This window comes from Salarias fasciatus, chromosome 19, assembly GCF_902148845.1.
Source record: "Salarias fasciatus chromosome 19, fSalaFa1.1, whole genome shotgun sequence".
NCBI classification, from domain to species: domain Eukaryota; kingdom Metazoa; phylum Chordata; class Actinopteri; order Blenniiformes; family Blenniidae; genus Salarias; species Salarias fasciatus.
The window spans coordinates 7,417,718-7,659,968 of NC_043763.1; the positions used below are offsets into that span (position 1 = coordinate 7,417,718).

The 242,251-nt window shown below is 45.2% G+C and overlaps 5 protein-coding genes across 15 annotated transcripts; 1 reads left to right on the forward strand and 4 right to left on the reverse strand.

The window, feature by feature from the left end:
* The first annotated feature begins 18,109 nt into the window (after positions 1–18,109).
* On the forward strand, positions 18,110–51,881 carry tfb1m (transcription factor B1, mitochondrial). 3 transcript variants are annotated; one of them, XM_030116956.1, is made up of 8 exons: positions 18,110–18,147; positions 20,418–20,562; positions 22,643–22,794; positions 22,910–23,018; positions 23,130–23,281; positions 25,869–25,988; positions 49,438–49,565; positions 50,559–51,881. In XM_030116956.1, exons 2-8 carry the CDS (start codon positions 20,430–20,432, stop codon positions 50,806–50,808), a joined length of 1,044 nt encoding a protein of 347 aa, XP_029972816.1. In that variant the 5' UTR covers positions 18,110–18,147; positions 20,418–20,429; the 3' UTR covers positions 50,809–51,881. The 3 variants fall into 3 exon arrangements, with proteins under 3 accessions (XP_029972816.1, XP_029972818.1, XP_029972817.1); XM_030116958.1 differs by having other exon boundaries at positions 18,133–18,151; XM_030116957.1 differs by lacking the exon at positions 18,110–18,147 and adding an exon at positions 18,992–19,322.
* Positions 35,336–153,820, reverse strand: LOC115406743 (claudin-20-like). Of its 4 annotated transcripts, none has more exons than XM_030116952.1 (27): positions 153,797–153,820; positions 105,494–105,590; positions 103,472–104,644; positions 100,053–100,530; positions 99,663–99,835; positions 98,545–98,769; positions 95,615–95,800; positions 95,253–95,396; positions 91,068–91,127; positions 82,047–82,223; positions 81,391–81,495; positions 81,198–81,276; positions 81,001–81,090; positions 80,702–80,908; positions 77,453–77,577; positions 65,500–65,715; positions 64,887–64,955; positions 63,891–64,016; positions 63,349–63,457; positions 60,097–60,276; positions 59,868–59,986; positions 58,777–58,885; positions 57,974–58,032; positions 57,780–57,882; positions 57,451–57,544; positions 56,409–56,563; positions 51,118–56,200 (listed from the first exon to the last, which is right to left on the reverse strand). In XM_030116952.1, the coding sequence occupies exons 3-27, from the start codon at positions 104,636–104,638 to the stop codon at positions 55,593–55,595; spliced, it is 5,163 nt and encodes a 1,720-aa protein (XP_029972812.1). In that variant the 5' UTR covers positions 104,639–104,644; positions 105,494–105,590; positions 153,797–153,820; the 3' UTR covers positions 51,118–55,592. The 4 variants fall into 4 exon arrangements, with proteins under 4 accessions (XP_029972814.1, XP_029972812.1, XP_029972811.1 ...); XM_030116951.1 differs by lacking the exon at positions 153,797–153,820 and adding an exon at positions 129,554–129,813; XM_030116953.1 differs by lacking the exon at positions 153,797–153,820 and adding an exon at positions 129,554–129,812 and having other exon boundaries at positions 77,486–77,577.
* Positions 152,979–179,361, reverse strand: scaf8 (SR-related CTD-associated factor 8). The gene is made up of 20 exons (XM_030116955.1): positions 179,229–179,361; positions 178,337–178,420; positions 160,481–160,525; positions 160,126–160,287; positions 159,738–159,894; positions 159,534–159,661; positions 159,265–159,441; positions 159,102–159,181; positions 158,914–159,025; positions 158,471–158,596; positions 158,181–158,290; positions 157,776–157,969; positions 157,585–157,685; positions 157,268–157,381; positions 156,936–157,092; positions 156,602–156,735; positions 156,336–156,477; positions 156,203–156,250; positions 155,872–156,093; positions 152,979–155,744 (listed from the first exon to the last, which is right to left on the reverse strand). Exons 1-20 carry the CDS (start codon positions 179,256–179,258, stop codon positions 153,811–153,813), a joined length of 4,257 nt encoding a protein of 1,418 aa, XP_029972815.1. The 5' UTR covers positions 179,259–179,361; the 3' UTR covers positions 152,979–153,810.
* A 1,403-nt stretch (positions 179,362–180,764) lies between these two features.
* cnksr3 (cnksr family member 3) lies at positions 180,765–230,825 on the reverse strand. Of its 6 annotated transcripts, XM_030116127.1 has the most exons (26): positions 230,604–230,825; positions 215,151–215,314; positions 210,450–210,652; positions 209,408–209,495; positions 205,533–205,574; positions 204,391–204,510; positions 204,135–204,194; positions 203,376–203,444; positions 203,145–203,291; positions 201,526–201,650; positions 200,916–201,103; positions 200,730–200,816; positions 199,651–199,901; positions 196,720–196,757; positions 194,936–194,978; positions 189,187–189,240; positions 187,718–187,757; positions 187,061–187,230; positions 185,530–185,603; positions 184,978–185,049; positions 184,831–184,895; positions 184,285–184,409; positions 184,002–184,145; positions 183,779–183,917; positions 182,762–182,952; positions 180,765–181,698 (listed from the first exon to the last, which is right to left on the reverse strand). In XM_030116127.1, the coding sequence occupies exons 1-26, from the start codon at positions 230,653–230,655 to the stop codon at positions 181,465–181,467; spliced, it is 2,985 nt and encodes a 994-aa protein (XP_029971987.1). In that variant the 5' UTR covers positions 230,656–230,825; the 3' UTR covers positions 180,765–181,464. The 6 variants fall into 6 exon arrangements, 5 of the variants coding, with proteins under 5 accessions (XP_029971987.1, XP_029971986.1, XP_029971989.1 ...); XM_030116126.1 differs by having other exon boundaries at positions 183,779–184,145; XR_003933512.1 differs by lacking the exons at positions 180,765–181,698; positions 182,762–182,952; positions 183,779–183,917; ... (8 more) ...; positions 194,936–194,978; positions 196,720–196,757 and adding an exon at positions 198,668–198,679 and having other exon boundaries at positions 199,053–199,901.
* A 3,571-nt stretch (positions 230,826–234,396) lies between these two features.
* On the reverse strand, positions 234,397–241,782 carry qpct (glutaminyl-peptide cyclotransferase). The gene is made up of 7 exons (XM_030116135.1): positions 241,606–241,782; positions 238,684–238,830; positions 238,273–238,554; positions 236,378–236,545; positions 235,817–235,916; positions 234,862–234,978; positions 234,397–234,784 (listed from the first exon to the last, which is right to left on the reverse strand). Exons 1-7 carry the CDS (start codon positions 241,723–241,725, stop codon positions 234,606–234,608), a joined length of 1,113 nt encoding a protein of 370 aa, XP_029971995.1. The 5' UTR covers positions 241,726–241,782; the 3' UTR covers positions 234,397–234,605.
* Between the last annotated feature and the right edge of the window lie 469 nt (positions 241,783–242,251).

Consider the following 242,251-nt stretch of genomic DNA (forward strand, 5'->3'; position numbering starts at 1 on the left):
CCATACATGTACTGTAAATTATTGGAGTTCTTCAAGTACCTGCGACAAAATGTTCAACGCCGAGTTGGGGACCTGGCGGTTTATTTTTAGACGTCTGGACCGGAGCCATGACGGAGAGCTGCGAGGCTACTGTAACGGCTCGTCTCATTTCACCGTGTCACTCCAGTTCAGCAGGAGAGTGTTTTCAGCCGGTGGGAACGACGGCGACAAGTTACACCTGTTAGACGGTTTACTGGCTTTAAAAAATGCCCAAGATTAAGAAAATGCATTTGGTCAAGAGATCTCATCAAACATCACTAGATATTTTTACATAATTAAACATCATTATAATCATGTTCCGGTGTAAACGGACACCGGCATACTTCACCTCGTGAGGTTAACACGATAAGCCCGCTCAGGCATTTTCACATTACCGATCAGCAACACGAGCGTCACAGGCTCTTTGTCCGATAACCATCTCCACTTTTAGATCCCGTTTAGCCTCCGTTTGGTTTGTTCGGCTGATGACTGCTGTGGCTCGTCAGAAACCTTTTGAGCTTTTCTCCATCTTGACAGCAGGTTGATTTAGAGACGGAAATGAAAAGGTGTTCCTGCAGATGCTGAATATGAAGAGCAAATCGGAGCAAATCAATGAAATGAGTGAGAATCGGTGGGAGAGTGGATGCAGACTGAGTGGTCGGATATCTCAGCTCCCTGTTCTCCAAATCACTCCTGATCTCTCCTCAAATCGCTCATCAGCAGGTCCTTGTTAGCAGTCTGGAAACACAGCTAAGCTTGTTTTTTTTTCTGAATTACATGCTTTTAAGACAAACTGGTCCCTAGATCAACTTTAAATGTGAAACTTGTTCATGAAACTTGACAAAAAACTACATAGATCTGAATCACCGCTGTGGGTTTATCCCTCCCTGCAAATTCATCTGTTACAAGTGTAAATATTTGATCTATAAATTCTTCCTCTGATCACTTCATGTAAAACAATAAAAGAACCACCACAGCTTCACAGCTTCGGCTGACGACAGGTTGTCGTTTGACAAAATGAAACGTCTGTCGATCATCAAAGCCCGTCGCTGACAAGTCTTTGTCGTCAGATGTCAAAACGTTGCCTCCGCCGTTTGATCTGCCTCGTCCGGGCCAGAAAAAAAACAAATGGGGATTCCTGAGCCACGCGGCCTTCATTCCACACGGCCGTGCAGCATTCCCAGTTGTCTATCTGGAAAATAAAGCAGAGCTTGCAGACAATAAGTCTTCGCTCAGAGCAGTCACAACGCCCGTCTGAATCCGAGGCATCTCAGCCGTCGGGGCCACTGATTGGCCGGCATCTGATTCCTCACTCCGGTATGGGAGAGTGGTTCAAGACCCCAGTCAAGGCCTGAAGCCTAAATTTGAACCGGGACCCCCAAATCTATCCCAAGGTTTGGGCAAGTTCAGCTGTCACATATACGGGTATTTATAGGGCGCAGTAAAGCACGTGCCTCCATCCCCCCCAGAGAGAAAAGAGGCTATAAAAGGTTCTGCAGTCGACTGATATCGCTGGTGTACAACATAACCCAAGTGTTACAGTAACTCCATGCATGTTTAGGAGAAAAAACATTGAATTTCACCATTCAAATTCAAAATACTGTGATAAACTGTATTTAAGTGGCTTTTCTGAGCTGGATTTCCTTCCACAGTCCAAACACGTGTGTCTGGTAAACCGCGGCCTCCACATTGATTTGTTGTCTGGTCTCGCTGTGTTTGCCCTTTGATCAACTGGCTAGTTATCCCTGCCTTCACCCGGTATTAACTGACTGGTTCTGACCCCGTACGGCCGCACGTCGTTTTGTGGATTAGCAGACGTACAGGCCAAGATGTCAAAGGCTTGTGACGGCAAGGTCAATCGTTCAAAGCTTCCGATAAGAAAGAAATAAAGGTGGAGACGGTGTGACTTATCCTCACTGTTGGACCCTTCAGTAAGACCCTTAAACCCACCAAGATAGTTAATGTCTATGAATAGGACGGATCAAAAGGGGAACAATCTAATATCTGATATCCAATCTAAAGAAATTCCACTTGTATGCAGGATTAAGCCTGATACCGGCGTTGTGTCTAATCCTCGTCTTGTCACACCTGTACTGAAGCAGCGGCCTGGAACACGGCTGCGCTCGTCTGCAGAAAGAAAAAAAAGTGAGCAAGGCGAGAGGTCTGGAGATAAAAGTCTGGCGCGTTGCCACATTCGTTTGCCCCCGACGAAGGATGAGAGCAGCGGCCGCAAATAACGCAACGGCGCGGCTATAAAAATATGATTTGTTTGATTGAGCGCGTTTTGATGTATTCGCGCCGCGGACCCGTCGTGACCAAACAAGGAGCGGGAAGTGTTCTCCGCGTGCGAGCGTTTGGCAGCTCGCTCAAACAGAGGACGCTGATAAAACGTGGCCCGCTTGAGAAGCTCGTCTCCGCCGGCGGGGAGGAGACACGCCGGGTCAGGGCCAATAAGAATGACGCTGCTCAAAGCTGGGATTTGGAGATTTAGCGAGAAGAGAAAAGAAAAGTGGGAAACTGCAGTGAAGTTCAGATGGGTTAAGACCTGAAGAAAACGTTTTATATGGTAAAAACCAATTTACATATTATAGAGTCTTTCAAGTTCAAAGGTCAAATTGAGCTCTATGGGATCAATTTGTCTGAACACTCCATCTACCCAGTTCTCCCAGCTCTGAAATACTGTTAAGATTTGGAAGATTTATGAAATTATATTTTACCATTTTCATTTGTCTAAATTACTCTGCAACAAATTCTGGTTTGACAACAAAGTGTGTTTTGATAAAATCAAGAGTTTTACTCTCCAGTTATTTATTTTTCTTGCCATTTACCTCAAAAGTGAAACCAGGGAAAAGGCAGATTCCTCCTGCTGCTGGAATCATCCACAACCTTTGATTTTTGTTTTTCCTGCAACTCGAATGACTTTTCTGGATTTCAGAGCAAGAATTTCACATCCTCAAACACTTACTATTTAATGTAATTTGATACAAAATGAATTGGAAAAAAAAGCAGGAATTTATTTCAATGAAAAAATGTCGACATGGATTCTGAGGGTGTTCTAAACAAAAGCCTCTCTTTGTTCAAAAGACAAAATTTCTGGAGGCATTCTGTCATGGGTTTGCCCTTGTTTGCTATTTCCTTTGCAATATTGTAGATTATGCTGCATCTCTGATTTCTCAGCTACCAGCACTTCTACTATTCAGAGAAACACTGCAACTCCTCCTGCACAAATTATGAATAGGAGTTAGATTTATTAAAATACAACTGGAAGTCCCTAAAGGTCACAAGTTCATATCCACGTTTAATCATGAACTAACTCCTGGGAATGATTTACATGAGGGAGACCTGAGTCACTTCAACAAAGTCAGTGTTATTTATGAAGAAAGTCAGCGAAAATGGAGCAATGGCTGCCAGAAAATCAACAATTCAGGAGCAAAATGAGACTCGAAAGCCACACAGTGGAGGGTTTTTAACGCTCTGAGCCCAGAACTCCTCTCAAAGACAAACACTTTAACTCAGCCTGGTGGGTATAAAGCGCCAAAAGACCATCGCAGTGAGTGTCAGGATTGCTCTTCTCCTCATGGGGAGTTTAGCTTCTATTAATACCACAAAGCAACAATTACTCCCATGTTGCCACGCTATACGGCAGCAAAATGCCAGCGGCGGTGGAGGATTTCACCTTATAGTAATTTCCCGATGTCACATTAACTTGATCCCCTCAGTGGAACCCGGTGTAGCCTCAGCAGTTAGTGTTTCACTAATGAGCGGACAGTAAGCAGTTCTCCACGTATCACTTAGCATCGGGCCAAACACTCTGTCCCTTTACCCTGAAAGCAGGGCTCCTGAGTCAATCGCTCATGAAATAAGACGTCTTTATGACAGCGGTGCCGCTGGGAGTGTGTCAAACATGCACCTGAATCCGTAATGAAGCGGTTTAATTCCAGGAGAGCGACAGAAAACCCTCGCCAGCTCAATCATGTGTCATGAAGACTGTGATGTTTCTGAGAGAGACTGTGATAAATATTCAGTCAGTGCATATGGACTGGTGCTGTAGCTCCCTCCCATCTGTCCTCGTGTGTTTGATTAAGACATTAAAGGAGCACAAGCTCATCAATTAGGGCCTGAGAGTTGTACCGCCAGTTTTCAGTGCCGCTGGCATTTTATCCACCCTGCTGGGAGCGTCGGGAAACCGACACCAACCAATCGAGCAGTGGCGTTTTCCAGGCCAGAGGAATGAGTGGATATCATCTTTACGGCATAAAGATCAAGGAAGAGATCGAGTTCTGACTCCTCCATGAATAGAAACAGCAAAGCAACATATGGATGAGCCCAGATGATAGTACAGGGTCATGAAAACAGTCTCGTATCGGCCCCCTATGAATACCTACTTCAACATGGCTTCTTTAATTTTTCTTTTTCTGTTAAGTTTGGACAATATTCGGCTTGGTGTTAGATGATATAGGTTTACTCCAGTTCAGAAACATGCATTTGAGGCTAATTTGTAACTGTTGCTAACAGTGGATGGATGAATGTGAAAACTTCTGCTTTGTCTTTGAAGGAATATTGTAACAGGAGGTTTTGGAGGAAAGAACAAAAACTGTGATGAAACCAGATTTTTCTCCTCCATGTTTCAACAATCCGTCCTGTAACAGGAAAAAACTCCATTGTCTGAAGGTTTTGGTAAAATGTGTTCAATCTCTGATGTTTAAATTTTGGAAATGCCAAAGTATATTTGCATTGCTGAAAGGTGGAGGAGACCAAAACAGAGGTAAAAGGAGAGCAAAAATGAAAACAAAACAACTTACGGCCAGATCCATCTAATTTTTTCAAATTTGTTTCAGAAAAGTTTCGCATTTACACAACAACGAATTGAAAACAATGTCTGTTTACAAGGAAACAGCAGAAACTCTGACAATACTGGAGTTTTCATGGTGAGCCACTAGTAGGTGCTGTTGTCTGTTTTTGTTATTAAATTGCTAAAGTAATATCGCGCCACATATCGCGTATGCCCCCTCTCCCCCTCCTCGCCTTCGGAGGTCATGCAGGTTGCCAATTTGGGAGACTTTAAGTGAGTTTCGACAGTTCAAGTGTGTTACCCTAGCGGTGCACGCACACACACGGCCGGCATCGACAGCATGGCCATAAAATCCAGAATGTTGTGCTGCTTGTTTTGCAACTTCAGGAACTCACATCTGATTGGCTCTGGAACCCGGAGGGTGACGTCTAGCCCCGCCCACCGAAGAACAACTCATTTTGAAAGAAAAAAAACTTGACAAAGACATTGCTGATGGAGACGACAGATTGTTTAAAGGGAATATTGACCACACACATTAGGCCTTTACACAAGCCACTGCACATTTCTGTTGAAGTTTAACTCCTGTTGCGGCTGTTGCATTCATGTTGTGGCTTTTGCAGTTGCATCGAAGCTTCTGGGCCACCATAGTGGGAGCCTTCAAAATGAAAGTATCAGGCTAGTTCTGTGACTCTACGGAATCCAAATCTGGTTTTCTTTGACATGTGAAAATCTAATTGCGGTGAAGCCGAAACAAACAAACTACCACTGCTTTAAATGGGATTTAGCTGGAAAGTAAACCATGAGCCAGATCTGCAAACCACAAACAATCCTAAGTTTTGTAAGAGAGCATTTGTATTGTCTCGGGTTGATAGGGTTGTTGAGTGTTTACCTTTTTTCACAAAGAGGAAATAAAGAGATCCTTCATGGTTCATTGCAGCAAGAAAATACAGTACGAAATGCCCGGTGGTCCGAACTCAAATCCCAGCGTGGCAAAATCTATAGCGCTGAGTGACAGACCAGTCATATTTTTTTGTTAGTGTATGTCCAGATGGAGTTTCAGTCATTGTCCCGCAGCAGAGAGTGAAGATTATGTCAACAGACACGAGAGAGACGTTTCTGGGAAGGGTGGAAATATGGTCAAGTTTCTTCAAGCAGTTAATTTAAATGATAAAATGAAGTCATTTATTCTCACTGTCTGAAGCTCACGAGTGACTTCACTCCTTCTAACATTTACAACCGTCCCGAGCCAATTAACTAGTCGCCTGTTTATAGCCAGTGTTGCTTTACCGCGCCGCACACCACGTATCGGATGATGTGGAGAAGATCTTGGGTTGCTATGGAGTTTAGGGACTTATTTTTAAATGAGGGGAGCGCGAGTTATAAATGCCACTGTTCTGCGAAACATCCAAATGTGTCTAAACTGCATTTTTGGAATTCAAGACCAGAGGCCCTTATACGAGTGGAGCTGTGCATGTGTCAGTGACAGCTGTTGTTGAGGCCCTCCAGACCTATAGGGAGGACGCCCACCACTGACAGCAGCCGGCTCCACCCTCCTGCTCCCGCACGCAGATGAAGCCGAATATCCAGACGCAGAAGTATGGAATGAATGAGCTACGTGTGAAATGACGCATGCAAATGAACACAGCGTGCATCTGAATCTCAGAGCGCACGTCAGGTGGGTTAAAATGTAATTTCAAATGACATTTCTGCATTTTTTGCTGAAAAAGTCATTCAGAATCAAGCCTGCCAATTTTCAGTGTTGTAAAGTATCTACAGCTGATGCTCTAAAAAGTAATGTTTCACTGAAAACTAAATGGTTGCATTGTTTATTGCAAAACTTGCAACGTATAAGATCAACAGTTTAGAATATTTTTTTATTTTTTGTGATATTTGATGCTATTTTGTGAAACGTGACACTTTCAAATACTGTATTTTCATGATTAATGAGTTAAAACTCACAAGAATGAATAGAAAAAACATTAAATATTTCAAACTGAGTCGAGTCAATGTAAAATCCATGGAAGTTTCACAGTTTGAATGGGAATAAAATGAACTTTTCCATGTTTTCAACATGCATGTGAACTTATTGACATTCTGTTTCATTTCGATTTTTGCGGAAAATATGTTTTTTAATGAAATCCCTGTAATGAAGTGGACATTTTACAAAAAAATATCATGGATATTGCAAGATTTTATGGCACTTCACGTCACGGACATCCCTGGTCCATGCCCATACATTGTGTAGTTTGCATGTTCTCTTTGTGTATACAGTATATAGGCTCCAGTTTCCTCCCGCAGTCCAAAACGTGCTAAATTGTGACTCTAAGATGTCTAATTAGTCCGCATGATAACCTGCCTTGCTGATGATGGATGCCTCTTTTAATTTATTCACCCATCAAACCACATTATGAACCTTGTAGTGTGTTCGTCAGCCAGTTCCAACTAAGACGGATCACAGTTTTATCTCAGTCTCGTGGCAGGGCTCTACCATCACGGCACATCTCACGGCTCAGCTATCTCACCTTCTGCATGAGTAACGACTCAAATGACGGAGCGCTATAGTAATGCCATGATGTAAGCCAGCGACACATTTAGTACGCCTCAGATCAATGCTGCTCTGGCCAAACGCCTGAGCCCAACGGCCGCTATCAGTTTTAACGGGGGCCGCATTATTGATTTACAGTAAAACTGATTCATTTACAAGCTTTTGCTGATAAAAACCTGGTCAACATTTACACAGCTTTCGTTTTTTTTGTTTTTTTGTTTTTTTCTGAGTGGCCATTTGGCTGATTGAACCTCATCTGACTTGAGCAGATATTCATCCAGGTCTTCAGCCACTGAGACTGAAAGAGCTGGTTTTTACCCACTTTAACAAATTAAACTCCTAAACGTTCATGTAGTAGTTTGGTTAAAACTCAAACCAGAAGATCGTTTTGGATTTATGGAGTTCAAGAGCAACATTTAGGAGTAGTCAACAGTTTGTCAGCATTGTAAGCTCTTTTAGCAGTTTATCACATACGTTTTAGCCATATTAGCTAATTCAGACATTTTTATTCATGAAGCTATTTTAGAATTACAAGATTTTTAACTGAATGATTCATTTGGGTGTTCTACCAGCTTTAGAGGTTTAAGCTATTTCGCTTGATTTTGCCATTCTGTGATTCAAATTGTTGTCGGGGTTCAAAGGTTTTTAGTTGGTTTAATTGTTTGGTTAGCCATTTTAGCCTATTTAGCTAGCTAGCATTTTCAGCTTATTATTTTATAATTTCTCTTCACATATCAAACACGTAGCAAACCAGCACTAAAATAGTAGAGAAGATGTCATTCCATCTCTATTTAAAGAAACTTTGTATGTTGGCAGACTTTTTCCTTTATCTGGATTTATTCATGGTTAGCTTACTTATCAGAGTTTGGTTGAAGACACAACATGTATCACCTGCAGTGAAAAACAACTTGTTTTGGTAAAAGTTTTGACAAATTCTTTCAATTTAGTGTATTTTTGTAAAGAATTACCTGAGAAATAAGACTATGATTTATGCATGATTGAGTGAAAGCGACATGAACCACAGCTGTGCTAAAGAAGCTCCAGAATAATGGATTTTCAATCTCGATCAAGCACAGAAAAGTTGAAGTGCGGACTCTCTGCAGCGGCGCTCTGGGTTTCGAGCCTGTGGTGACAGCGGTGGTTACACAGAGGCTTGTGAGAGGCTGGCCTTTGGACACTTCTGTACAAGATCCCTGACAGTTAAGCCCCACCTGACTTAACTTCCCGCACAGGGCGGGCAGATCCATTTCAAATTTTCTTTTCACCTCGCCGAGACAAGGCGACTCCCGGGAGCCGTGCGTCTCCCCCCGAAACCCTCTGATGACTTCATGTGGATGAAATGGAATTCATTTTGGCGTCACTACAAGCCATAAATATTCAAGCTGAAAGATGTCATCCTGCCGCAGCCTGTCAGAGCCGAAGCTTCTCACTGTTAAGCAGTAGTGTGTTTGTGTGTCTGCGGAGGGAGGCTGTAGGGCCAAAGGTTGTGGGTGTGTATTATACGAGTGCATCTTTACTCCCGTTCATGATCGAGCACCTGCATTTGTGAATTGTCAGAGAGTCTGTGTCGTCTGGAGAGGCCGTGGGCTTCTCGTCCCACTCACTCAAATTCTTTGCACAAAGAGAACTCATTCACTCAGCGACATGACATGCGATTCATTGAGAAATGTTTGATTCATGACTCCCACTTTTCTGTCACAAAGCCAAAGCTTTACAGCTCCTAACAGTCCAGAGAGCGGCCGCTCGTCTCCGTGCAGAGTAATTCATGCAAAATGCAGAAATCCATATGATCTGAACGGCTGAAGAAGGGAGCTGAATTAATTACACGCTCCGGGGAAGAGCTGTTCCATTCATACGGTGCAGAACAGGTCCGACCGCAGCTCATGTGAAGCTGGCAGAGAGCAGATTCCTCCTCTCACACTGCTTTTTTTATTGCTTGCATGAAACTGATAGCACCTGTACCTCCACCGGTTCACAGGTTTCAGGGTTGACAGCAGAACAGATGAGCTGCTTGTGTTTGGCTGTTTCCCCGCACGAGAGCAGATAAAACTTTCTTCCTTTCATTCCTGTGACTGTAAAAGAAGTTGACTTACTTGCTGCTGTGATGTCCCCAGGTTTGAGAAAATTCTACAGCAGGTAATCCTAAAAAAAAAAGTGTATATCCTCTGGCTTGTGTTGTCCACTGGTGATGTCTTCTTAGCGAGTGGTGCCAGGAGCCATCTCAAGCTACGTGCTCTCTCTCTCTCAGGTCAACAAGGGAATGAAAGAGAGCAGTAACAGCCCTGTAACTTCCCTTTCTCTCTCTCTCTCCCTCCCTCCCTCTTTCACTCCCACAGCCTCTCCAGCCAGTTCTGTTGCGCAGAGCAGACGAACACACACCTCCCGGTTTCTTCCCCTCCTACCCCTTCAAGAAGCAAAGATGAGTGTGTGTGTGTGTGTAAGGGAAAGAAAGTTGGTGCATGATTGGAGAAGACAGCCACCTTTCTTTTCCCCCCTCAGCTCTTGAAACAGGGACAGAGGTGCAGTGCGATCTCTTTCTGTCACAGGTCCAGATCTTTTTTTTTTCTTTTTTTTCACATCCTCCATTGTCCCTCTCCCCTCTTCAGGGTCACACGGGCTAAAAGTATCGCTCTATATTTAACTCATCCACTCTTGCCAACTCGGACTGCTGTTAGCAGCTGAGGCTAGCTGAATGCAAGCTGTTTTGGCCGTCCGGCCGGAGGGCTAACTCTCCCCGCTGACCCCCGGTGACAGCTGAACCACACTATGCCGTTGCCTCATGCTGGGAAAGTCCAGCAACAGCAGTCACCCAAGTCCCAGCGGCGGTCCGAGAAGCCGCCAATTGCTGAGCGTGGCCAAACTGTCCAGGACTCTGGCAGCTTGACCATCTTTTTGGCCCGACTTGCAGAAAACAATCTAATTAAAGGCAGAGAGCTAAATCTGTGGTACAGTAGCGGAAGTTTGCATCAGTGGGAATGGTTTGCTCTGCAGCCAAGGTTCTGTTGTGTTAGTCTGCACAGTCCTGGAGTATAAACAACACCCGAATTTGGTTCAGGTACATTTTCTTTGTGGTTTCTGTCATTTTTGGCACCAATTTGTTCTTTAATAATCTTATACAGCACTAAGTAGGCAAAGTTACCATGCCTTTGAAAAGAAAAACACAAACATTTGCACTTTAATTGCAATAAATTCTTCAAATTCTAATGTTCTTTTCTCTTTAAATAAAAGGTCTTGCAAGGTTTTTACATTTCAAATGACCCAAACATGACACAGTGGTGCTCAAACTCACTAAAAATAGTGTTTTAAATTTACTTCCAGTGTGACACTTCGCGAAAACTCTTCATTTCCATGGAAATGGTAAAAAACGCAACTTTTATGAAATGCTGCTACTGTGTATGCACACGGTGGCCATTAGATATTCTTCCTCAGAAAAGGAATAGGCAGTTTTATAGCTGGCAGTCACCCGTAATATCAATCCAAATTCATCTTCTTTCCATATGAATGCCGGTGTACTCGCCATTGTTAATATTTACAACAAATTCTTCTCTGTACACGTTTCTGTGGCTTCATTGCAAAAACAATGAAGTGTGTCGTTTCCTCATTGAAGTGTATCGTCTAAATGGAAGGACGATAGATGTTGTTTCATAGTCATGCATATTGCTAACTGAGCATTGTGCACGGTTGCTTAGCTTGTTCTCGCCAGTCTGTTGTACCATGGAATATTGCACGAAGTTGACTTGTATGGAAGTGTATCATGCAATATTGATCATCCAACATCCAACATGGTGTGAGGCATGTCCACAATTATGAACTATGTACACAGAGCAATATGAAGCTGTAAGTTCCCACTTTTGAATAATTAAAGTCAAATGAAGTGAATTTGGATGCATTATTGAAGAACTTTCACTTGATTCCTAAATTGTAATTTACCGCTTGATGTACTGTCAGAGACATCCAGTGGACTGTGCGTGGTCCTTGAGATGTTTCACGCCATACAGCATCATGCTGTAGCACAGTTCAGACTGAAGTGCAGTGATTCACATGCTGTTGTTGTTCTGTGTGGATGATTGCTTCCTGTTAAACACTGCATCCTCGTCTCACATGACAGGGTGAAGAGTGCAAACATAAGCTTGACAAAATGGAATTTGCTCCAAAGATTTGCATCTTTGCCTAAAAGAAAACATAATTACAGGTCGGACCTGTGGGGGTATAGAGTTTACCGGCAGAGGGATATCACAGCGAAGCAGCTGCTTCAGGCCGTCATCTTCCATGCAGACTTCCTTCAGGGAGACGTTGTGGGAAAGAGCAGCGCTGCCCCGAGCTGAAACATTTTACACGCTAACAAAGCCTTGACGGAGGTCAGACCAGTCCAGCTTTTACACCCCAGCTTGTTCTTCCAAAATCAATACATCACTTTAAGTAAATGATGGTTGCGATAGAAAATAAACATTTATGATTTCATTTAAAAATGGTTTAGGATCATTTTCTGCTTTGTGACTGTGTTTCTTGGATTGAAGTCATCAAACACAAATACTGTCTGCTTTTCAGACTATATGCTTCGATGGCAAAACACACTTATAGAGAAAAACAAGGGTTAAGATCAAGTGTTTGTGAAAATAGACATTCGATCCAAGCCAGTGGTTTCATAGATGATCAGGACTGAAGGAGAGTTTTCTCTCTGCGTGTTTATGTGTTATAGGCTCCTGGTAATCCTATTCCTCACTCGGGAAAAATACTGATTATGTCTCTTTTGCCATCAGATCATGAGGAATGTAGATGATTCACGCTGTGACCACAGAAATCACGGGAGTGCTCCGCAGTCTGCATTTTTTCTTCTACTTGAAGCGAAAGTCTTGTCTGGTCATCAGAGGAGAAACGCCTGGTGATCACGCTTATCTCTAAGAGAAAACCAAAGCAAACAAAACACACATCGGCTCACCGGCAGATAATCACCCTGAGAGTTTATGTCGGATGATCACTCCCTTTGTGTTGCAATGCAGATCTGACCCTAATACAGCTTTCTTCACACAAAGTCACCGCTGAATTATCTGGGTGGGAAATACAGCAGAATCTGTTAGATATAAAGACACGCTTCAGTTCCCTCTTTTCGTGGTTGGTGTTTCCAGGCTGCTCTTGATTTTCTGCAGATGCAAAGTCACTGAGGGTTTCACTGAAACTGCCTCACTGCAGCCATTCACAGAGTCAGACTCTCAAATGAAAGACGTCGAGATGGAACTGTTAATGCATTATTCATTTTCCAGCTTTTGCTTTGTTTTGTGCATTTGGCTAAAAACGGTAAATTAGTGTGACTCAGTAAACCTTTGAAATTTTGCCATTACAGTTTAAGTGTGATCGTTAATGACCAGTGCTGGGCAAGTTACTTTTCAAAAGTAATTATAGTTACTTCAAAAAAGTAACTGAGTAAGTGACTAAGTTACAAGATTATAAAAGTAACTAATTACTTGGTAGCTATTGCGTTACTTAAATGAATGATGAAGAAGGAAATGAATGGACACCTGACAGAATAAATTACAAACAGGAAACGCTGCATTCATTTAAATTATTCAAATGTTGCTGTGTGATATGAGCCATGACACCAATCAAATTTGATTTGTAGCTGTATAGCATTTCTACATTTGTATAATAATAAAACACTAGCTGTATATCAATAGACGTCTGCTTCCATTAAAATGCTGCCTTTTAATGATCACGCTCTTTATGGCTGTATCTCTGCGCCAATACAGATCCTTCTTTCTGTAAATAAACTTGATGCTCCACGGGCTCAGCTGGATTCCACACAAGGAAAAACCAAGCTGAAAGTAAATGCCTCATATTATTGTCAGTAACAGTTGGTGTTGCAACACTGGGAGAAGTGATTAGATTACTTTTTAATAAAAATAGTTATGCCGTCAGCAGCACAGTTTATTTTTTAACATCGTTACTCCCACCACTGGTCTTCACTATAAAGCTCAGTCTGACATAGATATGCTAATGAGCAGCTATGCTAATTAGATGATGATGTCATACAGAACTTTCCTGACTGAGGAGCTGCAACAATGTATCAGTTTCAAATGACATCATCATCTAATTTGACATAGATATGTAAATGAGCAGATATGCAAATTAGATTATGACATCATTTAGAACTTTCCTGGCTGTGGAGTTAGCAACAATGTATCAGTTAGTTTTGTTTGTTTTTTTACAAATATAATCAAGTGTATCATGTTCATTTAATGTAAATATTATTATGATACACACATGATATTATGATGACATTGTAATATGTATAACACAATTCTCTATTTAGTACAATTCAGCTTTATTTCAATATAGTGCCAAGTACAACACAGGCATTTCTAGACACTTGTGTGTGGGGTGGGGTAGTTGTTTGCATTTAGAGTACAATTAACTTTTATGTTGATTTTTTTTTTTTTTTTTTTTTTGGTATTTTTGAATATTTGTTCTCCTTACTGAATCTCAGTCTGTCAGTCATCTCTTGTCTGGTTGTTCCTGTACTTGAATAACGGTAATGAAGAAACCAAACGCATTTGTTTGACATTCACCTTCCTCCCTACACATGAAGTCATCCCTCTGCATGTGGTATCGAAGAGGAGGATCTGTCCAAACTGAGGTCATGAGAAGGCTATTTTGATTGAACGCCATAATCCCCACACCCAAAGTGAAGTCATGTGGTGGGATCCAGTGTGGAAGGAGGCTTGTTATGATTTCACTCCGTGCATACAATGCCCACAGGACGGTGGTCCTGTCCGGGCCCATCGGGGCTGCGGTCGTTATGAATCATGCAGGGCTGAAATTCCCACAGTCTGATGCTGTGATCAGAATGAGGAGCTCTCTCATTTGATTAATGCAATATGTGCGTTAAAACACTGCTGGGAGGAGTCGTCTCTGTCATCCCAGCTGCGAAGACGCTTCAGATGTTTGTTGGACAGGAGAGACAAACACGAATTAGTGAGTGGTGTCTTAAATCATACAGCTTTCCTGATGGCTCCATCCGAACTCTCACGTCTGTCATCGGATCTCTCGCTTAACATTATAGCAACACTCTGCTCAGGTCTGCTCCGCCGCCTCCGCTCTCACACGCCGCCTTCAGTTGTGGGTGTGATGACAGATGCTAATGAGCTGGCTGTCCAAGCAGAGTGAGATCGGCTGAGGCAGAGACGACCTGCTGGCCCGGAGCCAGGAGGGGATGAAGGGAGGAGAGGAAAGCAAAATTTACAATTTCAATAACAAAAGCGAACAACAGCGCCAACTTGTGTGACATGTCATGCTAACTACGTCCTTTTCAGCATTTCTGTGGATATCGTTTTCAAAACATGGCCGTGCAAACGCAAAACTTTTCTCAAACCAGCAGTTGGTATTGTGAAATATCTCATGAGTCAAAACTAAAATGAAACATTTATTAAAAATCTGTTTAGAAGCTTCACTGTCTTAACAAAAAAAAAAAGACATAAAATGTACCAAATTGACTTCAAAATGTGGATTAAATTAGCGGGAACTGTTTCATGGAATTGTGTGTTTTCCCTTTTGTCTTTTTTTTTTTCTGTAGTGAGAATAATAAAGTCTTCACAACAATGACTGTAACAATAATCTGGAACAGTTTGTGGGTCTCAGTGTTTGCTAGTTGTTTCCATGAATGGTGATTTAAGCGTTTATGAGGCAGTTTATATTCTTACTGTCATTCAAATTCAGTTCTGTTTGTGAGCCCTGGGTTTGATTAATCTGAGTGCAGCTACACATGCAGCAGGTTTTCTTGGGGGAACTTTTGGTAGGTTGGATCGCAGTGATAGGAGGGAAGGCTGGATAATTCACACAGACATTCATGAAACGGTGCGTCACTAAGTAACTATTTGGAAGTTTGATTGCCACCCTGATTTACATATAAACTAGGGAAAAATTATTATGTATTTTTCAACCTACCAATTTCATTTAAGCGTGTTACTGGCGTTCAGATCTGTTTTGTTGTCTCCGTCTGCATAATGAAGTGTAATTTCCACACTTTCCTCAAACATACAGTTGTAGTTACAAACACAATTTTTCTGTTACTTTTCAGATTTTTTTCACCCAAAAAAACTAAGATCACATGCTTTTTTTTTTTGTGTATTTTGACACAAGATACAGTATAAAAAACACAAACAATACTCACCTTTTTCCGTTTTTTGTTGGTTGAGAGCTTGAGGCAACTGTGTGACCTTTTGACCGAGGAAACTAGCACAAGTTTTCTCTTCAACTACTTGACAAAAACCTGAATTCATTGTTATTGAGCTCTACAGTTCATGTTCTCTTCACCAGAAAGATATTTTATTTGTCACCACAGAGCATCTGTACAAACAGTTTTTTTCTAATTTTCTCACTAAATCTCTCCCCTGGTGATCAATTTGGATTCATTCCTGAAAAGAAAAAAAAAACACTCAACACAAAGGAACAGATCATTTTTATCCTAACACAATAAGAAATATCGTGCAGAGCATGTTAACGAAACACTGGAGGTCCTATTGCAAATTATATTTTGAGAAATTCCCCCGACATATCTTAGGATACCACAAAAACACCACCACACATGTATCACGGCATCACAGTTCTCACCGCAGGAATTCCTCCGTCCCGTCTTATGTGGCGCTCTACCCTGGGATCTGTTTTTGAAGGTGGACCGACAAGCATGTCTAATTGGGCTTTCAGTGTTCTGCTCCTAAAAAGCAGTAATAGTGCCCCATCCAAACATAATAAATGCACATTATAATGCCATTATGAAGAAAAGCAAAATGACATCAGAATCTTTCTTTCATCACAAAGCCTCCACTCTCAGGAATTTATCACAATAAATGACAATAAACCAAACATGGCTCACCCCCTCTTCCACTCTATATTGTATTTGTTTAACAAAATATGTAGTAGTAAAAAAGAGCAGAAGAATTCAGGGTTACCATAGTAAACACTGTCCTCATTATAGCTCCATCTGGTTTCACTTTATGGGCTTTTAACCCTGCTGAACTTGTTAGAGTGTCCATAACACATCCAGCTCGATACAGGAAAATAATACTGACTCAACTGTGAATTTTCATCATGACAGAGGTTTTCACTTGAACTTACGGACATCTCATGTCTTGTGGTTTCTGTGTTTAAACTCTAAATTGGCTTGGAAATTATATACTCTTAAGTATTTCTGTCTTTGTTTTTCTTCTGATGTTCCAGCTCGGGTGATGACTTACCCCGGCAGAAATGTTAATTACTTATGTTTCATTTCCTGTGTTTGCTGATCACACAGTGCAGAGGCAGACAGCGGAGGTGACTCTCAGATGCTCCCAGACAGCAACGTGCAGCAAAGTCGGAGTAATTAAACATAGAAATACGCTTTAAAACGCCTCTCCTTCAAGGTCAGAGGCAGCAGAAGACAGGGCTGCCAGTCAGACACAGGAGGGGAGGAGTATTTCCATCTCAGGCTGTGACACCTGTGACCCGGCGAGGGCCGCGGGCGGAGGAGGGAGACCGCAGGACCACCGGCTCATTCCACACAACAGCTGTGCATCAGTGAGCGTGGCTGAATAGTCACACCGTGGATTTATGTTGTGGATGATTACAGCCGTGCATACTGAGGAGGAGAATTTAAGAAGTGACTGAAAAACAGTTTCATATTCGATACTTTAACATTTACATTTTGACATGGGAATAAACTTATAAAAACATGATGTAAATATGGCATGCAATTTCTTTCCATTTTAATCTTACTTTTAATTTTTTTCATCACAAAAGATTCTTTGACTATGCACCTTTCCTTTTAATACCGTTTATATTAATGCTCTTAATTTCCCTTTCTCTAAATACCTGTAAATGAAATGCTTATAGGATCTCATAACTGTTTCGATTTATACATTCTACAGTAGCTTCATTAAACCACATTTCACAGCTGCTGTGCAGACTCAGTCGTTCATGTGACAAACAATAAATTATTAATATCAAATCATTATTTTACAGTCTTGGCATACATATTAGGTCCTGATGTTTAGTTTGGTTAATCTATTGAAACTGTGACTTTTCAGTAGGATTAAATGGTCCTTAACAGCTCAGGTGTGCAACAATTTCAGAGTGTAGCACGTTTTTCAGTTTTACAGTTAAAATCAAGGACATGACAAGTATAATCTGTCACAATGAGTTATAGATCAGCATAGACTAAATCTATAGATTGCAACTTTAGTATTTTTGTTTGAACTGAACTGTGGCTTTCTTTGATTATATGATTGAAACTGTGTTTTTTGCATTTCCATTATTAATATGGCAACAATAGATCCTTCCTTGGCTGAGTTTAGGTTCATACTGGGTTGAAAGCCCGTCAGAGTAGGCTTTAATATGTATTTTACAAGAGGAGGCTATCTCTATCTGATATGCAAAGGGAGCTTGTTCTTGACAAGAGAAGGCTACTCAGGATCCTGATTCTAACTGTTTCTATGTTTTGTTTTGTTTCTTACAACAGAAATACCCGGGTCAGATATTACATTACAGAAATATTATTCCTCTTCTGAATTAGTTCATGTCTGCCTGTCAGGTTTCATTAGAGGAAGCGGATTGAAGATAACAGGAGCTGAAATGTCGCCATCTGCTGGACATTTATCCTCATTACATCAACAACACTCGCGTCAGCTCAAGGGCAAACCGTAACCACGCCTCCTGCAATTAGATTGGTTGAACTTGCGATTCTAGCAATCTCATTGGCTGAACCGTCTTCACTACAGTGACGATTACGGAAATACAAAGAAGAGAAGCTACACTGGAGGGAAACGTGGGTAAAAACTTCAGTGTTTTCGGGCTTTCTTGATTGTCTTGACTCTTTCTCAGTGTTGTGGCTTGTTTTCAGAGATAGTGTTACGCGATCCGCTCATATTGACTCTCGTTCAGTGGACATTTTTAGCAAATATTGGACTGAGTGGCTAATATTAGCTTTAAATGCTAATAGCTCTGTTTGAATTGTGTTTATTGAATTCTGCTGGTTTCAGGATGCTTCTGTTCCATTGTGTTCATTCTGTGCTTCCTAATTCATGATTGGATTATGTAGATAGCGTTATTTCTGTGCGGCAGTGTGTAAGTCTGACTATGGAGTTATTATTAGATGCCATTGAGGATGAGCATGTTTGTGAAACGTGATGTCCATTCACTCAGCCTGTCTCTTTGTTGGCCGTTCAGCTGTCTGTTACGACACCACTGGGTGGTGCACGAGATCATGTCGTTAGCGCTGATTCTCAGCACTCATCGAAAATCAATCCCATGATTTGATGCAGAAGTAATTGGAACTGGTAGCAATTTGCCACGAATAGACATGAATCAATAGATTAAAGACTGACTTTTCCACGTAACATGTAGGACTTCCTTCATTAGAGTCAAACACTGCAGCATCACACATGAAGATGCATTAAAATGTAGTTATTCGACTTAATCATTGACTATATATATAAACAACATATTATTATATAGATAACATCATACTATTTTTATCACAGAGCTACTTTCTTCCCTTGAGGCATAGATTGAACAAGGTGCTGAAAACCTCAGAGATTTTGATTGTCAGTTGATTTTATCTCATCTTTATGCCCTTTAAGAGTGAATTCTGATGGCTATGAAGACTCCAGTGAATTCATTGTCATGTTTAAAAGCAGACGGTTTGAGCTTTCTGACAGGCTGTGTTAACCTGCTGGCAGTAGCCATCACAAGATGCTGCACTGTGGTCATCAAAGGTCATGCAACAATGATTAGGCAGGCTGTGTCGTTTAATCAATGCCTAAGTGATACTAATGGACCCAAAGCGTCCTTAGAAAATCTCCACACATCATTATACCAGCAGCAACAGCAGCCTCAACCTTTACAAGAAAAGATGGATCTGTGCTTTGGTGTTGTTTATGTCCAATTCTGAGCAGATCATGTGAGTGTGGCAGCAGAAATCACATAACCTTTTGTCATCTGGTGAGCCTCAGTTTGAAGTGGTTATTTGATTTAAAGTTACCTTCCTCTAATTGTCACTTAAGGGTTCAGAACTGGCCTGTCAGAGAGTTCAATCGGCCACAGGATGAAATTATCCAACTGTAAAAAATTATGACATTCACTGCAATCTGTGATTGACCACCAGAGGGGCACTTTAGCCTGTATTATGTCGTGAATCAGTTCAATCTGCTTTACAACACAGATGGAGAAATGTGTCTACATTAATGATATTTCCTAGGATTTTAGTTTTATGCTTTTTGAATATATAAATAGTGTAATAATAACCCACTGTGATCTTTAAGTTGTAAAATAGATGGTGAACTCACTCATAATATTGTTGAAATTGCAGTTTTTTTTATTAAAATTTCAGGTTTGTAATGTGTTGTACAGGGATAGTTCAGGGAATGTGAACTTCCTAATATAAAACAAAGACAGAGTTATACACATTTGAACTTCAGCAGCTCATCTTGATCTTCTCTGCTTGCCTCTATACTGAATGTTTTTTTCACATGCTATTGTGTACAAATTCAAATCAAATAAGTTTTTGTGTGGTTTTATAGCAATGATTATTTAAGGGTTTTTCACCACGGTTGAACTGATGCTACAATGAGACAGGGAGTCAGTAAATCTGAATGGAGCTGTAATTTTGTTGCACAAAATAAAATATATATTATTTCTTTTTAATTATCATCCGTATCATCCAGAGTTTGGATGATACTGATACTCAGAGTTTTTACATTTTCATATATATCAGATTTCAAACTGTAAATATAGTATTTTAAGTTAACTAGTGTGTTGAGATGTTAATTGGTAATAATTGTAAAAGTTATTAAAGGGAGTGATGTGTAAGCTTTAGAAATGTATTTATAACATAATGCATACTGTCTTTTAAACACACTCCCTCATCTTACCTTGTTCTCTCCTGCAGACTTACAGAGCTGCTGACGGAACAATCTTACTGTTAATGTCTCACGTGTTGCCCTTTTCAATATTTTATCAGCTTCTGAACTGCTCTGCTGCAGAGGACGCTGATCAATCACGGTCCCTTCTCACCCTTTCTCTCCGCTCGTTCTTCAGTGCCGCCGAACGATGGCTGCCTCCAGGAAACTGGCGTCCTTCCGCCTTCCTCCGCTGCCCACTGTGGGAGAGCTGATAAAGCTGTACAACCTGCGAGCCGAGAAACAGCTGTCCCAGAACTTCCTGCTGGACCTGAGGCTCACGGGTCAGTCCTCCCGTCTCGCTCGCCCTCTTTTTGTCCCCCTTCACCTGCTCCATGCTGCTCACACCTTTTGTTCTTGTGGGGAAACAGAGGCCTGTTTCTGCAGTGCAGTCATTACACTGTGCCACTTTGCCTTGTTTTAAAGCATTGAAACTGACAGGTCCTTCTATGTGTGTGAGAAAGAGAGAGGTCGAGTAGACCTCCTCCTAATGCGACTGGACCTACTCCATTGTTTGCGGCTCATGAGAGCTGCAGCCTTAATATAATTATCAGTGATGCAGTGCAGGTCTGATCTGCTTTCTCGTCCTTGGACAAGGTGACTGTTAGATTAATGCATCTCATCTTCATCACGCTGAGACTTGAAGCTATTGCAACGTTGCAGACGATTAATCTCAATTTAGATTCCCAAGAAGCTGATAAAGAGTTTTGATCAGAGAGGATTCTGTCATTTATACGTTGCGTCGGTATATCATTTAAAGATTGCATCTAAAAATAGTGTCATAAATTGATATCAAGAGAGTCGTGATGAGGACGCAGCAGAATTGCCCCTGGTTTAATTTCAGGTTTGGGATGTGTGTGGGTTTTCTCCAGTTACTCCGGTTTCCTCCCACAGTACAAAGACATGCGTATCAAGTGGCTCTGAACCAGAGTTGAATCAGACGCATTAAGTCCAATTTGATCTTAATTAGGCTGAGCCAGGAAAACAGTAAGCTACAAATACAGACAACTCTGAAGTTCTCCTGTGTTATTATGCACAAAAACACAAGCACATTCTGAAACTGTTTCAATGTAATGAGGTTTTACAAAATCTAGATAGATGAAAAATAAAATCTGAATAAATATTTGCTGCAGTTTTTTCCTCAGACTAACGTCTGCAGAACTTGGATATTGTTCCCATGTGCTGTTCGTCTCTGGGTCTGAGGTTTGAGTTATGACCTCCTAAACATACATGAGGACTAACATGTTATTGTATTTTTTGATCAATTTGTCCACTAGAGGGCAGTGCATTTTGTTTTCACGTTGAACAGTTTTATCCACACGTCGATGAAGCCGGTTTGTGTCCATTTAAATAGTACTGTTTAGATTTCTCTTGGAGCTACGATTCGTTTCCTAATGCTCTCACCTTTGCTCATGAAGACGTTTGGTAAATGTTCACACAAGAAGTCCGAAGCCTCTTTGTCCTGATGTCCAGCTGAGGTTCTGTTGTGTGGATGAACACATTTATTCATCTTTACTTGATGGGATTGTTATTTCTGTTGTCTTCCAAATTAAGTTTTTTTTTTTTTTTTATTGTTGTTGCTTTGTCCCTTTTACTGGTCACACATGAGCTTTACTGCTCAACACTGCCCCCTTGGGGATGTAACGATTCACTCAGTTCATGATTTGAACCCTTTTTGATGTTTTCACTATTTATTTTTCTAAATAATTCTCCTAGACACAAAAAGACTGAACTCTTGTTACTATTTCTGTTAAAACCAATACTGTATTTTCTTTTTTTCTCAATACCGTATCCAATTATACTCATTTGTGTTCTTGCGGCAGGTACAGCAACCGACTGTAATCCACTAACTGAGGCATATTTGCTTTTCTTTTAAAAGAATAACTTCAAATATCTTCTGTTTGGACAAAAATAAAATAATCTGTGAAGAAAATCTCTTCAACAAACAATCAAAAGCTACTTTGTTCCCATCTTAAATTTATATGTTTTTCCAGTATGTCCACAATCCCATTCAGCAGCTGAGACCTCTGAACGTTCACAACATCCCCTGCTGTTGAAGAAATCCTTCCACAGGGGACGGAGGTGTCTGTGATGGCGAGCAAGGCTTTCCGCTGGAGGGGAAAGCGGTGGGCGGGGCTTCGTATCTCCCCTTCACTTCTTGAGTGGACAGCTGTTCGGGGAAATGGATTTTTCATTTCTGTGCTTATCTGTTTGTGTGTCGATGCTGCCGCTGGTTCAGTGAGGGTCCCTCTGAGGAGGCTGCTCCTCCTCAGCCTCACTCAGCTCAGCGGAGGCTGTTTTCACATCACAGTATCCTCAGCATAATTCAGCAACACTGAATCCTCTCTGTTTTGCGTTTCCCAGACAAAATCGTGCGCCAGGCAGGGAGTTTGAGGAATGCTCATGTGTGTGAGGTGGGCCCCGGCCCCGGGGGCCTCACCCGCTCCATCATCAATGCCGGAGCGGCGGACCTGGTGGTGGTGGAGAAAGACACTCGCTTCATCCCGGGGCTGAAGGTGAGCTCCGTCAGTGTCGTCAAGGTCATTCAGGAGAAACATCCACAAAGCCACAGCAGCTGTTTTCATCTGGTTCGGACTGTGAGCTTCAGTTCGATCACATTTTCCCGTCCAGCTCCTGTCTGAAGCGGCGCCGGGCAAGCTGAGAATTGTGCACGGCAACATCCTCACCTATAGAATAGATCGAGCTTTCCCCGCAAGTGTCTCCAGGCCGTGGGAGGGAGGTGAGAGGACGGGATCCGATTGGCTGTCGACACTTGTCGGATTGGAGAATGTAGATGTGACTGAAGTGTGTGTGTTTGTGTGTGTGTGTGTGTGTGTGTGCGGCTCCACAGACCCGCCCAACCTGCACATCATCGGGAACCTCCCGTTCAGCGTCTCGACGCCGCTCATCATCAAGTGGCTGGAGAACATCTCCAACAGGACGGGGCCGTTCGTCCACGGGCGCACTCGGCTCACGCTCACCTTCCAGAAGGAGGTGGCAGAGGTGGGCAGACGCCGCTTCATGTTTCGTCTCTATTAGGGCACGAATTCCAACTGGAACACCTGCTGGAGTGGAGGCGGGACAATCTGGATTTCAGCAAAGTTCACAGACGAAGCTGCTGCTTTTGTTATGAGAGCATTTTGTAATGAATTTCTCATTTTATTGTTGTGATCAAACATTGATGTCTCGGTCCATAATTCATCACATTTTGCAGCAGAACAAATCTTTTATCATTCAGGCCAGTCACATTATTCAGAGCAGACTCTCACTGATGTTACTCCACATAGGAACATCACAAGACTGGGAAAGTTAGATTCCCTTGTTTAATATTTACTACACACGCCTGGGTTTGGCTAATTAATCCGTGTATCATTCGTTCAATTGATATTCAATTAAGAATCGAAAAACAAAATATTGAAAAATGAGTCGTTTTTCCTTTTTTTGTTTTTAAAATGAAAACAAATAAATGAAAATAGGTTTGTTTTTCAATATCCCGTTTGTTAAGACAGATCAAATAAAGGAAAGTTGAAATACGGCCACAGAACAGACTTTAATGTGATTTTTCAATTTCTTCGATCTCCGTGACCCGGAAGTTCTATCGTCTGTGTTTTGGTTTCTGTCGGCGGGAAGGTGGGCGGGTCACGGGACCCTGTGGGTCAGTTTAAGGCCAGCACACACTACAGAATCCCGATCTTCTCCTCCCGGCCGAAGCCGACAAGGTCCGACTGTCGGGAGTTCGGTCCGATCTTCGTGTAGTGTGCGGTGTGTTCCGAGAGATTTTTTCCGGTCGGAGCCTCTCGGGAGGCGTCGGAAGGGGAGATCATCGATAATGAACATGTTTAATATTTCTGATAGCAAATCCTGTGGAGTGTGGTGCTCTGAGAGGCGCTGATCAGCTCCGAGTAGAGCTGTCCACACCCTCGAAATAAAGCTCCCTGATTGGCTGGTGCTGCTGCTTAAAAAAAATCCCTTCTCAGCTGTCAGAGATGGAGACATATGTGATATATATTGACTATATGACAGTGAAAGAGAAAAGTCAGAACTCCTAAACTCAGCAGTGAAGAAAGTGATGGTTAATCCTCAATAACTGGGTCGCTCCTGGATAAACTGGATTTCCTCCATTCAGACCCAAACTCCGATCTGCATCGCAAGTCCTACATTAACCATCACGGAAGAATGAGGAAAAAAATAAATAAAAAAAAAAAAAACAACTTTAATATCCTGACTCAGTGCCTTCAGAGAGAAGAGCGACGCATGATGAAATTTACCTAATCAAAGCTCAACGAGATTTTATTCTGGTGTAAACTATCCAATCTGGGGACAAAAAGAATGATTTAAGATATTTGGTGATCTAAAAAAGTAGCTTTGTCAGAGTCTGCTACTGCTCTTAAGCGATTAGGTAAATTTCATTATGCGTCGCTCGTCTCTCTGAAGGCAGGGAAAGTTGTTTTTTTTTTTTTTCCATGATGGTTAATAGTGGACATGAATTCAAACATCGGGATTATTGCAGGACTGGCGATGCAGATGAATGAGCAGATCGGAGTTTGGGTCTGAATGGAGGAAATACAGTTTATCCAGGAGCGATCCAGGTATTGAGGATTAACCATCACTTTCTGCACTGCTGAGTTTAGGAGTTCTGACTTTTCTCTTTCACTGTCATATAGTGAATATGTTTCACATATGTCTCCATCTCTGACAGCTGAGAGGGGACTTTTTTTTAAGCAGCAGCACCAGCCAATCAGGAAGCTTTATTTCGAGGGAGTGGACAGCTCTACCCGGAGCTGATCAGCGCCTCTCAGAGCTCCACACACCACAGGATTTGCGATCAGAAATATGAAACATGTTCATAATTTACGATCTCCCCTTCCGACGCCTCCCGAGAGGCTCCGACTGGAAAACATCTCTCTGAACCCCCCGAACACTACACGAAGATCAGACCCGAGATCATTATCTTACTCCCGACAGTCGGACCTTGTCGGCTTCGGTCGGGAGGAGAAGATCGGGGCAAAATTCGGCCTGATCCTTCTGTAGTAGTGTATAGTAGTGTGTGCTGGCCTTAAACTGACCCACAGGGTCCCGTGACCCGCCCACCTTCCCGCCGACAAAAACCAAAACACAGACGATAGAACTTCCAGGTCATGGAGATCGAAGAAATTGAAAAATCACATTAAAGTCTGTTCTGTGGCCGCATTTCAACTTTCCTTTATTTGATCTGTCTTAACAAACGGGATATTGAAAAACAAACCAATTTTCATTTATTTGTTTTCATTTTAAAAACGGAAAAAAGGAAAAACGACTCATTTTTCAATATTTTGTTTTTGGATTCTTAATTGAATATCAATTGAACGAATGATACACGGATTCTAATTGATCAAGGGTGTCAAACATCAGACCCGTGGACCAAAACAGGCCCAGAAGAGATTCTAATCGGGCCCACAAAAAACACATAAGGAAGTTCAGCATATAGTCAAAAATTACTGTGTTAATTACTGTGTAATATAGTGAAATGACACCAGCAAATTTACCAATGATCATAATCTAGAAATCAGCTTTCTTCTCCTGATCTCCAGTCTTTGTGTGGTGTGTTCAGAGGCTGACGGCCAGCACCGGCAGCAGACAGAGGAGTCGTCTCTCCATCATGGCTCAGTATCTCTGCACCGTCCACAGCTGCTTCACCATCCCCGGACGCGCCTTCGTTCCCAAACCGGAGGTAGGGAACCTCGTGTTTGCCAAAATAAAAGCCCACAGACGTTTAGCGGAGCCGCTCCTACGAGCGAGATGAAACAGGAGTTTAAAGTGTGTCTCCAGGTGCGCACCTCTGTGCTCACTGCTACAAAAGCGGAACAATCAGAGGAAATGTCAGCTCTCGGAGCATGAAGGGAAAATTTTTTTCAAGTGTTGAGAAAGTTTAATGTCAATTTGAACATTTTTTATCAGGAATAGAGACTCCAGCTCTCATCTGCGCTGCTCGTCTGGTCCCATGTTCCCGTCAGTCTCTCGCGGCGGCGCCGCCGCTCCCCCGTCCCTCCCTCCCTCGCCCTCCTCGCTTTGAGGCTTCATTAGGCCTCGGTGTTGAATCAGTGCCGTCCCCCCTCTGTCTCTGGACCCTTTCGAGGTTGTAATGATGCCTGGTGGGGATCTGAGACGTGGTGCGATCACACTGCGCCCCGTAATGAGGGCCTCGGTCTTTTTTAGGCCCAGTTTTTCTCCGTCTGCGTCTTCCAGTGGCGAAAGAAACGCGTTGGTTCTTATATAACATGAGTCTCCTGCTTTTTCTTCTTCAGTTGAAAGATTTTTTGCTAGGACCAGGGGGCGCATTACAAAAATAAAAGCGGCGCTGGATGATTTGAAATATCAGCGTTGGCTAATTGACAGCTCCGCCAAGATGCATTAGAAACAAGAGAGTTTTGAAGAGCGCTCCTGCTATCTGCGTACAGATGTTTTCCTCCTCCCGAATCAAAGCGCAGGTGCTAGATGTCAGATATGTACGGTCGGTCCCTTGAAAATGTCCTGGCTGGCTGGGAGACCCGCTGTGGGTAAATATTTAATCACCTGTGTGGAGAATAAAACGCATGTGAGCGAATGGGACCAGCGCTGATTGTTCATTCTCTCAGAAGCTCCCGATGATTATTTCATCGCACTCAGCTTTCTTGCTGTGCATTTGTTTTCTCCTGAGCGTCTGATTCTCGCGCGCGGACATCAAACCGCGGCCTAATGGGTTCCGGCACGCCTGTCAAGCATGGCACGCGTGCGTGTACGCACGCGCGCACGGCGGATGAATCGGGGGACCTCCCACGCGCTCTCGCAGGCCGTCTATCCCCGCACTAAATGTTCTAATGGGCAGTTGGTGGGATTGATATCATTAGGAGGGATGATGGCTGTTTGATGAGCAGGCCTCTTGCTGCCGGTGGCCCATAAAAGCCCCGCGAGTGGCGGCGAGTGCATTAATGCTATCGCGCCCTCCGCGCCGCGCAGGACCTCTTTTTACTACTATGTCATGCAGTATAATTCATGAAAAGCTCCACGGCGCTGCATTGTTTACTGGTGCACACCAGAGTAATTACGCAGAATTGCATGAAGCATAAAAACGTCCCGGCTGATTTACGGCGAGACATCACGGGATGTAAGCGAGGGTGGGGGGCCGACGGGGAGCGACTGGGGTCATAAAGGAATATAGATTTCAGGTTTAATCTAAAGGTTTCTCTACAGATTGATCTGTAAATCATAAACAACTATGAAAACATAGAGCAATACCAAAGATAGAATAAAACATGAGGAAGTTATGATGGATGTGTAGAGATGTCCTGACTTGACGTTTGTGTGAGGATAGTGGAAAGGAAAACAGTCCAAGGCAACACCTGAGCATAGTATGGGCTGCAGGCCACATGGGGCGCTTCAGCTGTCGGTGATTTGGCCCAGATGAGGTCAGGGACAGATTAGAAACACTCAATGATGCATCCAATGCAGCTGCCTTGCTTTTACTATGAAGGTGGCCCATTTTTAGTGCATTGATGATGTCAACATACCAAAAAAATAAGGTGTAAACTAACAAAAAAATCCAATCGTTTGTGTATTTAATCGGCTCGTGGAATCCAAAAAAAAACAAACACTTTTGGACCATCCTAATCCTGGGGGCTTACAAGAGGCTATTCTCTCAGCGCTCAAGGGAAAAATTAGACACCACTGATTAAAATGATGACGGTTAAATATCCCCGTGTGTGGGTAGAAGTTAATCATAATGGTCGTGCAGCACTGCCAAGTCTCAAAGGTCTTTCTCTCCGTTTTGTGCTTTTTTCAGCATTTTTCTATCCTTGTCTCCTCAGAGCGGGTGTGACCGTACCGTCCACCTATAGCCAATAAATCAGCTCACTGGTCTAATTGTTGGAATTATCTTGCTGCCACTGAAGCTCTGGGATTGCCGATCGTGGTAATGAAAGGAGATTTGTCCGAACTGAAGCACAGCTGGCTTTTTTTCCTTTCCTTTTCTTTTTTTTTTCCTCTCTTTTCATATCATTGTCGGCTGACGAACCCGAGGCGCTCTGTGCTTCGTGCGACTGAGTTGTCTGCCCTCCGTCGAATTAGCCGAGTCTCGCATTGATGAACTCGTGTCTGTTTATGAACATTTTGACAGAAACATCAGCCGTCTTGAACGTCCTCTCCCAGTAATGGCGGGGTTTTGCGCCTCTGTAAATAAAATGCGCTGCAGCAGGTGCGGTGCCACACATATGGCAATTAGTGGAGCGTGAAGCACATTTGAAGTGGTTTAATACTGTGTAATGAGACAAACAGCCAAACCCCCCACCCCCACCCACCCCAAAAAAAGCTGTGAAATTACTGAACCTTTCCAAACAACCACAACCAGAAAAAAATAGCATCAGTGGTTTGAACCGAGAGGAGCTGACCAACGCCAGCTAATGGGATAATGAGAAGGGAAATGTTGAATCCGTTTTACATCAGCAGCTGCGGGGGCTCGTATCGACTCGGGGTGGGCAGATACGCTCTTATCCTCGCCGCTTAATTTGTCAGCCTTATCCCTCTCGCCCCCGGACTGCACTGCACCTCTCTTGTGTCACATTGACTGAGATTGTCCTTGAAGGTTTGTAAAGGCAGCGATTGGCTGCATCGATGGTGCCCCCCGCCTTCCCCCGCCCCGGGGCTCCCGTCGCCCCGGGTCCGTCCTGCCAAACGTCACCTGTCTCCAATCCCGTATTAGTCTCTCATGTCCGGTTAATTCTCTCACAGACGGACGGATGGAGCGCTCCTCAGATTGCCTCTGTCATTCACAGCGATACATACGTCTGAAGGATCGCCGTGAGCGAGCCGAGACTCGCTTCGGTCGCCTCACACTCTTTTTCTTAATTTAAATTCCGGTCAGGGGTCAAGGAGTTCTTGAGCGCGCGCCGCCATCAAGCATCTGCATCTTCAACGCGAACACCATCCAGATTCACCGCCTCTGCCTCGTCACAGAGAAAAGAGCTGATTTGGAAAGCCTTAAGAGTGTGCGTTGGCCTGCTGCTGCTCTCAATCCTGTCTCCTCGCGTCTGTGATTAAAATCGGCTCGTCCATAAGTCGGGCAATAGATGCTCTGCCACATGCTTCCTGCTGTCTCCACTGGAGAGCCGCTCCAGGCGGCGTGGAGCTCACAACTGTGTTGGTTATTGGAAAAGTAAAGAAGAAACGGTTACAGTGGTCTAATTTTTCTTTTTTTTTTATTAAAGAAGAAAGTAGGTGGCAGTGGAAATTTGTTCCTGTTACAGTTCCTAAAGAAATGTGTTCAATCTCAATAAGTGGCTTATCAGTGGATAAAAGCAAGCGTTTGCAGACAGCACAGAAAAAAAACTGTTAATTAACTAAAAAGCTGTTAATTAACTAAATGGCCTTCATTGGTGTGGGGCATTTGTTACATTCGGCATGGCGATGGAGGTTCAAGGTCACCCTGAATCTTTACTGACATTTGCTCCTCTTTTAGTCTTTCTCGGTGTTTGTAATCACCCTGATCACATGACGGCGGCGTTTCAGGTAAAAACTATGTCCATTTACACAGAAATGGCAGAAATGCTGAAAATGAGCGTTGTTAATCCCATCATTCTGATATCCTCAAATTACTGTCGCACACTTGCTGCCAGAGTAACCCTGACGAAACCTGGTGAATTCTGCAAACATAGATAGATAGATGGTGCTTGACTTGACTTTCAAAGTATAGGAATCGTTCCTTCATCACCAATGTTTAGTGTTTCTTCTGTGTTCTTAAAACGAATAAGGACATATAGTAGAACTGCTAATTCAGTCAATGGAGAGAGACGAGTCGGCGACTGACATTCTGTGCGATCACGATGGATCCAGACAGGTAGGATTCTACAACCGGATAATTTCGATGTGACGTATAGAATCGAGCAGAAGGACGGCGCATGAGCAGAGCCTCCCTCCCCCGTCCGCCGCGATACGGAGCGCTGGGAGACAGATTCATGACAGAGATCGATCTGAAAGCAGAGCGAGGCGTACCTCCAGCAGATGGTTGTCTGGGCCGGTCGTCAGCCCGCTCTGAGTAATGGCTGCATCAGCCGTCACCCACCGACCGGCTGAGCCTCACAAGAGGAGAGCCCTACAGATGTTCGCCTTGTACACAGTCATCCAGCGCGAGCACAGGCCAGATGAGCCGAGCCCAAATTAAATTTGTTAATGCTGCATTGAACATCGATTATAGCTGGCAGTCGTCGGGGCGGGGGGGGGACTTCGCACTCAGAATCCTGCAGACGTGCTCATCTTCAGCTGGAGTTTTGGTTTGTCGCTCCAGTTGAAAGCGTTCGCTGACCTTCCTCTCTGGGAATATTAAAATTCTATGAAATGGATTTGATGAATCAATGGTGACCGGGCGAAGTGATGGATATCTTCTCCGTGACCTGAAGTGGCCCAGCTCTCGCCTCGACGGTCAGAATCCCCCCGGAGAGAGCGAGCCGCGCTCTCTCACCTCCAGCCACGCTGCCCACACTCTCACAATCCATCCAGGCCCGTTCCCATCGCCTAAACGAGGTCAAACGCGGTATCAAGAGGATCCTGGAAAGTTGTTTCAATGACGCGTGCCGGCGCGGGAAAAAAAAAAAAACGTCTGAGGGCTCGGTCTCGATACATCACAGGAAATCTAAAAATACTCCGCCTCTTCTTCTTTCTCCTTAAACAAAATGCCGAGGTTGGCAGAGCCGGCTTATATGAACATCTCCCGAGATCTATTGCTCCTCCTAACGAGGAACCGGAGTCAGCGCTCGGAGTTTAGCGAATTCAGCTTTGTTTAGCCTGGTAAGCATGCACGGCGCCGTGCGCAGGTATTTTGAGTAATGGCTCCGAAGCCCTGGCTGCAGTCCAAGACCAGACATCTTCTGCTGCAAATGAGTGTAGCGGCGTTACGATAAACCAGTAACAAATGAAGTCAGGAGAGGAAAAAAACTCAGCACCACAATGAGAGGCATCAATCTATAAGCTATTAAGCTGAAGGTTATTTGAACGTTCCAATTTAAACTTCATGCACTGTGATTTTATGACTTAATTTCGGGCTTTTAAAAGGATTGAGGGAGTAGGTTGGATTGAGGGGGCGTGATGATGGAGTTTATAAAGGCCCTTGTTGATGGATATTAATCTTTTTAGCTAAAAACCAGCTTACCTGACAATGTCAATCCCCGCGGTTGCTTGTCTTTGATATTGCAGAATCTCGACAGTCCGCTTTCATCAGACGAGATATAGATTGCAAACAATTGACGTCTCCGCACCCTTTGAGCGTTTAGCCTCGCTCACCTTCAGCTCACCGAGCCCTCCCCTCGCCGCCGCTCGCCATACCCCGCGCTCGAGAGCTCCGATCTGAGAGGGCCCTCTCCTTTGAACTGTCAGAGTGTATTGTTTTCCTACAAGCTCTCCCTTTGTCATCTCCGGAGCTTTTACTGCCATTCTCAGCAGTTTACTGCACAGCCAAGGTCGTTACTATTATTCCCGCAGCCCGGCGCGAGCAACCGGGACCAGGGCAGAGCGGCGCCGACGGAGGAAGGTCATCCGGCCTCGCTCGTTGACGACCGCATTATATCTCCGGCGCGAGCCGCCGTGAGCGTAACGGCCGTCCAACACGAAGGAGCCGAGCGTCAACCACGGTGACGTACCGGAGCGATTTGAGCGCCGGCTGTATTCCGAGCGGCGCGCTGATCGTTGATGGAGTTTAAGAGCGCGGCGGCGTGACGGTTCCTCGGCGAGCTCTCGTATCTGTCTCCATCTCGGCGTCTGATCGGTGGCTTTCCATTTGATCTCCTCCCGCGCATCGACCATTTCTGTCTCTGGCCGATCTTCGGAGGGAGGTTATCCGCCGGTCGGAAAGGTCGGGGAAATAATCTCCGGATTCGACGGGGCAGAGGAGTTAAAAGAAAAAAAGCTGACACACGATTAACCCCTGCCGGGGATCGACGTGCGCTCACCTCCCCTCATTTAAGACTCGCATTTCAGATCTGTCATAGTGGCAACTCAGGGTGAAAGTCTTTGATGGGAAATGTAGGTTAAATACACAGAGGAGCAGATCTTATTAGTGTTTCCCCATGAGAGGAATAGTTATTTGATCTGCACTCTTGTTGCATAACCAACGAGGAGCCAGAGAATGCGAGGGAGCCTTGAATAATCCGGGTTTGTTTCAGGAAAGCCTCGCCTCGCACGCTTGGCGTCCAATCAGCTGTAATTAGGGCCCAGATTCCAACTAATTTAATAAGGGATCCATCTGAAATGCGGGGGCTATATGTGGCACAGAGGAAAACAAGGTGTTGTGTTCTCGGTTGAAGTAAAACGAGCGCGAAGGAACCGTCAATCCGTTTTCTTCACCTGTTTCAGCAAAGACTCGCGGTTTTGTCTGATGTTGGTTGAAGGGCGGCGTAAAACCGAGAAAGGTCATCAGTCAGTCACAGGGCTCACGGGGGACGCATCTTTCCTACGAGAGTCACCAGTGAACTTCAGCTAACAAGGAGTTCTTCGGATTGCGGGAGTAAACTGTATTCCCCAGGGAGAACATGCAAATGGCGCTCAGGATCAGATCTTGCCGAAGCGAAAGTGCTAACTGCTATACCGCCTCGCTCATTAAACGGCTTATTACGGGGCAAAGCCAACAATATTCATACAGTGGACTGTTTACAGAAGGAATCTGCTAAAACCTTTATCTATGTCAGCAAATGATATATTATTAGAATCACATGCTTGTTTGGATCGAAAGCAGGGATGGATTAAATCTGATATTCTGAATTAATCAATAGCTATTTTGTTATTTTTAAGGCCTACGTGAACCGTCATTTATTAAGAAATACACAGGACAAACCAAAAGTGACTGAAAACCACAAATATTGGACATTTTTTACTTCATGAAACAATATGTAAAGGAGGAACATGTTTGTACGCCACTTGTTTTGGTACTCACTCACTCAACATGTCATTTGTCAATCTAAAGGATGTGTAAATAATATTTATGTCTTCCTTGGCTGCAAATTTAAGAATGATGGGAAATCTCTGCAAACTAACATCAGAAATAAACACGTAGTTAAATAAAGCATCTCTGATCATGTATCCAGCTGAGCTGTTGTGCTTGATCACATTAAACAAGGCATCTTCATTCTCTCTGTGGTTACATCCTGTAGCTTTTATGAACCCACATAATACACAAGTATTTTTTTTCATGTTTTAATTTCAGTGAGCAGCACATAATGTAATTGTAGTAATATTATTTTGTCTTCGTAAGAATCTGTTGTTTCCTTTTAATAGTAAAAAAAAAAAAATGTGAGCAGTTGTTATCTTCATAAATACCATAGCTACAGTGTATGTAAATTTAGCTTTAAAGGTTAGAGGATACATATAGACTGTATTTGGAGTACCGGTAGATTATACAAGCACATGCTGAGCCTCCAGCTCTAGGTGAACTAGTTAGAGACACAAAAATGGGAGGAAAATATGTGAATTAGTGACACTTTTCACTGGGAGTCAAAGTGAAATGGGACTTTGCATACGTCACACAGATGTCGGCGGGATAAATCAGACTGACTCGCAGAGAAAATTGGGTCAAAAAACTCACATGTAGTTCAAACGCCGTTTACCGGACAGAATTACCACATTTTTCAGACTTGCGACTGTTTTGGAACGGAAGCACCGATGTAGTGCAGCGTCAAGAATCACAACTTTCAAACTGGCAAACGGCTTTTTTAATGCACAAGAGTCTGGATCAAGACAAATTTATGACATTGGAAATTATTATGAGACTATTTTTCAATTAAAAAACAAATCGCTTAATTATTGGGACACACTTTCAAGAACTTTCAACTTGACTAAATGGAAAAACAAACCTCTGTGAATGTCCAAACACATTTTAGAAACTCTGCAAAGGTTTGCAGTTTCACTTCGGGTCAGGCGTCCTGGGGCCCCGTGCAGGTGACAACAGCTTCAAGCATCTTATCTGGTTTTCAGTGTCACTTTCGTGTTCACACAGCAACATTTTAGAAGTGATATCCGTTTACACGGAAACGTCAAACACTGAAAACAACATAGTTGTCATGTTGGGCCACCTAGTCAGTCCCTCCAAGAAGCTGCGATGCTGCAATGACAACCGTTAATTTAAATTCAGCCAATCTGTGTAAATTCTGCGTTACCGTTAAATTTCGTCCAATCACATTTTTGTGGATAAAATGTCTTTTTTAATGGTGTATAACTTTAAGCAGTATTTGTTTTTTGAATAATGGCTTGGGTGCCAATAGGCAAATTATTGCAGCAAGCTAAAATATGTGTCTGTGGTTGTCGTTCCTCCTCATGGATTGCCTTTTTCCTTCTCACTGATTTCCACTGCGAGCTGGTTTACATGTGTCAGTAAACTCATTACACTGTGTCAGATAAACCCAGCAGCTCAGATAACTGGCGCTCCCTTAAACCTCAGGGGCGTCGGCATTGTTTCATTCGCTATTAGCTCGTGCTGGATATTTCACCGAGGAGCGACTGCAGGAGCTCGGGCGCCGTCTGAGAGGAATCCTTCCTTCAGAGCCCATTTTGTACATAGTCATGTTTTATGGATGCCTGTTTCAGTTGGATTGATACTGCTGCATGCGAGCAGCCTGTTCGGCAGGGAGATGAGCGCTTTCTCCATCCTCACCGGCCACACCCACACACACACACACGAACACACACACACACACTGGGAGCCACATTGCTTTCACAAAATAGTTTTATTGGTAAAAAATAGAACTACTTGCACAAGCACATTGAGACAACTGTATCAGAACTTGTGAACTGTTCATCATCACAAATATGCTCTGGCAAAGTAAGAAGTGCTAAAGCATCCACAAAAATAAGCTGCAGTTATCAAAATGATAAATCAACGTCTCGGTACAGTATATGCGGGAGAGTTGTAACTCTTTAGACTTTTAGGACCTAGTCACTTTTGCACTCTGGCCATTTATAAGCTAATGAAATTGCGTGCCGATGATGATCAAGCTGCACAGCCACAAAAAAAGAGAAGTCTTTAGCTGAATCCTATCAGACGGAAATCCCTCTCTCGCTTTTGTTTTCTCCAGAGTGCCAGGTATGTCGTGTATTTGTCCCGGTCCAGAGAGCTTGGAACGCTCAGCCTCTTGAACCAAAAGCTGTTTCATAAAGTAATACAAGGAAAGGTGCACTGAGTAGTCTTCTTATAAAGAAGATATGGTATGAACATGGTATTGTATCTTATATTGAAACAATCCGAGGGAGCTCCGGCCCCTCAGTAGAAAAACAAACAGCTCAGAACCTCGGATGCCTGCGTACAGCTGTCACAGACCTACAGTGAAGCAGAATTCCTGAAACAAATCCATTTTCTTCCTCTAGAATAAGACCACACTCGTGTCTCCCTTACGAAACCCTCGTACCCAGTGAAGTCTGGCTGTGCTTTGGGGAAATGAGGAGTAAAGAGGATTTAAAATAACCCTCGAAAGCTGCACTGGACTGTACACAGGCATCGAGTTGACTTGAGACTTAGTCTGGCAGAACAAATCACAAATCCATAAAACATTGGCTGATGTATAATTCATGTACAAACAACGCAATAAAAAAATAAACACAAAGAACTCCGGGTATTATTAAAACGAGTCATCATGAGACGATTTGGCACATTCTCAAAACACATACTGTGTCTGTATTAGTTGATGACATGGCACATTCTTTACTTTGTTTATTGCATCGGTTTATGGTGCCTGGGCAGTGAGGCCAGTTCTGTCGGCTTTGACATACGGCTAAAGCAAAGGGTGTTGGCCGGGTGGGGCGGGGGTTTGAAACCTGGCCCCCACAGGGCCTTGCCAGGGCCGGCAGCGGCGCCCGCAGAGATGCCCGTGGCGTGCCGGCAGCGGCCTGCAGGTGGCGAGCTGGGCTCAGCCATCTGCTCTCCCCCAGGAAGCCGCATGTTTATGAGAGAGAAGGAGAGAACGTGCAGTTCCATACATCACTGCCAAGGCCTGTCTCCAGCACAAAAAAAACAATCCTCCTCCTTTATCCTCGCCTCAGAAAAAAGAAAAAAGACAGAGAGAGACTCACGCTCCGGTTTGTGGAAGTGAAAGCAAAGCCGCACAAGTGACACATGTGTAGGAGGGAGTTTTGTTTACGTGTGCACGTGCGCGTGAGGAAGACATGCCTTCAACATGCATCGCCGTTCCGTTCTGGACTCGGCCGTGTGACACAGACAGGACGGGAAAAAAGACAAAAAATAGAGCGACTGGTATGTGAAAGAGAAACGGCGGGGAAGAAAGTGAGAGCAATCTGAGACTGGAAGACCTTCTGCAGGTGCAGACCGGCCGCAGAGACGCACTGCTGACGCATTTGGAAAACAAGTCACATATGGAGAATGACTCAAACCCTTCTCAGCCGCCCAGCCGACCATGACTCCAGAACCGTCTCTTTTCTACTTTTTCGCCACCCTCCGCCAATGCACCATTAGACATCTGTTCATCCCCAAAGTGTGGGTTGCAGAGACGAGACGTTTTCCAAACCCCTGTCCAAGGGATGCTGTCTCGTGTCGCCTGCTAATAAAGGGGGATTAGTCAAAGTAGCGCGAGCGGAGGCTCTGATTAAAGCTCACGGCGCGAGAAAAGATGTTCTCCTCCCCCCCAACACCCCCTCCCAAACAACTTCCCTGACTGACATGCACATACCCCCAGACAATAAAGACATTTGAAAGCTGAATGCTGTTTCCATGGCAGTGTGGAGGCGGATGACAGGAGTGAAAAGCACATGCAGAATAGAAAGAGGAGAAGAAGCCGGCGTGTCTGAGTGTTTACTGTGTACATGAAGACACACAGCAGCATGTGTAAGTGCGGACGTGCTCGTCTGGAATAGATTAGGACGGGGCGAGATGCGACTCGCAGGCAGATTGTTTTTGTTTGGATGGCAAATATGAAAAGCAGCGAGCGAGACGGTCCTCACTGCTGAAAGCCTTGGATGTCTCTGTCTCTCTCTCTCTCTCTCCCTGTACATTCCTCTCCATCTCTCTCATATTTCTGCACCTGCAGAGAGAAAACGCAGGCATCGGTTTGTCTGCGTTTTCCACCCCTCCTCGAATCCCGCCCGGCAGCCCACGTCCACTCGTCCTGACAGTTTCTCTCTCTGAGCAGTTTCCAGCAGGGTAATGTTTCTACAGCTTTTCAGGCACAGGCATTGTGTGGCTATGTCTCAGTCTTCTACCAGGCATTCCGCTGTATTAATACACAGACAGGCTCCACGCAGCATGCTCTAGAGGCAAAATATCAACATCAGTCTAGTAGCTAACAAAAATATGACCATTTATTTCAATCGACTCCACGTAGCATTCTAGTGGCTAGGAAGAAGAAAAACTACAATGGCTTGCTATGAAAGGGTTTTTTACTTACTGCTTTTCGGGCGTTATATTGCCTATTTTGCAAAATGACAGGGTGCAGAACGATTGTAAATAGCAGCTAAATGATTGCTTTTTTTTTTTATATATTCTCCTCCAATTCAAACCTTTGGCGAGGAAAGGGGAAAAAAATCTACAGAGAAGGCTTCCTTATTTGCTTAATCCATCCCCCGGGGAACTCTTTCTGTGATTTACTGATGAAGGGTGTCTGCATTTGGTTGGCGGCTTCCTTCGATTCTGCTGCACCTCATCCTGGCTCCTTACACATTCACGCTGTTTGTTCCAAGGCGCTGCTCAGGGAATACCTCCACTGCTTGTGCTTGCAAAAACAGAAGAAGGAAAAAAAAAGGGGGGGGGGGGCAAGATAGAGGAGAAGGGGAAAATAGATTCAAAGTTGTTGCCCTCCTCTCTCATCTGTTCCCCACCTCCAGCTGGAGTGGAGGCTTGTGTGTAGCATAAGCTGTGATGGTCTCCCCCCCCTCCTCCTCCTCGGGCTCGTCTCCGTTTAGCCGTAGCCTACACAGTGCTGCTTTATTACACATAGTCCTGCAGGCTGTAGCCAGTCTTATTGTCTAGCGGGGAGAGGGAGCAGTACTGGTGCTGGAGCTCCTGCTGTTGCTGGAGCAGCTGTTGCTGCTGCTGCTGGAGCAGCAGCTTGTCCGGGGGAGGGAGCAGGACCAGGTCCTGGGGGCCGTGCCTCTTTCCAGAGCACGACATGCAGAAGATGGACCCCCCGACGAAGAGGAACCCCGCCGAGACGAAGGCCACGTACACGGCGCCCCCGGGCTCGAACTTATTGCTCTCGGGCACGCTGGAGTCCAGGAAGTTGGTGATGACCTCGTTGGTGAACCACGACGCGGGCACCAGGCACAGGAAGCCCGCGGCCACGAAGCAGCCCCCGCTGGCGATGGCCGCGTGCCGCTTGGAGCGCCGTCCGCCGCCCCAGCGCGTGCATTTCAGTCCCAGGGACGCCAGGCAGAGGCCCATGGCGGCCAGCACGCAGCACAGCACCATGGTGGTGCGAGCGGTCTGCAAGTACGCCGGCAGCGAGAGGACCGAGTACTTGAGCGTGCAGCTGAACATGCCCGTGCTGTACCACGTGCAGTCCATCCACAGGCCCTGCATCTGGGAGATCGCGGTGATGATGTTGGAGCCCACGTCGGCGCTGACCTTCCAGTTGGGCAGCAGCGTGGCCACCATGGCGCCCATGATGCCCAGCAGCGCCAGAACAAATCCAAAGATCTGCATGCCAGTGGATGCCATGCTCCTTTACAAGCGGATGCGGCCGCCTCCGGAGCCGCCGTCCTCTCCAGGCAGCATTCAGCCCGGCGCCAGCCAGGCTCGTCCAGCCGATCCCCCACCCCCCCTCCTTCAGTGGCGTATCGGCTGGCCGGTCGAATCCTTCAGCTCCTCAACTCCTCAGCTGCAGCTCCACGGGACTGGAGGAGAGAAGAAAATTGAAGTGAGTGGGTCTCCTCACGCTCCCTTCTTCTTTCTCATCTCATTCACCTCACACCAGCAGACTTTTCTTTTTTTTTTTTTTTTTTTTTCTGGCTGGAAACAAAGGACAGCATGAGGCTCCAGCGATGAGAGGCTGGCTGTAGGTAAGCAAGACACCAAGGCAGGAGGAGGAGGAGGAGGAGGAGGAGGGGGTTGTTGTGCATGTGTGCATTTTGTACGTGCTGCCTATGCCTTTACAGAGCCCCATAGAGCTGTTATTGGAGAGGCAGAAATGAGTTTGTGGTATTTGCAACGCTCAATAGCTATGTGGACTTAAAGCTGCAGTGCCCACTCCGGTACTGTATATCCATCCAGCCGGTCCGCTGCTGTTTACCGAATCAGCTGAAGAGTTTAAAATACACGGGAATGTTTAGCGTGTAGACAGACATAAACTTTGTGAATGGACGGCTGACATAAAGAAACGTGTGTGCGAGCTCAGTGTGTGTTTCCCGGGGTTTTGGAGGCGGTTAGGATAAACCCTTACCCCGGCTGGTGCAGAGCTGCCGCCGACGCGTCACGTTGTCCGCGGTGGTTCCTGTCAACGGTCCGGGGGGCTGCGGGCGGGCTGCCGGGGGGGCGAGCAGAGGGACCACCGCTCCGGGGGACTCATCCATTTCCCCTTAGCAACAGTGGAGGAAGAGAGCGCGCGCGGGCTGGAGCGCAGCCCGGGACGACGGAGCGGACCGGAGCGGAGCGGAGCGCGGTCTGCCGCCGCCGCGCGAGTCCGTCTCTCTTTCTCCTCCTCTCTCTCTCTCTCTCTCTCTCTCTCTCTCGCTCTCTGAGTGTGTGTGTGTGTGTGCTGGAGAATAGCAAGTGTCTGCCTCACAACTTCCAAATACTGCTCCCGACTGTACCTCCTCCTCTCCCTCCTCCTCCTCCTCCTCCTCCTCCTCTTCCTCCCATCACGGCCACGTTATCGGCTCTTCTGACCGCTGATCGAAAATAAATAATTTTAAAAAATGTAAAAACAATTGTAGTTATTTAAGAAGAAAAACATTCGGAGTCATTTTTCTGTTGTGGAAAGGAGAAATGTAAAAAAAAAAAATTAAAAAAATGAATAAAATCTTTTTTTAATGAGTCATTGTTTCCGGTCTCTAGTTAATCATAAATAAAAAATAATTTCTTGATTTAGTTGTTTACATGACGTTCAATTCTGGTAACACTTATTTAAAATTTAATGTATTGTTAATAATACAGTTATTATTTCGAGAGTGCTTTTGATCAAGCTCAAACATTTTACACATTACAACAAGAACAAAATAAGTAAAATCAAATATAGTGACGCAAATAACATGAAAAACCACACCTAAAAAGATTAATTTTGAAGAATTTATTGCAACAATGAGGTGATTGTGAGTGTCGCGTTTGAGGCTCTGTATACACGACGTTTTCAAGTGCCAGAAAACTTCTGTTGCATTCTGAGGGTCCATTAACAAAACAGCGGTGGTCGGAGCCACTGAAAACGCAACTTTTTGAAAAATGGTTCCCAAGGTGGAACTTTTTGAAAATGCTCTGACTGGGTGTAGACCGGGTGGACATTTTCTGAAACTCTGCTACTGTGCATGTGCACCACGACTGTAGGAAGTACATCTTTTGCACATGGAGAGTAACAGTGTTTTCCTCCACTGTCATGACTCCCAGTCCGTATTCTTCAACTTCAACAGCAATCCAACTTTGTTGTCTGTCCCTGTACTCGCCATCGTTAATGCTTATCGTGCATTGTTCTCCGTGTGCATGTGTGGTTTCATTACAAAAAGAACCAACAGTACCTGCATGAAAACTGCATCATTTCAGCATTTTTGCCATTTCTGTTTAAACGGATATCGTTTTCGCAAATGTTGCTACATAACGGTGACCTTTCTGAAGCAAAAACTGTGAAAATAAGCATTTTCACTTCAAATATTATGTAAATGGGGTCAGTGTTTCACTTTGAGGGTGCAGCAAGTGAAAATAGCTTTGATCACCCAGGTCCTACCAGAGGGAAGGTGGAGATAAAGTTTGTGTCGTTTGCATGAGTCTGAGGTTACAGCTGGTAATTTATGAGCAGAGAACTCTAGACAACAGAACTCTCCAGTGAAATAGACCAGGCTGGGATTGTGGAGTGATTTGAAATTGAGGAAAAGCAATTTGGTTCCTGGAAACTGGATTCATCAGCCTCGAGGTTTGCAGATTTTCATCTTTTGAGCAGCTGTTTTCTTTAAACTGGCTAAATTCATTAGTGTATCTTTGAAAAATGGCCTTGTGTTCACTTAGTAGATTAGCAGCAGTAGATATGAGTGAGTTTACCAAAACACAAATCACCAACTTGTTGTGATAGTTTTACTATTAATAAACTATTTGCTATTAAGGCCTCACATTTTTATTCTGCTCAGTGGTTGATCCAGAAAATTCCTAAAAAGGATTCCTGTGGGCAGAGATTAGCTTTATCCGTCCACTAACATAGATACAAATGAAGACTTCTTCCATATTTAGACTGAATTGAAATGATCCAAAGTCTAAAGTGTTGAAGTTATTTTTTCATCTACGAGGTGCATGTGACGTCCCCTGCCAACGTTAACATCAGCTTGGACATGTCGTCTTGGTTACATTGCTCTACTTGACGTCTGCCTTTTCAGTGAGCTCTTCAGGAATCCTAAACAGTTTAGAAGTGGTGAAGCTGAACTGTATTCCATTAGCTTTGCCAGGAATGTCTTTAAAGTGGCAATAAGGTCATGATAAGTCTAGTTTTACTCTCCCTTTTCAGTTTCATGTCAGTTTATTTCAATGTAAGGATCGATGGTGACTTTACAGAATGACTAACATCGCTGAGAATCACAGTCAGTCTGGGGACACACACACACACACAGTACCGATCAGGAAGTCAGTTTGAAATCCCTGTTCGTGGTTCCACATTTTAAAAAACGATACATTTCATATGAACAGTTGTTCAGCCAAAGCTTGATACCAAAGGACTGAACTGTTCCTAAACTACTTTAAATTGCCGTCTTAACATCCCAGCAAATAGATCTTCTCCTGAAAACCACTCTGATATTTCTGGTCAGCTGTGATCAACAGCCAATGGTCTTTCAGAGATGGACACATGTTGGGTTAAGACTGCCGAAGCCGTCAATTCAACCACTGTGATCCGTTTGAGGTACAGGTATAATCTTCAGGAATGTAAAAATACAACTTTTTTATCTTTCTTTGGAAAGAAGCATTTTGGCCTTCTGCTCTTCCAGTGATTTATACCTTTGCTGAAATACCGAGCATAGATAGAAAGCATTTTATTGGCGCTTCAAGTTGCTCTGCTAAAAAAAAAAACAAAAAAACATTCTTGACTCATGTGCTTGATTAAGATGAATTAGTAAAAAAAAAATGCATACCTGAATCTGATTTTGAGTGAGATTTACAGTGAAATAACTTTCCCTACAAGAGAAGGTAGATAAATGTCATTCACAATGACAGCAAAAAAACAACTGCAAAATAGAGCTTTTAACCGTGTATTGGTCATGACTGAGGACTTCTGTAGTACGACCATCTGAGAATAGATTCACAAGCATGTTGCACAGTGTTCCTATGAGACAAATACAGTAATAGAGAATAGGGAATTGATAGTTATCCTGGAAAAGGGGCCAAAAATGCTAATTTATTGCCAATTTTCAACTGTTTTACTGCCATAAAATGAAAATATATCCAGGTTATACAGCCATAAGAGAGCTAATATGAGTCTATTTGTCATCCAGCTTGTATTCATTTATTAGAAAGAATGACATGTGCCTCATTAACTTTGTCGTAGGCGCAGAAAACTATTTGCTCTGTAATGTAAACCAGCAAAAATTAAAATTCAGTCCAAGCCATTCCTGCACTGAGCTGCTTGGTAATCATCGTGCAATACTGCTGTTGTTCAAAGATAAGAAATGGCTGAGATGCAAAGCCTAGATAGTGATTCCAATCAGAGCCTCACTTTACAATTGGGAAGGGTAATCTAATTAAGACAGGAGCAATGGCTGCCGCCGCTGTGACCAGATGAGCCGGACACAGTCTGCGTTCTGTGAAGCTTTTGTTTACGTGTCGGTCCAGAGGCCGGAGGACCAAGTGTGTGTGTGTTTTTGTGTGTGTGTGTGTCAGCCACCCTGCCGAAAACTGACCCTCCCCGGAGCGCCGTCTTCATCAGTCAGCGGGGGACTGAAACTCGCAGCTGCTGCCTCGATCCGTCTCTCCTCTGCTTCTCCGTGGAGGACGTTCCACCGGGGAGGGAGTGGCTCCCAAGGCCTTGATTCATGAATGACAAAAAGGACAAATTGAGAGAGGGAGGTGGGGAAAAAAAAAGTATATCAGGCAGTGCTTAATGGAGCCGATCTCTTTGTTTACGTTTATTTTTCTGCATGAGATAACCAACAAAACAATTCCGCTGGTCCCACAACTACAATATAAGAACAAGCCTTCAGCCGGTGACGTGTTGATAGGTTGATAACAATTGATTTGTTCAGCTATTGATCCGTTTGTTTATTTCCAGCCAGTGCTTTCTGCAGCCTGCACGCCTTTCCCAGTAAAGCAGCCCTAGGAGAGCCTTTTTCTTCTGAAAATGAGATGTGGCCATCTCGCCGGGGTGGCGCGCACCACATTACCTCCGGCGTGACGCCGGCGTCGACCTTCAGCGCGAGCGCTCGCAGAGCCCCTCGCGGGACGCCACTGCAGCAAGATGAGAAATTTTCCAGTTTTCTGCAGACACACGGCCGTATGCCGCGTGTGACCTGTCTCCTCGTAACCGATGAGATCCTAAGTGCTGATGCTGGTGTTGTTCTGTAGGGAGCAAGATAAATAAGTAAATAGATTATAGCGGGGAAGGGTGAAAGGAGAGGGGAAGAAAAAAAAGATGGAAGGAGAGAAAAGCAAAATGCGGTCAACACACACCCATTGAGTGCAGATGTGTGACGCCGTGATGTGTGAAGATATTGCAGGCTATTATAAGCGTGGTCCCCTTTATTTTATCACCTCTCAGCAGAGCTCTCCAGCGTTTCTCCAGCGTGGCTCCGAGGCACAGCCGGACCGGCCACGCTCCCTTTTTTTTTTTTTTTTTGCCCACTCGAGGGGGCTTTTATCGTTCAATTTGCATTTTCCTCTTTTATGTCCTCCCTTGCGTAATTGGTTTTCCTGCTCGTCGTCTTGCAAAAGGGTTTTTTTTTTTTTGTTCACAGTTCAGATGCGAGGTGCGGCGCGATAGCCGCGATGTCGCCGTCGCCGCAATCTTGTTTGCGGAAGCGTGGCCCCGGTCCAGTTTCACCCAGCATAAAATGTGCAAACCTGTCTCGGGCTAAACTCCTGTGACACGCTGCCAAAAGCACCAGCGTCAGCTTGATTAAAGAGACTCGTCAGCTCACTCCATTAAGATCCGAGTCCCAAACTGCACAACATGGAATCCCATTTATGAGCCCATCAAAACTATTTTCCCATGCTGTCACTGTTTACCGATGCAGTGAAAATTCACATTTCTGGGCAAAGTTCAAGCTTTTCTATGACGAAAGCGTCTCTCCGAGGAGCTGATCTTGTCAAAGACTGGGGCAGCGGTTTTCTAAAGTCCGGTGCGCCTGCCATGGGCGATTTCGTGGGAAGTATGCTGGACTGCCTGAGCAGGAAGCCAAAGCCCTTCCTACTTAAAGCCCTGAGGCAATATCAGCCTGGTATTGTGTGGCACTGACTGTTGCCTTCTCCTCTGTGAGAGGCAGCCTCCCTCTACTGATGTAATGGAGGTTGTCTTCTCAAGGTATTGTCATGATTAATGCAGCTCTTCCTCTCTTTTGGTTGCAGGATCTCTGCGAGCATTTCTCTCCCCTATTCCCCGGCTACATATAGGCCTCTTCCATCCCCACCTCCCCCTCCACCCTTTGCTTTTCCTCAGAACCTGCCATTATGTAAGCACAAGTGTTGGTGTTTCAGGTAGCGCAGAGGCTGGTGCCCCGGGGCCCCTGCCACCTCGTCTTGGTTACGCTTAGAGGGACATGACAAATTACTGCTCACACGCCATTGGGCAAGAGCCTCGCCGAGAAAGACACATTAGGTGGAAATGAGGGAAGAGAGAGACGATGGAGAACCACGGGCCAAAGATGGGAGTAATGAGAGTTTCCCGCCGAGCTCCGGGAAGGTCAAACTCATGAAAAATGGCGACGCAAAGGTTGTTTTAATATGGATGTGTCACGATTGTGTTCAAGTGGGTCAGAAAAGGTCCGGAGTCACGGACTAAAGCAGGTGTGCGAGACGATCAGACCTGATCTGCCAAGGAAATCAGGAAATCTTTTTCTTCTTCCAGAAGGTGTTTCTGTTCATGTAAAGGTAAAGCTTCATGCTTGGCACATCCAATTACCCAGAATGCCACAAAGTGCAGTGAAAAGCAGGTCAAAGTCTGTGTAAATGTTTGAAGTGTTTTGATCGAATTACCTGAATTCAGGCAGACAGAGTACTGCTCATGAGCTCAAGGATAAATCCGTCTAATCAAGAGGCCAAATTACTGCTAATGAGTCACTTGTTTTTCTCTGCTAAATACAGTAGTTCACCGAGTCTCGGAGAAATGATTCAGATTCAGACATTTGGTTTTGTGTTTGTGATCGCCGCCGTTATCTTCATGAAGCAGAAGGACAGGAGGAGCGAGGTACGCGAGGCTGACACCAAAGGAGATGATCGTGGCTGTCAGTTTGTGTTAATAAGTCAGCATGAGTCCTAAGAACAAAGCGTCTCCCCAGGTACAGGCAGCATGGGGGGTTTTCTGAGGAGCCTTGTGGGGGACGGGGGGTGAAAACATGTTCATAGCGCGCCACAAGCCTGGAGGCCAGGCAGCACTCTGTGATTTAGTATGGAGTTTCCTTGCATGTTGAGGTTATCAGGGGAAGGAGTAATGGCCAGGAGCTGGATATATTACAGTGGCGTTACCTAGTGAAGCTATGTTGCAAGGCCATACATAAATCATCGCAGCAAAGTGACTTGGACAAGCTGATGGCTGAAATGCTGCTGCCCGTATAGTCCCAATATCGACTTTTCCCCACGCTCCTCTCTTAAATCATGAAGTGCAGAATATAAATGGCCTAATTATTCCAGCAGAGAGAGAAATTAAAGGCATTGGTTTTTATTGCCTCTTCCAAACAGATGGCGGGACTGATCTTATACATCGCCAATGCGCTGGGCGTCGCATTCCGCTAATCCCATCCTGAGATCCCGGCTGGGTTCCTTACATGTGGATGTGACAGGTGGAGGAATTGACGTTAGCATCATAAACCCCAGCGGCTCAGTCCCAGCTCCCAGCGCCCTTGACAACACTGGGCCACGTGGCCTTTATGTTGAAAATGCATCACTCGAACTAAAAGGGTTAGTGTTTTATTAATAATGATGCTATTCATAAAACATGGAGTCATCAGTCAGTGTTTGACTGTGTTAAACATGACGAGGAACAGCATTAAAATTAAAGAGCAGATTTACTCTGCAGCTGCACACTTACAGCGCGAATCCATAACATCTTTGTTTCCTTCCTCCTCGACAAAACCCTTCTCTGTCGAACCCCGGCGTTTGAAGCTCTCCCTGCGCCGCTACAGCACACAGCCTTCGGGGCTGCCGAGCCGCCGCCGTCCCGTTAACCGCCACTGCGGCAGGAAGCTCAGCGGCAGCCAGGAAAGTCCGGGCTGCACGGGGATCTGTTGATCTGATAAGAAATAGCACAAGTGCTCCTGAACGCCGCCTCGGTGCTCGAAAAGCGGGGGGGGGGGGACTCCAAACGGCTCGTTTTAGATCCTTTTTTTTTTTTTTTTTTTTTTTTGCCACTTTTCCTCCCCTAATTATCAACGCCAGCCCCCTCGCCCAGGAAAGCACAAGACAGCTGTGAATGAGAGTGAGTCACACTCTCCAGAAATATAAGCTGCGAGGAGGCACGGGAAGCTCCGCGGGGCACGGAGTCACAGCGAGGGGGCTTTTCAGCTGAATTAGATGTCCTTTTATTTCACTACTGTGTGGTTTTGAATGAGAAGGAGGGAGGGACTGTATATGCCATTTGTATGTTTGTCTAGCAAACTTTAATTAAACAGCTTGTGTAACCTCGCCATGCATTGCTTCATTCTTTTGTAGTTTTTGCCTTCTTTTCTGTTTCCTCTCATCTCAGCTTGTGTATCTTTAATATTATTCCTCCCTCGGATCTTTCTTCTTCCATTCAGATGGGCATGTGAAACACATGTGTTGTTTGTTCTTTCTTGTAGCACTTTCTTAAAGCACTTAAGAGCAATGAAACTCATTAGGATTATGACTTAAAGTCCACCTCTCTCTGCAGAGTGCCATTCAGTCAGTGTACAGCCTCTCCTTCTGCTCCCTCACTGGAGAAGTCAGGTTATTATTACTAGCTGTGGAAAAGATGGCCGGGCGGCCGCTCTGCTCGGCTCTGCTGCCCGCCGTCCGGCTGTGCCTCTGGTCCACACCGTGGAGGATCACCCTGCCTGTGCGTCACCCCCTCAGGCCACAACCCGCAGGGTGCAATAGCATCATATGAAACACTCTTGAACGATGGCAGCCCTCTCCGAGCTGTAAAAGCAAAGGTTGGGATCCAGAAATAGTCTTGTCTGGTATCTTGGCTGCTTTGAACCCATGACTGTTTTCTGTAGATAAAGAGAGCAGGTGATTTTTTTTTTTTTTTTTTTTTTTTTTTTTTTTTTTTTTTTACAGAAGTCAGAGCATGTGGATGTATACGTTCTTTAATGTTAAAAGATCTGAGCAGCAGCATGAGGCTCCGCTGTGTCTGCCACCGTCACTCCAACAGCTTAGAGCTGACGCAGAAAAGATCCAGAATTAGCCGATTGGGTGGAAGTGGAGCTGCGAGGCCCACCAGCGATCCCCGACTGTAGATCAGGGAGCCTCGAGGACCTGGAGATCATGGATCAGTGTTTGATAAATACTATAAAGACCAAAAATCCTTGAAAGGTGCTGAGATTATGTTTGAACATGAGCAGCGTCACGTTGAATGGAGTTAAAAGCAAAGCTTGTCTTGCTACAGCAGCATCTCCCCAATAGTTTGTGACATCTTTTAAATGGTTGCGGATATTGGCTTTGGCTGATTTCAGCCGGGGGGGCTTTTGCTTGGCTGGTAGAGGCGTATTCTGCAAAAACAGAGCTTTGCTCCCACATAATATCATATCATATCGTAGCCTAGCGTAGCGTAGCCTAGCGTAGTCATTACTAGAACTCTCCAGCTTGCAGTCAGTAATACTGATTAACTGAAGTTTTGGGGAAAAAAGGGGAAGAAACACTCAACATTCTCATTCTAAAAGGGTTCAAATAAGCATTTTATGTTACTCATAAATGCAAACTTGTTGAGAAAAGTGACTTTTTTTTTTAACTGCTGTGAAGGTGACCTTCAAACACACACATTTATTCAATCTACTTCTCAAACCGGTACACCCTGCTAAGAGGACACTTTTCTCTGTCTCTCTATAAATATTTTATCCTCGGAGGGAGCCGAATGCAGGCAGATGAAAATTAGCCGTGATCCCGCAGTCCGCCGAGCGTCCCGCGAGGCCGGCGGTGGGCGCCGCGGCCGATCAGTCTGTTGGCCTCGCGCTGCTCCCGCGCTCAGGTGAAATGCTGGAGCCACATAAACAAAGACAGCGGGATGAATAGGCGTGCGCCGCGGTGAGTCAGGCTCGTAGCTGTTGAGAAACTCTGCGGCGATGCGGCGGCGGCGAGAGGCTCGGTCTCTATGGTCCATCGCACAGGTGTTACTGTGGCAACTGGAAGCGGCTTGCCAGCCCGCCGCGCTGCGTCATCTTATTTTCTGCCTTTCCTCCTCCTCTTTTATCCCAGCGTGTTGATCCTCCTCTCTCTCTCTCTCTCTCTCTCTCTTGCTCTCTTTGCCATTTGTCAGACAGGCTTTTCTCCACACTTTGCATTCTCCTCTCTCCTCACACCTTCCAGACCTTCTAAGGCCAAGTTTACACGACAACGCCATTCCGTCACCATGGAAACGGGGGGAAAACATTCCTGAAATCACTACTATGAAAACGCTGCTACTATGCATGTGGAGCATAACAACAATGGCGGCCTCCTGGGCGTCCATACCCTCCTGGACTTGGTAGTTTTAGAACTGAGAGTCACCTGTTAGAACAATCCAACCTGTTTTTCTGTGGACTGAATGTTTGCAGCGTGTTGTTCTCTGGTTCTCTGTGTGCCTTCGTTGTCGGCTTCCTGCTGTTGTGTTCAAGTCTTCCTGTGTTTGTGTTTGTGTTTGTGTGTGTTTGTGTTTGTGTGTGTGTTTGTGTGTGTGTAGGTGGACGTCGGGGTCGTCCACTTCACTCCTCTGGTCCAGCCTCAGATTCGGCAGCCCTTCCGGCTGGTGGAGAAAGTGGTCCGGAACATTTTCCAGTTCCGCAGGAAGTACTGCCACCGAGGAGTCGAGTGAGTTCATCCGCTCGTCCTAGGGTCTTTCTCTCTCTCTCGCTCTCTCTCTCTCTCTCTCTCCTACTTTCTAATCCCGTCCCTTCCTCATCTGTCATTCCCTCTCTGCATTTTTCATCCCACTCGCTGTCAGGGAGTCCTCATCTCTCCATTGATTAGAACGTCTTCAGATTGTCTTTTCCTTTCTTGCCTCCGCCGCTCTGACAAATGAGTCTTGGGAGGCTTTGTGTTAACCGAACCCCCCGAAACGGCGACTTCACAGCTCCTCTTGCTCCACGGCGCCGGCAACCGGCAGCCCGCACGCCCACGTGCACGCTGCCCGTCGCCCCCGCGCCCGCTCGGGAAGAGCACGTAGGCCCGGATGACAAAAGGAACGCTGGCTGCGTGAAAGAGAGCGGCAATTATGACTCATTGAGGTGGCGGAGGAAGACGAGGCAGCAGATTTTTATGTAACTGCAGCGGGTTGGCGGCGGCGGCGGCGCCAAATTGGAGAGGAGGCACCTAAGAAGCATCCGTGCTGCAGAGTGTCTGTGTGTGTGTGTTGCACACTAACCTGCAGAGGAGGGATACAGGAGCACATCCCAGGCAGGGGGAAGGCTCTTTAAAAATAAATGGCTGCCTCTTCGTATTGAATGTGCTTGAGAGTCTTTTCGGGGCGAGAGCAGGCGAAATGAATGAAAAATTGAAATTGGAATCCTGGATGCCCTCTTTAGGTGAGACGAGTTTGTGGCTGTGCGAGGTTTTTTTTTTTTTTTTCTCTTTCCGTGACAGCCCGCGACTCGGTCGCAACGGCGGCGCGTTGAATGAACAATTCATGAGCAGCTCTCTTTGTGTGATTTCAATTAACTTCACAGATTCGAAATAATTGCTGAGAGATAATTTCTTCCTGTTTGAACTTTTCTGACGCCATTAAACTTGCATGATCATTAAGATATCAAAGCGACCTGAATGTAGGAATCAGTGCTCTCGTATCTTCCTCTCATCTCCCCTCAGAAAGTTGTTTCCGGAGGCCCGCCGCGAGGAGCTGACGCAGGAGCTGCTGCGCCAGGCGGACGTGGACCCCGTCCTCCGGCCCACCGAGCTCACCATCCCCAAGATCGGGGCTCTGGCTGACGCCTACGCTCACCTCTGCGCCCGAGAGGCCGGGCTGTTCGACTACGAGTTCCGAGAGGAGCTCAGACTGAAGCGTCTGTCCGGGAAAGGCGAGACGCCGGCGGACGCGCCTCTCGGAGAAGGCTGCTAATAGCTGCTTTCAGCACGGCAGGACAACAAACTGCTCTTAGTCCGGACTTGTCCACCTGGCATTAGCATGCATTTTTAAAGTCTCTCCTCCTGCACCGAGGCAGCAGGAGGGAATGTGTGAGCGTGAAACCACGGGACAAATCAAAACTCCCGAAAGGCTCCAAAGCCGTTTTCCAGAGTCATGGGAAGAGAGAGTCGGCCTGCAAGTTTCCCGCGGCCGCTCTTTAAGCGCTAAATATCTCTTTATGTCCCAGTTCTTCCTTCCTATCCATCTCGCATAACATGGCGTCCCGTGGGAGCTGAAAGAAGGTTTTCCAAGGCGATTTAGAGGAGGAGAACAACCTGGCAGCCTGATATCAAGGCCGTTTTTCTCCTCAGTGTGTGTCGTGGTCACCGGGGACACGGCGCTTAAAGGGACAAAGACAGCGACGCGCTTTTGTCGACTGATTGAAAACACCCAAAGAGAAGGACTGCTATTAAAATAAAATGATTCTCCTCGGCTGAAAAACCTGTCTGTGGCAGTATTTTTTGCGATTCTCGTTGTTTGCGCGGGATTACGTGCGATCTGTCTGTTTGCGTTCCACCGATCATGTTCTTCTAACCAGATTAACTTGTGGCTGTCGAGCTGGCAAGACGACACAGCCGTCAGTCCTCCGCTGATTCCTACACATGTCAGGAGACGGTTTGACTGACTCGTGCTTGAAAGCTTGAAAGCCGTGGTATTTAATAAGACGGCGGTTCGAGCGGTTCTGAGCGCCGCTCTCTGAAGCCGCGAGCAGATTGCAGCCATCAGATTGTGGCCGCGGCGCTCCCTGCCAGTGCGGCAGATGGTGCGCTTCGGTCCACTTGCCAGAGGCGGAATTCTCTCAGTTCTGATGAAAGGTGGGCGATAATCTCCAACCACAATCAAGAGTCCGCACAGCAGATCTGCACCAGTGAGCCTGCTCTATTATCCAGCCTCCAGCAGCGCCATGTGCTTTTATTTTGGTTTATCTCAACACGTCCGATGTAATTAATGGAAGGAAAATGAGATCACAGAGATCAATAAATATGAATAAAGTTGAATTGTTTGCAGTGTCTTGTCACAGATTGTTGAATCTGCCCCTCTAAAATGTTTTTTTTTTTTTTTATTTTTTTTTTTATTCTCATTCCCACTTGCTTGTTTTCCCTCTTTCTCATAAGGGCTTTTGGGGTTCGGTGATTTGCTTAAAGGCGTTCTGACATGCGGACAGGGGGAGGTGGAAAATCAAATCCACAACCTTCCAATTGAGAGACGACAACTTGATCAGCTTGAATAGACCCAAAAAAGGTTTTTTTTTGTTTTTTTTTTTCAGAAATGTATCAAAGAATTTGCAGGAATTAAATTATTCAAGTGAAAAAGTACATTAAAAGTATAAAAAGGCAGTTATTCTCTGAATAAATGTACACACAGGGAAAAATTTTCATTTGAAAGAATACATTTCAGATTAAAATGATCAATATATTGTTAACATAACCCGCATGACTCATAATTTTAAAAACAGGAAGTTAAAAAAACACGGTTTAAGTTTTTCTTAAGGAAATTACAAAGCGAACATGTTTTTCACAGTAATGTGAGAAATATGTCAAACTATTTTATTAAATTACCTGTAAAGTGTGTATTTAGTGGGGTGGTAGAAAGTAATAGAAGCGTGGAACACCATGAAAATGGAGATTTTAGTTGTATTTAGTGTGAAAAATATATAGGAATAAATCAGTGAGGAAAGAAGCAGAACCTGTGTCGGTGTTGATTTACACTTCACTAAATTTCAGTGTCATCGTGTTACCATTCTTTTTTTTTTTTTTTTTTTACACAGTGAGAACTTGGTTCTGTTGTGTTGTTTGTAAAGATCTACAAAGAGGAATCGCTTCGCTAGTTTAGAGGTCATCTTCACTCCTAAAACACCGCTTTCCATCCTGTTTTGCAGAAAAGCCACAGAGAATAATGACCCTGAGCTTCAGTTGATATGACTCATGTTTTAGTGTGCTTTTCCGTCCATTAATCTGCCGCGGCAGTGTGTCGCTGCTTGGTAACTTTATAAATCTCACAGCCAAAACACAAAAACTGTCATTACCTCTGGTGTGTATCTGGAACCATCCGGACATATTAACTCCTGGTGATTTGTCGCAGAGTGCACAATGCTCTTACATAACGCCCCTTCCGCTGTTGAATAAGTTTCATTAATGAAAACAAAAGGACTTCCTGATGCTTTTTTCCCCCACAATGCACTCTTACTAGCCTTTGGTTGTTCTCATTTTTTTGATGGGTTGATGTTCTTTGCACGACAACGCCACGGGTGGAAACATTTGTGTTATTAGTGCAAGTTTGACCTTACAATGATCACTCTGTGTGTTTTTCGTGTTTGGTGAAATGTTACCGAGTCATGTATGTATATCAGCCAAGCTTGAAGCTCAGGATTGGGTCTTTCTCAACCTTCATGCCACCTTAATCGGCTCTTAACCTTCCTCCATCTGAGCTTTTACTAAAACTCCAATCGGAGACTTAACTGCATTCAATTAAACAGATTGAGCGTGTACATCGACGCTCCGTTCATCAGAGCCTCCCTGCTGTGAGCAGAGCTGAGTGGTCTGGTCCTGGATGTCAGTCCATGGTAGAGCTGAATATCAATCAGCGTGAGATAGGCTGCAGGTGACTGCAGCTGATATTCTGATCAAGGTATTCTAATAGTCGACTTCAAAAAAAAAGGCAACTTTTTGCTTAATTTTCTTCAAACACTTTTCTCTTAGATGCCAAGGTCGATCATTTTATTCAGAAACAATCTGTTAATCATGGCATTTATCATATTTAGAGGGATTTTTATATCATGATTGTAGAGCAAGAACACTCAGTAAATTTCTGCTTGAACTTTAAGTTGCGATAATTGATGAAAGATAACAACACTATAGAGTAAACTGTCCAATTTACGGTTTATCTGATGAGTTTTTCATTGGCCAACTTTGTATTTTAATTGTGCATATACACACATTCTTATTCCAACATGTCTCCAATAAAAGGTTAACACACTGAGTTTTTCTTCACCTAATTGTTTTGTTTTGCATCAATTTTAGATAATAAGCCAGAATTATTCCCACTGTGAAGAATAATAAGATTTAAAGCCGAGCTGCCTCTCTTGAATATCAACAACATTGCAAAGTCAATAAATGTAAAATGAAAGTCAGTTTGGTCAAAAACGTCTGCGCGTTCCCAGTACGTGGAAATGTAAACACCGCGCGACGGCGAGAAGAAAGCGAGGCGTCTTTTCTTCGTGCATCCGTTGCCCCACTTCTGTCAGAAAATTATTCATTCCGTCGAGGACAAACCTTTTGCTTGGAGAGCCCGGATATAGAACCGTGTGTTTCTTTATGACAGCTAATCAGGGAGCGTCCGTCAGCCGGCGCCCGGAGACCGAGCCGCGAGATAAGACACTTTACCTCCCGGCTCTGCTTTTTACCTGTCAATAGACAAATCAAGGATATGCAAAAAAAAAAAACTGGAAGTGGCAGACTTTGAAGGGCCGAGTTGAAAGCACAATCCCCCCCCCCGATGTCATTCACAGATAAAACTTTTATTTATCAAACAGTTCCATGAGAGTGGAGCGTTCACATTCATTTGGTATGCTAGCGTTAAAGGCCTGGCGGAGTCGGGCTGAAGGAGGAGGGGATGCAGAGGTTTGCCTTTATTCCATTACAGCACCTCACCGTGTGACTTTATGCAAACGGCAAAACAACTCTTAGAAAAATATCAGCTGCATTTATTGCAAATTCCTGCCTTGGTTCTCGTCTGTACAGTGTCAAGTATGTCTGCAGATGCTTCAGAGATAGAAAAGGGAATATTTATATACACAAGGTACTTGAACATGAAAAGAAACATTGGGTTGGAAACATTATTGCCGTTTAAATCAGTCAAAAAAAGCGTTCCCAAAAGCTGGAAATTACAATCTTCAGCAAAATCCAGTCGAAGTGAATAAACATCAAACTGCATCGTCTTTCTTTTTTTTGTTTTTGTTTTTTAAAATTCAAGAAAATGGACCAAATCTGGAGCCAAGAGTTCAAGACTTCACCCAAAAGTATTCTCAGCTGATCTATACAGAATCAAACCTGATAATAAATAGAAACAGCAGTAATAATAACATTAAAAAAAACCTGTACAGATAGAAAATATTTCAAATATATAGGCAACAGTGTACTTTAGTGCACAAAATACAGCAAAAAAAAAAAAAAAAAAAAGGCTTCATTGCGGAGGTAAATCTCCTTCCTGTCTGCTCAGACCAGGCTTCCATCTTTGCAGCTCTTTGGGTGGATCCTGACCGATCCGATTTTTCTCAGTGCCCACTTTAATTTGTCTAAAATTCAGGTTGTGCTAGCAGAGATCTACAGTGTCCGGTTGTTTTTCTGAATCAGACTCTTCCAAATCCACCGCCTGAGCTCCTCCACACACGCTGCGATTATTATTCACGCTCCGTGGACGCCGCCCCCCACTTTCATCGTTTGAGACTGACAGACGGAGGACGCTCTCCCCGTTTCGCCAGGGAAAAGGTCAAAAACCAAATAAGAACTGCCAATCAGCGGAGCGGCGGAGGCGTCTGGGACGGAGGCAGGGGAGCCGCCCGGACCGCAGAGACGCGTCGGCAGATTCATCGCAGTCATCATCATCGGGAGAGAAATGAGAGGAACTGCGTCTGCCAGCCAGTCGGATCGCTCACACTGGATCCTTCGGGCCTCGCCGTTCGGAGGCAGGTAAACTGGGTTTAGCACCGCGGGTTTCCCCTACGAGGAAGCGGCGTTTCCGGAGTCAGCGGCACAGCTCTCCGCCTGATCGTAGAAGCAGTCTTCGTTGACCACGGAGGTCAGACTCTGGACGCTGAACTCCCTCTCCAGCAGCGCGTTGAGGTCCACCCCTCCGGACGCTGCCGCCGCATCCGTCTGAGCGTCCAGCGAGCGGCTGGCCTCCCTCATGTTGGCCAGCGCGCCGCGGCTCCTCCTCTCGCTGCCGCTCTTCCTCTTGCAGGGGCTGAAGTGTCCTCGCACCAGCTTGTGCTGGAGCTCCGGCGTGTCCCCGGCCCCCTCGGGCTCCACGCGGGGCGCCGGGGCGCCCTTGGGCACGGCGTCCTCCGACAGCTTGAGGTGGAGGAACTGGACCTCGATGGCGCTGGTCGGGGAGACGCCGTCCCCGCTGTCCCGCCTCGCCTCCTCGCTGAAGCCGTCGTCGTCCTCGTCGCTCAGGATGTCGGACTCCTTCGCCGAGCGCCGAGCGGCGGGCCGCCGGTCCCGGGCGGCCCCCGGCAGGCTGTGGGGGCCGCTGCTCAGGCTGCCGTCGTCGGAGTCCGGCCCCGGCCTGGGAGGCTGCTTACACAGCCACGAGGCCCGGGACGAACCTGGAGGCAAAAGGTGGCGAGTCGAGTCAACAACACGTGAGTCATAAGTATTTCATGACCTAAAAAGTGAGATCCGATCACGAAGGGAGTATCTGCGCTTTCGGGATTACACGGATGATGATTCTAAGAGCAAAATGAACCGAAATCCCCGGTAATCTCACTTTCGTCGAAATGTTTTCTATCACCCAAAGAGGAGGACGGAGCTCACCTAGCCGGGCGGAGGAGGGCAGGACGCTGCGCAGCGGCGCCAGGCGCTCCCTGCCGCCGCGCTCCAGCGTGCCGTCGCTCCTCATGTTCCTCCTCACGTTCTCCCGGAGGATGGAGCGGATCACCTTGATGACGCTGACCTTGCTCTCCGGCACGCTGCGGAGGAGACGGCAGAGGTGCGGCGGTTTAACCGTAACGTGTTGAGGCTGATTACAGGGGCTAAATATAGACGGGCGGGAGACTTCCGCCGCGTCCCGGGAGAGACGGCTTATTTAATTCATTAGGAGTGATCCCAATTTCACAGTGTGTAATGAGAATTACCAATTTGGTCACAGACCTCGGCTTCACTACTCCGTCATGCAGACAGGTCGGGATATTTACCGTTCGCCTGATGCCACTTTTTGGGAGGTTTTGTAGTATTGAACCACAATTCCAAATGTTATTTGTTTGTTAGAGTGTGATTTAAATGTGGGTTTTTGAAGATAATCACAAAATCACCAAAAAAAATCATTAAATTATTGAAGAAATCAGTTTTTAATGCGGTATATGACCTGTATTCTGTATGTCAGGGGTGTCAGACATGTGGAATAGACGCCATTCTTCATCAGATGATTTGAACTTGAGAGGTTTTAAATAGAGAGTAAGTGCGTGTGCCGTCATTCTACGGGTAGATTTCTGTTCTGTGGCCACTGAACTCAAATGAGCTCGACACCCATTCGGGACGATAAATCAATGTAGGAAACAAATATGAAAAGAAAAATGAACCAAAGCGTCCATTTCAAAGACGTATCACATATTTGGAAAAAGCTTTCTGGGTGCTTGGACAGATTTCCACGTGTTGAAGTAAATCTTGTGACAAATCGACTCTATTGTCGGCTTGTTGACTGCCGTAGCTGTTCGGATCTCAGCAAATCACTCTGAGTGTGAAATTAACATCCGCAGCGTTTCCTTGCCAGAACAACAGAAACCTTCGTTACTCTTGGCGTTTCAAGGCGGAATCTCTCCACGATTATTCATCCCCGATTCCCGGCGTGACCTCTGACCTGCTGCACAGCTGGAAGACGGTCTCCGGCCTGCCCTCCACCTCGGAGCGGGAGTGAACCAACTCCCAGATGCAGCAGCCGTCCGCGCCGGCTCCTGGGAGAGCCGGGGAATGAAAAGGAGAAGCTTTTAATCGCGCGGTCCAAATACGGTTAGCGGAGCTAAGCGGGGAGGGGAGCTGCGGTGAAATGCCAGCCGAGGGGCGCGTGGGGGCGGGGGAGGGGGTTGTGGGCTCAGGTGATGCGGGAAAAGAAAAAAGCAGAAAGATTTAGAGAGGGCGCTTAAGCGAGTGATTAAGTGGGGATAACGCGGCGGAGCGCCGGCCTCTTACCTGCGGCGTTCCCCAGCCTGACCTGCAGCGCCGACAGCGGGATGAGCCAGCGGAACTTAAAGGGGTCGGCGTCTCCGTGAGAGAGGGCCGAGCGAGGGTTCGCCTGGTCAGAGGAACGAGACGGAGAAACGCCGGGTTAGGAGGCAAAGAAGTGTGTTTTCACGGCACGGGAGAGACAGACAAACAACAGTTACCATCTTCTTCTTCAGCTTGTTGTTTTCCCTGTAGACCAATATCACTGCCTTCTTGAACACTGAGAGAGAGAGAGAGAGAGAGAGAGAGAGAGAGAGAGAGAGAGAGGGAACACATCAGCGTCTTGGTTTTGACTGCGGATGCCTCCTGGGGAAAGCCGACTGAAGGCGCGCAACCCACAGAAGCATTTTAGATGCCAGCTTGAAGCCTTAAAGCATATATCAGCGCTACAGCTCCGGATATTAAAATTCACAGGGCTCAGTTTCAGAGCCGCTGCACACACTCCGCAGCAAACCCGGCACACTTTAAACACAAACATCCATGAGTGACTTTCAGTGTTGGGAATATCACATTATGAATAATGTAACCTCACTGTTTTCAGCATTGATAGTAATAATTACGTGTATGAAACGCTCTCTCTTCTCCTGTTAGCATTAGCTTTGTCTCAACAGTCACTTTTTAAGCCTCCTGTTTGTTGGAAAAAGATGGGAGTTGCATTTCTCATCTGGGAGGGAAATAATAAGAGCAACATTAGATATTATGATGTGAAAATGTTTATGCATAAATAATGTTGTGGAAGCGATGGGGGAATGTGTGGAGGCTGCATGCAGCACGAGAGCCGTAGGTTGAAGTATCTCGGTATGATATGAGAATAACGAAGAATTATAATAACCAACTTGGACAACATATTGATTTACTGCAACTCTATCAGAACGCAGAAAAGTCTTCTTTTGTGTGTGTGTTTTTAGTTGAGTATATATGGACACACACACACAGCGAGCAGAACAAACCCCGTGGGACTCACCGAACACGGTCATCTCAGGGTCTTTCCTCATGCGGCCCAGCGACGGATGAGGGTTGAGCCACACCACCGAGGAATGCATGAGAAACTCTCCCATAGAAATCTCAGTGACCTGCGACGGAGACACAGCAGATCAGGAAAAAAAAAAAAAAAAAATAGAATAACAGGCCAGACTGCTGGCATTCCACAGCTGTGTGGGATAAATACTAAATAACAACCTTAAAAAAACACAACCAGCCGCTGTTTGTACGTTTATTTATTAATTTATTTTTTTAACCAGACCTTTATATGGTCTTTAAGAGCAGTTTGAATACATTGAAATCATACAGCGCTCCAGACAACATCATTTAGCATTCACTTTGAATATTTACACTGCGGTGGTTACCAGCTGATTCTATCAATTTGTAAATGTACTGGATCCCTGGAGGAAGCTCGCTGAGGACGGCGTAAACAGCACCGGCTCCGCTCCCATGTTCTGATGGCTGCTTTAAACTGTGAGGAGAATTTTTTACATTTCTAATTCGATCCGGCTCATTTAGCAGGTGTCCTAATGTTTTAACGCGCATCCAGGTGAGAAATATGCAGCCGCCTGCCACAATATTAGGTACACCTGGCTGGCGACGCATTCAGACACAATCAGGACGAAGCGGCGCCCAAACTGAGCGGGACGAGGCTGAGATGAAGTGACTGATGGTGCAGTTCACACAATGCAGATCTGCTGGGATTTTCCCCCATATATAAATGTTTTTGGGGTTTAATAAGGTAAAACCAACAAGTGACCATTTATTCTGACTAATCTATGCGGAGTACGAGCAGAGGAGCAGACCGGGCGTCACTTTCAGCTAAAAATAGGAAAGAATAGATGATCAGATCTGATGAGTTTCGATCTCTGCTGATACATATAAATGAGTTCAGTACAGTTAAAACCGCCGTGTTTATCCCAAATGGGCAATTTATTCTCGGCTCTCTGACATGCACCCAAACCACAATCAATCCATCAATAACCACACCGTCAGGGCGTCGCTGCTCCCTTCTGCAGGGATCAGAGTCACAGGAAGCATAATTATGTCAAAAAGACTGAAACATTGACCCACCTCTTTGTCGTAGCCGGTCTGCTCTGCCACCAGCTGATCAAACACGGAGCCGTAGTCCTCGTAGATCTTCTGCATCTCGTTGATGTGGCTGGCCACCTTCTCCATGGCTTTCAGGGCCTCTGAACACAGAGAGAGGCAAACAGTGCGTTAGTACGAGTCCCGTATTCCCGTCGTGAAAGGTGTCTTCATCTACAGTGGTGCGTCAGTAAAATGTGCCCCCCCCCTGTACCAGTGAGGTGGTAGTGCTCCTCGCTGTCTGCGTCGGTGAGGGAGACCAGCTCTCGCAGCAGCAGGGGGTACTTCAGCACCCTCTGCACCGGTTTGATCAGGTAGGACTCCAGGGTGGAGGAGTGCTGCTTGGTGGGGTTCCTCGCGTCCAGGAACTCCTTGAAGGCCTGGTCGGTTTTAGCTGAAAGGAGATTAAAAAAAAAACAACAACAACAACAGACCTCGTCAGTTCACCATCTAAAGGAATGAAGACGTGCAACGGTGCAATAACGGCTCTCCAGCAGGGGGTGGTGTAGTCCTCTCCTCCACCTGCCTTGATGCCCGCTGCAGCATCACACTGTAAACACCATCACCAATTAAACCCGTCCAGCTCATAACGACTGCAATAAATATGAAGCAAAAGGTGAAGTCCCTCCGCAACGGACGTGACGAGTCGCTTAAATACTGAAGCTCGTCTGCCGAAAACCGCCGAGTTGGGAGCGATTCATTCATGCCGGAGCCAAACGTGTGAAATGGCACGCATAATCCAGAACAGGGCCCTCTGTAAAGGTGGTGACATTTTCCCAGAGCAGCGTGCCTCCGCAACGCTTACTGAGGGGGGCCATTAAAGTATTAATTATAGCACTCCCAGCCACAGACAGGCAGCCGCATCCACACCTCCCCGAGTAATTGGCAGGCAATTAACGAGTCGACAAATAAACAGAGAAACTAAGGCAACGCGGGGCCTGTGGCATGAAGGAGAGGAGGGAGGGAGGGGGGAGGGGGGGCGAGGAAGATGGCAGAGACGAGCGTGTAATTACTTAAAGGCTCGACGAACACACACACAGCTTCTGCTCGTGTTCCAGGCCCCGGTTCGGTGTCCACGCTCACGCTGGGCCAACAATCTATCCGCCCTGTTATCCCGGGATGTTTTTAACTATAACAGGCAATTAATGCAGCAAATGTTGTTCTATTATTAGCTGGCTTACAGCTCAGCCCTCCACTGAAGCATCCAGAGAAACAATGGAGAGAGGAGTCGCTTGATTTTCCTGCCTTCGCCAAAACATGTGGAGCCACTTCAGGATCATCTCAAAGCCAAGATCGCAGGTTTTTGCATTCAGTTATTTTAAAAGTACGCAATGTGAGAATAGATTTCAGCTTGTGAGATCACATTTTGTTTACATGAATGAAAATTACAGGCTTCCATCTAATGCTGGACTTTATATAACACGATATGTCATTTATAGAATATTCATAATCAGGAGCGTTTAGCTGCACGGAAAACACTTCAGTGTCCCCAGTGTTGTTTCATAACCATGTTTGCCACACTTTATTCTCCTCCAAGGTAATTCTGACCCATCAGAGATGTTTCAGGTTTTTCTTCTCTTCCTCTCTAATCCTATTAAACATTGCGCTGCTGCTTACTTCGAGGAATATCCCACACAATTCGGGTAATGGGGCAGACTTAAGCAGCACAGAGAGGCAATTTGCTATTCCCCCCCCTCCACCTCCCTTCATCGGCAGAGAAGCCAATCTTCTTACATTTCTCTGTGCGCCGGGCAGCGGTCCCAAACTGTGGCCCATAAATCAACTTTAAGCGTTTCAACAGCGTCTCACGCTGCGAGCGAAAACGGGAATTATTGAGGACTCGCCGGCTTTTCATGGTTGTGTAATGTTGAACAAGTTGATCCAAAGTTTGTGTTTCGACTTCAATCCACAAAACGCCAAACAGCTCTGAAGGTTGATCATGAAATTGACTCATTCACTCCCATCGCTTGATCAACGTTCGGAGGTAACACTGACAACTTCCTAAAATTATGGGAAAAGTAACTCATGCGAGAAATTTCGTGACTGATTCACTCATTAATTAAGACGATGACACACACAGGTTATTTTAGTCTGAGTGAATCAGTCACTGATTCTTCAATTTTCCAATGCGAGAGTTCTCATTAGGGGGTCGAGCAGCACGTCAGTTCTGATACAGGATTAACAGTTTGGTCAATAAGGGAGAAATAACCGACAGGACAAGAAAAGAGAAAAAGTTGCAACTTGAAATTGAAACTTAAATTTCATGATTTTTTTCTATTTGCACAGCGTTTCAAGTAAAAACACGGTATTCAGTTGTTTTACGGGATTCAGAAAAGTTTCGCGTTAACGTCACAATGTTTGAAAAATGCTGTCCGTTTACATCAGAAAAGTAGTTTTGATGTGGGACCACTAGTGGGGACTGTTTTCATGTAACAAAACCCCTAAGTATGCACACAGAGAACACTCAAGCTCCTTTAAGCTGTCTTCCTTACTATTGTTTGTTTGTGAGTGATCAAATCCATCTCCACGTGTGATCCAGATGACGGTGTAGTGAACGTGCTCCTTATTGGAGAAGGTGTTGAATTTAATGCATACACCTTCACACACATTCACTTTCCTGATGAATCATTATTGCACATACACAGAAATATTTACGGGGCAGTACCAACATGAGAGAAAAGTCACGTTTTCTCCGTTTCCACAGAGCGTTTTTAAAAAAGTTGTGTTTTCAGTGGCGCCAAACACCGTCGTCATGTAAACGGACACCCAGAACGCAACCAAAGTTTTCTGTTTTGAATTAGGTTAGGGTTAAGTTTGAAAACATTGTCTTCCATTGTCCTGCGTCTGTTTTTTTTAGGAAATTCTGTAGATTTTTCAGTTAATTGATGCATGAAAAACGCAGTTCTCCAATATGTGTAAATGAATGTGTTCTTTAACATCCTGGAATAGTACTGAACGTTATTTTTAGATATTCTTGTGATATTAATGATTCATGACATGTTTTCTTTCAACATACAACTAATACTAAGGTGTGAGTTATAATCTGAAAAATATGGTGACTGTGATGTTAATTTCGTCATAGTATCCAGCTGCACACGTGTTAGTATCAGGATTTGTGGTCCTGCAGTAATGCGCTCTTTACAACTCTGTTCTGAAAGCGTGGAGCGTCCACGTGCCGGAGACCGAGGAGACGCAGGGTGCTTGCAGTAAATTGGGAGAGGCATCACTCACCTCACTCTCATTCCCCGTCTCACTCTGGGACATTTACTTCCATACATAATTGATTTGCTTCCCAAAAGAGCAGCTGAACCCTCGGCGGCGAGCGCCACGAGGTGACTGTGATGCAACGCAGGTGCAAGGAAGACGAATTTAGCCGAGGCGGGGCCGCCTCCAGATTACACAAATTTATCAGCCTCTGCACAGCAGCAGTGTATCCATGTGTGTGTGGCGTTGAGGTGTGCCGTACCTCTCTCCAGGACCTTTTGGACCTTGATGTGGTTGGCGCAGAAGCCGCTGTACAGCTTGAAGTGGTCGGCGTAGTAGAGGAAGGAGCCCCCGAGAGAGAAGAGCAGCTTCTGCGAGGAAAAAAAAAAAAAAAAAAAAAAAGGCACAAAAATAGAGGTGAGGATGAAAGGGTGTGAACATGTGAAGTCATGACCGCGGCACCATGTCCCCCTCGTCCTCCTGGGAGACGGTCCAGACGCCCCCTCTGTCCTCGCCTTCTCACCTCACCCTCGGAGCGCAGTCGCTTTCAGAAGTTCACAATCCAACCACTGATCCGCTGCTTGGATCAATAGACCCCACACCTTGTCATGTCAAGTCCATAAATCAGCCGTCGCCGCTCCTGTCGGCGCCGCTCAATTATTTATAAAGCTCAAGATCTCAAAGATCACGCCCGTCTTTGGGATTGTGGCTAAAATTGCCCGGTTTGAGAATAATGTGTATGCTCATGAAATCCCTGGACATCTAATCGATGGCGTGATGTGCGGCTGTGTGTGTATGTCTCACCTTGAACTGCGAGGGGGTCTCCAGGGTGCTGAAGTCGGGCGAGGAGGCGATCCTCTCCTCCAGCGTCTGGAGGAAGACCCTCTGGAAGTCCAGCATCTCGGGCAGGCTGCCAAACAGGCTCTCCATCTGGGAGGAAGAAAGATGGGCCGCGGAAGGAGGGGAGAGCGTGAGGATGTGATGGACGAGGATGTTTGAAGGAAGAGCCGCCGAGACGGAGGGGAGAGGCGGCCGAGAGCGAGAGAATATGAGGCCACGGGAAAAGGGAGCCAGGATAGCTTGTAATTCATAATAGTGTGTGAGACAGGCACCCCGGAGTGTTATAAAACCTCCACTCTGACGGCTCCATCTCTGACAACGGCACTTAGGGACAAGCTATGGCCCTGCTACAAGACCGGCACACATCGGCTCGCAAAAATGTAGCACACACTCCCTGGCTCGAGCGGCGAGGGTCACCACTTCCCTTCATTAAAAGCCATTCGGGGAGAGAAAACTCGCCCTTGTCCAGCCTGCCTCTGGACGTATCTCCTAGTCCCATAATAGCCTTTTAATTTGCCCCAGAGCTCAGCGGCCCATCGACCGCCGTGTCTTAGGAGGGACGTCCCGTGATGGAGGTCACACGGAGCTCATGTCATTAGCATGCCGCGGCAACACAATCTGCTGTAACAGGAACTAAGTTTGATTTAAGGTGTTTTCAAATGGAGCAGGGGGGGCAAAATCCTCACATTTTTTTAATGAGGCGCATGCAGAAAAACCAGCTACACCACGGCTGAGGTGAGCACTTCAAAGGTGGGTTTACCCCGCCGCCTTCATTGGAGCACCCCCAGGGAGACGCCAAGGTCAGTGTAGGGGAATGCTAATTTGTCCTCCAGGCAGTCAGGAGCGGTAATAAGGGAGATACAGCCCAGCGGCGGCTCATCGACGCGCAATAAACACTCAACGGGCTGGATGTGTTGTGGAGAATCGCTACGCGCTCCATGGTGGCGCGCCGCCACCCACCTCGTCCAGCGTGAGGAAGGTTTCATTCTGCAGGGGCTTCAGGTAAATCTCGAACAAACAGGCCAGATCCTGCAGGAGAAAAACACAAGGTCAATGACAAGAAATAAAACATTTTCTTAATAATTCGTCCAAAAAAATACAAAAAAAATCTAAATTATTTCCACCATTGGGTGAACTGTTTCCCTCACATCATCGTCTCATTCCTGCTCGGTTTTACTTCCTATCTCTCCCCTTCTGAACTCCTTTAATGTGGCTGGAGCTTGTCTTGGTATCAGTGGGGATATTCTCATTAGGCTGATTTATGAGCTTTCTTCTCCCCCTCCCCTTCCCCTCCGCTGCCCCGGCTGGTGGTTCATGGATGCGGGGAGAAAAGGCTTGAATCAAGCCACTTGAGGAAGACGATCTCCCCCCCACCAATTACAACCCAGCGGCAGGGCCGAGGAGGAAGACTGAATGAGTAACGAGGAGGTGAGGAAGACAGAGGAAACGTGGCAGCTGCCATCTCGATTGTGGCTTTTAATGTGTGTAAATATGAATAGGTGGGAAACGCCCCCCCCCCCTCCCAAGCTGCACTGAGCGAGAAAAACATTTCCTTGAACCGTGGCGGCCTCACCTTCACGTAGGACTTCTCCGTGTCCACCAGCTCCTGGATGACCTTGCGTAACCTCTCGGTGGCGCTCATGTGCTTGGGGCAGGGTCTCAGCAGGGCGGCCTCCCCGGGGGGGCCCGGCCTCGCCGACGGCTCCCTGGGGTCGTCCATCAAACCCCCGCCGCCCGACCCGGGCCCCTCCTGGAAGGAGTGGTAGAGGGCGCAGACTGTGTCCACGCTCTGTAGGGGGCGACAGAGAGGATGGGGGGGAGGGGAGTGTTGAGGATCACACTTAGTTGTTCTTATTGTGAGAAACACACACACACACGCGCTTCGTGGAGCAAGCGGCCAACACTTTGAGTTCACGGTGAGGGCCACCTCCTCCCCTCAGGCTGACTCACACATGCACAGACGCACACACTCAAATCACACATTCCAATAGCAATTAAAATCTACTGCATGTAATCATTCCCAGCTAATGATTGCCGGACTAAACCCATATAAAATAATGATAGATATGATTCCATGCTGTCCACGGCCGGCGATCCCTCTGAGGATACTGGGAGCGTTATGGAGACTTAGTTATGCACTCTGTGCTAATTGGCTTTGCATCAAAGCCTTCACAGTGCATCCAGAATACTGACTGGATGTCCCAGCAGATAACATTACAGAACATTTGATTATTCCTCTAAAACCCATAATGGACAGTCATGCGGCTTTGTGTCACATCAACACCGGGATACAAGACATGTCGGGGAGTCAGTCCCACGTGGGCATGTCTTGTTTCCAATGGAGGAGGAGGGGGAGGAAGAGGAGGAGGAGGGGGAGGAGGAGGAGGAGGAGGAAGAGGACTGGGGGATTCTCTCCATCCTCTCCCCTGCCGTCTGACTGGGTCTGCAGAAAGTCTCCACCTCCGAACCTGATTTAGCAGTTTTTCCTTTCCACCACTGCTTGTGCTTGTTAATGTGAAAATGTTGGGTTTTTCTTTGTTGAAGAGCCTCGGAATGACTGTTTGTATCCGGGACTATAAAAATAAAACTGAATGAATCCGCTGACTGTTTTAGTTCTGTTGTTTATCTTAAAATATCTATGTGCGGCTAACACACTGCTCTTATTTCACTGCTGAGAAGTTCAGGTCAGTTCAATAAAATACGACAAAAAAAAAAAAAAACCCGATGAAGAGTTTAAATTAACAAAGTCCAGGTTTAGTTTTGAAAACCCAACTGGTCCGTCAGTCTCATTTTAAAAGTAAAATTTGAAGTGCTTGCGGAGTGCACGACCAACAGGCCTCCAGTGAAGCCAGGTTCCTTTGACTTCTTCGATTGCCAACACACACACACACACAGACTCCTTCTTCGATTGCATTTTCATGTTGCGTGTTCCTGCTGTGTGTTTACATTCAAAAACTGGTGCACAAGTTTCAAATCTATTCAGTGTTATCAACAAATATATTCTATTGAGGCAGAGGACTTGGGGAACCCCGACGCAGCTCAATCATAAAATGTGTAATTTCTTTCAGCTGACTTCTTTCATAGGTGGAACCACAGGAAGAGCTCAGCGTCTTACCATTTACAGAGGAGTTCAGGGGGAACAGATAATCCTCATCACTTTATACTGGACTGTACTGCCTGGGGTACGGAAATTAACATGAGCCGAAGGCGCCATACTGCGACGTCTCGCCTGTGGCAGCAAAGATTTTCTAGTCTGTGAGCAGCTTGTGGCAGAATATGAACCATTACCAGCTCCTCAGTTCTGTTCCCCGGGAAATAAAAAAGCAGCAATGAGGAAAAATCCCCAAATTCTCCCGACTTTTACACCTGTTACCACCTCACGGTACCTGCTTTTCAAACACTACAATAAATGTACCCACACCTTATCAAAAGCCCACCTTGCTCCCCATCTGACAAGCCTGTGAATCACAACACTTCATCAACCGCAGCGGGCTTTCGCCGGTCTGAAGAGCACAAGCCATCAATTAGGATGTGATTTCAGCACTAAAAATAGTCATATGATTGCCGGTCCTCCTTATTCCGAGTGAATGACACGATGCAGCGTTATAATCTGCGGCCAGTCACTAAAATCAGCAGAGACTGATAAGTGCCAGAAATAGCAGGTTCCACTCTGCTGCACAGCATCACAGCGCGGCGGGACGGCCACAATGCCAAGCAAAACAGCTGCTCAGCACTCTCCTCCAACCTGTGTGTGCGCACGCGTCTGTGTGTGTGTGTGTTGGCATTTAAAATACAGCATGAGCAAGCGGCCGGGTGCAGCCTTCTCCCACAGACAGTACAGCTACAGACATGGATCGATACACCCTTCAGTCGGACGCTGACACGCACGCATGAGCAGGAACCCGGGCAAGCCTCTGAGTCACTCCATCACCCCCCCATCACCCCCACCATCACCACCACCACCACCACCCCTCTCCCAAGGAGCCCACAAGACAATCAAGGCTTCCATTAAGTCTGCAACTCATCAGCTTGCTCATTATAGCACTGGTCACTCCAGAGACGGCGCTCCAATATCTGTACCGAGAGCAAAGAGACAGAAAAGGAAAAATTCCTCTCCGTGTCCACTGCATCAGTCTGGGTTAAGCCTCTTTCCAGCGATCCACCACCCACAGCGGCTTTCTCGTCTGGCTTTCAGCGTGGGCCGGTAATTATGAGGGTCCTAATGTGTCTTCTTGTGCGGTGGTGGAAGGACAACAGATACACACTGACATGTATCAGCGCTGACACTGCTCACACACATCGGTTCTCTGAGTGAAAAGGCAGAGTTAAGGACACCAAAGCGCTGAGGATGTGAGAGAAACTTTACAAAACTTCCCCTTTAATCGAGGATCTCGCGAGTCAACACCCATTTAGCTGGTAAAGGCTTCTCAATCAGACAGAATTCAGAATATCAGCCATGTAACGGCAGCCGCTGACACGCACCGTCCCCGGAGAGATCAGAAAATCAGGCCCAGACACTGATGCTGGTGCCGCACGCAGCGCCAGTCAGCCTTCATTCACTGATACGCGTCTGGGAAAACTCTGTAATGCAGCAGGAAGGCGGACGGCGGGGAGAGATTGCCTGAAGGAAACACAGAGGTTGAAGGATATCGCGGCGACAAATTCATCAACTGGCCCACCGGCAGCTCCAGACAGGGGAGTGCAGGCTTGTGGCGACAGATAACGGTCATATCTGCCGCTTATTTCAGTTACAGGCAGCCCGAAGGGGAGGCTTGTCCGGGTCTTTGGGAAAATGCGTGCACGGGACGGCACGTACCGCCACTCGAGTGGCGAGTTAATTCTCATCACACCCCTCTCTGGCATGTAGGAACAGTGTGGGCTCATGTTAACCTCATGAACACATAAATGAGATAATGGAGGAGCTACGACAGGCGGGGGAAGGAGGGAAAAAATAAAAAAAGAGTGAATGTGCTTGACTGGATGATTGGAAGCGTGTGTGTGTGTGTGTGTGTGCGTGGAAGCACACACTTCCACCTCTCTCAAGCTTCCAAAGAAAGGTTTTCATCAACACTAAATGACAGATACCTGCACTGGAGCGTGACAGGCGAGGGTGGGCAAGAAGAAAGAGAGATGGAGGACGGGGGGGGGGGTGCTTCACAGTCATGACTCAGGGATTGAAATTGCCTCACAACAATCCCACCAACACAACCTGACAGCTAGCCCAAATAGCCAATTAAGAGCCACGGATGGGAGCCGGCAGAGGAGGGAGAAACGCCCGGGAGCGGAACGTGAGAATGAGAGGACGCCGACAGGAAAGGCTGTGAATTCCCATTCAGGTGTTCCAGCTGACAGGTGTCAACACCGGATCGTGTTCCTCCCGCTGCTCAAGGCCCTCAGTCAATTCAACACTTCGCCCAGCTTCGTGGGTTTGGAAAAAGTAAAATGTATTTTTTTTAGTAAACTATATTTACACTCGTACTTGAGGTCTTCTTGCTCGATCCCCAAAGGGTTTCTTTCAGTTACAAGTCAGGTGTAAAACCTACTTTCTGTTTCAATCCCGGCCAAAAACAGAAGCTTCTGAAGAACCAGAACGATCTCAACATGTAGTCACTTTGAGCAGCAGTAAAAAAAAACAAAAAAAAAAAAACTTGATCAAAAAAACTCATCAGCTTTTAGTACATGAAGCTTTGATCTCACTGAGTGTTGAGTACCTCTCCCAATCTGCGGGTGAGCGTGAAGAGCAGCCTGTAGAGCAGCCTCCATGCGGCCGTGGCCTGCCGCTGGGTCCTCCGGACGAGCGAGCAGCCCTTCTTGCGCAGCCTGCCTCCCCTGGATGTTGGCATTGCAGCTCCGGACGCTGTGCTCGCTCATTCAGCTCGACCGAATCAAGAAGAGGGAACAAGAAAAAAAAAAAAAAAAAAAACACCCAGAACGGGAAGTTTGCTTGCTTGTTCGTCTCGGGAGAATTTTATCTTCTCGCTTCGTCCTCCTCTAATTTTCATTTGATGATCAGTCAGTCCCGTTCCAACTTTCCTCCTCCTCCGTCCTGGCTCCGGCTCTAGTCCGCTGCTGCCCGTGTCTTCATTAGGCCCCGGTCAGAAGCCTCGGTCTTAGGTACACCTCCGCCTCTGGGGTGGAGCGGGCTTTGATGGTGATGGAGCCATTGATCCTGCATCCTTCCGCTGTGCGAGCGTGGGCAGAGGAAAAGAGCCTGCTGCCGGCGAGTTTTGCATATCAGTCAGTCCTGGACAGTTTGGCCTCTTGGCTTGTGCAAACACAGGAGGAGTCCTTTCTTTAGTAATGATTACCGCGCGTCTGTTTGCATCAGCGCTGCTCCTGCTTTACCTCTTCACTTCCACCTTTCTACCAATCCTGCTTCTCTCGGGCCATTTATCTCCACACGTCTCCATCTCTTCTTCCTTTTTCCCTCAGCTGCTGCCTCCCCTCACAGCTCCGGGTGACCTCTCTGGTGTGATTTCAAGTGCGCCGCATGTCGCCTGCCCAAAGGCTGCATCGGTGTCCAGTCCTCTCAATAGCGCCAGGACAATGTGGACTGTTCTGGCTCGTTACGGCCACACACACAGGAATGGCTGACTCGAAAACAGGAGGCTCTGAGCCCGGTGGGGGGAGCAGTGCAGGAATGCTAACTATGCTCTCACACAAGAATAAAACACGCCAAGTATTGCACAGTGAACAAGGTAGAAAAAAAACAAACAAACAAACGGATGAAGCCTCTTTCGATGAGACACAGGATGGGATCTAAATATATAAACACCAGTGAGAGTGTGCTCCTCATTAGGGCAGCCAATTATTGGAGAAGATTAGGATTAGAAGGAAAACTTACTTTCCCGTCTGATATCATGTATGTGAGCAAAGCAATATCAAGGTTTCCTTCTCTTCCAATATGTCAGCTAAAAAGATAAAAACAGCAGGATGAGTAAAGAAGGGGTGCTGAATTACTGAATTCTGTGACGCAAACTGGATTCATCAGCCAACATTCCTCTCAGCCACTGGACATTTTTGTTCATCACTTCATGTAAAACATAATTTACAATGATTTTGGATCCAAGTCTTTCTCCTGGCACATATAACAGTTGAGAAACTAAAGCAGCAGAGCATGTTGCCACATATCAATTATTACTTGAGTCATATTTCAATCCGACTCTATTAGTGGATAAACAGCGAAAAAAATAAAAACTGAGTTGGGAGGTTGCGTGATAGAATTCAAAAACAACATGTTAATACTCCGATTGGAGTCGCTGCATGCAGAGTTCAGTCTGTAGATGAAACGCAAGCTCAAATCAAAGGAGAGAGCCTTGTGCCTTTCTAGTATAGAAGTCCAATCTTAGCGGGGATAAACAAACAAATCTGGGGACGAGGGACGATAAAGAAGAAGGGATGAAATAGATGCACGCCCTCGGGGGTGGCTTCGCCCATCCCTCACAGGAAACAGCCTTGTCATGACACCGTGAGGTGGAGAGGGAGCGGGCGGAGGGAGCGGGCGGAGTGGGCAGACCGGTGATTCATTTGCTATGTTAGCCGGCTATAGTGCCACCGTGCCATCTTCTTTTCAAAGCTCAATAAAAGAAGACGCACACTCATAAATCAACCAGGGCAGAGGGGAGGAGGGAGGAAGATGATGAAGAGGAGGAGGAGGAGGAGGAGGACCGGTCCCGTCGCGCTCCGCTCAAGCCCATTTATGCCTTTTATTATTCACCCTAAACAAATATTATTCCTCTCAGTCTCGGAGGACTCTGGGTGAGGAGTGTGTTTTAATAATGAAGCCAGCTTCAGATTAAAGCACCCATTCTGCTAAATCCCAGAGGCTATTCACATCCACTCCACTGCATGACTGCCACTACAAAGGCAAAGTAACGCTAGCACTTCACGCCATTCTTGCCCCAAAATGGCTAAGAGTAAAACGGTTACGTGGGGATGCTTGTTGCTTCGGTAAAATATAGCTCGATGTGACAAGTGTGTGGAAGAGATGGTACAGACGCTGTCTGCCCTGCCCTCGTCCGGCTGGAAAAACTCTCAATCTGGGTAAAACAAAAGAAAAAAGACAACACCTGAACTATCCACGCCACAAACCGCCAAAGATGACATGACTCTACTAGAGGCCACTGAGGACGCGGGGTGACTGGAGGAGATTGAATTTATGTCCACAGAGACACTAACATTTGTCAGGTCAGCCCGGTTAACTTTTGCAGAACTAACAGTGCCGAGATGTCCCAGCAGTAAAGGCTGCAAAGGCAAAAATTAACACCGTGACCTTCTGACCTGCTTCCGTCTGCTGGAAATAAACCTTCAAGTCTGCACCACAGTCATGTACCATCTGCTGGATGTCCAATAATAAATGCACAGCAGAAACACTCCTGTTCTCTGAAGACTGGAAGAAGAAATGGATACGGACTCGGTGGCAGGCCAGACTCGCAGGATAGTTTTACCGCCCACACACACAGAAGGTTGTGGGAGTTGTGTGAAAGATCGCAGCTCTAGTGTGAAGACTCATAGTATCAACTCTCGCTCTCGGAAGAGCCAGCAGAACCCTCAACCCTACCGGCTGTTTGTCCCCTTTGGCGTGTCTCTGGCAGGACAGGCAGGTGCTGACGTCCTCGGCCAGGCAGGAGAGTTTGCCTTTGAGGAGCCGCCCCAGGCCGAGCAGCGCCGATCCCAGGAACAGGTCTTTTTCCTCGGCTTCGCAGCCCGACTGCCGGAACCAGCACATGGCCAGGAGGGAGCCGAGGGCCTGGGCTGGAGACTGGTCCCACATGAAGAGCCCCAACAGAGAGGTGAGGTAGAGGGAAGGCCCGGGATCTTCGTCCGTCCCCAGCGGAGCCACAATCGGTATTGCTACTTCCATGGCCACCCTGGGGACCCCCTTGGAGGTCATTCCAGCCAGGTTTGCGTCATGCCGGATCCATTTCGGTCTCCTCTTTCTTCCGGTCTTCTAGTGTGTCTGTCCAACTTGTTTACAGAGGAGTGGACTAATGAGAGCGGGCTAGCATTAACTGTGCTGACGGCCTTAAGCCCCAGATTATTAGCCTGCTCACAGCCAGATGGCGACTGCTGGGCTTAGTCATAACACACACACACACACACACACACACAAACACCCAAATTAACCCGCCCCCCTCTAAACATGCCTGTCGGGTAAAGAAGATTCTCCAAAGTTTAGGGAGGGGAGGGTTCTCGCTCCGGGGGAGGACAGGACCGTGTTTGTAGAAGAAGCTACAACCTAATATCTGTAGGCATGTACCAGATCTTTTTGAAGTCGAGGCCCCACGATAAGAGCGGAATGAAACTTTCTCTTTCGCTTCACACATCTTTCAAAACTGCTAAAACACCTCAGACGCCTCCCGTCCGCTGAGACGACTAAAAAGGGAAGACTGAGAGCGAGAGAAAGGGGTAGAGGGAAGAACAGCACGTATATCGCAGTCTGTGATATATATAAGCTTAGCACTTTACTCAGGCAGAGCCTAATAACATCAGTGCCCGAATCAAGTGAATCAAACCAAATCGCCTCGCACTGACAGCCAGACAGAGCGCGGCTGCAGTCATAGCGCTCTTCATTAGACCATCTAAATGCTCTTACTGAAGTGTCTGGCCCGGCAAAGAGGCTTAATATGTCTGTCTGCCGTTTTAACCTTTGCTTTAATATGAGAGATGATGGCTGGAATGAAATAAACGCACAACCGCTATTTATAGAAAAGAAGAACAATATAGAGATGAGCCATTAATATTAATTATCATGAGAATCACTGACCGGGCGCTCAACTCACAGCCAGCGAAACAGGTCAAACAGTCTCACCTTTTGTCACCAGAAGCTCTTCGTACAGTATAATGAGTTTAAAGTGAGGCGTTGAGAAGGTTTGCTCTGCTGTGGGACAGTCAGACTGTCTGAGCGAAGGGGGTTGGACAGGCTCCTGTCAGTCATGGTCAACCCACTGCACCCGCCGTACAGAGCCATCTCCGGGAAACAGGAGCAGCTTCAGAGATAGGAGGCTATCGCTGTCCTGCTCCACTGACACTGAGGAAATCCTTTCTTCCTCATATAATGTGGCTTTTTAACCCCACCAGGATTTTTATCTAATCTCCTTTTCATGTTTGATTTGATTCTATTCTATCATCCTGATGTTGTTGGAACTCTGAATCTGATCTTCCATCCTGTGAGGATCATTTGGTGATACTTCTATACGTGTGACTTTCCTGGTGCCATGTGGTGAAGCCAGATTACTTCCCCCGTCCTTCCATCTGTCTCCTGGCCTGGCCTGGCGCTCTGGACCATGTGTGTGTCCTCATGTATCCGTGTGGATGTGTTGATGACCTGCCAAGCTCAGCTGACAAGCCTCCAAGCCGTCCGATTGCTAAACTGGTTGTGACTTTGCCTCCATACATCCACCTACTCAACGCCAACCCAATCCATGTCAGATCAATTCAACGGCGGGGGGCCTCGTGGGAATTCCCCCCCCCCGAACCAGCCGAGTTCACTGCTGCAGTAGATTGGCTGAGCTCGTAATGGTACAACAACGGTGTGCTAAACCAATTGTTGTGGCACTCTATAGCCAAATGTTTCATTAGGGAGCTAAAAGAATCACAATCAGCATTCTGGCTGTTAGCAGTGTCTCACACACACACACACACGCGCACACACACATAGACCGACTGCAATCTCTCTCCTGTAATAAGCACAAATTGGAATGCATCAGCCCAATTAATCAAAGGGTAGCCAGCGTGGTGAGGAAGCCGATTACAAGGTGTGACAAGAGACCTGAAACGAGTCCTTCCCTTCCATCCATCTCTATTGACTTTCACAACACCACGTGCACGCATGTGTGAACTTATATGCAGATACACGGGTGATTTTCTACCCGGTGGCTCGATTTCTCTCGTCCCGCTCCAGAGAACAAACTGATGGCTGCGCTGTGATTAAATCCCTCTCTGCATGCAGACGAAAAAAAAAAAATAAAACAAAAATCAGATTCAGTAGCGCCAATATCTCACCCAGCGCTTTTACTCATTTTAAATCGTCTTCACAGTGGTCGGCTCTCCCTGATGGAAGCTTTTCTTCGCTCCTTTTTATGTCCTCAACGTGCACGGCCTCACGGTGGAAGCGACACCGGCACACATTTATCAGACTTCCAGGCACACACACGCACGCACACACACACACACCTTTGTTTCAGTCATCCTCCAGTAAAACAGAGTCGGCGGGGAGCTGAGCAGCAGCAGCAGCAGCAGCAGCAGCAGCAGCAGTGGTGCAGTGCAGATCCCGGCGCTGTGGGACCGACTCGTGTCGCCGGGCAAACAAAAAGGGAGACAGACAGAGCCAGAAGAGACGGAGGAAAAGAGGGCAAGTTGTCCTCTCTAATTCACCCCCTGGCTGACCCCGGGGCAAATACCGCGCGGCATCGTCCGACTCGGGCTAATAGGAAAATAGGGCCTTGGCGATCGTGGAAATTACCGATGCTTTCTGGGTATTTGGCACGAGTTTTACTATCAATGAATCCCCAATGAAATCAGCAAAACACTAATGCCTGCTTCCTTTTTCATTTAGTCCACATTACATAACCAGCAAGTTAACCAAACACGACTTAGGAACTGTAACAAGTACAGTGCACGGCTGTGAAGGACATTCAATATAACGGAGAAATATCTACACAAAAGGAGAAGCATGGATACACACACATCTATTCCCCTTTGGTTTGCAGCCATGTCCACATCATTAACATACATACACACACACTGAATAGCACCTCACACGTTTGTCTGTATTGCATTATCACACAGCAGAAGCGAGATTCCCAAAGGGCCGGGCTCACGCTCGGTTTTAATGACTTCAGTAAGTTGGTTTACATATCAAAAGCCTGACCGGATGTCTATCGACAGGACAGAAATAGGTGCAATCTGCCATCGTTCACCGGGGACGGCTAATTGGCACGTTTCTGGAAGGCGAGATTTCTCTCAAGCGATATAAAAAAGGTAGAGTGGTATTAACCGCATGCAGCGGGATGAAAGCCGCGATGCTTGAAGCAGGCAGTCAGAATGCAGGAAAATGTGCCGCTTTTAATTATATTCACGAGGAAAATACAACAGCTCTGAGAACACAGCATCGGGGAAAATCTGCTGGCTTCCTCACTTTCTCACAGCTTCAAATCTGCATCTGCGTCTGCATCTGAGAGCATGATGGTGCCTCCACCATGCAGGTCTGTCCAAAAACCAGCGTTGACAGTCACACTCTCACCAGTCCTGTTACAGACGAGGCATTTGCCTCTCACAAGCTAAATTACATCGACTCTCTCTTCATCGAGAGCTCACTGAAACTTGAGGACTATGAGGCACTGTTTCTCTGTTCTCTGGCCCCCCGTCACCTCTGACCTCCGTCATGAACTCCCTCGCTTCAGCGATCGCCGCATCCACCAAACACCACAAAGAAATCACACACTGAATAAAAAACCGTGGCTTAACTCTGCTGCTTCTTGCAAACTGTAGCCTTGACCTTGGTTTACTTCAGAACGACTGGGTGGAAATATCTTTTTTTTTTTTTTCAATTCATAAAAGTTTCACATTCAGACAGCAACATTCAGGCACCTGTCTGTCTTTGTTGAATACTCCCACTGAGTCTCTGGTGTGTCTCAGAAATGCGTCTGAGCTGACCCAGACGATGGTAAATGTTAGTACATGTACACTTTGTTCGAAAGGGTGAAGAACATGAGCACAAAACTATTGACTGTAACAGCAGAATCGCAATGCAGATATTGTTTCAATAGCAAAAAAATGCAACAACATCTACTGCAGCATCCTCCTCGGCCTCTCCTTATCGAGGTTTAGTGTTGTACATGCTGGAGGCAGCACTGCACACTCCTCCAGCTCTGCCTGGAGCGTGTTTACTGTCCTGTGTGGGGTGTTTTCCCACAATCCACTCCAGCTTTCTCAGAAGCTGCTCACCGAGTTTCTTCCTCGCGCTGCAAGACTGTGAAACTTCAGGATAATAATTCATATTGAGGTGACACAGATTTGGAGGTGTTTGGTGACGTCCTGGAAGCTTTGAAACGCTGTTTTTTTAATGATGGCGAGACTGATGCATTCAGACGGCTCTGTCGTTTGTTCAAGAGCTTCTGATATTTTGCACAATGTCAAACTGAAAAGTTGAATTTTGGTTGAACTGGAGATACATGTGGCTGAGTGGAGTTGAGAACCGCTTGTCTACATACTGCATGTACACACTCGAGTGTGTGAGGGGGAGGAAGGCGGTAAGTGTCGGACGCATCCCTCACGACAGTAATGATCTGTGTGTATTCCCGTGGCTGTGACGGAGCGTCCTAATTACAGTAATGCTAGAGACCGGTGCCAGTCTGCCTTCCGACGGCCCCGCAGCTGCTGCCGCCGTGCGTGGGCACGGAGGCACGACAAGCACTTTCAATCACGCACATACTCACACACACACACACACACAGAGAAAAAGAGAGGTAACACCGCGAGCATCCACACAAGTCAAAGACACACACACACACACTCACACACACCGTCTTTGTCTGTGCCGCTGTAGCTCCTCCTACCTTGCTGTGCTGAACCGGCCTGTGTGCGCAGTGGGAGTGACCATCCTCCAGTCCTACACACGACGACCCGCCGTCAGCTGCAGTGCACACATCTGGAGAGAGAGAGAGACAGAGAGAGAGAGAGAGAGAGAGAGAGGGAGAAAAAAAAAAGAAGGTCCTCAGTGTGAGAATCTGGGTCTTTTAGCAACACACCGCCCATTATAGCATCTACAGCACATCCTTCTCACAACTCGCCACAGAACACAAACAATGCTGCTCAGTTATAGTCTGAAAACCCGCTGTGGGCGCCCGCCTGTCGCACAGAACTAAAACATGTCCTCACACTAAAAATGGCCAGGCCACTCAGTCATCCCAAAAAAAAAAAAAAGAAAAAGAAAAAGGACACTCTTGGCAGTCCTAATTAAACACTCTTATCTCTTTTCAGGACCTTGTAGATAAAGTTCAAATTCCTTTAAATAAAATGTATATTTGCATAAGAACCCGTCCTTACAGGATGGTATGAGTAGATAATCGTTTCCAGGCTGCTTATTCCTCATTAAACTCAAGGTCCTGGGGACAAACTAAAGAGCAGTTGGCACATGAAAAGGCTGTTTCTGATTGTAGCCAATGTGGAGACAGGAAACAAAAGAAAGAAAAACCTTTGGGCCTCCCGTCGAGATGAACTTCTCCATTTTTAAACCTGGCAATCATTGCCAACGGAGTGTGATAGCTCCAGCTCTCCGCAGACACCCCGTCATCTGCTCTCCTCTCGCATTCATATGCATCAGGCTTGAATGAGCTCCAGATGACAGACGCCTTCCTTCCAGGAACGTCTTCATGTAATTTGTTTCAGACATGTGTTAATTTCCTTCTGTTACCTTGGGCCTGCCTGGGATCAAACGCCCTCTAGAGACCGAGGCGTAAACTGCAGCTGCTTTGATCACACCAATTGCAGTAATGAGGCCTTCAAGTCATTAATCCCTTTGTGTTCAATTACGGCTGCAGTGGAGGAAGTGTTAATGAATTGCTACAATTAAGATGACACTTTAAGTTGTCTGAGAGGGACGCCTCGCTTTGGGCTGGCGTCAGAAAAATATTTAGAAGGAGAATATATCAGCAGCTGCTCTGGGAAAGTTTGGAATAAGTTGCTGAGCATGAAGTTTGTATCACCGGCGCTGACATTTTTTCAGCTTATGAAGCTACTTTTAAAGAGATTTGGTTTAAATAATCAATCCAGGGGATATTTCTGGATTTTTGTTTACCTAAATTATCCAACAGAATCTGCACCGTGAAGAAATTTTAATGACAAAGTTTTTTTTTTTTTTTCTTTTTTTAACCTGATGACTACAGACTCATTAAACCATAAACTTGATAAACTCAGGAGCCGGAATCAGGATAAAATCTATCAAGACAGCAATATTATTTGAAGGTGGTCAATAGTTACCATGGAAACAAGTAGATCAAAAACCCTAACTTTATCAAGTCAAGAGTTCTTGCTGTTCACCTTTGGCCTCACCTGTGCCTTCACATAGCAGTTATCGCATGAATTAACAAATTCAAATTCTTCTTTTTTTTCTTTACTTGATTAATAAAAGCCATGTGTTGGTATGTGACATTTTTTCATTCAAATCATCACAGCTGGAGCATGACTGGCGGGATGCGCTCAGTCTGGACAGATGGGGGATTACGTTAGTGTAACACGGCGATGCTGACGTTGTGATGTGAGTCTGATCTGTGCTGACGGCTCAAAAACTTCGAGCGCCGCTTTATTGGCTATATTTGATTATCGCGCAACAGCAGGCTTCTTATTTTAGTTGTGAGGGATATGTAGTCACTTCCGATAAAATATTAGAATTCTGAGTCAGTGTTTTGACAGACTGACATTTTCCAATTGGTGATATTGAATCACTCGAACTATAATTAAACATTTACAAACATTAAAATATGAGTAAATGTCTACAAACTATCATTTCCTCAACAGTTTCTTTGACAAAACAAAATTAAATTCTTTATAACACCAAAGAGCCGAAGCTTTCTCACCTCCCTGTCAAAAAGCTCCAGCAGCACAGCGAGCCGTGTTTCTGCCAGCGCGGGTATCAGCTGTTTGTCCGACGATGCGGCCGAACTCGCTCCGACGGCGCACGTCCACGGCGAGATTAAACCGAGCTGACAGCGTACGACACATCCACAGCGATAATGAGCCCCCCGAGCCCCCCCTCAGCCTTTCCTCTGCTGCAGGACATGCAGAGCTGTGAAACTTCATCTGGGGCTTCTTTTTTTTCTTTCTTTTTCTTTTTTTGAATTTCCAGTCTGTGAATGTTTTGGGGAAGTGAAGACATTAACTGAAACGGAAGCGTGGTGGCTGCTTTGCGGTGGAGGTGACAAACCTCCCGACGTACTCTCCTCAGTTTCTACTATTGTGATAAACCGACCGTCGCTATGAACTCGTAGAGCTACACACCAAGAATCCCTCATGAAGCATAAGAGATATGACTTTAAAAAACACCTATGACTGCGATTAAAAACCTATGGCAAGTAGAAATACTAAGGTAATTCTAATTGAGAAGCTGGTGCTCTCATGCGTACAAAGAACTGAGTGTGTGTGTGTGTGTGTGTGTGTGTGTGTGTGTGTGTGTGTGTGTGTGTGTGTGTGTGTGTTTGTCAAGTCACGGTCCTGTCTCTTTACTGTCTGTCGCTCATCATCCGTCACACATGGGGGAATCGAAGAGAAATAATATTCACGAATTCAGCGGCTTATATTTAAACACATTCTAAACATACTTTCATCTTAATTTAGGGCTTTTTAGGGTTGGGGTGAATTTGTAAACCAACTATCATTGTTTATCATTATGTTTGTGTGAAGCTTAAGATAAAACATCCCATAATATCAGATCGCGACAGCAATTTCTGGCTTATGACTACAAACTGATTCCACAGGGCAGCTGGATCTCTTGATTTATTCCAAATGGTAAAATGAAGGAGTGGATTTATTTTGTGAAAACTAACACTTGAATTACTGCCTTGCCGAGCTCTGCAGTGATCATTCAGGTAGAAGATAGATTTATAGATTTCCCTCTGGGATTAATAAATGGTTTCTGCTCTATTCTATTCAGAGCGGTCGCTACTGAATGTGGTCAAACAGACACTGAGTTCATTCACATGCTGTCAAATACTTCTACAAGATGAGGACTCTTCAAGATTCCGACTCCTCTGTGAGGATGTGGTCTGCTGCCGTACCTGAGGAGGACTTGGCTCGGTGGTGCTTGTTGCGGACCTCCTGGCTGCACTGGCGCGGCGGCGTCGCCCGCTCTGGCGACGGCGGGCCGTTCCGCCTCAGCTTCAGCTGCAGGGTTTGTTCGGCAAACAGCGTCTGGATCAGCGCCAGGTCCAGACCCGAGACGGGCTGGCCGTTCAGCACCAGGATCTCGTCGCCTGGACGCAGACCTGAGGGACACGGAGATGTGTGTTTAGAGAGGAGTCTTAAACGTCACACAGATCCTCCTTTGTGTTTTCAAAGTGAAGCACATCAGCGGCACCTTCATTAAAGGCGATGCCATCAGGAAGCACCTCGCTGACCACGATCCTGCTGTTCTTCAGGTTGTCAGTGTGTCCCGTTACAGCAAAGCCTGGCGGGAAAAGGGTCAACGGACAGGATTACAGACCGGACGCTGAGGTAAATGCAACCCCAAACACACCGCTGCCCCTCTAACCCGTCTATATGCCGCTCGCTCACCGAAGTCTCCGACGCCGCTCGGCCTGCTCATGTGCAGCGTGAACACATTAACCGGGACCACCTCCAGCTGATCGCCGACCTGCGGGGGCGATAGCGGCCTAATCAATACGCATTACAGAATGAGCAGATAATGAAGAGCGACTGTTTGTCCGAGCGGGGAACGGCGCATGTTTGTCCTCCTCCTCATCCTCACCGCGCCGTGCAGCAGCTCTCCGGGAAGCAGGGATCGAACCTCCACGTCCGGCCCCGCCCTCCTGAGCAGCCGGAGGCAGTGCAGCCCGGGGTCCAGCTGCTTCACCTGCACGGTGTGGAGGAGGGGAGAAGGGGGGGACGGGAATGTTAAGAGCAAATAAAAAAACCCACATCGGGCACATTTCACGCGCCGACGCTCAGCCTTGACAGCTGCCGTGTGGCCGAGGTGTGAATTATTCAGAGTTTACACTCGCTGATGAGAAATGTGCAGTAAACAAAAAAATGCTTTCTCCCAGAGGATTGCATGTATTCTGAGTGTGTGTGTGTGTGTGTGTGTGTGTGTGTGTGTGTGTGTGTGTGTGTGTGTCACTCTTAGGGGACTCTGAGTGAAACTGAATAGGTGTTATTTCAATCTCCTGGGAGAATAATGCAACCGGATGTGCTGCAAAAGCCTCAGAAAAGATATTTTTAAACCAATAAAAGGTTGACAAATTGAGCTAAGAAATTCATAAACTTCAAAAACAAATCAACGTGACTGATTTGATCAAAAACACTCTCTTCATTGCTTCAGTTTTCTTCCTTTGTTTTGTGTTTTTTCCTGTCATCAATATTGTTCTCTCACGGCTGTGACGCGCCATCGTTTCCCTGAGAGCCAACCTTGCAGGCCGTGAGGAGAAGGTCGGCGGCCGTCTGGTCCCTCCTGACGGGAACCTGAACCGTCAGGCCGTCTGGCATGTGGACACACATCAGCGCGTCGGGGGCCGAGTCCACGCCGTCCCACGCGCCGCCTTCAGGGGGCGACATGGAGTAGATACTGGCCAGCACGTCCAGGCGCTGTGGAGGAGAGAGGATGTAGAAGGAAGCATTAGATGGGAAGAAAGGAGTAAACAATGAAGAGAGAGAGAGAGAGAGAGAGAGAGGTAGACTTGGAGTGGAGGCACACAAATCAATAGAGTTCCATTAGTCTGAACGCTTGGCGGCGGATCAAGCCGTGGAGTAGAGACGTCATACAATTAGCCTTTCAGAAATTCATTCGACAATATAGACGGCAGTCGCTCCATATAATCGCCGTCATAATGACCATGTGCACAGGAGGATTGGCGAGCGCGGCCCGCCAGGTCTAGACATGGCAGACGGTATCGGCTCCGATCTCCAGGTCGCAAGAAGAAAAAAAAAAAAAAAAAAGCCTCAAGAGTAATTTTGAAGTGTGGGGACAATTTATTTCAAAATCAGTCAAACTCTCAGTGGGTAATTATGCGCTGCATTATTTGTGGCATTAACGGCGAGGCTGGAGCTGGAGGGACCGCTCGACCTCACAGGCTGCCGCCATTTGTGGGGTTTTGGTTGCGACTGTGTGTCTCTGGAGGGGGAAAAAAAAAACCCAGTGCTGCTGCTTCACAGTGAGGCTGTGGGGAGACGCCGCAGTGTGCAGCCGGAGGCCACAATTACCGAGGCCCACCGGATCACGAGGAAAGGCTCAATCACACCAAACTGCACTCAAACACACGGGGCTGCAGAAAACCAGTGATTCAGCACTTTTCACAGCACGAGGTCTCGGTTACGCCGGGACACGGGACCAAGACGGATAATTGTCTCAGGGGATAAGCAAAGGGGAGGGATCAGTGATGTTTTAGGTGCATTACAGGATCTCAAAATTAAGACTGCGTTATCCCCGTGTGTGCACAGATAACACTTAAGTTCCTATCCTGTCGCCAGAGAGTGGATCTCATGACCAAAACTCCAAGACTGCCTATGAAATCTTAAAGATTCAAGAATTCCACAAAGCAGAATAACACAGCTCTATGCCCATATATAGCTTTTAAGGCTTCTTCAGCATAACTGTAGTCAGCTGTTGTTTTATGAGGCTGGTACTCGCCAAGGGACTGCAGATGGACCGACTAGTCTCACATAGTTATATGAATGCTGCATGAAAATGGGAAAATATGCACTAATTTAGTTGTTTACTGTGATATGATTAACTGAGGGCTATTGTAGGGTTGTCTTTGTGCTTTGCACATCACATGCATGTATTCAGTTCCCACCAGCAGCTCTTCAGAAGGGGAAAAAGCTGATGAACAGGAGTCAACTTTCTGCTCATTTTAACTGATTTACCACCAAGTATGAAATAATCACGACCCTCGATTGATTAAAGCTTTGTAATTAATTATAAGCACATTTATTTGAAACGATAAATACTTTTTTGACATTTTGAAATTGCAATTAATGAATGCGCAGTGCATGGCAACATACTTTTGCAGCATGTATTTTGTGTAACCGTTCATTGTGCATCAGCCTTAAAAGATCTTACAGGATGAACTGTACCACCCTTTGCAAAAAGGTGAGAAGGATTCACTCATACTTGTCACAATTTTACAGCTATAGAATCTAAGCAGTTTCATGGAATTGTATTTTGTATTTGTTTTGTGTGAGTTTCTCTAAAGCTGCTGATGAATCACCTCAAGAGGGAAAAACAAGACCTTTCCCCTGCCAGACAGAAGGCCTGAAGGGACCAGCCCAAGTCCGTGATTCAGAGCATCATTTAGCCGCACACACATACACGCAGTCTTCTCAGTGCTGGTCTGATAAACACAAATATTTTCCTAATTCTCCACCCAAATGTCCCTCTGACAAGCCAGCGATGTTCTGACTCCATGTTTCCCGGACCTGTCGGGACGAAGGAACACAAGGGAGCGTTTCTACGCCCACCTCCTGCCTGCACCTTAAGGGATGTGAAGTCATGCTTAAAAACAAACACAAAAACAAACCGTCAAGGCAACGGGTTTGCATAGCCGCCCCGTTTGTGTCGAAGGAACACTGGCGTGAGCGGAAAGCTCCGATTTGGTTCTGACTAACACTGTGGGCGCATTCATGGCCAGAGACGGCGGCGGGCCCGACGGTTGCCCAGCAGTACGCTCCAGACACGCGCTGGATTTCAACAGCAGCTCTGTGCGGTGCGCACGCTATTTCTGCTCCAGCCAATTCCGAGCCCTTACTTCAGTCTTTCCTCTCAAGTGTGGAAATTATTTCCGAGCCATCCTCCGCCCCAGAGCCTCTAAAGCTGGACCGTGGAATAAAGGATGTTCGAGAGTCAATATAAATATTACAACTCTGCCTGGAACCACGCTGGTCAAGGAAAAAAAGACTTTACTGATGTGGAAACACGTGTTTAGTTTCTATTCTCCAGTAAAGCTGTAAATAAAATACAATAACTGTCAAACTCAGAGCTGGATGCAGCGACAAAACCAAGGAGTTTACAAGACAATCAGACACGTCGAGTTTCGCGGGTTAACATTTTGCTGGCACAACACACAAACTTTAAACTTGAAAGGCTTATGGTTAGTCCAGATCAGACTCAAAAAGTTACACCGTTTGAATACCAATATAGAAAAGAAACTACTTTGAAATGAAACTTCAAGTGTCTGTTTATGTGAAAACAGTATTTGGAGCCACTGAAAATGATCCGTCTGTGAGTAAATGAGAGAAAACTACTTTTTGAAAACAACTCCTTAAGTGGAACTTTTTGAAAATGGTCCGACTCTCTGGAAACGGGGGGAAACGCAACTTTTCTGCTACTGCGCATGCGCACCACAGCCGCAGTACATGTACGAGTAGCTGACAACAACAATGGCAACTTCCAGAACGGCATGACTCCCAGTCCATATTGTCCTGTAGTTTTAGAACCGAGAGTTTTCACTTGAAATGTCGTGTAAACAGGGTCTTAACCTTTTCAATTATTAATTAAATGGTGCTTCTTAATGATAACGGTGAATCAAAATTGCAAATTAAAGGCATACATCATATTCAGCCATTACTTCTCATTAACCTCTACCAATAAACACTCAGTAATTCCGCTGCCAAATTCAGCATCTGTTGCATAAGACGCGCACTGGGCATCAACTTATGGGCCATTTCCAGTTTCCACTGTCCCTCTATTATATGTATTCAAAGAGCAGTGCCTCTTTCTCTCCTCGGATATCCACCTCGAGGTTCCTCTTTCCATTATGACACGCTTCTCCCATCCCTGCACACATAAAGTGACAATAATGGTCGCCCAGACTTGCCAGAAGCAGCACAGGCCAGATTCTGAGAATTAAAGCAGCGTGTGTGGATTAGAAGGCGGCGGAGTGTGGAGAGAGGTGGTGACACAGAAAGAGGGATCAGTATGTCATGCAAGAGAGGTGATAGGGTGCTGGTCACAAGCCAGTGAAAGACGGGAAAGATGGGGAAAAAAAAAACACTGATGGCAGAGAGTGTTCCAGGCTCTGTGGAGATCAGGGGAGAGAGGAACTAAACTTCAGGTTTATGTTTTTACTATGTTCAGTTCTTGACATCAGTAACATTAACAACAAGACACCGACCGAAGCTTGTGGCAGCAAATCATCCAAACAGGCTTGACAGTGATTCAGCGTGATAACCCTGCACGGAGAAGATTCAGTCCATAAGGCTTCCCCAAAACACCCAGTATCTGCACGTCTGCTGGAGTAATGAATGTGAACACTTTTGACACCTCTGGTCCATATACACACAAGCTTGTGCACGCGCGCGCACGCACACACATACACAGGGGCTTCAGGACAGTTGCTCTCTGCACCAAGAAGCTCACCAATAACTTGGGAGCTTTAAAGATAATCCAGGATGACAGATCCATCGCTGTCTAGAAGAACGAGGTGCTGTACAAGAGAAGTCTCTCACATTCCACTGGGTTGATAAGAATAAAAAAAAAATAACTATGTGTGGAAAATGAGATTTTATGTGATCTGATGTGATTCCAGGCCTTGACCCTGAATCCGATGAGGTCTGGGCTCTCAGATTCAACATCCTGCAGTCGGCTGACTCGTTCGGGGCTGAGGAGCCTTACTTCCTGGAGTTTGAGAAGCCTGGCGTCAGTCTGAGGTCATGAATGGTCATTTCTCTAAAACTTAAGGAGATTCGACCCGTAATCCAACAGGTTTGACTTTATCTTCTCCTTTTTGCGGGATGGTCTGTATCGCTTCCAAATGTTAAATTTACTCAGGATACAAGTCAAACCATCACAACACCGGTTTCTCTTGAGAATCAGAGTAAAGTGTTGCAGTGGGCTTATTGATTATTGATCCATGTGTGTCTTCAGGTCTTTGAAAAGTTTGGGACTTGCAGGTAACTTTTAGAGTTGTTCAGCACTTTCTTGCAGCTGGACGGAGCTCTTTATTTGTTAAAGGACATCCTAATGGACGACCACGATGAGTAACCACTGAGAGTCGAAGTAATCGACTTTGGCTTTGATAACGACCCTCAGAGGCGGACTAATCAAACTGTGTCATGCAGATGTGGAACAGCTTGAAGTCCACATCTCATTTGGTCAGTCAGGTTCATTGTTACCAAGTCATGTGGACTGAATTGCATTTGTGTCCTCAGTTCTCCTGAAATGCTGCTCGGAGCTCCCTTCAGCCACGCCACTGACACATGGGTTCTGGGCTGCATCGCAGCTGAGATGCTCACTGGAGGACTCTTACCGGGTGAAAACGACTGCGATATGGTCAATATTACATTTAATACAGATGCAGATGATCATTTCCTCCTCTTTGACTCTGAGCCGGTGAAGCTGATTCCTTTTGAACTGTATGCTCATTGCTTCCCAGCACCTATGAATAACTTATATTAAAATCTGAACTACAGGTTTATTTTAAAGTATAATGCAACATTGTGCTCTGTCCACAGTTAAGATTCATCATTTCAGTTCTCGGGGAGCTTCCAGACATTGTGACGAACCTGGTTTGATCAAAGCTCGGTCTCTGAAGGTACTAACAGTGCTGGATCAGAGCAGATTGTGGTTTCTTTTCTTTGAACTACCATAATCTACATGTGGACTAAATGAAATCTTTCCTCTCTTCAGTCAGCAGGTGCGATCGGGACACTGCACCAGACCCCATCGAATCTCTGACTGAGCTTTTGGAGGTGAGCGATATCCTCTGGAAAATGCCTGTTTTTATGATTTGGACATGTGCAAGGTTCTTCCAGTAACTCCAGCAGAAGATTTTTCCCGCTGAAAAACGTGACAAAGCGAGCTCTGCTGAGTCGCTCAGCGAGACGCTGAACTCGAGTCATTATAACAGAATCACACCCTCAGACGTCCTCGATCGTCCATTCCTCACTCTCGGCCACCTGGACGGCAGCGACAGCTGCTAGTGAGAGTCTCTCAGATGTCTGCTGCTTTATCAGCCTGCAGACACATGAAGTTGTCAAACTCAATGATCGACTGTCTTCCAGTGTCCAACCAGCTGATGTAGTGTTGGGAAGTTTAAACTGAGTGGCTCATTTCACCTGCTGCCTCAAAGATGTTGAAGTCTCCCTGTGTTTTTAAGAAGAAGAAGGAAAAGGAAAAGGCTCCGGTGTCATTTTTTTTTTATTTCTACCAGTCAAAACACATCGACTCACTCCGCTGCTGACGGGAGGAGTGGGCTGACAGAAGATTCACGGAGCAAAACTCTGCCAGTCGGAGTGAATTTTAACCTTGTGTGGAGGCCGAAGCAGCTGCAGCGCTGACAGATCCGTGCTGTGCACATGTTTGTTTCTGCTTCGAAATACAGCTGCTCATCAGGATGATCCGAGACTGCGAATAGGTGGGACGACTAGAAACTCCTCATGCAACAGATTAACTTAAAAATATAAAGTACCAGAAGCCACAGCACACTGTTAACAACCACACGTTCATGAAATGGAAATTACTACTTTCCCAATAATGAAAAAGAGATTGTGGGACTGTCGTCTTGTTTCTGCAGAAGAGAATTACAGCCACTCTGTCCACACATCCTCGGTTGGGTAATATTGTGTAGAAAGGATAGTAACCGCACTTAAAACAGAACGAGACCGAAGCACGCGCGCGTGCACAGAGCAAACAGCCTTCACTCCAAGTGACTTGACTTCAAAGGATTAGAGGCCGACGCCTGCTTATTAGAGTTATTCAAGGGATTTGAGACCCGAGTCGTACAACAGGCGCAAAGTCATCAAGACAGAAATGAAGAACTGTGCGTGTCGGCAAAAATCAATGCAGCAGCGCTAACCTCTCTCTTTTCTCACTCCTCACCCCGAGGACTCCTAATCCTCGCAGAATCAAGACGGATCCCGGCGACGAGCCGTTTTCCACATTCACGTCTAAATTCGAACACTTAACCCCGTTTAAAGCGGCATTAAAGCGCACGCCCGATGAACGCCATTATTGTTTCCCGGAGCCACTTCCTGTTCCCTTTCTGGAGGCTTAATGAGGGCCGTTTTAACACTCGCCACATTGACCACAAACTCATGCCATGAATCACTGAATCCAGCACAGCGGCGATCTTCTTAACCTCATCCTGCTCGCTCTGAAAGAGTCCATTATACAAATCTGTCTGTGAAACATCAGAACAGTCAGCAACTGCCCCAAACAGCCCCGCACATTTCCATCATATGAATAAACAGTTGAGTGTTCGGGACTTTTGAACAAGTATTTTCATTAGCTTCAAACAAATAAAAGTCTTAAAAAGGCACGGACCTACAAAAAAATAAGCTTAAGCTTCGTGAAATCATGGCTTTTCAACTGTTTGAATAAAGATTGCTCAACCATTTTCAATATCATAAGGCGGGCTGGACAGGATTCCAGCTGGGCAGGGTGGTAAAGTCGGGCAGACACTGCACACACACACACATGCACACACACACATTCACATTCACACCAGTGGGCAACAGTGAGAGCAGTTAACAAACAAAGCACACACACACACACACACACACAGGGGAAAGCATAAAAGTTTAACACAGAAAGTCCTAAATACTCCTAAACCAAGTTATAAACATCATTAAGAAAAACTTTCCCTTTAAATGTTGTTACAAAGTTCTCATGTTGCAGGACTTCATGTCTGGATCTAATCCACATTTCAGGCTCGTATTTCATGTTCGTATAGCAAATGTAAAACAAAGGCCGTCGCAAAAACAGTCAAACCACTGGAAAGAGTCGCTTTCAACTGGTAAACACACCAAAGATTAAATTGGTAGCTTGAACTAAACAGTTTTTTTGGTGTTTGTTTTGCTCCCTGGTTGCACAACCCAATTTTACAATGAAGTTAATTGTAAAATCACAACACTGAATGCTTTGAAGAAAGAAAGTCCGATTGGAACAGTTTAAACTGCTTGTCAGCTGGTGTATGGACATCATAGATGGTATTTCAGATTGCACCACTGCGAACTCCCAGATCTCCTGTGGGCCGACTCAGAGCTGGAGGGTTAAGAGGATATATAAAACCTGACGATACATGTTCTTTTTCTAAGTACTTCTTATACTGATGTAGGCTCCTTTGTATAGATATGATATACTGAGTTGATGGGGGTATTTATATAATTTTTAACAAATAATGCACATTCAAGACGATGTGCTGGTTTCACAGAGCCAGATCTGTTTTGATCTAACTGCTCCAGCATGTAACTGGGCTTTTCTGTAGTGTGGCGGTGGGTAGGAGGCTTATCAGAGCTTTGTTTGGCTAAAAATAGCCGCCCTCTCTCACTGAAACCATCACTAAAAGAGCAGCGAGAGTTGAAAACAGGGAAACTGCACCCTAAAACAGTGGATCCTGAGCTTTTCTTCTCGTTGTAAGCCCCTCTAAGTAAAGTTGCAGACCCCCAACCAAACTCACAAGAGCAGGAGTCTTCCCAGGTGGGCTCTCGGCTCCAGAAAGTGTCTCACTTTGCTTTCCTTCAACATGTGCAAATTTAATTTCGTCTCAAGGTCGTCTCAGACCTCAAGGTTGGGAACCGCTGCCCAGAAAGACCCAAACAATTACTGCAAGATTAGAAAAAGATCTGGAGAGCTTACCAACAAACTGCAAGAAATGAATTGTAATGAAGCGCATTTCTCGCTTGAAGCCAGCTCTTTCATGTCTGAAGTTTACTTCATCATTCGTCATTAAAATCAAATATTAATCAAAGCTAATTTATACTGAAGACTTGAAGACCGAGTGGATTTCAGGGTGAATCACAGCCCTTGCAATATCGCAGTCAAAATAAAGCACGAGTCGCTCGCGTGTGGAGGTGTGTGCTGAACAGCGGCCGACCGTGAGGACAAAGCGATGCAGGATCTGGAGGACAGTGTGGTTCGGAGTGGCGAGCTCACGGCAGTATTTCACACATTAGCGTGTAACCGCCCAGTAAATTGCAAAGGCTGCCACTCCGGTGTCTGGACGCTCAGATGGCCACAATCCACGCTCATCCATCATCCAACACTTTTACCGTCCACATATAAACTAGGCACCGGCCATTAACTGGATTATGGCGTGGACCGAGCCCCCCCCTCCACGCCGCTTCCCAACACGGCTCCTGTTAGACATGCCGCTTATTTATCTTGCAGACATCTGCGGATCAACATGAAAGGAGCCTCTGCTTTGATCCTGGACGGGTAATATGCCCGGGCACACACACACACACACACCCGCACACGCTGATCCCCTCATCTACACACCTCTCGTGGAAGAATATCTTTACACAGTCCGCTATCAGAGCCACCAGGTCAAAAGGAACGGCGGTCCCGTTTCTGCAACGGCTACTTCACGCTGCAAGTGCAAATAAAACGCTGCCACACGATGGAGGTGACAGATGGCGGAGGAATTTTTAAGAGATGTATCAAAAAGGTCCACAAAGCCATAGCGGGCAAAGTTAGCGAAGACTGTGACTCACCTCGGTGCTCCGGGGAGGCAGGGCGGCGTACGCTTGACCTCCAGCGTCGCTCTCAAAGATCTGAAATCAAGACACAAGACGCTCTGAAGTACAGACAGAGGGGCACCACGCTGATTGACTCATGAGCGATTAAGTGCCTCGCGCACTCCGGCAACACAATATTAAACACACACTGTGCCATTTTGTAGTTAATTAAAAACTACGCGCGGTGAGAGCGCCGCTTTGATACGGCTTCCAAACCGGGGCTGACTGGAGCCTTTGAAGGTGCATCGCTGGAAATTTGCTGAGGGTGAGTGTGTGTAAGCAAAGGAAGAGGAGTGTGTGTGTGTGTGTGTGTGTGTGTGTGTGTGTGTATGGACACTGAGTGGTTTTCTGTGCGGCAGAGAGATGAAAGGATGAATGAGTCCTCCAGCAGATGAGAAGAAGACGAGCTGTCCGACTCCGTTCCACCCAAACATCCACAGAGCCGAGACGAGCAGCTTCTCTTCTCGTGCGACTGAGCTGCTTGCTGGAGGTGCGTCTGCAGCCTCAGAGGGCTTCAACGGCTCTATAATACAGCGGTGACACGGAGCCATCCGTTAATACGAGGGCGTGACTGCGGTCCTCGCTCAAACAGGCAGTGGCCATCAGACGGTCCGCCGCTTGGCAGGACAGACGTGACAGGTGGCACAGCTGGCGCCGGGGCCGACCCCGGCTCAGAGGTACTCGTGTTTGGCCGCAAAACTAAAGCAACTCAAGCTGGGAGGTTTTTCTGCAAGATTTTCAAGATCCCATAGCTTACACTAGAAGTGTCAAATCTATTGCAGCTCAGAGGCCACACACAGTTTCAGCTGTACAAGTCCAAGAAATAACAACTCCGATCTTTTCCCTTTGGCTTCAAAGCAAAGAGGTACAAATTCAGTCTGGAAATTTTTATTTCTAAAGAAAGTTTTTACAAAATGGTTTAGAAATGACCAGAAATGTCTTTTAGAAATGTGTAATCTGGTTTGTTTCTCTTTGATGGCCTGCAACCTGCAGAGGGCTTCACACAGTCGGCTGGGAAGTCAGGTAAAGCAGAGCAGAAGATGAGTGGACAGACAGAAGAAGTGCGATTTGAACACATCATGACCACAGCTGGTAAAAAGTTACAGTCATGGTTTGATGATCATTGTGGCGTTAAAAATGAAGTAGCTTAATTGTACGTCAAACACATTCTTACAAATAGTGTGTTGTTAAATCTAGTAACATGACAATGATCAATGAAAAGATTTTAACGGCAGATTGCAGGTAATGTCTTGTTCAGCCTGTCAGACCTTTGTTTGACACCCGTGGTACCTCAACTTTACTCACCTCCGAAAACATTACCTAGAATACTTTACTATGATCCCAGACAAAAAGAAAAAAACTTTCGAACTCTCAGAATAGCAGTGAGAAGCACTTTGTGACCTCTAATCAGCAGACTACATTTCCAAAGTGACTATAAACAGCGCAGCTTCACCGTAAAATGTCTAATTTTAGAAAGCTTTCCCAACTCGCCCACAAATCCACGGGCCTTCCTGGCCCGATTCCCACAGCCGGTCGGCCGGCCGGCTCCGTTCCTGCGTACAGAGATCTGCTGAGACGGACGAGGAGAGACAAAACGAGAGGGAAGGGAGACGGCGGGGGGGGGGGGGGGGGGGGGGGGGGGGGGGGGGGGCATGACTTAGGGGCAGGGTTTGCGGAGCGCAGCGTCGCAGTGCTAAACGGGATTTAGGCTTAGTCAACACAGATGAGTCAGTATGGAAACTGTGGGGCCGGCGGGGAACGCTCTGATGTTCACGCACTGGGAAACAAGAAGGGGGGAAAAAAAAAAAACAGGAAAGACAAACGGTGAGAGGAAGACGAAAAGCCAGGTTTAAGAGATTTAGCATGTGGGGGGGACATGTGGTGTGTCTGAGTGGGAACGGGGGGGGGGGGGAGAAGACAAGAAAACCAGAGAATTCGAGGATAGTTTGGCTGCTTTCCTGTCCAAACCCGACTGAGGACGTCACAGCATGATGTCATTCAGAAACGGCCACGCATGGATTTTCCACGCCGGATAACTGCGCACCGAAACTAACGCCACAATGATCTCTCATTCTCCAAAGAAAAGAACCGAGAAACAAGCCCGGGAATCCGAGAAACGCCTTGAAGCTCGTGCCAGCCATTTACTGCTTCTTATTAGCCTCGGAGTGAAGACGAAAATACCAGGAAATGCTTAGAAGAAACTTGGAAGAGAGGGGAAACCTGAGGGGGTGGGGGGGGTATAAAAAAGGAGGCTGTTTAATATTTAGTGTCTTTACACTAAACCATCTGCCAGTGTCTGCGGGGCTCAGGAAGAAGCGGCGGACGCCATCTACCACATAAGGTTTTTAATAATTCATGCTTCTGCTGCAGCGTCACCGAGGCCTGGCCGGACAGATTTCCCAGAGAGAGAGAAAAAAATTTAAAAAAAGAATAGCGCGCACACCTTGTGGAACGACTCGTAAATATCTCCGAGCAGGTGGCGGCGTAGATGAGCGAGATGGGGGCTAAGCGGAACAGGACAGGGAGCGATTTGTAAGCAGTCGGGAAGCGGGTAAACGCGAGAGTCTGATTAGGAACAATAAGAAAGCTCAGCAGCGAGGATCACTCCCGTCTCCCTCTGCAGTCTCCGCTAATGAACAGGAGGTCCATAAAAGAGCAAATGAGAGACGGCACCTTAAATAGACCAACCGCGAGGAGAGTGTTCTCCAAGGCCGCAGCTTCAGGATCTCCGTATCAATAAATAACCCTCCCGCTTCAGTTTAATTAATAACCTTCGAGGGTTACCCCCCCTCCCCACACACACACACACACCTGGGTGAGGAATGCATGCAAACTTTTTTCATGCTAAAGCAGGAGGAGGATGTTAGCTAACATGCTTTTAATTAATAACAACCCCCCCCGGGGGGGAGGGGCGAAATGTGCTGAGAGCGCCGTGTGACTTCAACACACCTCTCCGTTTCTTTCATGTCAACTACACGCGCGGCGAGTAAGCGATAACGCCGCCGACGTGTTTCGTTAGCCAACGTGAGCGATGAGCGCCGAGGGGAGTTAGCATTTACTCTTTTTCCCCTCTCTCTCTCTCTCTCTCTCGAGCTCACACTCATGCATGTGTCTGCACATTATGAAAACATGCTTATGAATCCTGCATGTTCATGTTATGGATATTCCTGCCTCTGCTTGGGGGGGGGGGGGGTGTGAGGGGGGTGATCCTGCTATAAGCAGCTGCTAGTTCACCCCGCCTGAGGAGTTTCATTACTGCAGGATTTAATGGGGATTATTTAATGTCACCTGAAAGCCCAGAAGCAGCCGTCAGGCTCTCAAACTGTGACAAGGACACAAAAACACTGTCGTAAAGTTCATGATTTCACATTTCTCTTATTACCATATCTATTTTTTGATTGAAGCGATAGCCCCGCGGGCTTGCTGCAAGTCACAGATAAAAAAAAAAAAGAAAAAAAAAAGGAGTTTTTCAATTTAACGACATACAAAATGATTCGCAAACACCTTGAACGTAATGAGGCGACTGTGGAGCATAATTTCATCTCCAGGCAGAGAGATGTCCTGTTTTTAGCTTGGAGAAAATTACTATTGATTCTTTTTTAAACGCAAATCTAATTTGCATTTCAACATATTCTAATTTCATACATGACGAATTCAAATCTTTTAATAAAGGTTACAGTTCTTGTGCGTCATTCGTGCCTTTTTTCTTACTTTTTACTTGCTGCAGTTAAAGTAAAATATCTTGCTTTTTTTTTTTAACTGCTGTGGCGTGAAAACAACCACACCAGCGTGAAGCAACACCTTCAAGTTTTTGAGCTAACAGGCCCTTAAAACTCTGATCAGCGATGCAGCGAAGGCCTGTTTGATGAGCAGATCAAATACAATGTTACATAAAAGTCAAAGCATTTGTGCAGAACGTATGAATGAATGTTATGCCCTTGAAAAAAGTGTCGATGCAGGAAAGGAAATGTGGTATAATAATATAAGCACGGGGTAGCTATGAGAGGAAATTATCTTCATCCCTCCTTTGCATTCACTACACAGAGCTGACCTTTGGCCCTTAAGCACACATGCTAGGAGCAGTGGGCTGAACCCAGGAGACACTGAGGGTCAAAGGTCGTGCTCACAGGCCCTCAGAGGTAACCTGGGATCCAGTATTACCTGTGACGCAGAGGGTCTCTTCTCTCGACCCCTCTTGGTGAGGTTGTCGAGGCCCTTCAGCGAGGAGAAGAGGCCTCTCTTCCGCTGTTTGTGCGTCAGGGACAGCGAGCGCCTCCTGACCGCGGCCTCGTCTCTGGAACAGATCTGAAGCGACACAATTATCACTTTCAAAAACAGATCTAATCAAAACATCTTGATTGCAGTTGTTTTTCCCCTTCAACGATTCGCAGAGGAAACATTTGCAGGATTCAGTTTTTCGAGGTTGCTGTGAGACATCACGCTAATCAGAAGTGAAATGCGGCACACGTCAAGAAAAACACTGCTGCAGTTCACAGCGGCTCATCTGTCCGAGCGGCTCTCACCAGCGCGTGGAAGGAGGAAACGGAGAAAATGCCCAGGCGTCCCAGGGTGCTTTTGGTGGGGCGGCCGGCGATGGCCAGCAGGCTCTTGGGATTGGGCAGCTCTCCACCCTGCAAACTGGCCAGGTAGCAGCGCATCCTGAACAGATCCATGTTGAACCGCTCCAGGTTCTGCTCCCACTGCTGGATCTGGAGGAAAACGGGAAGAAAACAGCTTAATTCCTCGATGGGAACCTGTTGTGTTTTTTTTCCTCCCACTGGTGATGGATGAAGCTAAAAGCGAGAAAGGGAGGAGGCATGGCATCAAAGAGGGAGATCCAGGGTCACTCAAGTGCTTTCCTTGAAGCTGCAATTGCTTGCAGATGTTGGTGGAGGCTACGGGCACTTCTTGGTGGAGGTTTGATAGCGAGGGATGACTGAATACCCACTGCGTGTGTGTGTGTGTGTGTGTGTGTGTGTGAGAGGAACAAATCCAAATGCCTGTTTTTATGAAGGTTTAGAGAGGCTGGTGATGTTGCACAGACCACCCATTAAAGTTACACACACATACACACGTGCAATTTTTACAGTTGCACCCCCCAAATCCATCCCTGTTTGCACTATGCAAGCTATAAGAAAGTGCTTATTTTGTTGGCTGGAGACCGGCTTTAACGAGAACACTCAAGTTAAACAACCTTCCATAACAACTGGATTTAATAGGTCTCCTCTGCGCTCCGAGTTCATTTACAATAACGCCCCCTGTGGTGCTGTGCCATTAGGTCCCATTCACATCGGCTGCATTCTTTAGGATTAGGAGCAAACTGAGAAAAGACCACAGGGAGGTGTTTCATAAACCTGCGACTTCTCAAATATCTCAGACGAAGACCTTGCACAGAGAATACTGAGAAACCAAAACTCCTGTGTTCGTAAGCAGGGCAGGTGGCCTCGGCCAGTGACCTCCAGTCAAGAACACTGGAACATTCCTGCTCTAGATGGAAGCTGTCAGGAGATCTCTGCTGGGAATGAACACTCTTTAGACCTTATTTCAAGCATCTCATCTACTTATTGAAACAAAATGACCCACTGTGCAAATCATAACGGCTGGAGACAATGGGAACATTTCAGCCCCTAAAAAAACTTACAGCTTGACGCTCAAACTGAGCAGTTGCGCTAATTATGACACTTCAAGCAATCGCGGTTTGATTTTATAATCAATTTTAATGATTACTACACACGTACTTGTACTTGGATGACTTTGGGGTGTGTGTTTTCATCAAAAGTCCGCTCCGTCTTGTCCAGGTCTCGGTCCTGGCTGAACTTGAAGATCTCGCACATAAATCCTCAAAGCTTGTTTTTTTTTTTTTTTTTTTTCCAAACCCGCTATTTATGGGTCATTAGATAAACACACAAAGTTCTGCAGGACCTGTGATTTAATTCCACTGAGTAGTCTGAAAATGACTTTAGATGGGAAAGGAGGCATTACTGGCTAAATCAGATAAGCTCCTTCCTCAAAAGCGCAGACAAATTTAGGAGAGTTGCTACTCAGGAGGAATTCATGTCTGTGTATAAACTCTCTCACAGTATCCCTGCACGCTTTGGGTTTACACGCAATCTGGATCTGTTTGTTATTATCACTGTCTTCTTTAGGAACTCCCTAAAATAGCACACTTCTAAAATTTAGGGATGATTTTCTACTTTTAAACTCAAACCGAGGATGTGTAAATTTGTTCGATGCGTACGTTGTGAGGTCTGAGTAAATTCTGTGAAAAGTTGGGTATGTTCGGGCCCATCTGGTCCTACGCGCACAGCTTATTTACATCCATTTCAGAGTCATTAAGCTCAGCAGAAGACTTTTCTTTGCACAGATTCTCATCTTTTCTCATTCCCTCCTTGAACATCTGCCCTCTCTGCTCAGTAAAAACCCTAATGCATCGTAAGTCTTTCAATGCAACTTGAGCGCACGGTGTGTGCGTGTGTGTGTGTGTGTGTGTAAAAGGGGGCAAATGCAGACTTCAAACAAGGTCTACTGGCACTGATTTCAGCAGACATGGGTGGGGGTGGGCGGGGACATCAAAGCAGTGCCCTGTTGGTGCGAGACAACTCAAGCGAAACCCTAAATCTATCATCAGCCTGGAGGCGCCTGTATCAGAGCCCCGTCCCATACCTCCCCTGACCCTATCATTGACTCCAACCCCGTCTGTCTCCTTCGTCTGCTCCGAGGTGGCACGCCGGCTAATTGGAAACAGGCACGAGCGCACAGCGAGGCGGTGACATCTCCATCGGTCATTACCGCCGTGAGCTGTCCGGCCGGCGTCTCCCTCCTGTTCTTCCCGATAACATATTTACCTTTCTGCTCTTCCAACTGAAACCAAACCACTGCAGCAGCAAATGCTGCTTTGAGTCATCAGCGTGCTCACATTCAAAAAGCCAAAGTATAAATTAACCTAAAGAGGAGCATTAAGTCACTGACCACATGAAGTGAAGGTACGGTTTGTGAATGGAGGCAGATTTTCCCACACATTTTACAATTTCCCATAAAAAGTATTTGTGTTCTTGTTAAGACATAGGTAAAAGGTTTTTTTTTTTTTTTTTTTTCCATCTATAATCTGCTGCAGCACAGCGATTCTCCCCCGGGCTGTGAGGAGGAGGAGGAGGATAATGCACATTGAGAGTCCATTACTGGGAAACATCTGGAATCCCAATCTGATGCCCGGGGAGCGATCCGCTCCCCCGGGCCCCTCGCAATGCGTTTGGGGACTCGCACATTTAGGCCACTTCACCCACCCGCAGACAAAAATAAAGCTCAGGCTCACAAAAAGGGGGGAATAAAGTAGGGCGAACGAGCCACGTGGCCTAAAATCCACCTGATACTGGAGCGCCGCGAGGCGAACTCGGAGTAGCTGCGGTTTATTCAATTTCACAATCGATGTCGACGGACGGTGTCGCCGCCCCACCTGATTCTCGATGGCCTTGCGGTTTTTGGGGTCGCCGACGACGGTCAGCTGGAGCTCGGCCATCTTCTTCATCTTGCCGTCCATGTCGATCTTCTGCAGCAGGCCGCGGACCTGGCTGCGCAGCAGGCGCACCGTGTCCTCCTTCCCCTGGCGCTTGGCCAGCAGCGACGCGCTGGCGGAGTGGATGGCCGTCACCCAGTTCTCCAGGTCGGTCTGGTTGGTGGCCTGGAAGGGCAGCGAGAGGACAGAGAGAGCTCGATTGGGCGAGCGTTCCTCGTTACGAGGCGGATTCATAGATCCGGAGCAAGATAAATCTCTCCGCAGCGCTGCCGTCGTGTTATTGTACCATATATCACAATAAGATCATTGAGGGCCATGCTGGGCTTTGCTGGATCAATAAAAAAAAAATGTTGATTAACAGCCTATGCAGTCGGTAAATGTTCAGATCAAACATGTATTTTGGTATTTAAAAAGCCATTTTATAGCTGCGTTAATCCCCCTGGTGCAGAAATCACCTGTCACAGTGACTGGTGCTCAACAGAGCATGCAAATGGAAACAAAAGGCTGAATCCAGGCTGTCTTTATAAGCGACAGCCGATTCTCCCTTTCCTTCCCTCCGACAACGTGACACGCTGCATCCTAGGAAACCCATAAGCCTCAGCGCTAGAAGAAATAGCCAGCGCCGGGCCTGAATTTGGTGGAGAAAGATAAGTCAGCGAGCACAACGGGCAGAGCAGGATGTGCTCTCTGTCCGCGCTGGAAAGTTTGAGGACTTTACAACTTAGTCAGGGGCTGAAATTGGTCACTTTATATGCAACACTCGAGGGAAGGGGAGCCAAAAAGTGTGTCTGTGTGTGTGTGTGTGTGTGTGTGTGTGTGTGGGATAATTTAACCATGCTCTGCAACAGCACACAGTGGGAACATTTTTGCACATTTTAGGTTTTCGAAAAAAACGAGTCTACTGTCAGCTTCAGGGTAACAGTGCTGACTGGATGGTGACCAACAGCACTAACAATGTTTTAGTCCCATGAATCCAAATCTGACGGCACTGAACGCTCTATACACTCCAATATCAAGGTTTCAGATCAGAGTCACCACTGATGGATTGACCATCTCACCTGGAAGAGGTAGACGTCCCCGTACGAGTTGCTGAGGCAGAAGACGTTCTCCTTCTTGGGGTGTTCGGGGACAGACTGGACGATGCTGTCCTCGGCCAGCAGGGCGTAGCGGGGCGACAGCTCCTGCTCCGGGGAGCCTTTACCGTAGGTTTCATAGAACAGCAGCGTACATCCTGCAGGAGAAGGGGAAAAAAACACCAAAATAGAGAGATCAACATGCAAACATACAGAGAGGCATGCCATAAAATTCTAATTGTGCATTTCACTAAATCAGGAAAAAATGTGCTTACAAGGGTTTTGTTTATATTGCAAAGGCTACCTTTTTTTAATAGATGCATATTAGTAAAGCAGTAAATTCTCATTTCTGAAGGTGAGGCGACCCGACCTCACCTTTCAGGGTCACCCAGTACTGCTTCCACTTGCGGCGGGTCACCAGCTCCAGCTTCCTGTCCTTGTGCAGGGTGACGAGGGGCTTGAAGGAGAGCCAGCCGGCCCTCCGGACCACGCCCTGCTCCTTCTCGAACAGCAGGTCCAGCTCCTCCAGCGAGCCCTCGGCCGACTCGCTGCTGCTCTCGCCCTCCTCCGTGCCCGTGGACGGGTCTCGTCTCTCGCCGCCGCTGCCCCCCGCCCCTCCTCCTCCTCCTCCTCCTCCCTGTCCGGCGCCGGTCTCCAGCTCCCTCATGAAGTTCTCGTAGATGTTCTGGCGGAGCACATCGCCGCTCGCTTGGTGGATGGCCCCTGAGGACTGGGCCCTGGAGGTCCCTGGGAACCAGACCAGGCTGGAAACCTGCGAGGGGGAGCTGGTGTCGGCGGTGAGGCCGTCCACCCCGCTGTCAAAGGCGTCACTCAGGTCCTTGTACCTGTTTTCCTGATGAGGGAGAAAGGACGAAAACACGTGAGGAATGCGAGGAATTCCAACTTGAAGGTCAGAGGAGAACGAGAAGACGATTGTGAGAATATTACATTTTTACTGAAAAGCTGGAAGTGAAACTTGTGGTCTGGTTGAAACATTTCAGTTCAGATCATTGTTCTCATTTATCTTTAGGTGAAAGAAATCCTTGTTTGCCCCCCAGACGTGCAGACTTCTTCAAGCTTACAGTGAGACAGAAATCAACAGTGCTTCTTTCAATTAACCCGACGGCGCTGCGAAACTTTAAAAAAAAATAAAAAATCTAGTCCAATTGCTCGAACCTACTTCAAAGTCTCCATTACAACTCTCTAAATTTTTCACTCGTCTGAGAAAGTGGGACAAATTCCCTGTGATGGCACCTGGGAGGTTGGAACCCTCCAGGCTCAGACAATTTCACGTCATCTGAGGTACGCTGTGGCTTCCCAATTCTGCAAATGAACACTTGATGGAATTGCAGCCTTTCATGCCTAATGACAACCCAGCTACACTCGACTAGATTACAGCATCGATTCTGCCGCCGGCAGCACACTGGAGCACCCTCCACACGGTGTGCAGCGTCATGCCACAGCTCATTCTCTCCATCTTTTGTTTGTTCGTGCATCTCACTCAGCTGTATGCAGATCCTCTCTGCTCTAAACCGACTCCCGATGCTGTCTGTTTCCTTCAGGATTCAGTCACCTGACAATGTAGAGCTTCAACTTTCAGAGCAGCAATGAACCGAGTGAACCCCCACCATGTTCATTTGAGGATAGCCCGTGTGTAACCATTACGTCCACCTGCCACATTGAAATACGCAGTATTTGCAGTCAGTCCACAGGAAAATGCGGACCGTGCGCAGGGTGGGTCTCTCCCTGGTTTCCTTCAGCTGACAGCGCTCAGAGGTCTGCACCTTCCCTCAGTTCTCTACCAGCTGCCTTTCATTAGAATGCAGGTACTAGGACTACGGGACCAGGGTCAGAATGTGACCTTAAAACCCCCACGTGTCCAGGTGGAGAGGAGCCAGGGCTGCATGTTGCCTTACATGTTGAAATAAGGCACTGTAATCTGTCCTTTGAGATATAATGGACATGAAGGTTTAAAGCTAAAAGAGCCCAGAAAACTTAAGTCCCAAGGAATCCTCAAAAAGGTGAAGCTTTTAAACGGAAATTCAGGCCCCTACTTGTGTTTACAAAACATTTCTTCTTTGAGTAACTGCACCCTGTTTGACTGTGTCCTGAGAGTTTCTACAGCTGAAATAAAGCAACCATTTAACAACTTCAGCTTGAAGAAAATCTAGAGTAAATAAACCAGCTCAGCACCGGCACATGGTCATAAATTAACATGGGGTTATGGCAAGCAGGAGCTTTAAAGAGACATTAGTGAAGTTAAGTGAAAGCAGCACAGGACTCAGAATGAACGGCCCGGGTCTTCTAAGTATTTGTCACTGACTGGGTTAGCAGTGTCAACGCAAAGCATCATCTATTTAACTCCAGATTATCTGCTGTTAAAGCACAAGGAGAGGCTCACAAATTCTCACACTAGCAAAGAAGAAAATTCCTTTTGAATGCTATGATTGTTCTATTCTGCCCTTTGTTTTTGCTGTAAGTCCCGGCTGACTACGCGGAAATCCATATTAGCAGCTTTATTCTCTGAGGAACGTGAGGGGAGCCCGGGAAATCTGCAGACAACAGCCCGCACAACTACAAGTCATTCATTAACATTAGAGCAGGGGCGGGGTTAAATCTTCAGCTTGGATTTAGTTTCACTCTACAGTCTCTCAGAGGCTTACAGCTATTCTCTTGGCAGTATCCACGCAGCACGCTTAAAACTTTTACAAGGGAAGGCAAAACGAATTAATGCAGAAACAATTGCTTTCAAGCCTCAAAGACAGACAGGGACACGGGTTGAGGCTCAGTTCGAACAAATGTTTCAGACCAAATTAAAGCCAGTCTGTGTGCAACAGAATGGTACAGTACGTATAAACATGTGCGGGCAACATGCTGATGAGCAGCGGTTATTTCCGACTCTTCCTCTGACCCCTGACTCCACTTTACCTCTGGGAAATCATGCATGTAAATGTAAGCAATCTTGAGCTCAGTCTGAACCGCTAGCATTTCTCTGCAGCATCATCTTCCATTCCCAAATTCTCTGCAATACTATTAACTGATTAAAACCTCCGTAAAACTACTCAGCAAATTGTTATTACTTTACTAATGAGCACAGAGTCAAAAAAACCAATTCAGCTGGATCAACGACCTCACTAAGATGCTACAAGGGTACCTAACTTGTAAACAAAAGGCGCTACAAGCATGCAGCAAGCACTCTGCTTTTCATCACTAATCACATTCATGACACAGACGAGATTTACCCACCCAGCAGAAATGGTCAGGAAACCTGCATATCCGACTTATTTTCCTGAAACAATCGTCCATGTCTTTAAGAGACCCTCTCATCCATCCTAGTGATAAACCACTAGTCCCAGCGCTGCCTGCCCTACAAATTTCATTTTGCAGCGCCCCGCAGTGACCTCTCCTTGGACAGCTGGTGTTGTGGTGCAGAAAGACCAGAGGACGGTGGTTGGTTCTCAGCCACGCCAGGACAACCGCTGTGGCTTACTATCAAATAAACCTGAGCCAGGTGGGGAACTGTCTGCGAATGTTTGTTACCAAAGCTCTCCTCTGATTTGGGCTGGTTATATGAGAGCTACGCAAGTTCAGAACAAGATTCAGCAACTGTGGGATGAAATACTGAGAACTAGAGGTGGGCTACAGGGTGACAAACACATAATCTAAGCAACATATAGGTTTACATACCATGTGTATAAGATTTCCGCAAGAACCCTGCGATCAATAAAGGAAATTATTCAGAACTGCTTAGGCAATATTAAAATAACTACAGAGCTGACTGTGGCCAGACTCACCTGGGTCTTCCTCTTCTTCCGGGTGAGGCTGCCCGTCCAGTCACTGAAGCGTCTCATGCGGTTTTTGATTGAGCCTTTCTTCTGGAAACCGAAGTCAGGCCCGGACTGCTCCTGGTGCTGTTCCTGCTCAGCGTACTGAGACAGGTTCTCACTAATGGTGTGAGCTTTGGGTCGACGGCATGGAAGAGTGTACGACGAGTACTGACGGGCATCTGAGCACTCTTCTTCCAATGGGACATCCAGGACGGATGCAAAGGAGGCCCTGTGCGGCCTCTGGCCCGCTGGAGGATCCTGTATTTGGAAGGACAGGTCCCTGACGGTGGGGAAGGTAGCGGCCATCGTGGGATCCCTGTAAAGGTCGGTGATGGACAATGGAGGCGACTGTTCTGCAAAGGTGTCAAGTTGGTGAATGGGTGACGGCACTACAGTGCAAGCTTGGTCCTGCTCACAGAGCTCCGTGCTGGGCCCCCATGGAGAATCATACCAGGAGCCGTCAGAGCTGAGTGAGCTTCCTTTGCTGGTCCTGGCGGTGGAGGAGGTGGAGGCCGGTGGTGGGCCACTGCAGTGGTCATCCTGCCTACTGCCACTGGACCCGGGCAGACTCGGGGTGGAGGAAGACTCCAAATTGGGGGAGAATTTGAGAAGCTGGACCGGACCCGAAGCCTGGTCGAGCAGAAGGGGGTTCCCGGAGGTGTTGGTGAACTCCACCCTCAGACTACCGTCCTTCTTTATCACCACCCGTGGGCTGCTCTGTTCCTCTAACGCCTCTCGATCCTCACTATGTCCGTTCAGAGTGTGCCCGTTCAGCTCAGCCCCGTATGGATTATCCTCATAGTCCTCAAACAAGTGTCTCTTTCGTATCCCACAACCGGGGGAGCGATGCCAGCGATGCTCGCCGGGGCTGCCCCCCCTCACCCCCTTGGAGACGTAGTCACAGTGCCGAGTAGTGTAAGGCTGCCTGCTTTTAGCCGGGGACAGACAGCCGCGGCCAACACACCTGGCCTTGTACCCCGAGCCCACTGGAGCGTTTTTCCACCAGGAGTGGGGTGACAGAGCGTCATCTTTGGCTGAGCGGGAATTCAATGAATATGGCTTCTGTTTCCCGGGGAAGATAAAGCCTGTGCCTTTAGGGCCCTGAATGCTGTACTGGCTCTCTGAATTCCCCATCTTGGCCTGGAAAAAAAAAAAAAAAAAAAAAAAACTGTAAATACACTCATAATGTCATCAGCATTGTGCGGCCGGAAAATTCATGATGTTCACATATGGCACAAATATCTATATATACATGGCAGTGTATGACATTATGAGCACTCATTGGAGACATAAAGCGAATTACTCATAAACAATAATGGAACACATAAAGCCAGACCTTATGCACACACAGTGCCATTATTTATTGTTTCCACAGTGAAAACAACAGCAGGTCCCACATTTTCCTGATGGCTTTCAGAAAGAATAGCTGCAACTGATTCTCTCACTTTTAAACACGGGTTTGTATGATCTGCCGTTTCCCTACATGCTTCTACTCTTCCTGCAGGAAAGTCAGGGGAGACGAACGGGCGTTTAACCCGTCGCGGCTATTATGCGTGACGACAGTGAGAACAATGAGAAAATCACTTCCAGGCGGTCCACAATATTTTTACATTAGCAGCTGAGAGCCGTGACCAGATAGATATTTCATTACAGAGTTTAGAGAGCATAAACTACGGGGAGACGGCGGACAGCAACAGGCAGGATCTGAGTCTGCTGCCAGTGCGTGATGCCGTTATGTAATGGGTGCAGGGGAAGGCCAACACCTCAAGTAGCCTTCATGTGTTTGAATTAGCACACCAAGTAGATTAACAACTAAAAGAAACCACATAAGAACATGCAGGACGGACGTTACACCTCTTTTTTCCAGTACTGCTACACAACATAATGTGTCACGATAAATACACAAAAGGGTTTGAATATCAAAGATGATAAAGATCACACTGAAGTGACAGAACTGTGGGAAATGAAGGCCACAGTTCTTGGACTCACCTCCCTGGACGTCTCTTCTCAGACTGGAAATTCTACGAACGAGGTTCTCTCCGCCTCATGTCTCAAAATAAACTCAGTCCACCGTCATCTGGCTCATCTGAAACACACAAGCAGAAGTTGACTCAGTACTGAGTTTCTTTCCACAGCTCAACACTGTACCATGCAGTGAGTACCACGTTTGATAACAGGTGTGCCTGTTAAAGAGGAGACCTAATCCTCCACAGTTGGCAGGGACACTGCTTGTTTCTCACAGAGATATACACAAATCCCCGCAATGCTGAATCACACAGAAGCAATGCCGCTATCTGAGATCGTCTCACTTTCACTCTTGTCCTTGTGCTGTACAGGCAAGGTGATTTGGAAAAATGATTCTCTGAAAAGTTTCAAAAGCAGTCCGGTGAATTTCACTGCATGTGATCCCAGTTAGAGACACATCGGCCAAAGATGTGAGCTGTGCAGGGCTGCGCGGTGGAGCAGTGCCACCCTGGCGCTACAGAACCGCTTGTTTAAAAAAAATTCGCTCCTCCCCTCCCAGAGCACTTCTCCCCCAATCAGCCATCCAAACCAAACATTTGTTGCATTTTTCCATCTTCCCGCAAGTAGATGACGTCGTCTTTGGTCCAGTTTGGGAAAGTTTTGTCAAAGCTGACTACAGTTTACCCGCCTGTTTATTTTTAAACCTTGGAACCTTCGCTCCCCCCTCCTCCATTTTTTTTTTCTTTCCTTCACTCGTCAGTGCCAAATTTGTCAGCGGAGAGTTGGGGGGGAGAGCACGAGCAGGAGCAAGAAAGAGCCCTTTGCAGAGGCGCCGGGTTTCCAGCAGCATCGTGAAGCGGCGTGACTTCCCCATCTGTGTCTGACATTACCCTTGTAAACGCATGTAGCTCCTAGTCTGAGGGGGTTTTCAAATAGCGCTAACTCCACTAAGCCCGGCGGCACACGTACAACATGTGTGAAGTTACAGTGTAAACAGCACACTGCCAACAGCCCTCCCCTTCTGGATTAAGCGACCTGTAGCATTAAGAGTTTATCTTCTCCTGCTTGGATGCACCTTGATGAATGAGTGTTGAGTAAGTAAGTCGACTACCTGTAAAAAGACCATAAATCCCAGGGGAATCTGACTTTTTATTTTACATTTATAGCAGGAAGAACAGGGCTAAAGATCCAGGGGGATGTTACAAAAACAAAACAAAAAAAAAGTCCATGAGATGAAGCCAGACAAGAAAATTACTCACTCTCTCTGCAGCTGTTTAGAAAGAGTGTGAAAAAAGTAGCACTTGAAGGTGCAGTGGAAACTTGGCCGCTGAGCTGCACGTCTGGTAATGAACTTGAACCATCTCTCCGAGGCGATCGGGGGATTAACAAAATGCTTCATTCGTCATGATTTAAGGGGAAAAGATGGCTGAACTGATAACGAAAAAGACGCTCAATGTACTCTAATTCTGAACTCACATATTCAAGCAGCTTCTTCTTTTTTTTTTTTTTTATTTACAGAAATACAAAAGTTATTTTCAGCTTCGTCACACTTGTTGCTCAGAAGAACAGTGGAACAGCCAACCCGGCAGTGTTGATGCATCTCTGGTCAACTGCACAAGAATGTTTCAACCCTAAACATTTCAATCCCCTTCATTAACCTAGAAACCTTGGGGGAAAACAACCCAATTTACCCACTCTATTTCCCCCTTTTTTCCCCTTTTCAATCCCTGTCTTCAACCCTCACTGCACACACAGCGGCTGAAACCCGAAGTGTGTGACCATCGCCGAAGAGCAATTAGCCAGATGATGCAGAAGAAAGATTGGTGTTTTGCATCTGGAAGTATGAAAGTGTGTATGGTGTCTTTCCATGAATGGAGAATTACCAAACAATGCCTTTTCCGGAGTGAAAACAGGAAAAAAAAAAAAAAAAGCAGCTGCCGACTTCACCAGGAGTCGACATAAAGCCTGTTGTCGAACTTGTCACAATGACTGCTTTCTCTTAACACTAGTTCTGATGCCTTTTTTGCTGAGTTTATTCAGGCAGCACAGGGCTGCGGGTATGAAAGACTCAAAGGCGTGCCAACACACAAACCCTGAGACACACACGTTTGCCTTCTGCTGCAAGCTGAACCGGAGTATTGTGCGACTGTTTGGAGAGAACAACAAGACAAGTCTTCCTTTTAGCTGCGAACCACTATACGCCCAGTCTTGCACGCTCCCTCCCTTTTTTTCCCCCCTTTCAGTCCTCTGTTTTCCCCCCCGTCAAAAGGCTTCCTGCAGGCCATCTGCTCGGGGGCCAAAGGACCACTGGCACCCCGTCCATTCCGCGGCACACCCCATGACCTGGCATTCTTCTCAGGCTGCCCTCGAGTGACTCCCACGCGAGGCGGGTGTTTAGTCTGCCACTGTGTGCGACTTGGGTCTGCTGCTGAGGCTCGGAACAAGGAATGGGGGGCCACACCTTGGCATGAGATAAACACAGTAGATCCATAAAGTGTTAAGGAAGTAACAGTCTTTCCATTTTTTTCCCCGCACCATGCATTTACTGAACAGGAGCTGCTACATCACAGACCTACATTTGGAATCTGATCCTCATGTCCTTGAATTTAAACTTGAGGGAGCGAGTGTGAAATGCAGGGTAAACCCCCCACACTTCATTCTTCCAGTCAAATATAGAAAACCCTTTAGGAGTTCTTTCTTTTCCTTTTAATAAACCATGTTCAGTATGGCCAGCACATCGAAATTACAGGCTTTGCTACTTAGTTAACGCGTGATTCTGGTGGGAAAAACCATAAATCAGGCGCACAAATGACTAAGTGGAGAAAGTAATCCCTACAAGGTGCCAACAAGGTTTCACGCTTTTTAAATTCTGCTGTAAGCCATGAGGTCATTTGTTATTGGTAGTGATTCTTAACACAATCGCACAGCCTTCCTCCTGTCAAATCGCAGCCCATGGGACCTGTCCCTTATCACTCTCCTCCGGCGCTACAACTCCCGAGCTCTTAAAGCAACAGCGCGCCTGAAGATTCAAAACGCAAAAACTTGTGCAGAGCAGCCCACAACTTCTTCTTCCACTGTGAAAACCATAACAAGAAGTGAAGAGAAAGAAGGAAAACAGTGTTATCGGTGCCAAAAGACCATGCAGTCTCCCACTGAGTTTCTCTCTTGTGAAGCAGATTTCAAGCATCCTGCAGTTGTTTGCTTATGAGGAGAACCGTCTGTCTATGAATCACTCGGCGAAGGCCCGAATTACCGAGTGACGGATCCAGCCAAAGCCACCAAACATCCATCAAAGCGCTTGTTAAGTGTCTTTCGGACTTTTTCATTATAGATTTAGAGGCTCTGCGCCTGGCTCCTGAGCAAAAAAAATGACATGGCAGCACCCTGAAAGATTTATACACGTGTGCCACAGCTATTCCAGAGCGCTGCCAAGGATTTTTTTTTTTTTTTTTTTTTTTTTTTGCCAAGTCAGACAACGTGTTGCCACCTAACAAGCATCAGGCAACTTGAGCAGCAGATAAAAAGTTTCAAGAAACTGATTAAGTTTGTCCAACTCGGGTTATTCTCACGAGTGAAAATGAGTCAGGAGTAAAAATGCAGACAGCGGCCCGACAGCTCAGGGCGGACCGGTTCACGAGAGATGAAGACAGAAGCACACGCTATTATTCAAGAGATACAGGTGGGAAGTAAACAGCACTCACAAATGCAAACACACAGTGCAGCCCACACCTGTGCATATCCAGACAACAGGAAACACAATGCAACCTCCTCACCTCAGCCTCATTCTTATCCAGTAAACACAAGAAACAAAGAGAAAGAAAGATAAAACACAGAGACCACAACATGACTTACCTCTGTGGCCCCGGGCTTTAATCTGAAAGCTCTTTGAAGAGCTTGCAAAGGAGAAATCTAGCTGGTGTGTTCTCTGATCTCCAAGTGGATTCTCACTGCGAAGGCTCAATGAGTCTTAAAGCAACACACACAAAACACATCTGAGTCACACACACACACACACACGCACGCACACCCAGACACACAGGAGGACACGTGGAAACTCCCTCCCGGCTCTGGAGGGAGCGGGGCGAATCACACTCCTCCCTGGGTAACCCTAGGCAACCGGGCGCCAGAGGAAAAGCCGGGGAGCGAAGAGGAAGAAGTGGAAAAAGTTCTGAACAGAGAGAAGCAGGGATGTTTTATAGCTCTCATCCATTTAGAGACTCAAATTCAAAAAAAAAAAGAAGAAAAAAACGGCTTCACTACTCAACACAGTCGGTTTTCCTATATCCAGCTTTTCCGTTGGCTCGCAGGAGGATGCGGGGTTTGCTGCGAGCCCAGGCGGTTTTCCACAGCCGTTTGAGGCGATTGGTGGAGACAAGCTGGTGTGTAATGGCTGCAGCTCTGGCCGGGGGAGGCACCGGGGGGGGCGCAATGACTGGAGCTCTTGTCTGACCCCAAATACCGCAGTGACCCCACAGGAGGAGGCCAGAGAGGCGGCGAGCGACCGGGGAGGCAATATGTGTGTGTCTGTGTGTGTGTGTGTGTGTGAAGGAAGAGGAAAGGCGAGGGGGCAGAGGCTTGGTGTGAAAAAGAGCAGCGCTAAAGAGGAAATTACACAGGATGAAACAAAGTCGGTGACATGCCGGAGCTGTGTGAAAGCTCCAAGGAGCCAGAGGGGACCCAATGTGGGCCGCATTTTGAGACGAGGCTAAATAAAACAAAGAATTCAAGCTCCGAGCGCCGTGTCTGTGCATTAAACCGGCTCGAGACGGCCGACATGCCTCCGTTTGTCTACGGTCCGCATAGCTGCGGTCACAGAGGCGGACTGGACACATTGGGAAAGCCACAGCACAACATAACACAGCATCAGGACTGGGAAGTCCGAGACGCCTGTTTATTTTCCGAGAGAATAATATTGGCGCACGGGAACGCATCGCTCCACTACAAAGGGAAAAACATGAGCGCCATCGACTCGGCGGAGCTAGAATTTGGTGGTGAATAGCTATTCAGAGTCACGTCGGTGCCACGCCGCGTGAGCAGCTGTGGAGTCGCCTTCCATCAGCCGGCTGCTTGACATAGAGACATCAGCGCCGGGACACAATATCAGCGGGGCCCAAACAGCATTGTCAGGAGCACAATGGCGCTCGTGGCCCAGTCTGAGCGCCTCTCAAAGGCCTTTGTGCGGCCGTGGATGGAGGCGGCTGAAAGCTCGGTCAACAACACGCGAGGCCCGAATAAGAGAAAAGAGACAGGCTCCAAGAAAGAAGGAGCGACGCGGCGATGCATATTCATACAGAGCAGGTGCAGGCTCTGATTCCGCCCTGCCAAATGGTCTGACCTCCAATTATGATCAGTTAAGACTCAACAAGCGCCGCTCTCCAAAGACGAATTAAACCCCTCTGTATCCAAGATAAATGTCATTTTCATTCACACGTCTGCAGACACTGAACCGATGCCGATCCAGCGAGCAGAAACTGAAGGTCACATTGCTTTTTTAAAGATCCTATTCAAGTAGATCAATAAATCCAACACATTACTCCAAACATGGATTGTGGTGCATGTAGATAAGCTGTGCAGGAGAGTATAAAATTATATCTACTATACTTAAGTTTAATCAAAATGCCTGAATGAGAGCAAAGAAAACTAGTTAATTCAGTTGAAAAAAAGAGATCATGATCTTCAAATAATTAACTAGTTTGAAATGTTTCAAGACTTTGATTTAGCAAATTTACCCTAAAACTCATATATATTCATTTAAATATCACACCATTTGACCCTACATATTTAGACGGTCACATAAATTCAAATCCTTCCAGGCAGAATCACAGTGATTTATATAAAGATAATCAATAATCATGAGTCACATCAGCAGTGAACGAATGAATGGAGCAAACCAGGGGTGGGCCATTAATTTCCCCAAGGGGCTGCGTGAAACGCTCAGACTGCTGGTGAGTGCTGCACCATAAATAAAACTCAGTCAAGTCGATATTAAAATCGCTCCCAGTAAAGAGTATTTATTGCACGGTTTGGATAAACTACTGATCTCCCTCAGCGCGACTCCAGTTTGTGCAATTCTCTCCAACTTTATCTGGGGAGGGCGATTCAACCTGCAATCGTTGACTTCAGAGTGATAAAGATATGCAAATGAGATGCAATGGAAAAAAAATAGAAGAAAAGTTATTAAATTTGATGCATTATGTACATTAACTCTCATTTATACAGAGTTTCTCCACCGAGCTCACGATTGCCCGTCAGGGACAACCACAGGGCTGAGTGCAGCCTGCGAGCCCGGACTGGAAAAAGAAGCCTTTCAATTCGAGACCTTCAACAGTCAAAAGTGCGGAACAACCATACAAGACGCTTTATACTGAAAAAAAAAAAAAAAAAAAAAATCACTCTTTAATTTTTCTAAAGATATTTCAAAGTACTATCTAAAGTTTTTCAGTCTATTCCAAACCTGTGGATATCACCTTAAATGTCAGTGCTTCTGAGACGGGGTATCGATCTGTTAGGTTCCACAACCCTCACTAAGGATTATGGGATTAAAGCTGAAACGAAGGAAAAACATTCTGTTGAAATTTATTTAAAAAAAGTGTTTACTGTCTAAATCAAAGCACCTGTGAAATAAATGCACTCCTATCAGCACACTAATGCTTAATGTAAACAGTTCTTTAGGTGTAAAATACATTATTTGTCATGTTTAATCTCAGACAGATTACCTGCAGTAATCCATCTCACTGGAGGAGGGAGGAGGGAGGAGGAGGAGGAGGGGGGGGGGTCTGATGAATGAGGCGGAGGAAAGGAGGAGGAGGGGGTCAGAGGGTGAAATATGAGTTTTCCATAAGGGTGTTATTATTACTTGTCTCTCTCATAAACAGCATGATGGAGACATTCTGGTGGCTGGAGGCCGTTTTATGCTTTGACGCCATTGATTACCCGGCTCTCCGGGGACCGCATTCGGCGGCAATTTGTGAGCGGAAACATCCACCGGGAGGAAATAAATAGATGCTAATTGCTCATTTTAGCAGCGATTAGTGCACTGCCCCACCTACAAACACGGATTTAAAATATCAAGCGTCTGGAGACGCTTTCAGGATGATAACCGGCGGGGCAGGAGGAAGCGGTGGGGGGGGGGGGGGGGGGGGGGGGGGGGTCGACTGATGGAATTTGCTTAAGCCGGGATGCTTTCAGTCAGGGTGAAAGGTCAAGTCTTTTGTGTGGTGCTTGGCTCAACACACAGCTCGCTCCTTTGCCCCTCACCAGCCGACTTTAGGTTAAAGAGATGAAACGTTCAGCTGAAGGAGAGCGAAGTTTAAAAGCATCCAGATCAAGATGACTGTAATCTTGGGGGTTTTATTGAATAAGGGAGGTAACCTCTGTCTGAATCCTGGACTGCTGCACTGTTTCTCCGTTAAAACACACTGTCATTAATGCCTATTGAGATTTATCGGCGATAAGAAGTACAAGCCTTTTCTTATTTAGATGTTTTTCATCTGTATTATACACCAGACAACACTTAAGGTTCTACACTGAAGGATAGTTTACCATTTAAATTTGTCTTCATTACTCATGGAAGAAATGTATTCTACTGGAGAAGTTAAACTCAAAAGACTACACAACATTCCTCTGGGAAAAGCAACTGAATACCGCAACCGAAATGCACATGTGTATGTTTCAGAAAAGCTGTGTTTTTCTTGTTCACAGGGAGAGTAAATGGAAAACTGTGCACTCTGGACACTGCTCTCTGGTACTCCCAGCGAGAAGCAGGGCCCACACCTTAAAAACCACTTCTTCAGACAATAAAAGGAGGGTTTTGTCTCTAAAATTACATTGGAAAGAGAGAGAGTACAGCGACAGAAAGCAGTGTCCTGTCATTTGGATCATTTAGTTTGAACCCCTCCCACCATCCATCATCTCCTGCTCTTCAAAACTGTGAAATCTCTATTTTCTGTCGTCCGCTCAGGTCCTCCTGCACAGACGTTCCTGTCAACACAACGCAGCCGCAACGCGCAGGGCGCGGACCCAACTTTAAATTAACCGGGGTGTGTCGCTGCAGGCAGGTCTTTTGCTAACAAAAGAGGCCTGATGTGTCTCGGAGGAAAGCACCAGAGACATTCCTCTCACACCGACGGTGGCAGCGGCAGATCCTGAAATGAGAAATGTGGTGCAAACACTGTCTGAGGTCTTTGTTCAGGGGGGAAATTGACTCGGGCAACCCTCAAGGGAGTGTCGGTATCCATCTGCTGCACAATGGAGAAGCGTCGGCACGTTTGCATGAGACTGGTGGAGGAAGGAGCAGGTGAGGAATCCTCAGAAGATGAAGCAAACAGCTGGAAGACTGCAGGCGCAAATCAGCTTTCCATCAGCGTCTCTGTTAATTAAGCAGCTTAATGGACGCAGAGGAAGGTCGTTTCCAGGGTTAAATCTTCAAGGAAGAATAAAGGAGGCATGGACTGACTGGTTTTCCTACATTTAGTGAGATTGTGTTTTTCTGTGCAATCAGCACGCTTTCTCTCTCTCACACACACACACACACTGACACACACACTTCAACGTCTGTGCTGCATCACAGCCAAGATGCCCGATCACCTTCACACCGGTCGAACATCGTCTCATCAAAGCTGCTGAGATCTCTGAAGTCAGAGTGACGGGGAAGGTTGGTGAGAAAACACCTGAAGTGATGGAGAGCAAACAAAGGCCACAACGAAACCTTTAAAATGTCAAGTGTGGAAATAATGTTAAAGATCATTGTGAAATTTGGGGTTTTTCATTCTGAAAAATGTGTTTGTTATTCTCAGATGTCAGTCTTTTTGCAATTAAATCTCATCAGCAAATCAGTTTGAGTCTTGTTTTCATCAACATTCAGACTTTATTTGCAACATTTGAAATTTGCTTTTAATTTAAATTCAACTTCATACTTGGAGCATCTCATCTATAGTCCCATTTCTCTTTGTTCTGACATTTCTGTTGTTCTGCAGTAATTCGTATTTCTTTATTTATTCGCAATATTTGGTTTTTGCTTGAACTCTCATTTGACTTTACTTGCAGCATTATGCCTCTCTACTTCTAATTTATTTCCACTTTCATCTTTATTTCCCCCATATAAGTGTTATTTCCCCAAATCTCTACCTTGTTGCCAGCAGGCATGTCTTAGTTCCCCACATGTCTGCTTTATACGTCCAGTTTCTGCTTTAATATTTTCTGCATTGTCACAGCCTTCTGTTAATCATTTCTGCTTGTCTGCAATATTTTCTTTAGCTTTATTGCCAAACTTTGGATGTAATTGCAATGTTTTGCCACAATTTGCATTATTTCCCCATTCAAACGCAGTATTTCATCTTTATCTGAAACACGTTCTCCTGAAGAGCAAGTTTATTGGCCACGTTTGTTTTTAGTCTCAATATTCAGTCTTTATCGCAGCATTTCATCTTTATTCCTAAGATGTTAAATCTAAATCCCTCCCTGCTTGTTTTGGGGCTTTAACACACCATGACGGCGTGACAGGAGGTGCGTATAAAACATTAAAAGCTGGAGCAGACTCTGAAACCGCCATGTAAGAGACGCTGAAGCTTCTGGGAGAAGAAGGCCTGCCCGGGCGGGAAGACGGGGCGAGGCGCCACATCTTCCTGAGAGGAGAGATATCTAATTATGTCCCTGCTGATGGGAGACGGGGAAGGAAAAGTGCCTTTGAGGGAAAAGAGCTAGCGTATTAGCTGCTAACCTCCAGAAAGGGCAGTTTGAGTTGTAGCGTTTTCTTCGGTCGTCTCCAGCATGACTTGGTGCAACACTTAATGCAAACGTCTGCATAACACTCCTTCATTAAGCCACTCCGCAAACTGCATTATCTGCACAGGAAGCCGCTGCGACTGTCTTCGGCGTGCCGCGGGATAATCTGTCACACAGAGCGGACGCCCGGTGATTAATACCGCCGGCCCGCGACTCGCTCACTCATTATCATAGCGGCAGTCGCCGGAGTGTACCGTGGCAGCCGTGTGAGACACACTCCCGACTCCCCGAGGTGATCCATCAGGGATCATTGACCGCCGCAGTGAAGGAATCAGTCGTCTGGTAGAGGTCGCCCTGAACCGCCGAAGATTCCCCGGAAACAATAATGCAGGGGGAGATTTGGGAGAAGGCGAACGGCTTCACGATAATCGATGTGGCGATACCGAAGGCCGGAGTCAACGCGCATCAATCAAGGGAGGTAAAAAAGAAGGAAGAAATCGTTGCGAGGCAGCAGGGATCAATTCATCCGCGAGTCTCGCAAAGTGTCCCCGAGGTGAACTACTCCAATAAAAGACACGTCTTTATATCAAAATGGAACACGGACGGGGAATGCAGCTCTATCTGGGGTAGTAGGGCAAGGAACCGAGTCTGGCTTTGTCCCAGCAAGCGCACGCACACACACACATTCACACACAAACACACCTGCTCGGCTGGCACACACCGCTGCAGGGGAGGGCCAAACAGTCTGCATCCAGATGCTCTGTGAGTGTACGTCTGTGGAAGCGAGCGGCGGCTCCAGGCTGCAGGCTGCAGGCCCCATCCATCACGGCCACAGGCACGCATTAATCCCTCTCCGCATTCTTGAGGAGGTCTGACGCCAGAGGGAGTTCGCCCTTGTGGCCTCCCCCACCCCGGGGTGCAAAAGCCTCCCTCACGATCCCAGAAAGCCACTTTCCAAATATAACTTCCCTTTTTTTTTTTTTTGAATATGATAGTTTGTCAACACGCGGTTTGAGAATTTTCTCTGAGAGCCGGAGGAAGGACGAGTTCAAGCCAACAGAAAATTCTAACGTTATCTCCTCGTGCCAAACTGGACCATATGTCCGGGAAACCAGGGCTCCAACTGGCAGCGTCCCGCCTTTTATGCTCCATTAAGGGCCGGAGTGTCGATCAGAGTCAAGCCAAAGTGAGCATGAATCACTCAGCTCGCTCTCATAACTCGACATCATTCTCCTGCCTCCAAATAAGTCACTTCATTTAAGATAACTGGGTTTGGAATTCTACATTTGGCAATCGTTGGGCCCCTGTAACCAGGTCTCACCGCTGTTTAGCCGTCAGAGCCTTGTCTGCTGCGGCATTAAACTGACAGGCTGAAGCCAGCATGAAGCTTTAAGTCAATTAGAGGTACTTCCACCAGTTGGGGCTCGTCTGGTCGGGTTGTTCGTTGTGGTCAAGGTTAACAAAGGAGGCGATGCAAAGCGAGCCATTAGTGTCCATTACCTGTGGTAATTTATGTCCTGGTTAAAGTCTTCACTTCACCACACTAGGAAGGCTGAACGACCACTTTTGTTAGGAGCTCTGGGTGCTTTTCACCCGAAGCAATGTGGTGCTTTTTTCCATTCGGAACATCAGAACTGAATTATTCGGGATAGTTTAGTGAAAGTCATTAATGGAATCACATCTGAACTGCTGTTTTCTCGTGGTAAGGCTACATTTAAAAGTGACATACTGTGCCCTTAAATAAATGCTCTCCCCGACTGCATACGAGCAGGATTATCCCCTCTCCCCCCAGAATGGAGGATTAACTTGTTTCAAATCAGCTTTTGGGGCTGCACTTTTTTATTGGAGTGACCTTTTTGAGGTCCACTATCATATATGCATGACGCAGCGCAGGAATGCAATTTCCTTCTGTTTAAATGAAAATGAAATGTGATGATTCACCAGAGAGGCTTTAGTATTCCCATCACAGCACCGGCTGAGCTGAGCCGGAGCAAGACAGGCATACATCCCCGACTGTAGCCGGCCGGCCGGGTGTAGATGGCATGATAAAGCCGCGCCGTCTCCGGCATCAGGTCACAGACCTACATGGGAGCCCTGTAAACACAGGACCACAAGCCGAAGGGCTAAACAAACCATCCATCAGGTGAAATCAACTGTGTTTGGACGTGCCTTGCTGCTTCTAGAGCCCGTGCGCATGCATGTTTATTGCACACTCGTCATGTAAATGCGCCGGTGCGCTCCTGCAGCCTCTAATAGGGACGGATCCCCCTGGCTGTGCAGCTTTAGTAAACACAGCGATGAGCTCACGGAGCTAATGGAAATCTCCACACGGAGTAGCCGTGCTTCGACGCAACGCCGCTCACGGCCACTGGCGCTCTGCGGAAAGCGACTGATACCATCTAATGAGCTGGCGGCCGATTAAAGTTGGGTAGATCCTCTGAATAACAAATAGGTTATAAATTAAGGCTGGCAATCAGTGCGATCTTGGAAAAAAAAAAGAAAATGGAACATTTATTGCTCCAAACCCAAATGGTTTGTTTGATAGCGGCTGGGAAGATCCTACTGTATCTGTTACTGTTAACGGTGCAGAGAAATCTGAGCTGGACTGTCTGCTCAGCATCCTCAGAGCGCCGATGATGAGCGAGACAGCTGGGGAGCAGCCAGGCGCGCACGTGCGCACGCACGCACGCACACACGCACGCACGCACGCACGCACGCCTCTGGGTCTGAGATTACTCTGTACAGCAACTCACATTCAGAGGATTTTTCAGTCTATCAATAAGTAATTGGAGTAATTTGAATAACATTGCTGCAACACAAATTCAGTTTTTTTTTTTCAACACATTGCAATGACGCAAGCTGACTGAAACATCTCAATTTGTCTAATGTAATTGATTATGTTACAAAAACTAAAACAGTACAGCATCAAAACTCGAGAAAGATTTTGGTTCAGACACCTGTTTTGTGTGTAGTTTGAATGTTCTCCCTGTGTGCGGGGTTTTCCATTTATTGCCATTTATTTCCATTTAAGCCAGAGAGGTCAAAGATACATCCGCAAACCAAAACCGGCCCATCGGAGCTAAATCCGATTACTGAGTAATATGTGGAAATGAGAAAGCATGAACCTATTGCAATGAGAGGAACTTTGTATCTGATGGGACGTGATTCCCCCAACAGGGATCAATAACGTATACAAACCCAGACCATGAATGGAGATGAAATTGTAAGTTTCATGCAAGCAATTTGAACGACTGTGGAGTTTTGAAGCTACAGGAAAACAAAAGAAGTCTTGTTTGTGAGTGCACATGCCCCCCCCCCCCCCCCCCAAAAAAAAAAAAAAAACAGGACAAGACCAATACCCCTCTCCAGTACTCCAACAGTGGTGGCTAAATAAATGAATGAAAAGTAGATTTAATTTAAAAGTTTATCTATTTCAAAAGGTCAAGAAAAATCAAAAGCTGAAAAGCTTCTTCACCATATTCAGAATATCATGTTCAGCAAGCGCAGCTCTACCAGCAGGTGGGAAAAACTGAAATAGCCCACAAAATATTGTTTGGACATTTAACGGCCTCGAGTGTCCAACGGGCTTTTAAATACACACCAGCCAGACACACACACACACACACACACACACACACACACACGGCTGGAGCTGCAACTTCATTTGCATAGATTAAAGTGGTATTTTACTAAAACTAATCTTTTCACAACAGATTCAGATTAATTTTCCACAGATTTCATTTTATTAAAACGGCCAATAAACTGCCACACCTGAGGGAACGGGAATTTCATGCAACCATAAACACCACGTTGTGTGTGTGTGTGTGTGTGTGTGTGTGTGTGTGTGTGTGTGTGTGTGTGTGTGTGTGTGTGTGTGTGTGTGTGTGCGTGCGTGTGTGTGTAGGATGGAGTTAAGGCACCTCCTGCAGCTCAGCACTTCCAAACAGGTTTACCACCTGTGTCCAGCCGGCGTCTGCTTGTGCGGACAAAACCTTTCATGTCTTCTGTTTCCCAGCATTCAAAGCCACGACCCAGTTACTGTCCCTAAAAGTATGTCACGGGTCAACGCGCAGTTCACAGATCGCCTCGCGAAACCTGTTTGGAGAGGGACGACTGTGCCTTGTGTGTCTTTGTCGCTGCCTTCTTTAACACTTTAACTAGAAACAGACTGACTCTTTCACATCTGGGCAGGAATCCTGTAAAGCGTCGCCCTAAAGGAGCCCGAATGGCAAAGGCCAGATTAGATTTCACTGTTGAATTATCACAAGAAATTAGCCGGGAGCAGTTCTCGGCCCATAATCCACAACAGGTGCTCGACAAAGCGCCACCGCGGCAGCCGTGTTTAACTAGCGGAGCTAAATAAACGCCAACAACAAAGATGGGCCTGTGCGACCAGTTCCTCCAGTCACGCGGATGCACGTGAGCTAATTCGATTAATGCGCAGAAATCGCAGACAAATCTCTGCAAAACAAACTCTTTTGTCTTGTTCTGTAAAAGCGCCTTCCGCTCAGGAATGTGACTCAGAGAAGAAAAAAAAAAAAGGGCTGATAACGCAGAACAGGGCATCGAGGACACTTCATCTGAGGGCACGGGCAAAACGGAGCTAAGCGCTAGCAGCTGTGCCACATGTGGACCGCTTTTACCAACATGATTTAATTAAAGCCCCAGCCAAACTCATTATTACCCCATCCATACAGGGAGGCTCAAGAATGTCAATGAGGATCACGCTCATTATGCAGTCGTCATGCACGGCGCCCAGAAAGAAAACAGGCGCTTTTCACACCATTACGAACAGTAAATCAAGCGCGCGTTCCCGGCTGACGGCCTTTCTTTACTGACTTTGAGGAATTAGAGGCGGGTGCTTTATTTTGATTCGGGAAAATAAATTCACCGGTTAAATTGAATTATCGTTGGCGGGTGGACTCGGCGGGTCCCAAAGGACGGGCTCGAGGAATCGACGGGCAGATGCTCCGATCAGCAGGGGTCACAGAAGGTCAAGCTGTTCCATTACGAAAGGACAAGGGTGGCATTTATTCACAGACATCTCCTCCTGAGCAGGGTGGGCTCAGATGAGGAGCGGAGAAGGGTACTTAACCCTCCAGGCAAATGGCTGAAGAACAGACCAGCCACTGTTCCTCTCACTCCTGCTGGAAATGCAGCAAATCTTCGGCCCACACCAAGAAATACGATGTCTACGAAGGTGAAAGTTGAGAAAAAAAGGTTGCAAGAAAAACCAGAACATCTGTGAGTTGGTTTGTAGGGTCAGTGAATGATATTAGGCTACGGGGTTTTAGTATGGATGCAACGAGATCTACTATAGATATCATTATTCTAGTTTTCTTAACTTAACAGGAAAATCCTCTATTTCCTTGAGGTGGTCCTGGACCTGCGTTTGGGAACCATCCTTATGAGGAACCGACATCCCCACCGTAACGTCACAATATTTGACTGTATATATATTTTCTTTCCTCTTTTCATGATCCAAGAGAAAAACCCCTAAACCTCAAGGCAATACAATAACAGAGGAGAAAGGGGAGTGGGGTGTTCTGATAAAACTCCCTGCCAGGACTATTACACTGCGGCCCACTTTAAACAGCAATTACCAGCACGGAGGCAGACAGCGGTCTGAACAATCCGGCCTGATCCGACTTGTCTGCAGTCTGTGGAGCTTTCAGACGACTTCAAAGTGGTTCTGGTGGAGGCGGCAACAAGAAGATGATACAACAGTTTTTATGCAATGTAGAAATCTATCTTGGCCTCAGACTCCTGCGGCGAGCCGGAGCGCGCCGCCAGAAAGAGGCCCAGACATCCAGCCTGATGATATGGATGCTGGGAAGAGATTGGAAAGAATGAGAGCAGTCATCCAGCTTGTTAAAACGCTCGCCGTCTTCCCAGGAAAAAGCCTATGGCCACTGTATGATGGCGTAATTAGAAAAAGCAGCAGGCATGTCTGCGGAACGAGCACGAACACCTCCACAACACCCCCAGTCACACACACACACACACGTAATCATCAGTCTGGGAAAAGCTGCCCACTGACTAATGGCCTGCTTTCTTTCGGGCCACACTCGAGGCCCAATTACATGTGCAAGATAATGAAAAAAAAAAAAAACAAAGCAAAAAGGTTGAAATGTGCTAATTAAAGTTTCCGCTAATTAAAATCAAAATTTCAAATGAACACATGAATCACAGAGTGGACGGAAGAACACGGGAAGAAATGATGCATGATGCTAATAATACGACATGACTGTGTAAGTAGGCGCTTTCAGCCAGCTCCTTCAACTGCTACAATCATCTCAACCGTCAGGAAAACCCAGTTCCTGCCATTTTTTTGCGAGTCTGTTATTATTAGCTTGAGGCTGGGCAAGCCCGCGCAGACCCATGAGCTGTAAAATATTGTTATTAGTATAAAAAGAATGAAAACCTCAAGTTTCCAGTGAGGCCGATTGCTCCACGCGAGCAGACCACAGGGCCCGCCGCTGCAGACGAAACCGCTCGCTCGTGCACACACAAAATTACTACCGAGGAGCCGGACGAGCGGGCTAAAGAGACAGGAACGCTTTTTCGGGATAACTTCAAGCGTGTATCGCGGTTATTAAAGTCAATCATTTCACAGCCTCCGCCTGGCGGAGGCAGACGTTTGCACAGAGGAAACCGGCAGCCACCAATATAACCCGTCACAGCAAAGTCACCTGAGACACAGTAGAGGGAAACTTTCTAGCAGCGGTTCGTACGAACTGGAGAAGATGAAGCATAATAACCTCGATGAATCCGCAGCATGTCAGTGGGTTGAATGACACAACATCAGCCACCTATTAGTCACCAGTCAGGGCGTGCTCCTCCAATCAGAGACTGTGAATAAATGATTTCACCCTCCAAAGGGGGAAACGATTTATAATGAATGACTTCACCGCGTTCGCTTTACACCCCAGATCCTGTCACATGCAAGGCGAATATCAATGGCTGTTTTAAAAGAAGAGCGGTGGTGGGTGTTTGGTGTTAAGAAAAAATAAATAAATTAAAAAAAAAAAAAAACAAGATCCCTGAAAGAGGTGTTTTCTCGCAGAATCCTACCATGAAAGCAGATGAGCTAAAAGATCAAACCTGCCTGTTTGTGAAAGAGAACACACTTCATCCACGTGGACGAGGGAGGCCGAGAGACACTTCTTGTTATTCAGCTGAAAAGAATGCGAGCAGATCGACTTCCACGGAACACGTGCGCCACGCTGGACTCGCATGCTCCAGCAGTGACTTCCTCAAACACACGCACACACACACACACACACACACAGGATGTGGACATCCCTTGCAGCTGTGAGTCAGTTGCTCTGCTTTGAACCACACAGAAACTGCCTAAACTGTAGACATTATGCGCTCGCACATCCTCCACATCCAGGGAGATCCATCTGGAAAAGCCGACCTAAGTCCTGCTGAGTGCATCAAACCACCCGGGATGTTTGAGAGGTTGTGTGTGACGACCCGCAGCAGCAGCTCCTGTTCCAGTTACGGCTCAGAGTGTCACAGTGAAAACAAAGGGCAGGGCTGGGATTGGTGACCCGGCGGCTGAATGGCCGGGGCGAATATCACACAGGTTAGAATCCCCTGAGCAGCAGGTCTGAACTTCATAGCAGGTCGTGAAGTGAATGGTGAGCTCACAATCGCAACTGGAAATGAACTAAGTAAAGAAGAAGAGTGTATGGTATTGAGTTTGTTCACTATTCATACAGAACTACAACCTGCGGGCTTAAAAAATAAAAACATTGTGGTGTATCAGTGAAATGTCCTCACTTTTATATTGTTTGGGGAATTTCTTGGCGAGGTATAAAGGATTTGAAGCTATTTTTAGGCAGTCTCCAGTGATTAAATACACAATGAAATGACAATCTTCTTGTTTACTCAAACCACTGAGATGTGGTCGGCCAGAAGGCGCAGGAGTTGATCGGCAGCAAGTCTATAAATCAAGCCGTTAACTTTGCGGCCCGGGCGTCTTTAATAACATTAGGATTGAGCTGCGGACAAATCGGGACGCGGCTCCTCCAATGACACTTGAATGTCAAATACCATTAATAGCCGCTGCTTTCGCCTGCTCTCACATGAGCATGTGTTGTTAACCAGAAAACCCACGTTTCCTCCCATCAGCACGTTTGGAGATCCAGATTTAAAAACTTCGATATAACTGTGAACCCGCTTCAACTCGACTGCTGAAATTTTTAAAGAGTGGCATTTGTGGGGGAGCCAGGCGGTATCTTCTGTGACCTGCATGTGGAGGAAGACGTATTAATATTGCACAACTGTCCCAGGGTGCAACAAGCTGAGCAGTGACCTGTCTGCATGACTTGGCTTGAACCCTCAGAAGCAACAGCTACCAACAATAATGACCTTGACTTTTGTGTTCTTGAATTATTTGGCAACAGTTAGAGATGCTTGATTTATTTTGGTTTCTTTGGTACAAATCTGCCAGAAATCCAGTGGAAGTAAAAGTACCTAAACATTGGAAGAAGGCAGGCTGGGCAGGGCTTTCGGGTTGGTTAAATCCAGGTGGTATTTGATGCATCTGCACCCATCAGCTGTGAAAACCCACACCAGCAGTGGCTTAAGGTGCCAAGGTGTCACGAAGAGCTTGCCAAGCATTAAGTTAGTCCTCCCGGGCCAGAGACCAGAGAGACTGAGCCCCGGGTGAAACGCCTCTTATGCAACGTCCGAGCAGAGATCGTGTCTTGGCATAAGCAGAACAAACAGAACAAGAGGCGAGAAAAAATCCTGTTGGACTACAGCGAGAGGTCCAGAAAGGTTACTCAGTCTCAGGGCGTCCAGAGGGCGCTGCAAAAATAAGCAAGCCCACACACGGGCCCGACTACTGCATCCTGGGCGATACACCACTTGGCTTGGCTTACATTAAGGATGTGATGCATGTTTTACACCATTTTGCTGCAGTTTCACAGGCGTAGACTGCAAAAGCTGATCCAGCTGATAAAATGTTCTTACAGCTACTGTTTCTTTTCTTTTTTTTTTTCCATCCTTATCTTGAGATGTGTTACAATGAGGTCCTTCACTCACACACCCTTTTCCCTTTAACAACGGAGTCCTGTCAGCCCAATAAGCCCTGACGATGATATCGCCTCAGGAAACAGGTTATTTAGATACATTTGCCTCTTTGGAGGGGAAAAAAAAAAAAGTCTTTCAAAGAAGCTTTAATTGAGCATGTTCACTGTGTGGATTCCAAGCACCTAAAGCAATCAGGATCCCAGTCTCTGTTTGCCGTGGCGCTACGCCAAATGACTGAACCAACATGGCAAAGGACCTGAAGACTGAGAAGTGGAGAAAAGAGCTTATCTCCCCCCGAGATCAAACCATCGACCGGTTAGGCGGGGAGGCTGCCGGACGGGGAGAGGAGCGCTAATGAGCCTGAAAATGTTCCCCGACCAAACACAACAGGCCACCGAAGGCCCTCCGAAAGGCACTCCACGTCGGTCCCAAAGCCGAGGGAAGCGCACGAATGAGGCCACGCCGCGCGCCACGCAGTTCAGTGGAGCGAGCGCCTGAGCAAGCAGAAGAAGGAAAACAACATCAATATCATGTACGGGTGCAGCAAAATTGTGCCGTAATGACTGATATGTGGCTGCTGAAGGTGAGACTGTGATGAATGGACTCAAGGATATGAACAGATTCATGTATGGTCAGTGATGGATTTATGTGCATCACAACATTTATTCCCATCTGCGCTTAGTAATGTTGTAAAAAGAAGATTTATGATTTGCAATGTTCTAGTAGAAAAAAGAAAACTCTAAGATAGTGACTAGACAATGGTAATGCAGAATCTGAGATGTACAAAGACTGACTATTTTAAACACAACCGTCCAATAGTCCTGAATGAGTTTATGAAAAGATCTCATTGTGATTTCTGGCAGATATTGGCATTTTTAGCTTTGTTCAGAAACAAAGACAAAGTCAATCTCCACCCACTGGTGAGCAGGTGGGGCATGCTGGAGTAAATGTGTACCTACGATTTGCTCCATCCATCACAGGGAGACAATGCGAGACACATGGCGCCAGGCGAACATCGCGGCACCGAGTACTTTGGCCAGTAGCGCCAGCTGTGTTTGCCTTTCCAATAGAGGCATGGATGGTAAGTGGGACCTTATGGCTACTGGACCAGGCCGGGGCAGATCAATCACAAGTTCTATTGTTGTAGGGATTGACCTGTAAGCAGGCTTAAAGTGAGGGGGTGGGGGTGCAGGATGGGGTATTTCCATACAAACAGGGCTGTTGATTGCCTGATGAATGTGCCACCACGCGTCGACATTTGAAGAAGACACAGATGTAAACGGGGGATTTTTCGCTGCACACAACACAGATGTGATTTAAATTGGCTGTAATTTGAACAGTAGTGTACACACTGGCTGCACCACTGCTGAGCAAGAATACGCCTCTGAGCAGAACACATCAAACACGCTCCTGTTGGGTTTTCTGCGGCAGCGAGATTGTGAAGACCATCAAGTCCCATAAGTGGATCAATACGCTCCCAGAAGGCTTCTGAGCAGACGGCTTCCGCTCTTTTCCATTTCCCATTCCATTGTTCATACATTTAGATAATCAAACTAAGTCTTGAATATCTCCAGGATGTAAATCACTCGGTCGGGCATAAAGTGCTGAGACAGCACCTCCACCAGACTGAAATATTGTATGTCATCTGGTAGGCTCACAGGAATTACATGCACTGCTACTCAACTGCTACCATGGGAGCCTTATTCCTGCACGTGCGCCAATGGCCGCGTGATTTATACCACCATCAATAAAAGAGCTGTAACGGCATGTCTCGCCGTTATTTCTTGGAGGTTAATGAAAGTCTGAATCACAAAAGAAGTGGCCTGGCTCTTGTTGAACAGCCACCTCACCCCGGTTCTTCACCGACGCTCCAATCATCCGCCGGGGGAAGCGCGACGCCTCGTTTCACACGGCATTAAAGCGTCGGTTTTCGTTTAAGCTTCATTGTATTTGTGAAGCTCGGAGGCCATACTTTATAGCAGGTGACTCAGAAGCGGTCCGGGGACCGTGCATTAATCTCCTCAAAGGGCCGGGAGCCACCGACGCTCGGAGGGGCATGAATGGGCGCACCGGCTGAGCCGGGGCGTCGCTCTGCTGAGCTGGACAGAAGGTTCCTGTACGTGCAGCAGAGCGGGGGGGGATCTGGAGCTGGGAGCGCACACAGGAAAAGTGCAGCCGACTGAGCAAATCCCTCAAAGTGGCTGCGAGTGTGTCCAACAACGGCGGCCACAGCAAAAACAAGTTAAATTGAGAATCACTGAATTATGCAGCACACAAGGTACACAGTGTCTCCTTTCAGATGCTTTTCGTAGAGCTCAGTTATTATTTTGGTCAAAAACGGCCACTACAATACAGAAAGGGTAGCATCAGTCAGCGCTGCGTTGGTTTAAGCTCTCCAACCGGCAGTTGGGCTCATCCAGACGAAGGTCAAAGCCACAGGCGCATTTGCCTCGGGGTCGGCATCTCGGCGAGCAGATGAGAAGTCTCGGCCAAGATGCTGTCAGCGCCAGCTTTTAGTTCACCTGCTTTTTATAGCAACCACTCGAGACGCCGCGGAACACACGCTACCACCAAACACGTCGGAGGCCAAATATAATCTAAACCACAACAGTAAGGAAATAGTAACACACAGGCCGCCATTACACCGCCTCACTTTACTGGGGGGGAAAAAAAAAGCAAAATTAGATCGTAATCATGGCCAGCAAATGATTTATCCATCTGAATCCCTTTAGTCGCCATCATTTGTGGTCGTCCCTCTGCGGGGCCTCGCCACCTAAAGACAGTAAAAAGGCCTTCATCCCCTGTGACAATAAGCACAGATGTTACCCGTGCCTGATAAGTCGCACGCACGCCACCTTATATGGAGAAAAATGTGGCGGGGAGAAGACATGAAACGCCGGCGTTTCAGAATTAACGATGACTGGGCGAACGCGCGCGGCCCGCCGAGAAGGAAACGATTCCAGGTTTCGCGACTGATGAGGAACAACGGCTCCCGCGAAGCATCAAAGCAGCCGAGATAAGAAGAGTCAACAGTCAGGCTGTTGTTCTTTACATAACTCCGCAAAGTAACACGCAGCATATCGAGTGACATCAAAACAGATTGTTTCCGTGAGGGAAGTTCCAGCGGTGATTATGACACAGCTTCACAGCGTTACTCAGCCCTCAAGACTTAAATTAGCTGCCAGTGAAGCAACTCTGTGCCACCCAAAGAGAAGAGATGGGAGCTGCACCCCCCCTCTCCATCACCACCACCACTTCTCTTCTGGCTGCCGATAAACAACGTTGACAGGAGACTATCCTGCCAGCCAAGAAGCATAACTCGTAACTCGTGGCACACAAAGGGGAAAACAAGCGAAAGGATCACATGTTTTCCACTAAAAGGAAATTACGCAGGCCACACTCAATCAGCATCAGTCTGGTTCGAGACCCCGGTTCCAAACCCAGGAAAAACAGAATAGTAAAAACATAATGTTCCTTGTGGAGAAGCTTTTCTTTTTTCTTTCTTTTTTTTCTCCTTTTCAGCCGCAAAAATGCAAAACCGCAAAAGGCCAAACTATGCACATGGTGCTTCTGACCCTGGGGCTTTTTTGTTTCTGATCTCCGGCTAAAACAAACGGGGCACACACATGAAAACAAGGGCTTATGAAAGTAAATAACTTTTCTTCTTTATAGTCCATTAAACTAATCACACAGCATGCTCCTGCTGCACACAACTAAACACAACAAGTGTGTATCTCTGGGATCTCTGGGATGCAGCAGTAGGAAAACTCTGGTGGTCGAGGGGAGGCCATTTCCCTAACGCTGTTCTTGTGTTTGCTCTTTGTGAATCTAAATAATAAAAAGAGCCACATCTTGTCCCAAAAACAGCAGAACGTCCAACAACAGACAACGCTGTAGTAGCACTCTATGCTTTAGTCATTGAAATGGATGAAAAAAAAAATCTGTCTGCTCCAAAAATAGCTCTGTTTATAGTAACAGGTCGCACCGAGGGCATGTATCTCGAAAACAAACCTCGGGGTCCTGAAGCCGTCCTGAGCTCGCAGCGAGGATACAGAACTGATGGAGGCTGGTCTTCAACTCAGATTCCCAAAGTGGGAGGCAAACAGAAAACTTTAAATTGCTGTTATTTAGTATATCAAAACATATGATTTGAGAAAATACGGTAAACACAGGAGAGTGGAACAATCATGATTATCAAAGCTTGCTGTTTCAGTGTCTGACTAACTTTTTATTGCCTGTGGAGCTCCACAACAACATCGTAACACGTGAGAGATAAGGGAGGACTGTGAAAACTTTGTGCATATTGCACGCACACACACAACAGCAGCTTCAATATTCATTAGTCACACCAATTCACCAATTACCATATCAAGACAGGAGCTCTGTGCCAACATATGGCAGCAAGGTTATTGGACAGACTCCAGTCAGAGCAGGCCAGTCAAACATTATCCTGTTTTTATTATCGCTGCAGCCGTGTTAAGGTAGCAGGGCGGTCCGCCTGACACCTTCCCTGTGTGTGGTTGCGCTGTTGCCATGACGGAGGGCCTTGAAGAGCCAAAAGGCACAGCGTCCCCCGGCCCTTCCTCCTCATCCATACAGAATGTGTTTGCTCGGGGGCCGGCCCTCCTCTCCATGGGGTCCCGAGACCCTTTTGTTGCTCCTGTGTGCATCTGGAGAGCCCTTCCACCCCGAGCACACTGCCAGGCAACAAATGAAAGTGGAGGGTAAATCAAAACCCAAAACACAACATCAGAGTTATACCCAGGCGTTTAGAGGAATGACCGACGCTCCCACTTTCTCTGTCCATAAATCAGAGGGAAGAAAGAAGCAATAAGCAGCCTGTCCAGCCTGCTGGGGGCCACAGCTTCAACGTGTGTACACTCCTGGTTGACACTTTGTGTCACTAAGAATTATGCTTGAGGAGGGATGTGCGTTACAGCAAACGAGCCTGACCTCAAAACTCACACTGACAGCTTTAATACCTGATCATTACCACACAGAAAGGATGGGTCAGTCTGGGTATAATTAGCCTGCTTTTCATACAATGCTCGGAACTAACAATACGACTAATTATGGTCATTTCAAAAAGGGGGTTTTAGTCACACAGCTGCTGCCAGTCTGGACGTATTGCATAGAAAATGAGTCACAGAGAAAGTCGGTGGGGAAATGAATGCAAAACTTTTCTTCAGCAGAGAAAAAATACTATAAAAAACTTTGAGTTTGATTGGAAATTACAGAGATGCGCGTAAAAGCGCACGGAGGAGCGGAGTCCTTTAAAAGCAGCGTGACTGTGGAGTAAGTTCGCCTGCAACTTACCCGGCTCAGTGTCTCCTCTCAAGACGCGTTACTTCCCCGCAGCGCGCACATCTCCCCTTCCTCCGAGCCTCCGCGTTTAACGGATAAAGGCGGATTTCTTTCTCTTTTCTTTATTTTTTTTTTTTTTCCTACGCTTCCCTCCGTTTCCAGAGCGGACGATCCCGGGACGGAGCGCCAAGAGACTGCGGACTCCTCCCAGACAATGTGGGGTTAAACTCCTCCTTCCCACGGACAGCGAGGAGGGGGGACGGCCCAGAGCTCCAGCAGGACGGGCGGACTGTTAAATAAAACCTGGACTGGTGCCGGGGTTGCCAAACGGTGGTTCGTGGACCGTGAACTCAGTTTTTACGCACGGTAGTTTTATTCAATAAAAGGCTCAACCTTGATTCCAAATATGAAAATTCAGCCTGTGTGTGGGGAGAAAGTGTCTCCTGCTGTCTGAATAAAGATCATTTACCTTTTTTACCCTCACATTTATGTCAATGTTTTAGAATTCTACCATCAAGACGCAGGTTGATGCTTCGGAATTACCCTTTATTGGAGTAATTTACAAGATCATGCATGTGCAGAGGAACTACTTGCTGGTAATGCATTATTATGCTTGTGCAGAACTCAACATTCCAAAGCAAGAGCAATAAGCTCAGAGGCGACTGATGAGCACCATGATGGTGCATTCATGAGTATATTGATTTACAAAAGAAGAAGACGCATGATCCGGTGCTTCAATGGCACTTAAGTGCATTTAAAGGTGCATTATATTTTTAATGTATTCCAAGTACTCTGTATGAAGAGAAAAGTCACTCAGGCCTCTATAACAACAGGATATTTCTTTTTAACCAAACACACGCATTCATATCGACTTCCAAGATGTTACTCAACATGCTTTATTATGCTCAAATATTCTCTGTCACACAATTAATGGTGCAAAAATAACTTATAAATTGTATCAATAGAAATAATTACCTTTTTATACAGAAAAATAATAATAAAATACTCTCCCAGCAAGTCTTACTGGACAAATGAACATTGAATAATGTTCTAAATAACGACAATAGATTCATAAACATTCAAGTTCCACAGACAAAAATAAATATCTATACAATATTATTTGGTTTTATTTATATTTGTTTCTTTGTCCATGTGAGCTCTGAGTTCTCTGCCACATTTGTTAGGCGTCATGTGATGAACTCGGCCTCCTATTTGTTCTGCTCAGGATGTCAAATAGGGAAGTTTTTCTTCAAAACGCAGCACTGGCGGTTTGATGCATATCTCCAAGTCCTCTAACGGTTCACTGTAAGCCTCCGACGTCTGTCTTTGAGCGTAAGACATCCACCCACAAAGCGTGTAAAAGCCCGCCGTGCAGGACACGTATCACTCTCTCAACTGAAACCCACCACAGACTTCAAATTGTTGCAGGTCGAAGGATCACCAAAGCTGATAACTGTATCTTTTCATTTAAAATGTATTAGAGCATATGAGGAAGTTCAACAGGCAACCAAGGATTCAGATTTAATGTGGATCTATCGCTCCAGAGTGCAGGGATAGAAAAATAAAACTACACTTGTCTGTATTCGGGGGGATTTTGAACCATGAAACCAGCCAGATTTGGCAGCTTGAGTGAAATACCCTGCTGGGAGGGAAGACTGATCATTTCTTGCTCCTGGATCAATAAAGTTCTCTTTAATTAAATCTATTTCTGGATTACCTTTATCACCTCTTTATCTCTGAGTTTGAGCGCAACGTCCTGAGGCAGGATTCATGCTCTGAGCTCCCCGGCTGGCCGCCGCACGGACAAACGAAGTGACAAGTCAACTGATAAGAAACAGGTTCGCCCTCCTCAAACGATCGGACTGCATGCCGGAGAAGACAATGGTTTCTTCTTTCAGCATAACGTGTGTTTCTCCCTTTCATTTTCTCTCAGACATTCTCAGAATACCTCCAGTCACTGGTACGGCGGTCAGGACAGCCACCCCATCGTAAAGCGCCGCTCTCAGACCCATCAGACGAGCGCAGTGGGGGCGAAGAGTGATGATTCCTATCTCTGCTCCTTTCATCAGGGTTAGTCCACACAACTAGCAGCCTTTCATCTCTCTGGCTGGACGCAGCCGCGAGGATTTCAGCTCGCCGTATTGTCCAGAAATCTGCACGTCTCATTATGAATCTTCAGGAGTCAAACGAGGTGGAGGGAGAGCGTGGATGGTTGTAAATGAGGCTGCGAAACTGTTGACATTTAGAGATGTTTTTTGGTGCATATTGGAAAAGCATTACAATCATTATAACAATGAGTGAATGTCATTGGGTTTTTTGTGGGGGACCAGAGCAGGTTGTTTTGCAGTAGACTCTCTCTGCGTCGTCTGGCTGCGTTCAGGAGCTCTGGTCACTCCGCCGCTCATTAAACGTAATCGGCTCTGACGGACATCCTGCCACTCATCCGGCTGCGTTCTGGACACGAGGCCGCAGTCCTGACCGCTCCCGGTGAACTCACGGTGGCCCCAGCCCGGGACCGAGGGGGATGAAATATTACTATTGTCAGTTTATTGCTTCAAGACACGACGAGGAGCAGAAAAACTGTGAGCTCAGCCAACATTTTCTCCCCCACCCCGCCTCTGCTGACACACTGAAAAAAATACTCCACAGACAGGCAGGCAGGTATGAGCCTCAGCAACACACACGCTTATCAACACCTCGGGCCCTCAAATGAGGCCCTTCGACACCCTCCAAGTCCGCCTATCCCGACTGTCACCACTCCGTTCTGCCATCATGGCGGCTCTAATGACCCTACATGCCTCCACCGGAGTGAGAGGAGGAGGCGGCGGCCGTAGATCCAGCGCTAAGTGATTTTCTCACCCTTCTCTTTTGTAAGATGTGGTCCGACCATTATTATCAGAGTATGAGCTGCTGAGCTGGCGGGGAGGGGGGGGGGGGATCGGTCTATTCAGCGTCCACGTGTAATTGGCACGCTCGTTTGCGATGCAGCAGTTAATGGCTGCTGGAAAACGGTCTGGCACGGCGGTTCCAGAAGTGGACGGGGGTCAGGCGGAGGGCGTCTGGAGGCAGAAGAGGCACAGGGAGGAGAAGTGTCAGGAGGTGTGTGAGAAAGGCAGGGTTTATAACCAGACCCGCTCGCCACCACACCCCCGAAAACTACCGCTTTTTCTTTTAGTCCAAATATAGCAGCTGAAATCAAGGCATGGTACAGGAAACTGCACAAAGCAAAATGTTAGAAGAGAAAAGGCACGGGAAGAGAGATAAGGAATGAAAAAAAAGGCCGGGCCGGTTAGGAAAAGGCTTTTAATTGAACACGACAGGTCTGATCTAAGCGATAGCTCGCACACTCCCGAGGGCGTAACTAATGAGAAATCAATGACGACAACGGGTGTCACCGCAGCTAACCTCTCACACCGGCGCTATTTGGGTCTTTAAAGGACGGACGGAGCACTCACGGCCCCTGATTTACATGTGATTCCATTAGCAAGAGGCGAAAACCTCGCTCCTTTTATTGTCATTCGATAAAGGAAAAGTCAAGGACCCTCCTAAAAAGTCTTTTAACTGAAGATCTGTGAGTATTAGTCCACAGACGCATCGCTTACAGTTTCATTTTCTGCAGACATAAATCCCGGAGTTGATGGTTGATGGCTGATGGGAGCTGGCAGAGGTGTGATAGAGTGAGCTGAGCCGGGTATCAGGGGATATATAAACCTGTGCGAACGCACACCGGCGTGAGAAGGATGTGTCCCGCGCATATTGCATCATCCGTCTGTCTGGCTGCCAGTCGGCCACACGGACACGTCGCAAGGAAGCGAAGGGAACGGGGCAGCTTGTGCCCGAGCATTTGATTACTTGCGGAAACTATCACAAGGGTGACAGCGATGAGCTGAAACTTGCGTTTCCTGAAACGTTTGCGTGTCAAGAAAACACTGAGGTCTGTATCTCATGAATGAAAGGATTGTGTGGAAAAAGTTAAAGCGAAATGTCTGCAGGAGTGTGAGGAATCCTGAAGCTTGAGGCAAACACGATCACAGGAACTCAAACAATTTTTTTTTTTTTTTTTTTTGTTTAAATAAATCACTCAAAGAAAGTCAAATTTGTGCATAAGTCTAGAGTTCCAGAGTCATTTTTTTTTTTTTTTTTAAATAGGATTTTCAGTGACTCCGACCGCTGTTGGAATGTAAACAAACACCTGAAATGACAGCAAACTTGGTAGGTTTCATTCAAGAAGAGGTTCTGCTGAGTGAATATGAACATGTGCTCCTCTTTACTGGACAACCCTTCACATCAAGTCTCTGCGCTACACTTGGCTGTTTTTTCTTCACCAGACGAACTTCCTGATCCATCGGGGGGGGTAAGCAGTAGAAAACACCAGAGTTAAATGATGACTGATTAACTCAAAGAACAAAACTGAACTGTATGAACAAACTGGCGTAACGTCAGCTGAGCTTCATGAGACTGACTCACAGCGCTCGCAGCTATCTGCACACATCATTAAGACATCTGAATTAAAAGAGGCAATTAATCCTGACTTTTAGAAGTAACCAGTTACTTTTTTGTTCAGAAACTAGTTGATAATCAAGTACTGTTTTAACAAGAAGCCAGTGACTTGCACTCAAGTGAGCCTTAAAAAAAAAAAAAAAAGAAAAAGAAAAGTCCTGGTACTTTTCTTCGAGGAACTGAGTGGTTAATACGCCCACTGCAAAGTAGATTTCCTGTACAGCCTGAAGTCCCGGGAGCCTTATGAGAATCAGGCTAACGGTGTTGGGAAAAGCAATGGAGGTAAATTCACTGCATCCACACTTGAGAGAGGAGGGCTGTTCAAAATGGTTCATTCTTCCGTTTGGTCAACGCACAGCGGAAACAGAAGAAGAAAACAGTCAACACACAGCGAGAGTTGTTTATTTTGAATATAAATTAAATACATACAATGAGCAGCCTGCCAATCAGATATTTTCAGCATTGAAGACTCCAAGGCTCAAAGTCTCTGAACATTTGTTTGGACTTTTAATCAAATTTGGAACCAATTTCCAGGAGTTGAAATGTCTCTGTGATGGTTCCTACTTCTTCCTGTGGTCGCAATGCAAACAACACACAATAGGAAACTGCAAGCTGTATTTCCAATTTCCAAAAAAGCAGACAGTAGACCAACCCTGAGAGATTAAATCCTCCGAAGCCTCACAAGAATAACGAAAGAATAAATCCAATATGTACTTTGTCCGGCCGCACAATAATAAGTTTATCTTCCTGCGTCAAGCATCCTGCTCCAAATTCAAGAGCAACAAATACAAGATAAATGTAAAGTGTGGTGTGTTCATCTGGGAAAACCTTTACTTTTAAATTCAGCAACTTAAGAACGAGAAACTATAAACAGTTGCCGTTATTTGGCGCAGTGGAGACACTTTTCCACAATTCAGTGTTTCACCCCTCTATCTTTTTATGTTAAATGTCCACAAGTTCCATCAGAAAAAAAAAGAGTAACTGGGATAAAACCCCAACACTGGAATCAGCCCGTCATCACTTTTCTCCCGGAGAGACGTTTGTTTACAAATCTCCCGTCTTGTAAAGCCTCCTTACAGATTCCACTTACAGCCAGATTACATTTATTGTGGAAAATATAAAGTCACTACGATTGTGTCGACTTGCACGTGAATGGAGAAGCATTGTACCAACCCTGCGTGTTCCCTTTAACATCCCGTACATTCGGTTTGTGGTGGAACCCAACGCTTTGGCACTTTACGGATAAGCTTCACGGACGCGTACGAGCATCTGTTGTGTGAAATCTGTTCGATATTCTCACCAAATCCCTCAAGGCTCCATCGCTGCACACAAAAAAAACAATGTTTCCTTCATCCTGTTAAGCCTCCATGTTCAATGGCTACACTGAATTTTTCTACCTTGTCTTCTCAGGCAACACTGACCGTCTGTACAGATTCTAAAGATAAATGTGACTTTTACGGATTTTCTCCGTGGCTGAAACGCACAGCGAGAAAAGACTGAAGAAAATATCTCCCTCTCTGTGTCCAGGCTGGCTCTTTGTGTCACTTTAAATAATACCACTGACTTTCAGATGCTGATGTGGAGGTTAGTTAGAAATATGAAGCCTGCATCACCTTCCAAAGAGTAAAATGGCATGAACGGCAATACTTTTTTCAATAATAGATTCATTTATTTTTTTCATTTTGACATTCTCATTCAATGTTCATCTGTAGTTTGCAGCATTTCTGAAATGGAGCATTATCGACTTCTTTTGTTTTTAGATATTTTGTGATTTGGAAATGTCATTTATTGGACTTCAGTCCTCTTGCAATATGTACATGACAGACGACGGCACAGATATGATAAATGTGTGATATGAAACCCTCAACCTCAAAGTTTTACCAAGCTAGTGAAAATGTAAATGCTCAAAGCTGCAGAATCCATTTTCCTGAGGAGTGGAAGCCAAATTTTACTTGGTTCATAACACATTTTGTCAAAAGTAGCTCAGAAATGAGAAAAAAAGAGTTGTATGTGGCATTGAACTGAAATGAGTTTGACACCAAGGAGTTTAGTGAAAGTGAAATCTAAAGTAACTCTGTCCCGCCGGATCTCCCGTCACATTTACAACGTTGTTGCATATTATTGTGTCTTCATTACACCGTCATACAGTGTGAACGGATCGTTCCATTTGTTTTTGACAAAAACTACCCTCTGATCATTCCAGATGTGGGGAGAGGAATAACGTCAGATTCAGGATTAATGGAAGGCAGCTCAACGTGTGGCGAGCCTGACATCAGACCTCCATCTGAGAAAAATACATCCAAGAAAAACACAAGAGTTTCCCTTTTATATATCATTTAAGTGAATGTAGGGCAGATCTGACAATGACAAAGTTGAGATCATGGAAGTAGCCAAATATATCCCGCATGAGGATGGAGAGGACATGAATGATTGAGAGACTGTGGGGAGATTATTTTATAAAAGAGGGATCAGGACTGAACAAGCCTCGTCTTTCATAGCCTCAATGAAAGAGAATCAGGAAATAGTCTGCAGCTCGGGGCTGGCGTGACATTTTAAAGTGCTTCAAATCTCTTCGCTCCTGGTCGAATGTCTGAAACCGCAACCCGCAGACGGTAAAGAGGGGCTCTACAGCAAACACAGGGACATTTGATTTAGTTATCGTCAGTCTAAACTTGGTCAACTGAGAGCGAAACGTTCCACACCGACAAACAATACCTGGACAAAAACGGCCATTCAGGAGAAAGAACAGATGATTCCAATGAGTCTAATGTAATCATTCACTCTCCAGTGCAATGTGATTTGTGTCGGGCTGCGCCGAGGCTAAATAAAAAGCAACAGACACAACAAGGCCGACGACGCAGACGCAAACAACACGGGAAGGAAAGTGTGGGAATGAAGCTTTTGCTGCAGCAACACCCGACCACAAAATTACTCTTTCACCAATTAACGAGTGATTCAACCGGCCTTCCAGGTTAGGAATTCTTTTTTGCTCCATTAGGGCTGCGATCGCCCCCCAGCCGATCCTTATAAGGTGAAGTTCCCACACCCATTACCTCCCGGCCTCCCGCCGCGAAGTGCTTTCACACCCGTGAGGAGGAAGCAGAGCGCCGGGCTGTTAAAATGTCCTTGTTAAAATCTGCTCATTTCACTCTGTTAATTGGAAACACACACACACACACACACACACACACACACTGCTCTGGGTGTCTTCCACAAGATCTTCATCGGGGTGGTTGTCTGTTGGGCTTTATGTGTGAAATGAATGGAGCTGGATCGGTTGTAAGAAAGCCGATCCGTACAGCCAGCGCGCTTTGTTAGCAGGTCGAGTGGAAACCTGCACGGCAACACTGGATTAGCCTTTGTGCTGCTGAACGGACACGCTCAAGTCTGTGTTCTATGGCTCATGAGCCTCTTTGGGGATAAACTTCTACAATGAACATACAATGCACCACTCACAGGAATCACTGCTTTACTATCTAAGCCCCTCCTCCGCACCGCGACCGTCCAATCAGAACTCAGCAGCATAAAGCGGCGCAGCAGGTCCGTCCGGCTTTGGATTTTCTACATGTTCAGCTTGTGCACGAGGGATGGTTTGGGCTCTTTGTATAGTTTTAAGAAAAGGATTAGGCTGTAAGGAAGCCTAAACACTTGAGAGAGGCGAAGTTAATGATTTTAATGCCAACAACAAACGGGCAACATGGCAGCCTCACAAACCCCTACAGATGAATACAAAATGTAATTAGAGGTTTGGAAGAAATACAAATTCTGGAAACTAGTCAACCAAGAAAACAACAACAACAACAACAACTGATGAAGCCAAGTCTTCCAAGACTCTGCATCAACAGTGCTTCACTGGGGATAAAGTTATGATGTTTTGCATATTGTTTGTATTTATTCCCAGAAACAGGAAGATAGGAAGATGTGTTGAAAACCGGTTGAAGTCGTGCCCTCCTTGTTGGTCAAACACTCAGTCTGATGTGTGTGTCTCTACTGACACAGATGATGGTGCAGTGAATGTCTCACTGTTAAACTCAACAGAGCCAGCAGGTCTGGCATTCAACATTGTTATTACAGCCGATTTCCACACACAAGGGCACAAAAATATTTTTGAATGCAGGTCACAGAGTGTTTTTTTTTTTCTTTCTAAAACATAGCCCTGTGGAAGCAGTTTTCTAAATGTCAGATTCACAATGCTGTTGAAACAAATGTAATCAGGGTCTTGGAATCACGTTGTAGCTCCTCATGAACGCACCATTACTTATTAGACCAAGGAGGGCAGATCGTACAATTAAACCCCCGCCTCCCGCTTTAAAACCTGCAAATGATTGAACGTTTATTAACATTACCTGAGGTTTTGTAGACATTCTGCTTAAAGAAGCAGAGCTGAACCTTCAGGGTGCCGCGGAAGCAGCAGTCTGCTTTAAGTATGTATTACTTATATCATCCTAAAAGCCTTTTTTTCTTGTAATGTTAATAATGAAAAGATGCCTGTAGCTTTAGCCTGGGTCCTTTCAGAGCTATGTCAATTATGGATACATCCAGTACATTTCTTTGCAATGAGTACGGAGTACAGTAAAAAAATAGAAATGATCTATACATGTACAGCACATTTCACAACTTTACTCCCTTTTACACAACAACCTGTTAATGTAAGAATAATTGAGGAAAAGCGTTGAATCTTATCACTTCTTTCCATTCTAGAGGCGACAACACAACACTTGCTGAGTGGGTCGTAAATCACAGAAGCACAACTTTAGACTTGTGGGAAAAGAAGCGCGCGACCAGACTTCGACTAAACAATGCACAAGGAAAATGAAATGCCCGGCATGTCGTATGTATTTCTTAAAACAGCCTCTGAAGTGAAATGCATGCTTCATTATTTAGCTCTCACACAGGGGAGTGTCGCATTCAAGCAAGAGAAATACACAAACCTAAAAGCACATTTCTGTCTTGCGGCTGCAGCCCCCCCCCCCCCCCCCCCCCCCCCCCCCCGATGTTTGTGAACCCATTAGCCTCTTTACCTAATAATGGCAAATGGATGTGTGTGTGTGTGTGTAGCACTTGTCTCTGTTTACGACCATCGCTTCTATATGAAAAAAAAAACCAAAAGAGTAAAACAGTGAATGTGGGTAAAGAACAAAGCTACATATTGTTTTTCATGTTTTCTTGCGCTCCTCTTCGAAATCCTGAACTGTGTCCAGCAGGATATTGGAGCTTTCCAGAACAGGGAAAGGCTCCAGGCCTTAAGCGGGGGATACGCAGGACATCCCAGACAGGTCTTAATGTTGTTTGGACCAGGTGATATTAGAGGTCATGGGAACCACTTCAGTTCATCCTGGCTCTCACTGCATCGTTTGTTTGAGCTGTGTGCACGAGGGCGTCTGCAGCTTTGGAAAATAAGTCTAAGACTGGATTACCAACTGAAAAGTAAGCAGTAGTTTGTCCCCAGAGCTCATACTCAGGCTAACTGCTTCATTTTCCACAGTGAAACTGCACAGCACTTGTTTTTTGTTTTTTTTTTGTTTTTTTTTGCTGAATTTACCAAAAAACTGCTTGACCATTCAATATTTGATCTTATCAGGAGTAATCATATCCTGGAAACGTGGTTTATTCTGAAGCTTCTTTCAGGTTAAGCAAAAAGCCATTCAGAAAGAAGTCAGAAGTCCAGTTGGCCCACTGCATCAACCTCAAATGAACACAGATTTTCATTTCATTTCTCATCCTAGATAATGAAATCTAACTTGTGTTAATGGACCATACTTGACACCTAATTTGCTCCTCGACACGGCATTGTAGGTTACATTGTGTCAACTAATCACACTTACTCACTGCTTACATGAGGAAATGCATGGACGACGTCACGGTCTCCAGAACCATCTCCACTCACGCCAACCAGAAACCATGGCTGACAGGGGAAGTCCACAGACTTCTGAGGGCTCGGAATGCTGCCTTCAGAGCTGGGGATGAAGCAGGCCTAAGGACAGCCAGGGCTAACCTGTCACGAGGTATCAGAGTGGCCAAGAGACAGTACTCCAGGAGGATCGCAGATCGTTTCACTGACAGCAGAGACACCAGGAACCTGTGGCGAGGGATCCAGACCATCACGGATTATAAGCCCGCTCCACAGACCTGTGACAACTCCACCTCTCTGCTGAATCAACTGAACGACTTCTTTGCTCGCTTTGAGGCCGACAACAACACCCCAGCACAGAAAGCCCCACCTCCTCCTGACGACCAGGTGCTGAAACTGTCCCCGGACAGCGTGAGGAGATCCCTCAAAGGGACCAATGTACTGAAAGCCCCAGGTCCTGACAATATTCCTGGTCGTATCCTGAGAGACTGTGCTGAGGAGCTCACTGATGTTTTCACTGACATCTTTAACATCTCGTTGAGCCAGGCTGTTGTCCCCACATGCCTCAAAGCCACCACCATCATCCCGGTTCCTAAGAAGCCGTCTCCATCCCACTACAATGACTATCGCCCGGTCGCACTCACCCCCATCCTTATGAAGTGCTTTGAGCGGCTAGTCATGCAGCACATCAAGTCTGCCCTCCCATCCACCCTGGATCCCTACCAGTTTGCTTATCGGTCCAACCGCTCGACCGATGACGCCATCGCCACTGCTCTCCACTCAGCCCTGACCCACCTGGAGACCAAGAACTCATACGTCAGAATGCTGTTCATCGACTTCAGCTCAGCATTCAACACAATCATCCCCCAGCAGCTCATCTACAAACTGGACCGGCTGGGACTCAACACCACCTTGTGCAACTGGCTGCTGGACTTTCTGACAGGGAGACCACAGGCAGTTCGGGTTGGCAGCAACACCTCCGGCACCATCATTTTGAACACGGGGGCCCCCCAGGGATGTGTGCTGAGCCCCCTCCTCTTCACTCTGCTGACCCATGACTGCACACCCTCATCCAGCTCAAACCTCTTCATCAAGTTTGCTGATGACACGACCGTGGTGGGTCTCATCAACAATGACGATGAGACAACCTACCGGAGTGAGGTGAGCCGCCTGGCCACGTGGTGTCAGGACAACAATCTCCACCTGAACGTGGAGAAGACGAAGGAGATTGTTGTGGACTTCAGGAGAGAGCATTCCCAGCATGCTCCACTGACCATCAACGGTGCTGCTGTGGAGAGAGTGAGCAGCACCAAGTTTCTGGGTGTGCACATCTCTGAGGATCTTTCCTGGAACACCAACACCACATCACTGGCCAAAACAGCTCAACGGCGGCTCTACTTCCTCCGTAGACTGAGAAGAGCGAGAGCCCCGACCCCCATGATGACCACCTTTTACAGAGGCACTGTAGAGAGCATCCTGACCAGCTGCATCACGGTGTGGTACGGCGCCTGCACCGTGTCCTGCTGCAAGACCCTGCAGCGCATTGTGAGAGCAGCCGAGAAGATCATTGGTGTCTCTCTCCCCTCCCTCTCCTCTATTTACAACACCCGCCTCACCCGCACAGCCACCAGGATCGCAGGTGACCCCACTCACCCTGCCCACAGCCTCTTCAGCCTGCTGCCGTCGGCTAGGAGACTGCGGAGCCTCCGGGCCAGAACTAGCAGACTCAAGGACAGCTTTTTCCACCAGGCAGTCAGGAAGCTAAACTCCCTCCCTGCTCTGCCCCCACTCCCTGTCTCTGCCCCCCGCCACTGACCTCAGGCCTGAACTTTTGTGTTTTACTGTGTTATTAGTAAATTATTTTATTTATTTGTTTGTTGCACCGTGGGTCCGAGAGGACTGTAATTTCATTTGTGCTGTATGTGTTTATGTATGGCATATTTGACAAATAAACTGACTTTGACTTTGACTTTGACTTTGACACTGTTTCAACAGTGGATATTTTCTTTTGATGAGCTCTAAAGCTGCAAGCATACTGGAGTGTTTTTAAAACATTGAAAAGCCCGGCTCGTCAAGTTTCAAACCTCATCAAACTTCATCAAATTTCGTGTTCATAAAGCTGCATATTATAAATGCATGTTTTTTGCATTTCTTCCATGGGCATGCATTGTCTTTTCTTGCTTCACTGAACCAGTTTTGTTAGATACAAACCGCTAAAAACAGGAAAGACCCCAGAATAACAGTAGGTTTGGAAATATAATGCCTCATCTGACTATCATGATTTGGCACCTTGTAAAAGTCACTCAAAACTCCAATACATCTATTTTTCTGCTTTTAACACCAGCTTTTAAGACATGATGTTGACCTGCTGCCTAATGAATCCCACTCAATAAGAGACACTCTGACATCAGTGTTATTCACTCCACCTCTCGGTGGTCATAATGTTATGGCTCATCTGAGAATATTCATGAATCCACAGCCTATATACTATAAACCACACAATCCTTATTAAAAAGGGATTATTTTATCTTTTTACAGCTGGTTTACTGGTTACTTTGAATGTATATCTGCCCTTTTAGTTACGATTATACGACGATGATTCTGTCATTTCTGTTTTTCCACTGATCCGTTTCTACCTGCGACCTGCTGGCATGGAACCACGGCCATGAAAGGATGATCACACCCCGCCTTTCACTGGTAGATGTAAAATCCAGCTGTCCTTCGTCTGCTCCCTGCCAGCACACCAAATGGACGCAGCCTCTCTGCTTCCATTACCTTCCAGCTCATCCTGAGTGTTTGCGCCCAGACCTGAGTCACCGTTATCGTCCCTGACACACTGACGCTCACGCTCCACACCGGGCCCAGACCCGTGTTCCTCGTTTTCCCCTCGGTGCCTCGTGTGGCGGCGCAGGGTTCGCAGTGCATGTTTGAAGGAGTAATAAAGTAGGTGAAGGCCAAAACGGCCCGGGAGAAGAGCGCGCTGTCTGGTTATTCATTACAACAGATCCCTCCTTCAGCAGCCTCTCCCCGCCAAGACTGTCTGCTCCAGATCTCAATTCAGCTTTAAGTTCTAGTTTTGCCTGAAAAACTCTCTGAGATCCTGCGCAGTTAAATTAGTTTTACGATATATTTTCACCTAGCTGATTCTAACTGATTAAATTTGCTGCATTTCTGGGTATAAAGGTATAAAAGCCTGGACTACATTATTCATTCCATAAAGCATTTCTTTTTTCAAATTGAATAGCTCATTCTTCCTGATACGATATTTTTAGTAGTCAGTCAATTAACTGGCATATAAATTTGAAGCAAGCGAAGAGAGATTACTGAAAAACAATTTCCCGACAGAATGTGCACAACTTTGGGCAAAAAGCTCATCTGAAGAGGCCGACTGTTTGAAGCAATCCGTCTCATTTTCTTTTGTACACCTAAAGTCTTTGAAGCGGCTGCATGAATGCAGGAATAAAACATGCACGGTGGAAAACAAACAACTCCAGGAGAAGCAGCGAGATAGACGCCGTGAAAGACCATGAACGTCCCGTAATGGAGTGAATTATCATGGCAGCTGTGAGTGCTCCAACTGCACCTTAAAATATCGTGTGTCTGTGTGTGAGTGTGTGTGTGTTGTACACTGATCGATGGAGACCCCTGCATCCATGACCTAGCCATCAATTTATCCACATCAGTCCGTCACTCTATCCATCTATCTTCTGTGCTTCGTCCAGTCCGTCGGACACTTCCTGTTTCTCGACATGCAAATCCTCTAGTAAAGTCACCCGTCAAAGCTGGCAGGAGGAATCCAAGACACTTCGAAATATGTGGTTTCTATTTATAAGGAATGTAAAAAGTGAAGTTTTGAACGTTTTTTAAAGTGATTTAAAGTTATGTCGATCTGCGATTATGCCATACTACCTTGGATTTCATGAGATTTTACAGCGGCGGTCTGACAGTTTTACACCGTTACTTCTTTTTCCCTCCCTCGCCGGGTTTTCCTCTCACTAAAGGAAAGACCAGCAAGCTGGTGATTCCCCTTCAAGAAAAGGTAGGATTCATTTAAGCTGAGTTCCATTAGTTTGAAGGGTAATTTACGGCTCTCCAGCCTTCCTGACGTGAAGGTTTGTTAGTTAGCGTTATGATCCAGGCAGTGACTCCCACTGAGAGGCTCTGTTACCAGGGAACCTGACCAGACTGACACGCTTCACTGAGGAGGGAGAAACGGAAAAAACGAGGAGAGGCTGGAGAGTGGCGCACAAGAAATGGAGGGGGTAAAATGAGACGCAAATGGCTAAAAGGATGAGGGGGGCAAAAAAAAAAAAAAAAAAAAAGAATGAATAGAGAAAGGAAAGTCCAACCAGAGAGAGGAAGAGACGTGGGAGAGCGAGTAAACGTAGAACGAGATGAGGGGATGAGAGGAGTGCAGCATCAGCGCTCTTCTGCTCATCTCTCGTTTGTCATTTCACTCGCACTGGCTGAGGGGCGAAGCATGTATAGCTCTAATATCAGAGGGAGACGGGGACTGAATCAAAGGTTGATCCAAACGGCTGAAAACAGCAACACGGAGTGCAGCGGAGCACCCGGCCCAGGCAGCCTCTCCACTCTTATTCCTATGCTTGTTAACTGTCTGTTAAATCTGTTCATGAATACGACATGTTAGCATCTTTTTGCTGTTGAATCGAGATGTGTTAGACGTGGCTGTGTTGTGTTTGCCAAGCCCTTAATTCAACCACCATCTCTGTGAACAGACAGGAAGAGAGGATCAGGAAGGTCGGGAGTGTGAGAGCATTTCCTCTACGTCTTCTCCCGGTCATGGACTCCTCAACCCTGAACTCACACACACACACACTCGCACTCTCTCTCCCCCTCCCTTTCTCTCTCACACACTGGTGTGACATCTGCTGTGGATAGAAACTGTCACACTGCAGTCTCTGCTGGGGCTGGCCGTCACAGATGTTCTCAGCGAGGTCCTCCGTCAGTTTCCTCCACCCCTGGGAGAGTTCAGATCGGCGGTCCGGAGAGACCGGGACAGGAAATCTGTTCTTTCTCTACTCAACACGTCGGCGGATCCATAGTCCCACACCCACGTGAACACACAGCTGGTACACGGGTTTCCTTGTGTGTCGAAGTGTGTTCGATCTGTGGAGGTGTGCCAGAGAAGATGGAGTAATTGTGTTTACTTGCTTATAAATCTATACGCACGTGTGAGGACGACACTCGTGTGTGTGTGTGTGTGTGTGTCAATTAAAATGGACCCAATTGGGTGTGAACCTGTGTGAGAGAGACAGTCTGGGGATCAGTGACGCCTTCTGGTCATTAATAAACATGATCATGAATGTTTAATCTCCATCGGCGGGGTGGCAAGGCTACCCTCACCAGTGTTATTGACAAAGTCGCACACGGACACTGCCCCCCCTCCATACACACTACACACTCGACAGATTGGACGAGCGGCAGGAGGGAGGTTGGAGGTGTGTAACGCGAGGTTAACCACGCATGAGAGGGACGGCGGCTCAACATGTGTATAGGGAGAGTCTCATCCACTCCACAGCGGCTTTCACACAAAATCCTACAATAAGCCCTGATGTGTTAAATCTCACGTCAGATGGTATTTCCTGAAAAAGCTCCAGAAGATCCAGTCAGAAACTGTGAGGCAGAAGCCACGATCATGGTTTCCTCCATAAGGAAGACTCTGGATAACTCTGATTTACAACAAGTCGCCTTTTCCTTATCAGGCTGAGCTGCTGCAGCCTCACCTGACATGTTGACTACTTGTCCTCTTCACATAGCCTTTTTCATTTTGAGAAGAAATTAAATAAGTGGAGCCTAAAACATTTGTACTGCATTAGATCAAATTTAAGAACTAAATCTGTTTAAAAAAAAATCTATATTATCAGATGACATATAAACAAATACCAGATCTCTAGAAGAGCTATGCTTTTTTAAAGCCAATGGATCCCAACAGTTGATATCTTATAATAACATTACATAACAACTAAGTTTGTATTTTAAAAGAAGTATGTGTTCTTTTTTCAAATTGACATTTTGATTTTCTCCAGATTGTCAAATTTTCAAGGGTGCCCTGCCAATCACTATTGTATCTCTATATGTCAAAAATAATTGTGAAAATGCAGCATTAAGACCATGTTTATGCAACAATTCAAGTTAAAACGCATCGTTTTAGCGTTTCAGTTTCTGAAAAGTTTCGTATTTGCAGAGCAACGTTTCAAAAAACAATGTCCTTTTATGGCAGAAATGCTGAAAACGATGTAGTTACCTTGTTGTGCCACTAGTAGGTGGTGTTGCATTTGTGATTACACAGGCAGTTGCATGGACTGTCAACCAAGTCGGATTGTTATCACGGTCACTCTAAACTCTAAAACTACCAAGTTCCAGGAGAATCTGGACTGGAAGCCATGACACTCTGGAGGCTGCCATGGTTGTTATTGTACATCTGCTCAAGCATGTGCAGAAGAAGTATTTACTACGACCTTGATGAGGTACAATTATTCTCTTTGACGGTAAAGTCGGTTATATGATGAAAAAGTGAATTTCACCACTGACTTGGCAGAGCGTTAATTAATTGACGCCCGATCAGAAAACATGTAGTTCCGACACTTAGATCAAAGCAAGGCTGTTTTTGGAGAACACTTTTGAAAAGCTGTTGTGGCAACTCATCGTTCCGTTATTATTATTATTATTATGTGGATTACTTTCCAACATTAAAGAACTCAGGGAATAAAAGGAGCACAGGTGTGTGGCGTGGATGAGAGAAAATTGAAGAGAAGACAAAAGACCGTCATTAATGTGACAGGTTTTCAGTTTGATTTCCCGTTTGGCCGCCAGCTTTTGTTTCAGATGCCTTCTGTTGGAAAAGAAAACACCCCAATACTGCAGAGTACTTTGGATTACTTCACACCTATTTTTAGCCTTCAACAATCCCCCCAAAATCAGTTCCGCTCCATCTACCATTTGGTCGTAAGTGATAAACACAGCTTAGAAAGGGGGGTAAAATAAAACGCCACCGGGTTTGATCGCACCACCTTGATCCCTGCAAATCTGTCAGCTTCCTCTTGTAAACCCCCCCTCCTTCCTGCACGCCCCTGGTGACTCAGGAATTTCCTATCTTTTTTAATTTGACACCGTCTGCTCCGTCGCTTTGTGCGACTCCCGGGAGGCAATCTGCTCCTTACCAATCGTAAACAAACAGGCAGGCGACGCGAGGGCCTTCAGGGCTAATCAGCAGCTAGCTGCTGCTGCTAACAAACAACAGAGTGTGTGTGCGGGGGGGGGGGGGGGGGGGGGGGGGGGACGGGACGAGTGAACAAACAGCTAGTGTTTGTTCATGTGCGGGCAGGTTAGACACACTCACTGTGCTCCTTAATGGAAACAATGAGGCTTGTTTCGCCGGCCGGTGAAGCAGGTGTCGCATCGAGCTGAGTCAGGATTTTAATAAGCAGCTTTTATAAGGTCGTCTTCGGCGGACGATGACAGACGCACCGAAGGGGGCGACACGGGCAATGCAGAAAATACGAAAAAGAACAAAAACCAGCGAGGTTTAGGGGAAGCGTGAGATTCTACGGAGGCCACGCAGTCAGAAAAGCGGCGTGCTGGCTCGGGTGAGGCTGACGGAGGAACCTGCCCGGCGCATCCAGCGTCTCACAATTTGGCTCAGAACTGTCAAACAGCTCATCCCGCTTGCTCAGCATCTCAGTGCACCTCCCCTCTCTCTGCATATCTCCTGCTTTCCACACACACACACACACACACACACATATTCTGTGTTTGTGTTGGCAGATTTAATAAGCTCCCCTGTCACCCAGATTACGCACGGAAACACGCGGCGCCCCGCCTGCCGTGAATCACAGCTGGACGCAAATCAGGAGAGGTGTTGCTGCGTCTCGTAGTCGTCTCCGTGACAACCCCTTTTGTTTTCTCATGCCTCCTCCATCTGACTCTGACCTTTGCCCCCCTCGGCCCCGGTGGATGACCCCCGCAATAACTGCAGACAGCTGAAGACGAGAAGCAGGGGCTCCGAGGAGAAGTTGGAAGCGGCTTCGCTTTGTGCCGACGTCAGGAGTCAACAGATGATTTATGGTCAATGAGATGAGCTTTTTGTGAAGATTAGCAGCTAACAACGTTAGCAAAGTCAACAGTCGTTACTCCGAATGCGAGCGCCGTGTCTCTGCCTCTGTAAACTATATTTGCACGGATGGATTTCAATTCTGCTCACACAGTTAGTTTTGCGCGTGTGTGTGGGGAAAGGTATTCACTGACAGGCATGTCGACCACTGATAACACACACACAAACACACACCTCCTCAGTATGCAAATACACACTGACTTGGCAAACAGGAGCGGCCTCTCCTCCTGCTCCTGGCACTGCGTACATAAAGACAACACTTGCCACCAAATTTCTGTTTGAGGGAGGTTGAAATGAAATATCTCGGAGAAAGGCTTGTTGTGAGGAAACGACTGACAGCTCTCGGTACAAAGCCTGGATTTACTGAACCTCTTCTATTTGGTAAATGTCTCACAATCAAATATTAATCAACATTAACTGGTTTAAGTATCCCGTTAACCACCCTTAGTTTCCTCTGTTCCGACTGTAATGAGCTTTTCCTCGGGTAAAGAGTAATTAGATCCCGAAAGTCATTTGGTATTCATCCAGTGGGGAACATGAATACCTGCAGGAAGTGAGCATACGGAAAGGAAGTCTTCACGAGAGAAGAGCGCAAAAATGACCATGTCATGGTTGAACAACTCCACCAACCAACAATAATGAGATCCCGGCTTGTTTCAAGACTTTAAAGGTTATAAAATGTATTCAATAAAGACAGTTTCATGACATACGGCATTTCAGTAACAATGTCTGGTTACAGAGAGCTTTGATTCTTTATATAAATTCCCTTGAAGCACTTTGCCACCAAGAATTCATGAGACCACAATCCTTTTAGGGTTACTTAATTTCACAAGACTTTACTGAAACCTCAAGGTTAACCACCCATCCATCATGGACCCAAGAGAAAATCACCAACAGAGTCTTTGGATCATGGGAAAAAATCCAGGCAAGCAAACGGGAAACATGCAAACTACACACAGAAAAGCATCATCCTCAGGTCTTTTGAAGGCCAACCATTATCGTCCTGCCGAACAAGAGTGTAACCACGGTAACCAAATGTAATGATGTTCTTCCGAGGCTTTGGGGAAAGTATCAAAAATGGAGCAGCCATATAAATGCAGGAGATGCTTTGGAATACATTCCCTCCTGTCTTTTTCTGTTGCTAGGGAAAAAAAAACCCAACAGCATAAAAAAAAAGGACAGAAACAAGGTTATTGTGACCTTGACATTTGGCCACAAAAGCTTCATCAGTTGAGTGAGAGCAAAAAAAGTTCAGCTCTTACAGTTCAGTTCGACAGAGTGCATGTGGTTAGGGTGACCTGCGATTGGTTCACTGTCAGCTTACAAGCATCGGAGTGAATTTGTGTCCATCAACAAGTGCTAACTGGGGAAAAAAAAGAAAAGTCTGATGCACAAAAGGCTGGATGCCTTGAAGAACCTGAGCATTTTCAGTCTCATGAAGTTTCCTCAGACTTAAGAGGTCAAATTTCTCTTTTTCTCCCATTGATGTGTGCACTAAAATTCACACTGTGTCCTTAAAAAGCTCTGATGACCTCCACTTAAAGCCAACATGTTGGCAAGTGCGTGTGCTTCCGACGTGCCCTTGAGCAAAACAGGCGGATCCCCTGCCGACAGCCGACTTTCTGCACTCTCACGTCTTGGCGGTGCAATACGAACGCTTGCGTGACCTTGCAGCGGGGGCGCGGCCCGCAGCGCCGTTGAGCCCGCGACGAGGGGCCGGGTTCGCGGCGCGAGGGGAACTTTGGACACCTCCTAGTCTGGGAGAGTCTGCTGGCCCTGATAACGGGGGGGAAGGGGGGGGGCAGTGGCTTCTTAAAGGCAGGAGAAAAGTTATGCACTCCCACAGTGGTGAGTAATTACTGTGGCTGCAGAGTGTGGGCAGAGATACGGGATTCCTCTCCTGCATAACTAGGTGGACAGAAGATAGATGGCCGCCGCTCGTGGATCTGTGTGAGCGCTCACACCGGCGCAGACGCTCTGTCTCCTTCCACTTGGCACAGACTTCCACAGCGCGCGAATATATCTGGGTATCTGGCGGTGGCAGATTGAGGCTGATTTTTTTGTGTGTGTGTATGTGTGTGTGTGCATGGGAGGCTTTAGGAGGCCCAATCAATAGCTTTAATCAATTAGGAATGCAGCAACTGAGAAGCTGCAGAGACCAGCCAAGTCTCGCGCTAAAAGGATCGCGATTCCATTTTATCACACGGCCCCTGTATTGATCCGGAAAGGGTAAGGAAAAGGGGGTATCTGATGAATTAATTTTCCTAAGGTGGAACCGTAAAGATCTTGTTTGGATCACTGATTTCAGAAGCCTTTAAAGTTGAGGTAAGCTTGTTGTCTCAGAGGAGGAGGGGGAGGGGAGGGGAGGGGGTCTCGTGTTGGGATTTTGTTTTCGCAGAGGCAGCAGTGAGAGAGAGCGAAGAACAGAAGGTAAGAGAGGTGAGCACTGCAGATTTTGAGCTGTCGCACTCCAAGAATCCAGAGTACAGGCTCCTTCTGTCACACTGATGAGCGCTGCAGTCCCACACTGACCTCACATGGCCGGACACGGTACTGCCACTACACTCTGCTGCAACTCTTATCTGGAAACATTAAGACTAAATCCTCCTTTTAGAATAAATCAGAGCGTCAAGTACAGCCGGCAGAGGGAATTTTATGACCCCCTCCCGACGTCATAGTAAAACCCATTTACAAGCTCAAAGGCAGCACTGTCTAATTGACTTCCTCACAGCGGGGGGTGGGGGGGGGGGGTGGGGGGACACTTTCTCTCAGCATTCAAACCTTCAGTCAAAACCACACATTAGCGCAGCCACCAGGGCATGGGCGGCCAGCGTTTCATTATTCTGTGCCATTATGGCTGAGGTGCTCTGATGAGTCACCCATGCTGGGTTTATCCTCAGCTGAAAGGTCAGGCCCGCTTTGCTCCGTTCCCACGGGCCCGGCTGGCATTTACACCCAGGCTATGATGTGCAAATGGATCGGCAATGCCGATACCATTACAGTCATGCTAAGACCGGGAGAGAATGATAATCTGATAATGTGATTGGAACGAAACGGACCTCTTCGGATAAGCACGTGGAGGCATCATAGAGTATTTGTATTGTGCGTGACAGCCTGAGCCGGGCAGGAGCTTGAGGACTGACAGCGGTTGATTCAAAGATTCAGCCTGTCAAATCTTTCTGGCAGGGGGTCAGTGGGGGGGCTGGGCACTGGCTGGCTGCCCAGGCCCCGGGGAACCTGGTGAGAGCTCAGAATTGATGGACTGAATCATACTAGACTACACACGACTTGGCAGTCGTTTGTAGAAGGTGTCCAGACGCCTAACGCGAGGATATGAAATATGTAGGACCAGAGACATTAAGCAGAACTGGAATAATCTCTCTCTCTCTCCCTGTTGCTTCATTACAAAGTGCTGAAGTAGCATCACCAGACACCAATGAAGCAGGCGATTGTTTAAATAAATCTCCCCGCTCGTGTTTTCTGACACCAGCCGGGACGTAACAGAGCACAGAGAGGAGCTCGGTGCCAGGAGTGCTGAGTAAGCACCTCCTCCGGCTGAAGCAGCCGGTCCCTGGTAATGCGGGGCGCACGGCGGAGGGCGCAGGGCGGAGGGCGCAGGGCGGAGGGCGGGGCAACCGAGCTACCATCTTCTAAAACCTCCTCCACCTCTTTTTTGTTCTGCTGAACCGAGGGCCAAATGGCTGCTTTTCCAGAAGGTCCTACGCAGTCTGAGATAAGGAGGGCAGTTCATCTACACCTTTATTCACAGGTGAGAAAGGCGACAGCTTTTCTGACAGTGAGGGAGTCATTTAGTGAAGCATTGCAGGCTTCATGGAAATTTAACTTCCTCGTCTGGGCATCTGATCCTAATTTCAAAAGGTTTTTTTTTTAACTATGGATAGAATTTGTTCTGAGCCTAAGGAATGACGTAATGTGTGGGGGGTTTTTTTATTGCTTAAAACTAGTGTTTGTTTAGTACCAGCTTTAGAAACTTAAATTTGAATCAGGGTATGTTTTATATATTATATAAGGATTGAGGCACAAATAAATCCTTTTGAAGATTAAAGAAATTCATATTAACATATTTCCAGCTAAAACACTTGAATAGTTCGAGGGGCATGTTCCTGATTAGACAGCCAATCAGGCATTATATAGATTATCACCGTTGCATAAAAAAAAAAAGAAAATATTCATTTTGGAGGAAAAAACTGGTAGCAAGCCTCCAGTGCAGGATGAGTCATCAGATATTTGAAGCTTAAGAGTAGAAAAAAATGATCTATTTTTTCCTAAAGTGGAGTATAAAGGTGGGGTGTTGTGTGTGAAATAATTAATCTGATGGGCCTAAATTAGAACTCAGGACAATAACAGGGTTTAACATCATATGCACCTTCAACTTTTATTCAACATCACAACTCCTGTAGTAGACATTTGGTCTGAGAGCACAGCAGACTATGGGATTTCTGGGAGTGTGTCTCAACAGAAAACCACTACAAGTATGAAATGAAGAAGACAGGAAGGTTAAAACATGGCTACAGGCCTGCATGCACAGAGCGGTGGAGCGTATATGGTTCTCCTCTAGGTGAGTGCTGTACAAACTGACGCGCCTGCCGTGCACACAGCAGGATCAGTCAGGTCTGTGCAGGTGAGGGGTGGCGGTGTGTCGTCGTTTTTGTAAAGAGAGAGCGGTCTGAAACAGCCGAGAAGCACGCGCAGTCTGCTCCGCATCACCGACGACAAATCCATTTTGAGGGGGGGAAGGCACAATCAGATTCTCAGCAGTCACCCAGCAAAGAAACGGACAGAAGCGTCAACGGCTCTCAAGTCACCGGGAAACTGGAAAAAACTGCAACTAAAGCGCCGCGTGGATGGATGGGACAAGCAGCAACTTGAGTTTCGAGAACATCAAATTGACCGAGGTGACGCCGCACGGTGTGTATTAGCCTGACTTTCCACCAGTCGCCGGTCAGAAAACAGTCCTAAAGCATGTGTGTTTTTTTTTTTTTTTTTCAAACAGACAAAGCATGTTTATTTCAAACTAAAAACAATATGCAGCCGACATCAGTACATCCCTCTGTCCATTTTTTTCTCCCCCCTGGCATGGTATTGATGATTTGTGTTCAAAGTATAATTATAAACAAATAACAGACATTTATTTTGGGGATACAATTTTATATTTTTAATTTATAAAGACTTTTTTTTTTCTCCCAATTAGAAGCAGCTGTACTGGTGGCGCTCTGCGTGAGCCATTTGTTCTGCTTAAAAACATACTTTGAGAGCATTGCGGAACACTATAAAAGCATTCAATGAAAACGTCGCAGCAGCATTTTAAAAGAAGAGAAGACAGAAACGGGGCCAGCAGCTGCCATTTTCAAGTATACCTCCGTTCAACCCATCGTCTAACAGCCAGGATGTCTCACTTCCTTCCATAGGAAGGTCAAAGCTAATTTTTCCCCATATACAATTGAAACATTTTGGCAGGCAGTTCAGTAAAATCCAACACGCTTAGAATAATTAAAATGGGTGGTGTTGAGTTACAACTTAAAAAAGGAAAAAGGAAATAAAATACAAACAAAATTTACTATCAATAAATCAGCTAACGAGCCTTCTATTTAAGTACAATGGTATTTGTGAGAAATAAAATCATCTGTTACTGGTTATCGGACAATAACTGGTGTGAGTCAGTAATTCGCCATGTCCCATGTGGTGGAGGTGGTAGTTTGCTGACATGAGTACAGAGAAGAAGAGACAACTATACAAAATGATCTTTTACCTACTGAGTGATGATTATGTCCCCTCAGTGTCTGTGACAGTGTCTACCACTGGCTGACTCGCAGCTTCCTCCACCGGCTCACTCTGTTCACTGTCTACGTCCTTAGGAGAGGCCAGCGGCTCCTGCTGCGGCTCCGGCTCGCTTTTGGGGGGCTGGGGATCAACGGGGGGCTCGGGAGAGGGCTCCGGAGAGGCTTCGGGTGAGGGCTCGGGGGAGGCCTCCGGGGTGGGCTCGGCCACACTGTCCATCCCAGGTCCATTGACCCACTGCGGGGCGGAGGAGGAGGCTCTCTCTTCAGAGTCCTCCTCATCCTTGGGCGGGGTTTGCTGATCCTCCGGAGACCGACTCGTCTCCTCTGGGGGGGTTGCAGCTTGCGTGAAGGCCACAGGTGAGTCCTGGGGTGAGGCCTCGGGAAGCACAGAGGCATGGCTGCTGGGCTCTGTTTCTGGAGGAGCTGTGGCTTTGGGGGGAGACTGGGCTTCAGGCTGGGATGGCGAATCTGAGTGTGGAGGGGTCTCCGTCTGCGGCGGCGACTCGGACTGAACGGGAGTCTCGGCCGGCGTGCTCTGAACCGCGTTGTCGGGCGAATGGGCTGAAGATGGAGGCTGCTCCTGAGGCTCCTCAGACTGAGTCGGGGTCTCTGTCTCGGGCTTGGAAACAGCTGCTTGGCTCTGAGATGGAGGCGGCGGAGACTTGATCTGAACCTGAGGGGCGGGCTGATTCAGGCCGAGGAGCGAGGGCTTGGCCTGAGCCTGAGGCAGAAGCGGGGACTGGAATCGAGGCTGAACCTGAGGGCTCAGCTTGAGCGGGGCGAGCAGTTTGCCTTGGTTTAGTGTCAGGTTGGGATTCAGAGGTGGAGTTGGAAGCAGAGGCGTGGGCAGAGGGAGGAGGGGTGTCCAGCCGCCACGCTCGCGCTCCCTGTCGCGGTCCCGCTCCTTGTCGTGATCTCTCTCCCGATCGTGGTCTCTGCTGCGCTCTCGGCCTCGCTCCCTGTCTCGCTCCCTCTCTCTCTCCCTCTCGCGGTCTCTCTCGCGACTGTGGCGACTGCCGTTCATATCCCTCCGGAAGTCAAAATCTCTTTCGTCTCTGTCTCTCTGCCTGTCCCACGGGCGTCTCCGCTCGTCCAGGTCCTGATGCAGCTCGGTGTCAAAAGGGCCCGGGGCGCCACCGCTCCGGTTCCAAGCCGGCGGCCCTCCAACAGCTCCGGCGTTCACGCTGGCCGCTACACCTGTGGCCCCGGGACGGCTCTCAAAGCGATTGGGGAAGTTCTGCCCAGGTGTGGGGCGCTCCTCTTGGAAGCCTTTCGGACCGCCCGGGACCTGCGGCGCTCCCCGCATGCCATCCCGCTCATCGAAGTCCCCTCTGGTTTGATTCCAGCGGTTATCAGGTGTGAAACCTGCCAGAGCCTGGAGACGTCCGACGAGGCTGGTTCTGGCTGGCTGAGACCCGGGAGTCTGGAGCAAGGGGGGCCTGCCTCCCCCTCCTACTGCCGGTGCTGCTGCTCCCCCGCCTCCTCCCAGGGGCTCCCGGTGGTCTACAGGAGGGGTTCGCAGCAGGCCCGCGTTCGGCTTCTCCATCGGAGGGAAGCGGTAGTCCTGGTCTTTGCCCTCGTCAGTTCCAGAAACAGGTTCATCTTGTGTTTTGGGGAGACTGTCACTGGCCATGTTGGCGGCCCTGTTGAAGGGGTCCAGCTGGGCGAAGGGCGCTCGAGCGCGGGCCTGGAGGGAGCTGTCCAGGAGGCCGGGGGCCGGCTGGGTGGGGCCCTGCGGCATGAGGAGCGGGAAGCGGGCGGCGGCCCCCGGCTGGAGGAGGTTGGGCCGCACGTCGAGGGGCAGCAGGCCGGGCATCCTCTGCCCACCCAACCCAGACTGATGCAGCTGGTGGCTGAGGGAAGCTGTGGGGTGCATGCCAAGCAGGCCCATCCCACTGCGCACTGCGTTCTGCATACCTGGAACAAAACAGAGAGAAAGCTTTAAATTCCTTCCACTAAAAGACACACGGCTCGTGAACTGTAGTCAAAAATATTGTCATGATAAACGAGGGAAAAACAGAAATACACGTCGGTATTGTCTTACCCTGCAGAGTGAGCTCTGCAGCATCCATTCCCTCTGCGGACTGCTGAGTCTTGTCATTGGAGGCTTGCTGAGTTGGGACGCCCACTGGGTTGAACACACCGGATCCGGGGAGGGCTGAGGGCATGAAGCTGCCAGGAATGGTGCTAGTTGGAGGAATCATTGCACTGAACGGTGATTCCTTGACACCATCTTGGCTGGAGGCCACTGAAGGCTGCACTAGAGCTATTGGGGAGCAAGAAAGTGCAAAAATATAACGCATAGATTAAGGACACAGTTTTTAAACTTCAATATTGCTTCTTTGAAAGAGGCGTAGCACGTCATAAATACTTACAAGAAGTGACTGAGGCCATTGCTGCAGTGTGTGCAGCCTGCATAAAACCTGAAAAACAGCAAACGACATTTCATATAAGCTTGTAAATTCTTAGACATCTGATATTTATATGGTCTTTTACACGAAAACCTACCAGGAGGAGGTTGTGAAGCATTGAATCCAGCCCTTATAAAAGGTGGAGGTGGCCCGTACCCGGGTGGAGGGATGCCCATAGTGACAGGGAAAGTAGGAGGCACCAACCCTACTGCACTGGGAACTGCCTGGGCCACTGGGAGCTGAATGAGACAAACATAAAGGAATTAAATAGATGAAGTCTCAGGCTGCAAACTAAACAAAGTAACCAAATTCTCTCTTCTCTCCATAGTGCATGTAAATACTGAGGAGGAGGATCTTCAGTACCTGCACTGGCATCATGGTAACCTGCTGGCTGTAGGCCTCAGCTGGGGCATTCGGCGCTGCTGCTGTAGTCTCAGAGCTCGCAGCCTGACTGGGGGCTTCCTTTGGTGGTTCAGAATTCTTGGCTGCCTCCCACTCTGCAAACACAAAGACGAAAGGTCAACAATTATATCACAAAAGTATGTTTTGGAAATGTTGAGGCTTCTGTATTCAACTGAAATCCTTCCTTCACTGAATTGGGCCAGCAGCAAAACACACTTACATAATAACTTTGACACATAAATCCTACTTAAATGAAACACACACAATGCTACAAAAGTAAAGTGGTTCTTTTCACCATCATTGACGGTCTCCTGGTCAATGATCCCTCCCTCAGCAAAGCCATCCAGGTCATCCAGCTTGACCTTTTCCCACGGTATGTAGGTAACTCCCAGATCCACGTCCCAAAACTGTTTGTACTCCTGCTTCACTCCTTTGTTCAGCGCCCATGCAATCTACACAACATAAACACACAAAGGTTAAAAAAATCCCAGCGTCTCTCAGAAGCAATGCTTGGAATATCTAAAGATAAACTATGAAAACTGAAACTCACAAGTTACATTACAGTAGGAGAAAACACAATAGGGACATTGTGAATGCAGTCAATTTAATTCTGAAGCTAATGAGGACCTTGATGATCTTGGAGCCAATCTTAAAGGAGCCTGTGCTGAGCTTCTGGCGGGCGCGGTACGCATCCTGTCTGTGGACCATACAGATGTAAGCACAGCCTCTGGGAGGTATCATCTGCAGAAACAGGCACACACAGATTGCATTACATGGGACACTGCAAGGTTAAACAACATCACATGATCCTGCAGGGGAATACCAATAAGGCTTGTGGGAAAACTAATGTTCGACTGAGGCTTCCTCCACCGATTTAACGAATGTTTTGGAGATATAGTAACCTGTCAACAAAACTAAAGGGTTAATCAACAAGGTGTGCTTACATTGATCGACTCAATCTGGCCAAACTCTTCAAACAGATTGGTGAGGTCTTGCTGAGTGGCCTTTTTGTCCACCTGGCCCACCCACAGGGTTGTGCTGCACACTGGAAAAGGACAAAAGAATGATCTTTATAAGGGAAAAAGCATCGACACATAAGCTTAAAAATGTCCAAAACAGAAATATATCCACCAACCACTCAGGGTCTTGGATCGTATGGGAGGCAGCCCTTTCTTCTGCCGCTCTTTCTCTCGTTCTCGGGCGCGCCGTTCACTTGAGTACGACCGCGACGACTTCCTCTTGCGATCTCTGGAGCGTGAGCGCGACCGCTTGCGGTGCTTACGCTTCCGTGAGCCGGAGCGGGACCTGGACCTTCTCCTCTTTGGCGACCTACCAGGAGGCAACACCATTAGATTTGTCAATTATGTTTAGACTAGTGTTTGTGATGTGCAACCTCATAATATTAACATGGTGCAAAACCAAAACCTGGCTCTATATCGTTCATTACATCCTACACTTTGTTCATAAGAACCAATGTCTTCATAATAATCATATTTTAAAGAAAAGGCTCTGTGAAGTTCCAGGCATGGTGTGCACTGACCGTGAGCGTGACCTTGAGCGTGTTCTGGACCGTGCGCTTAAAGTCTTCTTGTCCTCTGCTTCGAAGATCTCCTCCTCCATTCCATCGGGGCCTTCGTCCAGATCCATGTCCTGAAAACCACAAGATTAACGTCAAAGTAATGAAGTAACCTGCAGGCATTACATGTCTGCAAAGCAAAGGCCTGCAGGTATATAAAGATCGACTGCGATCCTCATATTGAGACCACCATGTTTATGTGTGTGACTGTTTATCGACATGATTTCTACAGATGACCCAGAGGTCAGGATTACCTGCTGTTGGTTGTCTATGGAGTCATCCATCTTAGTGTCTTGGTCCGGATGCTGTGGCTGACTGCTGCCCTGAGCAGTCGAGTTGTCTTGACCAAATATTGAGTCTTGCCCTTCTATGCCCATTGCCTGGTAGGAAAAGAGCAGAAAAAGTGATATTTACTCACTTATTTTACTATTTTCTATGTTAAGTCTGTCACCCATTTAAAAAATAAAGAGAGAGCCTCTATAAAAAGGAGGCAGACTGAAATCTCATATCATGGAAATAATTACTGAAAGCATGTTTCTCAATTTTCTGGTAGTGTTTGCAAATCTTTAATCAGTTTTGCATCGTGTTTCAATTATATTTGTAACATTAAATTCTCTGTGTCAAAACTAAGTATTTTTTAATGTTATTAATGATTTAGAAAATGACCAACAATTAAGTCTGTGTACAATTTTTTTACCTTCTGCTGGTGCTCTAGCAGCTGCTTCTGAAACTGCTCCAGGTTCTGCTGTTGGAGCTGCTCTGCCAACTGATGGAAGAGTGAGCTGTTGATGGGCTCAGACACTATGGGCCTAGAAGACGACACTTGATCAGACACACTGACTCCAAATACAGAGTTGGAGGAAAAAGGTAATAAAATCAACTCACAACTGCGATGAAGATGAGTCTTTTTTCGATTCGTCACTTCGTTCAGAATCATTCCCAAAGTCAAATGGACCCAAAAGTTTCTGCAACCGACAGACAGCATACTCATAAAAGTGCTTCTTGGATAAAAATGAAATAAGAAAGTGTTCGTTTATGGCAATGCTACCTTATTAAACGAAGAGACCCTCTGTTCTAATGGGTTGAGGCTGTTGGCTGTGGCAGCGGCGGTGAGTTGAGCTGTCAGCGCTTGCAGCTGTACCACGAGGCCGGCATCCAAGGCCTGCAGCAGGGACGGCTGAGGCTTCTGCTGCTGCATCTGCAAACTCTGCACCAGCTGCTGGAGCTGGAACAGGTAACGAAGCAGAGTTTGACGAATTAGAAACACTTATACGGCAGCTCTGAAACATCGCAGTCGAAGAGAAGACGCTCAGGGACCTGTTGGCCTTGGGGGCTCTGTAGGATCTGAGCGACGGCCGCCACGGTGTCGGTGTTGGTGATCTGGGAGGCCCAGTCAGGGAGACTCTGGACGATGTTGGCTGGAGTGGCGGGTGTAGCTGGTGTGCCTGAACACATGAGATCACCACTTCATAAAATGAACATTTATCAACAGTAGTTGATGGATCTGTGCTGTGTACGAACCAGGTGTAGTGTTGTTGACTGGTGCAGCACTGCTGGGCATAACAGGTGTGACGCTGGGAGGAGGGATCCCTGCCGCCATGTCCAGCAGGGGCTGAATGATATCGCTCTTGAAGACGGCATTCTTCTGCCACAGATTCAGCACTCGCACTATCTTACTCTGGAAAACACAAGTAATCTCTGTTAAACGACTTTTTTAAACTGAAGGTATGTTCATGACGAGCTGGAACCAAAACGCACAAATCGAAAACATCCTGATCCGACCATCAAAACACCCGATCCCTCTTCCAGTGTAACAGGATGTCAGATATCCGCTGCCATGGAACCATGACCAACCGCAGGAATGAAAACCCATAGAGAGGAACAGAAAACCTATTAAAATATGTCTGACCTTATCATCTGAAGGGCAGCGGTAGAGGTGCTGGAACGTGGCGATGATATTCTTGCTGAAGCGCGGCGCGAAGACGTCCTTCTCTGTGCCAAACTGGTGCCGCGACTGCCTGACAATCGAGTCGATGACATACAGCCCGGGGACCTTGTACTCTGGCTTGCACTGTGGAACAAACGTACAGCTGTTGTGAGACAGAGAAGTAATCTCATTTCATGTGTGTGGGGAGACTTGGATATTCTAGTCTGCTGCAGTAACACTGATGCTTCTGGAGGGCCACAACAGAGGGGACTGTGAGGAGAGCAAAGAGGCAGTAATATAAAAATGAGCCATCATATAAATGTAAAATTAAACTCACCTTCTGAATGAACTTCTCCACACTCTGGACTACGTGCTTGTAGAACTGGAAGGAAAGCAAAGGGAAAAATATTAAATAACAGAAACTAAGGGGGGAAAAAAAAATCACTATTTGGTAAAAACCTGAAGGAGGAAACCTGAATGAATAAAAAGTTAATAGATGAGATCACCTCATCAACTTTACCAATTTCTCTGAGAATGAAATACAACTGAAGCAATGATACATCCAAGGCTCCCGGTCAGAAAGGATGCCTGGTCTGACTCGGGTCTTGGGGGTCTGGACTCTTCCTGGCTGGAATTGGTATTTTCTCCTCGGGGGTTTTCTCCATGGAAAACAGTTTGTGAATATGTGTGTTTAAGGTTAATTGGCGATTCTGAAACTGTCTGATGGATAAATGTGTGTGTAGTTGTCTGTCTCTCTGTGCCTTGAATTCACTCAAAATCAGCCAGGATCGACTTCAGCAGCCTGCAACACTCAGATGGATCATAACTATAACGGCAATATGAATTCAATACTTAAATTCTGAGCTATTCAAGTTAATTTAAATAAATGTGCAAAGAACAAATGTTGGTTTCTGAGAAGGTAACCTACATCTGCAGAGTTTAAAAAAGTGATGTTTACAATTGATTCAACATAAACTTCAGCAGGTTTTTCTGCAGAGAAACAAAAATCAGACAAGACAACATGTTTGTAAACAATAATTTAAAACTAAACAGAATAATTTGATGATCTCGTTACACGTGTGGTCAACAGTGAGCTGACAGCTGGAACTCTGGGAGATCTTCAGCTAAACTGATGCTAATGGCTTCACCCTATGACAAGCGCTGGCTCTGTCTGCGTCTCTGTTCCAAGCTTTGACTCTTTAAGGCAGTTTGGCCAGCCATCTACAACAGGCCCACCAAAATAGCAGTTTATGACCTACTTTAAAAAAAGGAGCGTGCTGCTGTTGGGGTCTTGACGGGATGAAAAGGAAAAAGCAGGTCGGGCTCACCCAACTTCAAGTTAATAACCAAAGAACACCCAATTATTATGGAGCTTTTTTTGACAAATCCCATTTCCTCTCAGCCGCGGGGTTTGGGGATTGCTGCAGTTATTCACAAACCTGAGCAAACTATGCAGCGAGGATAATATACACCCCTGTAAATTTATCAGGGAGACGTGGGACTGCCGCATTGAAGTTACTGCAAGCAATAAATAATGTCTATTACAGATGTGCTGATGCAGTTCAGCATTCCTACAATGTATACAGGATTAAAGGATAATATAGGTAGAAGCACAGGTTGGAACCAACGGTCCTACTTTGCTTTCCACATATCTCAGTCTGGGTCACTTTGAGTGGTGTGCACAGCTCAGCGCTGAGCAGCTCTCCTTATGGGGCCTGCCCAGGCGGATAAAATCACTCCGTGCATGTGAGCCATTTAGAAAACATCTGTAATTTGCAGATACTAAAATAACCAGGGTTATGTTCTGCCCCTCGAACCAGCATGAGTCTCCACATGAATATCTATCGCACGCTGTGCCACCCACGACGGGAATCCTCAACCGCTGCAGCAACAGCTGTCCCTGCTCTGCACGGCTGATATCTGGTCCTTTACAGTTAATCCTAACAAACTGTTCAAATGGGAAGGAGAAAGATTGCATTTCACGTTTCACAAATTTAAATTATGAACTTTTTTTTTAAAATATATATTTCTCACATACAAGGATTTATGACTCTATTTAATCAAGTAAGATTGTGTCTTTAACCACATCACTTCATGTCAACTGTTGTGGGTTTTTCTTCTCGAGTGAAGGGTTTGCCAGCAGCCAGTAGATGGAGCTGTAGTACAAAAGATGAAGTGGTAACTGTTGAAGAGTTTCTTGAACACAAAAGCAAAGCTGCTGAGAAAAAAAGCCCAGCGACTTCATTTAAAACAATGTGATGGTTTCAAAATTCTGAAAGTCAAACTGAGATATATTTTTGTAGTGTTACATTATAATACAGTGGTGCCTGAAATCATGCACTCCAATCCTTAAGCTGTAGCTACGGTCTCTCAACTGAAACTGTGAAAAATTACTTTTAGTAATTTTCATGAATAAATAAAACATTTCCTCAGCGGTTTAACACAAACAAATGGATTCCAAATGAGTGGGTGGAAACTGTCCCACATAGAAAAGACAAAGGGACAATTTAAACAATGAAAGGAAATGATAAACCTCAAGACACCAGAACACACGCAGCCAAAACACATTTCAAGTGTGGAAAATGATTTGAATATGTTACTGATGGAGACTTTGTAACTTTATGTGATCTTTTTTTCAGCAATGTTTCTATTTACTTTCACAATAACTAAAAGCAATCTCTTTTTTCTAGTGTTTAAAAAACTTTCTTGGATTTATTACTTCTATTGCAAGGTTATTAATTCAAACGTGTGCAGCATCAGACTTATTGTGACTGCAAAATACAACTCAGAAATATGTTTGTTTGAAGGCAAGTCTGCCGACAGGAGTGCACATTTCAACAGCTGTGCAATCCAAGGTAGCGCAGGTGCACTAGTGTGAACATCCGCATCACAGCAAAAAAAAAAAAACACAAAGTGTCCATACTGAGTGTTGTTCCAGGAGGAAGTCTCAAATGACCAAATATAGTGAGGAAAAATTCCACATCTGCAGCCAAATCTAGACTCAATGTATCACTGAGCTTTCAGAAACATGCAACAAGTCATAACAGCGCTGATGAATGGATTTTTTTCAATATTCCATAAAGAAAAAAAAATCTTGTTGAATCTTACAAAATGGGCAAAAGGAAAACTGTACTCCACTGAGACATGTTTTGGTAAAACACTCATCATGGAAACACAGCGTTCCTGCCAGTTAGCAAAATGTTTTGAAGCCAGCAGAAAGAGTGGGTTTTAAACAAAAGTCACAGCAATGTATCACATTTACATTTTCCTCCCACCAAAGGATGTGAAGGAACCATAAAAACTGCAGCTACATATATTCATAGAACACCTCAGCTCAAGATCCATGCCTGCACACTTGGTGAGCTTTAGTTGTAAAAAAGACAAATGAGTGAACAGCAGCTAACAGTGCAAGAAGCACTCATTCAGAAAAAGATGATCATGAACACAAAACGCATGTGTTTTCTGACGCTTGGCCAGGTGTTAATTTTGTTTCCTTCTATGTGTTGCACTGGCAAACAATCCCCTCCCAGACTCAACAAACTGATATGATTCTTCTAAGTGTGACACTTGAGGTCGGTTGTACCCTCCTGACCCATCACATCAACATTGTTGTACAAAACACAACAGTGAATGCTTTTATCATGACAAAGACTCTGCAAGCAGAAAAAACAACCGTGTAATTTCTAACTTATTTATAATTTTCAGATTCCCATTTTGTGTACAGACTCTTCCTGTACTCAAGAGTCATCCAAGTTCAATGTGACCTCTGCCACTGAAACATGCTACAATAATGGATATTTTCTGGTTTAGCAGAATCTGTTGAGGAATGAGAGATGTTACTTTGTAGATCGAGTAAACTTTCTTGAACAGTACTCTGAAATGAGGTGAGAAAACAGAGATAACGTTTTTGTTGGAATGCTGAATTGAACCGATGTAAAAAGGGTGCATATTGAACTGTTGTACTAATTTTGAAAAGGTCATAACATCCAGTAAATTTGCAAGAATAACACTGAGACTCAGCGAAAATGCTGCTATCAGGTTAAAACTGAGCCCGAAGAAAGACATCACCTTTACTGCAGCCCTGGTTTTGGAAGCCTTTCATGGTGTCCAACAATAATTTTTGAAATAGTCAGAAAAATTAAGAGGGTGGATTCCATCTCCTCCTAAAGGTTTTGTGGGACTGACTTTCTTATGCATCATGACGGATTTCTCTATTCTTACAATGTATATACCATTACCCGAGAGCCTCCAGCAGGCTTTTCTGATGTAGCCTTAACTGATTTTAGTTATTATATTCATTATCATATTGTTAAAATAATTTTATATTTTTTTTTAGCATTTTATTGTAATAAATATTATATAGTACTTTATGAAAGAAAGCACTTTCTACGTCATTTTTGTAAGGTTCTATTTTTGCTTTTCTGTAATAAATTCATAAAGTTACATTTTATGGGCAAGCACGTTTATTAGAACGCTAAAAAGTAGTACATAAAGATGGGTCGCATATTGCATGAGAATTTTTCACCTGAGTTAAAACATTGTACTTCTACCATTTAGGAAAGATTGTGAGCATGGCTGATGCTGAAACTCCATTTTTCTGTGTACAGAATCACCGCATCTCTTTTTCCAACTTCATTATTTTTAGACAGAAGAGAGAGAGAGAAAGTGCACAGCAGTGGAGCAGAGACTAAAAAGGCCTCCTAAACAGAGTTCTTGCTTCAAACTGCAGCAAACAACCACCAATGACAAACATCCACTAATAAAAATCTAAAGATAGAGAAAAGCTCTTCCAGTACATAAATGCCTCATTCGGATCACACCGCTGTGCTTCTTTCTTTAGAGCTTTTTGTGATCAGGAGGATGACGTAAACTGCCAACAACAGTGAGAGGAAATAAGCTGCACAATTCATTTTTGCCAATATCAACTTCTATCTGCACTGAAAATGAGTAACAAAAAACCCGTAACATTCAGAGTTGCTTTTAAATGGAATAATAATGTTAATCTCATCATGTATATAGCAAATTTGGACACAATTACTTATTCTATTAACAACTAAAGGACTCATTCCATATATTTTTTGCCGATGAAATTAAAGACATGGGGACGGTGAGATGTATCCAGTAGAGTAGAAACATCCAGTCAGCTGGGAATCAAATCATCTCTAGCTGCTTCAAACATGAACACAAATGTGGACATGAGCATTTGGACGAGGACTTCCCGATTCTGGAAAAACTTAAGTCACGATTTGTTTTGTTTAAAATTGAGATCATGAATCTCTGGCATGATTTTTTTAGCCTCGTAAACCAGCCCCCCCACTTCGAATCCACATTTGGATTTTGGAGCTGGGGAGGGTCTGGGGACAAGTCAATAGAAAGAGAATGCGTCAGTGTTGCCGCTTTTTGTTTATAAATTTTTCTGGCGAATTCCAGTGGCTCAACCAGAAGTGATGCCATCACTGCGCGTAGCGGAGATACGGAGATAAACTTTAACCATCGTCTGAAAGCTGCAATAAGTAAAGTTATAGCCGAAATACCAAGTATTACAACAATCAAGTAAGAGCAAGAGTCTGCGCCTGGTGAGTTTCTAACAGGAAAAGACGTTTTTGTGTGTCTTTGCGTGTCGAGAAGCTAGAGCTTAAGAGCTAAAGCTAACCCTTAGAGAAGCTAAGGCATTTTGATGACGTATTTGTTTTGAAGCGCTGATTGGCTGAAGTGCGCTGTCAGTCAAAGGAGTAACCGATGCCCCCTGCAAGAAGTTTGTATTGGGTTGTCCCCAGACCCACCCCAGCTCCAAAATCTCAACGATGATGATGAGTGTGCGGGGCTGGTTTACAAGGCTAATAATTTTTCCCCCCACTAAATGTTTATTGTGATCATGAACTTTTAACAGTAACAAAAAAACATTCAAATGCCAAAAGAGTATCACACCTTGAGATTTCGTTAGAATGTAGAGCACAATTGTATAATAGGTTTGTTGGAGCATCTTCATGTTTCAGTTTGGCGAGTATGAAGTCGCACTGCACAAGGTTCCAGTAATTGACATCTGTCTTTGCGTCTTGCTATGTTTCGTCACCATGATGTGCTTTGTGCTGATGTTAAAGGAGATTGTAAAGATCTGTGGCGTTGCCAATCCAGGGTGGTGCAACCGCATTAAGACACACTTTAAAGCGGAATTCACAGTCATCGTCTGGTTAAACACAAAATGTCTCCACACTGCCGAATGCAAAACTTTAAGTTGAGTTCATATAGGCAGGTGACTCATCCATTTTAACGCTCTTTACTGCAGACTTCCCTCGGCTTTAACGTCTCTCACTCCAGTTTTCAGCAGGCAGGCTTCCTCCACAGAATCACGTGTTGTAAAGACAATTTGTCATTGGTTGAGGGAGGAGTCAGCTGCAGTGCTGCATTTGGGGAGTGCTTGAAAAAGTCAGGCATTTGTTTATGATTGCAGCTCGTAGTATTAAACGCTCTAGAATTGTCACAAGTAGAAATGACTTGACGTGTATGTGTGAACTAATATCGAGAATTTTTTTCCAGCGATTTATCATGCAGCCCTCATTTCGATTTGTGTACATGCCATGAAACTTACAAGTACACAGATTTGTTTGCATGTCCAGCGGTAAATTCATTCAAAATACTGTGAAAGACAGCAAAACGACTTGACAAAAAAGATCCAATATGCTGCAATACAGACTAGTTTCTAGGCAACTGATTGAGAATGCTTTAGAGTTTCTGTGAGAGTGCAACAGGTTCAACAAACTTTGTTCTTACTCTTACAATGTCCTTCAGCCTAAACTTAAAAACTCAGAAAGATTTCCTGTCTTGATACTTTTAAAATACTCCAAAAGAAGAAAGCCACCAATGTGGCCTTAATAAATGTTGGTCAGCCCACTACTTCCACTTTTTCAATGTATCTTACCTACATGTACAATGAGGCTTTAATTCAGAAACAGAGAAAATAATCTCTCACTCATGTTTTTGATATCTCAGTTAAGAAAAAAAAAAAAAAAAGTGAAACGTCATGAAATTAAAGGGTGGTAAATGACCTACAAAGTTTAAACAAAGAATTATTGAGGTAGTTTAGGCTCCGTTTAAATGGTAACGTTTTTATGTTTCCATTAAAAAAAAAAATTAACATCAGCATTTCCACACAAACTGCAGAAACACTGAAAACGATATAGTTAGCGTGCCAGGCCACAAGGTGGCAAAGTTGGTAGACCTTTTTAAAGGAAACCACACATGCATGTCTGAAGAAAACAATAGCTCCAAACGATCTATCGAGAGTACCCGATATTTGCACGGACAGAAGATGATTGGATGCTATGAGGGGTGAATCTCAACAATAAGACTATGAATATAGATGATAAAGCCAGAATGTGGACTGGAAGTCATGCCATTGTGGTAGCTGCCATGTTTGTTATTGTCCGTCAACTTGAGAATGAGCAAAACTATTTGCAATGGCGGGGGGAGTCGGAGCATTTCAGAAAAGTTCCACCTTGAAAGCTGTTTCAAGAAGTGTCCTCATTGGCAAAGTTCAGCGCTGTCATATAAATGGACGCCTGTTGCGTTTTCACTCATTATCATTTGACGTGTCTTAGGCTACTTCTACTACTTTCAGATAAAATGTGATGAGAGTTGAACGATTCTGCCACTGATCAGATCGTCCAATCGACTCCCTGTCTGATACCTGATCTGACATGGTGTGTGACACTGTTAGTTTACAGCCTGCTGCTTGAAGTCAGTGATCACAAGTTAAAACTATTTATTATTCACATATGAAAATATTTCATCCATCCACATCCTGCCATTTCTGACATTATTTCACAGAGAAGGCAGGAAAAAAAATATCTGAATTTGATTTCAACACTTTCACATTCAGACGGTTATGGTTGGAAAATGATCGCAGTTACACCAGAAGTGCTGCATGTCAGGCTGCTGGTTGGTGCCCTGTTATAGTAATAGTGCCACCCATGCAGAGCACAGTACGATGTAAACATTCAAGCTCCTTCAGACTGTCTTTTGTATCGTAGCAGCACAGTCAGCATCTGGTCTGTGAGAAATGTGTCACTGTGTGCAATCCGAATAACAGTGTAGCGCTCTGAAATCCTCCATTGTTAATGCTGCTGAGCCACTCGCACATGTGCCAGAGAGCTTTTCAGTACAGCTGTTTACATGGAGATCAGTGGGTTTAAAAAAACACTGCAATCTGGAAGCAATTTTTCAAAAAGTGACATAGAGGGTACAAAGCTGTGAAATTCACTATTACTGATCATTCCATTGATTAACGATATCTCAGATCACTAATTGGCACAACCTCAGAACATGTTTAAGAAATGACTGATATTTACTAACAGCTTTTAACTTCAACAACTTTCCACAAATACTTTTCAGTTCTGCTCTGAAACACCAAACTGGATAGGAAAATTCACATTACAGCAGGTGATAAGATGAAACTCATGACTACAAAACATTTTCTTCTCCATATTCTAGCAGTACTGTAAACATGTACACAATAAAATGAGTAAAAAAGTTAAATTAATGAATTCATCAAATTGTGAATGAAATCAAAGCTTCTCCTCCAAGACTTTTTTCACTGTGTTAAACCAATAGATGGCACTTGTGGTGCTGGAGGGCTTCAGTCCTGCAAGATTTCCTGCTTCAACACACTTCAATGAAGTGAGTGGCTCGTCATCAAGTTTTCTGAGGAGCTTACTGCTCACTGAACCCAGGCCTGTTGAAGCAGGAAGTCACTGAGGACATGCTGGACTGCAGATTTCCAGGACCAGAAGTGGATATATATCAACAATCAGGACGCATTTCAATGTACAACAAAAGGCAATACTGAACTACAATTCCTCAATGTGACCCACCACTGCCCTCAGTGAAGTTGATTTAGAACTGAGTTGTTTTTCGATGAACACTTATGCATCAGGAATCAACTACATATAAAAGTATATAAAGAATGCAGAGGTCCATAGAAAGCTTAGGTGTAGCTTTAGGTGGATTAACCACTGCTTACTTTGCTGTTGCTTTACTAGGTAATTAGTTGCCGTAGCTCATAGCAGTGGACAAACTGTGAGTAATCAGACACCAGCCTTGAAATTTCAGTCTATTGAATGATCTCAAGCCATCTGTGCCATGTGTGAACTCCCCTTCATCATTTGACCTTAAAATCAGCCAGGAAAAACGGTCACGACTGTTTATTCTGCGACGGGCCAAATCATGCAATGTATGACTGAATTCTCTGTTCAGCACCTAGCCCCTAATACTGCATTTAGCAGAGCATCGGAAACAAGGTGACTATTTTGGAAGAGATCTGACACAAATAGGGCAGTCACAATTACTACAATATTCGCTAGTCACGATTATTTTTCATATTTGCAATTACTGAGCATTATTTTATTCACAAAGCTGCATAAAACAGCTCTGAGTGTGACGACAAGACGTCACAGCCTCACTGTGTCGTTTCCCTCTCATCCTGGTCGGATATTTAGATATTTAGCGAGGCCAGCATGGAGGGTGAGGAGTATGGCGGCATCACGCTGGTACGGTCAGGAGCACATGTGGGACAAGCGCACGAAGCAGATCCACGCCAACAGCTGAGCTGTTAAAAATATGGGCGAGCAAATTACTTTTGCAAGCGTTTTCACAGCGCCCACGGCAGAACATCTCTGCCAGCACGAGCAATATTGTGGCCCAGCATGGAAAGAAAAAAATCATGATTTGAGCGCAGAGCTACTGTCATTACTCTCCTCGCCGAAGTTTCACCTGCTCGCTTGCGAGAACAGGTGGGCGGAACCTGTCGGCACTGTTTCCCTAAATTTAATAAGCTACTGTCCTCGTCTCTTGTGACTGACAAAAGGCAATACACTTTGAAACATTACTACTATACTAAATGCGGTAAAATGGTGTTCAATCAATTTTTTTTTCGCAGAGCACCTTTCATAATGATTAAAAGCAACACAAAGTGCTTCACAGCATTTAAAAACTACAGGATAAAACTACATGAATCACCAGGACAGCTGTGAATCTCAGTCGTGTTTTTAACATCTGTTGTTGCTGGTAGTAACGACAGACGCTAGAGGCAGTCAGTCACCAGTTAATTCAGTAACAGCTTGATATAGAAATGGTAATATAGTAAAAAGCCAAAAAATATGACTTTGCTTTAATGCTTCCCCTGTTGCAGCAGGTTGATAATAAAGGATCTTAAGGAGCAGAGAGGCCACTTACGTCTTTGTTTCAAAACATCATTAAACTGCTCTTAATTATTAAGGTGTACAGGATAGATAGCATGTGTATTGGTAAAGCTAATTATGTAAAGAGGGAAAAAAGAGACAATATATTCGCCAATCGCAATTATTTGTCTGACAATCGTCTCCAGAAAGGTTGAGGAAGAAAACTGTTCATAGTGTTTTTTCAGAAAGGTCTGACAGGTTTTGGGTAAAGTGGATCTGTTGATATGCAGCAGCTCTCCTGCTGTTTGGTTATCAATGCAAAGACAACAATATGAAACCTCCAGATAACAATGCTATCAGGAGCTTTTACCTCAGGTTACACTGATAATCAACTATGTATGTATACATTTCATAGCAGAATGTCACCTCCTATTTTAAATCGAAACAAGCTCCAGGCAGGTTTGTAAAGTATCACCTGTGAGATTTCAAGATGAGTCTCGTCAGATTGCTTTCCTCTTTCAAACTAAATCAAATAAAGACAAATACAGAAGACTGATGAGAATGAAGCAGAACTCCACTACTGATCATTACAAAGTACAACACTGAAAAACAGAGATGCTTCCTTCAAGTGTGAAATGAATCCTGTGATTATAAAAATGTGATTGCAAGCACAGCTTCAAAAACATGAGTCCCTCTAACAGCTGGTGCAAGTCACACCGGTCAACACAGAACGAGGCCAAATCCCAGTGAAGCCACGCTTACTGCAGCCTGGAAATGAGCTCCTCCTATTCATCTCCCATGATGCACACCTCACAGCATCACTGCTGTCCAACGCCTGAAGATCGGTGGTAAAATCCTTGTTTGCTTGACTAGATTAACTCAACGTGAATTAACTAATAAAAATGTCCTGTTTTTCAAACAGGAAGTGGATCAAGTGGTCAAATTTAATGACAGGGAAAATATTATGAGCATGTTCATCTTTAAAAGCAGACGTCTGCTTTGGTTTTGGTCTCTAAACAAAAAAAGGGAGAAATTAAATGGATGAAGAAGGGGTCATATTGAGGTAACATAAGCAACTTAGGTGTTTACTTGCAATGACATGTTGAAATGTCAGCAGCGCCGCTTCACATATAATACAGGTGATATTAGCTCCAGTCTTCAAATACTGGGACACAGTGAGCAAAGAGCCGGCCATGCTCACAGTCATCACCTCCTACATGAGCAGCGCAGCTTTCTGGCATGTTACCAGTATGTTACCGGTATGTTGCATTTGCAGCACGTTGCTCGCATGCGCTGAGTTTGGCCTTGCAGCGCTTGCTGAAGCTCCTTGAAGTCATGCACTTGTTGAGAAAAGTGAGGTGCATCACAAGCTTTTTCAGGCGCAGCGCTACAGTTTGACATGTACAGACACCACAAACTGCAGGCTGATGGCAGCCAAGACAGGATAACTCTCCATGTGGGATGCTGCACATCTGGGCCTTTCTGGGAGCACCAGACTCACGTTTTTGTCCCGCAAAGACTTAAACTTCAATACAAATCGCTTATGTTTTTTGTGCATGGAGGACAATACACTAAGTTTTTTTTTAAGCTGAGCTTATATGTATGAACAGCGTTTGGAAAACTATACACTGACGTCTTGTTATTTCAAGGGTTTAAATTCTTATGTATCAAACAATATCGTAATGTATTGAGTTACATATCAAACCATATCTTCCCTTATGACAGTCAGCCATAATATTTAGTCTATAATCCAGTATGATATACATAAAGGCAGTCTAGAACATCTTTACAGACTGCACTTTCAAATTGTACGTTTTACTTCCAGCAACATCAATTTTTCACATCAACTTCCAATCTAAAATATTAAAACTAGATTCAAGTGTTTTTTTTCACACCAAGAAATTGTGTGTGCAGCAGACATGACTCACTGCTGCTCTGTCAAAGCAAACATTCACAGTGTATGCACTGTAAGACACACACACACACACACACACACACACACACACACACACACACACACACACACACACACACACACACACACACACACACACACACACACACACACACACACACACACACGTGGCATTAATACGTAACTGAGCAGTCCTATGAAGAGATGCTGGAGCAGATTTAACCTTTAATTTATTTCCACCTACTCGCCCACATTCTGCACATGGCGAAAGCACTCAAAATCACTGACTCCTGGAGACTCCTCATCTGTGTTTAAGGATGTGTTCGAACTTGTTTGGTTGCTGGAAAATGAAAATGAACTCTTAGTGCTGTTGCTGTGTTAGCACAGTCCATGTGATGGAGAGTGAAAGCAGAAATGCACAGTAGTGTTGTGGTTAGCACTCTTGCCTCAGAGCAAGAATATCCCCAGTTCAAGTCTGGGTGACTTTCTGCGTCTTGCTTCCATGTTTTCCTGATCTACAAATCTTAAAATAGAGACTGACTCTAGGCGTGAATGTGAGTGTGTCTCTCAGGCTGCAATGACAACATCTCAAGTGAAAACCAGGGATGCAACAATACCACTTTTTAAAGGACGAATACTAAGCTTTAGCTACTTGCTGATACAAGGTATCAATACAAGTACTTAATAAATCACATTAAGCGTAATTCATATCCTATATGCAAACGATATGCAAAGACTATCACAAACCACCTCCGCACACCTCCAACAGCCTTACAGTTTACAGTACACACAGTGCACAGTGCATAGACGCTGCACACTGCCCAATGAGTAGATTATAGACCGCGGGACCAAGCTTGCCATGTGTCCCACACACACTCACTTCAGCCCGCTGTTAATGAGTGCATCAGTCATATTTTAATCATGTTCAGCATGTAGCATTGCTAGTGAATGAGCCCTAAAACCCTTTGGCATGTAACATGACTCAGAGTTATATGTTGAGCAATATAAATAATGAGCAGCATTGGGCTAACTCTGCTAGTCCAAATATCACTGGTGATTAAGTTGCTGGTGTTGCACAAACTAGCTTTCTCTTCGTCTTGATATTTTGGCAGAACATAATTAACAGTCTGTCTTATTTCTGTCTTCTCATTGAGATTAAAAAAAAAAAAAACCTCCAAAAAGCTGACATTGTTTGTGCTCTCCTGTGTGAATGCTGGTGGCGTTACATGACATGACTTAGTATTGGCCAAGTTTTGTCAGGGATCTTTTTCTGAGGACGAGTCCTCTGTACTGGTGAAAAAGCATCATTTGTATATTTTCATTCCAAAAAATGTTTGCATAGCAACATTCTGAAAACTGTCTGTTTACGTGGAAATGGGCACAACACTGAAAACTATGTACTTAGCATGCTGAGTCAAGTGTTGGTGTTTTTGGTTGTCTCTGTAATGAAAGGACAATATGCTCTTAACATCGCCAATGACGAGTCCACAGACATTCATACAGACAACCGAAACTGAATTGCTGTTCCATGTGACTCAACTATAAAACTAGTAAGTCCTCCCAGGACAATATGAACTAGGAGTCGTGCTACTCTGGAGGCTGCTGTTATTAGTGTTCATCGAATCAGCATGAAGATAAGAGGTATGAGTGTGTCAGCTGTAAGCTGACCAAATGTATTGATGACCGATTTTTAGAAGCATGTCACTTTTTATTAGTTTTAAGCATTTCTTTAAACGTGGTGAAAAGTTGTTGCTTGAACTGTCGCTACATGTCTGAACATCTCTATCTGTGCTTCAGACGTAGACATAGTTTCCCTTGTGAACAAACTTAGAATTGCTCTAAGACTAACATGTTGACTAACGTTGTTACATTAAGCTAATATTGTGTTGTTTTGCTCTGAAAATGAGACAACGCTGAGCAGAGTCATCCAGAGCCAACAATCCCGAGAAGCAGCATGTGGATGCATTGTGGGATCTACACTGTGGAGGCAAACCCACAGACAAAGCTGTTTGTACACCTTGTAAAAAGAACACATCTTTCTTTAACAAGTCCAAGTTCATCTTAATAAATCATGGGTCATTTTGAATTTATATTTAAAAACACTGACAGCCCTAATATGTGCTATCATACATATGCTATCCTGCCAGTTTTAACCTCCTTTATAGATTTTTTTTTAAAGGTTTTTTTCACCTGGGTAATAATCTCAACATGCAATACAATTAGCTCAGCAAGTTATGACAGGCAATCCGTTTCTATCTTTGGAGCCAAAAAATCTTAGCTTCTTTAAAACCCAAAAATAAGTTAAAAAAAAAAACAAAAACCTGACATTAGCCTGGATCACGGGGAAAACTGAATTGAGAACACTATATTGGAAACAAAGGACAGGATCCTGCACAGTTCATGAACAACACATCCATGTGAAATAACATGTGCTGCAGCAGCAAAACATAAAGTGAGCAAGTCAGAATCTAGACTGGGACCGAGAAGCTCTCCAAACTGACTACTCTGCATCTATATGAAGAGTCCACCATGCCTAGGAGTCACACCAAAACACAAACACTGTCAACCAGGTCAGTTCCCAGGACTCCACATTCAATCAAAACAAAACCAGCATGGATCAAGCACACAACAGTCAGGACAGCAGAAGCCTTGCTTCCCTGGGTGTGTGAGAGGAAAAACCGAGCTTAAAAATGACTTTAAGTCTTCTTCCATCTTCCTTTTGAAACAACCCATACTCCTACCTAAGCTGGTAAGGGATTCTCTTATCTCTTTGTAACTCTCTCCACCCCATCCTCCTGCTTCACTTTCAGTGCTTTGGGGGAGCTGGGAGAGCTGCTGAGGGAAGGGAAAACGGGAGTTATTCACAGGCAACACAAGGAACAGCAACAACAAAACAATCACACACTACAGCAAGTACACTTCTGCTGCTAGGCCTTCAAGTTCTCCATGTGTAGTTACAATAGAGTAAAACATTAAAGAGGGGAAAAAAAGTTGCGGTAACACTTTACTTGGAGCACCCGGTACAACACATTAGAAGTAGTTATAAACACTCATAAATGATCACAATGATTTGTAACTCACTATACAGCCTAGGATTAGGGTTAGGGTTAGGTCCTGGCATTGTGATCATCTATGAATGTTTATAACTATAGCTACACGTGCTATAATGGCATTATAATGCTTTATAAATGTACTTATGTGTTATACAGGTGGGCTTCAAGTAAAGTATTACCAAAGTTGCTTTTCTCCTAAATGTGTTTACGCTGAACTGCAGTGATCAGAGTTTTCTCTGCATTTCATTGTGTTCTCTCCAAACCAGTAACTGGAAATGGATTACAATCATTAAGTTGAACATTCAAGCATTTAACATTTTAATTCTCCTAATTCGATAATGTGTCTTTGCCTCCCAGTCAGAGCAATATATATAAAAACATGTTTGAACAAGAATGTATGTCACTTCTCATGAAAATAAGACAGTAGAGGGGTAATTGAAAGCTTTTAGCCAATCTTTTAACAGAAATCTAGAGAATTCACTGCAAGTTAGAGGCTATTCAAAAGTACAAATTTACATTTGGGAAACTGAATGCTCTTCCAAAAAATTGCATGAGTGTTCATCTAAACTGATTATGCACTGATGTTTCCTCAAATCGCACTATGGACTTGAAATGTGCATTGATTTCAATGAGTGTCCAGTTATTAAAAGATGGTCACACAGACTGAAACACTCATATTCCAAAAAAACAAAAACAAAAAACAAATTAACTCAGAAATTGTACAAATGTCGATATGAAATTCAATGACGGCCAAAAATATAAAGTAATAGGCAAATTTGTTAAATATATTTCATGCTGCAGCTGAGTATGATTCCAATAGAAGGGGACAGATTTTTAGACGGATCCGTACAACTCACGTTAAAAAAACAAAAAAAACAAAAAAAAAAAAAAAAAAGACACTATGCTTATATTTTAGTCAGTTTTGTCATAGTATGGTCTTATGTCTGGAAAAATAAAGCTAATGCACGTCATAAAGTGTGCAAATCCGGGTTATGGCCCCTGCCTTCATGTTGTAGGTGCTGTCCAACCAGCTTGTACTGAGCAGCATGTTATCTGGCTTCTAACAAAGCTTGTTGACCCTGTCTTTATTTTCAAGGAGTGGTGGAGCAGGGAGACACCTCAAACACGCAGATAAGGGCCTCTACAGGATTTGACACCACCGGCTTACAGGATTAAACCACCAAAAAGTGTGTGATGATTACGGATGGCTGACTGTAACATCAAGGCACCACCAGTCTGAATATGTCTGACAGCTAAGTTAGAATACTATATTTTTCACAAAATCAACAAAGCTCCTTATCAGGTGGGCCTGCTATCAGTGCTCCAATATATCTAGATTTCAGGAATCTGTGTCTACAGTGTGGATTTGGTGGGATGGAAACTTGGTAAACATGCCAGAGAGATTAAAAAATTTTAAAAATGAAGAAATTAGTTGAAAAAACTGGTTCTTTGTGGTTTTTCAGCGATAATAAACATGTAATAATTGACAAACCATAAACTCGCTTAAAGCTACATACAGATTGTGAATTTAGTAGTCTATAAGTTCATTCGTGAACATTACTTGTATGACGTGAATGTGAAGAATTTGGCGTGCATGCATGTGTCAACAAGTCATCGGCTTTGTCTACTAGACTAGAGGCAATTAATGACAAGAATAACCGTTACTGGTGTCAAACCAAGGTAAATATATGAAGCAAATCAGGAATACAACATTTTATTTTGACTCAATTACATTTGATTTGAATATTATCAGTGTCTTGATTATTGTTGCTGCATTCCTACTAGTTAAAAGTAGCAGCAGCAGCCCGAGTCCATTGTAGCAAGATGGAAATCTTTGACACTGTTTCAGATGATCTTTGGTTACGAGACTGTAACAATGGCCTGAGTAAGCCTCTCCTATGGGACATAAAACCATCACGTGGTCTCGATTGCTCATTTTTGTCTGGGAAAGCTTTCAATATGCTGTCACTGCTAAAGGTGCCTGTTAACCAACACTGTCCAACAGGCTGTAAGCACCACCAAACCATGAAACTGTATGAGTTAGTCTTTTGTCATTTCTTAATATATTATCTTGACACAGCCCAACTAGCAAAGTCATTCAGTCAATTAGATCAATGTAAATTTCAGCTCAACGTCAGATTCCATAAGATAATTTAAACCACATAAAGGTGAGGGAGGAGGATTAGTCAGCTGACTGAATGCAAAGATGGAGCAGAAAGCTCCATTATCATAACATCACAAAATGTGTGAAAGGGACAGAGGGTGAGCGTAGGTCGCATCATTCTTGGTCTGCTACAGCGGATCATGTGATCTGCATGTTTCATCTGACACTCGTTTTAACCCAGGTTGTATTGCATGATTTAGTTAAGAATTACCAGATAAATACCAGACAATAACATGTGTTAGCAAGTTCTTTAAATCACCCGTAAACTTTTTTCCAACGCCTGGCTTAATTATTAGTCTACATATCTAAATGCTGGGACGTGAACTACTGCCTCGAGGCTTGGAGGAAAAATCACTGTTTAGTTGAACTTACTCGATCAAATGAATCTACGGGGAAATTATTTAAGCATTTAAGGTTCAGATATTAAAAAGCACAAATGCTTCTGTCTCTTATGATTAGGTTTTATTATTAAAATTTCTACTTGGATTATTTGCAAAGGTTTTCTTATGGTTAAGAATGGAAACCACGGATATGGTTTGAATACCGCAATATTTTTTAACAGCTTATTTTATGTTTATTTTTAGTTGAAGCCACTAACAGGATGGTGTCTCAATATTTAGGTGTTCGCTAAATTAACACTTTTCAGTACAGTACAGCCCAGTACAAAAACAAATGGAGACAGCAGCATATTTCATCCTTGTGTAAATACCATGAATGCATTTGTCTTTTTAGAACAACTGGAATCCATTTGAATACAAAAAGAATAAAAACTTGACAAATAAGCCGATATGATCATTTTGCTCTATATCACTAAAGTTTAATGATAAGGAAACCATTTCCTTTATTCATCAATTACCTGCCTCATCCTTGAACACTACATACTTACTTTTATTGCCTTGATTCCAGACTTGGTGATCTGAGTCATCTTGGCCTTGGAGATGGGAGGCTTGTACTCATTCAATGAGTACAGCTGGAAGGGAACAGAAAGCATTGTAAATGACACGATGAGAACAGTACATCACGATCACACCGCTGTGGAGATGCAGAGCATTTTCCTTTGTCGTTGATGTGATGCTTGTCAGACAGTTAACACGTCCTCGCCTCAGACTTAATGCATTTGTTTTTAACATCAATAAAAACAATAGTGGCGATTTATTAGCGGTCGACTGTGGGAACTGATATTGAAAAGCATCGGCTATAAGTGGACAGTGAGGCCGTGCAGAAACACACACACACACACCGAATTCAGTGTCAATGCAGACAAATGATGGTTTCGCTAATACTAGCGCCCAGACTACTGTTAGCCAACCTAACAGCATTATATGTCTAGATTACTTCCTAACTGTAATTACATTATATTTATTGAGGAAATGCACATTTCTATCAGTTACTGTCGTTTTAAGCAGATGGAGGGAGTGGTGTTTTCTCCAAGCCCGTATTATTCAATAAGCTCACCAAGTTATCACGCAACTGAGGCGGGTTAGCTAACTTACAGCGAGCTAACCGCCGATAGCTGTGGAAAATGCTTCGCCAGACTTCACTGCTTTACCACGGTGCACCTTTCAAAACACACCCGTTCTGCAGTTCATGTGCGACTAATTAACATGAAATAGACACTGTATAACAACCACGCCATCTCCGCATTGTTGTGGTATAAACGGCGGCCTTGTGTGAGACTCTTTTTGCTAATTGATGCTAACGTTAGCCACCTAGCTAGCGCAAACGTGAATTAGATAACACGGCGTTGAAATGGATTTTTACAAGGGTTTGGAACGAACCTCATTGTTAAAGGCTTTGACGGCCTCCATTGTGTTGCAGTTCGGCTCGCAGGACACAGTAATTATCTACAGATATCGCCTCAGTAGCCGGCTGGAGACATGCTTGCCCGACGTTTGGTGAGATGGAGGAGACTGCCAATATGGCGCATAATAACCTCAATGGAGAGTCCACAGGGGGAGAGGCGACTCCTAGCGGCGGGTTGGTGGTACTGCATTGTTCAAGTACAAAGACACTGCAACAGGCACTGTTTCAATAAGTCTGGATCCCTGTCTGCAGGATAAACACTGGACAATGCATCACGAGACAAACACGGAGAGGTAGAGTTTGCATGTTCTCAATGTGCATTCTTTTTTATTTGCACCCATGCTCTGGCACAGTAGATGCTTTACCACTGTGGGTTCCTGAGCAAGACCCTTGACCCTGATCAGCTCCCCAGGGAACCTTAATGTGGATGCTCACCACATTCTACAGATAGGATGGATACAGTTCAGATCAGAAGTGAGCAAAGAGAGGATGTATCAAAGTGTGATTAAGCAACATGTTAAAAAATAGCAGTTTTTGGGAAATTTTATGCTGACATTTAAGTGAAATACTTGGATACAAACTAAAACCTCTTTCTATATTTTTGCAAGTTCTCTCGAGAAATTGTGCCAGAAAAGGAGAAATGTCTGGGAAATGACATTGCTGGTCGTAAGCAAGAAGGTATGTAGGGGCAAACTTTATACAGGTGGCACATTGAGCTCCTCCATTATGCATAACACAGCCCTTTTGTCATATAATAAACTGACTTATAAAATAAAATCATGCACATGAAAGAATTTTGAACTATGTAGTAGACAAGAAATCAGACATTTCAATAAATCAGACTTCCAGACTCTTCACTGAGTGCTCTGTTTGTAGTCCATCTTTTTGGAGGAATAGCTAAAGATTGTTTAAGTTCTGATATGATTCTGGAATTGAACAAGCAGCTCTGATATCTGACCAGATTTCAGATTCATAGACGGACAATTAGAGAAGGCAGGATACACTCTGGATTTAAGACCAACAGCCACACACACTCACACTCACCTGATATGAATGTTTTTGGACTGTGAGGAAAAATCAACAGGGAGAATATGCAAACTCCACACAGACTTGAATCATGCAAATTATCAAGTGTTAACCACAATACCATACATAATACATCATTTTAAATAAACCAGCCGTGGAAAGACTTGTGACAATACTTTATTTCCTTCAGACCACAGCTGAGGAGAAAACATGTACAGGTATTTACAGCGAGCATGCACATCACATGAAATGGAAGAGAGGAAACTGCATGTTGAGTCTGGAGGTCGTTGCTAGTTAGTTGTGCTGTTGATCCACATAATGCCTGATGTCTGACTGACGCCTGATGGTGCAGCCATTTCTGGCTCAGTGACACTTGTCTGTTTTTATCCTGGAGGGTTATTTTCCTGAGAATCATCCACCATGTATCCTGTGATTAAATGATAATTAATACTGCTACACTCGGACATACTGTACATAAAATTGGATCCAGTTAGTAAAAATTTTTTTATTACATTTGAAATTACATAGTTCCACAGTATCAATGGTTGTAGTCTGAATGTTACGGTTTAGTATAACATAATTACAGTCTATTCCAACTAAGGCCACAGTAACGATGAAGCTGACAGTTTTGACTCTCAGATATGAAGTCACCGTTGCTTTGTGATCAACCTGTATCCTGTTTGTGCAGACCCTAGTGTTCAGTCTGGAGCATCCTACAGTCAAGAGATCATTTCTAGGGCAAACAACAACACACAAATCATCACAACAGCTACTGCAGAACATGTGTAACAGGCACTTATGGTGCATGGCACCAATAACTGGCTAAAAAAAAAAAAATTGTTCAGTACAGAGTAGACGGACTGAAAATAGATCATACAAACGACTAAAAACAAGAATCACTTTAGAATGTAAAAACAGTGTATGAATAGCTTCACAGACAAAAAAAACAACGAGCAGTAAAAGTAATACTACCACACAGTTCACTTTTTAACGTGAGCTGTGCGTCACATAATGCCACCATCTCCCGTTTAGGAAACAAAACACTCTTCATTGATACAGTTACTTGTTGAACAGCACTTAAATATCCACTTTTAAGGGTCTGAAGTCTCGTCTGAATGCCCCACACTAGTGTGTGTATATCCAAAGAATTGTGAGTGTGAAGTTCTCGGAGTTCATGAGGAGTCTTTATAGGCTGGTTTCCACCACAGGCACTGCAGGAGCAGGAGCAGCAGGAGCAGCAGCAGCAGCAGTGACAGGTGCTGCAGCAGTGGTGGTCTCTGACGCCCCCTGCTGGTCTTGTCTGAGACAGATCTCCTGCACCAGAGGAGCGTTGGCTTCCTTCCACTCTCTGAACTTGTCTGAGGTAAGCCCTGGGTCCAGCAGCACCTGCTCGATCGCCTGCAAGTCCGCCTCTTTAGACTGCAGGAGCAGAAGAGGACAAAGAAATATTAAATAACAACATAAAACTCTACATTTAACATATTTTCTCATCTTCAGTGCATGCAACAACCCATTCATTTACTATTCATTTTGAAGAAAAGTTACTTGAGTAAAATTTAAAGCTTGACGGACAATCATAAATCCAATCCAACTGGTTGATTTTAATCAACTTTCAGAAGGTAGAAGGTGCAAACTTTGTTCAGACAATAAGTGGCACAAATACTAAAATGTGTGGTACATCTTGTTCTTCACTGACAGAAGTTATACTCTGAATGAAAGCCACCAAAGATTTTCTAAATGACACATAACTTCAATAAACCAAACACAAAATGCCCAGGAGACTCATAAGGTTTTCCAAACAACTGAGCAGATTCCTCAGTAACACTGTGCTCTTCCTTCCTTTTATAGAAAATATAAGCGCCAAATGAACTGCACAATGTTTACAACCACTCAGGAGGTATAATGTGCAAACGTTCAGAAGTCCAATAAGTGGCAAAAATTATGAATTCTATATTCCATCATTTTCTTCACCTCAAACACGACACTGCAAGTCAAACCAATTGGAAAGAAAATCGAATGAAAGACGGAAAAAAAAACAAACAAAGTCAATCAAAGTATCCACAACACTCAAAACGTTGAGCAATGCTTTTGTGCTTTTGTGCTTCATGTGGCCATCAGCTATTAAGTAATTTTGGGGCTTCAATCAATCTTTCTAGAAATTGGTTTATTGCACAAATGATGTGAATGTGTCATGAATAATCTTACTTTCCTCTGAAACATCACTTCTCACAGTTTAACCAGTCTTCTGTGTGTATATTCCACATGCAATAATGCAACGAATTAACGACACATTTCCAAATATTGTGCAGATCAAGAACGAACTGTTGAAAGTGAGAGTGCACACAGTGTAAACCCCTCATAAAATGTGTCTGATCCTGCAGTGAATAGAGAGAACCAAGCACCTCACACTTTATGGCCTTGCAGTACATGTGCTCTTGCCACGCGTAATCAAACTTCCACTCTTTTCTCAGCGAAGACGTACCTTTAATGTGCTGTTGAGTGTCCTGATGAGGTGCAGTTTGTCGTTCACAGCCTGGTTCTTACAGCGCTTCACGAAGGAGGCCCTGAATTCCCTCTTGGTGGATGGTTTTCGGTCTCCGATCGGAGACAGGCTGGCCTCTTTTAGGTGAATATACAGCTTCTCCATCTCATCGGAGTTGCTCTCACATTTGCCTGCAGTGAGATAAAATCACAATGCATTGCATCAGAGCGGCGCGCAACACAAAGATAACGCTGTGCGACTTCCTGTTGTAACGAGGCACAAAAAGTAACTGTAAATGAGAATCACTGGTTCCCGACGAACAGAGCTGTAGCTGTGAAGAATGAAAAATGCACTTGAGCTGAATGTCGTGCGCCACAAAACAGCCTATTTCGGTACAAGCCACTAACCTAGATAAACATAGGGTGGTTAACTTTTCTGTTTTGCGGGGAAAGCAGTGGGGCAACAGACTTTAAGCTTATTTTGGTAATGAAGAACAGGTGTGGGAAAATCTGAATTTATATAAAACTACAATACATTTTGTAGAAATAGTTGTGATTTAAATGAAATTGTAGTGATAAAATTAGTGGAAAGAAGTGTAACCAGTGCAAACATTGGATTTTACAGGAACCTAAAAGCTATTCAATTTAAGAGAGAATGCATTCTGACATGTGGTGTTTATATATAGATCATCTGAATGCTCACTTCTTGAAATTAATCTGCCGAGAACTCACTTCATAGGAGTCACCCTCAAGGAGTCCACCCACCAACATTTCATGTTTCACTCAGTCACCACGAGCTTGTTCTGAGTGGTTGAACTGTGCCATAACGCCAGGAGGCTGAGATAAAGAGCAGTGCAGTGCGGTGAAGCCACAGTCTGCACTCTGATAATCACTGGTACCCCAGAAATGTTGCATTCAACTTGAAAGCTCATGAAAGCGTCCGCACTTCATGCTGAGGTTAAGGTGAGTAATAAAGTCAACGAATCCACCAGTTCAAAGGAGCAAACCAAAGATTCACCTTCATTCTGAGCTCCTGAAGGCTCCATCTGTTCCCCGCCGAGCGCTGCAGGGATTTCCTCATTCGAGCCGGCCTCTGAGGAGTCCGGAGGAGCCGAGCTCTCCAGCGCCGCCGCCTCCTCCTCCTCCTCCAGCTCCTCCTGTGGAGGCTGAGGTAAGTGGACTTGGACCGAGCACACCACCGCAGCCGCCGCCGCCGCCGTCTCCCCGGCCGGAGGACCTGCCTGCGAGACCAGGTCCAGCCAGGACTGCCGGTTCTTGGCGAGCGAGGAGGCGGAGCTTTGCGACGTCATGGTGCTGACGGGCGAGGAGAGCGAGCCGTTGGCTTCGCCGAGGACCGCGGAGGAGTAGGGTGGAGGAAGGGTACCCTGGGAAATCAAAACATCACAGTCATAAGGTCAGTTTTTAACAAACACATAGACAGTGATTTTTACATAAAACTTCCTGTTCAAGCAATAAAAGCTTAATAACATACAATAAATAATCAATCAGGCGGCGGTTCCTCACCTGATGTGTGCTACCAGGCGGACAGGGCGTGTCCACGGCGTCCCGCAGAGTCTGTTCAGAGTACGGAGGAGGGGGGATCTCTGTGCTTTCAGCTTCTTCATGATCACTGGCTTCACTGTAACACTCTAAATCATGTAGAGAAACAAATAGAGTCATGGATGATCACATGCAAGTCGTTTACAATACTTTAAATGTTACTGGAGCTCTGCGACAGAAGTGAAGGTATAATATCAACATAGAGAAATAAAATACAATGTAATGAATGGTTTAAATTCACTCATAACTGAAGAAATCGACATGTGCTCTGCATATTATTTAGGAGTTCACAGCTGCTTTTACTTTGAGGCTCCTCTTTATTTTCATTGAATATGCAATTATGGCTATTTTGAAGAAAAAATAATTGGAATGTTTAGAGCTAAAACTGAATTTAATTTAACCACATGTGGTACCTGACCAGATAACTGTGTTTCAGAAGTCAGAGAGAATAAAACAAACCAACTAATTCCATCAGAAGAAAAAAAATAAATTAATTTCAGTGGAGCTCACCGGCTGTAGTGTGTCGTTCTGTCTGCTCATACTGGATGGCAGCGAGCCCGAGCTTATTCAACCACCTGCAAAGAAATCATCCACCTTAGCTACACTGCTAAAACATGCACATAACAGTACATCCTGAAAAAAGAACATATATCTTACAAGTTCATGTCCTCTTGGCTCTCGGCGGCAAAGTAAAACATCATGACCTGCGGATGGCAGGCTTTGAAAGCGCTGTGGGAGGAGAAGCCGACGGCAGCAGTGAGTTAAACGTGATTCCACTTTAATGGCTGCTAGCAGCACTTTCAGAATGAAACACTTCCCACCTACGTGTGTGACAACACTTAAAATGGTTCCCTTTTCGTTGTAATAATTGCTGATGTGTGGGCTGTTCTTGACCCAGACGAGGATCAAACTAAACAGAGAGAATCCACTTTTTGGACACTAGTACAGCTCCCACTGCATATATGTTACTCAGAAGTAAAAATACTAGTGGTAAGAAATACTCAAATTATAAAGTCCTTTTTCAAAAACTACTCTGAGTATCAATCGAATTGTAGTTATTTTTGCAACAGCAAACATCTGATTTACTGTCGCCGGCAACCTGTGATTACGGAGCCGAAAAGTAGATTATATGGTGTAAATTATACTGCGTGAACAGATTGCACAATTACAGTATTCTGAGTGTTTAATGGCTGGAATCCCGGCTCTTACTATTTCTTCTTGCACTCGATGGCTCTGTCGATCATGAAGTTGGTGAGGTCGATGTAGCCCTCGGCTTTTTCTGCCTGCGACACACAGATTGACAAACAGCGAGCATTAGATTACACCGAAACGCTCCAACCACTTCCTGACTGCCACACCTGCCGCCGCCTCGATTTGCGGTTGCTTCATCTGTGACGCCTGCGTTCGCATGATAGTTGTGACAGAGGTCAGCGCGCCGGGCCTGACAGTTACATACGGCCGCATCGGGGAACCTGACGAAGCCGTTGGTGACACACACGGCTGCTCTGCACGCAGACTCCCACAGCGACAGAGAGTCGGCTGTTTGAGGATGAGTCACCCTGCATCCAGCCCAACGATGTGTTGAAACGGATGAACTGTGAAGGAAACACTGCAACATCATGCTGATTTTAAGCATGATGAAGGTCTTTCCATCTTCAAAAACTGCAACTCATCCAAACTGTTTATTTTCTTCACAACAAGCTTATTATATCATATTTAGCGCGATTCAAATGAGCGGACTTCTGTAGAGTTAAGACTAAAACAGCAGCAGGTGTCACAGTCTGCCCTGAGGTTATCAAATGTCATTTTGATCATATGCTCCAGCGGTGCTTTTTTTTTTAAAGTTTTGGGGCGTTGCTCAACAGGAAACATCTGCAGGGTCAGCCTGATGTTTTCTAAAGAAATCATGTAAGAAAGAAAAAAAATCCACCTTTTTAAGAGTGCATTTGTTTGCCTTATAAAGGCAATTTTATGTCAAAACGGAACATGGCAGTCTGTTGCTGTATGTTTTTTTTTTTAATGTCCTATATGCATGTCAACGTTTTACTATTATATGTTAAAATGAGCCAAAGCATTCAACAACAATGAAAAAATACGATCTCCTCTCACACCACCCACAACAGGATATTTTCTCAAATGTAAATCTTAGAATGTGTTCATCTCATCACATCTGAATCAGGTCGATCCAGCCTTGTCAAGGAAATAAAATCAATTGTTGAAACTACTTGGATATGAAGGGAATAAAGTCTTCCAGTTAACCTGAATTATCTGTTTTGAGACACTTCCTGTCTGGACAAATGAGAAAATGCAGTCAATCTGCTCATTGTTTTTATTTGAAGGCTCCTGCTTTTGTTTGTTCAGGAGAAGAGGGCATGTCGAACAAACGCTTGACTTTCTTTTTCCCCCTCTAAGAAATCCTTTTCAAGTTTCTGTTCTCAACATCCCAGTGAAGCAGAACGCTGATGGACTCTCTCTCTCTCACCGACAGCACGAGCATTGAAAATATCACAGTTTCACAGGTCGATTCAAGATTCTAGTATCTTAAAAACCAAAGACTCGGTGAAGCCTCGGGCGCTCCTTATGCCCTCTGTGTCTTTTGATGCCAGTAACAACTATGAATAAACACAACTTTAACACACAGAGGGAGAAAGAATATGTCAACATGCCAATCAAACTTCACTAAGCTCCTCTAAACCCTCTGTGACAGGTTTCCCGCGATCAGCGCGTGTCTTTCACTCACCAGCTGGTTGCTGTACCAGTACAGAGCCGTCCTCTTCAGCACAAACCAGTACTTCTTCCATTTCATGCCCAGGAAGCCTTTGCTCTCCTTCTTCCGGTACAGCCAGCCCTGGTGGTCCGGCTGGCCCAGCTCCTTGACCGAGATGCGTCTCCTGCTCATCGTACCATTGCCTGTTGCGCGGACAGCACAATTAAAACGCGTACGAGCGCGCGGAGACCTCGCCGCCTCTGTCCACACAGACGAAAAGCCACAGACTGAGCATTAGAGGAAGCAAGCGACTGCAGAGCGCAACGTCCCCACGACTAAAACCTTTCCATTCGAGTGAAAGTAGGCCACTGCGTTCGGTCAATAACTAGATGAACTCTAAAAATAACCCAAACAAACCCACACAAACACCCGAGCACACTCAAAACAAAAGTGCTGGAATCAGCCTACCTGTAAAAGGCTATGAATGAACTTTAAGGCGAAAAAAAAAAATGTTGAAGGCTTTGCAGATGAGTACGAGAAGCTGCTGCACAGAACAGAGAAGAGGCGAGGCGAGAGCAGCGCTGAAATCTCCCTGTACACACTAATTGTGCTGCCACTTCACACACGCCCACTCGGGCTCCAGATTACAGCTGCGGGTGCACGTGCACTCATAGAGTGACAGGGACTCACCTCCCCGGCTCTTCTTCTTGGACTTGTGTCGGAGGGAGACCTGGGAGAGGAGGAGAGGAGGAGGTCAGACTGGAGCTTATCAGAAGCCCGCAGCGCAGAGAAGAGGCAGCGCGGAACATCCTGTTTCTGAGCGTCACATGCATTTTTCTCTCTTCGCACCATGCAACATCCTCATCTGCGACTGTACGTGTTGTTTCGGTCTGTAATTTATTCACACCTTCTTTTTTTCCCAAAAACTTCTTATGATTCAGACAGAAATACAGACTGAAATTTGCATAATGTGTCAAAGATTTCCGGTGATCATGGACTAATCGAACATAAGATTATGAAAATTCAACAGAATAACACAGGTTATCTCTTCATCATGGAACCAGTGAGTCGGTGGGGTTCAGTATAAGGTGGAAAGTTAAGGAAAAGAGTGAGGACTTGAGCTCAATTATAACCTGAACAATGTCTCGTTTCACCTTGTAAACAGGTGAAGAATTCATCCGTTGTGAATATTTCATATGCCAATGCCTAATGTTTTTTTTTTTAGATCATCAGATTATTAAATTAGCAGACAACGGAGTAATGATGTTTTTTTTGTTTTTTTTTTTTTTAAAGGTGCTGTAGGCAGGATTCCGCATCTCCGCCATCTTGCTTAGGGTTACCTAAGCAAGACGGCGATTTGACCCATCTAAGATGGCGATTTGAAACCCAGCACAGCTAATCCTGCCCTGTTTTCTCTGACATCACGCCCTTATGCAAGTTAAGCCCCTCCCACAAGAACGTGCGGCGAACGCCCCTTGACCAATCACGGTTAGAGCCTCATGGACTCTTCTGATTGGTCAAAGATACCTGGAGCTGTCGAGATTCCTTTTCAGCTCAGAACAGAGACAGATGGAAACGCTGCGCCCTCGCGGTAGTGCAATTATGCTACACTCCTAAAGGATTATCAATGGATACTCTAACATTTAATCCAAAGAAAACACAGAAAAATGAACACTGACTAGCAAAATCCTGCCTACAGCACCTTTAATGAAGATGGAGTCAATAACAGGCCTGCAGAGAGACTTTAGTCAGCTATGCTCTCCTCCTTTCCCAGAATTACAGAGGAAAAAAAAAAGCTCCTGCTTTTGAAATTTGAAAACAAAGATTCTCAACTCACGCTGACCTTGACTTGAGCCATTTCTTACCTGTTAAAGTTTGCAAGGGTTATTTATCAAATCCTGAATATCACATTGTTTTCTTCAGTTTTCAGTGTCTTTAGAGAAGATGAATATTGTCCCATGAAGGCTCCACTTCACAATTAAAAGTTGATAACTGTTTCTTATCACCTAGTCAGTCCTTGCCTTGATTTGACAGTAAATTAGGGGTTTCTCCAATATTTTGGTCATAATGTTGCGGCTTGTCGGTGAAAATAGGAGAAACAGAAATATCTGCAACATTAAAAGGTGAGCGGCGTTTTCTATTCTGGGCGAAGCACTTACAGGATTGTAGTCATCGGCAGCCATGGAGGGACTCACAGATATGGGGAAAGCCGCCTGAGGAGACAAAGGAGAAGATATCTACATATGTGTAGGTTGGTAGTATTATGAACCCACAGACAAAAAGGTAGAAAATGAGCCTTTTTTTCTCCCCTTTGTGACAAGAGGATGAGGCATCAAAGTTTCTCTGTTTGATCATTTTTCCTTCATACTTAAAGAAACTGGGAAGAAGAGGATGTGGAGTTTATTATTTTGTGGAAGTGGAAGCTGAGACAAAGGGAAAAAAAAAAAAGAAATAAAGGTTGAAGCCCAGTAGCCGCAGTGACTCATAGCGTGAACTACCAGCGTCAGCAATTTCATGACACCTACAACACGATGGCACGATGGCACACACCTCGAGGTTTCTGAGGGGAACTCGCAGGTTGGATTTTTTTGTGTGTGCAGAATAGAAATCCACAAAATTCACTTCTGACAACAGAGATAAAAAAAAAAGGAATACTGTGAAATACTTCAGTTTGCAATTTAACAGCCTAAACGGACAATGATGTTGAGAAACCCAAGATGGTTTTATTGGCTAACTTCCTCTGCATTCTTCAGTTCCTTATTTATATAATGACAAAGCTGTGTGAGGGACAGGGACAGGAACACAACACCAAACACTCAACAAATTCAGTTAGTGAGATAGCTCCCCAAACATGAAATAGCCCCTCTGTGTTCTAGTTTTTGTCTAAACCTCGCCTTTAGTGCTACATGAGACAAACCAGCTTCAGGAAATGTAAAACCAGGTGATGGATTTGTCATATGTTGTTGAAGTTCAATCACCACAAAACCAAGGTACGAATAACCCCAACAAGACTGAAAAAAAACATCCTACCTTACTGTGGAAAGCTCCGAACACTCGAGTCAAGCCTCTATAAAAACACTGATTGACAGCGGAGCGCTCCCAGCCGCTCTGACGTGTGTCAGGGTACACACAGAAAGCAGTTCTGTGCTTGGTATACTTGCACAACACGTATGCATCACATCTTCTTTCAGAGTTTGTGGGAGGCAGAGAATGATCACATGAACCGCAGCACAGGCCTGGTTCAGACTGGGTGCCTGGGTTGAGTAGCTCACTTCCTGTTGAGTTCCCTGTATGTTGTTCTCAAATAGATTTACAGGTATTGTCTCTGAGCAGTAACCATAGATGGACAAGATAATGTCATTGTTTGTTCCAACAATAAAAGTAGGGGTTTTTTTCCACTTTGGAGGCAACAACTGGAGAGATAAAAGGCCTGATTATGAGAGGAAATAAGAAAATTTTAGTCACTGCTTGGAAAAAAAATCTTGAAACTGTAGAAAGCTCAGAAATGTTATAAAACACGAGCATATAATGTATCTTAATCGAGGGTGTCAAACATAAGGCTTGTGGGCCAAAACCTTCCCACAAGATGCTCCAATCCAGGCTGAAAAACCGCCAAGCAAATTATAAAAAGAATTAAAACAAAATATTAATTTTTAAAACAAATTTCTTTAGAGTAGCAAACACAACACAAAACTGAGACCCGAGCTGTCAGTGATGCTGCCATGACAGATAGACTAGCCTGAAAGCCATGAGTTCGGAAAAATGTGTGTTATGCTGCAGCTACAGGACTTTTAAGGACATTTCACTGTATTTTGCACCAGAAGATGTCATTAAAATTAGTTTTATTTTGAGATTGTAGTAACTTTCCATGAAATAGTTTGGTTTTGTGAGATTTTTTTTTTTTTTAATTTTCATCACGTAGGTGCACTCTGCGTTACAACAAAGAAAAGGCTTTAAGTTTACATTTAGATTTAAAGGTTATTAAAGCACTTTTTTCCTGTCCAGTCCATTCAAGATGAATTGAGCTGTATGCGGCCCCTGAACTAAAATGTATTTAACGCCTTTGTCCTTTTTTAGTGTACTTATACGGATTTTTCCAAATATCTCAGTACTGTACAGATTATATTTTACTTTTACTCCCAACAATTGAACACAAATGTTTGAACTTTTAACAGTTTAAATTCTTGATCGAACTATTATGACAATTTTAAGTGAAAGTTATTTGATCAAAGCAGAAGATTTTAACAATATTTGGAAGTTTACAACAGTCACAGTCGAATGATAAAACTTCTGGTGTTTCCGATTATGTGGTTTCCCTGTTCCCTGGTGACCGACTTCCTGTAGCGTTCCTTGTCGCTGCTGGGAAGAACAAATATTCGAAAATTTTACAGAATAGAGACTCCTAAAAAGGTCCAGCACTTTCAAACGTTATATTAAATGCGCTAAAGCGGCGCCCGCCAGGACAGGTACGATTACACAAAGGGACAGGGAACGAAAACGACCACCAATTAGCAGGGAAACCACTTAATCCGAAACATTGGCCTCTGGTTTCTCAGTAAATTTGTAAGTGGAATTCATAGTTTAAATTTTGAAAAGGATCTTATTTCTGAAAAAAACAAAAAACAAAAACAACTTTCAGTACTTTGACGTCTCTGTTTAAGCAGATTCCCAATTTCCAAAACTCCCGAAGTCTGTTGAGCTCTGTAAGCTGCTTTTTCCAACAGAAAACTTTCCATTCAAGTAATTTGTTGGGAATGGAATTAAAAACCCTGGTACATTTTTGATCAGGTTCATACTGTACCTGCCACCATAACCTCAACGAGCGGAGCTTTCCCCGAACACTCCGCTGAAAGTTTTCCCAAACTTCTGCCAGCATGTCGGACTGAGTTCAGAACTGTGTGAGCAGGTCCCTGAACGCAACACACTTCTACAGGAACAAACTTCTTCCTAGAAATACGTTTAATTTGTTTTTCAATTTATGTACTTATTTATTTTACCTGTTAACTTCAGCTCTGATATACTTTTGATGTAGTAAAAAACAAAACAAAAAAACTTATAAACTAGTTTCTCGGTAACCACGTGCAGTTCTCACTTCTCGCCGCTGGATGTCGCTGCTTCTCTACATTGCATCAGCCTTCAATCTACCAGAAACAAAATCTCAAGGTTTATACATTCAAACTCTGACCTGCTGCCTACTTAATAAAATGAATGCAATGATAATGCATAACAAATATTTAGATTGCTCACAAATATCCCCTGCATCTCATCCTCACTATGATCGTTGTAGTAGATGCTGTTATATAATGTCATCAAGAAATTATAGGGATCAACAGTATTGGAAAAATCTATCATTTATATATTGCAGATATTTATAGATTTTGGTCAACATTTATATATGTTACAATACGATTCATCAAGATATGTTATGTGTGTTCTGCTTTGGGTAAACTGACTTTGTAAGAATTCTGTTTTCACAGTTAACACATCGTCCAAACCTTCAAGGAATTGAGTTTAAGTTTATATGATAAATCACGATTACATTTCTTAACTGTAAAAAAAAGGAACATTTTTGGTCAAATGATGAATCTAAATTGTTGCATAGGTGTGAATGTGAGTGTGTGTTTGTCTGATGGATCAATAGAATAGTTTTCAGTCAACAGAGGGGATTCTAAATGAGCCCAAACCGAATACTTTTATGTCTTTATAAATGGAGTTAAGGCCATGATGTGCACTACTGAACACTCAGACAGACTTTTTGGAGGAATAAGAAATATGAGCGTCTCATGTTCCCCTTGGCGCTTGGGGAAGCTGCGGCCTGGCCGTCAACGCCTCGCGCCGTCTTGGTGGGAAGCGGCTTTGCAGTCAAAACAGCACGGCTGGAGCTGCCTCGAGAGCGGAGGCCTGGATGATTCCGACCTGCGTCTGAGTATCTGTCTGCGCGTCTGGGACGGCGGTGAACCGGCAGATGCATTCCAGAGCCCTGCGTTATTATAGTCTCCATTTCATTTCTGCTTAAATACACGGGGGCCCTCCACTCTCCCTCTGCTCGCTATTGTGCTGCAGCAAGTGCTCTGAAGAGACCATGAGGAGATCCCCTCCCTTTATATCTCCCACATTCTCACACTGTAGCTTCCTCCCCCATTTGCCACCCTTTTCCTCCTTCATATCGAGTAACTTCGCCCGAATCCTTTAACGTTTCAATTAAAAGTGTTGATCTGAAAGGAGCGTTTCAGCACAGGCCGCCCTCTTCTCATGCCTCTGATGAGGGCGAGGCCTCAGCGGGCCACTTTGGGGTGATTTAAAGGAGCGGTTTTGGGAAAGCCGTGTTTCGGTGGAAGTGAGGTAACCGCGCCTGCGACTCATGTCAAAGGCCTGGAGGTTTCACGGGGAATGCGGATTGGTCACGCCATTGTGGCGCTCCATCTCCCATCACGAGCCATGCTGAGAATTGTCATGGCACTTAGCAGATGAACCCCCTCCCCTTTCACCGCCTCTCCAACGCCACCCATAAACTGAGCGGTGCATGTGTGAGGCAGAGCGGAGGGGGCAAACAAAGTGGCCATTATTCAGCAGGAGAATCTCACACAGTTTGAAAGGGGGGTGGGGCGGGGAGGGATGATATCAGATTCGAGTTCGCAGAGTTTTTCGGTGGCGCGGCAGCTGATACGTTCCCCTTTGACCTGGAACCGATCACAACAAGCGGTTGACATCTTTTCCACCTCCTCATTAGTCTTCACAGCTCTAAACGCGGCATTGAACGACACTGAATGCATTCGCTTTACGCAGAAAAGAATGAATGTGAGGAGAAGCCACTGACAATATGATGTATCCTCTGTCATATATAAAGGCCGACGGCGATGTCAAGGCTTTCTTGTTTGGTGCAACAACACGTGGTGATTGGCCCATAAATCTGCACTGAAGTGATTTGTCCTCTTGCCACGGCTGACTGTGTTCCTAATCCGTCTGACCCCCGTGGAGGCGTGTGAGTGGTATGTGCCACCGAGGGCCCGACAGTAAGTCATGGCACCGGGGTGTTGGCTTTCAGTGTGCGCGGCGCACGCAGCCCAGCGATCCTCAGTTTACCCTTGTGGTCGCTTCAGTTCCACATCTGCCAGAGCTGATGGGTGCGCGATCGATTTTCCAACCAGCAGCTGCAGCGCTCCCAGCTCTGCAGGAATCTGCAGGTTAGATTTCCTACTCTGGCTTCTGTGACCTGTTAATAGCCTGGGATATAAAGTACAAGGATCTTCTTCACTTCAACATTTATGTCTCTTCATGTTTGAGTAGCACTGGTAGTATGTTTTGAAGCTTTTTATGGAATTTTCTGAGGGTGGTTGAGATAATTTATTGTGATTATAAGTGTAGGTATTCTAAATGTTCCTTGAAGGTCTTTCCAAAAGTGGAATAAAGCACATTTATCATTTTTATTTATAGGTTTCATATTGCTTCTCCTTGTGTTATGCTTTCTTTTTTTTTTTTTTTTCTGGCTGTTTTCATAGCTGTGCAGTTGCACTGGGTCTCTCATGGTCATGGTATGACACTCATCACTGTAGTGTATAGCTGTGGTTTAATTAATAGAGTCCTTGATGGTTTGATCAACCATTAAATGAGAAAAGTATCAACCTTAAGTTGTTTTGTTGACTTGTGGCAGCTTTGCATTTCTTTTGTTACTCAGTGTGTTCATTAGTTTTGTCTTTGTGGTACTTTTGAGGTCTTTTTTAACTGTTTCTGTCTATATATGTGGGATATCATGAATTTTTGAACTGAAATGCTCTGAAGACTGAGGCTCTTCATTTCACCGATTCTTGATAAAACAATTCCCCACATTTCACAGCCACCAAAACAAGTCCCCGCGATACACTGTACTGAATCTGTGCCATTCAGACGGCTCCATGAAGTGTTACTTACTGCTTGAGAGAAGGACCAGGATCGTATATGTGGTTGATTATACCTGTGAGATCAAAAGAGATGAGAGAAATCAATATGTGATGAGAAGTAGTCTAAACTTCACCGAGAAATTATGTTTATGTGCTTCTTTTCTTCAAATATCGTCAATAATTTTACCCTCTAATTCTGATGTAAAACTAATAGAAATGAAGTCATTCTCTGAAAACACTAGTTGTATTTCCTGTGTGCTCCAGATCACTCTGATTTGTTTGGGGCCCGGTGTTTCCAGTGGTTGTGATCATCCTCCTGGAAACCAGCCACAGTGGCGCGGGGCAGGCGAGACGCTGGTTCCCACCGCTCAGAATACTCTATCTGCCTCCGCCGGGGCCTCACCCTGCAATTTCAGGGTATGAAATTGACTCTGACTCGTTTTTCCAGCCTTCAGATTCCCAGCATTTTTTTTTCTCCCTCCACCTTCCTCCTCCTCCTCCTCCTGTCATTCACCAATTACCGCCTCTTTAACCCCTCCTTAAATTACCAGTTTACTGGATACTGATCCTTTTTTTCTTCCCCCGTCGTGTTGTGACTTGTTTTGACGAATGACAAAAGGAAAGGAACTGACGCACCGTCACATTTTACGCCGTGTCACGAGAGGAGAAAACAGGTTTGTCTCCACAGACGAAGCAGCTAAAATTCATATGACACCTGATTAAATTCCCCATCAATCAGATTCCGTCTCCTGCATCGGCGTCACTTGTTCCCAGCCGCCACCAGCCGCTCGTCTGTGAGATTTACTACAGCATCTGTGCGTGTTCTCTGGATGCGAGTAATGCGTTTTGATCCGAGCGTTCCGTGAACCGGATGTGATGCTCTCAGAATAGAAGAGGCAGGCAGGGAGGGTGGCGTTGGGGTTGAGCCAGGCGTTTAGTAATCGACGGTGGTGTTAATGTGGGGAGTCACACCTCACGTCCAAAACCAGGGAGGAGCGGCGGCGGCGGCGGCGGCAGGCCTCGCGCGTCGTCATGTTTCGCAGTGGGATGGAGGACGTTATTAATAGGAGCGAGGATTTGTCACGAGAGTGACGTTTCTGAACATTGTCAGGCGTACGGATGCGTCTCAGGGGCAGGTGGGAGGGTGGGTGGGTGCAGCGTACACTGCTGAGCCAAAGGGGGGCTTTAAATAGCTCTCAGACGCAATCAATATCAAGCCTGAAATTAAATTAGTGGGGTGAAAAAAAAGTCCAGTTCTGGCTCAACAGGTGGTGCAGTGGTTGGTAATTTCCTGCCACAGTCAGAATCTAAAGTTCCATTCAAGGTTCAGGGGCTTTCCTGTGCAGCTTTTCAACATGAGTTTGGGGTTAATGTGCGACTGCGACTGCTTATATGTAATCTGGAATGACTGGTGGCCTGGCAGTGGTGTAGTGGTTTGCATTCCCATCTCACAGCAAGATGATCCCTGATTCCACTGACTTCAACTTTTCTGAAGGGTCAGAACAGAAGCATCATGAGGCTTCACTTTCAGAGTCAGTGTCCAAGCTGAAAATCAAGACTAAACAGCTTTTCTAAATTTTGTTTTTTACTATATTCTAAAGTTCTTTCCATAAAGAAATCTGCCTCCGTGATGTGATTGTGCGTTTAATCAGGAAACCTTGAACCTGAAATCTAGGGCCAATTTGGATCATTTTAAAAAGATTCCACAGCCTGAAAAACTACTCCTCGCCCTGTGTTTATGGTTCTCATTGGAGCTATAGATCACTGCATGTGTGTGTGTGTGTGTGAGAGAGATAAAGAGAGAGAGGAACTCACCGGTTGAGGAAGTCACTGCTAGAGTGCCAGTCAGGTCCCTGTGATACATAAAGATTTCGGTGTTAAAGCCTCAGTTGATTTTAAGAAAGCTTCAGTGCTACATTGGATCACACAGTGTGTGTGTGTGGTTACCAACTGTCAAAATGACAAGGCTGGCTCAGATTAAAATCATTTGCAAACTGACTGCCTTAAAAACAACAACTAGTGCAAGAAAAGACATTTAGGACGTGTCTTTGGGGACAGTTGTGGCCTCGAGATTAGGGAAGAAACTCACTGTGTTTGAATTCTTAAACAAGACCTTTAACCCCCCACATGGACGATGTTTATTATTTAAACTTAAAGTAACGCCACCGTCCACATTCTCCTGGGACTTGGTGGTATTACCTCTAATAGTAATCCAAACGACAGTTTTCATTGTTTCTTCAGTTTCTGTAGTAATGGACATTGCTTTTTAAAACGTTGTTGTGTAAACACAAAAAATAATGCGTTTTCACTTGAAACATTGTCGTATACACATAGTCCAGGACTTAATGGGTTAGGTGGGGTTAACTAGTTGGTTTACTTCCGAACTAATTTATTCAGCGAGAATATTGTTTTCATAGCCTACCTTTGAAAAAAATCACATTCTTAAACCTTTGAGTTCAATCCACTGACATTTTTGTTCAATAGTTCAAATAATCTCAACATGAGCTGGCACATGTTAAATCAGTTCATTTTTTTTTTTTAATCAGCCAGGTTACTATTTCCAGTTTAGCTTCTCTTATTACTTCATTTCTAAAGCGAACGCAGCGTTTTTACCTAAACCGCTTTGGTGAGATGCGCTAAATCAGTATCTAAATCCCTCAGATCCTTTTTTAAACATTGCGTCTCACAGCAAAAAACTGCAACGTCTTCTCTTGCAAGGAACTAAATTATACACGCCGTTAATAGCTTGTGACACCACATGTCTCCACCACGTTTGCGAATTGTTCCCAGGAATAGAAAGTAAAGATTCAGTACGAGTCATTGCATCCATACATTTCACTGTACTCTACATGTCAAAGATTGTGATTATTTTGTTTTCCACATGCACGGACTAGCAGTAATTCAGCATTCATTTCCCCTGTGGCTGCATGTGGAAGTGAAGGCATAAAAAAATGTTAGCGGTTAGTGAACTTATGCAGAGCACAGGTGGTGTTTAGGCAGACCGCAGGCCGTCAGAGAGTGCACATTAGTAAAGGGCCGCAGGCGACTATAGAGCTCAGCAAGTTGGAAAGACACAGCGAGGAAGGAGGGAGTGCAGGGGAGATAAGAAAAGAGGCTCCTCTCCATCGGTGGGCATGCAGAGAGAGAGAGGACAGCAGGCAGACACAGAGGGGACAGAGTTGATCCTTCCCAGGGAAACACTTTGAGGAAAAAAAAAATCATCAATACAAAGGCAAGGTAACCCTAACCTGCTGCTTAAATGTTTAAAAAGGCAACATATGTGCAGGAAGAAGAAGAAGAAAAAAAAAAAATCCCCATGTGGCGCTCTGACCATATGGTCCTCTCAGCTGGAATTTAAAGTTCATCAAAGAGTGGAAACGGTTGCTCGAGCATCGCCGTCTTAAGATCCAGCGCTAAGGTAGCTTGATATGAGCTATCCTGTTACACCGCATGCCTAAAAAACAGAAGCGGAGGGTTTAACCGCGAAAGGTCAAAGCAGGTTAGAGAGAGGCAGCGCACTCTGATTCAGCACAGCTGAGCTTCAATTACAAACTCCAGCAACACAAGAGGTCATTTGAATCACATAAATAAAGACCGGGACAACGTAATTCAGCAGTCCCCGCATTATAGGTACACATTTAGTAGTCGCTCCACACGCACTGGGAAAAATAAAGACAGCACAAAAACAGCACTGAAATGAACTGCAGTTTTTAATCAATCGCTATTCAAATCTTTACAAAAAAAAAAAAAAAGGCAGATGAAGCAACAACAGACACTTCCTCCCTGCAGTTTCTTAAATAATACTGTCATTCTGGCTCTTGTGGTGACTGGTTTTAACAGAAGGCCATTTCACCTGCTCGTTTCTAAAGGATTGGTTTTAAAAAGACCACAGGCTGTAAAACTGTCCACCAGCTGTACGAACAGGCCTTTCAGCTGGGGGACTGGAGAGTAAACGGAAACACAGGGTATTCAAATAAAAATGAAAATCACTGGATGCAGTGCATAGCTTTAAAACATGCACAGATATTTGCTCGTGACAAGATAGAAACACCCTTTTTTTTTTTTTTACCAACCGAGGCAGCGTCGTCAACTAAAGTGACTTTCAGAGTCGTATGCATAGCTTACAGAGGCAACCATTGGTAACTAACAAAAAGAAGAAGTCATTTGAAAAAACAACAAACATGAAAACAAAAGCAGATTCACTGACAAATATGTGCTGTTTTATTGTATTAAAACCAAAGTACGACACAACGGAAATGATATCAGGCAAGTTTTGTTTTCTTTTTTTTTAACTTCAGCATTAAATAAAAGTACCAGAGAACATCGTAACGGAAACATAACTTAATATTTACAGAGGAGTCTTTAAAGAACACACAAGGCCAAAACAGAGTGTCCTAAACCTGATCAGAGTGTGTCCTCTCGAGGCTTGTAGTCAGAGATGAGGCGGGGGGAGGTTGTGGGCAGTTTGTTAAAGGCGGCGATGACGTGATGTAGTGAGTACTACTGAAGCGAGTTCGGATGAGGAGTAGTAGTTGCTAGTAGTAGTAACACCAGGGGAAGTTTTTTTTTGAGGGGGGAGAGAGGAGTGTGAGAAAGCCCGAAGCTGCCAAAAATACAAAAAAATAAAAATACACAGCTGGACGTTAAATGTCAAAAAGGCACTGAAGGAGGACACAAGACAGGAAGCCCCGGACAGGAAGCACATCATCAGTGAGTCAATAGCTTAAGCCGCGTGATCCAACTGACCAGTAGTGAGCGTTCAGCCGTGGCGCGCTTGGAGATGGGGGCTACGGGGCTCTTTTTTGTGTCTTCCTGGTAGGGAATGGTGGCGCTGTTGTGGAGGTCTGAGTTGGAGTAGTAGCGGCTGCCCCGGATGTGGTCGACCCGCACGAGGTGGCGCTCCCCGGCCGGCCTGTAGGGCGGCGACACCGAGGGGACCTCCTCGGCGATAGTGGGGATCCGCTCGTTACTCAAGTACCGGTAGAGGAGGTCTTCCCCTGGAGACAGAGAGAGGAGGACATGTCAGTTTATCAATACATTAACACTGAAGTGTGGTTTCTCTCACTTTTTTTTGTGACATTAATATACCTCAGGTTGGAAAATATCAGAATAGCAGATTGTGAGAAGAGCGATTGTGTGAGAAAATACTAACAATATTCACGATCAACATTCTGAGGCCTTAATTCTCATCATCAACATTGGTGCTACTTTCTTCTGTTAGTTTTCATTGACTTTCCTCTCTCTCTAAAAACTTTTCCATTCAAAGGAATGGAAACAAGAAGGTCTAAATGCAGTGACGTTCACACTGGCTGAAGCACACACATCTGTTTAGTGCCTGTAGGCATACATTAGCCTTTAGTAGAATAACGAGATACAGAAGACGGATGTATGAATGGGTAGGATCAACGTTACTTATTATGTGCACTAAGTGGAAAAGACCCTTCTGGAAGGTAGTGAAAAGTTTTCAGGAGAGCTTGAATTTACAATAATGGCACCAACGTGAGGCCACAGTTACCGTGACGTCTGACCAGCAAAAAGTGATCAGATCATTTTTCATGTAAGAGTACAATATGGGATTTTTCTCCCTTATTTTTTAAGTGTGGTTTGGGCCTTCTCTTGGAATACTCAGAGCATGTCCTTTTCGTTGAAATGATAAGAAAAAGTCACAACAAAACTAAATAAGTCCATGGTAAAACTAGTATATTTATATTAAGCGTCTAGTATGTGCATAGTATTTGATAGTATTTGTGTTAAAGAAGTGAACTTTCAGACCAAATATTATTTGCACAATAAACTGCTAAAAGCTGAAGCCTGGTTGTCCGTACCTTTTCTTCCGTGTGCCCAGGGTTTGGCGAAGGGATCGACTATTCCCACACAGGTGTCTGCAGGCATGGACAGAGGCCGGGGCTTCCCTGTAGAAAAGAAGACATTTGGTATGTATCAGTTAAATAGTTTCTGAGCATCTTTATTCACTGTCTGTGGGATATTTCTGCAGAAGAGAAGGCACTGACCACGTGACGGCCTGTGCTCCCTCATCCTGGGCTGGATGACGTTGGCTTCGATGGGGCAGCCCACACTCATCTTGTCATAGTCGGCGACGGTGCAGCGCCTCCTGCTCTCCTGGTCCAGGAAGGAGTTGGGTGACTCAGAGCCCTTCGGTCTTTTACTAATGCTGGAGAAGGTGTCTGTTCTCACCTCTCTGCACGGAGGAACAAATGTTCACAGTCACGACCGGGATGATTTATAACTGGCATTTGTAAGCACATTTGTTTATTTCACAGTAATCAGACTCCAGCTAATAACACGACACACTGAAAACTTCCTATTATCGTCCGTCCAACATTCAAAGCAAAGCCACCACACTCAGTCATCTTCCCGGAGGTGGAGGATGAACTGGTTGTTGCATAAGAGTTGTGGTGGGACTGGTGGGAGCAGAGTGGGAAGACGAGCAGAACAGAAAGTGCAGCGTGTGGGGAAAACTATTTAGCCGGAGCGGAGTCCTGATCCTTCAGCCTCCGTGTTCTCAGTAACGATGTGTGGCAAAGGTTGAAAAACTACGGTTTCAACTTCAACTTTCCGAATCTAAGCGGTGAGATAAACAGCAGTGAGGATGAAGCTCACCGAGGGGTGTATGGCACTGGAGGAGGAGGAGGAATGTACAAGTCCAGGATGGCTGGCTTCTCCTTTTTGGTGGATCCGTTCGCGGAGCTGCAGGGAGACTGGGCTCTGATCAGGGAGGAGTTACTCTACAAACAAAAAACAAAACAGAAGAAAAGCATATTTATGATAAGTTACTTCTAATTTTCAGATTAGGACTGAATCTGAGTTGAGTGGCTCTCCAGATGTGGTGATGCTCTTAGCTTTGCCAGTGTTTTGTGAGGTATGGAAAGATTGTCAGTGAAGTCCAAAATAGCATACGAGACATGTACTCATTCACCACAGCTATGTTTCCCAGAGTTCCAAAAAACATGGTGTCCTTCACTAAATATACATCATTCTGATCAGAGTGAAATGTTGATACAACAGTGTAGCTGTGATATATGGGGGGACGGGGGGGCAAACTAAACACATGATCCGGGGACTTGTGACTCATTCTTTGTCTAAACGCTTCTCCGAGTACAAATTATATAGTATTACAAAGCCTGTGTCACTCATTCCCAAATCAGGGAGTGTAGTTTGTCTCTGTCTGGAGCCAGCTCACACAGATAAACTGAGATGGCGAGCTGTGATAGCCCGGGCTACTTGTTAAAACAAGATGCTGGTGAACATGTTGACATTGGCCACCTTTGTGTTGAGAGCCTCTTTGTTGTCTTAAAAAGCCCACTCCGAGCCGCTATCATCTCATCTTGCCTACTTGGGTGATAAAACAGGCCATGCTTGAGAAGACAATGCCACAGTGTGTATCTGAGACGTCTACAGTGGGATTTTTGCCTCCACGTCTCGGCTGATTAAGCGCCATATGAAGCCTAATGTGTTCACGTGATGGCGATTAATTACATCTGAGTCCCAGGGGAGTCGCTTTACTAGGGCTGTGGTGTATCTAGAAACTTTCGCACATCATTCAACTTTTTCAGAACCGTTTCGACCTGAAAAACAAGTTTGCTCCACAAGGTGGTATACTGAGTCACTCAAGCAAACAAATAAAAGAGTAGATATTGAAATGGATGAAGGTCCTGGCTACCACTCGATTTAATATAAGTGATTTACAGGTTTGTTATATGTCCTCCAAAAAGAGCAGGTAGCAAATGCTGACACATTCAATGTGAGACACTGCTTTTCAGATGACCAAACTAATATCACGAAAAGCTTGCACATCTTACGTCAAATCTGAACTACTGCCGCTATTAACCAGAATCTCGAGCCAAACCTCTGAAAGCCAAGCGAAGGACAGTCGGAGTGACTCACCACGGCCACCCAAACAAAAGTACAGAAGTGCACAGAAGTGATGAGTCACCATTTTCACTGCGCTCCTCTGATGTAGCATCGGCCATTCGTCTCTAATAGCAAACTCAAAACAAGCTCAGCAGACCCAATCACTGCAGGTTTGCAGGGTTATCTGTCAGACGGTGAGATCTGAGGTCTTTGTCTCTTTTGTTTTGCCTGGCGAACGACTCAATGTTGTGCTTTAAAAAAGGGCGGTTCTGTCTGAACCTGCAGCGTTGGAACCAACTCCCTAAAAAGCTGATAATTAGCCGACACTGATTAGATGTGTCGTTCAATCTGAAGGAGGCTGTGTTTACCTGCGGGACCGGGGGCTTCCAGCGCATGTTCTTGAGCGGTGCGGGGGTGAAACCTGTGGTGCCCGTGGGCCTCTTCTTCAGGAGGAGTGCCACGCCTTTTGGGTCCTCTCTCAGTTTGAAAACCAGGTTTTTCAGCTGCCAGCCCACCTAATTCACACACACAGTTTCTATTAGTTTTCAGGGTGTGCGCCTAATTTCTCTATTTGCTTGTGTGTTTGGAAAGACACTCACCACTGTCTGATGGTTCACCTGGATCACCTCGTCGCCAGCGTGGATCTTTCTGGATAAATCGGCAGGTGACTGAAGGGCACAAACAGACAGAGGAAGTCAAAACCAACTCACCATTGTTTATACTCTATTATAGAAGATACAATAAGCTGAAGTCTTTTCATTAAAAGCCACTTCAGTGTGTCTGCATCAAAACAGAAAAACAGGTTAGAACCTCTCAAATTAATCTTCTCTACAAAGACTTATAAAAGGTGTTTTTCCTGTCTGAGCTTTACTTGTTTGCCTGGAAAAATTCTGAACAGATCAAACAAAAATAAACAAACAGAAAATTCAAAAGTGTGAGAAAACGCCTCCCTCTGTGGCTAAATATCAGATCAATTGTTTTTTCATATCACACAGATTTCAAATGAGATCGACTAGTCATCACTGGTGATGATTCAGATTCTGATTCACAATTTGGGACCGGAGGCGTGAGGAACCGACCGGTGGATTAGTCACTGACTGGTTTATCTCAATGTGGAGGAAAGAGGTAGGACTTGTTGTTGCGGAGGCTGTTTACTGGTTAGTGGAGCGTGGAAAGAAAACAATTCCCTGAACAGAAGAGGAACTCTCCACTCCTCCAGATATTGTAACTCTGGAGGAAGAGTGTGAATCTAGGAGGAGGAGGAGGAGGAGGAGAGTCGAGTGTTCTGAAGTCGATATCAGAGAGGTATGCTTAGAAGAGAGTTTGCAGGGGTAATTCAAGTGTGTGGCTGTAATTACATGTTCTGTGGTTCCAGTGATTACATGTAGTCCATCGTAGGTAGACTTGATGTACATTCCCTGTGGGTAAAAAGAGAAAACACCAGATTCAGCAACGGTTTTAGTAAAAAAAAAAAACAGCATTTCTACAGCAAGATGTAAGGAGAACATTTTGGCACGCATCGTAAGGATTCATGTCCAGAAAATCGAAATCAGAGAAAGGAAGTATTAGGTTGAAAAGAGAGAGGGAAAGAGAAAAAAAGACGGGATTCCTCACCAGACCCTCGCCTGGATTGATGTTGGTCAGCTGGACCTCTTCCAAACAGGCGGACTGGCTCATCAGGGGGTCAGACGTGGTCCTAACGGTCTGGTCACAGATGCTGTTCAGAGTCTTTGACTGGGGAAGAAAAACAAAATGCATCTTTCAGTGAAATCAAAAGCACATGACGTCCATCAGGGTTCTTGTCACAAGTGGTGAGCCGAATCCTCTAATGGCATATTATCCCAATCACAGCCTGCAGGGCCATTGTGTCTTCACGAGTTAGAACTAGTCAGCTGCTATTCTAGACGTTCACGAGGAACACCTTATCCCTCATCAGGTAGTTCTGTTGCTCTCTGTGTGCATACCTCCATCTGTATATGTTTACCGGGAGGCTTAATGGTCTTAAAGGGGACCATTAGTGTGTGATTAACTGGATGTACAACACTAAAATAAGTCCTCTGCGCACACTGCTTCTTTGTTCCTCATTTGTTTTCAGGACAAAAACCTTTAAAGTGTCACCATTAGGGGTGTCTGTGCTGCAGCGCATGCTTTTAGTTTTAAACTATAGCCCTGATTTACTCAAGGCCTCTAGGTTTGCAGGGAGATCTGTTGAACACAGACATGGGAACATGCCACCTGTAGCGTGCCACAATTGGTTCTGCATGAGCAGACAATTCACTGCTACTTCAATAGGATCTTAGTGTGTGTGAATACGTATGAGACGAATAAAGGAGCAAACACGCAGAATGAGATGAAAAGCAGGTGAGAGCAGGAAAACACGAGGCAGGTGCACACAAATGGAAAATTCCTCCGAAGCAAAGGAAGCGTCTAAAGCCACGGCAATGTGGACAGCGCTTGGGTTGTCTTTGAGAGCGGGAGACAGACGGCCAGAGGAAGCTCTGTGTCAGCATATGGACTTTGGAGAGTTATCGGCCGCGGGGAACGCTGATTGATGGCTGGGGCGTATTAGATCCGCCTCCTCCACTGGCGATCCTGAAGACATGTCTACTCCACTCGCCCAGAAAATTGACCTTTCTGCCTCAGAGCTGTCACACAAGCCTCAATGTAAATACACGTAAAGGCCCGTCCCTCTGCTTCTGGGTCCCATTAAGTTCCCAACAGAGGTGAAACAAAGAGATAAGATTCAGTATACTTACAACTTCCAGGATCTTCTCCTCCATCTCGTAAACACTGCAATCCTGTAGCAGAGAAGACAGTGAAGACAGATTAGGGCCGTGAACAGTAAACATCCAGTCACAGGAAGTGGTGGTTTTTCAGGAAGATAAAGAGGGAAAAGTATAGGGATTTGTTAGAAAAACGATGTATTGAGAATTCTACATATAGAACCGAGAAAAATGGAGAACAGCCACAAAGAAACAGTTTTTAGTTTAAATTATATGGACACTATAGTAGCATAATGTCCTTTGAGGTTTGGTTTACACTAAAACTTTAACAGCCATACACACACATAAAGTATCTATATACACTCACGGAGAAATATTGTGTAGATAACCAGAGGGGTAAAAACATGTTCAGAAAAAGCCAAGCTTCTTCTAAACCGTCTGTTGGTTTTCTGTAAACACTGACACGCATGTCTGCTTGTGGGTCGACTGGAAGTCGAAAAAGACAATGCCTGTGATCTTGGTCGACTGGGTCAAGGGGCATCAGATACGAAAATTTGCAAAGTCAGCTGGGAAAGTGTTCATCTTCCCCTCCGAAGGTCCCAGCGCTGCCCTCCTGCAGCTGAACTTGACACAGCTGAGGCAACAGCCTCCCCTGACAACTGTGTTGTTGCTGGTGAAAGAGCCCATGGTTAGAGAGGGGTGGGGGTTCACAGTAACTGTGAATGGGGGGTGGGGGGTGGGAGGGTTTAAATGCCTTTTAGTGGAATTGGTTTTAGGCTGCGCCCTAAGGGAAGTCATCCATCAAAACACAGGTGAAACTCTTCTGTGCACACCAGAAAGCCAAAAAGGAAGAAAAAAAAAGAAGACTTAAACAAGTCTCTTGTTTCTCCAGAACCGCTCGCCTTTGTTGAGGCATAATAAAGGGAAAACTGGTGCTGTGGCCTCTTACAGTATTAGTGACGTGCACAGGCATGTGCCATGTACAAAGCCAGCTCTGTTGCTCTTTGTAGATCCATTGTGCAGACAGCGTATGTTGGGGTCGACCAAGTTTTTCCATATTTCCAAAGCTTGCACATTCCACGCTGCTGAAGCAGACCGTGTGTTTTCAATGCACTTGGCTCGTCGTCCTGTTGGTTTGTTTGCACCGACGAGGATTTGCATGGCTGTCTGTGGCCCTGAGCGATGGCTTCACATCAAAGCGGGAAGCAAGTCCCTAAATATCCTTTTCAATCTGTGTTTGACTGTCTGGACTGCCTGTTAGGAGGACTGAGCTGCTTCCTAATGAAGTACGATGCTCGTGTCTTCGCCGTGGTTCTCTGACTGATGGGGGTAAAGTGAGAAATCCAAAGTAAACATCAAGTAGGAAAAATGTTCCATCATAAAAGGTTTCTTTTGACAAAGATTCACCTCAAAATCGTGTTTCCATACAACATATTTTCTATTGCCGGCCAAGAATATATGGTGGTTTCACAAAGAATTCAGCCGTGCTTGCGTAAACAAGCGACCGAACATTTCTTTTTAAAGACTGTTTGGATGACTACACCGCTGACTGAGCCAAGAGGGACAAACTAAAAATACATATTTCAACGTTTAGAAGACGTGAAACAAAACGGTACGATCATGTGCTGCCCACATGAGTTGGCATGTCTCCCATCTGACTTAAACATTTACAGCACTTCATCCCACGGCATCAAATCATGTAAAAACAATATCGGAGGTAATCTATTCAAAGGAATGCAATATCTTTTGTCAGAACCAAAGTGAACGTGGTAGACAGGGGATGGGATCAGAGCTAAGTACTGTGAGAGGCTGAGGGGACCATTCCCTGGGTGTACTGATCCCTCACATTATGGACTTGATCCCACAACCAGTGTGGATCAGATGACTCTCTGTGTGCAGCTCACTGGGCCTTTGATCTGCCACCAGAGCCGATTTGCATGGTCGGGCAATGAAGTGGCTGAAAGAGAGGAGAGCTAGCATTGTGCAGGAACGCAGAGCGACAACAGGAGAAGGTAGGTGAGGCCTGCAGGACTTCAGGCCTGTCGATGTGACATCCTGAGGATCAACATGTGTCGGCTGTGATAGACTGAATGTCGGGTTTGAGCCCACACAATGGAATCTGCTTTTCCAGTCAATGCGGGGAGAAATAAACTTCATGTGTTGTTCAACAGTTCAGGAATGGGAACAAAAGACACGGGGGATCAATCAAAATCATGATCTCTTAAAAAGAATGAACCCCACACGGACGGGTCGGCCAAGATGGGTACGCATTCAGCTTTACGGCCGTGTGTCGACACACAGGCCTCATTCAGGCAGAGCACATAAATTGTGCGATCTAAAAAGACTTCTTGGCTGAAGTTCACGAGCGGCCTGTGCAAACCGCACGCCGTCCTCCACCGTCGTAAAACTAATCACTGTGGCAGTCCCCGGCGCAACCTGGCTTTATTAACCTGCGCTTTGCATGCCGGCCGGCAACTTTATGGAAAACAAAGGAGGAGTACAGTTTTCACTGCACAAAAGTGGCATGACTTGAGTTTTTTATACACCCTTCCGGGTTTGTGAAAACTGGTTCAACACTAAGTGACGAGGTTCATCTCTGCTTCAGCTGGGGGAGAAGGCTAATCGCTCTGACTCTTTCACCACCCGTCAGGAGTTTATCCTGCACCACAACCTTGCCCCCCCACACCCCCCATCACCGCCCCCTCACATGGCAGTGTGGGAAAACATACACCCCTCCGCCTCTGGTAGATGACCATGACCGAGGCACCCACAGTAAATCACCAGAGGCGCTGAAATCCCAGACTCTGCTGAGGAAATGGGCACTCTGGGAAAGTAATTCATTTTGATGCAATAACCCACTAAAAATGACACCTGTAGTCTCAGTAGCCACTTTCACCGTGCTGTGGAAAGTGAGCTGTTTTTTTTTTTTTTTCTTTATTGGACACAATGCCCATCATAAACACTTAAGGAGGGAGAGACTGTTCATGTGAGTTAATGAGACTGAAGCCGGACAGAAAGGAGACTGGCCAGCCGTCATGTGAAGAACTGGATGAATGAAGGCGACAGAAGCAGCCTGATGAACGGCTTCATGATGCAACGCTGGAGCAAGACTTGAGTATTCCTAAAAGCAGGTCAGTTTATTCATACTTAAGTAGAGTTTACACCAAGTATTTATCTGTAAGTTTCAAAATTTTGAATTGATATTTCTAAACAATTTCAATTAAGATTTGAAGCTTTTGGTCCAATTGTTGGATCTAATAGTTTCATTCTTTTGAAGGAGATTATTCCTGCTTATTCCATGTTAACCGTTAGTCCTCTTTCTGGTACTCTGGTCCAACTCCTCACCCCTGAATCAAACAACACGCAGGAACTGCTTTTCAGACAGTTCGCTCTCCCACCATGAACCTCTTGGAGATGCAGAAACAGGAACCACATGGCTGAGGGACGACAGCAGCCTGGGGATTGTTGGCAGCCGCCTTTAAAAAGAACACTAGCGGCTTTTTTTTCCATAAAACCGGTAAACACAAAAGCGACGTTTACTATTAAACGTCCCCGCACCGAAGGGGTCCGCTCATTAGCCAGCATGAGGGGGGGGGGGGGGGGGGGGGGGGGGGGGAGAAAAAAATCTCCTCGGAAAAACACTTGTGTTTGCAATAATGTGCTCAGACTGCTGGCTTTAGGCGCACACAGGATCATGGCTGCCAGACCACATTTCCCATAACGCTCCTCTTCTACACTCGTCTGTGCCTGCGAGTTGTGCTCAGTGGAAAAAGCGTTTGTGTGTGTGTGTGTGTGTGTGTGTGTGTGTGTGTGTGTGTGTGTGTGTGTGTGTGTGTGTGTGTGTGTGTGTGGTGTGTCTGTGTGTGTGTTAGCTACACGTGCGCTGTGGAGCTAACTGGCGCGCCGACCTGTTGAACTGTGGTGGTGAGCTCCAGGCACAGCTGAATGATCTTGTTCTTGGTGGCTGTGAAGTCGCTGATCCCTGTAAGAGGCGTCCTGCGAGCAGACAAAGGGAGAAAGAGAGAAGATTGGAAACGGAGCGGCGCGCCGCAGAGCTCGCCACTTGTTCAAATTACTGTGTTTGGCTGAGTGGACACGGGCAGATCTGGTTGGAACTAAAGAATGCCGATCTTCCGGTGCCGTTTTATTTCATTTTTCATACTTCTCTGTATCTGTTACAAACACTGATGATCTCTAGTGGGTGATTATACTGGATTAGAAAAAAAAAAAAAAACAGCAGACTGCGAGCATAAGGAGAACATTTCTTGAAATTGAAGTTTGATACATTTTGATTTTAATATTTCTCAACACAACATTCTCTCAATTTTGTCCTTACCATGAACCTATGGGAAAAGTTTTTACTCACTGAATAAGTGATTATTTAATTAAGCATGTTTAGATGTTGAAAACCTAAAATAAATTAAATTAAGCTATTATTATTAAACTCTGAGGAGCTCCGATTACGTTCCTCTGATGAAAGTGAGGAAATAGTTGTTATTTATGCTTTCATTTTGATTTATCAGATCTTTTTTGTTGGCGTGACCAAGTACAACAACTGTACAACAGCAGTCAAACATATCAAGAAAAGCTGAAAATGTGAAAGAGTGATTAAGATCACGATATAACATGAGTATTTTCATATATCATGGCAATAATAGTAATAAATATTCATAAAATAACATCAAAAACTGAAGTTTTGTGATACAATCCAGCTTTCTGTTGTGTTTCTGCTGTTGCAGCATTATGCTCTGAATTGGACAATCCCAGTAAACATTCGTGTTGAAGATTTATACCCCACTATCACAAACATAAAAATCCATATATCAAGTCTGGTCAAATTGCTTATGAATGTTTAACTCGTGACACGTGCTGCTGTGTACAGACTCAGTTTAACCAGTTACACTGGCTGTATCGTGCTACATTTTACACGTCGGCGTGTGGCGTTATCACCTGTCGAGCCAGGCCAGGAGGCTCTTTGCCGCGCCGATCAGCTCCACCACGGACGTGAGGAAGTCGTTGGGCGGCTTGCGTGAGGTGCTTCCGTCGTACGCGGGGCTCTTCCTGCGGTCGGCCGTGGCCATGTGGAGGCTGTTGGTCGCAGCCCTCATCCTCACAACCAGAGTCTTCAGGTTGTCTGTCTCGACTCCGTAGTTCTGAAACCGTCCATAAAGATACAACAGATAAGAATGGAGGAAGAAAAAAAAAATCCCACACAACAAACTATAAAAGAAATGTCTTGACCTGGAAGGGATGTGGTTGAAAAACTTGTTGCTTCCTGTCCAAATGAACAGCTCTAATCATTTTCCTGACAGATATAATTGAAGTGCGCTTCTTTCTGAGGACATGACGGGCGTGAAATTCCCCCTCCAGACTCAGGATTGTTTCTTGTGCGTGCAACTGGAGCGCGCACGTGCCATCACCTGAATCCTATCAAGCGGAGCAAAGCCGACATTCCTGAGTCCATGTTGCTTCCTGCTTTTGCATTCCTTTTGTTTATTTAGGTTTTCCACATCAGTAGTCATGCGCGGCGTTCGCAAAGGTCACGGAGTACAGTGCAGCTGCAACAGGGTGCGTGCATCATCCTTGAGGATAAGGAGAAACTAACTCGTTTTCAAGTCTGCAGAGTCCTCGCTTATAAAAAAATAAGATTGCAGTAATGCTATAGGTGAGCTGAAGGAAGGCAGCCTGGTGAATATCAGCTTACAGGGCCGTCGCATCTCTGCCAGCAATGCTGCTCTATGCATGACGTGCCAGTAGCTAAATATGCTTCGGAAAAGAGTAAAAGAGCACGTGTCTGGCAACCGAAGAGGAGATCTGCAAGTGGTTAGTGTTTCCTTTTATTCCACTGCTGTTCTCCAATATGTGCTCAAATAAAAAAAAAAAGAAAAAGAAACAGAAAACATTTCAGTTTTAACAGAAACTTTGGGATAATTGGAGGAGTCAGACAGGAGCTGCAGGCAGCACCACTTGAAGTGCTGAAACACGGTTAAAAACACGTAAAAATCACACATCCAGAGTGAAATGATAGCACTTAAACATCTCCCCTGGCTTTGTCATTAGCAGGCTAATCACACTCTGACTGGCCCACAGATGTCCAGAAAGCTTTTGTCCCACTTGGCCGGTGGAGCAAGAAACAGTGGTGGAGCAAAATCTGCTGCTTCAATAACATACAGTTTCTCTGTGTTCAGTCCGTTTTTACAGGCACGGCGTTCATCTGGAATCAGATTTTGTCTGCGTTAGATGTAGCTGGGACTCTTTGAAGATTCCAGTGCAGTACACTGCCGCAAGAGTCCTCAGGAGAAACGGCTAAAATAACACAGCACTTCCTCCTCACGCCTGGGATCTTATGGATCCAACGTCTCTATAAAAGTTACAAATGTCTTCAGCCAGGACGTGCAGCGTGCCATCGAAGGTTAAGTGTTACATGATACAATCCCCTCGAGGAATAATAAACGAAGACATTCAGAGCAGCGATGCAGCCCATTATGAAGATAATGTGTAATACGCTGTACACTCCGTGCTGACTGGCTTCAGCCAGTGCTTGTGGGTATCAGAAGGTGGTGGTCTCCGCCTGGGACGCTGGAGCACACACGAAGAAGAGTCAGGTTTCAGCAGCAAGTCTGCAGAAGCCATCAAGGAGAGGAGTCAAATAAAATTAATTAAAAGGGTTTTTTTTTTCCTTCTTCTTCTTCTTCTGTCCCACGACGGCAGTTTGGCCTTGGTGTAGCGTTCGGGTGGAGGGAAAGCATGAGTATGAATGTCTCCTTCAGGGCTGTGTGGGCTGAGTGTTTGGCCGTCAGTCAACTTGATGTAGGTTTGCAAGCTGCTAATAGGTCTTCGCTGCATGATAAGGCTAAACTTTAAGGTTTCGTGCACATGCAGAAACACTTAAAAATCAAGAGCAAAGCTGAGGAATGACAACAATGAATGTGGCTGCGCAGACAGGAAGTCTCTGACCGCACAGTAAATAAAAGGGCAGATAAAGGCGGGTGGAGTGTGACAGAGGGGGGTTTGGGTGCTGGTGTTTCCGTCAGTAGCAATGACCCCGCTTCAGTAAAAGCTAATTGAATTGGGGGCCCCGTTTCCTCCCAGGGGACTTGTGGAAGGCTGAGGCCTCATTCTTAATGAGGAAATCCCAAACGGACAAAAAACATTTAGCTGGACCGCTGCAACCAGAGGTGAAAGGTCCAGGAGTCTTGAAAGTAAAGAGGCATGGTTACTGTACACTGTGTCAACAGGTTGTAATTCACTGCAGAGGGAACCTAAAATTTCACCACTTCAGTGACAACGCTTCTCAGAGTGAGCAAGAGTCTGGGCCTGATTACTGTGATAGTAAAAATAAAGAGGATACGGTCGGATGGATGCAGCATGTGGTGCAAATTCTATGTTGAGTAAATCTATCAAAACAAAGAAAGCAACATACATGTGCCAAGTGTTTCCATATGTCTGCTACACTGCTGACATGCACTGAATACGGCAGATTGATGAGGACAGGTTGCTTCTCTTTGGCTTTTTTTTTAAAGTTTTTTTGAATAATAAGGTAAAAAGCCAAAGTATGGGGATGGAGGAATACGTATGCCTTGACTTGGACTACATAATATTGAACAGAGTTAGATTGCAAAGTGTGGATCAAAATAAATATACCAATTTAAGAAAAGAGACTATGATTTAATCTAATACATGGCTGAAGAAAGATAAAAAAAAAACTTTAGACAGGTTTTAATCTTTAAAATTAAAAGCCCGTCTGCTTTACTCTCCTAACGACTGCACCTTTGTAATTTATAAAGAAAGCTTTACTTCAACTCTGCCACTCCAGATAACAGGCACCTATTTCCCAGAAAAGGTGAATGATAAGAACGTAAAAGGTGTGGTTGCATCTGGATTTCAAATGTACAGTGTAATATTTCTATATTTTTTTTTAATATCTAAAAAGGTAATAAAAGAATACAGCATCAAGGTTTAGCTGGTGTCCCTGCAAGCACTGGTCCATCCAATCTGCTCTGAGTCCAGTTTCTTAGTAAATAATTACAAATATATTCAAACTGGTAAAGCAAAAATGCCAAATTTGACATACTTCACATTTAAGGACAGCTGGTCTAACAAGATTATTCTGAAGCACTTCCAGAGGTTACAACACTGCTGTTTGATGCTCATGCCGTTTGCCTGCACGCAGTCAGATTAGGCCTCATGGATCAGAGGATATCCTTTTCAAACTCGTAAATCACAAAAAAAGTGTTTATTTAGCATCTTTCTCCCTTTAAGTAGGGTCGTCACAGCACATTGTCAAACATTGATTGGCATTTACGATTAAAGCGTTTCCTGCCATAACCAGGATTCAAACCGCAAGTCTTAACCTGATGCACGTTTCTGACAACAACGTGAGACAAAAAAACAGCAGATCTAAACCAATGTGGCCTTGAGAGTGGAATCCGACTGATGAAGCAAAGAATCGAACCTTTAACTTCTCTTTGGGGTGAAAATAACCCTGCCACAAACGATTAACGTAAAGCATTTTCAGGGAGCACAAAGGCAGAAATGCTGACGCTGATCAAAACGCAGGGACTATAATCTGAGGCTTTTATGGCGCAGGAAGTGATAAAACTTCCAAATCGATCCCATCTGCTGGAAAACCTGGTTCTCCTTCACTCTTCTCCTGCCGGCAGTTTCAAGGCAGACGCATTTTTGTCGGAGGTTCTTCTGGAAGCTGTGATGATGGACAGCGGGTGAACTCTCTCCCAAAGTGACTAATAGGATCCAAACTCTTGAAACAAAGAGGGAGGAGGCTGTGGGAGGAACAATGAACCCAACTGTTTGATAGTTCTATTGTTTATCTACATTTGGGACCAAAAAAAAATGAACACAGCTGAATGTATTTGATGAGTGCAAAGAGAAAAAAGCTGCTTATCTATAAAGAGGGTCAAACAGCCACTCCTCTCTTCGCCATAACTACAATTAACTACGTATAATAATCACCTACAGCTTCAAACTGCCAAAAAGAGCCCGAGGCGCCTCTGGGCCAATCGTTCCTCCTCCTCTGAGTGATACCGCTGTTGCTCAGCGTCCCCGGGTCGCTTCATGTGCCGCGGTGCCTCCACACCCCGCTGAGCTGTGTGGGAAATTATGAGCCCTTCTGCATCGCCGACTCCTTTAGCTGCCGAACCAGAAACTGTGGCTGGGTTTTAAAGGGAATGTGGACACTGAGCGGAGGAGGGGGAGGGTCAGTGACCGCAGGGACGTCGCTACAAAGCCTTCCTGGAGGATCTTGTGTTGCTTTCCAGCGGCCTCGGACCTCCAAGTTCCGACTTGTTTTCTGGTGCTGCATAACAGGAGTTATAAGAGACCCGTTCCCTTTTGATCTGTATTTCGAGGGTTCACTTGGAGTAGCTTCAAGGGCCTTGAGTTTTAACAGGAACATTTTTTTAACCATTTCAGTGACTTGTACATACAATTATAAAGTGGAAATCGAGGCTGGGGGATGATCAGCACACCCATACAACTATAGAAACGTTTTTCAAACTTAATGTCCATACATTTTCAGATTTTTAAGCATCCATCCATTCATCAACGTACGTTCATTCAACGTATTTAATCAAGTATGGGCTTGGAGTGATCTATAAGTTGGATTTTTCAGGGACACTTGATTCTACTGACCAGAGCACAGAGCAGGTCGACGGCCTCCAGCACCAGCTCCTGGTGTCCGATCCTGGCCACGCCGAGCTCCTCCAGGTCTTGATGTGTGATCTTTAGCAGCTGCTCCCCGCTGATTTTCTCCCGTTCAAAGTTGCTGACGTACTGCTGCAAACTGTCATCCAAACCTGGACACACACACACATACACACACGCACAAGGGTAAGAGAAAGCAGAATCTTAAAATAGCTTCTTTACCTCGGTGCAAAGCAAAAAAAGCAGTGCTGCTCGGTATTGTGAGGTTTATTAGCATGTGTGTGTGCAAAGTGCAGATAAGGAACAGGTGGGACAGCTATCTCTGCTAGATAAACACAGTATAAACAGAGAAACGGTTAAGACCTGCGAGTCTGTTGGGATGGTTAAACAATGGATTGCTATATTTGTGCATTTGTGTGTGCGCACACGGGTAACGTATGTGGGTGTGGGTGTTTGTAATAAACGTGCCAGTGTTCGGGGCGTCCCCCACCTCGCAAGCTATTTGCAGCTCCAATAACAAATGAGTGGGACCGTTACACCGCCAACTGCTGCGGTCAGTGAACGCACCAGGAAGCGGGTCACACAATGCACTGTAAATTATGGAGCCCCGCAAATTCTGATGTTTCTTATACTCCGCGTGTTACACCATCCTCTTCCTGTGCATGCGGCGTTTCTCATGGTCGCTAACGCTGTATATGCTGAGAAAACAAAAGGGGGAAAAAATGAGCCTGTGTGTGTGTGTTTGTCTAGCTCAGGGCGTGGAGGCAAACACCAAGTCTCTCCCCATCAAAGAACGTACAGAGAGGGGGCAGCTGCAGCTACATGGCCCTGTGCCCTGCATGGCTAACAGACCTGTCAGCTGCAAGACACCCCGACTCTTTCAGATCACGCCACACACACACACAACTCCTCAGTATATCCACTTTCAGCATGACATTAAACTGGAAAACGCCACAAGGCATCACGGGTGTGTTCTATAGGTTATAATTAAGTCTTTTTTTTCAAATGGCACATCATATTTTTATGGCTGTGACACAGTCTGTGCTGTTTGCTTTAAAGAAAGACAAAGATACTTGTGTGTAGATGCGATGTGGTAGTCAATTCTGCCCGAACAAGACTACACTGAATGTATCAGACATTGTTTACTTTAAATGACCTGAAAAAACACATCTTCTCTCGGTGATCCAGGTGTTTTTCTTGCAAAATTTCAAAACAGGTTTGTGTGATTCATATTCAAACGCTGTCGTCTTTGTCTTTGGGCTCTTCACAACAGGTGAGGAGTGGGCGGGATAAGTTGTAAAACTGTTGCGGGAACATACTTTCATTCGACAGTCACAGTTTAACGTCACGTGAATCACAATCCGGTGACTCAGACACGTGCACCTGCAACAGGTAAATATGGCGATTGGGTGTCAACCATCGGAAGTTGTTTTTCTTTATGTTGTTACTTCACGCTTCAAAATGCACAGTATTTTTTGTTACTATTCTTGAGCAGAGATTGGAGTCTGTGCACACTTTTTACTATAACTCCCTACTTCAGGAACTTTGATGATTTTAGTAGGACGCTTGAATGCAATTACTTTTATGTCTCATTTCGACACACTTGCTTAGCCTGAAAGTTACAAAAGGAGACATTATCCACAATTATCCTTAAAAAAAGTCCACTCGGTGAGGCAACATAACAATAAAGGCGCATTTACACAACGTTTCAAGTGAAAACACTGTTTTTTGCATTTTCATTTCAGAAAGTTTTGCCTTCACACAGAAACATTTCAAAACATAAAGCTGTGTATGTGATCCTAAATTAGAATGAGTTTGACATAAATGCTTTCAGAGAAATAGCCAAAGTTCTTGAGAATGTTTGAAAGAACAAATTTGTATATTTTGAGTCTTCACAGTGGAAAATATGTACCATTAAAAACTCATAATGGCATCAAAACTCATTGATGACAGTATTTTCAATCCTTGGTGAAATACAGAGTATGTGTGAGAGCGAGTTATCACCAACTTATGAAAGAGGAAAGCCATCAGGACGTGTTAACCATTAGCCCTCACACAAGTCAAGTCCAGTTAGGCTCGTGACATTTTTCTCATTCTTTGGTATGCTAATTGTTCGGCAGGTCTTCAGAGAATTTTCAGCTTAACCCCCGACTGGCCGGGGTTCAGCGGGGGAATTCACTTCGGATTGCAAGAGAGGGGCCGAGAGCTGGCCTGAGCCCACAAGCACATGAACGCAAGCCAAATACAAACACTGGGCAAGTCACTTAATGCGATTAGACGAAAACAAAGACTTAGGATTTGGAAAGGTGGGGGGGGGAAAGTTTCTCCTTCCTGCTGGGTTAAAAAGGCATTTCCTGTGGAATTGTGCCACCATCCATCTTTACCACCAGTGAGGGAAAGTTGTGGTTTAAGCTACAATGGAGACTTGGAGGGACTTCAATTGTGTGAGGTTTGTTTTATAAGCTTGATTGTTGAAAACCCACAAAACATGTTCTAATCTGAGGGACATATTATTAACCAGTCTGGACAGAACTGGTGGGAGGACTGTCTGCGCCTGGTAATTGATGAATAACAGCCTGTCCTCTCCTTTAGGCGATTTTCACTTTCATTCAAAGGTTTCCTCCTTTTCTAGATTATCTCTGATCCTGATGTCCGACATCAGAGTTGACCGTTTCACTCCAGGCTGATCTACGTTTAGCTTTGAAGAACAACAATCGCTTGATTGTCAGTGGATGGATCTCACACTTGTAAACACCTACTGAATGACAGGAGGCTCAACGTGCACTGCAGAGTGAAACGCTGTACCCTCCCACAAACCTCAGGGGACCAGAGGGGAACAGACCAATTGGTCCCTCTGGACCCAACTACTGACACCTTCTGAATAAAAAAAAAAAAGAGGGTATCCTTACAGTGCGGCTTATAAAACATTTATTGCACCCCGATCAATAGCTGCCAGGGTGTGTGCATGTGTGTGTGTGGGACTATCAATTTTCATTAAGGGCAGAGAAACCAGTAAAAGAGATAGAGTGTCGCGTTGTTGTGAATTGAGTGGAGGGAAGGGGAGAACGAGGGGAGGCCTGCGTGAATGCTTTTCAAAAGCCCGTGCAGGATGAAACGCTTTGGAGTTTTATGGTCTCTGTGAACCGCTTGGCAAATGTCCTCAGACCAGAGCAAGTGGGTGTAGCTGTGAAGCGGAGGCGCAGGCACGCAGCACCGATCTCAGCTGCACCGTCAGCAAGCTGGAAAAACTTTTATTGGCCCCAATAAGTTTATTCTGATTACAAGTTTGCCGAGAGCAATCTGAGGTTCAGTGTCAATTAAAGTGATAAACTGTACTTTTATGACATAAATTAAATAGCAGTTATCAATCATGTAGATGAATTTCGCTGAGCAGTTCCTACAGTCTAAATAAACTGTTCAATACATAATGAGAAACCATTTAAAACGGACTGTTTTAACACTGACAACTACTGAATCTTAATTTTAGTAGGGATAGGTAATTAGAGGATATATTAACAGGCCTAATAAATCATTTCACAAATACAAATTATAGCATTTTTTGTATTTAGAAATGGTGACAAATTACTCACTCTCTGTCATAATTTATACCAATGTTCTCTAATGGCCTAGTGTAAGCTTCTCTGTCAATACAAATGGCCGAATGCTGTGCAGACGCCATCGTTGTGGACGTTTTGAAGTTCTGCGTTGAGGATGTATGTGCTGTAAAGTCATGAGACGGCAGCTCGTTGGTGGAGTGTTTGCTCATTCGGTACGAGATGCAAACATCTAAAGCACACAGCTGTCCAGCATCAAGGTTTGAGGAGCACTGCTTTAACACGAACACACCCATAGACTGATTGCGGAAAAGAAAATGCAACGCCAGATAGCTCCATGCACACCCCGTGATTTTCTTTCTTCTCCAAAGATGAAGGCATTCCTGATCCAATTGCACAGACTTATCAAGTCCTTGATCTCACTCTTTTGAGAAGCCATATGAAAATCCTGGATCTGTAAGTATTTCGCTGCTTGCTTCTTGGTCTGTTGCAGAGCGTACTAGAAGGAATCAGTACATCTCTAAATGCATCTGTTGTCCAGTTGTGGGGTCCGTCTTACCACCCACCCTCTTAATTACAGTAAACAGTAATTCCGTGCCGCACAGGTTACCAACACAACCATTTGAGAAGGCATAAATACGCTCAAGCTGGGATATTTCTGGACAGCTAGACAAGCAAAAAATGGACAATCTGGACAACACAAATGGAAGTGGACCCTGCTGGATGCCTTCAAGCCCCTGCAGCCTACACAAAGGCTGTGTAAGCATGCATTTTTGGCAATGTAAACACGATATTTCCACTCGCAAATGTCGGGTTATTCTTGTAATTATCTCAACAATCTATACAGAACTCAAGCAGACTGGCTTAACACAGTGGCTTTAACACAGAAAATATAAAATACAGGATAAAGTTGAGTTTGTGCAACTCATTACAAAAGCAACAAAACAGGTGAGAACAAGAAGTTGTTAAATGGGTTTTGCGTTGCGTTTTCAGGAAACACATTTCACTTTTTAATCTGTTATTGCCTTTGCATGCTTTCGGTTACCAACACTTGGTTCTCAGGGGTTTGATTACACCAGCAAAAGAGTGAACAGTCTTTCACCTCCAAGAGAAAGAACCAAACAAGCTCCCTCCCCCATCTTTCAACCCCTCCCTGTGCTCCCAGTGGGAGCTGTAGCCACCCTGTAACACACACACAAACACACACACACTCAGACAGACAAGGGCTGATGCAAACAGGGACACACACAAACCAATATCCCCACTGGGGTGGCCACTGGGAGGGCTACTGGGTGTAGAATAGCAAAGCCACTGTAACTGCACTGTCTTTATTTGTCGGTCCGGCCTCCGAACCTGTGGGGAACGGTCAGGAATTTGACGCATTGTTCTCCACTGAGCAGCCCCATTGTGGGAACTTGCAGCACTCTGGCACAATGGTCTCTGGTCAGACCAGGCCGTGCTGTAATTAAAAAGGAAAGAAAAAGCTTCTCTCGGCGACTGCTAAGCTATCCTCTAATGCATGACTTCACAGGAAAACAACAATGCCTGTACACACAGTGGGAGCAGGGCACAGGAGTTGCACAATGACGCTCCACATCTCGTCGTCATGCCCGTTATGTCCGCATCTGTGGACTGTATAGAAACTGCCTTTATAGGGCACAGGACACAGTTTAGAAGCCGGCTGAAGACCTCCAAAACAGGTGCAAAGATCTGGAATGCTGCTTCACATTTCAAGCTGGAGGCATCATCTGAAGTTGGGTTTGTTGTGGTGCTCAGACATTTCAAGATAACAGTTTTTCTACTATCTCTTCCTCTCATTGCTTCCTCAAACACTGTTTTACCTCACGTACACTAATCTCAAACCCAGACAAGCTGTGAGACGTCCTGAGAGGGCTTCCTACATGAGTGAAGAAGCAGCTGAGGCTGGTCCCTCCACGCCAAGACAAAAGCAGCCCTGTCTCTAACGGGATGATGGATGGTGACTGATGAGAGATGAGGGGTCACAGTTCATGGGGCTGAGGCACATCAGCCAGGGTGAGTGCCAGCCCTCAGGTTCAGTTTAACCGCCCCAGTGACATGGCTGGTACCTCGTCAGATTTCGAAGTCTGAATATGCCGGAGGGGGCTGGGAGGCTGGACAGCTCAGTTAATATTGACTGGAGTGAGTAGAGGTAAAGGTCAGGTCTTGGGGTGCCGCAGGTCAGAGTTGAGGAACGTCAAGAGGTTATGAGAGGCTACAGCAGGGCCTGATATATGATGACTTTTGGTCAGAAGACATAGGAAAAACAAGACAGAGCAAGAGAAACGACAAAAAAAAAGAGAATCTTTGTAAGCCTGCAGCAGCCAGCAGAGATGTTGCTCGAGGTGAGGGTGTGGAAAAATGAATCTGAAAAACAGGTTTAAATGTGTTGATGAGTTTACACCTGAAACATTGGATTTTTTTTTTCTTTCTGTTCAGGGAACTTCTGAATGCAGTTTTTCAAAAACCTTTTGTCATGATTTGGCAGAATTCTCACGAAATGAGTACCATTTAGTAGAAACAACCGGCGTATCAGTTTAGCTAGCTTCAACCCCAATGGATTTGATATCCCATAGTCCTCTAAAGCTCAGCAAGAGCCCCCCCCCCCAAAAAAAAAAAACAAACAAAACAAACAAAAAAAAAAACACAAAGAGGAAAGTCGAGTTGAAATTTTCAGTGTGATGGAAATGAAGTACTGGTTCACCTGCTCATCTACATTCCAGTGTTATCAGCAATTCTTCAGCAGTTGTGTAAACCGGCCTTATGTAAAAAACACAGTTTTAACTTGTAACTGATAGACACACACGACACATCCCAGTGTACAACAGTGTGAGATCAGTTTTTCACTTTTATTGAGAGTAAAATCTTCAATTTATTATGAAATTTGCAACTTCTTGTACTGTCTCAACAATTCACCTAAATAAATAATCAGATATGTACTCCCCAAACACATTCATCCAAATATAGTTGCATTGTATATTTGATTAATTCATATGAAGATGATTTGCTACTACATCTAAGTATAGTTTTCTAGGTCCGAGCTTACAGTAAAAACCTGCTCATAAATCAGTCATCGTTCCTGAAAATACATCAGTGTCTGCAGGTAAGTGTAGGGTTTGAGGCCAACATAAATACTCATCACTCTCCAGTCAGTTGGTCGCCTGGCCTACGCTGCAGCTCGTTACCACTTGCATAAACAATCACTAAAGAAAGCAACAAAGACCTCAAAAATGCCTCAGTCCCCCCCTCCTCCTCCTCTCCACTGTCTCTCTTATCCCTCCACCCACCACACATTAAATCTTTCCTGACCCCTCCATCAGTCATATTGTTGTGGTTCCGGCAGTGGCCGCGTATCCCAAGATAGTCGCAGTCCTAGCGTCTTCAAAGTGCTTAGCTCAAAACACAATGGTTAATTCACGAGCTTGAGAAGGCTTTAACGTTTTCCAGTTTTAAACACAAATTAATAAGGACGCTCACCCTCTGCGGCCTGAGAGTCACTGCTGACTGCTTTTGTGTCAACAGGACTTCAAAAGAGTTCATTTTGTTACAACCTATACATCACTGCCTTTAGAAAAACTGTAATTAAAGGCTTTTTGTGCTTTCTAAAATGATACAGACGGATGGAAAGAAGTGGGAAAACAAAAACAAGATACAAAAACCAAAAATGATTTTGTTTATCCCTTTAAAGGGTGACATTTTGTAGTAATATTAAACATGGGTTCAAAGTTAGAGTCAAAAGACGCAAACGAGTTTTTAAGGGAAAACTGGGAAGTCGGTTAGTTCCCGTCACATGTGTGGCGTATGATCAGGGTGGCCCTGCATGCTGATTACAGACCAATTTACCAGCACCATAATAGCTGCCTATGGAAACCACAATAAAGATGAACAAGGTTTTGGGGAAGGAAATGATCCTCACTCAACTCGTCTGCCATGGGAACTGTGCACGTCGTGCTCGTATCGCCGCATGTGGGCATATTTTACAACAGAGCCAAGTTTAGCGTTGTGCCCATTGTGATATTTTTTGTTTTATGACGGTGCTTTATTAAGGTTTCATTAAAAGCAGACGAGACGGACGGACAGAAACACACCTTTTAATTAAACTGGACATGGCTGCATATTGCCCTGGTGGCTGGAATGGTTAAACGTAGCGCTCGCTAGATTCCTAATGTGGATCCCCATAAGTATCTTTGGATAAGAACCTGCTAATTGCCATAAATCTCCCAGAGGGTAAATCTCCCCCCCCTCAAATCTTGTTACAAAGCCTGGCTGAAAAAGCAGAAAGAAGGACTCTGATGCCAAGCTGAGCAGAGGATTTGCTCGATCAAACCCGACAGCGGGTCCCATCTCTGGCCTTGGCACAGTGACAGTCCCTTCGCCAGCCTCCTGGCCTGTCCACACGCAAATGTGAGCCTGCTTTTTATCCACGGCTAACAACCACCCCCCCCCCCCCCCCCCCCCCCCCCCCCCCCCCCCCCCCCCCCATCGCCTCTGGAGCATTTTGCTGCGGCAGTGCAAAAAAGTGCCGCTGGTGGTCCCCCCCCCCCCCCCCCCCCCCACCCCCACCCCACCCCCCAGCCAGTCACAATGACTGTAAACAAGATCAGACGTAGGGTGTAACTAAAATTAAGGTTTCCATAGAGACAGGGGAAATGGAGAGAGGTTGGGGATAATGGCGAGGGTGTGCGGAGGCGCCGCCGTGTGAGGCAAAGAGGGGGAGTCGGGCACAATTTACAGCTGACTTGTGAACCTTTCAGAGGAGGAGGAGTAGATGAGGTCAAGAAGACCAAAAGCGTAATTGAAAGTGACAGAAAACATACGGAGGAAGACAACGTCATAGAAGAGACGTCGATGAGAGTCCAGGTGTCACTGGCTTTCCCCTAAAAGTCCCTAACGACTACGATTCTCCTAATGCGTCAAAGACAAGCATCTGAATGAATTATGCAACAGAACGAGACAGCCGACAGGCCGCGGGGCAGCTGATCCTGTTCCCACTTCTGCCAGGGGGGTGAGGGTGGCGGAGGGTGAGTCATTATCAATAAAGCTGAATGACAGTGTGTCACCCACAGGCCAGGACAGGGTACCTCTGACGCACACGGCGCGTTGCGTCGCAGTCGCACCGCACACCTTCTGGTTTCTGCGATCCAGCTCCCAAAAGCCGATGATGGAGTCTTCATAAAACACATAATCGCACACATGGCTGTGTTTTCCCAACACAAAAGCTGCACAACGCCCATTTGCAGGTGAGGTTTGTTTACAGTATTCCCGGCACCTGTTGTGGGTCTCCCTCACAGCCACGACAGATTAAGGCTGAGACAGTTGTGTCGCGTTAGATGACGGAAGTTAATATAGCTAATAGGATGTCACACATGAAGGTGAAGGGCAGGTGACACAGTTTTTCTCCGCTGTCTGCTGCAGCGGAAACAAAGGGGACGACCAACTGAATTTCCTGAGCGTGCAAAGTGGAGCCGCCACTCCCAGTTTAAACAAATGCAAAACCTGTATTTGCTCCAATATCCTTCATACAATGCATCAAGCTGAAAATTCACACAGCAAGACTGGTCTATATAAAAACCCTGCAGCGGTTTTTATCTGAGATTAGCAGAAACATGCCATGAGATTGGCAGAATTCCCCCCAAAAAGCAGGGGATGATTTTAAGTTCAGTAGGTTAAGAGGACACATTTCAGTATTGACAAAGCCTGCAAATGTTGAACAAATTTCTTGTTTGCTAAAAATATGCTTTAAGTGGTTTGGAAAGCCAAGTGAAAATAGGCAGCAAGTGAAAGAGATATTGTGAAGAAGTACTGTATGGTTTCACTCTGTTTGTGGAAATTGAGGAGGAGTCCCTCGCTGATAACTGAATGCAAACAGAAGCTTGGCACAATCATGTGTCCGTATCGGATTTATGACCTTTCAACAACACGATAATGTGGACCTTTGTGTGCTATGGGCTGTATTGCAAAACCAAACATGCAAACAAAGACAGTATGGGAGTACCAGGTGTTTTCTTGCTTTACTTCCATTCATCCATCTACTCAGTGTATACACAGCCATACTGAGAGTGGCAGTGAAAACAAAGATTGGTCCATTATAGCTGCTTCATCTACTAACACTCTTGAATGTAGCCAGTGAAAACAGGAGTTGCCTCAGTGGGCAAAAACAGAAAAATAGAAGCCTACAAACTGCCTGAATGGTGCATTAATGTGATGCAAACATGCAAATACAAATTGTAAATCGGTTAAAAGCCAAGAGTTTTTCAAGACAAACCATGATGTTACATTTTCTACACTGTGAGAACGGCGAGACAGGAATTCAGCCGGTCTCTGAGGAGGGCTGAGAAAATGTAGACGTGTCCGGACTTGTTCAGAACGTGCTCGGATCTGGCACCTGCCCAAATGCCCGGCTGAACCCAAAAGTAGAGGACTGTTCGTAAAGCTCCAGCTCACGTCATAATCATAATGACATTAAACTCCATTACGGTGTGAGCAGGTGGCAGCGGGGAAGAGCTTTCGTGTGTTTTTGGTCGGCGCGTCGAGGGGAGACCATCAACCTGCCGGGCTTCAGCATTTTAAATCCTTTAAAAGCAGCCAGTGGGCCCAAATACACAAAGGTCATGTGTGACCTGTTTTTACTGCTCATTCACAGAGCTGTTCATTTGGTGTGGGGGATTAAAAAACACAACAGTTACTGCATTCCTCTCATGTTCTGTGAGTATCTGAGCGTAAATGCATTTGCAGTGCTTTGATAGCAGTAACAAGGCAGCCATGCATTTCCTTTTTTCCTCTTTTCCGACAGTTTTTATCACCGTGAAAGCATCAATCCTGAGCTGCCCGCAGTTCCAGACTTCAATCCAACAACAGCAAGAGTTTTTAGGCACAACGACGAAATGCTAACACAACGCAGAGCACGCGTGCATGCTCTGGTATGCGCAGCACTCTCGCTCAGCACGATACCTCAGTCGGCAGCTTTCATTCCCGTGACTTAAGCACGGCACCTCACGGGCCAATGCTCTTAGGGCAGGCCGAGGCCAAATGGCTCGCTGGTCCCACTAAGCTGAGATCATCTGGGAGATTTGCAATGCACATTTTAGATTTGAATGAAAAGCAAACTGGTCTAGCCCAGGTTGGCTGACACAGCCAGTGTTTTCCTTTGTGGGCACTGTGACGAGGACAAGTACAATGCAACCTGGCCTTGGTTTTTTCTTTTTCTTTTTTTTTTTTAAAGAAAAAAACACAGACTTGTCATGTGTTGAGTACTTAAAAGATTTTTTAAGCCTGAGTCACTGTGAGAAAAACCTCATCCAGATCAAAATGCACACTTATGTTTCGTCTTTGTCTCTCGAACATTCGATAACAACGGCCACGTTAACAGCTGATGATTAGTCTAGAAGTCCCATATGTTGGAGCACATAAGTCGGATGCGCGGGCCATGTGAGAAACAGGCCAGGGAAGATCTGACAGGGACGAAACCACAGCGCTCCCTTTCAGTCACCTCTCCCTGGGGTGGAATCAGCTTACAGAACTTCCCCTGAACTCTAAAGGCCATTTTCTGTGAGAAAGTAACACGGTCATCTGCTTGTCAATGCAACACAAAGGGTCGACTTTAGAAATTGCACGACCGAAGAAGTGGAAACTGGTAAATTACAAAAGAGGGAGTTAAACTGAATTGTTGCTTCCGTGCGTAATCAGCGAGGGTTGTCCTCACAGTCTTTGAAAGCAACAGTTTAAAAAAAAAATGTATTTAGATAGATCTGACACCTTTTCCACCGGATGCTTACATAAAGCCACAGCAGTATCATCTAAAATGGATTAATAATGTCTGCGGCGGCTATCCAAACATAGAGCTGCACACAGCCAGCTCTATGGATGACTTAATAAGGCCGAGGCGTCTGCACAATGTCCCTTTGCACTCCTGTTTAGGAAGTCTCTCCCAGATAAGGATCCATCACTGAAGCCATCATTGCCCACACCTTGCTATCATCCCTGTAGATAAGGCTGCGGAAGGTTGCCGTATCTCTAATGCTTGGGGTGTGCGAGTGCAGATTCACACACAACCCTGTTATTGTTCCAGCCTCACACATGGTCAAAGACAAAAGTACGTTCAGCACATGTTTGGCGCCTCGCTGACAAGGTAATTGCTTTCTTGGCACCTTGGTGCTACTCGAAATGCAGGATACGCACACGAAAGTGGTGTTACACAAACCACATTTCTGGTTGAAACTGGTGGTCACAAACAAGACAGTTGTCTGAAACTATCCTTTGATGATTAGACAAACAACTTCAGTGATGACCTGACATAAACTCATTGAGAAAATTGGAGAGGTATTTTGAAACTGAATAGCTGGTGTGTAATATCCTGGAGGGCTTCCAGTGGGCACTACACTGTTAAGTCTGGGCTTGTTAAACAATTAGACAGACGACATCCAGTCAGACATTATATGGAAAAGTTTAAATGTCTGGGATGCCTTGTTAAATCCTGGCAGCCGTACTGTCAGTGACGACAAGACAGATAAATGTAGGAGTTAAAAAAAGACTTACATTTGCAGAACTATTTCACAGAATAAGAATTAAACATGCTCTGAACGTTGCCAGCACTTCTCAATTGGAAGACTGCCCATGTGGATTCAGGACTATATTTGGAAAATGACTCGCAGCACATGATTTAAACTTTTGACTTTGTGAACACGAGTATGTGGGTCAGTGGATTAAAGTCATTAAACGCTAACCCCAATCTAATTTCAAAAAGTGTCACAATATACTGAAGATTGCTGGAATTATAGCTTAATGTATCTTAAGAAAAGTGTGCATTACTCCCTGGGGTAATTCATTGAGCACATGACATATGGCATACTAATCACACGACACCGCAGGTCCAGCTGGAAGACCCGGCCTTGTGTAGGGAGGAAAGCGCTTCGGGGCATCTCCCCCTCCCAAACAAAAAAACAACAGTGTTTAAACTGGGAGAATCAAACGGCCTTTCACTGGCAATAAGCATCTACCAACCCACCACTTGATCTCCCGAAACAATGCAAGTGATTAACAAGAGCCTCAATACACAAGAGCAGTCCCTGTCCTGCTGGGGAAAACAACCTGAGGCACATGAGAGCCGGAGGTCTCCACGCAGCGGTTCCCGAGACTTTAATTTGACTTCTGTCACACACAGGCACAACAACTCTGCAAACAAGCGTGTTTGCCAGTAGAGGGAACGTTTAACATGGGGCCATGACCTCGCTGTCGACATGGGTTTTTATTTGAGTTAGATGCTGCTTGGCTCTGGTATGGAAGGGAAACAACGACAGTGGTTACTCGGTGCATGTTGTGGCCAAGAAACATGCAGCCTCCCCTCTGGACAACACAAAGTCTCTGCTGACTTCACGACCTCTGAAAACTGCATACTTTGTTTTTCCCAAACACAAAAATGTCAGAATAGGGATCAGTTTAGGCCAACTTTCAAGATCAAATCTGTTGAAAGGCATGCACTGCATCTTCAAACAAGTACAAATCATAGATTTCTTACAGTGGGTCTTTACACAATAATGTCTTTAAGTGAAAATGGAAAAACTCCTGTAGCATTTTGGGGTTGTGTTGACATGACAGTGGTGTTCTGTGCCACCGAAAATGCACATGCCCATGTAGCCAGTTAAAAATTAAACTTTATTTAATGTAGTAAAGAGCTGGTATAAGGACTTATAGGGTTTGCTGTCTTATTATCATAACCAAAATGCTGAAACAATGACGTTAGCAGGTGTGTAAGAACTGCTTACAGCCCAATTTACATTGTCAATCATATTCACCCATTCACACACACACACCAGCGGGCAGTATGCAGCTGCCGTGCAAGGCAGCTTGTCAGCAGTTCTTCTGCAAATTTGTGAGTGGATGGACAATAACAATGGCAGCCTCCAGAATGGCATATTTTCCATATTCGACTGGGACTTGGTAGTTTTGTTCTCGATAGTCACCTGTAATAGCAAATCCAAATCCAAAAACAAAACAAAAACAACCAACGACACCCACTGATGGCCCAACATGCTAACTTCATCGTTTCAGTGTTTCTGCAGTTTTGCTGGTTATAATAATAAAGACAGAGTGAGTCTGTCAGTGTCGTCTTCACTGGAACACCACATTACAGAGGCTTTTCACAACCTTTTTCATGAGAAATCTGGGGGGGGGGGGGCTTCAAGGAAACAATGTTGGGAACCAATGGCTTGGATGACATCAACAAAGCGGTGCTGTGTTTTAAATTTTAGGTTAGCATTTCGTTTGTTCTGTGGCTCTCGCTGCTTAAAGTTAGATCAACTTGCTTGCAAAGTAATTGTAGCGTACACCCACTGAGAACACCTCCAACTTAAGCAAATGGTTATTTAGGCTTGCCAGACCACACTGAGGGAAGCAATTCCACAGGGGGCATGAAAGCCTGCATCATCCACTTTACTTAATCTCAAGTGTACAGACAAAACTACAGAAAGTACTTTGTGTTTTGTCCAAATATGACGACAATGACAAGACAACCCACTCTGTACTCAATACCTATAATTTGGTATGAATGTTGGAATGCACGTCGGCCCAGTGGTCCGTCTGTTCATGCTACATTTCACTTCCACTGTGTTTGCAGATTCGGCGGTTGGGACCTCAAGAAAGAACTGCTGAGTCAGATTTTCAGGAGACTGACAGCGATGGGGGTCTGTATAGACAACTAATCCCCCCATGCATGCATGCCCTGGCCAAGTTCTATTCACAAGACCCATGGAAACTAACCCCTCCACAATCCCCTTTAACGCCCTGCTATTGGCAGGCGCGCCATAATCAGCAGTTAATTCGCTACACAACCAAAATGGGAATCACCTATGATTTGTTTTGGGAAGTTTCCAATAGTCCTTCCAGAGTAAATTCCTTGTCATAAACAGCCCATGACTCACTTTGCTGTACGATATACACAAAGTTCAGCGTCTCTGTTTAGAAGGGTATCTCCGGGACTATTTCAGCCACATACCATCCGGCGTCCCTCTCTAAACACACTCGGGCTGTGGCTGAAGTCAGGTTCAGTGAATCATGATGTCACTTTCATAGCCGGCATTCCTCTCATTCAGGGGCAAGTCTGCTTTTTACAGAGTATCAGACCTTACGAGAGGACAAAACATCCCAGGTACTGGAGGAGAGAAAGTCCGTACTGAGTAAAATAATGAGAGATTGAAATGCAACACTGTACAAGAGCACATTCACAAACAAAACAAGTTAAAGACTATTGGTAAATACCTCTATCCCAAGGATTAAAGTGACAAGTACTTTGGGATACTTTGAGTTGATGAATTTGTATTTCAGTTATGTAACTTTTCTCATAATTGAGTAAAATTATCATCATGGAAAATGATACAAAGTACCCCAAATCTTGTATCCAATAAGTGTACAGTAAATATATATTTTACTATCATATACTTTTTAATACTTTCTCTTGGTTGACACTTTTGATACAAGTAAAGTGAATCAAAGCTTGTTATTCAATGTGATTAAAAAGTCACTAAATACTCTGACTTCTTTATAATGGGAGAGTACTCCTGTACTAAATAAAACCATTGGTTTTTGATCTTTGATCTTTGAAAACAAAGAGTTTTACAGTAAAATCAGGGATATCTGAGGATGGATTGTGCGGCTGTGCAGTGAAATGTCTCACATCTGTCAGAGTGATAGAAAGTACAGTCCCATTGTTAAATGCCTGAGTGGAGGTATGTTGTCACACAGGAGCAGTTTCTACGAAACCAGCTGGAGTAACTCAGGAGCGACTCCTCAATTTACGGCCGAGAAATTAAAAAGTAGCATGTTCCGTCATCAATTAAATGAATTAAAGAGTTAAAGTTAGTTCTCTCAAACTCACCTTTCATCCAGTCGACAACTTGTTTTGGTGTCCACTTCGTTATCGGCTCCATTTCTTCTTAAATGTCACGAAGAAAATACAAAAAGAAAAAAAAGAAACAAAGAAAAATGTGTCAACGCTGGTTAAAGAATTAAATTAACTGTATTCTTTCATGTTCTTCTCTTCGGCTCTGCGCTGTCTGTATGTTTGGGTTCACGCACTTAACAACTCTGCGCACGCCTGACCGGAGGCTGGACTAAAAATCCCCCGCAACCCCGCACCGCACCGCCTGCACTCATGATGCCTTCAGGGACAACAGGGAACACAGCACATCAACCACAAACCGCGCTTAAAATAATGGAAAATGTGCTTCAAAAAATATTGTTGTATTTTTTTAACTTAATAGATTGCTTAATTTACTTTTGAGTGATAATTTTTATTCTGCTCAGTTGTAAAATTTACAAAACAATAAGAGATTCCAGCACTTCCCATTTAAAATTCGGACATTTTAGAGCGTCCTTGAACGCAGCCTATGATGTAGTGAGTTACTGGGTGTTCACCGCCCTCGTTTGAAAGTGGAGGTGTGATTATCAAACAATGTGTTACTCATCTGAAAACACTTTCCTGGTCAAAACAAGTTCTGAAGAAATTAAGGATACATAAATATGTTGACAAACACTAGATTATTCCTCACATTTCAAAATCAATGGGTGACAGTTTTTTTCCTCATGAGTTATTCAACACAGTTCACACACAGTTATTAATCAGTCATAGAAATTACCTGAAAACAGCATGTTTAAGCAATCACGTAGATCCTAAAGTCTGTTTTCACGTGAAAGAAAAAACAAGCTGAAGAGACTTGTTATGCACTGAGTATGACACACCACTGCTCTCTGTTGGTAACATGCCTACTTGCATGGGCTCCTCCACTGACACATGCAATGGAAAAGTTTACTTTTTCACATAATTTAATTGAGACATTGTTGTACAGTTATTACACATTAAGTAAATTATATATTCTTAATTTTAGACAATAAGTCATAAAAATCAAAATACAGTATATATCCATACATGGTGAGGATGTTTTAATATATATATATACCGTATATATGGCCTGTTGCCATATGTATGACTCAACATATGACTCAACAACAGCATATTTGTCTCACTGAGGAGATGATACACGGTATCTAATGTGACGCTGGGAGTAACTGAGCTTATTGCAACAAGTGGCTTCAGCAAAAAAATGAATTAAAAATCCTAAATATCACATTACATAGGATCTGCATTTATTTATTCATTATTTAAATAAATCATTGGGCAACTTTATTTTGGTGATAGATGTTATATATTGATTGTGTGGCTGTGTATAGCAATTACGGCTATGATTTTTTTTCTCTCACACTTTCACAAGGTAGCGTACAGATATCTAATCATGCTTTTTCATTATTCATGTCTGGAAAACACCGTGCATGAGGAAGACAAAGTCCCCGGTTCCCTTCCAGAGCCTCTGTTATTATAAAACAGGAAGCTGTTGTATAATCTTCACCATAATCAGTAATCAAAGCCAGATTAAAGCCTGGCTGTTATATTAAACTTGGGCATGTATCAGTTTGCTGTCAGTGACATAATGGGAGCCACAATAACATGTTCTACTGCTTATGTTTAGCCTTCTGTTTGAGCAGGCCAGTCTCATCACAACACGCAGTGATAGCACGTGACGAATGAAATATTTGGTTCTCCATATCTGAGCCAAACTACTGTGGTGGTAGCTGACACGAGGATTGACATGTGAATGTCGGCAACACATCATCAAAAGAGATTGCAAGAAATTGCAAAAATATATAGCTGAGATGGAGGAAATTCAAGTTATAAGCTGTTTACCGATAGAATGAAATTTGGAAAGTGATCTCCACTTCTCCACATTTTGATCCTATAAAGCTCAAAAGAAAAGTCAAGCACAAAAGTCAAAAAAGGACCTTCAAGACCCGGACCTGAACATGAGATAATCTTAGTTTGACACGAGTTTTAGCCACTGCACATATTTCAAACTCATAAGTGCAGCTGATCCCAGCTGAAAACTGGTGGACAAGTTAAACAGGTCATCACGAGGTGAATATGAAAAGACACCCAATTTTGCCATATAACCTCACCTTATCACATGTTTCTTTGGTTTGTTGGGAGTAGTTGGAGATTCTAGAGAAAACCTGAACGAACGTGCAAACTATACAAAAAACAAAGCTCACTGTGAGGCCGGAGTAGTCGCCCCTGAAGCTCCATGCAGCTTCAACTTGATTCATCCGACAGTGTTTTGTTACCAGTTTGAACAATAAAGTCAAACAAAGACAATATAAACAACTTAGGAAGTTTTATTATTAACTCAGGAACAGTTTGGAAGAATTGATATTGATATTATATTTTTGTCATCATAACAAAAATCCCATTCGAGGCAGCTGAAATGTTACATTTATGACGACTATTAAAATCAACAAACCCGAGGTTATAAATTAAACTTTGCATTACTAGCATACACAGCTTGCTTTTTAAGCCGACTTCAGAAAATGAGAGATAGGTGGCCTGAACCCTCAAATCTTTTATTTACAGTGGTACGTGGTTGCCAGGCGTCGCAAACACGCCTCCCAGCTGGAAAACCCTGCTCACTGCCGATGGGAGCGGAGCGCTCTGCCCTGAAAGGGATTTAGGTGGTGTGGAATTCAGAAGAGGGCCCCCCTGATAGGATTAAGGGAGTCGTGGGATTGTTGTCGAGGATGGAGACAGTCTTTGGTCTCAGGCATGAGAAAAGAAAGGAGTGTTCACATGATGCCGGGCCACGAGAAGGACACTATTTTTAGTTTGAAATCAGAATTACGGGAAAAGTTTGCACTTCCTCTTCGCAAAAGGTCACCTCAGAGCAGCTATCAGAGCACGATCTACTCCTTCACTCCCACCTCACAGACCACTGACACTCAAACACAGGCGCGCAAGGAAAAGCAAACTCTTCACGATCTCCTTTGTTTTCTGAATCAACATTTATTCCAGTCACAAAATACAGGAAGTCCAGTTTTGGCAGTGTGTATTATTCTGGCATCCACTTTAAAACGAGGCTTCTCGTGGCGTACAAACAGAAGCAGGCACATGAAGCATTAGAAAAGGAAGTTATCCGATCCGTTATGTCAGCTGACGGGGTATAAAGAGGCTGAGTGTGTTGTTTCAGGACAAATTAACCTCACACTTCCTGCCACTGACGAGTTTTCTCTCTAAACACAGCAGATTTTCACCACCGGCGAGGAAACGTCCCATCGGTGGCCGTACAGACAGCATCCAGCGAGTGATGCCTTTTATATTCTACCCGGTATGTTCAGGAGCATCCGAGTGGGTGGCCATATTGTATTTCATCCACAACATAACAGATCAGGGATTGGACATAGCATGGCCATAACCAAGCGCCTTCAGGCTGAAGCTGTTCGAAGAGCAAATCATAATAAAGATATCAACAAGTGTGGTTTTGTCACGCTTTCATATGCTTATCTGTGCCCTAAAAAAATCCTCCAAACTGCCCTTATTTCTACCCCTCAACACTGCATTGCTCCTTTCTGAAGCATGCAATCCAGATAAATGCTCGCAGTGACACAGAACTGCCTCCTCTCGGTGTAAATGAGGGCTTTGGGCTCATAAAGAGAGCAGTGTGTGTGAAGCACACTGCAGATCCTGGTGCCGGGAGCTTAAAGGGAAGGAAATCTGAAGGCCCAGTATTCCTTGAAATGTTGAAAAAAGAAAAGACATTTCACATAAAAACATTTTATTTCAAAAACAATGTACTTTCGGACGTAGATATTGTCAGGAAATGTATGTTGTCCATGTACAGTGGTGGAATTCACAGGGTTTTTTTTTTTACAGATTCCCTCCTTCAAAGAGCTCGAGCCACATGTGTGTTTTCATATAAACAGGGGCGAATGCAGTCTTCTCTTTCAGCTAACCATCTTTACTACAGCTACACGAGAAAGAAGTGAAGCGGTGGTGGGTTCAGATGTTCTGCGGGCTGTCGGGGACGGCGGGTCTGACGTTGAGGTACTCCAGAACGAAAACCTGAAGGATCTTGTTGAGGTTCTGAATGGTGGCGCGGTCCAAGTTCTCCTCGTCGTCGTTGAACGAGTGCCACACCGAGGGGAAGGGGTAGGGGATGAGGTGCAGGATCCGCACGCCTGGCAGAGAGGCGCAGAGCGAGGGATCAGCCGGAGGAAGTGAGTTCAGAGAGCTGAGAGTGACTCGCCGCGCATACCTCTGTTCAGGAACGGTATGTGGTCGTCCAGCACGTGGGCCACGCGGCGGTCGGGCCAGAAATACTCCACGCTTTCGGGATGCTCCACGAACTGATTCATCGAGTGCAGACGCCGTTCTGCATTTAGAGGAAGCGGAACAAAGAGGAAAAAGTTACTATGCCAAGAACTTCAGAATGACTCACTACACCATCTTGTGGTACGAAGGTGTATCACAGGAGGAATCACTGTAGTTATCCAAGTTGACTATTTCCGAGTTCTTTAAAGGCCATGTTCAAATATATCGTATACTATATATTATGATCAAAGTAAAATTTATGAGAAAACTAAGAACATCTTTTTCAATTTTGAGAAGACATTTTTACAAAAAGTAAAACAAGTATCTTGAATGTAACAGAACTCAGATCTTAATAAACATTACCAGTATCTTCTGTTGGAAATAAAAGATACTTGACCTGGATACTGATTGTACCTTCAATAAACTGTATGCATAAGAAAAAAAGCTTTAGCTACCTGTTGTAATACTTGAATTAAAAAAACAAACAAAACATAATTGTACAAAACAGAACCACACCCAGCAGCTAAGCTACATATTATCTGAGGGTGCAGTGGCTTAACTGAACCAGTATAGTTACTTTTATTGTTCTGCTTGAAATAAGGTACTTTAAATTACTTCCGATCAATAAGGAATTTACACATAAGGAGAAAAAAAAAATATATATACTGATTGTATCTTTAAGTATTATGACAGTTAAAGTCAATTGGAGAAAAAGCAGAAGGAAGATCCAATGTGTTTGTGTTGCTGTCACTGTCTGTGACCTCCTTATGATGACTAATGTACTGTAAGTGACGTATTAACGACTCATGATCAAAATGACTCCTGTTTGTGCCACACCTTCACACAATTAATCGGAGCATTCATAATGTCAAATATGACCCAGAAGCATGATTATTCACCTATGTTTTGAAATCTGGTGAGCCAGGGCGTCGTGTTGGGGAACTGGCTGCCAAAGCGAGGACTGGGAGCCCCGATCAGGTCCAGCAGCACAAACAGATCCTGGAGGGGAGGAGACGGAGAGGGGTGAGCCGCGAGACGCTCCTGGGAAACTTTCTCAGCCCGTCCTGGAGATAAACATGCGTTTCCAGAATAATCACACACTTTCTGTGGTGCTGGGTGCCGGCTCGCTGACGTTGCACTATCTTTACAGGCACACACACACACACACACATTAAGATAAAGTCTATTCTATCTCTGCACAGAGATAAACAGTTGATCAAAGATGTCTTTACAGCTCTGATACAAAAACAGTAACTTTACATTATTTAGAACTGTGAATCAAATGATGATCAACACAACAATAAAAAGGGGTTTTTAAATCTTCTGAGATGTGTGACGGGAGATCAGTGCTAAGCTGATCGGACTGAAATTGATGTGGGCTAACGAAAGGGTGATCTCGAGCTTTGATTTTGTTAATCCAGCAACAGAGGGGCAGAAGAAGCAGACGGGATGTCTTGTACCATGCCGTCCAGCTCGTTGGTGTCGGTGGCTCCGGGCGGGTGCGGCGTACCCTCCATCTTCCTGGCCAGGTGGCGAGAGCCGTACAGGGAGTCTGTGGCGGTCCACTGCTGCAGAGCCTCCTCTCCATCGAAGAAGATCATCTGCAGGGTCAGGTTTGGACTGGAGGCCTGGGAGAGAGTCAGAAGACACCTTTACAAGACTACTGCTGCCATCTGGTGGTGAGAGATGATCATAGGTTTTCCAAAAACAGCTTTCGTCTTGATTTACTTCCGTTTTTGTTTTTTCGTAAAAGGAGCAAACAAAACCTTGAATTATGGGTGAGAGATCAGTGACGAAGCAGTGAAAGCTAGTTCCCTTAATTCTTATCTGCCGACTAACTGTACCCACAAAAACACCGTGACAGGCAGGATTTCCCATCTTTTGACAGATCTGCACCGCCAACTAAAACATAGAATCAAGTCATTTATTTAATTTTGGTTACAACAAAACTCAGTGAGAAAATGTGAGCATTGACTTAGGGACATTTTGCAATATTTTGAGTTAAAAATGTAATTATGTTGAATCTTAACCTTTATTTTGATAGCACTCTGTTTCTCGAGGAAACTTTGCCTCTGTCAAGCTGATGAGCAAAATCTTCCCTCTGATTCACCAGCTGTGATCCTGACGGTGCATTTTCTTCCGTGCCAGCCGCTGTATTTGTATTCTTTGTGGCGGCTGCTCCTGCGGTGACCTTTGTGACAGACAGCTGAGTGTGATAAACATCCCGTCCCTGGGCTGATCTCGCCGTCACCGCCACGTCTGACCAACAGACAGGCCTCCGAGCGCCGGCGAGCAGCGGGGGAAAGGGCAGCTCGGCACGCTACGTGAATGCTGATGATTTACTTCAGCAATTATATGCAGATTAGTTTGGTGGAAAGTTTGATGGGAAAAAAAGTATAAAGTATAAGTATAAAATCATAAGAAGCAACGGCAAATAAGAAGATGAAATCTGTCTTGAGACATAATAAAAAAGTTATTGTGTACATAATATATGATTTTCAATACTTCAAGGAGATGCACTCATATACACTTATTTTAGCATTAGTATTAGCAATTATGACATTTAAATTGATGAAACCGAATGCCTGAAATCAAGAAAACAATATATGAATGCTTGAAATTTCAATAAAGGTCAAGTCTGAACACTTTGTGTACTTCTGAAAATATAAAGTTTTCATTTCAAAAGCACAAAAATTTCAATGTAAAATTTTGAATTGATTTCTCACATTGTGGTGCACCTGCAGTCAATGGTAGTGTTGTATGGTTGTGGGAAATGTTACGTTTTTTTTAAAAACAAATTCTTCTTCTTCTTTTAAAAAAATCAAACTTAGAAAGAAAACGTAAAATATTAAATTCATGTTTAGAATTACTGTACTTTTTGTTTATGTGATGAAAAACAGCTCTTATTCGACATGTTCTGGACTTCTGTATGTATGAGTGATACAGAGGTGGCGTCGTTTGTGAGGATGAGTCTCATTTCCTGTTACCGCTGTACTAGATGGTCATTGTGGTCATGGTGACATTAAACGGCAAGTTCAATTTTTACTCATACGGAAAAGTCTCAGAAAACCTAATGAATAAAGTTTGGTGTTTAAAACTTTTAACTCAGCTTGAACTGATAATTTCTCAAATTTCCTGTTGAGAAACTCCAGTCCTTGCTACTGATCTTCTCTGTAATGATTTTCATGAAGTGATTACTCATTGCTACGGCTGTCATATGAATCCCTCTGACTTGAGGTCACAACTACGTCAACTTCTAAACCACTCTTATATATCATCAAAATATTACTTAGCGTGTCTGACCGTCACTTTAACTCATGGTATGCGGCGGTTGAGGTTCCATGTTGAGCTCTACCTTCTGAGCTTTCAGCTCCTCATCCAGGGCTCGGGCCAGCTCCAGCATCATGGCGCAGGGGACGGCCGAGTCGGTGGCTCCCAGGAACTCGCGGCCGTGCCACTGCGACGGGTAGTACTTGGAGTCGTAGTGACAGGCCAGGACCAGGCGGCGTTCCGCCGACGGGTTCAGGGTGGCAATCAGGTTGGTGAAGGACAGGGGGCCGTACGGCGTCTGCGACACGAACCGATCCTCTGTCACCTCCCAGCCGGCCCCGAGGGAGCCGAAGGTTGCTTTGACATGCTGCGAACGCACATTCAAAAAAGTGAAATGCTGCAAATTCCTTAAAACATTAAATTTTTATGTGGCCTTTGTTGGTACAACATTGTCAGTAAACTACATTTCATATGGCATAACATGAGATGGACTCACGTCCTGCACCAGCTGGCTGCCCTCGGACCCCGGATACCTGACGACCAGCAGCGGCCTCAGGTCCCTCTGCCACATCTGCTCCAGATCAGTGTGAGACAGAGCCGCGCAGATCTCATCCTGCGTTAGGGTGATGGCTCTGTGGCTGAACTGCACACAGCCGCGGGAAACAAACAAGTGGATTCAAAATTAATTCACCTATCATGAGTACTGCAAGACAAATTACTGTGTGACACTGATAACCCCTGCATTCACCCATGAGTAAATGTGTAAAATGATCTGCCTTTCCTGATCTTAACCATGTTTAATAGATCTGGGCCTCTGCAGACTGGAAACACACAAAGAGCTGCAGTTTTTGGAGATGCGCTGACTCAGCTGATTTAACTCCAGGAGGACTGGACCTGCCCGGGCCTCACTTCATCACTGATCTGGCCGACGTCGCGTCGTACTGTGAAATAATAAGAGCGTGGACTCACACAGCTACATCGCAACTCAAATCCTCACGTGTGCCAAATCATGTTTTCTGACAGACAGAAACTTTTAGGACCAAATGTTTGCTTGCACTCCTCCACATCCCGCCCACTGAAGGACGATGAAAACACAAACAGCGTGACTCACTTCACCTGTCAGCGGTCATGATGTTTACTGTGTTAGAGACACCACAGCATCCACATCACTTCATATTTTAAGAGACGTTATCCAAAAAAAATGACACAAGCCTCAAACGTCGCCCATATTCCTCAGTCTAGATGAACTACAGAGCACAGCTGTCAGCGTGGCTGCCAAAAGAAATCCTGGAATGCTGACTTTCCTTGCAGAAATAAATCTTCCTAATCTTTTCTCGCGACATTAAGCTTCTTTTAGATGTGTGCTGGTTCTTTTTTCTCTGCCCGCAGTCCTTTCTCTTAGCATTTATTTAACCATACAACAAATTGCACGTTACATTTGATGAAAATATAAGAAAATGGCCAATGAATGAGACTTTCCACAGTCACGCGCCAATTAGAAAAAGAGGAAACAGCTTAGTTTAATGAATTTATTATCTTGAACCTGTGGTGATGTTTCTGAACTGAACACCGTGTTGTAAATGAGCTGTGAAACACATCTCCTGAGACACAAGAGCCAATTAGAGCTGGATGAGGAGGAATCGATCGAGTGGCTTCTCCTACAAACATGGAGTGAATAGAGCGGCAGAGGAGAGAAAGGCACTTGTTAACAAGTACTCTGCTTTATTGAAGAGAACGAACGCGTTCCCACAGGAAGATGCAATTTGAAGGAAGAGAACGCAAGAAGAATCTGGATTGAGATTCCGGGCTCTCAGTGTCTAAGCGATAGTCATCGGCTAAAAAAACCCCAACATATTGATCCTTTGTTCCGGTGGTTCGCTTCTATTTGGTCTCAAAGTTCACCTGCTGAGACCTGCGGTTGTCCCGGTAACCATCCGGAGACGGGGAGCAAGAGAGACGTCGCTGATGGTAAATATCAGACGGAGGAGAGCCAAAGCCTTCATTCTGTTTCAGATTTCACCTTATGGATCATTTTTCATTATTCTCATATATCTCCATTAAACTTAGTATATAATCCATCCTAATATTTCATTTTAATACAGCATTCAAACCAAAAATTAAGGATGCAGAGTTCATGTGAATGAAATCAGAATTCAGAAATCAGAATTTTTTCTTATTCACATTTAACACATATCAACTTTTTCAGTAGAGGGAATTGACAGTTTTATTCTCCTTATAATTTATTCCAGGTTACAGACTGTGTGTTGTTTCCAATATACTGAAGAAACTGGGTTTGAGTAGACTTACCCATTCATGGTGAATGGTGAAATTTCCAGGATTTATCGATGTGGACACAAATAAAGGAAAGCTAAAAGAATGTCCTTTTTATTTCCTAATGGCAAATTTAATTAAATGAACCTGAAACTGCGTGAGCTTCCTGACTGAAGCGTTCCAGGGCTGCTTCTTTGCGGATCTTCTGACGAAATATCTTCTTGGAAATTGAAGCCAGCATTGCTTCTTCCTCATAGGTAAGAGGGGAGGGCGCATTCCTCCATGTGTACATAAACATCCACTCACAAAACCTGCTCAGAGCTGGAGTTGGCTCAACAGTGACTGAGTCAAACGCCGGGCCTGTAATTCAGTGCAGCGGAGCACAGCACAGAGCTAAAGGCATAATTATGTGGTGGCATACGCTGAATATAGCCCTCCAGTGAAGTGGGCTTCACCAAACCCAGAGAGGGTTAAAAAGGGGGTCCACTTAAGCCTGATGGATACCAAGACCCACAATTGGAGGATCAATGATGATGCCTGTGCTGCCATAGCAACTAGGCAAAATGGGGAAGAGGAGGAGGAGGAGGAGGAGGACATAAATGAGGAGCATGAATGGGCAGGCACAGCCAGGTGCATCTCAGGGGAATTACACAACAGTGACCACAAGCAGCACTGAGATCTGCTGAAACATTGTGGGTAAATATTTTGAACACACATGATGGTAAAACTGCTTCAGACAAGGTGGAAATCCCTTTGTTAGTTTGGGTTGATAGTAATCTAAGTATCATTAATATTGTATGCATCACACAAATACAGTCTCCACACAGAACAGATAGAATTTACAAATTTTACCATCAGCTCAGTGCATTTTATGTAATAAACTATGTTGTTTTATAGGATCAAACTAATTCTGCTGACGATAATTGCAAGCAATCTGTTCAAATTACTGAGAAGCATGCAGGGGATTGATAAGATAATAATACATAGTAAATCAAGTCTTGGAGATGGTTTCACTTTACAACGAGGTTTAAGTATACACATTCCAGTCTGGAATTACACAGCGTTATTAGACAACCAAAAAAAAAAAAAAAAAAAAAAAGAATAAAAACATGAGAAAGAAAAAGAAAGAAACATTGAATGTATTTACCTTTTCCTGTGTCCAGGGGATTCCGAGGATACCGTGGACGGCTGGAAGGCAGATGGCCACAGTGGAGAGCAGGAGCGCGGCGCAGGGACCAGCCATCGAGCCAGCCGCTCTTATCCACATTCCTGTCTCTGTGTTCAAGCCTGGAGATCATGTGAAAGGCAGGAGGGAGGACCCGAGGCTCTCGCTCCCAACCGCGGCGCGCCACCGTGCGTGCGCGCGCGCGCGCGAGCATCTCCTCGCTCCCTCCGCCACAATGACCCTGTGACTTTACGCAGCAAGTGATCTTCATAACCTGAGGGGTTAAATCTTGCAGGAATTTAAGATGGGAGAGGTTTAGATTTTAAGTAAGGGGTAATATGCCTTTCTTTTTTACATCTGAATACTTTTCGAGATGAGTGTTGCTCTCCATTATGAATCAAAAACAAGCAAAATCAAGTAAATAAAAGAAACACTGGAGTGGGATAATATAAACTGAGTCATGTTATAAATGGATGTTGCACATAGTGATTGCAAGCTTTTGACTTAATTAATCTTATATCAGAAAATAGACATATGACAGAAGCCTATATCTACCTATTTCACGCCATTTACAAGCTATAATATTTTTAGAGCATACATTAAGCTTTGTTGATATCAATCTGTATTT

Coding starts and splice junctions, on each gene's coding strand:
- LOC115406743 (XM_030116952.1), bottom strand. CDS start 104,638: ATGGGGAATTCAGAGAGCCAGTACAGCATTCAGGGCCCTAAAGGCACA. Junction 99,836..100,052: donor GTACTGGGTGACCCTGAAAG/GTGAGGTCGGGT, acceptor CTTCTCCTGCAG/GATGTACGCTGCTGTTCTAT. Junction 57,883..57,973: donor ACAAGCTGAAGAAGAAGATG/GTAACTGTTGTT, acceptor TCCTCTGACCAG/GCGAACCCTCGCTCGGCCCT.
- qpct (XM_030116135.1), bottom strand. CDS start 241,725: ATGTGGATAAGAGCGGCTGGCTCGATGGCTGGTCCCTGCGCCGCGCTC. Junction 236,546..238,272: donor AGGAGCTGAAAGCTCAGAAG/GTAGAGCTCAAC, acceptor ACTCTCTCCCAG/GCCTCCAGTCCAAACCTGAC. Junction 234,785..234,861: donor CATACCGTTCCTGAACAGAG/GTATGCGCGGCG, acceptor CCTCTCTGCCAG/GCGTGCGGATCCTGCACCTC.
- cnksr3 (XM_030116126.1), bottom strand. CDS start 230,655: ATGGAGCCGATAACGAAGTGGACACCAAAACAAGTTGTCGACTGGATG. Junction 204,195..204,390: donor TCAATCCAGGCGAGGGTCTG/GTGAGGAATCCC, acceptor TTTTACCCACAG/GGAATGTACATCAAGTCTAC. Junction 185,604..187,060: donor ACTGGTACAGCAACCAGCTG/GTGAGTGAAAGA, acceptor TGTGTGTCGCAG/GCAGAAAAAGCCGAGGGCTA.
- scaf8 (XM_030116955.1), bottom strand. CDS start 179,258: ATGGAGGCCGTCAAAGCCTTTAACAATGAG. Junction 159,662..159,737: donor AGTCAACAACACTACACCTG/GTTCGTACACAG, acceptor TCATGTGTTCAG/GCACACCAGCTACACCCGCC. Junction 158,291..158,470: donor CCATAGACAACCAACAGCAG/GTAATCCTGACC, acceptor TGTGGTTTTCAG/GACATGGATCTGGACGAAGG.
- tfb1m (XM_030116956.1), top strand. CDS start 20,430: ATGGCTGCCTCCAGGAAACTGGCGTCCTTCCGCCTTCCTCCGCTGCCC. Junction 23,019..23,129: donor CTCCAGGCCGTGGGAGGGAG/GTGAGAGGACGG, acceptor GCGGCTCCACAG/ACCCGCCCAACCTGCACATC. Junction 49,566..50,558: donor TACTGCCACCGAGGAGTCGA/GTGAGTTCATCC, acceptor ATCTCCCCTCAG/AAAGTTGTTTCCGGAGGCCC.